Here is a 288358-nt window from a genome sequence, read left to right on the forward strand (position 1 = left end):
CATTACAGTATTTTTCTTTTTTAATTACATACTCGTAACTATAGCAACTATAAACATAATCATTTTCAGTTCTTATGCTTCAACATGGTGATTTCCTTTCAGCAGAGAGCCGAAGAAATCATCCTTCTTTAGAACTCTGGACATTTTGGTTTCTGAATATCCCTTAATTAGTATGCCATAAGATTAAATCCAGTTGCGCATTTTTTGAAACCAACAAGCTAAATAACTGATGTTGAGCAGATATGGGGAGACAAGAAGCGATGGGAGCATCTATATCTGTTGGCAGGAATTTGCTGCCATCTTCAGGCATCAGTATTACACTATCCCCTGCATTAGAACTACTTGTCAGAAGCAGAGTTTAGTAGACCAAGCTTCTGAATACACTGGAGCTACCTGTAAAAGGAAGTTTTTTAAAATATAAACAAAATACCCTTTGTTTATTTTGTAGTGGGGATAAAAATCAAGCATGTAGCAGCTAAGTATTTAGTATCACTCCTCTTTCTTTTCATATTAGCTTTTAGCATCATTTTACGTTGCTATCAACATTTCTTTTTTAGCTCATGCAACAGAAAGCCTCAAATCCTAAGCCATTCCGAATTGTATTGGTGCCAGGACAAATGGCACTCTTTGAACACTGCAGGATTTTTTAAAATACATTTTATTTTTATACATCTCCAGTCCCCTTTAGCAAGGCAACTGGATATTCTGACAACTTTCCTTTGACATTTGAAATGTGTTGGCAAGAACGGCCCGTAAGCATCAATTTTTCAACATGAATTCCCAGTTCCCTGCAGCCAGATGGTTCATAAGAAGTGGCAATGTCAGAGGGAGGCAACAATATCGTATGTGCCCTCTTCTACTTGAATTTCTAATTCGCCCTGTTTATTCCCCATACTCTGTGCATTGATGTATAGACATTTGAGATCTCAGAACCACTGAACTATATCCTTTAGAGATCCTGGAGCAACGGGGAACTACCAGAGGACTGGAAAAGAGCTGATGTGGTTCCCATCTTCAAAAAAAGGAAAAAAATAGATCCAGGAAATTACAGACCTATCAGTCTGATCTCAAAACCAGGAAAGATTCTGGAAAAGATAATCAAGCAACGAATTAGCGAACACCTAGAAGCAAACAAAGTAATAGCCAAAAGCCAACATGGATTTGTCAAAAACAGATCATGCCAGACTAATCTTATTGCATTCTTTGATAATGTGACAAAATTAGTGGACCAGAGGAATGCCGTCGATATAGTTTACTTGGACTTCAGTAAGGCATTTGATAAGTTAGACCATAACCTACTACTAGATAAAGTAGAAGGATGTGGGTTAGACAGCATCACCACCAGATGGATTCGTAACTGACTGACCAACTGCACTCAACGTGTAGTCCTCAATGGAACTGCATCTTCATGAAGGGAAGTATGCAGTGGAGTACCCCAAGGTTCTGTTTTAGGCCCAGTACTCTTCAACATCTTCATCAATGATTTGGATGAGGGAATAAATGGGGAACTCATCAAATTTGCAGATGACACCAAGCTGGCAGGAACAGCCAACACCCCAGAAGAAAGGCTTAAGGTACAGAAGGATCTTGACAAACTTGAACATTGGGCACTATCTAACAAAATGAAATTCAACGGTGAAAAGAGTAAGGTTCTACATTTAGGCAACAAAAACGAAATGCACAGGTACAGTATAGGTGGTACCTTGCTCAACAGTAGTAACTGTGAAAGGGATTTTGGAGTTCTAGTGGACAACCACTTAAATATGAGCCAGCAATGTGCAGCAGCTGCCAAAAAAGCCAACACAGTTCTAGGCTGCATAAACAGAGGGATATGCAGATCATGTGAAGTGTTAATACCACTTTATAATGCCTTGGTAAGGCCACACTTGGAAGAGGGAGTCAAACTATTCTCCAAGCATCTGAAGGTAGAACAAGAAGCAATGGGTGGAAACTCATCAAGGAGAGAAGCAACTTAGAACTGAGGATAAATTTCCTGACAGAACAATTAATCAGTGGAACAGCTGGCCTCCAGAATTTGTGAAAATCTTTAAGATGATGTTGGATAGCCATTTGTCTGAAACGGTCTAGGGTTTCCTGCTTAGACAGGAGGTTGGACTAGAAGACCTCCAAGATCCTTTCCAACTCTGCTATTGTATTGTATTGTATTGTATATGTGTTGGTTTGATGAGAAGAAAACAATAAAGGATCTTTTGTTAACCAATATTAATGATAACAACTAATGATGGAATGATAATGATAAGGGATACAGTTAATGATATATATATGTACTACCATAACAAAAGGAACTTGGACACAAATTGTAAACAGTGACTTGGAAAAAAAGGGTTTAGAAACTTTGTCAACTTATCTTTATTTAAAATATGTTATAAAGGCTTAAGGTTATTGGATTATTTTTGTAATAATTAATGAAATGCCATCAGATGGTTGTTTTTGTAATGATGGATTATTTTAGGCAAAAGGACACTAAAATAACTTCAAATGAGAGCTATGTTATGTTGATAGTAAGACTCATTAAGAATATTTGATATTTGATATGAATATAAGTAATGACTGTGGAAGAGATGCATGAAAGCTAATTGTAACCAACTGACACACTTTCTACAAGATATAATGTAAGATGATGATTTTTTTGTGTTGTTTGTTTAATAAAAATAAAATTTCTTGCAAAAAAAAAGAAGAAGTGGCAATGTCCTAGCTTTGAATGATCAACTGGGAAAGCAGGGCAGCAGCTCAACATGGAACACGTCATCTGTTGCACTAAATACAAAGTGCACAAACCACTAAGGAAGAGTCTAAAAGGTGATACCTTATGTTATTTTTGTTGTAAATCTCCTGTTCCAGCAGGAGGGAGATAATCCAGAAGGATTTGCAGAAGCAGAGGGTAGGCTGCAAATCCCCCAATTTAACTGTAAAAAAGATAGTGTATCCATGGTGTATTTGATCCAATTATCCTTTTTCCCCAGTCTCAAATAATGTCATTACCCCCTGCCCCCCTCCCCAAGAAGATGCTGTAGCATCTTGGCATTTGGGCAGCAATAGTCCAAAGTAAGAACCTTGACGATGAACAAGCAATCATAAACTTCTCCATTACCCCCAAGATTTGCACAAAGTACCCCCTGAGATATATGAACACTATCTGTTCACAGCCCAGAGGGACAGCCATCTTAGATTGGCTTTTGATTTTGGATCACAAGCGGGATTCTTGAGGTAAAGTTGCATAACAACAATACAAAAGAATCAGTCTGCTCAGAAATGAATAGCAAACAGCTTTAAACAGCTGTAACTAAACAGTGCACAGTGCATTAAGCATGCTGGATTTTCAAACTCTTATCCTTTGCAATTACATTTCAACTAAAAATTCCTTGGTGGGACTCAGCAGGGTGTTCCATCTTAAGCAACTTTTCTTGCTAATACAAATGAACTTTACAAACAAAGTCAGTTGGTTAGACAAACACGGTATAATTAAGTCATTAAGCAGGGTCCTTCTGATTGCTCAGCTCAATCAATAGATTTAAAAATAGTTCAATGGTCTCCCAGCCTTTTTTTTTTCAGAAAAGAATTTGGCTGTCCTTTCCTAGCAGTTACTTAGGATGAGATGTTTCTTAAATAAAATATAAAATAGATTCAGTGAAAGTAAAAAAAAATTATAGAACTCTCCCTCAACTATTGTGGCTAAAAAGAGTTGGCAATGAGCTTAACAAACTAGCTTAAGCAGATAGTTATTAATTCTGAAGATAAACATAGTCAAGAGATAAATAGCACCAGCTTGGTATCTGAAGATTTACATAAATAGCCCCAACAGGAAAGGAGGGGGGAGACACAAAGAAAGTCATTTTAGAGAGAGTGGATGGAAGATATAGTGAGCAATCTGCCAGACTTAATGAGACTAATACTAAACCCGAGTTTTAACCAGAAAACTTATAAAACCATTAAGAGATTGTCCTACACCTTGTACTGTAAACAGTGGTGGGCTACTGTGTGGTCACCCTAGCTTTGATCACTGGCTGGGCCCACCCACCCACCTGTTGTGGCCCGCCAGCGGAGCTATCCGTTTATTACTAACTTTCTGGCTCGTTCCCTCCACCCTTACTGCCCAGCTGAGTTTTGCGCCACCCCTGCTTTTCTCACCGGAGCTGCCTGAGTGGATTACCTGCTTCTTTGAAGCTCCATTTCACTCCCAAAGGAGCATGTGTGAGCGAAGCTAGCATGCACATGCTCACAACCAGCGAACCGCTTGTGAATGTAAGTGCAGTCCACCTCTGACTAGAAAAGGGCCAAGCCCACAAAACCTCATTTCATGGATTACTCCCATGGCAGTAAAAATATAGAAGTATATAACTATGGAAGTGTATAACTTTTATAATTCCTTAGAAGTAATAACATCAAAAGTACGTGCGCTCAAGGAATCAGTGTTGATCTGAAAGGGGTTCCTACTGCATATATAGTTTTTTTCAAGTATTGATCAGCATGCTATTTATATTTTTAAGATACACACAGTAGGGTATTGTGTGTATCTTGACATACCAAACCTATTAGCTCCGCTACACAGTGTGGCATAAGTTTAAAATTCTGCTCTCATGAGATTCTTAAATTCAGTTCCATATTTACAGTATAGAAACCACAGAGACAGTAGGTTTAATTATCTGGATTTTCCATGATGAGTTATTTTATTTATACACTAGGTTAAAAAATACAAATATTTCATCATTACAAAAGAAGCTTTATCAAACTGTGTACATACAGAGGGGTTGTCAAAGCCAACCTGTCATTAATACTTTATATATGTTTGGCTAATATGAGATACGTAGAGTAAGATTACTCCTCTGGGTCAGTTTTCTGCAGACTTTTGGCAATTGTCAAACTGTCTTCCAACATCAGAAAATGCATTTTCATAAAAAGTTGAAAGCAGTTTTGTTGTTTTGAGGGTTAGTAACGGGAACAAAGTAAACTGACAAGCAGAAGAGGTGATAATTTGTTAACTGGCAACTGAGTCCTATTGCCAGTTACACAGAAGCAAGCAAACATGACATGAGCAGGTAACCAACAGTTTTAAGCAATGGGCTAGTCCTCCACAATTCCCTGCCACACTATGCTTGTGGCATACTTTGGGAGGCAAAGAGTTTGTAACACATTGCAGACAAAATGAGACAGATGTGTTTCCAACCTACGGATCTGTACAGAAACAGATGCTGCCGATCCTTCATGCCAGAAACAAAATAAATACATTCCAAGACACACAAAGCCATCTCTGAATAGTGACAGGCACTTTCTGATGAATGACGGTGATATTCTTCTGATTGCCAAAAGCTTGCGCGGTAAGGACTTGAAATGAGAGTTGTCAGAATCAAGACCACGGAATTGAGATTTGAGCAACATTCCCCACAAGACTTTTTAACACTTTAAAAAAAAACATTAAAATGCTTGCCTGCAGCTGATTGGCTGATTCATATATAGCCTTCTGGTATTTACATCTTCCAGGGATGACTGTGTTCACATTTCCATTGTAAAAGAAGTTTCCGTTTTCTTTACATAGCTCCCATTCTTGTCATTACAATGTTTGCTGAGACTATTATTAATTTATCCACGGAACTGCTAGTCAAGACTGTAAGAAAGACTGAGGCCGCCTATTAACAGTCAGATTTAGCACCAATCTAAGCCGAAGCTTCAAACACTTTTGGCAGTTATTTCCATCAGACAAAGTCCCTCTCCTGAAACTTCATCTTAATGGATTTAAAGTGCACAGAAACCACCAAATAATGTCTACTCCCCACACCCACACCACCTTCTTCTATTGCTTCAAACATGTAAAGCTAGAAGATCCTACCTCCATATTAAATTTTACAAATTCAAACCTTCCCAGAATTTTGAAGCAGCAAACATCACATATTTTTTGCCCAATATACAATTTTGAAAGGTTACACTGTGCTTAACTATAGATACATTTCATTATAGGACAATATGCAGTATATGCAGCAGTAAGTTTTGTTATTATTTCATCATTTATTGAATTGGCACTTTTAACTTGAAGAAAAAGACCATTTAATACTACAGGATACAGTGCCATTTGCCTTGAAGCAATGTATTTATGGCTACTTTTTATTTTTGTTATCACAAAGAAACTTGTAACACAAATATAGTAGCATAAATAGGCAAACCCTTCGAGACCTCAACGTTTTGTTGTTTTCAATTAATTTAAAAAATATTTCACTATCAGACTATATCCACGTAACTCCTGCAAAAGGTCATCTATATTTGCAAAATAAGCAAGACTGCTAAAAAGCAAGAGCAAATGCTAGGCAGCAATGGACTTCACAATTACATGATTTCAGATAACTCTACTACTGTCAATTTTATACAACTGTTTTTTAGAGTATAACTATAAAAAGAGAGGTGCCAGAGGTGGAGAAGCCCAGCAGCTCTAACTCACAGGAGCAATGGAAAAGGATGCTGGGAGTTGTAGTTCAGCAACATCTGGAAGCCACAGATCCACATGAAGATACAATATCCAGAAAGAATAGTCCCATGCATCCTTTTTCAATTCTACCACCTCTGCAATTAAGCAAGTTCAAAATTGCCTTGTTGACTGAGTCATACAAGCTGTTAAAAGGAAAAATATAAATAAAAGTGCCTTGTACCTGTATGCACAATTTTAGCTCATATGTGCACAAAGCTTTACAGGACTGCAGTCTTAACCATGAATTCCAGAAAATCCAAAGCTATTTTCTGTGTCACGCATTGAACCCAAATTAGAGGCAAAATGTCATGTTCAACATGATAATGTGTTACCTATTCTAAAACATCTGCATGGAGATTACTTGTACTACTAAAAATACACAGATACGGCCACAAAGATAGATGAGAGCATACAGTAAATACATTTTCCATCTTATGACACTTCAAGCAGGCTAACACTGTCTGGTTAGTTTAATAGTCAGTTGTGATTAGGTCTGATGGAATATTTTCCTTTTTGTAGCTGGGAAATATATAGTTTGGATTTGCTTCCATCAGACCTCTTAAACCACACTTCATCATGGTTAATTGTTGTAATTATAGCACTGAAAAGGAAGAAGGAAAAGAGAAATTAGTGTCCCTATACAACTGTAATTACCCCAACCTGCATGGCAATTGATAAACAGGACTATAATTACTGGTAATAAAACTTTAAAGTATAATAGCAAATGCCTGGAAACTGAAGGAAAATTAACAGATTATTACAATACTAAAAGAATATTCAATATTACTGCATTGGTTTGAAAATAATTCACTTTTTTAAACAGCTTTCCTCTGCCAAGAAAAAACATATATGGACTAGATACAATAAGAGACTAAATAAATAGGGAACACTAATATCCACAAAACTTTTATCTGTTTTGTTGCCTATTTATAGAAATTCTACAATAATCCAAGTATAATCATTAGGTTTGTTTTATTTACAAAACAGTGGCCCAATAAGGTAAAACAGAGCACAAGTGGGAATGCTTATTTCATTTCATCTGTATTTCTTTTTCCTTGGGGTATGCATAAAAAGAGACAGAGACGTGTATACTGGAGGAAGACGTATTTCATGCAGATCATGAAGTATATTGCATCCAGTTTCAACAACAATATGTAAGGCTTACAGCTATAGTTCTTGAAAAGCTAACACAAGGGCTGCAGCATACCACATGAAGAATATTCTTCCCATTATAAACAGATGAATTGGAAAATAAAACAATAAAAAAATTGCTTGAAGTGGAAATAAAAAAAGCATCGAGCTGCAAGTTTTCCATATTCTATATTCCACTAAGAGCCTTGGTGGCACAGAGGTTAAAATGCAGTATTGTAGGCTAACTCTACCCACAGCCTGGATTTCAATCCTGATGGGACTCAAGGTTGACACAGATTTGACAGGAAGTTCTCCAGCTGGACAGATGTGGGGAATGTGAGCTCTGAAGAGCCTCACGTGAACCCTGTATGACAAACCAACTCCGGGGATCCTTTTTTGGATCAAAACCCCCCATGGACGGGGGGGCGAAGGGGAAGTGTCTCATCAGACTTAGGGGGAGGCAACAGAGCCCTCGCAGGTCGGAGATTTGCCCTCTGGATCGGAGTGGGGGCGGCAGCATGGCTGATAAGAAGCTGACTTCCAGTCAAAGCTGATGAACAGGAGGGCGAGGAAGAGATGAAAGACAGGTAAGAAAAATAATCTAACCCACAGCTATAAATCGAACTTGAAAAAGGCAAATAATCTTGAGAGCATAAATAATGTTGATGGTCAGATCGGGATTTTTTTTTTCCAAAAGAAAGAAAGAAAGAAAGAAAAGGAAAATGGAGGTGTGAAACACTATAGCCCCTCCCCCCCAGAGCCATTTGTTTGAAACAATTCGGACAGAAAGGGAGAAAGCAGAGAAGTGACAAACCCACTCAAATACTAATTCTAAATTTGGCTTCTGGCTTGAAAAGATCGTGTTTTTAAGAGAGTCTAGGAGCGTGAAGATTTATTTAATCCGAGTGTTTTTTTTTAAACTAACATATTTTAAGTAATTCCAATTAATCAGAGATGGAATGCAGGAGAAAGATCAAGAAAAAGCAATATCTCCTCACTGACAACTGATAACCTAATCTTGACTGTGTGGGAAATTCTAATTAACCAACTGCCATAAATCAGAACTTGGAAAAGCAGGAGGCCCAAGCTTGTTCCAATTAATATATTTTGAGCAGCTATGACTAACAAGAGATGAGGAGTGGTAAGGAAAGGAAATAATAACAGAGCCAAGAACTGGGAAATACAATGGGTTTTTTTTTCTTCCTTTTTTTTTTCTACAAAAGATTAAAATGGATCCAGTTTCTCTTCCGGTTTCACAGTAGTTGAATTAACTAAATTTCAGGTGGACCAGAACCTCGAAATAAGACTTGTATAACTAACTGCAAGTTTGGAACTGGACATTAAGGAAGAACAAAAGACCAAGATGGCTCCAGTCTTCTCCATAGCAGCTGAAGTAGATAAATTTAAGGTGGATCAGAACTCCAAAATAAGAACTGTATAACTAACTGTAACTTTGGAACTGGACATCATGGAAAGCTGGGAATTTGAAGAACTACGTGAAATTATTAAAAAATATGCAAAAATCATTAAAATCAAGCCTAAATAGAATTCTGAACCCAGAGAAGCAGATATCTAAAGAAAAAAGCGAAGAAGGAGGGGGGCAAGATAATGAAGGGGTAGAAATGGAGGGAAATAAAAAGCAGACAAAAAACTCCATTGGTCTTGGCAGTTGTATAAGGAAAATTGGAAAAGGGGGAGGTGTCCCAACAAAAGGGAATAAAAAGCAGACAAAGATACAATACTGTAGCAGAGTTGGAAGGGATCTTGGAGGTCTTCTAGTCCAACTCCCTGCCTAGACAGGAAACTCTATACCGTTTCAGACAAATGGCTATCCATTTGCGGTTGGTCAGCCAGTTACGAATCTATCTGGTGGTGATGCTGTCTAACCCACATTCTTCTACTTTATCTAGTAGTAGGTTATGATCTACCTTATCAAATGCCTTACTGAAGTCTAAGTAAACTATATCAACGGCATTCCTCTGGCCCACTAATTTTGTCACATTATCAAAGAATGCAATAAGATTAGTCTGGCATGATCAACCACATGGCTGACCAACCACACTCAACGTGTAGTCCTGGCTGACCAACCACACTCAACGTGTAGTCCTCAATGGAACTGCATCTTCATGGAGGGAAGTATGCAGTGGAGTACCCCAAGGCTCTGTTTTGGGCCCAGTACTCTTCAACATCTTCATCAATGATTTGGATGAGGGAATAAATGGGGAACTCATCAAATTTGCAGATGACACCAAGCTGGCAGGAATAGCCAACACCCCAGAAGATAGGCTTAAGGTACACAAGGATCTTGACAAATTTGAACATTGGGCACTATCTAACAAAATGAAATTCAATGGTGAAAAGAGTAAGGTTCTACATTTAGGCAACAAAAACGAAATGCACAGGTACAGTATAGGTGGTACCTTGCTCAACAGTAGTAACTGTGAAAGGGATTTTGGAATCCTAGTGGACAACCACTTAAATATGAGCCAGCAATGTGCAGCAGCTGCCAAAAAAGCCAACACAGTTCTAGGCTGCATAAACAGAGGGATGGAATCAAGATCACCTGAAGTGTTAATACCACTTTATAATGCCTTGGTAAGGCCACACTTGGAATACTGCATTCAATTTTGGTCATCATGTTGTAGAAAAGATGTGGAGACTCTAGAAAGAGTGCAGAGAAGAGCAACAAAATGATTAGGGCACTGGAGACTAAAACATATGAAGAATGGTTGCAGGAACTGGGTATGTCTAGTTTAATAGAAAGGACTAGGGGAGACATGATAGCAGTGTTCCAATATCTCAGGGGTTGCCACAAAGAAGAGGGAGTCAAACTATTCTCCAAGGCACCTGAGGGTAGAACAAGAAGCAATGGGTGGAAACTAATCAAGGAGAGAAGCAACTTAGAACTGAGGAGAAATTTCCTGACAGTGAGAACAATTAATCAGTGGAACAGCTTGCCTCCAGAAGTTGTGAATGCCCCAACACTGGAAGTCTTTAAGAAGATGTTGGATAGCTATTTGTCTGAAACGGTATAGGGTTTCCTGCCTAGGCAGGGGGTTGGACTAGAAGACCTCCAAGGTCCCTTCCAACTCTACTATTGTATTGTATTGTATTGTATTATAAGATACAGAAGGATCTTGACAAACTTGAACATTGGGCACTATCTAATAAAATGAAATTCAATGGTGAAAAGAGTAAGGTTCTACATTTAGGCAACAAAAATGGAATGCACAGGTACAGTATAGGTGGTACCTTGCTCAGTAGTAGTAACTGTGAAAGGGATCTTGGAGTCCTAGTGGACAACCATTTAAATATGAACCAGCTGTGTGCAGCAGCTGCCAAAAAAGCCAACAGAGTCCTAGGCTGCATAAACAGACGGATGGAATCAAGATCACCTGAAGTGTTAATACCACTTTATAATGCCTTGGTAAGGCCACACTTGGAATACTGCATTCAATTTTGGTCATCATGTTGTAGAAAAGATGTGGAGACTCTAGAAAGAGTGCAGAGAAGAGCAACAAAATGATTAGGGCACTGGAGACTAAAACATATGAAGAATGGTTGCAGGAACTGGGTATGTCTAGTTTAATAGAAAGGACTAGGGGAGACATGATAGCAGTGTTCCAATATCTCAGGGGTTGCTACAAAGAAGAGGGAGTCAAACTATTCTCCAAGGCACCTTAGGGTAGAACAAGAAGCAATGGGTGGAAAGTAATCAAGGAGAGAAGCAACTTAGAACTGAGGAGAAATTTCCTGACAGTTAGAACAATTAATCAGTGGAACAGTTTGCCTCCAGAATTTGTGAACGCCCCATCACTGGAAATCTTTAAGTAAATGTTGGATAGCCATCTGTCTGAAACGGTACAGGGTTTCCTGACTAGCAGGGGGTTGGACTAGAAAACCTCGAAGGTCCCTTCCAACACTATTGTATTGTATATGTTAAAATTAAATATGTATATTGAAAAGGAATTATAAATACCATGAACATAAAATGGAGCTTGCGCAGAAGCTGAAATACACCAAGTAAATGAGATGAAGAATGTGAAGTAGAGGACAGAGGTAAGGGAAGAAGAGAGGGATAGGAGAGAGGGCAAGGGGGGGAAGCAGGAGAGAAAGGAGGAATGAAAAGGGGAGAGAGGAGAAGGGGAGAGGAAGGGGAAGTAGAGAAGAGAATGATAGAGGGAAGAAAGGAGGTAGTGGGAGAGAGGGAGAAGAAAGTGATGGATAAGTTACAAATATGGTGTATGGAGAGCAGAAGAGCAAATAATTGTTTTTGGGAGTTGATGGTAAGATGAATTGATGTAAGCATTTAATAATACAATATGATGTTGGCTATGTAATAGTATACATATATATGTTATGAAAATGAAAAATAAAAAGCTTTATTAAAAAAAAGGCTGACACAGCCTTTTATCCCTCCAAGGTCAGTAAAATGAGGATCCAGATTTGGGGGCAATATGCAAATAATGCTTCTACATTGTAGAGCACCCGATGAATTCTACAAAGTACTATGGGGCAGTATATAAGCCCAAATGCTATTGCTATTGTGGTGATACTATCCTGCTTTACTATCTGGCTGATGCATCCTAAGGATGCTTTACTATGAACTCTCACCCTCCCCAGCTACACAACTGTTATGCCCAAATTAGCTACATATGCCTAAACCACTTAATACAGTAGGGGGGAAAATCTTTGAAGTGTATTAAATTTATTTTTAAAAAATCATACCTTGTAGGGCATTCATCTTTTCGATCAATACATATTGTCTGTCCACGTCCATACCATTCCCCATTATAGTAGAGTTTTCCTTCCTCAGATCGTGTACTGTGTAGGTGTTTTTCCATCTTGACTGGTGCTGAAAAGAGGCAGTATAAACAATGCCAATGAAATGTAACAGTTGCTTTAAGAAGTTAACCAATTTCTTTCTACTTTACATCCTGTTAATACATGCATGAGTGATTTTACCTTCCGCTCTTAAGCAGAAAGAGATTGCAGATTCTTACTGAAAATGCATCCATAAGAATAAATTTTCTTGAGTCAGCTATGTAATAGTTAGCTTGGGATGCAAACTTTGTCTATTGCTGGATAAATGTTATTCATATTATAAGAATGTCCAAAGTTATTATTATTTTTAATAAACCCATTCATTGATTGATTTAGTTACCACCTGCCTCAGATCAACTCTTCTCAACTTTCCAAAATAAATTGCCCTCAAGTCATCAAGGCCACAAATCAGTTTCCCATTATTGTCTTTTTTGTATTTAAACCTTACATTCAGCTAATCGCCAGAAACTGCAGCCTAGCTTTTAGGGTGGAAAAGGAAATAGAAAGTGAGAAGGAAGCCATTGTAGATATTGGTACTCTGTAAAGGATTACAGCCAGTAAAAGGGGAACTGACTGCATCATCAGTGAATTCATGGTCACAGTGCCTCTGCTTTTTAGCCGCAGTGGAGTAGGGCATGATAGTCATAATTGGCTACTCTATGAATTAACTGTAAAAGAGTAAAGAAAGTTGCCTTACGTTCTGCTTTCACTCTATGTGGTCCCAATGTAGCCATTGCCTGAAATTTAAAAAAAAGTTTTCATTTTTTTAAAAAATCATTCTTTAGCAAGCTATCTTCTAAAGAAATTTTTATTTTAAAGAACAATTCCATGGCAACTCCTGTGAAACCAATATATGGACACATAGACAACTTATTCTGAAGAAGTGTGTATATTGCAATTGGATAGCATAGTGATTAGAGCACTGGCCTTTGATATGGGAGAAGCTCAGGGCTTGAATCTCAGTTGGTACTTATCTTACCAGTAGAGGTCCTTGGGGAAAGACTTCCCCAACCTTTCACTAGCCTACCTCAGGATATGGGTGATATGACCCAGGAAAGTCATGCCAGATCAGATATCCCCTAGATCAGTGATGGCGAACCTTTTTTGGCTCGTGTGCCACAAGTGGGGGGAGTGCAGGGGGGTCGAGTGCGGGCGTGCCGCACCCATAATGCAACATGCGACCCCCCCAGTGCGCATGCGCACACAACGTGGAACCCCCCCATTTTTACATGTTTTTGCCCTCCCCAGGTTCCAGGGGCTTTATAGGAGCCTGGGGAGGGCGAAAAGAGCCTCCCCTGATGCCCCGGAGGCCCTCCGGAGGCTTCAGGGACTGTCCGGAGGCTTCCCTGAAGCCTTCGGAGCGCTTAAAACCACCCTCCGAGCAAACCGGAAGTGACTTCCGGGTTGCTCGGAGGGTCATTTTAAGCGCTCCGAAGGCATCAGGGAAGCCTCAGACGGTCCCTGAAGCCTTCGGAGCGCTTAAAACCACCCTCTGAGCAAACCGGAAGTGACTTCCGGGTTGCTCGGAGGGTCGTTTTAAGCGCTCCGAAGGCATCAGGGAAGCCTCGGACGGTCCCTGAAGCCTTCGGAACACTTAAAACAACCCTCCGAGCAACCCGGAAGTCACTTCCGGTTTGCTCGGAGGGTGGTTTTAAGCGTTCCGAAGACTTCAGGGACGGTCCCTGAAGCCTCCGGGGGGGCGGGGGAGGCTCTTTTCGCCCTCCCCAGGCTCCTATAAAGCCTCTGGAGCCTGGGGAAGGCGAAAAATAGCTTTTAAAAAGGTGAACCTAGGTGGCCAGCGCGCGCAAGTGGCACGCGTGCCATAGGTTCGCCATCACGGCCCTAGATTAATGAGGTCTGAAACAGATGTTGCAGAACCAGGACAATCTGATGAAAAGTGGGCTACTGGAATAAACCATACACGGAAAAAATAAGAGAACCTGGAATGCTACTAAAACAGTAGACCGAATGAAAGCAGATGATTATGCTAGATGATTATTTTCTTTCTTGTTTCAAATGCAATGGTACTTTGGTACATAACTGCTTCAAAACCTATTGAAATTGGTACTTGAAGCATTTTGACATCAAAATGTTGTCCGGGTATTCATTATTTGTGTGGTACTCAATGCGCTGGAATAGGAAAAGTGGGATGGCTGCAGAGAGTGGACAGGAAATCAACCATGCCAGAAAAGTTGCTGAAAAAGGAAGAGGGGAACAACCGCAGAGGGCAGACAGGAAATTGGCTCTGCTGGGAAGGTCGCTGATATAGGAAAAGGACAGACCGGAAGTCCATTTCAGCCAAAACAAAAGATGATGTGGTTAAGTCATGTGGTTTGTTTTTAGTACTTGTTGTGCCTCGTGGAACCAATTAACAATTATTCGTGTAAACCACCTTGAATCGCCATGAGCGAGTAGGCAGCAATATACATTTTCTAAAATAAATAAACAAACAACTACTGAGGTACTACTGTAACTGAATATATACACACATTTTGTAGGAGCAACCTATGAATACACCATCAAACCAATCAATACGACACACCATCATATATCTCTCTTCCCACAAAATAGTTACAGGATCATCTTTTTCTTTATTTGCATAGTCTAAAAATGGGCATATGACGACTTGTAAATATTTTAAAACTAGTCACTTAAAAATGTACATACCTTCCTTATTGTTGTCCAATCTTCAAGTATATCAAGATCCTGTAGCATATACACAATATAGGGCCGTTAATATGTTAAGGACGTTGTACTTTTTCCAAAATGGATCACATTTTTTAAAAAATCTGTGTCATCCCTACCAACTGGATCAAACCAGAAATCAACTGCATAAGAAGGCTAAGATTACGTTGTATAAATTCATAAAATATTTCCCCACATTTATTTTCAAGCAGAGATTAAAATTAATAGGGAAGCTTTTCATTTTATAGCATATAGTATTATATCCTTTCAAGCTGGAAGGGAAAAAAATCTGGAAATCTTTTTCTGGAAAAAATCTGATCCACACATACACATAAAAGTCCTAAACCAGTGAAAAGAAATTTGGGATAGATGTGTTCATAACAAGATGTCAGCACCAATCTTTTTATTACTCTATAAATGACAATATTTAGAGGGGTTAATATTATGATACTATATTGTTCACACTAGACATATAGTAACTACAGTGGTCAAATTTATCCTAAGGCTCTATTAAAATATACCGCATTTTTCAGAGTATAAGACACACCTTTTTTCCCCAAAAAAGGTGAAAATCTGGATGCATCTTATACATTGAATACAGCCTGCAGAGTGCAAACTTTTTTTAAAAAAAAATTACCTCTTCAAAATCATGGTGCATCTTATACTCCAGTGTGTATTATACTCCGAAAAATATGGTAATGCTCATGATTTTGTCATAGTCTCAAACTACCGTCCTATGTTTCCCTACACTTTTTAGGAAAGGTGACGAATAAGCAACAATGTAACTGAACTGACTATACCCAGTAGTTAAGTTATAAAAAATGAGAGCTAATTTTGTGTGGTGGTTAAAGTAGCAGGCTAGAAACCAGGAGCCTGTGCGTTCTAGTCCCTTCTTAGGCACAAAAGTCAGATTGTAATCTTGTTACAATCACTTTCTCTCAGTCTAGAAATAACTGAATGGCAAAGCCCTCTGAAATCTTGCCAAAAGTCCTTGCAGGGTCTAGTCCAGGGAGGCATCAAAAGTCAACAATGATTCAAAGGCACCAAAAGGAAAAAAAAAGTTACGTTTATAAAAATTCTTGACTTGTAATTAGAAAGGCATGGAGAGATAGGTTGAACAGCGTTGATGCAAACTAAAATTAATTTGATTTTCTTTTTCTTTAGTCTTATCTCCTGAGTTTCATTAATTTTGCTTACTGCTTCTTGCTGTTTTTCAATGCTTTGCACAATGTTTCTTATTCCAAAATAGAATAGCATGATGAATGTATGTTTATGGAAGCTGCTAAAGGATATCTGAAACAACAACAGGTTTCTTCTTCTCTGGACTAAATAGATCCTTTCTTTTTTTCCTAGATTGAAGTTCATCATTCCATAACTCTAAGAAAGACGGAAAAAATGTTGCAATTACACCTTTTTAATCCCACAATTCATAGGTTAAGCCCTTCAAAAAAGACAAACTTCTACATTTGGGGAAAAATCAGATTCATATCTTAAATCGTATTTAAGAAATTATGAGGACTATTTTAAAACAGGAAGAAACGAAGTTTCCCAAACCACCACAAGTGTGTTTATTTTCCCTTATTCCACCACACTTTCTTCCTCTCTTTCAAAAACTACCCACCTTCAAATAGGTCAGGGGTTTGGAGAATGGTGAATCATTTTTATTCATGCATCCTTTAAGTCAGGGTTCCCCAAAGCGATCAATATCAATCCCGAAGGATCAATGAGATTATCCAGGGGTCTGTCATTATTGTTATTGATACTATCATTAGTGAAAGTAGTACTTATTAAGTTATTTTCATATAATAAATATTTGAGGATCAATGAAAAATCTGAAATTTCATGAAAGGGTCAATCAAAGTGATTGGGGACCCCTGTTTTAGGTTAATTTTAAGTATAGAAAGCAACAGAGAACAAACTTGAGGTCTCACTAAGAGGCATGAGCTAACTCAATCTTTCTTAACCTCAGCAAGTTTAAGATGGGTAAACTTCAATATTCATCATGCTAGCTCCGGAATTCTGGGAGTTGAAGTCCACCCATCTTAAAGTTGCTTTGGTGGAAAAACAATGAGCTAGCTGATCAAATTTTTGAGGTAGAATGCAGAAGTAAATCTAAAAACATAACTTAAGACCCTTAATTCTTCTCAATTTGCTTTGTAGACAAAATAGCAGTTCCAAAGATAAACCAAGTAAGTGCTATAATTCACTGCAATCTTTATTACATAGATTCTAATTAATTTGGGTAGTGACTCATTCATTCAAACATTATCTGTTGAATAGTAATTTACCTGAGGTAATGTCAATACTATGTCGGTCTTCTTCAAGTCGTCTGATTTTCTCTTCTAGTTCACTCTGAACAGTATCATATAACAAGAGCTTTTCACTCTGAAAGGAAAAATTAATAGGGTATTCCCATTGAAAGTTCATGAACACTTACATGAAGCAGATAACATCCTCCAAATATGGTAGAGATGTTCTCGTTCCACAGAAATTCCAAGTGGGTATATGTCATTTTAAGCATTAAAAGGGATTTTCTTGTCCCAAGTACTATTTAAACTCCATAAAATAAAATAAAATCTAATTTCATAAGTATGGAAAATGAAAACCCACTAAACACAACAATAAGAACAGAAAAAGAGAAGTGTATGCGTTTTCAGTAAAACAGATTCCCTAAACAGGGAATTGCAGGCTTCTGTTAATGTAACCTTATAATAAAGTAAAATTAGTTAACCTAGGTGTACTTCCTTGAAAGGCTCACATGGTTTATCAAATTGGCAATAAATTGTGTCCCAATGCCTTCTGCCTTATTAGCATCAGATTCTGATTTGGAGAGAGGCTTTAAGCAGTTTCTTGGTTCACTGAAAACAAAAGGCTATGTTATCAGATATTTCATCAAAAGTAGATGGGGATACAAGATTACGGGAAATAAGTGAAATAAATTGTTACAATTTGTCCCCGCTCATTTATCCATCAAATGTGCATTCTGCTGTAATTGATTAAAGACTATATATAGTCCAAGATTATTACAATATAATTGGGCTTTACCATCATAAATAGAAATCTTATAACTGCTCTTGGTGCTTTTAAGAATTATTTTAATACTACAAAAATCATATATGCTACATAAACAACTTTGGGAGGGTGTGTGTAGAATTTACTGTTAGGCTTCATGAAAGCTCTATCATCTTGTAAAACAATGTTTTGTTTCATTCTTTCATATAATTTCTATCTTGGCAAATGACACTGAGCAGCTCACAATTCAGAAACATATGTTACAACTAAATTCTTAAAAACATTTAAAAAACAATAAAAACAGTAAAACCATTATTACACTAAAATATTAGTGTATTATAGCTGTGTGCCTAATTTTTTGTTAGAAAAAAACAAATTCCATTCATTACTCTGATATCATTTAATAATACTAAATAGCTTATAAACAAATTGAAATAAATAGTATTTGAATGGGTTTTTTTTCCCCTTCCTGAGTATGCAATTTATATGCCAGATCACAGAAGTGTTTCTTGAAACTAAAACTGCACCCAAAATATGCAAAATGTGGTTTAGGTGATGTTATAAAGCTGATACATATCTTAAAATAGCCTGGTTATAATTTATTCAGGATGTATATTATTTCTTAAGTATACAAAAGCTGGATCCAACTGATTCATTATAGGCTTTCAACATAACCGCAAAAACAACAACAACAACAACAACAATAATAATAATAAAATAAACTTGAAGCAAGAATTTCACAAAAAGAGTTAGTATGACTGACAAAGCTGTCAAGATATTTTAAAGCAACCTGACTTTTTTGTAGATAAAGTATATAATAAAATTTGTAAGTGTATAATATTTTCAAATTGTTCTTCAACTATATAGCTTAGTGTAGTGAGTTTATTACCTCAGCACTAACTACAATCAATTATAGACAGATTAAAACATTTCCAGCTCAAAACAGTACCTCACAATGCTGTCGGGAAGCCTGAATTTCACATTCATACTTGTTTTTCACAGATTCCAAGCAGAGTTCTCTGTAGATACCTACAAATAAACATTCATTTAATATTAATAGGAGAAGGGCATCATGGAATGTATTTCTAAGTCAGTCTAAAAATTCCCTACAGGCAACAGTGGGATTTATAAACAAGATTTGCTTTACATCTCCATTTGTGCAAAACCTAAATTAGTTTTAATCCCAATCCAATGAGATATCTGCACTGGCTTTTACAAAGCTCAAGTGCTGCTTTGAAAGTTATAAATCTTAACATTATCTGTAAGAATCTTTGCTATTTTACTGAAAACTTATAGGATTTGAGCACTGGTTGAATTAATATTAACCTATTGTTAGACTTGCCCAGTGAACATTAATTCAGACCAGCAACATGGGCAGCCATTATTTTATTTATTCTTTTATTTATTTATTTAAACTTATTAGTCGCCCCCTCTCCCCACAGGGACTCGGGGCGACGTACACAAGCAACAGTCAGCACAGTGTCATACAGAGGAGGTAAAAAATAAATAAATAATTACAATACTGAAAAAGGTTAAAACCCCAATAACATTAATAGTTTAAAAACTAAAATTGACAATTAAAAATGACCTAGGGGTGGAAAAGTTGTCGAATTATGCCAGGCCGGCTAGCCGAAACAGGTGGGTCTTCAGTTTACTGCGGAAGGAGCGGAGATCGGTTGTTGTTCTAATGTCTGGGGGGAGGTCGTTCCAAAGGGTAGGGCCCGCCACAGAGAAGGACCTACTCCTGGGCACCGCCCTCTGACAATCTCTAGAGGACGGCACCCGGAGGAGACCCTCTCTGTGTGAGCGAATGGGTCGCAGGGATGTATGGGGCAGGACACGATCCCGCAGGTAACTAGGCCCTATGCCATGGAGCACTTTGAAGATGGTAACTAACACCTTAAAGCGCACCCGGTAGGCCACAGGAAGCCAGTGCAGCTCGCGCAGGAGCGGTGTTATATGGGAGAACCTCGATCTCCCCATAATTACCCGCGCGCCTGCATTCTGGACCAACTGCAGTCTCCGGGTGCACCTCAAGGGGAGCCCCATGTAGAGAGCATTACAGTAGTCCAGGCGAGACGTCACCAGCGCGTGAGTGACTGTGTGCAGGGCCTCCCGGTCCAAAAGGGGTCGCAATTGGCGCACCAGGCGAACCTGGTGGAACGTCCCCCTCGCCACGGCTGCCACATGATCTTCCATAGCCAGCCGGGCATCAAGGAGGACGCCCAAATTGCATGCCCGTTCCACCGGGGCTAATTGTTCATCCCCGATGGCCAGCGATGGAATGTGCTGGTTGTACGGGGGTGCCGGAAGCCACAGCCACTCTGTCTTGGAGGGGTTGAGCTTGAGCCTGTTGTCACCCATCCATTAAAGTTTATAGTCCATTTACTAATTGAACAACCCTTCTTCCCCCATGTTTTTGAAATTCTACATCATTTGTTGCATGGCCTGAAAAAATCAAAATCAAAAGGAAAGCACTGATGGTAAACAGTTTGGAGAGTGAGAACAAGTGGCATATAATGCAATCTTAATTCCAAAAACCAAGATTCAGAAAACTTTCTTCCCTCCCTCTCCTCCGTCCTTCCTTGAGATAATGATGATCACAATGACACCAATACAGATAGGTTTCTGACAACTCTGAAAAGCACCACTGAATTTCTCCAACAACCCTGAAATGTTTGTCTTTCTGTCTTCCTTGTTTGCTACTTGCTCTATACAACTAAGAGTGGCGGCGGCGCAGTGGTTAGAATGCAGTAAAGATAAAGGTTCCCCTCACACATATGTGCTAGTCGTTCCGGACTCTAGGGAGCGATGCTCATCTCCGTTTCAAAGCCAAAGAGCCAGCGCTGTCTGAAGAAATCTCTGTGGTCATGACTAAATGCCGAAGGCCCATGGAACGCTGTTACCTTGCCACCAAAGTGGTCCCTATTTTTCTACTTGCATTTTTACAATCTTTCGAACTGCTAGGTTGGCAGAAGCTGGGACAAGTAACGGGAGCTCACTCTATTACACAGTGCTAGGGATTCGAACCGCCGAACTATCAACCTTTCTTATCAACAAGTTCAGCAACTTAGCCACTGAGCTACTGCGTCCTGTTTTAGAATGCAATATTGCAGGCTAATTCTGCCTACTGCCAAGAATTTGATCCTGACGGTCTTGAGGTTGATTCAGCCTTCCACCCTTCCAAAATCAATAAAATGAGAACCCAGATTGTTGTTGGGGGCAATAGGCTGACTCTGTAAAGCACTTAGAAGGGCTGGAAAGCACTATGAAGTGGTATATAAGTCTAAGTGCTCCTGCTATGCTATTGAATGGAGGAACCACTTCCTTGTAGAAAGCAAATAAGAAATCAGCCCTTGACCCTTGCCTGCTATACACCTGATAGGCAGTAAAAACAAAACAAAACCAATCCACTTGGGTTTTTTTCTTTCTGAGTGAAGAAACAGACTGTATAGAAGGGAGAATGGGTGTTGGTTCTTACCTGATATGCTCATTTTCTGGTCGAGTAGAGGCAGCAGCCAAACTGGGTATGCTCCGTCCATTAACCAATCGGACTGAGTCTACACTTATGATGTGTATACACTTATGATGAGCGTATCAAGTAAGAACCAACGTCCATTTTCCTATTATCGTAGAGACAGCAGCCAGACTGGGACGTACCAAAGACTGGGCTGCCCACTAGGGTGGGAAATTGTAAACAAGGTCCGTTAGGGCGCAAGCACTTGTTGTAGCACCCTGTGCCCAAAAGTCGTATCAGCCAACTGGTACTTTTCCAACTTGTAATGATGTATGAAGACTGTGGGAGACGCCCAGGGGGCCGCACAGCAGGCTTCTTCCAAGGTGGCTTGAGAGGACCAAGCCACAGATGTTGCAGTGCTGCACGTAGAGTGACCTGTAATGTTTGCAGGGAACTGTATGGATTGAAGTTCATAATACAGCTTAATACAGGCTCTTATCCAGCGCCCCAGACTAGACGATGAAGCCTTGATACCTAAGGAGGCCTGGCGAAAGGAGATGAAGAGAGCTTCCGAGTGGCAGAATGAGGCGGTGCAGTCGATGTGGATCTTGACGGCATGACGTACGTCAAGAGTGTGCCACTTGCACTCCCTCTCGTGACGGGGAGATGGACAGAAATCAGGCAAGGTCAACTCCTGACCTCGGTGGAAACAGCTATTGACCTTCGGTATAAATGTCGGGTCCAGTCTTAAGACAACTTGGTCTGGATGCAACATGCACAAGTCATGCCTGACTGAAAGAGCAGCCAAATCAGAAATATGTCTGGCTGAGGTTACAGCCACCAAAAGCAGCGTTTTAAAGGACAACAGTTTCAACGAAGTGGATCTCATAGGTTCAAAGGGCGCGGCAGTCAAAGCCTCTAGGACACGAGGCAAGTCCCAAGTCAGATATCTATGTATGGCAGGGGGCCGCAGGTTGGACGCTCCATAGAGAAATCTCCGGATCAAGGGGTGAGAAGGTAGATGTTCGGATGCCAGGCCATCCAGAACAGAGGCCAGAGCGGCCACCTGTCAGCATAGCATGTTAGGGGTAAGTCCCTGATCAACCCCCCTCTGCAGGAAGTCCAGTATCTGAGGAATGGATGCCCTAAGTGGGTCAACAGTCTGGTTGGAACACCACAGAGCAAAAGTATGCCACATGGTGTCATCAATGCGGTTAGTAGAGCTTCTGCGTGACGCCTGAATGGTAGCAATGACGTTGAGGGAGATGTTATCTGCTGTTAAAGTTTACCGCTCAATTGCCATGCGGTTAACTGCAGCCACTGGGGGTCAGGATGATGAACTGACTCTTGGTGTAGAGACAGGAGACCGTGGAATGTGCCATGGGGTGGAGATTGACAAAGTCACTAGGTCGGCATACCAAGGCCAGCGTGGCCTATTCGGCGCTAGCAACAACAGTTCTGCCTCCTGCTCCAGCATTTTTTGAATTACCCTCTAAATGAGGGGAAGGGGAGGAAATGCATACAGGAGACCCCTGAGCCACTGGCATCTGAGAGTGTCTACTCCTGTCAGGGGGTTCATGAACCTCGAGTAATACCGGGGTACCTGGTTGTTGTCTGCCGTTGCGAACAGGTCTAGGACTGGGAGCCGAACCATAGTGTCAGTCGATGGAAGAGGCTGGGATGACTGGTCCACTCCGCCTGATCTATCATTGTCTGGCTCAGCCAATCTGCTTAGATGTTGGAGACCTCTGCTATATGTTCTGCCCTGAGAGATGACAGGTGAGATTCTGTCCACTGGCACAATAGGTTGGATTCCTGCATCAGGGACCAGGAACGAGTCCCCCCCTGTCTGTTTATGTGTGCCTTGGTCGTGGTATTGTCCATGAGGACTAATATGTGATGGGCCTGAACTCTGTGGTGGAAGTGTCTGAGGGCGAGGCGAACCGCCCACAATTCTAGCCAATTTATACTGTTTTGGCTCTCTTCGAGGGACCACTGACCCTGAGCCACTAGGTCCTGCATGTGTGCCCCCCATCCTGTCAGACTTGCATCCGTCGTAAGTGTGAGACGGCATGGCTCTCTGAACAAAGTCCCTTGCAAAATCGCCAGGGACTGCCACCATTTGAGAGAGTGTAATACCTGTCTGGGAAGGTGGACCCTGAGAGGAGAGCTGCTCCTGTCAGCCTTTTGATGTGGAAGCATGAACCATTGAAGGCTCCTGCTGTGAAACCTGGCCCATGGGACTTGCCCAAGACTTGGGAGATAAGAAGAAGGGATGCCTTGTATAGACGTATAGATGCCTTGTATAGACTTCCTGACAAGTTCCCTCAGACTGAGAATGCGGTCATTGGATAGGAACACCCTCTCCGCCATGGGGTCTATCAAGACCCCGAGGTGGAGAAGGCGAGTGCTGGGAATGAGGTGACTCTTTTTGAGATTCACCCCGAACCCGTGATTCCGCAAGGTGTGAATGGTGAGGGCGAGCTCTCTTTCTGCCTGAACCGGAGACCTAGACAACAAGAGGATGTTGTCCAGGTAACATAGAATCTAAACTAGAAATGACCTGATGTGGGTGGCTAGTGCTGCCAGTACCTTTGTGAATAACCTGGAGGCACAGGATAGACCGAACGGAAGAGCTCAGTTCTGGAAGTGCCTCCTCCCATATGAGAAGCGGAGATATTTTTAGTGGGGAGGTGAAGGTAAGCTTTGGTCAAGTCTACTGACGTGAGGAAGTAGTCTTTCCTGACCGCCTGGAGGATGGTGTGCAGAGAATGCATTTTGAACCGCCGATAGACAAAGTGGCAGTTCAATGTTTTTAGATCTAAAATTGCTCTCCATCCCACGGAATTCTTCGGTACCACAAACAGGCGGGAATAAAAACCCTGCCCTTCCTGATGGAGAGGAACTGGTGGGATGGCCTGGATCTCCAACAGGTGCTGAATGGCCTGTTACATCAGTGCCCTCTTGTGAGGACACCGAGAGACCGGGCATGGCACGAAGTGTTCCTGGGGGATGGAGAGGAATTCCAGCATGAAACCAAATTTGATAGTTTTGAGTACCCAATTGTCTGTTGTGGTCTCCTTCCAGCGGTGGGCAAAGAACGCCAGGCGGCCTCCGATTGGAAGAGAGTCCAGATAGTCATTTCCTACGTGAAAAATGGTGGTTGCCTCCTCCATGGTAAGATTTATTGGAGGGGAAACACTGTGTGTTTCTACTGGACCTGTAGTGGTGAGATCCCTGTCTGGGAGTGTAGGATTGGCGTTGTGGACGGGGGAAGGAAAGTCCCCCGTCTGCCAGTCGAAAGGGCGACCTCCTATACAAGGGAGCAGGCCGACTGTCCTGTTTCTTGTAGATGGATGAAAGGACCTTGCGCTTGTCTTTAGATTCTGTGAGGTATGGGTCTAAGGGATTACCAAATAATTGGGTGCCATTGAATGGGGAGGCTGCTAGGCGCCACTTGGTACGGACATCTGCCTGCCATGGCTTGAGCCAAAGCAGGTGCCTGGCCGTGACTGAAGAGGCCCTGGCTTTAGAAGCAAATCTAGCAGCATTAAGGGAAGAATCAGCCGCAAATTCAACTGCTGCCCTGATCTTGTTGAGATCCCTATGTGATCTAGTGTCAGCAGGAGTGATGCGCTCCTGAAGCTGTTCAATCCAAACCAAGGCTGGCCTGGAGAAAAAGGAAGTGGCCATAGAGGCCCTAACAGCCCAGGCCCCAGCCTGATAGTTTTTGACTAAGGTTTGATCTGATCTTTTCTCCTCAGGCTTGACAATCTCCTCAGGGGCTCCAGAGACCACAGTAGGTGAAGACAGGGCTGCAACCGGTGCGTCCACTGGGGGGAGTCTCGAAGAACTTGGTGAGGTCTGGTGCAATGTTGTACAGACGTTTGTCAAGGTTGGTCGGCTGTGGGCCCATGCCTGGAGACTCCCACTGCTTCTGGATGACGTTCAGGAATATCTTGGGAACAGGGATCACCTCTTTTCCACCGTGGGTTCGGTGAATGGGGTACTGGGACCCTCAGTTGAAGCCGGTTCTGCCAGTTTATCCTGTGAAGTAGAAGCTGAAGCAGAAGATGGTAAGTTAGCAGCTTTAATGGCCTTAAGAAGGGACTTGAAATGATCAGTTTTGAATAATCCGGTAAAGGCAGGGGTATCTGGGGTGACCACCTTGTCATCAGACAGGTCTGAGTCCCGCAGGTTATCTTGCTCCCTGCCAATTGAGGCCTGAGAAGTAGAGGCAAAGGGATCAGGTTGCTGAGCCGCAGCAGAAGATTTATGCTTATGGCCATGTGATGGAGCAGGTTGGGGTTGCTGTTATAGGCCAGCAGCTATGACCTGTTTAATGGTTTCAGCAATGATGGCTGCCATATCAGCAGGAGAGGTGTACATGGTGTGGGGGGGGGGGGCCCAGAGCCATGTGTAACCGGGACGGAAGCCTGTTCAAAGGTGCGCTCCCTATTGAAAGGGACATCAAAGAAATTGCCTCTGTTGTCAGGTTCCATCGAAGACGAGGACTCCGAAGAAGACAATTCCCCTTCTGAATAGGCCATGGGGGAGTCAGGGCCCATGGGAGGCAAGACAGGTGGAACTGGGGACGCCACTTGGTGATCCTCGGAGGGAGGGAGGGAGGGCTGGGCAGTTCGAATATGTTGCTGTTTTGAGGCCCTCTGAAGTTCTTTCTCAAGGGCCTTCTGCCTGCACTCTTCTGCCCTGGTAGTCGCTTTAGAGACCTTGGGGTTTACTCCTGAGGAAGGGGCCTCTTTGGCTTGCCTCTTCCTGCTGCTCTTTGCCCCTGATGGCCCTGCCTCTTCTAATCCTGCATTCGTATCCATAGCTGGATCAGCCATTTCCCCAAACATAAATCAACACCCCAATAAGATAGGCAACGGTCTCACCCATTTGCTGGCCAGGCGCTCCTGATCTGGTCCACCTGCGGTGATCCCGCATTGCTGGGCACTCCAAATGGCTGCTGTTTTTTAAAGCATCCAAAATGGTTGACTTTTTTTCTCTGAGGCTTTTCCGAGCCTCAAAATAGCCGCCACTATCTTCACGGTCTTTTCCAACCTGCAAAATGGCCGCCGATACTAAGTATGGCCAGGGATCTGCAGAATGGCCACCAAACTCGGTTGGAACCGCTGCATGTGAAACGGCCAGTCGCGCATCCCTCCGAGTGCCCATAATCAAGGAGTGCCGCGGAAAAACAGCCGTGGAGCGTTAGCTCGTGAGCTGGCCGATCTGATTGCAAGGCAGGGTTCCTGAGCGAACTCGTGGCCGCAGGCAATCAGACAGCTGAGGAGAGGCAGCCAGAAATCAGTTTCAAATGTCCCTCCAATTTGTAGAATAAAGGATTATTTAAGAAACTAATTTAAAGGAACAACAAAAATTTTTGGGAAAATTCACCAATTAAAGATAGAATTAAATAATTTGGAGGAGAGATCAATTCTCACAGCCAGTCCAGATTGGACTGAGTCTGAAACTGGGGAGGAGCCACAAGGGCCCGATGACATCATAAGTGTAGACTCAGTCCGATTGGTTAATGGACGGAGCATACCCAGTCTGGCTGCTGTCTCTACGATAACAGGAAAAATGGCATTTTCTGTTTGCAGAAAAACAAAATGGACAACAAGAAACATATTCTTAGAGAGTGGGGGTACAGTTTGATGAGAAAAACCTTGGGTGTTTCTAGAGCCAACACAAAGCCCTGCCTCTAAGCTGTGATTCAAGAATATATTTTCTTCTTGCATCAACTGTAACAAAATAGTATGCAAAAAGTAATACTTTGTATAAGGTATAAAAAAAACTTATTTCAATTCAGCAACAATGTGTAAGCAGATACGTGACAACCAGCAAGATATAAAAAATTCCTGCTCAATTTACAGGTAGTCCTCGACTTACAATCATTCATTTAGTGATCGTTTGAAGTTAAAACAGCACTGAAAAAAGTGACATGACCGTTTCTCACATTTATGACTGTTGCAGCATTCCCGTGGTCACATGATCAAAATTTGGGTGCTTGGCAACTGGAATGTATTTATGATGGTTACAATGCCACAGGGTCATCTGAACACTTTTTGAGACCTTCTGACAAGCAAAGACAATGGGGAAGCCAGATTCACTTAACAACTGCTAATAATTAATTAACAGTGATTCACTTAACAACTGTGGCAAGAAAGGTCATAAAATGGGCCAAGCTCACCTACCAATTGTCTTGCTTAGCAACAGAAATTTTGGGCTCAATTGTGATCATAAGTCAAGGATTATCTGTAATGGATTGCAAAAAGTTTTTTGCAAATGTATGATCATTAAGATGGGTTCCATCTCGCCTTTCAACAGCATCTCAGTTACTAAGTTTCCAAATTCTTGTTTTCCATTCTGGTTTGCAAATAATTCATTGTGCAAGAAAGAGGATGCCTCTTTGCTCAAGATGTATACAGGAAAACTTAATTGAAAATATCCAAAATACTGGGAAGGAAACAAAATAAATATGTTCAATCCACATTGAATTAAAATTATGTCAAAAATATTATGACACTATATTCATTATTCTACTTGGTCCAGCCTTTTTTGTATAGTACCCCAGTATATTTCTTACATGCAAATATATTGTATAGACTTGTCTTAATATTATATATATTGTACATGCTCCGTGTGTTAACAAATCAGTTTTCTAAAATAGAGATAAACACATAGTACAGTGATGGCAAACCTTTCAGTGGTTCAGTAGAGACGCCCGTGGCGAGTCTTGAGGGACCGCTTTGGGAGGAGTTTGACTCGGTTGCCATCGAGGATTTGGACAGGTTGCGTGGACGTCTGCGACCCACCACATGTTTATTGGACCCGTGTCCCTCCTGGCTTGTACTGGCATCCTGGGAGGTTACGCGCGACTGGCTCCTTGGCCTGGTGAACGCCTCGCTGGGTGAGGGGTCTCTACCGGCCGCCTTGAAAGAGGCGGTGGTGAGGCCCCTGCTCAAGAAGCCTTCCCTGGACCCAACGGACCTAGTCAATTATCGTCCAGTCTCCAACCTTCCTTTTTTAGCGAAGGTTGTAGAGAGTGTGGTGGTACAGCAGTTCCCACGTCACCTGGAGGAAAATGATTATCTAGACCCGCGCCAGTCCGGCTTCCGACCCGGGCACAGCACGGAGACGGCCTTGGTCGCATTGGTTGATGATCTCTGGAGGGCCAGAGATAGGGGTTGTTCCTCTATCCTGGTCCTATTAGATCTCTCGGCGGCGTTCGATACCATCGACCATGGTATCCTGTTGCACCGGCTAGAGGGGCTAGGAGTCAGGGGCACCGTTTTACGGTGGTTTGGCTCCTACCTCTCTGATCGGACGCAACGTGTGTTGGCAGGGGAGCAGAGTTCGACCCGGAGGCTACTCACATGTGGAGTGCCACAGGGATCGGTGCTCTCGCCTCTCCTGTTCAACACATATATGAAACCGTTGGGCAAGATCATCCGTGGTTTTGGAGTGGGATATCATCTGTATGCTGATGATACTCAGCTATACATTTCCACCCCGAACCACCCCAATGAGGCCGTCGAAATGATGTCCCGGTGTCTGGAGGCCGTACGGGTCTGGATGGATGGCAACCGACTAAAACTCAACCCTTCCAAGACGGAGTGGCTGTGGCTTCCGGCCTCCCGGTTCAACCAGGTGCTTCCATCTCTGGCCATCGGGGGCGTCCAACTAGCCCCCATGGAACAGGTGCGCAATTTGGGCGTCCTCCTGGATGCCCGGCTGTCCATGGATGATCATGTAACAGCCGTGGCAAGGGGGGCGTTCCATCAGGTTCGCCTGATGCGCCAATTGCGCCCCTTATTGGACCGGGATGCCCTACGCACAGTCACCCATGCGCTAGTGACGTCTCGCCTGGATTACTGCAATGCTCTCTACATGGGGCTTCCCTTGAGATGCACTCGGAGACTACAGTTGGTCCAGAATGCGGCCGCGCGGGTGATTATGGGGAGGACTAGATACTCCCCTGTAACACCTCTCCTGCGCGAGCTGCACTGGCTTCCTGTGGTCTACCGAGTGCGTTTCAAGGTTTTGATTATGATCTTTAAAGCGCTTCATGGCACAGGGCCTAGTTATATGCAGGATCGCATCCTGCCCCACACATCCCTACGACCAATTCGCTCACACAGAGAGGGACTTCTCCGGGTGCCGTCCGCCAAACAGTGCCGGGGGGCGACACCCAGGAGCAGAGCCTTCTCTGTGATGGGCCCAGCCCTGTGGAATGACCTCCCCCGTGACATCAGGATTACTTCCGATCTCCGCTCCTTCCGTGTACAGCTGAAGACCCACCTCTTTCAATTATCTGGCCTGGCTCAATCGTAATTTCTCTTATTCCTCCTAACTGTTTTTTAAATTGTCTTTAAATATTAATTCTTAATTGCATATTGGGTTTTTACAATTGGGGTATTTTAATGCTGATTTTTAACTGTCTAAATGATGAAATTGTTACCTCCTCCGTGTATGTGTGTTTTGTATTTATGTACGTTTATGTGCTGTTATATATCTTCTATGTTTTATGCTCCATTGTACGCCGCCCCGAGTCCTACTTGGAAAGGGAGCGGCTAATAAATCCAAATTATTATTATTATTATTATTATTTTTCTTATGGCGTGCCAAAATTGTGTGTGCGCACACTCACGCGTGCCCACACCAATTCAATCTTCCCCGCCCACCTGCGCATGACCCCTTGCGCATACACACACAACCACACCCCAGGCTCCGGGGGCTTTCCTGAAACCTGGGGAGGGCAAAAATGGCCTCCCCCAGCACCCCCGAAGGCCCTCCAGAAGCCGGAAACAGATTGTTTCCTAACTTCCAGTTGGCCCGTTGGGCCTGTTTTTCGCCTCCTCAGCCATCGGAGGATTTCCTGAAGCCTGGGGAGGGGGAAAATGGCCTCTCCCGGCTTTCCGAAAGGCCAAAAAATCAGGTGGCCGGTGCGTGTATGCGCGCCATAGCTGACAGCTTGTGTGCCAGCAAATATGGCTCCGCGTGCCACCTGTGCCACGCGTGCCATATGTTTGCCATCATGGACATCGTATGTTTCTTCCTTCGATACATTGATTCCAAGTATCCTAAACCACAATCTACCCTAAAGAACTCTGTTTACCAGCCAGTCTTAAATCATTTAATTATTCTTTGATGAGCCAAGATAAACCAAGTTTAAACCAAACTTCATTGTTTTGTACAGAGCAAGAAACTAGTATATTTTCAAAGTAGTTTTTAGATACAAAACACTAAAGATGATTTATAAAATAGTTTTTAACAGCACAGTCTTAGAGCATCAGATATATTACATCTGAACCAGCCCTTGGAAGACAACAGCACCTATGGAAGCAACTGAAATGGAGGGCAAACATAGATTAGAGATTAATTGCTTTGTATTTTCACAATTAGGGAAATAATCATTTTCCTTTTTTCCTAAAAAATCAATTTAACCTGTAATCAACACCCAATTCTGACTGAGACATAGCTGCCATTTTGGGACTAATTTGCAGTAACAAGTTCTCATATCTTAAATATCTGATTAGTATTTTAAAAATACTGGTTAGCTTCTTCCTCTTCCCCTGCTTTCTGCAACATATTTATTGAGGAAGAGGTCTGAGGAATTTGTACACCACTTGAAATGTTTATATATATGTGTGTGTGTGTGTGTGTGTGTGTGTGTGTGTATATGTATGTATGTATATGTATATACGTATGTATGTATTTGTGTTACAACCCCTGGTATGTCCAAATATCCCAGTAAGGGTATGGCTAGCTGATGAGAGCTAAATAGCTTGAAATGGATCCATACTAGTCTCCCTTTACTTATTTATCAGCACAAATACATACATACATACATACATACATACATACATACATACATACATATATATATAAACTATTTATCAGTACAATTACAACATATACATAACACAATGTAGGAAAAACACAATGTAGGAAAAATGAAATAATCCCACCCCTCCTCAGCAATAACACACACTCAAATCAACCATTTAATGGGCTCCACTCTGGGTTCCCCAGGCCCACGGGCAAAACCATGTCTTCAGGGCCTTATGAAAGAATGTCAAAGAGGAGGCCAGTCTAATTGCTGGAAAAATGTTCCAGACGGATGAAGCCATTACAGAGAATTGCTAGTTCATGATATGCCATACACCAAATACATACCTACATACATACATAGATAAAATACACCACTTTGGTTGATTTTAATACATCATTATAAAATACATCATTTTGGTTGATTTTAATAAATATATCACCTAGCTCTGCATTTTCAAGCTTCTTCACCTAAGGAACAACACAGCTATGATTGTTTTTGGTGAAAGATTATACACATGCATTTATTTGGGAAACAGAATGCTGTCATGGATGACCTTGCATGCTACTGCTATTAAAATATGAGTATACAGTATATAAAAAATACACAGTAACAAAAAATCCAACCCCAATTGTTTTCACTTCAAAGGCTTCAGAAGCCCTGAAACTTTTATTAGGATTTTACTCCTACTATTGCCATGCAGTGATATAGTATATCTAACTGAGTCAACAACATCTACTTTATGGACTCACCCGCCACTTTTGTTCGGATTTGCATGTTTTCTTGCAGAGCTGCCAGTGGTTCCAAGTACTCTGGTGCCTTTCCCGCAATGACTTCCTGTAGCTTTGCATCCACTTGGCTTAATCTCTCTTTGTAAAGTCTGAATATAACGAACATAGAGTACATTATATTAAAGCCAGGCACATATATTAATATTTCTGAGATTTTCTCAACAGGCAATGGGCATTCTATAAAGCCCATCAGCCCAGAAGAAATTAGTAAGATTCAAAAACAGACTGAGATATACATTAAATTACAGTCAACTTTTTATTTAGACATTGTTTGGACTGCATCTGAAATTGTTGGTCCTTTTCATGAATGAACCTTCTGGCAGGAAAGGGAAGCATTAATTGTTTTGATTCACTGTCTTTAAGAAGGGACTAAAATTAAAATAAAATTAGTTACAAGGAGAAAAAAATTAAAAGACATCATCACCACCACCACCACCCTTCTTCAGGAAGGTTTTGAGAAGGTTTTGAGAAGGAATGAGACAAATTCCACCTTGGGGGATGTCCCATTTGAGGAAGCAATATCTATATTTAAATCAGTGTCTTCTGCATTCTTCGAATAAATCTTTTATAAAAAATTCTTGCTGCTTTCAGGAAAACTAATAAAAATAAATATTCAGCAAATAATACACAACTGCAAATAAAATACAATAAAGTAGTCTGATGAGAAAGTTAAGAATTTAAAGTATTTAAATGGGTCTAAAATAGTTAGAACCATCATTGCCATTATGTTCACATTGCTAACATAAAAATATCAAACAACTTCAGTCTCTTTAACAAAACATTTTTCAAAGGCAGGCTATGATCACTGAAGCCAGTTCTATTTACACACACAATAAGAATGGACAGCTCTTTATGTGAAGAATGTGAAAATCTTACTTTGCCCAACCCTTTGGACAACTTCAATTTTCTCGTTGCCCAGTCCCAGTTCCAGTTCAAAAGGAAGCCCAGTCCCAGTTCAAAAGGAGAACAAGCAATTGTAAGAAGCAGGAGACAATTGATAAGGTAAAAAGAGGCTAACTTCTCTTCCTGCTCTCCTAAACTTTCCATGTCAAACAAGAACAAACATGCATGAACTAAATCCACCCATATACAATATGATTGTTTTATCAAACTGCCATTCTTTAGAAATCCCTGTGATTGTCCAAACAAATGCCACCTGAATGTCTCTGGTATGCTTCAGAAGACAGAGTTAAATTACAGAGTTAACAAATTACAGTTTCTGAAGTTTGCATAGAATATTATTCTATTAGCTACCATCTCTACTAGCAAGATCCAGGAGAAGCTTGCAATCTCCTAACTGCCAGCTGATTACAGCAGAAAGTTCCAAAAGCAGCCACCATTTCTATAAAGAATTGCGGGTGTGCTGAAAAAAAGTGGTCACTTCCAGGAGGCAGTCACACTGCGCAGGGATGAATGGCTTTGCCCAACATGAGGTCTGGAGATCTTCAAAAAGTAACTGTACGTTGGGTAAGGAGCAGGTGTGAAGCAGACCCAAGCATTGTGGGGGTCTGATGGTGTGGAATGGGGGAAGAGAGAGGGGCACAGCAACATTTATGTGGTAAGTTATAAGGGCAAATGTGGGGTTGCTGCAGCAGCCATAACTTCAAAGCAAGAGGGGGGAAATTTTGAATGGTTATTAAGTGACTGGTCATATCTAGTGGATTACTGCATATCAGGCAATATAGTTCTTAATTTCAGCAGCAATTTTTAGAATGGAGAAGGAACAATAACATGCAATGAGCATTAATGAACAAGTTTTTTTTTACCAGAAGTCATTTCAGTGTGTGTGTGTGTGTGTGTGTGTGTGTGTGTGTGTGAGAGAGAGAGAGAGAGAGAGAGAGAGAGAGAGAGAGAGAGAGAGGGAGGGAGTTTTATCTAACATTTTCTTTGCTTCAGAATCCTAAGAAAGGAATTCATTTTTCATTGTAGTAATTCATAAATAACTGACAGTTTAAAAACTCTTGTTCTGTTGTAAGTTGCTCAGAGATTCACCAAAAGCTAATGAGCAGTCTGATTTAGATAGATAAGATAAAGCTGAATTAGCATTTAAGAGGAGTTCTAGATCATTGGTTTACTTACTGATCTTTCAGATCTGTAAACTGTTTTTCAAGATCAGACATCTCATCTAAACACTCCATTCTTCTTCTTTCACAATCTTCATCATCCATTTCTGCAATGAAAATTATACACTTTTACAAATATAACTAGTTTGTCTCTTCCAATGTACTTTACTAATAAATTAATGGAATAATTATTAAATCTGCTGGAAAATAGATATAATATATATAATTATTTCAATATATCTCTGTTCTTTGATTATGTTTGTTTTGTTTTGTTTTATTGGATTTATATGCCGCCCTTCTCCTAAAGGACTCAGGACGGCGTACAGCATTAAAAAACACATATTACAAAAGTTAAAAGGAAATTAGAAACAATCCAAAAAACAAACCCAATTAATATAACACTAACATTTTAAAAATTAGATAAAATTAACAGGCCAGGCCGGCTTGCTGGAAAATCCAACTTTTTAGGGCACGTCGGAAGGACCGGAGGTCAGGGATTATATCTCCGGGGGTAGCTCATTCCAGAGAGAAGGCTCTCCCACTGGGGGTTGCTAGCCGACACTGTCTGGCCGACGGCACCCTGAGGAAGCCAACTCTGTGAGATCGCACTGGACGGTGGGAGGCTACTGGTGGCAGTAGGTGGTCTCGCAGGCTCCCCTGGGCCTAAGCCATGGAGCGCTTTAAAGGTCATAATTAGTACCTTGAATCGCATCCGGAAAACAACCAGCAACCAGTGCAGGCCCCCTAAAAGGGGTGTAACATGGGAGCACATAGGTACTCCCATGATAACCCGCGCAGCCGCATTCTGGACCAGCTGAAGCCTCCGGGTGCTCTTCAAGGGCAGCCCCATGTAGAGAGCGTTGCAGTAGTCCAGGCGCGCAAGGACGAGGGCATGAGTGACTGTGCATAGAGCATCCCGATCCAGGAAGGGGCGCAACTGACGTACCAGGTGAACCTGATAAAAGGCCCCCCTGGTCACGGCCGTCTGTTCTTCTAAACTAAACCGCGTGTCCAGGAGGACTCCCAGATTGCAGGCCCTCTCTGAGGGGGCTAAAATTTCTCCCCCTATCATCAAAGATGGAACAAGATGCACAAATCGGGATGACTGAAACCACAGCCACTCAGTCTTGGAGGGATTGAGTTTGAGCCTGTTCCTCCCAATCCAGATCCGCACAGCCTCCAGGAATCGGGACATCACGTCGAGGGCATTGTTTGGGTGGTTTGGGGTAGAGATGAAAAGTTGGGTATCATCAGCATATTGATACCGTACCCCAAAACCACGGATGATCTTGCTCAGCGGTTTCATATATATGTTGAAAAGGAGGGGTGAGAGAATCGACCCCTGGGGCACCCCACAAGTGACACGCCTCGGGGTCGATCCCTGCCCTCCAGTCAACACGAACTGCGACCGATCCGACAGGTAGGAGAACCACCATAAAACGGTGCCCCCCACTCCCAACCCCCCGAGTCGTCGCAGTAGGATACCATGGTCAATGGTATCGAAAGCCGCCAAGAGGTCTAATAGGATCAGGACAGAGGAGCAGCCCCTGTCCCGGGCCCACCAGAGATCATCGACCAATGCGACCAATGCCGTCTCCATGCTGTACCCGGGCTTGAAACCTGACTGAAACGGATCCAGGTAGACAGCTTCATCCAGGTACTGGGGAAGCTGACGTGCTACCACACTCTTGACAACCTTTGCTACAAAGCGAAGGTTGGAGACCGGACGATAGTTAGCTAAAGAAGCTGGGTCCAGGGAAGGCTTCTTAAGGAGGGGCCTCACCACCGCCTCCTTCAAGGCGGTGGGAAAGAACCCCTCTCTCAATGAAGCATTGGTAATTGCCTGGAGCCAGCCTGGTGTCACCTCCCGGGAAGCCGAAACTAACCAAGAGGGACACGGGTCCAGCACACAAGTGGCAGCACTGAGTCTCCCCATAATCCTGTCCATGCCCTCGGAGGTCACAGGGTCAAACTCATCCCAAATTGTCTTCACAAGATTCATCCCCGTCGACTCGCCCGAACCTACCCACTCATCTGAGCGATTTTATTTGGCAGATACTGAACAAATTCTTCAGCCCTACCCTGCAAGGGGTCTTTCCCAGTTCCTTGGTTAAGTAAGGAACGGGTCACCCTAAACAGGGCGGCTGGGCAGTTATCTGCAGACGCAATAAGAGCGGGAAAATGTTGCCGTTTTGCCGCTTTTATCGCCACTAAGTAGGATTTAATATGAATTCTTACTAGTTTTCGATCAGGTTCGGACCGGCTGGCCCTCCAATTAATCTTATGAAAGAACTAAATTGATAAGCATTTGTTTCATCTTACAGCCAGCTATGTTATACAGGTAGCCTTTGACTCAGCTACCATACTTACCACCCTGTTCTGAGTTTATCACACCCACACATGCACCCAGGGTCACATATCCACATTTTGGACACTTGGCAACCAGCTCACCTTTTTGCCATTAAACAATGGTAACTTCTTATGTTTCCATAATTTCATAATAATATGGGTAGTTCTACAAAACAGACTCTATACACCTACAGCAACATTTCAATTTGCTCTCTAGATTGCATGAATAACCTTATGCCATTGCATTAACTGATAAAGCAACTTTAAACTTTTAAGGCCTATTAGATATTATGTGTCATCCCTTGTGGAAGAGCAGAGCCAACAGTTACGAGAATATTTCTTTCTTTCATTGTTGCATTCTTCCCTTCTCCTCAACACTTCATTATTTCACCCAAGCAAAAACATCCATGGATAAACATTTTCTATATATCACTTCTTAATTCAGACAGCAAGGACCTAAACATGCACATGGCTCCAGCTTCTAACAGTATGGTAATGCACACTCAATTCAATATATACTATACCAAGTTTGCATATTAGAAAATCAAGTTCATAATCTAAGCAGCACCTTTTAGCCACTCAAAGATGTTTAGCATACATTTTCCAATTCCATATTTGTAACCTATATTCGTAGCTTATAGTGGACTAAAGAAGGAATAGATCAGACATCCAGTCCTTGCTTATCAATGGAGACCAAGTAGAGCAAGTGGCCAGTTTTAAGTTTCTGGGTGTTATCTTAAAAGAGGACCTGACCTGGGGCGCTCACATTGCAACACTGGTCAAAAGGGCCCAGCAGAGAATATACTACCTGAGACTTCTCAGGAAACAACAACTGAATGAAAAACTACCCCTGCACCATAGAGAGTATTCTAACTTACTGCACCTGTGTATGGTTTGCCAATTGCACAGTGGCAGATAGGACAGCGCTCCAGAGAGTCAACACCATTGCCCAGAGGGTCATTGGTTGCCCTCTCCCCTCTTTGGAAGAGCTTTATAGCTCCTGCTGCCTTAAGAAAGTTCAAAACATTCTCAAAGATCCATCTCATCCTGGGCACTTTTTTTTTTTAACTATTACCATCTGGCAGACCTAAAGGATAATAAAAACAAGGACAAACAGGCTGAAAAACAGCTTCTATTCCGGGGCAATAACCATATTGAATTTTATGGTATAGTGCAATATCGGGTTTTCAATTTCAATTATATAGAATGTAAAGGATGTATGTTAGTGTGTTTATTTTTATAATTGTAATGTACATGGAAGGTGGCATTTAATTTTATTGTACCATGTGCAATGACAATAAAGTAAACTAAACTAAACTAATGTTATTTTTCCCATACTACAAATGGTAGACTGACTACAATAAATGATGCCTTTGGGCAACTCACTTAAACTGTTTGTTGTTTAGCCACAATTTGAAATAGAAACCACCTCCTGATGATTTATATATCACTTAAAAGCAGTATCTCAAAGCATTTTTTCAATGTTGTTTACACCATCAATTGCAAAGATCTGTCCCCCTACTAATTTACATTCCTCCTTTCCTTTCTCTAGTTGTAAAAAAGCAATCAGAAGTTCATCTGAATCCTACACTTCAATTTATACTGAAACAAGTCACAAACACTGAAATGTGTTTCATACGTACAACTGTATATTTATTTTGTTAAACTAGTACTGTACTATTTTCTCAAGAGTTCAAGGTGGCCCACACAATGCTGCCTGTTCAATCAGCATCAGTCTCAGATGGGTTAAGATAAGAAACAATGATTGGCCTAAAGAAACTCAAATGACCTTTCGGACACAAAGATGGATTTCAACATTCTTGTCTGCACTGAATCAAAGATAGAACATAAAGCACGTAGAGAGAAGAAGCAGTTCTCATTCTTGACACTTTAAAATATAATTTTTCAAGTTACTCAATGGCAGCCACCTTCACCCATCCAGACTAAGTTAATGAAGTCAAAATAATATTTGGGAGGAAATAAGAATTTATTTGAAACCAAGACACTTCAGCTAATTTACATTACTCATAAGACATTAGTACGTCATTATCTGGATGGCTTATCTGTGTCCGCTGCTTATTTGAAGAAGTGCTCTTGACATGATGCCTAAAAGGCTTAGAGCCAATAATTTGTTGAACAGCCTTCCCTGGTCTACATCAGCCCAGACTTTATGATCTTGAGGAAGCGGGCTGGATGGGTAGAAGAGCTTGCACCTAGGCAAGCTACCCTGTTTCTGGGAAGTAGAGCAATTGATACATCAAGAGCAACCCAACTTGTCTATATAATCTTGTCAGATACAAGAGATAAGGGAACTCACCCTCCTGCCATTGTCTTTCATCTCAAAGTCTCTTCTGAAGTCCCTATAATTACTTTGTTAAATTTATATCCCTTCTTTTGCCTAAGAGTTCATCCATATTCCTTCTTCCAATCAATCAAATGTGTAAGGTAGCTGACAGAAAATCAGACCCAAAATTATAGTAGTTTTTTTTTTAAATCTTCCATATTTATTCTATAGGTTTTATGTAATTTTAAGTGTTTTATTTAATGTCTATGTCTTTAATAGTACTTGTGCTTCTTATATAGCTTTTAATATATAGTTTTCAGCAATGGGTAGAAACTAATCAAGGAGAGAAGCAACCTAGAACTAAGGCAGTGATGGCGAACCTTTTTTAGCTCGCGTGCCACAAGTGGGGGGAGCGCAGGGGGGTCGAGTGCGGGCGTGCCGCACCCATAATGCAATGTGCGACCCCCCCCAGTGCGCATGCGCGCAAAACGCGCGACTCCTCCATTTTTACATGGTTTTTTTTGCCCTCCCCATGCTCTAGGGGCTTTATAGGAGCCTGGGGAGGGCGAAAAGAGCCTCCCTCGACCCCCCGGAGGCCCTCCAGAGGCTTCAGGGACTGTCCAGAGGCTTCCCTGAAGCCTTCAGAGTGCTTAAAAACACCCTCCGAGCAAACCGGAAGTGACTTCCGGGTTGCTCGGAGGGTCGTTTTAAGCGCTCCGAAGGCTTCAGGGACGGTCCCTGAAGCCTCCGGGGGGGGCGGGGGAGGCTCTTTTCACTCTCTCCAGGCTCCTATAAAGCCTCTGGAGCCTGGGGAAAGTGAAAAATAGCTTTTAAAAAGGTGAACTCAGCTGGCCAGCGCGCATTGGCCAGCTGACAGGGCAACGCCTTGCGTGCCCTGACAAATGGCTCCGGGTGCCACTTGTGGCACGTGTGCCATAGGTTCGCCATCACGGAACTAAGGAGACATTTCCTGACAGTTAGAACAATTAATCAGTGGAACAGCTTGCCTCCAGAAGTTGTGATTGCCCCAACACTGGAAGTCTTTAAGATGATGTTGGATAGCCATTTGTCTGAAGTGGTGTACGGTTTCCTGTCTAAGCAGGGGGTTGGACTAGAAGACCTCCAAGGTCCCTTCCAACTCTGTTATTCTGTTTTCTGTTCACTGTTTAAGAGCTTATGTCAATTAAATGGATATTTTCCTTTGACCCGTGGACATTTTTTTAATTTGAAAATTTCATTTTTGTCATCTCTATCGAATTTGTGGAGTACTGTGTTAACAGGTTATACAGTATGTCCCTCTAAGAGAAGCAATTTAATATACTCACAAATTTGGGCAGTAAACATTCCAATTTGTTTTTCTAAAAGTAATTCATTTTCTTCCACAATTAAAAATTGAGTTTATCAAGTACACATTAGATAAAATTCAGAACCTCCTGCGTTCGTTGATTAACAAGTCTTTAAAATATATCCTGGGGAAAAATGATGCGGAAGGGTACTAATGTTAACAATTAGACATTCTAATAATTTTATTGCATTTATTAATTGTTCTTGGTTTATTAAAAACCATCCCAGAGTTTTTCAAAAGTGTTTTAGACATCATTTTTTAAGCTGTGTATAAGACAGCTCTGTATAAGACATGGCTGGCTGGGGAATTCTGGGAGTTGAAGTCCACAAGTCTTAAAGTTCCCAAGTTTGGACACCCCTGGTATAAGATAATTATACCTACTGAGGAAACCTACTTTAATCAGTTGTTTAACTTAAGGCATCAATGAAAGTCTTTAGAACCCTGGGATTCTGTTTTGCGCGCATGCAACCTCCAATTCCAAGGGATCTATAACTGGCTTGTGGATGACATAATTAAGGGGGTCTTTCCAGAAGTATAAAGGAAACTAAGGGGTGAATCATTCTATTTATTATATATTCCTCCATTCCTCCCTGAAAAATGCTGTTCTGAAGTCTCCCAAGAATATATGAGATTCTGTATTTAGATGCATCTTCTGTGGTGTAAGTGCTGCTCCACTGTAATGACTTCTTTTCAGCAGTGGAATTAGTTCAAGGTTTCTCAACCTTGACAACCTCTGTTGACTTAAACTCTCAGAATTTCTTACCCATCATTATCTTAAAATTGCCAAGGTTGAGAAATATTAAGTAGACACAGACCTACTAAAGCTAAAAGAATTTCCTCCAACTGCTAAGATGAGATGCCACAAAATATTACTTTAGATCCGTTTTGTAAACTAATAGAGATGACCTTTTGACCCAAAGATTAAAAAATATTTCCCATTCCAATAAATTGTAATAGATTTTATTCCTATCTGTCTTGATTGACACCAAAATAAAGAGCAGTTACGAAAAAGAGGAATGTTGGTGCCTCCTCACTATTGAAACTGAAGCAGAAGAAACTTGAGAGCATACTATTATACTTTAATAACTCTTAGGAATGCTGGAGATACATACAGAAACTGTTTTTCCTCATACAGAGAGCATAAACATTAAGTGTAACTAAAGACACAATGATTAAGCAAGAAACAAAAACCCTAACCTTCCCAAAATAAGACATGAAAAGCAAGTAAGGAGCCTGTCAATGTCTTTAACTAGCAGAAGCATCTCCATCTGTACTTTTTAATACGCTGCCGTTTTATGTTGTCCTATTGTTAGCAGCATATAGTGAAATAAAAATTTATTCCTACATTAGTGGAAAAGGATGCATGTCAACATGTAACAGCACTAGTTGGCCTGGTCTAAATTCATAGGGTGATGCCTGGTTAGGCCTTGAATGGGAGAATTCCAGGGCTGTAGAGTAGACTGAGAAATAGGGGGGGGGGGGGATCACCTTCCAAAGACCATTCATTATAAACCTTTTCCATAGTCTTACTAAGAAAACTGCAGGGGTCTATGAAGTCATAAGGAATCAAACCCAACTTGATTTTAAAGAAGGATGTAATGGACAGAAAAATATCTCTGCAATAGCATCTATGATGTGAATACATTGTGGATGGAAGATATCCTCAGAATCCTTCCCACAGAATATATTTGCTCATACTGTATTTTAGCTTAATAAAAATAAGCAACACTAATTACAGTAACTAAGTTGTTGCATTTATTCCCGCAATATCTAAATATATGATATGCACTGAATATAATTTATTGATTAAATTTACATTCTCTCATTCCTCCAGGATTGGTAGACCCATATTCTACACTCAGTCATGGAAGCTCACTGGTCCCAGTCCAATATCCTAATACCTTAGGATGCCATAGGCATAATGTCTAAGATGCTAAAATGAACCAACCATATTCTGAGGTGGATCATCATTAAGCTCAGTGTGCTTTACTTCTAAGTGTCCAAGATATACTTAGTAGAAAAACATTAAATATAAGAATTCCATATTAGGCATACTAACTCGTGGTTTTTTAAAATACTTTTGACAAACAAATATACCTAATACTTCTCTTATTTTCCCAATCCTATGAGGTGAGGTGAGCTTTAGAGCCAGTGACCGAAGGTATTGAATAAAAAGACAAATAACATTTTAAGTTACTGTTTTGCAGTTTGCTTTATGTTTAATTTATTTATTTGTGCACTGAAACCATTATCATTTAACTTTAACCCTAAAAAGGTAGGGTAGAAAAATGCCTTGTGAACATTTCTCAGACAAACAAATATGGAACATGCCAAAGATTTTGGTACACAGAGAAAAAAATAATAGAGGCTTCAACAAACTAAGTTATATTGGCATATCCCGTGTTTGTAGAAGGCAACGGCAATACACAAAGCACTTGTTCTTTAAAGGGAAGGAAAAAACAGTAAGACAACAAAACCGCAGCCTTCTTACTAGTAGTTCCATCTTGCAATTTAGTCCATGAAGCCACTTGTCCAAGAATTGCCTATCTGCCTGAATGCATTTGTGTTTCTTTCTTTCTTCTCTTTCCTTCCTTCCTTCCTTCCTTCCTTCCTTTTTTGGGTGCCACAACAAATCAATTCTTTTACAGCTTATAGAAATTCCTCTGCCACCTCCCAACCTCTCTCCCGGGGCTGGCTGCAGACAATACATCACACCGTAGGTTTATATTAACCACCGAATGAGGGAGGGGGAATTCGAGGCAAAGGAGAGCATAGCTCCCTCCAATGAGCCCGGGAGGAAACTTATTAGGAGAGTGAGGCCATTGGCTTGCCCGCCCAGGTGAGGGGGCATAGAAGCCCAGGGGGGCGGGGGGGGGCTTTCCTAACAAGTCGCCCGGGGCGAAGGAGTGGGAGGAAATACCGAAAGGGGCCATAAGGGTTGCAGAAACCGCGGAAACGCCCCCACCCCGGCACACCAACAAAGCCGGACGGGGCGGGGCTGAGCCCTCCTCCCTTCTGCCCCCATCTAACCCCAGGCGAGGCAGATCCGCTCTAGCATGTGCCGCCCAGGAGGAGCCCTTTTCCCCGCTTCACCTGAGCTGTCGCCCTCCTCGGAGACGGACGAGCTCTCCGACTCCTCTTCCTCGGAGCTGCTGCCCTCGTTCTCCCCGTAGTCCACCTCCATGTCATCGTGGTTGTTTTCTTTTTTCTCCCTCGAATGGACCGGCATCGTGCCCGCTCTCGGCAGACACCCGGCGTCACCCGCTTGGAGACCCAGGACGGCAGCTTCGCCAGCCCGGCCCTCTAACGCGCCGAAGCTCCGCCCCATCGAAACCCCGCCATCCACCTTAGGGCCGCGCCGCTCGACCCGCCTCTCGGTCGCTGATTGGTGGGGACGCCTTGCCGGCGGAGCGGAGTTTCGTAGTCGGGCGTGGTTGGGGAGGGGGGGGGAGTTCTGTGTTGCTGAGGATTTCGGGAGATGTAGTCTTTCGTGGGAAGCCTTGTAGATCCCAGTAGTAGTAGGTAGTAGAAGTAGTAGGGCAAGGAGAGGGTGGAAGAGAGGCTACTGAAGGGTCTACGTCAGAGGTCCCCAAACTTGGCAACTTTAAGACTTGTGGACTTCAACTCCCAGAATTCTCCAGCCAGCTATGCTGGGAGGTGAAGTCCACAAGTCTTAAAAGTTGCCAAGTTTGCTCTACGTGTTTTAAACACAGATTTGGAGCAGGGAGATTAACGCTGTTTTCATCTTGTTTGAAATTAAGAACAAAATTGGTGAGAGGAACAATAGCCACCGATTGATTTCTTTTCCCGGCGGGAAGCTTTCGTGTACATTCCCCTTCAAGGATTACTGCATTTAGGTAGCGGGGGGGGGGGGAGTACAAATTGAGGGACGCGTGAGTGAAGACGGCGTCTACTCCTCCTGCCTCTGAGACGCTCACTTTCCCTGGATTCTGTGTAGGTGAGAGGATTGAGCCCAATAGCGCCCCCGGAGGCCGAGGGAGTTGCTGCAGCGTCGCTTTTCCGTCGTCACCCCGTTAACATCCAGAGCGAAGGTTTTTAAAATCACGATTTATCACTTGCAATTGGCTGGTTCGTGCCACACATTAAGGCATAAAACTATCTCTCCCTCAGAGATGTGAGGCCCGATCTTAGATGCAGAAAATGTGGGGAGTGACTGGAAGATTGTTTTTCGAGGACTCGTTAACACCTTTCCCCCCCCCAGCAAATTGGAAAAGAATGCTCGAAATAATTATTTTGAAACATTGTCACTTTTAGACCGAGTAAGTTGATTTTAAAGATGGACTTCACTTGTCAAAATGGCAAAAGATGGTCATATAAAACAAATATCAGCCGCATTGGTTAGAATGCAGTAGTACAACCTACTTCTGCTGACTGCCTGCAATTTGGCAGTTGGAATCTCACCAGGCTCAAGTTGCTCAGCCTTCCATCCTTCCAAGGTGAGTAAAATGAGGATCCAGATTGTTGGGGGCAATATCCTGACTCTGTAAACTACTTAGAGAGGGCTGTAAAGCACCGTGAAGCGGTATATAAGTCTAATAAAAATACATATTGCAGAATTCCATGTTTTCAATAATCATTAGTTTTAATTTGATAATCCAGGTATAGATAGATCTTACTTAACTGCCCTGTTTAGCAACCATTCAATTGTACAGTAGTGCTGAAATGACTTGTGACCAGTCCCCACATTTACAATTGTCAGAGTGTCCCACATTCGTGATTACCATATTCTTGAGCTACAATTCAGAGCACCCTTCGCGGCAAGAAAGCCCATGGAAAAGAATAAATCAACAGCAATTGGAAACAAACATCATTTAAAAAAAATATCTTCTATGCCCCCCTAAAGTTGGCCTTATAACTCTTTTTATTGTTACAAATAACTCAGAGTAGCAGGCATATCCAATATATGCTGTCCAATTTCCAACTACTCTGGGTAGATGACAACGATCAAATCAATTAAAAGCAACAAAACAAAAAAGTATAAAAGATGGCAACTTAATGCTAGTACACCATATGAATCAACTCATTTAGAATTGTACTAATATATCTTACAACTTGAAATGCATTAACAGAAATAAAATTTAGTAGTTTTGTAGGTTTTTTCCAATTAATAATTAAGCTAAGCCAATTTTGAAGGAAAAAGGCTAACACTCATTTTTTGTTGATTTCAGAAGGATTAAAGCTTAAAAGGAGTACATATTGTACAGCCACTTGGCTGGCCACGTTTTTTACTGTGATGTGTGTGCTTAGGCTTTAAAAGGGAAGGAATTAGTAGAATAGGCAATTTAGAAGCAAAAGGAAGCAAAGGGACAGACATAGTAAAGGTATAAGATCATAGATAAAAATGAATAGAACCACAAGCATTTTCGAGAAAGCTGTATCCTGTATGAATGAGAAGTATAATATAGATATTTATATTCAAACCCATACATCTTAGTCTGAAACCACAGCACTATAATTCATTTCTCCAAAAAATATTTATATAAAGAATTCTGGTATTTTGAAGGATGTGCTAAGTTCCCACACCTGTATTACTAGAGCCGGGATGGCGAACCTATGGCACACTTGTCAGGGCACACGAGGCGTTGCCCTATCAGCTGGCCAGCGCACATGTGCGCGCTGGCCAGCTGACTAGCCTTTTTTTTTTGGAGGCCATTTTTCATCCTCCCCAGGCTCCAGAGGTTTTATAGGAGTCTGGGGAGGGCAAAAACAGCCTCCCTGCCCCCGGAAGCCCTCTGGAGGCTTCAGGAGCTTCCCTGAGAGCTCAAAAAAACGGCCCTAGGGGCAAACTGGAAATTTGGGAACGGACTTCCGGTTTGCTCGTATGGTCGTTTTTCGTCCTCCAGAGCCTTCAGGAGGGCATCCGGAAGGCCCCTGGAGGCTCCGGAGGGCTTAAACAGGCCTTACGAGCAAACCATAAGTCCATTCCCAAACTTCCAGTTTGCCTGTAGGGCTTCCAGGGGGAGCAGGGGAGGCTGTTTTCACCCTCCCCAGGCTCCTATAAAGCCTCTGGAGGGTGAAAAAAGTATGCAAAAAATGGGGGGGGGGGTGCCTGTCATGCGCGCATGCATGCTGCGGGTCATGCATTGCATTATGGGTATGGCATACCCACGGATGACCCCCCTGCGCTCCCCTCGCTTTGGGCACGCGAGCCAAATTCGCAATCGCTGTACTAGAGCATTATATGCAAACTTATGAACCAGTGTATGTTGTTAGTTATTAAAATAAAATAGGAATATTTTAATAAATTACCATTAACTATCTTTGTAACATAAGTCTATTCTTTTCCTTCTCTTTTACCTGAAAACACAAATGATGGTATTTAGCAATTGTTACCAACAAAAGAGCAGGGCAAGTTCTTTTTAACCAGATGCACGTGGAATTCACTGTCAGTCAATAGGTAGAGAATAGACTACGTAGTAAAGTTTAATCACTCCATACACACGTACACACACACACTTGTATTTCATTACTGTATAATACATGTCATGTCACTTGCCTATCTCCAGTAGATGCCAAACTGGATTGATAAGTGGTACAGCCAAGTATATGAGAGAAGTAGCATATCAAACAGTGATAGCAAGAATGGTGGGCAACAGGGTGTGCCTAAATTGGGCAGAGTGGCAGATAAAAAGAAAAGAAAAAAGTTATTGCATACAAGTCCCAAGGGGTGGAAAATCCAAATGATATTTGTTTTGCATTCAGATGACATGATGAGCTGCAAAGCTTGGTCAAATAGTAGAATGTCATGCAAATATAGATGAAAACTTGAAAACGAGTTCCTTTAGTCCTTTTGAGTTTTGTGGCTAGGACAAAACTAGAATCTGTTGATTGGGGTCAACAGGACAAATGCTATAGACAAAACTTCCTCAACTAAAAAAAGCTTAGTTATGACAGGAAGACATATAATAGCTAGTCAAATGCTAGATTCTAAACTGAATTAATCTTGGCCAGTATGAGACATAGGAAAACATAGGAAAATAGTGATTAAGGCACCAGGCTAGAAATTTGGGAAACTTTGACAGCTGGGTGACTTTGGCCCAGTCATTTTCTCTCAGCCCAGCCCATTTCAAAGGGTGGTTGTTGGAAAATAGGAGGAAGGTGTGTTGGATATATTCACCGCCTTGAGTTATTCATAAAAACAATAAAGGCGGGTCACAAATAAATAAATAAGCATTTATTCTTCCCAGAAAAGGAAATTCAAATCTTGACCAAGCAAGATTTGTACATGTCACTATTTGCCATGTGTAATGGCAAATTGTCAGGAACCACATTTAAACTTTCAAAGAGTTTAATGAAGCCTGAAAATTGCTCACCCAATTTCTGTCCACATTGAAGGAAGATAGAAGACTGAATATAGCAGTGCAACCACATAACTATATTACCTATATTATCTGCTGCACATTATTATGTCATTTGCTGTGTAGCAGAGAGGATATATAGTGTGAATTATCTCAAGTGATTTTTACATTTGGATTTTTTAGTATCTGATAGGCATTTCTCAAAACAAAGGACCTGTCATATGATTGCAGCTCCATCGACTTGACTTGAACAAGATAAATTAAGTCTGAATATATAATCTGGACCATAAGATGGCAGCAAAGCACTTTTCTGGCCATTTGTTGCCATCCAGTGGTGTTCAGATTTTTTGCAAATCCTATATGGTACTTTGATCATTGACACATAATTCTAATAATAAAAATAATCCGTACTTCAATTTTTTACTTTTTCTGCCAATTTTTATATATTGAATTCCGGAGTCATCTATCATTACACTTTCGTTTGGCTGTTGTCTAAACTTTTGCACATCTAAAATAGGCAAAATTTAGCATAGAATCATTAGTGGAAGGGACTTTCTAGGACCAAAACAGAATTGCAGACTACGCACACCACTGCTGTGTAATAACTTAGTAACCCAGCTACGACATCGGTCTTCGAAGAATTCCAAAAGACATCCCTGTTCTCTAAATCGGTTCCCTTCCCCCGCCCTCAAAAAGAATCCATAAAGAGAAGTTATCCCATGACCTAAAAGGCAAGCGACGATTGAGGAGAGGCGAATAAACAAGTCTCCCAGTGATGACCTCAAAGGAGAGGAGTTGTCATGGGGACCTTCGCATTCGCGCCCGACGGCTGTCGTGAAATGAGATGAATACGGAGGGCGTAGGGAAGGAGGAGGAGTAACGCGATGTTGAGCGGGGGGGAAGCCTAAAGCCACCCCCCCCCGGTCTCCCAGTCCTGCTCTTCGCTGGGATTGCGCCGGCCGCACCCCCTTTGCTTCGAAGCCTCGAGGCGGCGCCTCGGCTATGTAGGGAAAGCCGAATTGGGGTGGGAGGGAGGGGGGCGGATTTCAAGGCCGCGGCTCTCTCCTCCCGAGCTTTCGGGGAGGAGAGGGGGCGGGGGGGTCCCCGGCGGCGATTGGTGCACCAACAGCCCGAGAATCGGGAACCGCGACGACCCGTCCCCGAGCGCTCGGCAGTCGGGATGTTCTCCAAGAAGCCGCACGGCGATGTGCGGAAATCCACCCAGAAGGTGCTGGATACCCGCAAGGACCCACTGACCCGGCTGAAGCACCTGCGCGTGGTTATCGGTGAGGAGGGGGGGTTAAGGGCTGAGGTGCGGGACCCTGGCAGCAGGGGCTGCTCCCTCTCGCTCTCTTTGTCCCTCTGGACCAGGTTGTGTAGCCCGAGGGAAGGATCGGATCCTCTTTTGCGCAGGGAGCACTTTCCTCTCCATACAGCATTTTACTTCTCTTTGAGGAGAATTATTTCACCCGAGGAGGTCTCAACAGCGCATTGGGATGTGGAAAAACAGGTGCTTTCTCTCCCCCCCCCCAGATGAGCCCCAAGAAGCTCCAAGGCTTTGTTGGCATGACAACTGAGGGCAATATGGGGAGGCCAAAGGCAAGGAAGAGATACCTGAAATGAGCTGAAATCATTGGGGGGGGGGGTTGTTTGTTTTGTCTTTTTATATACATTGAGAGTATATGCACCAAAGACAAATTCCTTATGTGTCCAATCACACTTGGCCAATAAATAATTCAATTCTGTTCTGTTCTATTTTGCAAGCCTAGGTTTACTCCCTGTTTATAGGCATGTCTAGATGAGGTAGATTCCCTGCTGTGTCTGGCACCACAATATTTAAATTGGACTTTCCAACAGGGTATAGGATGTGTTTTCCTCAACTGGATTTAGGAGCTTTCATTGCTGTGGTTAATGTAGGAGGTCCTGTGCAGAAGATCCTGGTTTGGGAAACTAGTGTACTGCCCTGTAACTTCGAGCACCTGTTGTCTAGATTGCAGAAAAAATACTTTGTGATGCTTCAGACATCTAAAAGAGAAAGGGATACTGTTCGATCTGAATTGTTTGGCTTTTGTGTAATTGCATGAAGTGACCACCTGGATAGTCCCTTATACTGAAATTTGTGTGTCTTTGTTTCTCTTTGCTGTTCCATTTAATGAACAGTTTACAGTTTTTCTGGTCTCTGTTTTTGACAATTTCCAGAGAGGCTGCTGTGTTATGCTGTTGGGTCAGACAAGAATATTTTGACATCTTAGAGACAAATACATTTACTAAGACTTTGCCTCCGGTGGCATGGAATCTACTTAATCTTGATTCTTCTATTTACAGAATCATAGAATTCTGGGGGGACACGTCTTGTGACTTTGCCTTATGATAAGGATTTATACACTATAATTATATTTAATAAATAAGGAATAGGAGAAAGTTGCCTCATAAAGTATCTGACTGTTGGTACAGCAAGTAATTAATGCTTCAGATAACTTTTCAGATAAAATGTTTGCCAATGTTATCTAGAGATTCCAGTAGCTGGTGTTAGAATTTTTGGAATACAAAGCATATGATCTGCTATTGAATTATAACATTTCCTGATGTATATGTTACATGAATGTCACTGCCAGGAAAATTAATACATTTTGTTGACTTTCCTTAAAGTATCAGTAGTTTCTTCAGTCTCTCATGACAATTGTTTCAAGCAATAAAACAGTCAGATAAAGAATAGGCCTGTCTAAATGTAGTTTTGTCAGTCCAATTAAACACATATCATAAAAACTCTGAAATGGTTTGGCTTTTAGATTTGATGATAAAATAACCTTTATTTGCAATAGCATTGCATTCTATGACTTGATAGGCATTAGTATTTGAATGAAATAAAATTGTTTACTGAATTTCCTGTTAACTTTAACATGTATTCCACTTTTAAGAAGAATGCTCTATAAAATGAATATAATTAAAACAATACATATAGAAATATGTATGTTTTTGAGGTCAATAACTAATTCAATTTTCTCCCTTGTTAGGACCTTTATTATGTGGATAAATTAGCACCAAAGTTGAGGGAAATATGGCTCTTACTACTAAAGTTAAAGAATGGATATATGCCATACTTATTTCTCATGACTTTTAGTACCATTATTTATATTTTGCATTATATATCTATTATTAGTTATACATATCTTTGTATAAATATTAGTGATGCTTTTGTTGTACATTGTAAACAGCTAAGGCCATTCAGAGTATGTGTGGGGGGTTACATTTTATAAATAATTAAATAAGAGGCAATCTATTTAACAGAGGCATTCCCTAGGGCAAATTTTATTTATAAAGTATACCATTCACATAAGCCAAATTGATATTAATTTTAATATGCAGTCTTATTTATTCTGTTCGTCATTTAATAATATGTATTATTTATAAAAATAAACACAAAAAGACTATAGCAATTAGCAATATAAGATCCTTATAACATGAACATTAGGAAAGTGATCACAAAGGAGAGCCACTAATGGAAAAGCTTTCCTTTCCATACCAGTTCTTCAGATTACCATTTGAGGTGCCTCTGTACATAGTCTTAAGGAACAGACATATGGAATAAGGTATTTCTCTAAATCTTGAAATTTTAAACCAAGTAGACTTCATGTAGACACTTCTCCTGTTTCTTATTTTTAACAAAATCTTCAATACTCTGGCCATCAAGTTTCAATCTATAGTCCTCATTCAGTATCTGGCTGGCTTAGAAACCATTCTTAGTTGCTGATGAGAATATAACTTTATTACCAATCCTTGCATTTATTACCTTCACAGATCTGTAAAGCAAAAGATAGCTGAAATAAGATCAAAAGTTAGTTACGTTTTCACTTAGTGACTACTTTGCTTACTAGTAAAGTTGCCAATACTAATTGTGGTCACTAAATGAGGACTACCTGTATGTGTGTGTGTGCACGCGCGCATACACACACACATCAATAAATGCAAATGTTTAAGAACCTCTGTTGAAATTTTATTTTCAATTTTGGAAAGCTCTCAAAACTTGGTTTTGCCATTGAGCCTGGGGATCCCACAGAAGCATGGAGTTTATTAAATGGCTGGTATAAATTTAGACTGGACTCTTCCCTGTCATTTTGTTATTCTATTATTAATTGTTTTTAATAGGTTTATTGGTTGAATTGTAATGAGAGCCGGTTTATGTAATAGTTAAAGCATCAGATTAGAGACCGAAGGGCTGTGAGTTCTAAGTCCGCCTTGGGCACAAAACCAGCTGCGTGAATTTGGGCCACTCACTTTTTCTTAGACCTAGGAAGAAGGCAATGGCAAACAATTTCTTTAAAAACTTGTCAACAAAACTGTAGCGATTTGTCCAGGCAATCTCCAAGAATCTGACCCAACTGAAAAAAAGAAAAAGGTTTTATGTTGATTGTTTAGTTCCACTTTAAATTGTATACACTGCCTAGACCAGAGTCATATGTAATTGAGATGGGCAGCTATACAAATGCAATAAATGTATAATTAAGAAACAATAGAAGCTGGCATAACCTCTACATGGTACAGAGTAAAACATGACAGCTCAAAATTTGAATACATTGTTATTTATATTTAGTTTAAAGATTCAAAGTAAGAAAAAGTAAGAAAAAGGTACATATGCCAGGTATATTCTGAATGAATTTTAGCTCATGAGCTTGTTTAAAATAATTATTTGATGGAATTTAAAAATATCCCTGTAGAAAAGATTTTGATAGGGGTATTGTTCTGCAGATTTTTGAAAAAAAAATAATGGAAAACATTTTACAATATGGATTAGTATTTGCATTAACATGTATCTTGAGACATTTGCGCTAATATGTATTTTGGCTTACTCTTTCAGAGACTACATAAGGCCTTGAGCTACTAGGAGCATACATTTTTAATCTTCATACAAGGATTTGCATGATTTGCAAATGTGCAAGTTTTTTTTAAAATTGTCCTGCACTTATAATAAAGCCTGTCAGAGTCACTGATATAATAACTGTGCATTCTATTTTATGAGCTACTTTTAAAACAAAACTTAACTTTTTTTGGTGAAAAAGAGAAACACATGTTCAAAGGCATTTAATTATAAACATTCACACTGTCTAAATCATATTTACTTTTTAAGGGTAGATTTAATCTGATAGACAGTATATTTGAAATATTTATTAATTTGATATTTAGGTGAGTCACTTCAAGGTTCAAAAGTTTATAATGTTAAAAATACAAATTAACATGTTGGATAACACAGTCAAGATAAATGAAACATGCCCTCAATTTTTTTCCCCATTTAGATAATTACCAAAAAATAATTTTAAAAAGTCTAAAAGAGGCAGATGATATAAAAACCCTGTACTGCAAAAAGAATAGTTCTGAATATGGAAATTCCATAAGACGTTTACAGGAGAAATATCTATTCTGATTTTATAAATTGTGATGTTCCTTTTGATGAGGAATTATGTGCTCATGGGTACCACTTTAAAAACAATCAGGATAATACAGCAAACATATGTTTTAAAGCATGTAGAGAATGAAATAAAACTATTTAAGACAGTCCTGCCAAACAATATTGTCACCTTTTTTGATATTATTAAAGGTGGAATTAATATAAGCTTCCTACAGTGAGCCAAAATTTAGCCAAATTTTTGTCCCAGAAAATGTTCTGTCTCCATCAACAAATTATCTTGATGTTAGGGCATAATGTTATCTTGCATCATAAGAAAATAATTTTAGCAATAGGAAACTCCAATTACATTGAATCTGGGTTCAGTTACATCTAATGCTAACAGTGAAGGTGAAGGTTTTCAGAAACCTTTATGTCTACACAAGCCTCCTTACAAAGGCTTTTTATAAGTACAGTAAGAGATCTTGTTATCCTCTCCATAGTCTTTTAATGTAAGTCTCAATCTATTATTTTGTAGTCATGTTGCTCCATCTCTTTCTTATCTCTCCTTACAGATTCTATTTTCTCAATTAAATCTACTTTTATCTTTGCTTTTAACATAAACTGCCATAATTAATGATAGTATATAGACCATAGCTTTTGGATGCCTTTTTCAATCAAGCTCTGTTCTTGATAATATCACCAGGTAAAAGGCGGCAGGAGAGTTTAGAATTGAGGAAATAGCAAATTTTGAGCTGCTACCCAAGTGCCTTTTCTATAGGGATATATAGGAATTTTAAACTTTCTTCTTCCTATCCAGCCCTGGCCAGATCTTGCCCATTTTCAAACACAATAAAAGTAGACCAGATTTGGTCCAGAAGAATAATCCAGTTGACCAACAAACAAATAAGAGTCCTAAAGTCCCTTTAAATATTTTTGCCAATAGATAAAATTCAACTTCATGTGCCATGCCAGGAATTCACTAGGTTTCAAAAGGATAATAAATATTATAAAATAAATAAATAGTCCTGATTTACCTTAGTGGCAGGACACTTTTGAGCTCCTTGGTATTGATCCTAAGGCTCAAGTTAGTTCATATAACTGTGATTGAGTCTTCAAACTTTAAGAAATTTCAATGACTGTATTTTAGGCCAAAGAAGTTGATGGTATCTCAATACCAAACATCAAATCATAGGAAAAAATGTATCACAATTATATTATAAAATAATCTCCTCTGTAGCTATATTTGTTATTTATATGGTAGGAAATTAGTTTAATTTATTAATCATATTTTCAGTCAGAAGTACATAATTCAGATACCTAAAACTTTGCTCCCATAACATGACAGAAAGGGAAATTAAAGTAAAACAAATGTAGTTTGTCTTAGCCATGCTTGTTTTAACAAGAACACTCTCCTGTATGTAATCAAAGGGCAAATGAAATATTCAGCCAGTCAAAACATGCACCTCAATTATATTGCAGGTTTGGCCAAACAAATGAACTTGATATTTAAAGTTGTTTTGCCTAGTGCCTCTTAAATTAATAGGACTGTGGTGTTTTGCTGTTTTATCTACGAAATAATTAATGGCATATACACAATAACATATTAGAGTGTGAGAACATGTGTGATAGCCTAGCAGCACTGGGCTTATGGTTGCTAATATCTGAAATGTGATACAGTATATATTAGCTTATATGTAGAAGATAAAAGTATTTTTGCATATTTTCCCTACTAAATTACAGGATTAATTTAAATTAATTAAATTAAATCAGGACAAATTTCCTGTTGTCCCATGAAAGCCTTGTTTTATATACTGGTAAAATACACCATATCACTTTTATAGATTTGATTATTTCTATTTGTAAAACGTTTATGCTTTCAACATTGATTAGCTTGCTTTAAAAGATTATATACATTAACATTATGTCCTACTTATTTTGCAGAGAATTCAGAATCTATTGACCTTAAGCAGTTTTTTGAATTACATTTTTCACATATATATTACGTGTTTTTTGAAAATTTTGTGACTATTGAAATAAGTCTGAAACAGAAAGGTAAGAACAAAAATTAAATATATAACTTCCATTTGTAGTCCTGGACATTTTGAAATGTATAATTTTTGTATAAGCATAATTTATTGAAAGGATTTACCAAAATGTTTCAGTTTAAACTATTTACTGCTATGATTAATCCTATTGATACACATTAATAAGGCACTATTTTGTGGCTGTATTAATACATTTTAGTAAAACATTATTTATGATATAAATCAATACAATATAAGTGTTAGATTGCTATCATGGTGGCCAGGTTCATGTTTGTGCTTGCCATGAAAACTTAATGGATGATTATTAACTATTAACATACTATTAGCTCAGCCTGCCTCATGTTGATATTGTTGATATAAAGAAAAACAGGAGTGCTGTGTTCTGATTAGTTTATTATTCCCTACCTTTATATTGTACATCTCACGGTAGTATACATAATGCTTTATCCTTTTAACCTTGAACTTCTGATAAGAAAGCAGCATGTAAATCTAACAAATACCATGCCAATATACATTCAGTAATTAAAACCTGATAATTTGATTTTTTAAAAAACTCTTCACTGATTTGTGAATATCAGTATGACTTCAATGTACTTGTTTACAGTTCCAATTGTTCAGACAAACAAAATTTTATTTTTAAACTGGCTTCACACTTTCATGCCAATTTTATTTCAGTACAGGTAGTCCTCAACTTATGACCACAATTGAGTTGCGCCCTATTTTATGACTTTTTTGCTTTGTTGTTAAGCAAATCACTGCAGTTCCTAAGTGACTCATGCAGTCACTAAGCAAATCTGACTTCCTTCATTGACTTTGTTTGTTAAAAGCAGGTTGGGAAGGTCATAAATGTCAATTGTATGACCCTGGGATGCTGTAATCATTATAAATACATGCTGAATTTTTGATTACATGACCCTGGGCAATGCTGAGACTGTTGTAAATGTGAGCACTGGTCGTAAGTCACTTTTTTCAGTGCCATTGTAACTTTGAATGGTCGCTGAATGAATGGTTATAAGTTGAACACTCTCTGTATGAGCTTGTTGATCCATCACTAAAAATTCTTATATCAACAACATTGGGAGAAAAAAGAATATTAAAGCAGATGGGTGGCAATCAAGAAGTTTGCACCTAGTCAAAGCCTAGTCAAAGTTTGTCAATGGGTATGGAATTATATAAATTGAAACTTGATTATAAATGGCAAAATGGCAGATATTGTTAATCCATTTGTAGAGATTCTTGCTTTCTCATTTTACCTATCAGGTAGTGGACAGAACAGCAAACACCAGAACCTATTTTTGTAGGAGAGGATCAAATGGTTGATATGGAACAGGTCTTGCTGTTCCACCTTTGCCTCTAGATAGCTGACATAAATCTTACACAGTATATTGTAGGAAAAAATATTTTTTCTGAATGGAATTCATTGTGTCATAGTATTATGCTTATTTTCATCATTTAATACTCAGTTGCTGTAACCTACCCTTTTCTCTTCTGTTTAGGTCACAAATCTCAAAGGGAAGAACTAGATGCTATACTTTTTATTTTTGAGGTATGGATATAGACTTACTTCCACTGTACCATGAACATACAGTAATTTATTTTGATGAACTTGTGATATATTTTCTTAACTTGTAAAAACCCAGAATTTACTCTAATAATTCCATGCTTTTTACACTTTTGGTTTTAACTAGCTTCTCTTTCTTTCTCTTCAACATTGGCAGAACTCAAATGGCAAAAAAGAGAGGGCTGTAGAGAGTGTTATCTTGGGACATAGTCTAGATAGTTCTTTTAGGTGAAACAGAAATCCGTGCATTCAAAAATACTTCTGATTCAGTGCTAATGGCATTATCTTCAAATTTGAACACAAGTGAAATTAAATCTTAAGTACTTTATTAAAAATGTAGATATTTGCAAACAAACCCTATCTCTTCTATTCATAGGTTTCTTTGTATTATAATAATTGTGTATCATGCATAGAATTCCATATTCTCATAGCTGTAGATAGCATATACACAATTTCTTTCCTTGCTTGCAGCTTGTTTGAAAAAGTAGAATTTTCACATAATTTGAGTTAAACAATAAATATTGAGTAATAATTTTTGCTTTCAATATATGAAACTATTCAGACTTTCACAAAAGAAAATTTAACTCATACTAGTCTGGATTGTCAGCTTGCTTTATCTCCATGGCCGTCATAAATACTTGTTGTAGATTGTCAGAATTTGAGGCCTAAAAGTAGGCAGCTACAATAGATGTATTTGCACAACATGTTATATCATTTGTATGCTAATATCGATATTGCCTTCATAGGCCTATATCATAAAGTTAATTAGCTATGTCATGGCTAATTTAAAAAACTGAAAAGAATTAATACATCATGACTAAGCATAGGACAAGAACAAACTGTAATGTGTACATTCACAATAACAAGGGCAATTGAATGTTTCCTGTGAATTAACCTATAAATCTGATCATTCACAAGAGTAATGTTTTTGTTACTTCAAAATATGTATTTTTAGTTTATGAAACGGCATTATAGTTTTTGCAGTTTTCAAGGTATTCTGATGTTGAATACTGGAATGCAAAAAAAAATATTCAAGTAAAAAAACTTAATAGAATCTAGAAATAGAGCTCTACAATGAAAAGCAGGACATACAGTAAATGTCTTAACTGAAATAATAAACATTATTAATGTTATAAATGCAGTTTATGTACCATATTTTTCGGAGCATAAGACGCACCAGAGTATAAGATGCACCCAGATTTTGAAGAGGCATTTTTTTTAAAAAGTAGGTAATAGATAGAGGGATAGAGAGAGAGAGAAAGAGAGAGAAATACAGTAGTAGGTAGGGAGAGAGAGAGAGTAGTTAGGTAGGTAGGTAGATAAAGGGGGAGAGAGAGAGAGAAATACAGTAGGGAGGGAGGGAGGGAGAGAGTGTAGATAGGTAGGTAGGTAGGTAGGTAGGTAGGTAGGTAGGTAGGTAGGTAGAGGATAGAGGGAGAAATAGAGAGAGAGAGAAATACAGTAGATAGGGAGAGAAAGAGAGAGTAGATAGGTTGGTAGGTAGAGAAAGGGATAGAGAGAGAGAACTAGAGAGAGAGAGAGAGAAATACAGGAGGGAGGGAGAGAGAGAGTAGATAGGTAGGTAGGTAGAGAGAGAGAGAGAGAGAGAGAAATACAGTAGATAGGTAGGGAGAGAGAGAGTAGATAGGTTGGTAGGTAGATAAAGGGATAGAGAGAGAACTAGAGAGAGAGAGAGAAATACGGGAGGGAGGGAGGGAGAGAGAGAGTAGGTAGGTAGGTAGAGGGATAGAGAGAGAAAAATAGAGAGAGATAGAGAGAAATACAGTAGATAGGGAGAGAGAGAGTAGGTAGGTTGGTAGGTAGAGGGATATAGAGAGAAAAATAGAGAGAAATACAGTAGATGGGAGATAAGTAGATAAAGAGAGAGAGAGAGAAATACAGTAGGGAGGGAGAGAGAGAGAGTAGGTAGGTAGATAAAGTGAGCGAGCGAGCGAGAAATAGAGAGAGAGAGAGAGAAATACAGTAGGTAGGTAGGGAGAGAGAGAGTAGGTAGGTAGGTAGATGTTTCCAGGTGTATTTATCCATGTGCTGGAGAAGGAAATCGCTGACAACCTGTAGCACCTAAAATTCATCAACCACTCTATCTAAACAGCTTTCCGAAAGGGGAAAAAAAAGGTTTTGCACTCTGCAAACCTCCCCAAAACGGCCTGTTTTTCGCAAACATGGGCCCGTTTTTTTTCAAATAAAAGGCATGAATAGCCTTTGGGGGGCTTGCAGAGTGCTCTTGGTGGGTGGGGGGCCAAAAAAGAGCAAAAAATGGCCCTCTTTTCGCAAAAATGGCCCGTTTTTTCTCAAAAAAATGCATGCATAGCCTTACAGAGGCTTATAGAGTGCTGCTGGGGGCTGGGGAAAAAGGAACTGCCCATTTTTTGCTCATTTCTGCCCTCCCCAGCCCCCAGGAGCTGTCTGAAAGCCTCCATAAGCCTATGCATTTTGATGAAGGGGACGGGGCTTCAGGAGGCAAAAAATGATGTATTCGGTGTATAAGACACACCCAGATTTTCAGACTCTCTTTAGAGGAAAAAAGGTGCATTTTATACTCTGAAAAATATGGTATTACTTTATTTTATTGATTTTACTTAATTTTATTACATCAGCTATTTGTTTCCATTCCTAGTGATTGTGTCATGATTTGTTTTCATTCTGCTTTTTAGAAAATTTTACAACTTCTTCCAGAAAGAATTCACCAGAGATGGCAATTTCACAGTATTGGTATGTATTTACCTTTGAGTAAGGACTTGCCTAGTAATAATTTTTCTATCCTTGGTTCCTATTCTGAATTTAATGTCAGTGTGGTTTTAAAACTTGACTACACTATCGTCTTGGCAGGAAAAAGGTTGGCAGTTCTAAGAACTAGAGAGATTACAGAACCAAATGTTCTGAATAATAAATCTAATGTGATTTATTGAAATGATTGTATTCATTAATGTGATTGAAATGCTAGACATATATTAATCAATAGTGGGTCCAATATGCATGAGGAAAATAATAGGAATTATGTAAAGATAGAAGACATTGCCTTAGAGCAGTGATGGCTAACCTTTTTATCGTCGCATGATGAAAGCACATGTGCGTGACAGCACCCATGATGCAATGCATGCGTGACACTCCCCCCATGTGCATGCGCACATCACCCCTATGCTCCCTGCACATTCGCACGTGACCCCCCATACCCTATTTTGAGCCTAGTAGACCTCCGTGCAGCCTCCTGGGACCAAAAACGGGCTGGGTGGACGTGTTGCGCCCCCCTGTGCATGTGTGCATGTCTCCCACATGTGCCCCGTGCATGCACGGCAGAGACCTGAAAAATCAGCTGGCCGGCGGGTGGTGCTCTATGTGTCACAGGTTCGCCTTAGAGCAAATAATAGTAGCCTGTGGCCCTTTAGCTATTAAGAACTGCAAGCCTAGATTAGGGAAGCTACATGCCGCAAAAGCTAGAAGGCCAAAGTTAGATACCTCTTCTTGATAAGAGTTCATAGGAATATCTTTTGTAACTAGTGGGGTCCTTCCTTGGTGTTCTCTGAGGTTGGCTTTTTTCTTATTTATTTATTTATTTTACCGTGCTTCTAGACCGCCCCCTCTCCCGAAAGGGACTCGGGGCGGTGTACAGTCCATGTAAAGAATATATCAAAATACAATAAATAGAAGAATTAAATATGTACAGTTAAATATGGAGGAGGTTAAAACTTGCAGTTGGTTCATTACCAGTGCACTGATAATGTTAGCAATAACAATTTCACTTAGACTTATATACCACTTTACAGCCCTAAGTGGTTTACAGAGTCAGTATTTTGACCCAAACAATTTGGATCCTCATTTACCCACCTCAGAAGGATGGAAGGCTGAATCAACCCTGAGCCTGGTGAGATTTGAACTGCCAAATTGCAGCCAGCAGAAGTAGCCTGCAGTACTGCATTCTAACCACTGCACCACCCTGGCTTATGTTACCTAATTTGATAATGAAACATCTGCAAGAAAAGAACCAAGCTCAGATAGCACCAAGGACACTGGCATTCAACCCTGAGCTGCAAATATTCTCTTCTGTAAGAAAGATTCTGTATGAATGGTTATTTACATATGGTTTTTATATGAATGTTTATGAATTTAATTCAAATTGCAATCTGATGAATGTTTTATAAGGAATGAATATCTTGTTGTTATAGTCCTGTAATGCTATTTGTAATGACCGTACAAAGTTCATCAATGCTGCATCTTTTCATTCACAGAAGATGCCCTTTAAACTGTCAAGAATATATTGTTGTGTATATTGTATTTGTTTGGAAAATAGAGTCATACAATGATTCAAAGGTGATCTTTTGACACTTCTGGCATATAGCCTATTGCCAGTTGGAATTAAGATCACCAAAAGTAATCTAGAGATTGCCAAGGACTTGTTAAAAAGACTTTATCAAGTCTGACCGAGAACTCTCACAGTTTATCTTACCTGTAAAGGGATGAATATTAACTGTATTGTTTCCTATTTTTCAGGCTTAATTTTAAAGAAATTACTTCACACGGGGAATTCTTTAAAGGTATGCTTAAAACGTTTTAGGTATAAAATATAAGAACTAGAGATGACATGTGGATATTTTTGTAATACAGCTAATCTGTGATTTACAATTATTCATTTAGCAACCATTCCAAGTTACAGCAGCACTGAAAAAAAGTGACTTATTGCCATTCGTCATGCTTACGACTATCATAACATTTCCATAGTCACATGAACAGAATTCAGGTGCTTGGCAACCGGCATGTATTTATTGCTGTAGGGTCTTAGGTCATGTGACTGCCATTATCAGCCAACCTCTGTCAAGCAAACTCAATGGGGGAAGTCAGAGTCACTAAATGATTGTACGATTCACTTAACAACTGCAGTGATTCTCTAATCAATCGTGGCAAAAGAGATTGTAAAATTGTGTGTGACTCACTTAAAAAAACTGCCTTTCTTAGCAATGGAAATTCTGGTCCCAATTCTGGTAGTAAATTGATTACTACTTGTATTGGGTCAGAACTTTAAAAATCTTATTCAAGGCGTCTTATTTAATATATTGGGAGTATCTCTAATTGTTATTTTAGCACTGGACTAATACAACTGAAGTATTCAAAGTTATCATTAAATAAATGTGAAATTTAAACTTTTTTTATTTCATTATTTAAGATTCGTCGTGAAGGTGTCCGTCTATTCCTCTTATGGTTGCAAGCACTTCAAAATAATTGTAGTAAAGAACAGTTGTGTATGTTTTCTTGTTTAATCCCTGGATTTCCGCCACCACAGTCTGAACATGGTCCTCAGACACTAGATAATCTCATAAACCCTGTGCTAAATGTACAAGAAAGTAAGTATGAAATGTGCATTTTCAAAAAAAAATTGTGATGGTTAGTATAATCCCAAACATATTAACTCAGATGTAATTCCTAGTTTTTATGATGTTGTTGCATCCTCATAATTAGTGCTCTGTTTGAGTATGTAGAAAGTAAGGAGTGTATTCCTATCCCTTGTGAGGGCTGAAACCTCCTCAATATTCTTTTAAGAAAAAATAAGAACCTCTGTGTGTTTTATGTGAACTTTAATTAGTGCAAAATATCAACTACCCAACAGTGCCAGGATCATTTTATACAGAATACCAGACAAAATCATTACATTTATCTGAGACTTAAAAGGGGTGTGTGTCTGTGTGTGTGTGTTTTTTCAATATGTACCTCCATCCTTCAGATGAAACTGTGTGTGTATTGTTGTTGTTGACTATTTTGATTGATTCCTGGAATGGAGGGATAAAAGTACATATTTAAATAAAAAAAAACCAAGCATGAGTAGACAATGCTGAATTATGGCAAAGACCTTTCTAGTCCAATCCCACAGTTACCCATCAAATCTCTGTGTGTCGTGTATTTTAATTACTCTTAGCTACATTAAATGCTTATTTGAACAGAAAGACAGAACATTAAATTAAATAAATAAAACAAATTAGCCTAGCAAGCAGGACGGCATTCTCTTTAACTTCCTCAATAAGTGTTATGAAGCATACTATTTCTGATGTTTGTAATCTGCATACTTGAGAGAAAGTAGGATGGACTTGATTTAAATGTTACAGGTTTATAATATACTGAAAATTACAATTCGTAGTTGAAAAAATTGTACAACTGAATATTCTTCTAATGCTGTATCTAAATAAATGTTATTGTGTGATTATATATATAAGCTGATAGAAATCCATTTTAGATTTTTGCCAACAATGATCTTAATATTTATTATTGAACAGCACAAGTGACTGTGGAAGAAATTACTCCACTTGTCCCACCACAGTCAGGAGATAAAGGACAGGATGATCTGACAAGCTATTTTTTAGAAGCACTTTTAAAATACTTAGTAATTCAGGTAAGTTGGTTGTATTTTGGAGGGGGGGAGGAGAGATTGGTTTTCTAATATAAACCAAATTAATAACTGGGTAAGATTCAGTTTAATGCAGATATCTTTGTTCTCTAATAAAATGAGCATATGTTTAGAAGCATTTTTAAGAATTAGGAATTGGAATGTTTGTTTAAAATTAATACATTTAATGTAAATTATGCACATTACAATATAAATTTTACAATAACATTTTATATTTAGTTATTACTTACATAAACATAGTTTCTTAAAAGAGCGATTCTATAAATGAGGGAGTATATCTTTATTTATTACAATAATTGTATTAATATTTCAGGGTAATAGTATCCCCCAAAACAGTTTGCAAGTTGTATAAGCAACTGTAAACAAAAACAATATATATTACAAAAATAAAAATAAACGTCCACAATCCTTCTGATGGGGAAATTGATGGTGGTAATCTTCTTTTCTGCCCCTGAAGTTATTCTTATGTTTTCTAATTCCTGGAAAAAAATGAAATAAGGTCAGAGTTTCAACCCATCACATTGAAAATTCAGTCAAGATGCATCACGCTGAAGAGCAAAGAGCTACTTCTATATCTTGCTCAAGACCCAGAGATTAAGTAGAAATAAAATCACAATCTACTCAATTTAAAATAGGAACATACTAAAATGCAGAATGAAACAGATGGAAATGAGTGAAAATAACTACTAATAGCATATAGTTGATACATTTAAAATATATAATTGCATTATATCTGTCTCTGAAATAGATATAAATAATCCAACATTCATATTGTAGGTCAAAAGTCTGGAATGGAAGAACAGAGAAAATCAAGAAAAGGGATTTTCATTCTTATTTTCACATTTTAAGAAATATTACTTGCCTTATATTTTCCCAAATATGTGTAAAGAAAACAGCTTGTATAACCCAGTTCTCGGTAAGCATTATTTCAGTATTTTTAGAAGCATTTTCCATGAGTCATTGAATTTAATTCTGAGGAAATATAAATCAGAAACCTGAAACATTTACTTGGAAATTTGTCCTATTGACTTTATCTAAACCCAGTCCTAAATGCCTGTATACAATTGCAGTTTTTAGCCTTTTATATTATATTTTTATCATAGTATTCAAACTTGACCATATAGTTAACATATTTATATGCTTTGAAGAAACCAATTAGAGTCACTTTGAGATGGGCGGCTATACAAATTGAACAAATAAATAAAATCATTTGTTTGTGCTTCATAAAATAGAAGTATTGGAAGGATTTTTGGAGATCACCTAGCTCAGTCCGTTATCTGCTGCGGGATTATGTCATGTTTGCATTGAAACCTTTAAATTTTAGTCATTATCCATATTTGATTATATTTAAGTAACTAGTAATCCAAAATTAACTTTGGCTTGAAATCCTTTTCATCTTATCATTGTTTCTCCTGCAGATATGCCTCAGATGAGACCAAAGCCACATTATGTAATCATGAAGAAAGATGCTGAAACAAACGAAACAGTATATTGCACAAAGGAACCTTTCCTTAAAGCTCGCGTTATTGTCATCAGATGGTTGGTGTCTTTCTGGCTTGAGCCAAAACCTCCTGCAGGACCTCAGATTCCTGGAATGGAAGGGGAAATTGTGCCAAAGAATATTCAGGTAGAATCAAGAAGGTGATGTGATCAACTGAATAGGAAAAAAGCTGATCCTATTTATTTAATTTTCATTCTCACTTTTTTTCCCAAATAATTCTAGTTCACAAATATGGTTCCTTCTCTTTTCACAGCCGTCTATAATGTAGAGTAAGCTGGATGACTAGTTCAAAGCTTTGCTACTGGTAATAAATGGCTAAAATATCCTCCTTTCTCTCTACCAGACTTCTCCAAAAAGAGAGGGGAGGGGGCTTATCTTTGTATTTGTCATTTCATTTTTTATTTCAGAGAGCAGCTGCTACCTTGGCATCCAGAGAAGACAGCAAAAGTGATGCCACTGATAGATCTGATAGAAATCCAGAAACTGAACAATCTCATTCTAACACAAGCACACTGACTGAAAGAGAACCAAGTTCCTCCAGCCTTTGTAGTATTGATGAGGAGCATCTTACAGACATTGAAATAGTCCGAAAAGTTTTTTCTTCTAAAAGGAGTAATGTTAACTTTCTCACAGAAATATTTCATCAGGTAAAAAAAAAATCCTTTTGTTTCTGAAAAGTATTTATGTTTGGATCAATGTTTATCATAGAATCTGTTCTGTGTTTCATATAATGTTCACAAATGTAGATTTTCATTATACTCCTAATTAATAGATGGTCAGAGGCAAAATCTCAACTTACAATAATTTGCAACAGTCTTAACATCACAAAATTTTGAAGCTGTAGATATACCGTGTTTCCCCAAAAATACAACCTGTCCTGAAACTAAAGCCTTGCCACATTTTTCGCGTGGGCAAAAATATAAACCCACCTCCCAAAATAAGCCCCCTGGACAATCCCCCCCCCCCCCGACCAGGTAGAGCACCGCTCGCCGACCTAGCGGTATCCTGAAGGCACCAAGCCGCAGGAACAAGGTGGGGGCAAAGGCGCTCGCGTTGCTTGGTGCTTTCGGGGTACTGCTAGGTCGGTCAGCAGTGCTGTGACCAGCTGAAGGGGGGTGGGTTGCTGGGCAGCTGCTCTCTTGCAAGCGGTCTCCTGAAGAGCCGGGCACAGCCTCAGGGTCGAATGGCTGTGTTGCGCTGTCGCAGCAGCAACACAGCGGCCATGAGGTTACCAAGCTTGCGAGCAGCTGCCCGGCAACCCCCCTTTCCATCCGGGTACAGTGCTGCTGACCAACCAAGCAACGCGAGCACCTGTTCGCCGCCCTCCGCATCCCACGGCTCGGCGCCTTTGGAATGCGCCTAGGTGAGTGAATGGGGCTCTACATGGCTGGAGAGGGGTGTTGCGCAGCAGCTTTTCCACTCTGCACTCGCGTGAAGGGCATCTCCACTGTTGGCGCCGCCCGCCGCTTGGTTTTTTTTTTTCAAAGCACGGAGGACGGATGCCGCTCTGGAAGTACTCTCTATGGTAGCGTACAACCATAGAGTGTACTCCCAGAACAGTATCCTACCTCCGTGCTTTGGAAGCCGCAATGGAGGACAGGTGCCGCTCTGGGAGTATGCTCTATGGTTGTACGATCTGCAGCCCACAACTATAGACCATACTTCCAGAGCAGCATCCATCCTCCGTGCTTTGAAAAAAAAAAACCAAGCGGCGGGCGGCGCCAGCAGCAGAGATGCCCTGGCTTTGCAGGTACTGTACAGTTAGCCAAGGGCATCGTGAGCATGAGAGTCACGTCAGGAAGCGGAAAAGCCACTGCTCAACACACCTCTCCAGCCATGCAGAGCCCCATTCACTCACCTAGGGGCATTCCGAAGGCACCGAGCCACGGGAGGCGGAGGGCAGCGAACAGGCGCTCGCATTGCTTGGTGCCTTCTGGGTACTGCTAGGTCGGTCAGCGGCACTGTACCCGGTGGAAAGGGGGGTTGCCGGGCGGCTGCTCGCTTTGCTTGGTCATCTCATGGCTGCTGTGTTGCTGCTGTGACAGCGCAACACAGCCATTCGACCCTGAGGCTGTTCCCGGCTCTTTGGGAACCTAGTCGCAAGGGAGCAGCCACCCGGCAACCCAAAAATAATAAGCCCTCCCCTTTAATAAGCCCAAGGCCATATTTCTTGGGTCAAAAAAATATAAGACCCTGTTGTATTTTCGGGGAAACAAGGTACCAGATCATTGGATAGGGATGACAGCTCTATGCACTCAAAGTCATTCAATCTTGCCAGGGTTAAGCCAAAGGCTATTGTCCCCCATCCAGCCCACACACACCCCGCGATAGGGCAGCAGCAACATTACTTGGGCCATTGGGTGGAGATAATAGAGTTTAATATCATTAGTATACTGATACTTTAGGCCCTGTAATGCTCACACTTCCCATTGAATTAGTAGTGTATTTATGTTGGTTAAAATTGTTCTTCGTTTTAAATATTGTATTATTTCATGTTTTTTTGCACTTCAAATAAAGAGATGTGCAGTGTTCATAGAAATTTGTTCATGTTTTTTTCAAACTCTAGTCCGACCACCAACAGTTTTAGAGACCATTATTCCTCCTTAATTCACTATTGGAGACTGTGTGGGTGTTGATTCTCTCCTGCTTCCAATGTCTCTCAATGCTCATCTTGAGGTTTTTAGTTGCAGTCTTAATTGGTGCAGTTCTCAGTCTGGTTTATTGTGCGGTCATCCGAAATATATGATCAGGAGTTATTTTGAAGGAAATCCTGTTTGTTTTATTCTTTTTTTAATGGCCTATTTTAGGGAGCCTGAAGCTGCTGTTTTAATGAAGTTAGGCAAGTGGCAATAAAGTTTGTGCTCTTTTTCCCGGTAGCGGGGGGGGGGGGGGGCTCTTAAGTAAATAGATTCCTTAGGTTGAGCAAGGTACAGCAAGGACAAAGGCAAAATGGACTGCTAAATTAGCCATGCCCACCCAGTCACATGATCACCTAGCCATGCCCACCTAGACGGTCCAGCCCCCTAACAGTGTGAGGGACCCCTGATATAATTGTTTCATCCAGGATCCTAAAAAGGGGAGATGGGAAACTGGTGGGGCTTGTCCAGACAGGTGGGATCTAGCAATGGTGTTTTCCCCAGCATTATGATGCTGCTTTCATTATTCCCCCTTCAGATGCCTCTGAGTTCTGCTTTTCAAAAGACCTATGAAGGTCTTTATAAATGTAGACAAATAATAAATTGCTAAACTGGGTGGCGGTTTCTGATTTTTGTGCTGCTTTGCTCTTCTGTTTCCTTTCAAAAACAAATTGAGTGATTTTGAATTTCTAATGAAAACGACATTTTCAGTATGCTACTGTCACTGAAAGAATTCATTGGCTTTTAAACAGAATACCTTAAATTTAAACCAAAGAATCTTTTTAACTGTAATAGAAAGCTTGTTCCATAATCTACCTTATGACTCCTTTTCTCCTTAATTAGGCATTTCTATTGCCAATATGTGAAGCAGCAGCGATGAGGAAAGTGGTTAAAGTATATCAAGAATGGATCCAACAAGAAGAAAAGCCATTATTTATGAAAGAACCAGAAGAAATTGTTATATCGTTGAACATAGACAGTGATGAAAACATTGCAGAACATAATTCATCAGAGAAAGGAAAAGAAAAAGAGGAGGTAAAAACATCTGAAATCATTCTTTGATTTCTCTTTTTCCATGTTTATGTAACAGCATCTTCATTCATTGTACATCTGAGTAAATACATAAAAGAAGATTGTGAGAACCAAGTGTAAAATTGCCTAGTATAACTTGATCCTGGAAAGAAAGAAAAAGGAAAGATAAGATTATATGTATAATACAGTTTTTACACTTAACAAACTCATTTGAAGATTAAGTGAGAGGGAACTATTCTTTATTAGGACACTTGGAAATTTTGGGCCATTCTTAGACTAAAATATTATGTTCATGGATTATCTTTCCTCCATATTTTGTAGGTCCCAGAATTAATAATACCTGTTTTTAAATAAAATCTAGTTTTATCTCCAGGGATGTTTAATTCTGCTTACATATGATTGGCCATGAGATTTTCATGATTCTCTGTGTGATCAGATATATATCTTTTTTTTAAAAAAAATCTTAATATGGTTGAAGAATGTGAGTGTGAATATAATCATAGTTTATAATAGCAGTACATTATTGAAGTTTGATGATGGTAGTAGCAATGGAAGAATTTTCTCCTAGAAGGAACAACAGTTTATTGTGATAAATTAAAATTGAAAATTGCAGTTCATTTCATTAATAGTATGAGATCCTGCTCTTAATTACAAATATATTTGCACAGTCTATATGGGATAGAGTATAAACAGTGAAGTCCAAGAGAAATGTAATACAAAAAGTACAATGATCATTAGATTATAATTATTGTTCTTTAACAAAAGTATTGTTAGTTGAAACAGATGTAACCCAGCTATTCATTATAGGAAGCTGGGAGTTGTTATGTTGGTACTTTTACTGAACACTGATAATTTTAAGAGAGTAGAAATAATTCCCTAATATTTTTGGTCACTGCTGATCAGAGAATTCAGAACAGCAAGAAATTTTAAACTGTATATGTATGTCTGTGTATCTCTCTGGATATTTGGAAATAAATAATTACCTCTGTTTTAGGAAAGTACAGGTAGTTCCTGTCCTATCCGAAATTCAAACTGGACAAGAAATGGTTGTTATCAGGAAGTTCCCTATAAAACATCTGAGTTGGACAATCTGGAACAAGGTATACGAGCTGGAATACAAGCAGTATTACAAGTAAGCATCTATTTCTTTTTTATTTCCTACATAACATTTTCCAGTGTTCTTTGGTTGTGCCTTTTCCAAAAATCTTTCCTGAAGTGAAATGGATGCAATTTACACTAGAACTAAAATGTTTATGTATTTTGTTTTGTTGTTCTTGCATGTTCTGATGAAATGAGATTATAATGAACACCTAAACTACAGTACAAAGTTTTAAGAAGGGGACACATACAGACTGTTACTTCAATATGGCATCAGATCACTAAAAATATCATATGAGATCACTAATAAATAATGCTGATAAGAGTTTGCAAACCAAAATATTTAACACTTGTATAATGCCTTTAATAGAAAAAAATGAAGCAAAAAAATATCAGAACAACCAAAAGAAGGATTATGAATAGCATAAAGATACTCCTTATATATGAAGTGTAATTGGAAGGATGACAAAAGTATCGGAACCCCCCAAAGATTTGGAACAATGAATACGATAAAAATGTCAGTCGTCTTCATCAATTAATAATAGAAATTATCCATCTAAAGCAAGGTGTCAAACTCACGTCATCACAGCGGTGTCACGTAACGTATTGGGACTTTTTCCCCCTTCAAAAAAAACAGGCATGGGCGTGGCCAGCATGTGACACATTCAGCCCATGGGCCAGGAGTTTGACAGCTCTGATCTAAGGAATTTGTCTCTCTAAGACCAATATTTATTAAGAAATATCATGACAGCACAAGAATTCCAGTTGTACTTTTACTTTTAAATGAGAAATATCTACCTAAGAAATTGTGTTCTTCCTGGCACTTTTTAAATGCAAGGATAACCTTTTCAAGCAGGAGCAGCCTATACTTTCAAACTGCTTTAAAAACAGCTGTTAGCCTTCTTATTACTATGAATAGGCTCACACTAAGACAGCCACTGTAATAAAAATAAAAATAAATTCCCAAAACAGAGAACCAAGGGAGTATATAAATAAATTTCCAGCATTAGGACTGTTACATTGGATAACTCAGTTTAGCATGGAATGCAGAATTTAAAAACAAGGGGCAAATCATAAAATAGACATGGAGAGGGTCAGCAACCTGATACAGTTTAACAATTGTTTCCCCATACTTATAAGGAGACCGTACAAATAAACATCAAAGTAATTTAAATAGGGAGAAAAGTTACCAACTGTTATCTACATAGTGGCTAGTAATTAGTCATGAACATTCCATATGATTGAACCCTGGTGACTTATGAGAATGTGATATCTCTTAACATACTGAGTTTGAGATTAGCAATATGTCTACCAAAATATCAGCACATATTTACTCTGTGTTTCAGGCAACCGTTCTGAATTTGAAAAATTCTGTTTGATATTTGTTTTGGCAGTGTCTTTTTTCACTCCTTAAAAACGCTCAATTAGATTTTATTCAGTTAATTCAGATGGATTTGTTTCCTCATTATAAGCAATGTGGTAATACTTAGCTGATTTCTTAAGTATAATCGTTTTTATTTCTTTTAATTACAGGTGTTTATAACAAATTCCTCAAATATATTTCTTCTTGAGCCAGCAAATGAGATTAAAAGTTTGTTAGATGAGCATACAGATATGTGTAAACGCATTCTTAATATCTACCGCTACATGGTGGTACAAGTGACAATGGACAAGAAAACTTGGTAAAGTATTTCTGTTTTGATAATATGGCACATACCTATCTCCCACTTAATGTAATATTTCCCCAGTCTAAAAATACTGTTAATAAATGATCATTGGAAGTTTTAAAATTGCAGATAATTTACTTCATAGCCTGTATATATTTGTTTTTATTTGTTTTTATTTTCTGGAGAGGGCCCATAATCAGTAATAAAGTTAATTATTTGACTTTAAATAATGCTAATTATTCTTGTTTTGCAGGGAACAGATGCTGCTTGTGCTGCTCCGAGTAACAGAATCAGTATTGAAAATACCATCTCAATTTTTTCTACAGTATCAAGGAAGAAAGAATTTAACTTTAGCAGGAAGACTTGCTGGTCCTCTTTTTCAGGCAAATTAATACATTTTAATATTTTACTTATTTCAAATATTATAAATGAAGTCTTTCATTCCTTTGTCTTCTGTAGGAAATCATTAGTTATTTACATTCTTATGTTTTCATAGCAGTTTATCTTATTGTCTGAATGCTCAGTGATAAATATTTTTATTTATAAATAACAGAAACACCAGATGAAATCTATTCATCTTTAAATATTTCTCCTGATTCCTTTATATAAAAATAGTTAATTATCTGTAATGGAGCTAAAAATAAGCCACATGGACAGCAACATCAAATAAAACAATTGCTGGTAGCATGTGTCATTCAGATGAGGGGCTATGTGTTTTGTCATTAATGCATATTTAAAACAAATAGAATTCCTTAGACATTGTGTGTGGAGGCTGATTCAACTCCTCCAAAAAGCTATATGCAAGGATAGCTTATTTTCCTCTACCATACAGGAAAGGTGAATGTTGAAAGACTGGGAAAATGAACTTAGGTGAGACAGAGATTCATAGCAACATTTTATGATGTAGGATGAAGAAAAAGATATGCAAAGAGATAAAAGGTTAAACACAGTGAAGCTATATTATCAACTCGCATCAAAACATTTTTCACAGCTAATTAATTATGCAGCTTTTATAATTTTAATAAAAATTTCTGAGATTTCAGTTGTTCTGCTAAAAATATGTATTTTCCTCCCTTTATATTTCTTTTTGTAGACTCTTATTGTAGCTTGGATCAAAGCAAATTTAAATGTGTACATTTCCCGAGAACTTTGGGATGACCTTTTAGCAGTATTGTCATCACTGACATATTGGGAAGAGTTGGCCACAGAGTGGTCATTAACTATGGAAACTCTGACAAAAGTATTGGCTAGAAACCTCTACAGCTTGGATCTCAGTGATCTACCACTCGACAAATTAAGTGAGCAGAAACAAAAAAAGCATAAGGGCAAAGGTAAGTAACATAATTTAGGTGTGATTTAATTAAAGTTGAAAAATTGCTCCCAAAACAAATGAGTCCAGAGCTACAGAATATGGTTCTCCTTTAAAGAACCACCTCTTGTTATGTAAACCATTAACAATATAAAATAAATATAATAATACATACCGTATTATACATTCATTTATTTATTTATGTAATTTGACTTCTGCTTTGCCCTACTCCAAACCATCTCTAGGCAGTTCACAATATAAAAATAAATACAATAAGATCAATAAAAAAAAATACCATAAGGGAAGTGAACAAAATGGTAAATCTAGACCACTAACTTTAAAACATATGACCAACACATCTAATAATCCACCCTACCCTAAGATCTGGGATCGCAGCCATGTCTTCTGGAATGCCATCAGGGTGGGAGCTGTCTAGATAAAATATACTCAGTTTCATCATTCTGTAATCTTTAAAAAAATAAAATAAGTCAGGGCATGTTCCTATTCTTCTGGAAGGTTTAATCAAGAGATCGGCATGCAGAGTTCAAACAGCAAGAGGAAGTAGTATTTCAGGTTCTAGTCTTGCTTTAAAAACGTGAAATCCTCATTAAAATCAAAGCCATAATTTTTACACAATGTACAGTTTTATGAAGAAATTGAATCTGCTCATGTATAAGCACTCTTAGTTGCTATGTAAAGTAATCACAACATGAGAAAGAGGATTACACTTCGCCGTGGAATGTTTTTTTAAGCAGGAAATACACTTTTAAGAGCTCTTAAGTTCTCTATCAATTGTCAGTATGAACCTTTACCACTTGTATAGCCATATAAACAAGTATCTCACTGCTCCACAGGCCATACTGAGATGCTTGGGTTGTGGGGTTTTTTCCCCTCTGTTCTTTGCTATTGCATACTACAACCAGGAATGAACAGAATCTTCAATTAAGTTTGGATTATGCAAACGTACACTGTGGGGAAGTACAGTTAGTACTTGACTAACTGTATTTTTTGGTCATTTAGTGACCGAAAAGTGACTGATGACCATTTTTCATACTTACAACTGTTGCAGCATCCCCAGGGTCATGTGACCAAAATTTAGACACTTGGCAACTGACTATGAGGGCTGCAGTGTCCTAGGGCCATGTGATCCCTTTTTGTTAACTTCTGACAAGCAAAGTCAATGGGGAATCCAAATTCACGTAACAAGTTATTAACAACTACAGTGGTTCATTTAACAACTGTGGCAAAAAAGGTCATAAAATTGGGCAAAACTCACTTAACAAATGTTTCACTTGATAACATAAATTTTGGACTTATAATTCCCAGGACTAAGTCGAGGATGATATGTATATGCAGTAAGTGTTCAGCTAGGTCAGAGTTTTAACACTAGCAGATTATCTGGATATTAAAGTTTTTATAAATTTTAAAAACTTTAAAAACTTTTGCTCCTGCCTTGTTTCCCTACTTAGCAGTTCCCCAAAATTAAACTTGGCTCAAGAGACTCTGTACAAAGAGGGGGGGGAATCATTCCTTACAGGATTGTTGTAAGAATACATTCAAATTTGAACTGATAGACAGGCATGGCAGATTTATATATAGGGGGAGGAGGTTTGCTTATATGTCTGAAATTATGCATATTAATTGTGAGGATCTTCTTTTTCTTATTGAGATAAGTCTTGGCTATAGTTTAGTAATGTGTTATTGAGTCAAAATCATCAATTAAACTTTTACTATAATAGCATTTCATTTCTTATAATGTCATTCTAAATTATTATGCATACATAATTCTCAGTGGATTTGTGAATGCTCCCATATCAGGTATTGGACATGAGTTTCAAAAAGCATCTGTGGACAAGTCATTTTCGAAAGGCTGGAGCCGTGATCAACCTGGGCAGGCCCCAATGAGACAGCGCAGTGCAACAACTACAGGATCTCCAGGAACAGAAAAGGCCAGAAGCATAGTACGACAGAAAACAGTTGGTATGTTACAGAAAATATAGATATTGGGGGGTACAAAATTAAAAGAAAAAATAATGGTTAAATACTTCTAACCATACATAAATGATTCCCTGCATATGTTTTATCTGTATTACATTTACATTGTGTGTGCATGTTTTAGGCAATTTTATTCTCTGTATTGGATGTTTTCCCTGCAAAATACAGATTGTTTAACAGATGTATCTAAATATATAGTTGTTATATTTGTAATCAAATTTATCTTATGCTAAGCATTTCACCTGTATTGTACTAAGATGAACAAGGCTAATGCCAAAACACTTAGAGATTTAAATATTAAATTTCCATTTGTCTTTTTTCTCCCTAGAGTTTAAGAGCTATAAGCCATAAAAACTTTGAGGGAATAGTGGAAATAGCAAAGATTCTCTGTCTTTTTAGTCATAAAAGTCTAATGAATGACCGTTGTCTTACCTGAACGGTCGTTCTCATGGCGCTGCGGAGAGTCCAAGGAAGGGTTAACACAGCCTGTTTGCCCATGGACTGAGTAGATTTTTCCCCTCTGGCCACGCCTCCTTTGCCTCTTCTGGCTCAGTTTTAAAAACGAGGTCTTGTCCGACGAAGACGTCCTCAGCTCACACCTGTGTAAAGATACAATCTCGGAGCTAAACAATTACCCTGGGTGGGTCTTGGACTCTCCGCAGCGCCATGAGAACGACCGTTCAGGTAAGACAACGGTCATTCTCCATAGCGCTGCTTGGAGAGTCCAAGGAAGGGATATGCCCAAGCTATGGTGTCCCAGGGCGGGAAGAAGAGACATTGTCCGGAGCCTCAATAACTTTCTGTAATACTCTACGTCCAAACGAGGCTTCGGCAGAGGCAAAGGAATCGATCTTGTAGTTTCTAATGAAAGCCGTGGGAGACGCCCACGTGGCCGCTCTGCAAATGTCCAGAATAGATGCTTGAGTTGCCCAGGCCGCGGTTGTGGCCGCACTTCTGGTGGAGTGTGCCGTTACACGAGGTGGAACCAGCTTGCCCTGAAGGTCATATGTCATCTTAATGCAAGCCCGCAGCCACCGACCTATGGTTGAGGATGACACCTTGCGACCCAGCGAGCCTGGCTGAAAAGACACAAAGAAGGCCTCGGAGTGCCTGATGTCCTTAGTTCGTTTCAGGTAAATGCGGACTGCCCTTCGCACGTCCAATTTGTGCCACCTGCGCTCCTTGGAGTGTTGAGGGCTGGGACAGAAATTCGGGAGGATAACCTCCTGAGACCTGTGAAAATGAGAATTCACCTTCGGCATGAAGGCGGGGTCTAACCGTAGGATGACCCTGTCTGGGTGAATGATGCACAGTTCTTCCTTGGCCGAGAAGGTCGCAATCTCAGATACCCTTCTGGCTGAAGTAATGGCTATGAGGAAGGCAGTCTTAAGAGTCAGATGTCGAAGAGAGACCTTCCTCAAGGGTTCGAAGGGAGCCGCTGTCAATGCCTGCAGGACAAAGGGTAGGTTCCAGGTCGGGTACCTGTGCACCACCTGGGGTCGAATGTTGTAGGCCCCCTTCAAAAAACTCTTGACCTGAGGATGGTGACTCAGGGATTGAAGTTGGTGTCTGGCTAAGATGGTGGATAATGCAGCAACCTGGCGCCTGAGAGTGGCTGGCGCCAGTCCTTTGTCCAAGCCCTCTTGTAGGAAGTCCAACAACTGAGGGATGGACGCTTCCACACTGTCAATGTCCCGTTGGTTGCACCAGGAAGAAAAGGCAGCCCAAGTCGCGTCGTAAATGCGAGTAGTGGCCGGACGTCTGGAAGCTTGGATAGTTTTAATGACGTTGTCTGAGAGGCTCTGGTCTTTCAGAAGCTGCCCCTCAAGTGCCAGACGGCTAACTGCAACCATTGGGGCTCTGGATGGTTGATGGCCCCCTGACGCAAGGATACCTGGTCTGGAGGAATTTTCCACGGTTGTTCCACAGACAGATCGATCAGGTCCGCGAACCAGGATCTCCTGGGCCAATGTGGAGCCACCAGAATGAGCTCCGCCCCCTCCTTCAGCAGCTTGTAGATCACCTGCGGGATCAGAGGGAGGGGCGGAAACGCGTAAAGAAGACCTGGAGGCCATTTGGACCTCAGGGCATCCGTCCCCTCCGCTTGTGCTGACTTGTAGCGGGAGAAGAACCGCTGGAGCTGTGTGTTTGCCGCCGTGGCAAACAGGTCGACCTGTGGGAGACCGAACCTCCTTACCACCTGTGCGAACAGGTCCGGATGAAGTTGCCACTCCGAGTTGTCGATGGTCTGACGGCTCAACCAATCCGCACTCACGTTGCTGGTTCCGGAGATGTGATCCGCCCTCAGCGACGCTAAGTGGATCTTTGCCCATCGTCCTATGGCCTCCGCCTCTGACATGAGTCTTTTGGAGTGGGTCCCTCCTTGCCGGTTCACGTGAGCCTTTGTGGCCACATTGTCGGTCAGTAGCAGAACGTGGTGCCCCTTCAGCTGTTCTGCAAATCTCCTCAGCGCAAGCCGGGCCGCCCTGAGTTCTAGCCAATTGATGCTCCGGGCTGCCTCCGCGCTGGACCACCTGCCTTGCGCCAACTGACCTTGGCAATGTGCCCCCCAACCGTAGAGACTGGCGTCGGTCGTTACCACGATCCTGTCGGGTTCTCTGAATAGGCAACCCTTCTCCACTGCTCGAGACTGCACCAACTCAGAGACCGAGTCACTCTTGGTGGGATGCGAACTTTCCTGGTGGAGTTGCTGATCTTTGCTCTTTGCATTGGAAGCAAGAACCATTGCAGTTCCCTTGCATGAAGCCGTGCCCAGGGAACTATGTTGAGGCAAGAAACCATGATCCCTAAAAGTTGGGATAGCTGCACTACCTGCCAGGACCTGTTCCTGCAACACAACCGGATTCTGCTCCTGAGGTTGCGGATTCTTTCCGGAGACAGGGACACCTGGCAAGATACTGAGTCTATTATGGCGCCCAGGTGTTGTATGCGTGTGGCAGGAGTCAAGTTGCTTTTTTCCATGTTTACGGAAAAAACCGTGGTCCTGTAAGGTGTGTACTGTGATGTTTACATCTCTCACCGCTTGCTGATGAGTCCTTGAGTGGATGATGATGTCGTCCAGATAGCACTCCAGGCGGACTGGAAGCTTGCGCAGGTGGGCCGCCACAGCTGCAAGAAGCTTCGTGAACGTTCTGGGTGCAGAAGAAAGTCCGAACGGAAGCACCCTGTATTGGAAGTGCTTTCCGTTGTAACACAAGCGCAGGAACTTCCTGTGTGCGGGATGGATGGGCACATGCAGATACGCCTCCTTGAGATCGATGGAGGTGAGCAGATCCCCTTGTCGCATGCAGCTTAGGATCGACTGAAGAGACTGCATTTTGAAGCGCTTGTAGGCCAGATGTCTGTTTAGGCGCTTCAGATCTAAAATGGCCCTCCACCCCCCTGAACTCTTGGGGACCAGGAAGAGAATGGAGTAGAATCCCCTCCCTTCCTGTTCTGGAGGAACTGACTCTATTGCGTTGATCTGCAGAAGATGATCTATTTCTGCCTGCATGAGAGCCCTCTTTACAGGGTTCTTGGATAGTGGGCAGCGAACAAAGGTTCGCGGAGGGAAGGATAGAAACTCCAAGGTTAGACCCCTCCTGATGGTGTTTAAGACCCACTTGTCCGAGGTTGTTTCCTCCCAACGGTCTGCATAGAATTGCAGGCGGCCCCCGATGGGAGGAGACCCCAGACGGTCACTTCCCACGTCTAAACTGACGGTTGTGGGAGCCCCCACGAAAGGGCTTCCGAAAGGACCCTTGATTGGATTGTCTGCCCCTGGAAGAAAAGTTGTTTCGTTCCTGGGACCTGTCAGAGGACTGGTTAAACTGTCTCTGGGAGGAATAGGAAGAGGTGGAGGCCTGGGCACCTTCCTGTGCCCGAAAGGCCTGTTTCCTGAACGAGCCCTGACCTTTCCTGTCATGCTTCCTGAAGGTGGAAGGGAGAATCTTCCTCTTATCCTTAGTCTCAATTAGGAATTTCTCTAGGGAATCCCCAAAGAGGTTGACCCCTTTGAATGGAGCTGCAGCCAGCTTCCACTTCGCCTTCATGTCCGCCTGCCAGTGCCGGAGCCAAAGCAGGCGGCGAGAAGTGATGTTAGACGCTAGTGCCCTGGAGGCGAATTTCGCTGCATGCAGGGATGCATCAGAGGCATATTCCACAGCCGTAATGATCTTGTTAAGATCATGTCGCCAACGAGATGCTTCAGATGGGGGCTGAGATCTGAGTTGGCGCAGCCATAATAGGGATGCCCTCGTAAAGAACGAGGCAGAAGTGGAGGTTTTGATCGCCCAGGCAGCCGCCTGGTGCATTTTAAGACAAGCCTTTTCTGCCCTCTTATCCTCTGCCTTTAACCCTTCTAATAACTCGGCCGGGAGATTAGAATTAGAGGTCAGAGAGACCACAGGGGCATCCACTTCTGGAGGTTTCAATACATCCTCCAGCCTAGGTTCTAAGGGGTACAGTGATTTGTCTGTGCCACTGGGGTTGGCCAGGGTACCTGGCTGCGCCCATTGGCGTTGGATAACTTCCATGAACATGTCAGGGACTGGTATCAGTTCTGGGTCAGGGGTTGTTTCGCTGAACAGCCCTGCCATGAGGTCTTGGGAAGTAGAGGGGACTTCCTTGTCCTTAGGTTTGGCACCAAGCTCAGTAGAGGCTCTGGCCTTGTGTAAAATGGCCTTGAATAAGGATGGTTTAAAGAGACCAGTGAAGGAGGGCTTGTCTGGAGGCATATCCTCATCCTCCGAGAGAGCAAATTCCTCAGCAGTCTCCTCCTCCCACATAGACACCTCTGTGGTGATAGAAGTGCCCGGGGAATCGAGGACTCTGGCCCTCTTTTCCCCCAGGGGGCGAACAGGCCTAGAGGCCTTGCCACCCCTGCCTTCCTGTAGCCTCATGGCCTCTACCACACCCTGGGAAATAGCCTGCATAATGAGATCCCTCATTTCTGCTGACATAGCTGGGCCCTTGTCCTCTACAGGCCTGGATTGGTCATAGGCCTGTCCCCTGGCACCCCTAGGAGGATCTCTCTGATCCTCTGCATGAAAACAACATTGAAAGGAGGGGATATCCTCCCTGACTGAAGAGCTAGGAGAACCTGGGTAACCCAGAGAGGCTGCAGGGTATCCTGACATGGAATCCCTATCACAGAAGGATGGAGATCTATCCCCCATTTCCTCCCCCTGCTCTATCTCCCTCTGAATGGGTGGGGAAGGAACTGGCCCAGCCTCACTTGGTAAGGGTGCAGAGGGAACCTGGGGCCTAGCAGACTTGTCCTTTAGGGAGTCCTGCCCCTTGTCCCCTTGAATTTTGGGGGCCTTGCTCCCAGCTGAAGAGTGGGAAGCTTTCCCCCCAGCGCCCTTGTTTCCCTTTCTCCCTTGGCCTGAGGGATCTGGCCTACTGCGCTTTGCAGATGGCCCTGCCAGCTCCTCCCTTCGCTCCAAACCTTCATCAGCCATCCTTGGTTGATCTTGAGTCGAAGAGGTCGCTGCTGAGGGAAGGGCAGTGGACGCTGGCCCGACGGCTCCAGAAGCGTCTGCAGACTCAGATGGGAGGCTGGATCAGGCACCAGGACACTCCTTGCCGCTTCCCCTTAGGTGGCTGGGGAACTTCAGGCTTGCTGGAGACCCAGGCAAGCCCTCGCAATCCTCCGCGGCTGTCTGATTGAGGCGGAGAGGCTCTGCTGCTTGCTGCTGCTTTCCGGTGGGTAAAATGCTCCAAAAAAATGGCCGCCGGCTCTTCTGCGCGCCAAAAGCCTCACTTAAGGTCCAGGCGCTTCCTATTGGCTGCAGCCGAAAAGCGCGCCAAAGCAGCGCTTTTCAAAATGGCTGCCGCTCTCCCGATCGGCAAAAGACACCGTTTGGAGAAGCAAGGGCTTTTTTAAAAGCCTCCTCTCCAAGGCGACCAGGGAAACACGGGGATTGCCGTCCTTCCCTGCGCTCGCCAGCAGACGCCGGACAAGCGGCCTCGCTTGTTCCCCCAGCTGCGACTAAGCAGCTGTGGAACCGATCGCTGCCTCAGCCTTACTTTTGGAAATCTTCTTCTTGGTAAAAAATAGAAAAAAGGAAAATAAAATGTCAAAATAATAAAATCTGGGGAAAAATCCTAATAACAATTTAATATTAACACATAAAATACTCTAAAAATACTATTGGAGAACCCAGTCTGTTTGCTCAAAGCTGAGAGTTCCCCAAAACTATCGGGCGGACTGAGTTTTTAAAACTGAGCCAGAAGAGGCAAAGGAGGCGTGGCCAGAGGGGAAAAATCTACTCAGTCCATGGGCAAACAGGCTGTGTTAACCCTTCCTTGGACTCTCCAAGCAGCGCTATGGAGAATACACCAAACTATAGTGTATTTAGAAAGCTAAGGAAGAATTGAAAGAAATTACCATTATAACTTGCAAGATTATCATAGTATTGTCTTCAAGCCTCAGTCTAAAATTAAAGTATTTGAAATGCACAGCAGACAGCAGTTTGTCAACTAGGCAATTATGATATCCATGTGAGTAAAGACGAGAGAGAAACTCTAAGCTTTAATGAAAGGGATTATATAATAGGGTAGACCAGTAACCTGAGCCACCTGCTTGATAAATCTTACATATATCTTGTACAGCCCATCTTTAAGGTCTGTCCAGCTCCTGCCTTGATGCAGTCTCCCTACCAAATCTAAATAGAAACAGCACTTAGACTTATATACCTTTACAGCCCTCTCTAAGCGGTTTACAGAGTCAGTATATTGCCCCCAACAATGTGAGTCTTCATATGCTTTGCATATGGGTAGTCTTAAATTCAACATCTGGCATCTCAGCATAAGCTTGAAAATGCTTCAGAGCTGCAGTCAGTCACTGCAAACTTAGCCTTTCTTATTGCTTGTAAAAATGGCAAGTAGAAAAATAGGAACCACCTTTGGTGGGAAGAGAATAGCATTCCATGTGCCTTTGGCATTTAGTCATGCCGGCCACATGACCATGGAGATGTCTTCGGACAGCGCTGGCTCTTTGGCTTTGAAACGGAGATGAGCACCACCCCCTAGAGTCGGGAACAACTAGCACATATATGCGAGGGGAACCTTTACCTTTTAAAACTTCCATCATTCCAAGGCATGAAGTGAATTCTAATCCAAAACATCCAGAAGGCACCCATTCAGAACAGTTAAATGAACAGAACTAGTTTCCTGGGTTTCTCTTATCAATCACCTTCCATTTTTACCAAACAAAATTAGTTTCAAATCCCAAATAGATATCATTTTATTTGTTTTAATAGCTTATTTTAATTTCAGAAATGACCCCATAATCACTTTTTATACAGGGTAGTGTACTTGTATATTTTATGCAATTTATAAATAGGAAATGAATCTTATAAATTATAAATCCAAATGTTCCTTTGCATAAAGAAGAAAGATATTCTGAGATTATTTCCTTAATTTTATATACCTAAATTTAAATTTTTAAATATTTGAGCAGCACTTCTATGTATAGAAATATATGCCATCTACATATAATTCTACATCAACAGGTGATATTATTGCATTTAATCTTCAAATTATTTATTAATATCACTGTGGAAACATTTCTAGGACTCTGAAAATAATTCAAAAGAGGTGACTCATGCTACATAGATGAGAGAAGATTTTTTTTTCCATATCATTAAAGCATCTGAATCTCTCACAGTATTCATGTGCATTGAACACTGTTAGAAATTTATTCTGGGACCACTTAAAATGAAGGGCATATGCAAACACACACCTGCAGAAACATCTGGGAATAGCTTGTCTGCTTTAACAGTTCAGAGAATTGCTTTCTTTGTGTTCCTACATGTTACAAAGTGCCTTGTTTACATGCTTTGCATATCCCCATTTAGTCATTCCAACTATAATCTATTTTTCTACAGACCCAAAGCCAAGTTGCAAAGTAGTTTGTGTCTGTTCTCTAAATATATTGCAGTTACTTGATATTATATATCAGAAATTCTGATTCTGATGCAAACTAATATTGTGTGATTTTCATTCTTTGAGGATTAAAAGAACATTTTGGTATTTTGATACCTTGGTACCCTCATCAGGCAGTGTTCTGTCTTACTTATAATACATAATGGTCAGGTCTTCTTCATTTGCAACATCAGTTGTTAGGCTATAATGAGATGGCATAGGAGAAATACTTGACAGAGGTCATAAAAGAGTCAAGTTTGATATAAAATCAGATACAATAATATGCAGATTTTGTGAGGTGAACATATGAGTGAAATAGCTGGAAACAATGGATACGTGGATCAAATATGCCTGTTGTGGAGGTTCAGGTCCTTTAGCTTGCAAAGTACAGTGCATTACAGTCCTCAAAATGTTTTAAACTTTTGCTTTTATCTGCATGCTCTAATGAAACATATTTTTTCAGAGATAATTTTTCAAGAAGATTCAAAATCAATCTGAGAAAAGTCCCAATATAGAAACTTGCTTGTATTTATCTGGAAGTCAACCATAGTGTAGAAGGCAAATGTGTTCATTTTTTTACAATTTCTAAACTAGCTTTGAGTCAGCAGGACTCCTGTTGCTTACACTCATCAGTTTGTACACCACTTTCGGACTTTTGACTGAATGAGCAAGCATAGTTGAATATTGAGGAGAAAAAAAGTATCCTTGTATCTCTTATTTACATATGAAACTGGAATAATGGTTGTTTCATGTCATGTGCCACAAGCTAGGTCTTTCAGTGTGGGTATAATTTTTTTTTTTTAATCTTGATTATTTTCCCACAAAATCAGTTCTGTGGAGTGCTCATTTTAGAATGCTTTGCAATCATTAATAAGATAATACCTTATATATTGATACCCTATATTAATAAGATAATAAAAGTAAGCTGTTGTCAATGTTTATCCCACTTGCGTTACTTTGAAATCCAGTGGAAGGGAGTTTATCAACATCAAGTCAATAAGAGGAAGCAAGCCAGTGAACAAAGGACTGAGTCTTTTCTTTTGTGAAAATATCAATGTAACCAAAGGGGGGGAAATCCATTATGTTCCTTGCATTTTCTTGTACTGTGTAATTTGTTTCTATGTACAAGAAAGATAGTGATTTGATATGGAACTACATTTTCCTAAAAGTCTTCCTGTTACATAGGTCTGAGGAATTCCTTCAGAAAATAAAAGCCAATATGAATATTTCTTACTATGTTATTTATAATTTGAAAAATAATATATGTCATAACCCCATTTCCGGTTTTCTCCCATTTATTCTCAATGTATGATTCAGAATTGGGCAGTTTGGTTTTTTCCTGATGTTCAGCTTGAACAATTAATAAAAAACTGGAAATATTTTAAAATGCTTGATATCCTACTATCTTAAAATACTCCCTTATCAGAAAAAAATAAAAACAAAGCATGCCATTTGCATTTTCTACCAGACAAGATAAACAAACAAATGAAGACTTGTTCCAAGTTTATAATTTTAATGTGCTTTGGGGAAGTATTTTTGCAATTCATTTCTTTAAAAGTTCTGGTCAGCCCAAGAGCAAAATATTTCAGTGGTATAAAATAATCCAATTCCGTTTAATTCTTATGTATCCCACTGTTCAATTTGCCAGTTATTCCTAAATCAAGTGGCATTTTAAAGATTTCAAGACAGTATTATTTAAAACTTACTAGACAGCATCTTCATTATAAGTTTAGATCCTAGTAGGTTATTCAAAGAGAGCTTCTCATTTAAAAATGTATTTATATACAGGTAAAAATATTTATTGCTTTATGACAGGTAGCAATTCAGTTACTCTTTAAGTAATAGCTGATCTGTGAATTGTTCCCCATATACTCCTATTTGTATCTCTTCAGCCTGGGAGCAGATATAAGATATTTATAGTGACTTGTGCTGTTAGCAAAATTGATTTTTGTTACTTTGCTTACTTGGGTCCACTGAACATATGGATGGAATTTCTAGAACTATAAGAAAATGAAAACAATTAGCAGACAAATTATGGCAAGACACAGAATCACAAGGAAAATATGATATGAAATAAAATAGATAAAGAACAATCACAATTAGAATTCACTCTACAAATGTGTACTTGTACCCAAACTTAATAAGTAATATCTCCTCCTTAATTGCCTCCAGTAATCAGAGAAATAAGTTTAGTCAGTTCAACTTTTTTCCTTCTGTTAGGGAAGGGACTAGAATTATAAATTATAAATCTGATTATCAGCTCCAGTTGGAACATGGGAAGTGTTAGCTTTAAGAATGATCGAAACTGAAAATGAGAATGTATTACATGATAAATAAATATAATGCTAGTTCATGGGAAACTTATATTAGTGTTAGTCAGAAAAGATACTTAATCAGGCCCATTCTATTTTTTTGCTTTAGATTTCTATTCAAAAATAGAATGGTAATAGTTTTGTTTTCATCTTGCAGAATTTTAGTATCTGGAGTATTTGTCAAAATTCAGTTTGTCAAGAAAAATGTATCAAATATTACAAATTTAATCTTGAGTCATATAAGGAACCAGAATTTCATTTTTTTTCTTTCCTATGAAGTGTCATTCTTTTAAGTATTTGCCTAGATATGCTATTAACAATGAACATGAATTTGGGCAAACTCCAGGAGACAATGAAGGACAGGAAGGCCTGGCATGCTATGGTCCATGGAGTTGAGAAGAGTCGGACATGACTTAATGACTGAACAACAAAGCTGCTAAAAGTTGAATCTTATGCACAGTGACAGATGAACCTGGACAGTTATCAATAGCATATAAGATATGTCTATGGATTTTTAAGTAGTATTTTATAAGTTGTTGAGGATTCGGTGAACAGAGTTCCAAACGGCTCTACTATAGCTTAAAAAAAGTAAATCTTGCTATAAAATGGAACAGATCAAACCTTTCAAGTATAAGACTTTTGTCATTTTATTTCATACATCTTAATTTGTTGAGGAATCTTATCTTGTGAAACATACGGTACTTTAATGTATAGTTTTATTTTTGCAATCCTTTGGTTTTTTCTCTATTTTAAAAATTAGACATTTATCGTTAGAGGCAGCTTTTACTGTTTATTTTAATCAAATAGTCTATTTACACACAACACTTTAGATGAAGTATAAACCTCCTTCAAATGACTGACATTTTTATGAAATGGAGTGTCCCATTTCAACAGAGTTGCTTATTGACTAGTCTGACACTGGAACCTGCCTTGAAGTGCATTAGGTATTGCTAGAACACTCATATTGTCCTTTTCACTTACTCAGGTCATTTTTCATTTATTCATTTTCTGAATTTCTGACACTGCATTATCTGTCCTTGAAAATAAAATTTGTTACCATTTGAAAGGAATCCTTTAACAAAACTAAATAAAATTGACGAGTTTTCTGTTACAAACCCATTAGTATTTTTGCAGATCAGGAGCAACCTAAATAAAACCAACTACCCTTAAATCTCAATTTCTTTATCCATTTGAGTTTTTTTTAATGAAGCAAACATTCAAGTTGATACCTATTTTTCTTTAGATGCTCATTGAATTAATTTTGCAGTTTTGAAAAGTAATAGGAAATGAGGAAATTAAGCTGAGTTAGGAAGAGTATGTAATTAGCATTTAAAATACCATAATTAATAATGCAATATTTTCCAATATACTCTTTTAAACATCCAAAGCTAAATTAGATTTAGCTTAAATAACATTCATTTCTTATGTATTTAATATATTTACTTTCCATTTCATTTAAAAAAGAACTTTAAAAACAATATTTAATTTGCTATGTTAAGGGGCGGGGCGGGAGGAATATGGTAATTTAGATCCAAAAAATTAAGCAGAAAGTTAGTTGAGCTTTCATTTTGTGTTTAAGTGCACTTTTTGTGTTTTGTTTTCTTTTTGTCTTACGTTTCCATTTACAAGACACATCTTGTAATTTGTTATTGTGGCTTGCTTTAAATTGTAGTGCTTCAACAGAATTTTAGTCTTTGATTTGATATTAATATCAAATGTCTGTAAATATTTCACTGAAGATTAATAGCATTCATTCTATGAATCAATGAAGTGATTCAGAGAATTATTTTTACTGCCAAAGAAAATAATGTTAGGTATAGTCGCAGGTATTTTTGTATTGCTCAGACTGTCAGAATCATTACCCACAAACTTCTGACATTAAGTGAAAGCATCTTAGATATACTATGAGAAATAGTTGTTTAAAAAAAATAATCAAAACGGAAAATAAGGGTAGGTATAGGACAATGCTTTCTTCTATTTCATGATGTTTATGACAATATTTTCCAAACCCTGATGGAATGAAAAATAAATCATTTTAAGCTTCAATCGTACATAAATTTTCTGGGAGTAAATTTGATTCAATTTGGGGATTTAATTCTAAATACATGTATATAACATTGGTTTGTCAGTGTTTTACTTTGAATACTGAGGGTTTTTGTACTTATGAAAATATAAGTGTTACTGTTTGTCTTGCATTGAAAGAAATGAATACAAAACTGTTTTATGTGCCCACTGATTATTTTTTCCTTACAGCTCTGCCAATATCTGCCGTGCTGAAATGTTTTAATTTAATTTTTCTTCCTTTTATCTTTATTTTCTCTGTTGCTGCTTTTTCTGTGACACAATCTTTCATTATAGTCACTCTTCTTTTTTTCCTTCCCTACTTCTTTCTTTTCCTTTTTTAAAGCCATGAGAAGCCGATCCATTGGTGAATGTGCTCTGCCATCGGCCTATATACGCAGTGCTAAAAGTGCTCCTGTCCTGATCCATACTTCCAAACCCTTCTTGCCTGATATTGTTCTCACTCCCCTTTCTGATGAGCTTTCAGGTAGTGCCACCTCTGCTAATTTCTGCACTCCCTTTCCACTTTTTTAATCCTTCTGCTTTCAAAAATCTGCAAAATCAGTACTTTTTCAAAGTAAAACATTCAGGGGTGGGGAGAAAATAACGGAGATGCAGCTATTTGACTTTTGTGACTTGCTATATTTTCGGCTCATTTTGGTACTGTGAGAAGCTAGCGCTGTGCCAATTGCTATTCAAAATGCAAATTTTCTGCCTCTGCACCTACATTTAAAAAAATTGATTCAAGGATCTGAAATATTTTTGAAGTAAGTTTTCTTTTTGAACAAAGAAATGTTGAGGAATTTTCAACATACTGTTTGGTAAACTGTAATTGCTGTTTATTATTTTCATTTATTTTCTGACATGGCTTTTGCTTATTATAATTAGGGAAATATGGCAGGAGATGCACAATTATTATTAAATGAGTATGAGAGTTGTTTTACTAAATATTGTACAAATAACTTTAAGGAAAATAACTAATTATTTATAACTTGATTTTAAAGGAGGGCTTTAAACTTATATTATTACTGTGGCAATGAAATCAATTACCATCTGATGAAATTTTTCATGCCCCCAGTAAGCTACTAATTTTTAATCTACATCCCTGAGTTCTATGTTAAGTGCTAAATAGTTTGACATGTTTTACACTGATGGTAATTTCTGAAGCAACTCAGATTTATTTCTTAATGCCTCTGAATTGTGAATTATATATTTCTTACTATAGAAAAAGGCAATTTAAATTCTATTTTGACATTACCAAAGTCCCTCCCTTGCCTGATTTTAAATTCTTTAAAATTCATAGACAGACAAGAAATTGGTAGGCTGTGAAGCAGCTTCCAGAATAAATATTTTAAGGTGGCCACTTTAAACCTTCAAGGAATGGATCCGGAGGAGCAGTTTGCTCAAATATAAAACCAGGAAGTCAGATTGTTTTATATTGATCTATTGTATTTCTGGATTAACATATTGCCGTGTTCAGCTTCTTCTATAATCCCATATTTTAAGAATGACATTTCATTCCATAAATGTTTATTGGCTGCAATACAGCACAGAGATATTTATATTTTATTTTAGAATATGCAGTGTATGATAATATTATTATTCATTATTTGAAAATCCCTTTTTCTTGAAACATTCATCAGACCAGCAAATATATTTAGCCACTTAGCTGTTGTGTTTAGTGTTTCAACTTGAAATGTTAGTTTAGGAGCAAATTATTGTGTTAAATTTCTATAGCGGAAAGCAAAGAATATATTTTGACAGACTAAAAAAGAGTATCTCAAATCCAAAAGGTTTTGCATATTATCAGTGATAAGTTTCTAACACCATAGTACCTTATACAAAGAAGTGGAGATGTTGTACATTAAAAAAGCCTATCTCCTTTTAAAGACTGCTTCAGATAAGTAGGGAAATTTTTGACAGACTTTAATTGATCCCATTGGGTAGATTGTTCATTTTCTGAAATTCCTGTGCCTCCCAAAATTTTATCTGAAGTATTGGAAGATGTGAATGGAAAAATAATTCAGTAGTAGTCGATTCAAGTAGAATGGCATATGTCCAAAGAGAATTTCCAGGTTAGGTATTACAATCCTATTTAATCAGTACAATGCTGTCCACCATTTTTAGTAATAGACAAGTACAAGTTCTAACTTATACATAAATTCAAGTTAAAGACAATTAGAAACAAAACTTATTCTTAACTAAGTGATTGCTTGTATAAAACTCTTTTTGAATGGCTAAATGTGTTGTGTAATTTGTATAACCAGTACATCTGCTTTTGCTTGTGTTATTACTTTATTGCTTCTGAATTGTGCTGTCTCAGTAATTGATGTTTTGTAGTAGCACTGACTGTATCTTTTCTACTTGTCTCAAGAAAGATTTTCTATGTAAATAACAGAGTAGTGCAATAGCTTAGATTCAATTCCAAACAGATGTTTCAGTGAATGCTGTGGCACAACCCTAGACCCTGCTTTAAAGTAACCATATCTTTCCTGAGGACACGTAGCTGCCCTACATATCTGCCATATGTTCCTAGGAAATAATGCAATTACTACTAGTATATACTACTTATTTACTATTACAATATACTACTAGTATATTGTAAGGAATAGTAAATGTATTTGTCTGCTCCAGAGAATGTTTTTGAGATGACTCTAAAGCATTTGCCAACTTTAATAGAGTGGAAGATAGTATGGAAGTAAACACTGCTGGAAAAATATTATTGGACTAATAGGTATTGGTAATTAGATGTTGGGTCACAAAGATCCTTATTGTTCTAGGTCTGCTTTCTCTTCTTTTGAAACTTTTGGTTAAATTTATTTGCTCTAATCTTCAAGAATCAACGTTTGAAATAACTATTTAATAAAGTATTGAAGATTTTTATCAAATACAGAAATCTTGATAAAAAAATCTTATAGACACTTGTGTATGGAAGAATTGGGAAACTAATATCTTGACCTAGGTAATATAGCAAACAGTGTTCAAATACCAAGGAAAGATCTGGAACGTTATGTGTACGAGACACCTATGCTGATCCCTTTGGGTGAATGCAATTCCAGAGCTGTTCAAGATGATCTTATTCCATGTATAAGAATGAAGCAGACTATTTTATAATGAAACCATTCCAGTGATGGGTTTCCAATTCTTTTATTACCAGTTCGCTCGTGCGCATGTGATGCTTCTGCGCATGCACAGAAGTGTCTGCACATGCACAGAAGCGTCCGCGCATGCACAGAAGTGTCCACACATGTACAGGAGCATCCAGGTGGGTGAGCGGAGCCTCCTGCCAATGCTACTACCGGTTTGCCCAATCCGTGCCAAACCGGGGACAACCTACCTCTGAACCATTCTATTAACAATAGTTTTTCCATACAAAGAAATATTTTAGAGCAGTATTGAGAAGAATCATGAAGGTTTAGTCCAAAATCTCATTGCATAAAAGAATTTACCCTGAATATTAACATACTAGTATATACGGGAAACTCATAAAAATGATCAGGAGGGTATTCATCATTATTCACTGCTGTTCCCTAACACTTGTTATCTATACTATATGATACTATATTGCTGGTTTCAGAGGTAATACAAACTATCAGGAGTAGTCACCTTTGGTAAACTGATCTGTCATGAATGTATTTAATTCCCTTTCTAAATTGTATTACATAAAGAAGTACTTCTTGTTATGAGTCTTGAATTAATTTTTCTAAGTCTAAATGCTCATATAATGGAAATTTACTGTGTATTTTTCATACTATGCCAAATCTTATACATATACCTATCATGCCACCTCCTATTTGCTCCAAGCTAAAACCCCTGCCTCATAAGCCAATTGCTCCAATCTCCTCATCATTTATGGTGGCTTTTTTGCAGGCACTATAATACTATAGTCTTTAAGTATGTTGATGCTAATTGTACACAGAACTGCCAAGTGCAGTCTTATAATAATTATATAAAGGTATTAGCCTCTTGAAGTGTTATATGTTCAGTTCCTCTTCTAATAATTGTCAGGCCACATACCCAAAGTTAGTAGGAAATCATAATTCTTAAAAGAGCTTGACCTTTTAGAAAAGCAATTAGAAACTGATAAATATATTCTGAAGATTTAACTTGTATGCTTCTTGTTCTCACCTTCCTGAGTTATTACAAGTTGTCCTCAATTTACAACCATACTTGAGCTAAAAATTTCCATTGCTAAGTAAGATAGTTGTTAATTGTCTTTTCCCCCCTTTTATTACCATTCTTACCAGATTTCTTAAGGAAATCACAGCAGTTGTTAAATGAATCATTCAGTCATAAGCTAATCTGGCTTCCCCCAATGACTGTCATAAATACGTGCCAGGTGCCAAGTGTCTGGATTTTGATCACATGACCATGGGGATGGTGCAACAGTTATAAGTGTGAGAACAGGTTAAAGTCACTTTTTTCAGTGCCGTGGTAACTTTGAATGGTTGTATGTCAAGGACTGCCTGTAAAAAACTGCCTGTTGACCTTAAGCAATTCAAATACAATGGCCCATTTTAACCTGGCAATCACTAGTTCCTATCCGCCCACCACTTATCCCCAGTCTCAGTCCTTACAGTAATTCTAAACAGGAGACATTTTTAAGTTGCCTCATATCTATTTATTAATCACTAATTGCCAGTTTAAATCTCGCTAGTAGTATATATGAATGAGATTTTGTGCAAGTATGCATTCATTTGCACTTACATTTGTCATTTTAAGCCTGTTCACTAATTGGGAGATATCTTTTAAAAGCTTATTGTAATGTACAAGTCCAGATGATTTATAAATAAATTAAAAATTATTGGTCTCAACAATGATTCCTGGAAGCCCTCCTTAAGCATCTCTGCATTTGAATACTGTCCACTATTTCCTATTGGTTTCTGTTCTTTGGTTAGTTTTAAGTCTTATCAGATCCTCTGTCCCATAGCTGCTAGATTTGTTCAGGAGCATTTGGTGAGGTATTTTATCAGATTTTTTTTAATCTACTAAAGATTAAGCAAAGAAAAGATTAATGAGACAAGAATTATGCTTGCAGAAATCACTCTGACTCCTTTTCAACAAGAACTAATATATGTTATATCTGATTTTTTTTTCTTTTTTAAAAAAGTCTGCTTTTTACCAAGCAAAGAAGTCTATAATTATCTATATCTCCCTTTCATTAATTATCTTTTTTTTTTAAATAAAATAAATGGAGTCATGGTGTCTGTCTTGAGAACAAATGCCAACTTTTATTGGTATTTGTTCCCAAAACACTGAACCCTAGTGGCATAATAGTTAGAATGCAATACTGCAGGCAAATGGTCTCACAGCCAGGAGTTCAATCCTGGCGGGGCTCAGGGTTAACTCAGCCTTCCATCTTTCCGAGGTCAGTAAAATGACCCAAATTGTTGTGTTTGATATACTGACGTTGTAAACCATTCAGAGGGGGCTATAAAGCACTATGTGGCAATATATAAATTTAAGTACTATTGCTTTGTTATTTTATGTTATTTTACGGTTAGTATTACTATAGTATTAGAACCTTTTGTCTAATCTCCAACATCCTACGTTGTTTATCTTTTGAATCTCTATGTGCTTCTCAGTATTTTTTTCAACTGTTTATATTTCTTTTGAAAAGTTTTAAGTTATTTTCATTTTTTTGGCAAGACTTCTGTTTTATAAAGGATTCTTTCTTGCCTCTGTATTACACTGATCCTCAATCAATTGTAAGTTGTTGGACTGGCATGAGGAACACTAATTTTCAAGTCTACGCTTAGCAACAGAAGCTCCCTGAGTAACTCTGGGCCACTCAGTTTCTTTTATCCTAATCTATGTCACATGAAATGTATGTGTAGTTGGCATATTTATGCAACACATGAATAAGTAGCTTTGGATTATTTCCTCAATAAATAAATGAACAAGTATAATGTTTTGGACTCATTTGTTTAATTGAGTTCTCTTTATCTAGTTTTAGGACTTGTGTAGAGAATAAACCATATTTTATGTTATTTTTATGCAAAAATACGATTCAAAAGGAGTCACAAACTTAGCACCTTTGTAAACGTAGCAAGTAGTTTTTCTGGTTTTGCTTATTAGCCTCTCTTATTCCGTACCTCATGGCATCTCTCATGGTTTAAGCCAGGGGTGTCCAAACTTGGGAACTTTAAGACTTGTGGACTTCAACTCCCAGAATTCCTCAGCCAGCCATGTAAGTGCAAATGCTAGCTGGGGAATTCTGGGAGTTGAAGTCCACAAGTCTTAAAGTTCCCAAGTTTGGACACCTCTGGTTTAAGCTATAGAGTGAGCATCTCTACCACTGTAATGTTGAATAATCTCCATGCTTTCTAGAGTCTTGACCGTCTTGTCTCCTATTTTCTGGCACTTTACTCTTTTCAACTCAAATTTGACCATGTTGCCTTTTTCAAAAATGCCTTTACTTCGTTGAATATAATAGTATTAGCATCACTGTTTCTAATTAGTTTCATAACCATGTCCCAAGCCAGGTTCTAGGCACCACTGAAAATTTATTTGAAAATAATATACTTTCTAAAATGGTTTCTTGCTATAACCACAATGATTCTGTGGAAGAGATTGTTCCATTTATGAGTTCCTTTTGTAGAACTCTATTCTTTCTTTGACTTACAGAGAAAAAACTGGCCCTAAGATGTTGTTCCTTGTACTTCTATACAGCTTATGCCCTAAGATCTTGTGTTGTAGATACTCCTATCTGCACTCCTATTAATTAAATCAGGAGTCTCCTCCCTCCTAGAGGCATATCCTTAATCCAAAATTATATGTCTTTAACCTTCAAGGAATGACTCCCTTTTCTTTCTTGCAGTGATAACCTCTTTCCCTTAGAACTTCATTCTAAGAAGCAGTCACACCTGGAATAGCATGCCACTCTGTCCCTTGTGAATCCCTCTTTTCTCAGGTTTTCTATCTCTCCCAGGGCAGCGATCTTCCCCTTGGAAAAAATAAAGTTGCTCCTTCTGTCTTTAGAGACAGAAGCTTTTTGCAGTGATTGCATACTCAGGACTTCTCCCTGCCTACAGGGAGATATTTTTACACAATACAATATATTATGTTTGGATGAGATGTATATGGTTAATTTTAGTAAGTTGCTTTTTATAATAGGAAAGAAGGACTTGGCTGTCCTAGCATATTCTCATATTCACTTGGGTGGATCTGCTTAACTTGTATTTATTCTCCTTTATTGTATTTATCTGGCTAGTTTTGAACTGCAGTATGCTTTTTTTTTTTTTGCTGGGAGTCCTTTGGATTTGGGGACTTGAACTTCCTTTTCTGTTCTGTCCCATATTTATATCTGTGGCTAATTCCCCACAATTTCTAGCTGCAGTTTAGAAGTAAAGGTGTTTGAAGTTTAAAAGAAAATGTATAGGTTATAAACTTACTGAGTATCAGAATTCTTATTAATCAGTGACAATTAAAAGAAACTTGACTTGGCATAATTTGGGGGGTGGGGAATCTATATTCTTCTTTCATTAAGAAAGCTAAAAACTCCGTATTGAGCTTTGTTCCTCCTGTCACTGTATAGTTTTCCTAGCAACAGTGCAGAACTGATTTGTTGTTGCTTTTCTTCCAGGAAGGTTTTTTCTTCCTTCTTAGTCTAACCTGCATCTTTGGAATTCCCCGAGATTCACCCATGCAGGTATTAACCAGGTCTAAACTTGCTTAATTTTTGAGCTCAGAGGAGATAACACTACCATTTGCTGAAAAATTCTTATCATAGTTGTTTTTTTAATCCTCTTTTTTGTTCTATTATAGATATAAGAGGCAATAGTTTTTGAAGGGCTTGTGTTTGGAATGAACTTATTTCTCATTATTGAATTTATTTTCTACGTATTATAAAATGTGACCTGGACTGTATAATTCTTACCTGCTTCATTTGCTTGATTGCACAACATACAGTTTAGGATATTCCACTAGAGTTGTTTCCACAATATTAAAAAAATTACAAATATATCAAACCACTTAGAACACCTTATGACTTGCATTCTCAGCAGTCACATACTGTATACTGAAGTGTTTTAAAGCTAAATAGAATTCCTAGTAACTATCAGAACCAAGTTTCCATATTTATACAGTGCTGTCTGCTGCTGCATGAAGAGGAACATTAATCTATTCTATGATTAGACTAGATTATTATGGGGCCATTATTTTGCCATTTATGATCTGCATATTCCTTATATAGACTTAGAACGTCTTCCTAGAAAAACTAATCTAATCAAAATCATTGCTACAGTCCACATCTATCAATTATATTGTTGCTTAAGTCCGCTGGGAGGACATTAGAGGTGTGAGACACTAAACATAAATTTTATATTACATAATAAAACAGCCTTGTTCTTGATGAATACCATATTTTTCGGAATATAAAACACACCTTTTTCCCTCAAAAAAGAGGGTGAAAATCTGGGTGCATCTTATACACTGAATACAGCATTTTTGGCTTACCGAAACCCTGTTCCCTTTGCAAAAATGGACTTGTAGAGGGTTTGGGAGGTTTCCAAACTGCTCCTGAGGGCTGGGGAGGGCAAAAACAAACAAAAAAATGGGGTGTTTTTGCTCATTGTTGTCCCCTCCAGCCCCAAGGAGAATTCTACAAGCCTCCAAAAGCCTCTGTATGTCCCCCCTTTTTTGCAAAAAAAAATGGGCCATTTTTTGCTCATTTCTGCCTCCCTCCAACCCCCAGGAGCACTCTAAGAGCCTCCCAAAGCTCTGCATCCCCCCCCCCCCTTTTTTAAAAAAAAAAACAAGGCATGCAGAGGGTTTGGGAGGCCTGCAGAGTGCAAAGACTTTTCTTTTTAAATTTACTTCTTCAAAATCATGGTGCGTCTTATAGTCTGAAAAATATGGTGTTTGTCTATAAATTGATTAAAACACTGATTTGAATATTTATTTAATTGTTTTTTAAAAAATGCATATCCCATTTTTGGTGAAATATTTAAGATGTCCCACAACCAGGTAATAGTATTAAAGCTAAATATTTGTAAAACTGTCAGCACCAAACTAACCAAAAAGAAGAAGTTTAAAAGGGAATAATAATAAAATGTAGAATTTGAAAACATTGTTGAAATAAAATAACTAAATGATTATCAGAACACTTTATAATATATCTCAACTTACCTTATTGGCCCTTAAAAATTGCAGACATACTTCTATGGCCAGATATAATACTTTAAAATATCTCTTCTTTGTGTTAGGTCACCTTGGAAAAAGTTGCAATAGGCAGTTATAATTGTTTTCATGAACCTTTGAGCTGGCCATAAGAGTTAAGCTCCTAAGCAGTAAATATTGGCACAGAAAAGTATGAACAACTTTGCTTTTGCTGTTCAGTGCTTACTGATTTTCTGTTCGTCTTCATGTATTTGGACTGATCTAAAACAGCAAAGACTAATTCTGTATTACAAGTGCTGATCCCATTTACTGTAGGGAACAACAAACTGTCTTGTTAGGATCAAGATACAATTTTGCATATTGAGAAAGATATAAAGTAAATTTATGAAATTAACATAGAGTATAGGTTCAATTTGTTAGACTTCTGAAGTAATACTATGTTGTGTTTATTTACTAGTTTTATTTAAAAACTAGTTTTTGTATTTTAGGGGAATATCGGCTGTTTTTGAAGGATCCAATTACAGGCTGAAAAGTATTTTGTATGTGCATATTTTTAAGCAAATCTGAGAAGTGGGAGAAAAGATAGTGTTCTGTTATGCATGATTATAATAATTTAAAGCAATATTTAAAAACAGCATAACCCTTTCATTTTTATGTTTTTGCTTTGTATTTCTGTTGGTATAGATTTGCACATTAGGACTTTTTATTATTTATCTTACCCTATATGTAGAGCCATCTAAATTATGACAGACTGTCAATTTTTGCATTGCATTTCCTCTAAATAGGCAATACAATTAGATATTTGTTTTGAGTCCCTGAATTAAATTAGTATTTAATAATTCATTGGCACAGCCCTAGTTTTAACAGTGTCTCCAAATCTCTAATTATTTTGTTGTTTATTTCTATGAACATTAACATTTTAAAAGTGTCCTGATGATTCACATTGTATACATTTTATATATGAATGCAAATGTTTAATAAAACTTAAAAAAAACAGTATTTCATTTTACTTAACAAAGCATTTTGGGAACCTTTTTAAAATTGTATATTGTTGTACTGAACAATTAAATATTAGGAAAATAAAAAATATGGATATAATATGTTCTAAATGCATACTTTTTCTGCAGACATTGATGATGCTCAAATCCTCCCACGTCCACCTCGCATCAGACATTTTTCACAGAGCGAAGAAACTCCTAGTGAAGTTTTTGATGCACTGAATGAGGAGCAGCCACTTCCAAGAAGTAGCAGCACATCTGATATACTGGAACCATTCACTGTTGAGCGAGTCAAAGGTGCAGTTCCTGTCATTGACGGTTCATCCCATCATGCGCCAAGCTTACAGAGTTCCACAGAGGCCTCTTCAATATGTAGATCCACTGAAAGTCACATTACCGATACAAATAGCAGAGAGTCATCTCTGGAAGTTGGGGATAGTATTTATGATCATCTTTGTCAGTTGGTAGGCCCTGTAGAACTTGCAGATGCAGCCTTTGAACAAAACGAGTATGTTGACCTTGAAGGTGAAGATGATCTTCTTTCATCTCTGAGAGAATATCTTAAAGAAAAAGAAGAATTTTTCAGTAGCATTGAGATAGATAAGCGTGGGTCTTCTCCTCATGAATTTGTTGCAGGAATAAGTAGGAGTGATAACTTGCCATTGGATGAAGTAGAGTGTACAGACCAGACTGTTGCAAGTAGTACTATTGTTGCAGAAAATACCAATAATACAGAACTACAATTGGAACAAAATCAAACTGGCTTTATAAGTAATATTGCACCTACACAAGTAGATACTTCTACAAGAAACCAAGCTGATAATGCTAAACAATTAAATATTGATAATCACACCCAAAATCTGCTTGATCCCAGGTCAAGTATCCCTATTGACAGGGAAAGGAAGAGATATTTATACAGACAAATTGCCACTGATGTAGATGTATCTGTGGAAACAGTGTTAGCTGAAAAACATAAGAGTGCCCTCTTTAATGAAAAAATAACCAACACAAGTGTTATGCATGCAAAGAAAATGCCACATAAAGCCTTAGTTAACCCTGAAATGCTTCAACTTACAGGCATGAGCAAAGTGACACCAACTAAGAGAAGTATATCTGAAACAGTAACTCATAAGGCTAAAATCATGAAAATAGCAACTAAAAAGCGAAACAGTGTCCACGTTACTTTTAGGCCATCTACTGAATGTGTTCAGTTTTATAATCCTCTAGAAAACAAAGAGGCCCCATGGAAAGCAAGACTGCGTAAACTCAGTGGTTTCAGTAGTGGGATCAATAGCAGCAGCAGCAGCAATACAAGCACAAACACAAGTACCAGCTCATCCTCTGGAGCTGTGCTGGTCAGACCTGGAATCTATAGGCATCTAGATGCAGTCAGTGCAACGTCTGCTAATAGTAAGCAGAATAAAGAATCAGGAGATGTTCCAGCATTCCCGCTGCAGAAGGAAAGTGTTGGAATAAATCAAATGTCTAATCGTAGCCCACCTAAACCATCAAGTCAGGAGTCGGGACAACAGCAGGGCTCCCTGGGTGGTGTGTATAAATCTGTTGTACATGCTCTTTCGAAGCCGAAGGCAAATGTTTCCCCACAGAGGCAGAGCAGAGTGCCAGCAGAGGCTCCACTGAGGGATCTGTACAGTCATGTAATGGGCTATTTTGGAAAGAAAGCTGCAGGTGAGCACTAATACTGTGCAGCGCACAAAAGGAGAAAAGGCAACATCAGTTTGGCTTTATGCACCTAAAGCAAGCTGTTACAAAGCAATCAAAAGGCTTTGGGGTGATCAGTGCTTTTTCTTGTTTGGTTTTGCATGCGCAATGGCCAGCTGAATTTTTTCCCCCAAGTGTAAATTAAATGTGCCAACTATAAATTACTAATTATCTTTTTAAAAAAAACATTTAATGAATCACTTTGCTGCTGAACACTTAAGGTAGGGAAGAGGAAGAGACAGTAAATCTACAAATAGATTGTATCTTTGCCATGCTTCTCCGGGCATACCCTGGAATCCAACCATTTAGATACAATTGGCATATATTTAGTTTCTAATGGAAACTGTAGGTGTGATATCTCTAGTACTTCTCCTTAGTTATCACTTACTCCTTAGTTATCACTTGTATTTGAACTAATTGCAGATGCAATTAGGTTCCTCCTCCTTCTCCTCCTCCTCCTGAAAACAAAAATTTAAAGCAGATGTCAACATTTCATGTTTGGATTACTTCATCATAACAGTCGAGTGTGGATTTTGACATTTTATCTGAGCAGTTTCAAAATATGCTTTAGCGCTTGGTGCATTCACTGAAATGGATGCCTCATTTTCATGGCAACATCTATCACTGCTTTTGTTATCTGGAATCACAGAAGTGCATAAAGGAACCATGATAGTTCTTCTGGAGCTAACTGTGAGGCCTCTATGTACTAATAAAAATGGACAAGGCTGGCTGTCATTCTAATATCACCATCTTAGTTGACATGCTAAGTAACTTTTAAAAAATAATCAGAATCCAATTCATTTTCAGCAGTGAGGTAGGATTTTGGTGTTTTTTCGTTTTGGTTTTTTTTCATACACTGTATGCTGGCATGATTAACAGAATGTTCTATAATGCATCCTGCATTGAGATGTTAATGCCATCTGAGGGCAGTCTTTGTTAGCATATCATAACAAATTAGTCAATGCAACAAATTATTTCAGATTGATTTATTTTATTTAATGCATCTCCTTGTTGAAGATGTTTAGCTTGAATACTAGGAATATTTAGAGAGGGTTTTAAAACTTTATTTAATACCTTAAAAGTGTAATATCAAAATCAAATTTGTATCTCAGAGTAGCAATACATTTATTCTTTTTTGGGAGAGACAACATTTAATTAATAAAAATAAACCAGAACATTTGGGACCTTCAAGGTTAAAATAACAAAATGCAATAGGATGAGTAACAGTGTAATGCTTTGCAATATTGATCAGCAACTATATTCCATTTTGTAACTATACATTTTTTTCATTCTCAATGCTGTATTTTGAATATGCAGTGAAACATACAATTCAATGTACTCTAAATAATGCATATAATGTCAACCTACCTGTTTTCATTAGCACACATTCGCAAAACTCTAGAGCATTAAACATTCAGTGGTATGAAGGAGTGAAGCAAGCATTAACAACTTTAATAGTGCTTATCTGTAAGCTTTCTTGCTTTTTTCAAGGTCACACTGGAGATTGACTAACACTTGCTCAGTGGTGATGGGATGGGATGGTTTAATAGATGGAACAGCTGTACTAATTCTTATAACTAAATCTGTTTTTAAAGAACATATTTTAACTGCATGTTCAGGAAATAATTATTTGTATTGTCTAACTTATTTTATCATCTTTTAAAAGTATTTCTTGTTGAAATTGTTTTTTTTACTACATACATTCATTCATTTGCTTTTAGCCAATAGGGAGGATATGAGCCAAAAGCAGATCTCTCTTGGTAATGATAATGGCAGTAGTAATGCAAATATTCCTGACCTCATGGATGAGTTTATAGCTGAAAGACTACGCAGTGGTAGCTCTTTGGTAAGCTTTTAGCTTTTTCTTTTATCTTAAAGTATCAGATACAATTATGATTATGATTGAGTTGCATAATTAATTTTAACTGCAAATGCTAATGGGCTGGGAAATAAATAGGGAGAACTAGAGATCCTCATTCAGGAAGACAAATGTGATGTGATAGATATAATGGAATCTTGGTGATTCATGATTGACACATAACAATAAAAGCTGCAACATATTCAACAGGAACATCTCCCACAAAGAAGGGTGATGTTGCACTGTTATGCAAAGAAAAACATGCTTGCGCAGAAATTCAAGTATCATCAAATGCTATTGAAAGTGTTTGGATTGGAAAAAAGAGGGAAACGAAAGTGGTACTATCATAAGCAACCTAGCAGTCAGAAGATGTGGATGAAGATTTTTGCCATCAGATGACCAATCTTTCAAAGAGTATGATAGTCTGGTAGTAATGGTAGTACTAGTACAATGTAGTACAAATGGTAGTAATAATAGAGAATTTTGATTATCCTTACTAACGTAGGAATCTTCTCTCACGGAGATCTTTATTTATCAGAAGGTAGAACAAAAAATAAGAGTGTCAGCTATCCCAAACCTACTCCACGTGAACAGAGAGAAATTGATTGCAAAAGTAGCACTTTAAAGATGCTTTAGGAAAAGAAAATAATTGTGTTAATCTATGGCACCAAAGATGGAAAAATAGGAACAATATAAAGAGATCAGAATGATTTATGCAGAACTCTTTAAAATGCTGAAGAGAAAGAGGAGTATGAAAGGAGGAACATGACTAATGATGAATTCAAGGTATTCAAAATTGTAGTAACTGTGGGTTAAGTTTTAAATGAGCAGGGATTTGTGAGAGATACCACAAGCAAACAAAACTAACTGTGGATTCTATCATAACTAGAAAGAAAACCAAAGATCCTATAGATAAGTTGTGAGCAGAAAATGGTAACTTGATCAGAGTTGATTGTGTGATGAGAAGGTAGAATCTCTTATCTCCTATTTAGCATCTCTCAGAAGAGAATGGAACTCTCACTGATCATTTTCCTACCCACTGGAGAAAGGAGGAAATTTAGGCATAGATACATTGGCATTCATTTAAATGAATTCAGACCAGCAATGGATTACATCCTATAATACTGAAAAGGGCCAGCTGGACTTCCTTTGTTTTTGCTGGAAGATGTTTCATGTCTCATCCAAGAAGCTTCTTCAGATGATAACTGGAGAAGCTTCTTGGGCAAGAAGTAAATGTCTTCAAGCAAAAGCAAAGTCCAGTTGCCTTTTGAAAAAGCACCTTTGGGACAAAAGATTGGAAGAAAACAAAAGTTCCTGTCTTCAAAAAATGAAAGAAGGAGCATCCAGAATGCTTCAGACCTATGTGCATCTATGCCAGGCAATATTACTGTGATTATTAAACAGCATGTATGTGAGCATTTGAATAGGTATGATACAATTAATAGTCAGCATGGGTTTATTGAAAATAAAATAATGCCAAACTAACTTTTGTTTGATAGAGTTACTAGTTAGGATACTGTAAAAATGCCATATGCATTATGTATCTGGACCTCAGCAAAACTTTCAACTAAATACCTCATAATATTTTCCTTAGTAAAATGGTAAAATATGGGCTACATGGACTCCTAATTGTTTGAATGAATACTCCCAAGGAGTACTTATTAATCAGTTCCAGGAAAGTGTTGAGTATCACACAGTTCTCTTCTGGGCCCTGTATCATTCATGATTTTATTAATGACTTTGATGAGGAATTTGAAAGTCCCTTGTCAAGTTTGTAGGTGACAGAAAAGGGCAGAGATGGTTCATATCTTAAAAGCTCTGATCAGGTTTGAATGGTGGACTAAAATGATCAGGATGAAATTTTATAGGCAAAAATGTAAATTTCTGCATCTGGTTAGGAAAAATGAAAGACACAAATATAGGATGGCAAAGACCCGGCTTAGCTGAACTACATTTGAAAAGATCTGGTTGTTCTTATCAACCACAGTTGAAACAGCAAAGAGATGCAGCCTCTAGAAAAGGGAAATGCTTCCATGAAGTGCATTAATAGCTTAGAATACCTCATGGAATTATAAAGGGTCCATTTAGAGTATTGTGTCCACTTTTGGACTCCATAGTTCAAAAAGGATAGTGATAAATTCAAGAAAATGGCAAGGGACGTGGAAACCATTTTATTGTCATGTGCCACCCAGAGTATCCTTTGGGGGGAGATAGGAAGCTATATAAATCTCAATTAACTAATAAATTAATTAATTAACCATTCAGAAGTATCTTGATTGTGTTTAGCCCATAGAAAAGTTGATTGGGGAAAATATGATAGTCTTTTAACTATTTGAAAGGCTGTTACGTAGACCAGGGAATAGCCTTAGATTCCATTGCCTCAGACCAGAGTAAGAACCAGTGGATTACAGGTACAATTAATTGTAAGATTCTTGTCATTTCTGACTATATATTTTTTTCTTAAATTACATGAAATATTATTTCAATTAGAATGTGGCAAGAAGAGGAAGCAGTCCAGGAAGCTTAGAAGTACCAAAAGATCTTCCTGATATACTGAACAAGCAGAATCAAATGCGTCCTATTGATGATCCCGGTGTACCTTCTGAATGGACATCTCCTGCCAGTGCAGGCAGCAGCGACCTTGTCAGTTCTGACAGCCATTCTGATTCCTTCAGTGCATTCCAATATGATGGCCATAAATTTGAAAGCAAGTATATCCTCATTGAATCTTATATACAATTATATAATAAAGAGTTTTAAGGAGAAAATTCAACTGCTGTTTGATTGGTATCGCTTCATGGACAGGACATTTTTCAATCGAGAGGAAGCATGTAACTGAAATGTGTGGAAGGGAGGCAGAATTCTTTTATTTTCTCTGCAGACAATCGCCTACCTATCTATATTCCTATCTCCCATGTTTTCGAAGAATGGCCTCAATCATTCAGAGCAGATGGGTAAGGTGTAGGTTGCTGCAGAAAGGGTAAATTGCTGATAACCATCTTCTTCCCCTGTTCAGTTCATGTCAGCTTCTGCTGTATGAAAATATTTTCCATCAATGTAGCAATAGATTTTGGTGTAAATCTAAATTTGAATGGGTTAACATTAGTAAATTAATTTTAAAAATCTGGAGTAAAATCCACAAGGAAGAGCCTTTTATCAAAATGTATTGTTTCAGAGCAGGAATTTCTGTCTTAATAGGTTTATCTTGCCTATGGGTAATACATATTTAAACAGATATTTTAAATAGTGTTTTTTGTACTACATTAGTTTTTTTTTTCAATAACATTATTATTAATGTTTCAATCTACAGGGTACATATGGCATCCAATAAGACTTAGTGAATATTCCGCCAATAGAGAAAATGATGTCAGCGTGTCCTATACCTGTCTGAACAACACACATTCTCTCCTGTTTACAACAGCATGAATTCATGATAATGAGTTCCTTGGCCTTATTTCATCAGAACCAATCCTCAAGAATTATCTTAGTTGGGGAAGGTCCTTATTTTTAGATGTACACATGTTAAATACATTCAGCATTTTGTAGTTGACATGAAGTTCTTGGGCCTTCTTTTTGGTACTTCTCTCAACAGATCTATCTCCAGTGGCTAAACTTTTGCAATCTTGCTTTTACACATAGATAAGCCAACTGCAAGGGAGCCAGTCTGATGTAGTAGTTAAGGCACTATGCTAGGAACCAGGAGACTAGGAATTCTAGTCCCCTTTTAGGCACGAAGCCAGCTGAGTGACATTGGGCCTGTTGCTTTTTCACAATCCTCAGAAGGAGGCAATGATAAAACACTTCAGAAATAAAAACTGCAAGTAAGAGCACATTGCCAAAAAAGTTAGTCCCGGTTTATTGTTTTCCAGGAAAAATAAATGTTATTTCTAGAACGCCAATGCAACGTTTTTTGTTCCTTTATCTACTCTAATACACAACATATCTCCAAATATAGATAACAGTTCTTTGGCAGTTCCCTTGACTGTACATCTTAATAACATTACCGCAAGCATAAAACAAAAAGTAGCAATAGACTGTTTCTGCAAAAGCTTCAGTGTTGGCTGTTTCTATAATGGTAATGGCTGTGTTTTTAACTTAGATCTGAACAATGGCCTTTTTTTTTAGATTTCAGTGTATGCCCTGAAGGTGGCACAACAACCTCTGCTGAATCCGATGCAGGTTCCGGCCCTCAGCAGAGCGCTGAAGAACAAGAAGTGGCTAGTTTGACTACCCTCCACATTGACTCTGAGACCAGCAGTCTCAATCAACAAGCACTGTCTGCTGAAGCAGCTACAATTACAGGTGAAATAAAGGGGTTGGGAGAAAAAAATCTAATTGTAGATGCTTATATCACCTTCCCATCCTATAGCTGTCTCTTATTAGGTTTTAAGATATTTTGTTTAACCATTTTCTAGATAGTCATTTTATTACAGCAAAATCAAAACAAATTCAAGAACTCTTAAAGGCAGCATATATATTACTGTATGAGTTTTTGTGGAATAAAATCCACTTACCATATGTTTAATTCTACTCCATGGCAAATTAAGCGTGCCTAAACAGAACGATAACAGGTTTCTAATCTTGCATATTATTACTTTGATTAAGAATTGCTTGGACAATGGAGGATACCATTCCAAATGAAACAAGCTTTTCAGCATCTTGAGAAGCTGTAGTTCAGTCTTCCTCTAGCCACTTACTCATTTTCTAGGACTATTTTGGCTCACAATTTTTTAATAAAGTTACATTTGCAGCTCCCACACTTAGAAAAATAGCCAGATCTTCAAGGCTTTCTGAAAAGTGAGCAGAGCTGGGGCCAAATTCATCTCAGGCAGCATGTGTGCAGGCACCAGTATGGAAAAGACACTCCTGTGAAACTGCTAGATGACAATCCCTGATTGGTGTGACCAACAATATTTCCATCCTACCTAATATCATGGAATGAGTAGAATACTATGGGATTAAGGCAGTCCCTCAAATACTCCGACCTCATGCCATGTAGGACTTTATATGTAGTAATAAGCACTTTCAGTTGCTCTCAGAAGCAAATTAGTATGTAGTGTAGATCTTAAAACAAAGGTGCAATATGGGGATAATGAGGTATATCTATATTTGCTGCATTCTAAATTAACTGAAGTGTCCAGATATTTTTCAAGGGAAGATCAATATAGAGTGCAATAATCTATTGGAGGTGGCCAAATCATGAATGATCACATATGACGCCTCCTGATCAAGGAAAGGGTTCAATGAAGGAATAGCATAAAGCAAAGCATCCTGTGGCCACAAGTGCTCTTTAAACCAGAGCCCCAAGTGCAAAAGGACCACCAAATTGCACAGCCATTCTGCCCGTGGTAGTATAACCCCATCTAGAATTAAGGACCCAGATTCCTAAAAATCCAAAGCCACTCCATACTGCTAGGCTTGAGTTGAAATCTGTTTTCCACATCCAGAACGCCCCCATTCCATTCCATAACCTCCGGGCACTGACAGAAGCATCAGTTGGTTGGCCTGGAGCAGAGAGTTACTGTCAGATTATTAATGACAGCTCACTCTGTGCCATCGAATGACCTCACTCAAACGCTTTATATAGATATTGAATAGACATAGCAAGAGTATTGAGCCCTGAGGCACTCCAGTCAAGAGGATCTCTAAAGCAGAAACCTTCCCTTTCCCTCTCCCCCCATCAACAGTAACTGGAACTGATCTCAGTGGAAAGAGGAGAATTAGCATAATACTATATTCCAGCATCTAACTGTTAGAGACAATACAGAAGAAAACAGAAGGCTTCTGAGAAGATAGAGAGAACAAGAATTGATGCAATTCCCCATCCCATTCCCCCTTAAAGCAAGGAACAGCTCTAGAACACTCTATAAGGCTGTGATGGCAAACCTATGTCACACAGGCGGCACGCAGAGTCCTCTGTGGGCATGCCAGCCGTTGTCCCAGTTCAATTCTGCCATGCATGTGCATGCACCTCCCGCTAGCCAGCTGGTCGATGGGTCTTTGTGGCGCATGCAGGGCTATTCATTTTATTCTGATACTAAAAATTCTTTTACAGGTTCCGAAAGTGCTTCACCAGTTCAGTCTGCTCTTGGATCACGCTCCCAGACTCCATCACCTGCTACTTTGAGTGCAGATCACAATGAACAAAAGGACCTGCAATTGGATGAGAAACTCCACCACTCTGTTTTACAGACACCGGATGATCTAGGCAATGCCTTCAATAGCAAACTTAAGACTACCTTTTCTTAAGTTTCATTCCCTATTTAGTACAGACTATTTTTAAAAAAGCTTGTATTTGGGGCCATTTTTTGAAGTTGTAAATAATAAAGAGGCCTTCATTCTCTTAAATAAAGCAGATTTTTATTTTTAAGTTAATGATTGACTGAAGCTACATAGCCTGTTCATATATCTAAGTGTGTAAACTCAAGGTAGTTTAAAACAGTAGAATTATCTTTCCTATCATGGACTAACTGCCACGTGAAAATGTACTTTACTTTCATTGACTGTCCCACTTCTCCAGCTTTCCTCCAGATTAGTGGGGCTAATAAATTACCTATCCCATCTATGCTAATTTTAGCTGGAATAAACAGGAGTATGTGGTCCTAAGGAAGCCTAAAATAAGAAGTTACTATGATCTCTAGGTAGTTCTTAGTGGATATAGCCTATAACATTACATTTGGACATTTTCCAGTTATGCTGCAGCAAAATGTAGAAAGCAGTAGTTGCAGGGGCATTAATGTAACATTATACCGTGGTCAGGATATAATGCATACGGTATGATTTTTGCACCAGATGCATGCCATCATACACAAAACAGGTTTATATAATAGTATGACCATTGAGAATGAAACAGTTAAGGAGGAAGCATGATCCAATGCATATGCCTTGGCTTCAACCTTGCTTTCTAGATAAATGCAACACATTTATTGTAAAAAGATGGACTACACTTCAGGTGTGCACATAAATACAGTGCCTTAATTTTTCTGAATTTGTTCTAAGGCTAGTGTTTCACTGAATTCTCAATTTTCTTTTTAAACTCCCTCTACTTCAAAACACTTTTTGGAGGTAAGAAGAGAGGTTACACTGTGAGAATATTTGGGAAGAGGATGCAAAGGAAAAAAAATGGGTTCCTTTGTCTTTTTGTATTAGATTAAGCATTGTTTTAGTCTAATCGAACAAATACTAGTACAAATTAAGTTTCGTAGTATATTTCTTTGCTTTGAATCTCTTCACAACAAAGAACAGCTGCCTGATAATATGTGTTTTTCTCTTCCTATAGAAACCAGTGATTTTCCATCTGAATGTTGCAGTGTGATGGCAGGAGGAACCCTGACTGGCTGGCATGCAGATGTAGCAACTGTAATGTGGAGACGGATGCTAGGAATTTTAGGAGATGTCAATTGCATTATGGACCCTGAAATACATGCTCAGGTTTTTGATTACCTTTGTGAACTCTGGCAAAATCTTGCTAAGGTACGGAGAGAATCTCAACTTGAAGAATAATTCTTTAGAAGAATTATTTTGACAATATCTTACTCATATAAATGTTTGTTACACTCTGTAATATTTTCAGATTAGAGATAATCTTGGAATTTCAATTGATAATGTGATATCACCATCTCCACCAGTCTTAATTCCTCCATTGAGAATTCTTACTCCATGGCTTTTTAAGGTATAATTTTAATTTGATGATGATGATTATTATTATTTTAAATGATGTGATAGAACTTTGTTAATATTTTGAGTTTCCTTTTTAATATTAGGCAACTATGTTGAGTGACAAGTACAAACAAGGCAAATTGCATGCTTATAAGCTCATTTGTAATACAATGAAGCGAAGACAAGATGTTTCTCCAAACAAGGACTTTTTAACTCATTTTTACAATATAATGCATTGTGGACTGCTTCACGTTGATCAGGTAAGGGTTTCTACCTCACCTTACCTTCCTAACAAAAAATCTAATTTCCTTTTTTATGTGGTTTACAGGCAGTCATCCCTGTCATTAAAGCATCCATAAAAAGTATTTCTGTTGGTTACATAATGTTCAAATATTACTCAGCTCCTGCTGCTGAAAATATACATTCTACTTCTCTTCCAACTTATTTTTTGCAGGTTTATGTTTCAGGGGAAGCTCAGAAAAAATGGACAACTTTTTTTGTCATTTTCCTTGTCATTTTCTAAATTATTTAGGAATCACCAAAAAAAGTTTTTTAAAATCCTAGATTTGTTTGAGAACACAGTTTGGGGGAAAAAATGGTTTAGATTAGTTTTCTTGACAATGGACAAGCTGAGGACATTGTCTACTACTACACAGACTTTTTTAATAATTATTTTTTTATTTTGAATACAAATAATACAAATATGCAACGCGGTGGCTCAGTGGATAAGACGCTGAGCTTATCGATCAGAAGCAGGGGTGAAATTCAGCAGGTTCTGGAGAACCAATAGCAGAAATTTTGAGTAGTTCAGAGAATTGGCAAATGCCACCTCTGGCTGGCCCCAGAGTGGGGTGGGAATGGAGATTTTGCAATATCCTTCCCTGGGGTGGGATGGGAATGGAGATTTTGCAGTATCCTTCCCTGGGGTGGGAATGGAGATTTTGCAGTATCCTTCCCCTGCCACGCTCACCAAGCCACACCCACAGAACCGGTAGTAAAAAAAATGAATTTTACCACTGATCAGAAGATTGGCAGTTCAGCGATTCAAATCCCCAGCACCGCCTAACGGGGTGAGATCCCATTACTTGTCCCAGCTTCTGGCAACCTAGTGTTCGAAAGCATGTAAAAATGCAAGTAGAAAAATAGGGACCACTTTGGTGGGAAGATACAGCGCTCCATGCACGTTCAGCATTTAGTCATGCCGGCCACATGACCACGGAGATGACTTCGGACAACACTGGCTCTTTGGTTTAGAAACTGAGATGAGCACCGCACCTAGAGTCAGGAATAACTAGCACACAAATTCCAGGGAACCTTTACCTTAATACAAACAATACATATAACTCTAAATACAAAAAAGGAAAAAATACGAATACTACAGTGCACACACACCCCAGAGACCAGTTTTTTCCTTATATTTCTTTTTCTATAACAACTAAAAGATATACAATATATTCCAATTGTTCCCTTATCCCCTCCAAAACAAAATATATTCTTGAGCAGATTTATTCACTTTGTCTTCCACCAACACTGTTTTTATAAAATCCCCCCCCCCATAGTTCATTATAACTGTTTACTTTAATCATCCCTTTTTTAAATTTAATTTCTGTTGTTAATTTATCATTTGTTGCCATACTCCAAATTTCATTATACCACTTATTTCTTTGAATATCCCACTATTACACGGACTTAAACTTGAACAGTAGGGCTTTCCCTTGTTCTTCCTGCTCAATACATCTGTTTGCATGCTCCAAATCTACTCCACAGTGCTCTCCCAATTTTCAGAAAAGGTCTTCAGAAAAATGGAAATGAGAAGAGGAATCTATTATACTGGTACATGCCATCCAATTACAGACAAAAAAGTTGAAGTTATTTTAGGTGTGCTATTTTGAATTGTGTATGTGATTTCTATATTAGAAAAAGAAGTTTATGTATAAATGAAGTAGATGACAGAGAGAAATATTCTAGACAAATATTCTTATTGATATTTCATTGTCTATATTAAAGAGTTTTTTAAAACCCAAAATAATATTTAATTGTTTGAGTTGCAACTACAATGTAAAACAGTAAGGCTATAAACAACTTTTTTCTAAAAGAACTGCTTTATAGTTGTACAAGTGTTCTAGGCAATCTACTCAGAATTTGACTGACAAATAATTTAGTTACAAGATTTTTACCTTGTACATACTCTTTCTATTTCTTGCTAAACAATCTAATTACCATTTTATAACAGTTCTGGTAAAGCAGTATTTTCAACATAATTGCCAGAATTTATCATACTGCTCAATAAGATGTGTTCCCAGAAATCTACGTGTCATTAGCAAAAATGAAACACTGATTCCTGTAATATTATTCAGACTTCATCTTGTTTTACAGAGTTATTAGAGACTTTATATTTTGAAAATAAAGTGTGCTTTTATATAATATGATATTACATCCCTATTACTAAGTAAACATCATTTGTAGGTAAAGGTCTTAATTTATGTTTGCTGTACGTGGTTGGAAAAATGTTGCCTTATTCTTAAAATATATTCAGATTCATTAAAATGATTTCATGAACAAAAATTTTAAATTCCAATTTGAACCTCCTATTTTTTTCTTATTTAGTGAATTATATATTTTGAAAGAATATTTTAGTGGGACATCATAATTCTATCTAGGATAAGATGTTTGTATAGAACACAGTTTTGTCTATATTTTAACTGGCAGTTTATCTATTAAAGAGATGGAAAAGTAAACAAATTCTTAGTGATTAAAATCAACGCAGAGCAAGTTTTTGGTATTCTAAACCATTTACAGCAGAATAGGTTGGAAAGTGTGAGCAAAGGAGATATTAGTTAAGGCTGTAAAATTGTACCACTCAGTGCCAACTATACTTTTAAGGTATTTTTTTCTGTTTTCCAGCATTTTTAGTTTGTATTGAAGAATGATTTTACACTTAGGACTGTGCTTTTGCTTAATGATTGTAGATTCTTTTAACAAACCCCACAAAAAATGTTATAAAATCAGGTCTGGCCACAATGTCTCTACTTATGACTATAATAACTTACAACCAGAAATCCAGTCCCAATTGTGGTTGCAAGCCAAGAATAACCATTATGTTATCAGACCAGCAGCACTTGGATTTGTGAGTGTACTTAAGTTGTCCTATGCTTAAAAACCCAAGTTACCAGTCCCAATTATGGTCACTAAATGAGGACTATTTATATTAAACTATGATTAATGTGAAACATTTTAAAAAAATAGATTCACATTCCATTCTGATACTTTCCTGTATTTTATGTTTAACACATTATCTACAGTTTCCTTGATAGACAATCAGAATCTTGTGTTTCTTTTCCTCCAAGGACATTGTCAATACAATCATAAAGCACTGTTCTCCACAATTTTTTTCCCTTGGTTTACCTGGTGCTACCATGCTGATAATGGATTTCATTGTAGCTGCTGGCAGAGTAGCAGCATCATCTTTTCTCAATGTAAGTTTATTCCTTTTCAAGTGTTGCTATTTAATATTAATGTTTCTATAACAATAAAAGTTCTGACGCTCCGTCCGTCAGAAACTTAAAACCCACCTATTCCAGCTAGCCGGCTTGGCCTAATTCCATCTTTCCCACCTCAGTTTTATTTCTAAATTTTTAGGATTGGTTTTAGGGTCTGTTTTTAATGTTTTTAATTTTTATAAATTCGTACAGGGGTTGTTTAATTTGATTTTTAGCTATGTATATGATTGTTTGTATGTTTTTAAATTATTCCTGTACACCGCCCCGAGTCCCTCCGGGGAGAAGGGGCGGTCTAGAAATTTAATAAATTATTATTATTATTATTATTATTATTATTATTATTATTATTATTATTATTATTATTATTATTATTATTATTATTATTATTGTAAGTTGCAATGTTTGTTAGTTAAAATTCTTCATAGCAGGAAGATTGCAGCAGTATATTACAGTGATGGCGAACCTATGGCACGTGTGCCACAGGTGGCATGTGAAGCCATTTGTCAGGGCACGTGAGGCGTTGCCCTGTCAGCTGGCCAGCTGAGTTCACCATTTTTAAAAGCCATTTTTCCCCCTCCCCATGCTCAAGAGGCTTTATAGGAGCCTGGAGAGGGCGAAAAGAGCCCCCCCCCCCCCCGGAGGCCCTCCAGAGGCTTCAGAGACCATCCGGAGGCTTCCCTGAAAGTCACTTCCTGTTTGCTTGGAGGGTCGTTTTAAGCGCTCCGAAGGCGTCAGGGAAGCCTCTGGACGGCCGCTGAAGCCTTCGGAACACTTAAGACGACCCTCTGAGCAAACCGGAAGTCACTTCCGGTTTGCTCGGAGGGTCGTTTTAAGCGTTCCGAAGGCTTCAGGGAAGCCTCCGGATGGTCCCTGAAGCCTCTGGAGGGCCTCTGGGGGGGGCGGGGAGGCTCTTTTCACCCTCCCCAGGTTCCTATAAAGCTTCTGGAGCCTGGGGTGGGCGAAAAAAGCATGTAAAAATAGGGGTGTCTCGCCTGTTGAGTGCGCATGCGCACTGGGGGGGTCGTGCATTGCATTATGGGTGCGGCACGCCTGCATACGACCCCCGGAGCTCCCCCCACTTGTGGCACGTGAGCCAAAAAAGGTTCGCCATCGCTGGTATATTATGTACAAAGTAATTACAAAATCCTTTTATTATAATATCAAATATTCTGTATGTAAAGCTGATTATGCCTTCCACAATAAAGTTGCTGAAGTTAGGCTGCCTTTTAATTTAAACTGGCAAACAATTTTTTTACAAAACAATGTTTGCTAAAATGATAGCAGGGAGCATTTAGTATAAGGTATCCAATGCAAGAGATGGTAAATGGAGAGCTACGAACATTAAACAACAAAGCAGAAGGGGAGGGAATATAATGAAATGTATATAAATAGTAAATTCTCTTATTCAATTTTGTTCGTGATTAAATACTAACTCCCACATACATCCCTGCGGCCAATTCGCTCACACAGAGAGGGGCTTCTCCTGGTGCCGTCCACTAGGCAATGCCAACGGGCGACACCAAGGAGTAGGGCCTTCTCTGTGATGGGCCCAACCCTCTGGAATGACCTCCCCCCCGACATTAGAACCACTACTGACCTCCGCTCCTTCCGGCAAAAATTGAAGACTCACCTGTTCCGATTAGCAGGCCTGGCATAATTACAACTGTCCCTCCTGGCAAATGTACTATTAACTGGTTATTTTAGGGGTATTGTTTTTAATTTATTGTGTGTGTTTTAGGGGTTTAAAAACTTATATTTATATATACTGGCTTTGTACAGTTCTTTTAATTCCATTTTTAACCTCCTCCATTCCAACTGTACATATTCAACTTTTTATTGTATTTTGATGTATTTTGCATGGACTGTACACCGCCCCGAGTCCCTTTCGGGAGAGGGGGCGGTCTAGAAGCACGGTAAAATAAATAAATAAATAATAAATAAATACTAACATATCATATTGTTATTTATTATTCAGGCACCAAGACTAGAAGCACAAGTTCTCTTAGGTTCTCTGGTGTGTTTACCCAATTTATATTGTGAATTACCAGCATTGCACCCAAACACTCCTGATATTGTTGTGTCTCAGTTTACAGAAGTAAAGGTAGGTTTTGAAATCTATGTGTTTGTCAGGATTTTAAGTAACAGACCCAATGCAATCAAAACTCCAGGGCCAAGGTATTCCTCAAAGTCCAAATTTATCAGGCATGACATATTGGCACATCTGGTGAAAACCTGACTCTGAAGGTCCCAAATTAAGGTCCCAAATTAAAATCAAAATTCTTTCCCCCAGTCCACATGACCATCAAATGGTCCAACCAGGTCACAGTTCAATTCACGCCTCCTAGCACCTGGTGAGAACGTCCTTGGTTCCAGGAAGAAAGAAATTTTTTTTGGCTACAAGTCCCCAGCTGCCTCTACTCCCTCCCACCCCCACCCCATTTCCACAGCTTCAACCAGCCTTGCTATGGCAGCCCAAAATGGCTTCAGGGTTAGCAGTATTATTTTTATATCTTCTGCAGTATAAATTAATTTTTGTGGCCATGTAGCTACTTAAACATGACACAACAGCATATGAAGAATGCTGCTGGGATACCAGCTGTTTGTGTAACATTTTATGATATATGGTGCCAGTTGTTAAAGCAGAATAGGGAAGTCCCTTTCCATTGTCACTTCTCAGTGACCAGTATTTAAAGCACATTCTTTTGATTCAAAGAATTAGCATGTGATAGCCTAATTCTCTGTAAACCTATCCAGCCCCTTCAAAAAAACATCCATATTATTTGTCATTACCAATTTAGCAGACAGAACCTCTGGCAGCAAAATTCACAGTTTAAAATATCCATTGAGAGAAAAAGTACTTCCTTCTACCCATCCTCCCTGCACATAGTTTCAGTAGATGATCTTAAGTTCTAATATTGTATAGGAGAAAAATAAATTCCTCTATGGTTAATGTATACATACATTGGAAATATCTATCCAAAACTATCTTTGTTTCAAGCTTAAAAAAAACAATTTCAGTGATCTCTCCACATAGCAGGGTAAGTCGAAATCTGTTTTATTACACTGAATCAACTTATTTTGTTCCTTGCTATGTCACCTATATACCATATTTTTCAGACTATAAGACGCACTTTTTCCCCCCTAAAAGAGGGAAAACTTGGGTATGTTTTGTACTCCAAATATAACTTTTTCGAAGCTTTTTTTCAGCCCTAATGAGACACTAACAAGTGAAATGATCTTAGCACCTCATTAGGGCTGAAAAAAAGCTTCAAATATTTTTACTGCGGCATACTTACCGGTACATCTAAGGGAGGCTTGGAAGAGTAGAGACAAAACAAAATGGAGTCTGCTTCAAAAACAATTTCTCAAGGAATGGAAAATCTACTTTTGTCCAATGCAACACATTCTTTTGCAAGTTGTGGCTATCTTCTTTGAATTTTCTCATTTAAGAATGCCCTTCAACTTTTCTGTAGAGCAGATAATTTGCTTGTATTACTGCTCCAAGTTTCCAGAATAGAAATAGCATCGATCATGCTGGTTGATGATCTCAATTAGAGTTTAGATAGAAAAGTGTACTCCTTTTTGGTTCAAATAGACTTCTCTCTTTCCCTCAATAATGATTGTAAGTGATTGTTAATCAGTGTGGCCTCACTTGGAATACATAGTCCAGGCGACAAAAAGTGTGCACGCTCAAAACCAGCAAACTTATGTGCTGAAGCTGACCAGACTAAGGATGCTAGCCAGATAAATACCTGGTAGGCAGAATTTTTTTTTCTGTTTTCCTCCTCAAAAACTAAGGTGCGTCTTATACTCCGAAAAATACGGTATATACACATGACCGCCCATGTACCCAATGTGTTTCAGGACAGGAACAGAATTTTAATATCCTTTAATTCTGGGTCTTAGGTGGGCAGAGCCAAACATCCTGCTTTCTAATTTTCCTAGAACTGGAATAAAGAAAGGAGCCATGGGCAGAAAATCTGTGACTTTCTCTCCTGGAAATATAGCTTTTTCAAGTTCATCTTCATTGATAGCAGCCTACCATAATTTTATTTTTATTGATCTATCACAGATTTTGCAGATTTCTGCCATTTGGGGAATGTTTATTTAATGTTAATGTCCTGTAGTTCTGTGCAACTAAATAAAAAGATAATTATGCAGAAGCAGTTTGTCAGAATTAGCTAAGACCATGGGCTAAGCAATTTCCAGGAATAAAATTGTTAAATGTAAAGCGGAAAATAGAAAGAATAGGCATCTTTTCTTAATTGTGCTGTTCATTGAAGTTCCCAAACAATGCAGTTGAATCACTCATCTTTCTTTCAGCATCTAATCAAGGTCACTTCTCCAGAATAAAAGGAAGCTCTAGGATAGGGATTCCCAAACTTTTTGGCCCATGTGCACATTTTGAATTTGTGTGGATGTGGATACTCTTTTAAAATGAATGCCATGAGGAGAATGGTCAGTCATAACACATTCATATATCAGAAAGTATCATTCAGATTGTTTCTTAGCATTTCTAGTTTCTTAACTTGCCATCCACCACTTTAATGTGCCTTTTTGCTTTTTTTAAACATATACTTTGGAGTATATTGTATACTTCCATTATAGCCACTATGGGATCTTAATATGACCAAGAGGCATTTTTGGATATTATAATGACTGAGGTGGACTTTTTCTTTCCATCATACCTGCTTTCCATTTTCTTAATTTGTGTGTGTGTGTGTGTGTGTGTGTGTGTAATATGTATGTATGTATGTATGTATGTATGTGTGTTACAACCCCTGGTATGCCCTAAATAGCTTGAAATAGATCTATACTAGTCTCCCTTTATTTATTTATCAGCACAAATACAACACACACACACACACACACATATATATACACATATACACACACATACCCACACGTATGTATATATATATATATATATACATATATATATACATACACATACATACTACATACATGCATGCATACATACATACACGTACATAAATACATACATAGTACAGATAGACACAGAGACAGTCAAACAACTTAGATTCTGGTAGGCACCAAGGAAGAAGTTCTAAGAAATATCATGCAAATTATTAGCTGCCAAAATATACATGTACACAGTCTTCCCTCCCCCTTCCCTCCCCCTTCCCTCTATTAGTTTGGCATAGTTGTGAAAAATGCATCTGAATGTTAAGCTGTGGTTAGCAATGGTTTATTAAAAGAAACCAGTTATATATATCATATTTGTGGATCAGGTTTCTGCTGTCAGTAAACCAAAATTAAGATTAATCATTAAAAATGTTAACATTTCTGATCTTATGTTATTTATATGACAATATTGAGTAGCTTATTATGTTAAAATTATATAAATAAAATTAAAATAAAATTATTGTGGTAATTTTCCCATGCAAGCAGGAATTTGAAGACTTTACTCTCTTCCTCTTTCTCACTACTAGAGAATGTTAAGCTTAACTCATTCCAGAACACTTTAAAAGAAAATATTTTAAAATTAGTTTTAAAGAAGAAAGGTATTAGTGTGTGTGTGTGTGTGTGTGTGTGTGTGTGTTATTATGAAGAAACAAGTAGACAGTGAAGGTGTGTGTGGAGATTCTCAATCATCCAAATAATGGTTGTTGTCCCAATGCTACTTTTCAAAAATCAACTGGACTTTGCAGGAACAAAACAACCACTTCACAAACGTATAGCACAGCGTAGGAGAACAAACCCATCAGGACAACATTTAGCAGTCCATTTGGATTTGGAAGACAAAGGTCACTCTTTTAAAGGCAGCAAAGTCCACATTCTGGACAGAGAGGACCATTGATTTGAAAGGGGTCAAAGAAGCCATCTATGTTAAAATTGAACAGCCCTCTCTCAACTGAGGGGGAGGGATAGAATACCTCCTGTCTTCAACACAGTTCTTTCAGCAATCACAAGAAGATCCCACACCCATTTGCACTCTGATTCAGGTGATTCTGAGGATACAGATAAACCCCCAAAGTAGCCTCAATGATCCTCAGAGAGCTAATGACTTTCAGACTGCTAATGACCAGATGATTGCAAGGAATATAAATCCTTCCCTTCACCATTCAGTCAGAACTGAAAAAGCTTCTTGGATGAGAAGTGAAACCTTTTCAAGGGAAAAAGATAAGAAGGTCTAGTTGCCTTTTGAAAAGCACCCTTGGGATAGAGAGTGGAAGGTGTATCTGACTGCATGACCCAAATTGTCTGCATACATCAGTGGTGGGTTCCAGATTCTGTTCCAACCATACAGTTGGAACGGGCCTGGCGGCGTCCACATGGATGCGTGCAGCACGCATGCACACACATGCAGTGTGTGCATGCGTTTTAGTGCCTCCGTGACCTCCAGCTACTCAGTGGAGCATCGCGCAAGCACTGTACGCGCCATGCAGAAGCACCAAAGACTAAAAAGACTGGTAAGGAGCTCGGGCTCCGGAGCACCGTACTGGAACAGTATCTGGTGCTCCGGGCAGGCTCCGGTACACCCACCACTGGCATACATGTACAGCTGAAAGACTTAAAATATACATCAATTTTCCATTTTTGAGATTTGTAAATTACTGATTTTTTTAATATTACATTAAGCTGTTTAGAGAGAACTTATCTTCAATGTTCTTACTTTAGGAACTGGTTATCAAAACAATATTAAGCTCTGCAAAAGAGGAGCCATCGGGACCTGCAAGGTATGGATAAACAAGGAATGTTCCAATGCATTTTGTAAATTGGTTAATTCAGGTACTTGGTTAAATTTTTAAATAATATATTATGAAATATGTTTTTAACATTCCTTAACATTTTAATAGCAATAATACATACTTTTAAAAGTTGTAGCAGAATATTTAGTAAGGAAAATAACCAATATACAGTATAGTGAATATATGTTGGCATTTGCTTCACTAAATATTCTGCCACAATATTTTAATTTTTTTTAAATGTAGCCAAAACTAGCCTTTTACAAATAGTAAACGCAATCCATTGAAGATTTCCATAATCAGAACAAGTAGTTTCTCCTCCTCAATTTTAAAGGATGTGTGTAACCATAGGAACAGAACAAATGCTAGTTTGGAGTGTTAATGAGAGAACTTACGACATTAGTTTCCTTCACCCGACATATTGATAGAAACTTTTCTTGATCAAAAAATCTTTACCTTGATTAGAAGACATACCACGGCATAAGATCTGTCTAAGAAAACATAATATATCACCATTTTTCACTCCTTGATATTATCAGATACAGTTAGTTTAATATAAGTCTGTAACTTGTTTTGTAGATGTGTTGCTATTTGTAGCCTTGGCATTTGGATCTGTGAAGAACTAGTACATGAAACCCATCATCCTCAGATCAAGGAAGCTCTGAATGTAATCTGTGCTTCGTTGAAAGTAAGTATGTAATCATTAGAACATGACAAACTGCTTTATGTAATTATTTTTACTAATTTTATTCTTGTGTGGGCAGTTTTTAATCTATGTTAGGCATGTATTTCAAATGTGTAGCCTATTAAAGCTTTTTCATACAGCTTACAACTTCTCACAAACTTAATACTTTGCTGCCAGAGCCTGTCTATTCTGTTGCCTTCTCCTATGCATGGATGGTATGCTACAATGTGTGCCCATAACAGCTCAAAAAATGTAAGGTTCTGCCAGAACCCAAATCCTACCAGAGTAGCTCTGCTCTCTGCTGCTACCATTCTGCCTTGGTGCTTTGTGTCATACATAGACACTGCACCTGATAGCTGTGCAAGTAGATAGAGGGAACATTGCTGGTGGGATAGTTATTTGTCTCTGCTCGTTAGCACTAATGCAGACATTGGTGAGAATTGCAAAAACAGCCCCTCAGAGATTGCATTCACAGAAGTAGAATATTTTACTGTTTTATAGCAGGCAAACTGTTTTTACTAGCCATCCATAATGCTATTTTAATTTAAATTTTAGTTAGACATAAATAATAATGTGTTGATTTAATTGTCTATGGAGATTCTCAGTCATTCAGGTCATGGTTGTCCTAAAGGTGCTTTTTCAAAAGATGACTGGACTTTCTTTGTTTTTCTTTGAAGACATTTTGCTTCTCATCCAAGAAGCTTCTTCACTTCTGAAGAGAACTTTTGAAAGAGCACCTTTCGGGTGTTAATTTAATTATTTCATTTATTTTATTAATTAAAAACTAACAAGTGTTACTTGCATCTTTGCATATGGATCAATGCAGCCCATTGATCAGTGTGTTTTATGTTATGTGACTCTGTATTTATTTGAGTTTGAAATCCCCAATTTAGTCTAAACAATGCCTAGCTTTACATACATTGTTGTGCTTTGATAGTTTCAAAAAGTTGGATTTTAAATTAAATATATATAATTTTAAAACAGTATATACAGTGAGAGGAAATAATTGCGATATATCCTCTCTGTATAGTTTAGAAACCAAATGTAAAGCTCAACAATAGTTTGTGATAAACAATTCTTGGGCATTTATTTGGAACATATATTATTAAAAGAACGTTGGCTCATTTTCTAGTGAAGAAATATGAATAAGTATAGATACCAAATGCTTTATAACTTGTCAGTTTTATTTACAGACAGTATGTACACTATTAGAATGAAATGGCAGTTGACAAAAGCAAATTGCAGGCTTATAACAGGTGAACAACACTTTCTGAACTCCAACCAAGCTGTTGTGTCGAAATACAGGGAGCATTTATTTCTTCTAGACAGCGTGAAGTCACAACTTTTCTGATTCAACCATATTGAAAGCCTAGAATCCTAGCCACTCCTATCAACTGCTGCAGTTAGCAGCTGTGTTGCACACTGCTCCAAAATAACATGTCTTTTAAGTGGGTAGAAAGCCTTACTATGCTGCAGAAAGTATCATTCAAACAATTCTTTAAAAATAGGTGCACTCTGCTGAAATTTGATACTTGAGAAAACATACAGGCCACATGATCACTCCAGACTCTTAACTGCAATTTAACCCAAATGTGCTTCTTTTCAAAAGGCAAATTGACTTCCTTGTGTTTTTTTTCGTTTGAAAATATTTCGTTTCTCATCCATGAAGTTTCTTCAGTTCTAAAGGTCTGATGGGGAATGGAAGGATTTAAATAAATCCTTAAATAAATCCTTCCATTCCTCACCAGTTTGAAAAAAGCACCTTTGAAACAACCATGATCTGGATGATTGAGAATCTCCATAGACAACTGCAATTTGAGTTACTGTATATAAAATAGTAATAGAAAAGTATATGAGAGCCAGTTTGTTATAGTGGTTAAGGCATCAGGCTAGAAACCAGGTGACTGCGAGTTCTAATGCCACCTTGGGCACAAAGCCATATGGATGACTTTGGACCAGATATTCTCTCTCAGTCCTAGGAAGGAGGCAATGGCAAACCACTTCTGAAAACTCTTGCAAAGAAAACTCCTGGCAATTGCCATGAGCCAAAAACTCAAACCACCAAAGAAAAGTATGTTGTTGTTGTTTTAAATGTACAATTGACTCAGTCCAAAATTAAAGCCAAGATATGCAAAACCAAAAAGGCAAATTCTTAAATTTATGTCTGGATTTTCAAAACAGGTTCCAGGAAAAATAAGGGTCTTTTTATGATTGAATTACATATACACATTTTATAAATAATTGCTGCTAAGCCTCCGTGTTTCCCCGAAAATACGACAGGGTCTTGTTTTCTTTTTACCTAGAAAATATGGCTTGGGCTTTATTATGGGGGGAGGGTTTATTCTTTTGGGGTTGCCCGGCGGCTGCTCTCTTACAAGCGGGCTCCCAAAGAGCCGGGCACAGCCTCATGGGCGAATGGCTGTGTTGTGCTGTCGCAGCAGTGCAACATAACAGCCATGAAGCGACCACACTCACAAACAGCCACCCGGCAAACCCCCTTTGCAGCCGGGCAGAGCGTCACTCACCGACCCAATAATATCCCAAAGGCGCTAAGCCGCATGGCGGCATAGTGAGGCAGGGAGGCACGCGAGCTGGAGGTAGAACAAGTGCTTGCGCAACCTCTCTTTCCAGCCGGGCAGAGCACCACGTGGCTTAGCCCCTTTGGGATATTACTGGGTCGGTGAGTGGTGCTCTGCCCAGCTGGAAAGGGGCGTTGACAGGCGGCTGCTCGTACCAAGTAACAGCTGGATTTAGAAAGCCCCAAATTCTTCCATATTATGAATCAGAAGTTCAATTTAGAATATCCAGTTACTCTCAGAACACAGAATGAGCCTTCTTGGGTCCAACCTTAGATATTGTATGTGAAAAACATTGAACTAGTTGCATTTGAGAAGCTCCAGCCTGAACTGGAGGTAGTTCCCAGCAACCAACACTTAAGGTATGTTATCAGTGGTTTAGAAGATTCTAAGTAATAAGAATTGATTGCTGTTACCTTAATTAAATTTCACAGTTTAGCTGTATGCCTTGTAAAAAAAAACTATTTCTGTCCATTGGGCCTAAATCTTCCTGTGTTTAATTTCAGTGGATGACCTCAGGTTTTAGTATTATGGACAAAAAAAAAGAAAGTGTATTCTCTCTTCGCTTTATTCTAGGCATGATTTTATATCGCTTTACACCTTCACTTGCTTTTATTCCAAGCTGAATTAACCTTTTTATAGCAGCTGCAAAATGAGTTGACATTTCTGTTGAGATATCCACTATGACTTCTAGATCCCTTCCCAGGTCTATCACTGCCAGCTTAAATTTATTAATGTAAAGGCAAAATTTAGGGTTTTGCTTGTTTTGTCAAATTCCATATTTTTCATTTATTTACATTTAAATACATTTGCCATTTTTTATTCCCTTAATTTGCAGACATCCTTGTGGAGTTTTTTTCATCCCTTATTGATTTTACTATCCTGAACAGTTTGATGAACAATCAGATCATTTATGTACAAATCACTGATTCCAAAATGGATCCCCGAAGGGCTCAATTTTGCATGTCTCCCCAATGTAACAATTGTTCATCTAGGTTTATATTTTACTTCTTGTTTTTTAATCAGTTTCAATATCCTCTTAACTAATTCTTGAATCAAAGCATTGGTGTTATAATATTGTAGTAAGTGTCACCAACAGCTGAATGGACCATTGCATTTTGCTCCAGTTGGAGTTTACAAAGAGTCTTAAAGGAAAACCATCAATAGAATGATTATAGTAATCCAAATTAATGTATTCCCATTGTAATTATTGTAATGTAAAAACCACTGTGATCTTTTATATATATTTACATTTATTACGCATTATAGTAACATTTATTTTAGATATTTTGTCATTTATTATTTATTTACATTTGTATGTGCGCTGAGAACTTATGCACCAGAGACAAATTCCTTGTGTAGCCAATCACACTTGGTCAATAAAGAATTCCTAATATGTTCTATTCTGTTCTATTCTATTCCAATAGCACTTAGACTTATATACCACTTTACAGTGCTGTACATCCCTCTATAAGCGGTTTACAGAGTCAGAATATTACCCCAAACAATCTGTGTCCTCATTTTACTGACCTCAGAAGGATGGAAGGCTGTGTCAACCTTGAGCCAGTGAGAATCTAACTGCCAGCAGTCAGCAGAATTAGCATGCAATACTGCATTCTAATACTGTGCCACCACAGCTCATTCTACTTAGTTCTGTTCTGTTCTGTTTGATTTAAATGTTTTCATTAGTTGAATTTTTTTCTTCTATATGTCGGGTATGGAACTTTTCTTTTAAGTACCCTTATTAACAGAAATAAACCTTTTCTCAATCTGCATAAATCTCAGGTGTTTTAGAGTTTGTTTACAGTGTATTATTTGTATTCTTTGGATTTGTGTACCTATCTTAGATTCATAGACATAATTAATTTCTGGTTTAAAGCTATTCAAGAATTGGAGAATAAGTTTGATTCTTATGTGAGCACTTTTTTTTTACTTTGAATGTATATTTTCCTCTCAACATAAAATAGTAATGAAATGAACTATTTTTGTCCAATGATTAAAGTGCTAGGCTAGAAACTAGAAGACCATGAAAGCTGCCTTAAGCATGAAAGCTGTCTGGCTGATTTTAGGCCAGTCATTCCCTGTCAACCCCTCGCACCTCACAGAATTATTGTTATAGTGGGAAAAGGAGGAAGGATGAGTATTAGGTATGTTCACTACCTTGAATTATTTATAAAATTAATGAAGGTGGGGTAAAAATAAATAAAAATGTTACTCTATTACAATTATATTGCATTCAGTAATGTTCTTTTTGTGTTTTTTTATAGTTTCCAAATAAAACAGTTGCACATGTGGCTTGCAATATGCTTAATATGCTGGTTCATTATGTACACAGGCTACAATTGTACCAGTCTGATTCACCATTAAAAATAATTCAAGTAAGTAAAAGCAAAAGATATATTTGAAGATGGATTTTCATATAATAATATTTAGTAAAATATTTTCAGAGTGCCGCATGGTACATGCCATGCAAATTTCACAGTGTAATATTGAAATTTACAGCTTATAGAATATTGTATATTTTCATCAGAATTGTTCATTACCAAAGCACATATTGGCCAAGAAGGCTAGTTCAGATATAGATACTATGAGGAAGAATGAAAACAGGGACTAAAAATATTTTTCATGTATATAGTGTTCTGCATGCATTTATTTTCCGGTTCGTTTGTCCTATGTATGTTGCAGGGCAGATTTTGCATGCTATTTCATAGACTCCTTGGTTTTCTAGCTGGATCTTGTCTTTGGGGTTTCTTAAGATGTTGGCTATTTTTTGGTCAGTGTTGAAGACTGTCTTGATATTGCGTTTGTGGAGAATTTTGCTGATTTTATCTGTGGTGCCTTTGATGTAAGGGAGGAGGGCGATGCCATTGTCCTGTTCTGTGTCTCGGTTTTGGGAGGGAGTCTCCCTAAAGACAAGATCCAGCTAGATAACCCCCAAACCCCAAAGACAAGATCCAGCTAGAAAACCAAGGAGCCTATGAAATACCATGCAAATCTGCCCTGCAACATACATAGGACAAACAAACAGAAGAATAAATGTACACATCGCAGAACACAACGCAGTAAGAAAAAAAAGAAAAACTTCCTCCCTTTTCCAGCACCTTAAAGCTACAGGACATGAAATTAATTTTGAAGGAACCAAATTAGTCTCCAAAACTGAACATGTCAACAAGAGAATAATTATGGAAGCTATCAAAATAGAGAAACACCCCCACAACATGAATAAACATGATGATACTTCCCGCCTACCAGACATCTGGAAACCAGCCCTAGTCAACAAAGAAGCCCCATCCACCACCCAGGCCGTTACAACACAAAACAACAACAGACACACAGGCAGCACCAATCTACCAATCATGATACAGCCACACGGCCAATCAATCCACTTACTGAAACAACGCCAGCACTCCACCCACCTCCACCAAGATTTATAGAAAGACGGCAATTATGTTTTAAGCCAAAATCTCCAGCCTGAAGATGGCGAGTGAGACCTCACTGAAACGTTGCCAAGACAAGATACCTCAGATGTTCAATCTCTTCCATTAGAGAAGCAAAAGCAGTGTCACAATTGTAAATAAAACCAAAAAAATTGATCTGAAGTAATGAAAAATAGGAATAACATTTTAATGTTTAATATGAAGTATATGAAGAATATTTTAATATCTTTCAATGTCATCTCAATGTTTTGCCATAACAGTAAAAGCTTTTTACGCACCAGTATATAGCACACATTTTAAAATACATTACACTGACTCACACTGAATCAAGGTAACTGACTTCTAAGTAAATGTGATTAATATCAATTTTTACAGAACTGATAGCAGTAATTCTTGAATACCGATATTTTGACATTATTCAGTTTCATAAGCAGCTTCCAAACAATAACCTAAGACTTTGAAGAGGTTAATCATTTTAAATAGTTGCTAAGTAAGATCATAGTGATTATATAGAACAGAATGAAATAGCTATTTTGTATTAACAATGCTAAATTAGAACCACATAGAAAAATTAAATATACAAGAATTAATTTACAAACAAGAATCTATGTGTCTTAAACACTACAAACGCTATCTCCATACAACACAAATTTTATTCACCGGATAAAGGCAATTGCACATACAATATGCATACAATATGCAAAAATAAAAACAAGATCATTTTTCTTGTTCAAAAAAATGTTAAAACTTTCCTTTAAGCAAAATGGTGCATCATAGGCAACAATTTTTGAACCAAGGTACAGTCTTCAACTTTTAACAATTCATTTAGTGACTGTTTGAAGTTACAACTATACTGAAAAAAGTGACTTGTGACCATTTTTCACACTTATGACCATTGCAGCACCCATGGTCAGATGATCAAAATGCAGCTGTTTGGAAGCTGACTCATATTTATGATGGTTGCAGTCTCCTAGGGTGATGCGATCTCCTTTTGCGACCTTCTGACAAGCAAAATCAATGGGGAAGCTAGATTCACTTAACAACTGTATTGGTAACTTAACAAGTACAGTGATTCATTTAACAACTGTGGCAAGAAAGACTGTAAAATGTGGCAAAACTCACTTAACCAATTTGTCAGCAACAAAAATCCTGGGCTCAATTTTGGTCATAAGTCGAGGATTATCTATACCTTAACCAGGCTAAGTTACAGAATGTGTCCAAAATCTGGGATCCATGATTCCAATGGAAATGAAATTTGGCAAATGTTATAAAACACTGCATGACATAAACATTATCATAAAATAGTTAAGACAATATGTCATGAAATGTCATGAAATATTTCCTCTGCTGGTGTTTGACTGCTATACAGTTCAACATTTGCTATTTTCAAAACATCCCTAAATGTATCTCAGCTGTTCTACTGAAGATAGTACACTAGAGGTTTGTCATTGTTGAAGGCATTGAGGAATCTGGTAAAGAAATATTTCTGAAAGGATAATCCAACAGGTCATTGGTAGTCTAATTTCTTTTTTAAAATATGTCTTATTATCCATAGATATTGATAGCTACTATCACTCATCTCTTGCCGAGTACAGAAGCTTCTTCTTATGAGCAAGATAAAAGGGTAAGCAGATTTATTTTATGTTACTGTATTGCAATGTATGTTTATGATAATGCAGAATTGAAGGGGTACAGATAGTTCGGGTTATAAATGAAAGCATGAAGCGTATGTGCAAATTGCATATGTAGGTTTCGGCTCCATTGTTCCTGGATGGACAAGGAGCTTAGGTCCCCCCTCATTTGTGTTGCTTCCTCATTGACACATTCCTGCTCTCACCACCATCAATTCCATTTCACTTGCTTACTTATTTACAGATTTTTATCCTGCCATTATTAGCTCAAGGCAGTATACCTCAATAATGCTCCTGCATGCTATTCTTTTTGAAACTAGAACCTTGTGAGGTAGGTTGGGCTAAAAGACAAGGACTGGCCCAAAGTCACCCAAGCTCAAATGTACATCAGAAGAGCAAAATATCAATTATTTATTTATTTTTTACTAAAAAAGAAATCAGCAGAGTAGAGTTTCATCATCTACAATCAGCAGATGATTACGAAATATAGTAATACACAGCCTCCTTCTGACTTCAGAACACACACTGTAAATTCGGAATGGCCATGTGAACAGCATTATTAACTGGAATACTGTTAATAGAAGTGTATAAGGGTGCAGAGTCATTGACCTTTGTGAAATATTATAAAATAGATATGTGCGACATAGACACAGCCTTTGATCATGCTGTGTAACAAAAAGTGCTGTAAATTGTTACACCAGTTTACCCTGAGAACACTGCTATTCTGTAGCCCTTTCCTTTCAGCTCACAGTAGTTGAGCTTCCCTTTCTCATCCCTGTAAGACCCAACATTCTCCTGTGCGCTGCTTGGAGAGTCCAAGCATGGGTTAACACAGCCTAACTGCCCTAGGACTGACTGAGTTTTTTCCTTGACCACGCCCCCTTTGCCTCTGGCAGGTCAGTTTTAAAAACTCAGTCCGCCCGATAGGACTGTTGCAGGGGAGTTCCCCAGTTTAGGCTTTTTGCTTGGACTCCCCACATCAGCATTTAAAGAAATTCCTGACCATTTATTTTGACAATCAGCTAAGGCTTTTCTTGACAGCTCAGGAGGTCTGATATTCATTGCTGCTTGTAGGCTGAGCGAGGTAGGATTGAGGCTTGTCCGGCTCCAGCTGGCGAGCGGAATCGCTACAAGGGACTACCAGCTGTTTGGCGCTGCGGATCTCTTCCTTAAAGCCGCGGAAGCCTTTTCGGAACCTTAAGTGTCCTAACGGCTTCTAAATTCTGCCTGGCAACAGCGGCGGCCATTTTAAACCTTTCGCGCCCTTTTCTCCACTTCGGAGAGGGTTGCCTTGGTTACTGAGGCTGCGCGCGCAGCGGCGGCCATTTTACAGCACCAAATTGCCTCAGGATTCAAACGGCAGAGTTTGCAGATCTCGCAGTCGGACCTCGCCAGTAGCAGCAGCAGCAGCGACGCTTAGTGACTGAGGGCCTTGTCCGGGGCTCCGGCAAGGCCGAACATCTCGAATACAGCCGCTTTCGCACTCTAAGGCAGGGATTTCGCCGGCTGGCTTCCCTTGCCTATTACAGCAACCGCGGACGTTTCGTGGCCGTCTGGCTCGTCCCAGCGGTGCCCTCCAGACCCATCCAGCCTTCCTGTGACTCCAGATCAACAATGGCAGACGAAGGTTTGGAGGTGCAGGCTGGGCCTTCTTCCAAGAGGCCCAGAGTGGAGCCCCCCCCAAAGGAAACAAGGGAGGGAGAGGCAATCCCAATAGATCCCCTTCCCGAGCCTCAGGGGACTTACCCACCAGTAAGGAGGGAACCCGTAGAGGCCATACCTCACAGGCCCAGAAAGCCAGCAGGTCCCCAGATCAAGAGGAGGCATGAGCAAGGCCTCATTCTCCCCAAGGGAAGGTTCAGGATCAGGATTCTCCCCACCAGGATGGCTCACCTCCATCAACTGGGGGGATTTCAAGGGACTCCTCCCCAGATGCCTCCTGGGGCTACCCAGACTCTCCCAGTTCTTCTGTTAGGGAGGAATTGGAACCATATCAGGATATATTTCAGAGGGAGGAAAGGAGAACCTCCAAGGGCTCCAAGGGACGCCCAAAAGAGGACAAGGGTCCCGCATTATCAGCTGAAATGAAGGAGATCATAGCTAAGGCCATCTCCCAAGGAATAGCTGATGGTCTCAAACAGAAAGAGACTGGTTCTGCTAGCACTCCTAAAGCCAGGGCAACCCCTGCCCCTGTAGGAGACCAAGCCCCTGCTTCGCCTGGCACTTCTATTGCCACGGAGGACACAGGATTGGAGGAGGGGGAAATAGAGGATTTTGAATTATCGGAGGATGAGGACCTTCCTCCTGATAAACCGGCCTTTACAGGGTTATTTAAACCATCCCTGTTTAAATCCATCCTTCACAAGGCCATAGCAGCCACTGAACTTGGGCCCACTCCCAAGAGTGCCTCAGCCACCCCCCCTCCCACTAAGGACCACAAGGAAGGTTTATTCCAGGAACCTTCACCTACCCAGGAAATGATTCCCGTTCCGGACTTATTCCTGGACGTAGTCCAAAGGCAGTGGGTCCAACCTGGTACCCTGACCAATCCCAGCGGGGGGGACAAATCCCTTTACGCTGTAGAGGACAAAATGGATGAGGTGCTGAAGTTGCCTGAGGTGGATGCCCCGGTGGTCTCTCTAACTTCTACTTCTAATCTTCCAGCAGATTTACTCGAGGGACTCAAGGCCGAGGACAAACGCTCAGAAAAGGCGTGCCACAAGACGCACCAGGCGGCTGCCTGGGCCATTAGAGCATCCACCTCGGCATCATTCTTCACCAGGGCTTCTCTCCTCTGGCTAAGACAACTCAGGTCCAAACCTCCCTCAGCAGGTTCTAGATGGCGGCATGATATCAATAAAATAATAACCGCCATAGAGTATTCAGCAGATGCCTCCCTTAATGCGGCCAAATTCGCATCTAGGGCCTTGGCGTCCAATGTGACATCACGTCGCCTGCTGTGGCTCCGCCACTGGCAGGCTGATATGAAGGCCAAATGGAAGCTTGCTTCCGCCCCATTTAAAGGAGGGCAGCTCTTCGGAGAGGCCTTGGAGAAGTTTGTCATAGAAACAAAGGACAAACGCAAAATTCTCCCGGCCACCCTGAAGAAAGCCGAACGTAAGGGTTCAGGTTCATTCAGGAGACAGCCCTTTAGAGCGCAGGATAACTCTCAAGCTTCCGGCTCTAATTCTTCTTATCAGAGGCCATTTCCCCAGACAGGTGACAGGGGACAGGACAGGACAAATTTCGGGTCCAGGGGAAGGCAGCAACAACAGCATTCCTTTCGGAAGCCATTTCGTGGGGGATCCAATTCCCGACAGTTTCGTAGGGGGAAGTGACCATCACAGGAATCCTCCCATAGGGGGTCGGCTCCAAATATATGCCGACAGGTGGGAGGAGATAACTTCGGACACTTGGGTCCTCAACACGATCAGGAGGGGCCTAGTGCTGGAATTCTTATCCTTCCCTCAACAAAAATTTATTCGCTGCCCCATCCCCAAGAATCCCCAAAAGAAAGATCTCATGCAGAAGGAGATCCTCCATCTGCTCGAAATCAGGGCCATAGAACCGGTTCCCAAAGAGCAGGAGAAACGAGGATATTATTCCATCCTCTTTCTAGTCCCAAAGAACTCAGGGGGGTGGAGGGCCATCTTGGATCTAAAGTGCCTAAATCAGCATCTGGCATACAAAAGGTTCAAGATGCAGTCCCTCCACTCCATCCTGGCTTGCACTCGACAGGGGGATCTCCTCACATCGATAGATTTGAAGGAAGCTTACCTCCATGTCCCCATTCACCCTGCCCACAGAAGGTTCCTGAGGTTCCACTACGACGGGAGGCATTATCAATACAGGGCCCTCCCATTTGGCCTCTCGTCTGCCCCCAGGACCTTCACCAAAATCTTGGCAGTGGTGGCGGCCCACCTCCGGAATCGACCAATTCGGCTAGAGTGTTATCTAGACGACATAATAATTCATTCTTCCAATCAGAAACAGGCCCGAAGGGACGTTCAGGTGACCATACGGACTCTACAACACCACGGGTTTTCAGTGAACCTGCAGAAGAGTCACCTAGAACCGACCACCCGAATCCAACATCTTGGCGCCATAATCGACTCCGTCTCCTGCCAGGTATTTCTGTCTCCAGACAGGATGGCGAATCTTCAGAACAAACTTCGTCTATGCAAAGCTCCCAGGTCAGTGCCGATTTTACAACTATCCCAGCTCCTGGGCATCATGATCTCCTGCCTAAAGGTGGTTCCCTGGGCACGGCTTCACGCAAGGGAGCTGCAATGGTTCCTTCTGCCAATGCAGAGATCAAGGGACAGCAACTCGTTAAGACGCGTGAAACTACCGCCAAAAGTACTTCGCTCCCTGCATTGGTGGAGCACAGCGGCGGTCAGGAAGGGGTGCCTCTTCAAGGAGCCCGAAAGGCTGGTTGTAACAACAGATGCCAGCCTACAGGGATGGGGAGCGCACTGCCAGGGACATCTTGCGCAAGGAAAATGGACACAGAGGGAGGCGGCCCACAGCATAAACTGGCTAGAACTGAGGGCCGCTCGCCTCGCTCTACGTCACTTTGCTTCTCAGATTGTGGGTCATCATGTACTGTTGTTAACAGACAATGTTGCCACAAAGGCCCACATCAACAGGCAGGGAGGCACGCACTCCAAAAATCTCATGCAGGAGGCGGAACTATTGTGCAGATGGGCGGAGCGACATCTGGCGTCCATAACAGCGGACCACATATCGGGGACGAGCAACCAAGAAGCGGATTGGCTGAGTCGGCAGACGATAGACCACTCAGAATGGCGGCTGCATCCAGACATCTTCTCTCAAATCGTGGAGAAGTTCGGCAAACCGCAAGTAGACCTGTTTGCAACAAGCACCAGCACACATCTGCCCCGCTTCTTCACTCGATACCACTCGCCCTTAGCGGAAGGGACGGATGCGCTGAGGAGCACTTGGCCCTCAGGACTCCTGTACGCGTTCCCACCGCTCCCTCTCATACCCCAAGTAGTGACCAAATTACTGTCAGAAAAGGCCGATCTAATCCTAGTGGCCCCTCACTGGCCCAGGAGGTCCTGGTACGCGGACCTTGTCAGCCTCTCCATCCAAAGTCCGTGGAGGATTCCTCAGGAGCAGATCTCCCTCAGCCAAGGTCACATCAAGCATCCAGATCCCCAGTGGCTGCAACTAGCCGTTTGGCGCTTGAGGGGGACCTCCTGAGGAAGCAGAGATTTTCAGACAAGGTCATCAGAACTATTCAAGCGTCCAGGAGACCTTCCACTACTAGGATATACGAATATACGTGGAACGCTTTTTCATCTTGGTGTCAGGGCAAGGGTGTGCAAGACATTTCGGCTTCAGTGCCAAATTTGCTAGAATTTCTCCAAGAGGGTCTGGACAAAGGTCTCGCGCCCAATACGCTCAAGAGACAGGTGGCGGCACTATCCACCATTCTTACCTGTAAATCGGCTAGATCACTTAGTCAGCACCCACAAGTAAAGAGCTTCCTCAAGGGGGCGATGAACATCTCTCCTCAGGTGGTTCATCGATATCCCTCCTGGGATTTGCCATATGTCCTGAAGGCCTTAACAGGGGCTCCCTTCGAACCTCTCAGGAAGGCAAGCCTCCATCATCTGACTATTAAGACGGCCTTCCTCATAGCTATAACATCGGCTCGCAGAATTTCTGAATTGGCTGCGCTGTCTGTGAGGGAGGACCTTTGCATTATTCATACTGACAGAATCATTCTGAGACTTGATCCATCTTTCATCCCAAAGATGAATACTCAGTTTCATAGAGCCCAGGAAGTGATCCTTCCTAATTTTTGTCCAAATCCAGTACATCAGAAGGAAAAAATCTGGCATAAATTAGATGTAAGAAGGGCAGTCAAAATTTACATAAAACGATCAAAGGATTTTCGGCGATCCGAATCCCTATTGGTCTCCTTCCACCCTGGGTCCCTTGGTCGCAAAGTTTCATCCCACACAATTGGGCGTTGGCTGAGGGCTTGCATCAAGCTAGCCTATGAGACACAAGGCAAGACTGCACCACGAAGAGTAACCGCGCACTCAACGAGGAGCGCTGCAACTTCAGCTGCTTGGGCGACCCAGGCGTCCATCATAGACATTTGCAGAGCGGCCACGTGGGCCTCGCCTACGGCGTTCATCAAGAACTATAAGATCGATATCTTTGCCTCGGCAGAAGCCTCCTTTGGAAGACGTATACTACAAAGGGTTGTGGAGGCTACAAAGGTCAATGACTCTGCCCGCCCTGGGACACGATAGCTTGGGTATGTCCCATGCTTGGACTCTCCAAGCAGCGCACAGGAGAAAGACCGTTGGCTTACCTGAACGGTCGTTCTCTGGGCACTGCGGGAGAGTCCAAACCCACCCAGGGTTCGAGGATCCAGATCCAAAACTCTGCAGAGACTGGTTGAAGGCGTCCTATTGCACATTTCGTTTTTAAAACTGACCTGCCAGAGGCAAAGGGGGCGTGGTCAAGGAAAAAACTCAGTCAGTCCTAGGGCAGTTAGGCTGTGTTAACCCATGCTTGGACTCTCCCGCAGCGCCCAGAGAACGACCGTTCAGGTAAGCCAACGGTCTATTCACCCTATTTGGAAAGAAGAGAAAAATATATCTAAGAAACCAAGTGACCCAAGATTCAGGATGCAAGTTACATCACTGCATTAAATGTTATTCTTCCATTTCTATGCATTTTAGCAGTTACAAATTTGTTATGAACGCACACAGTAAAAGAAGAGATAAAACAACTGAACTAAAATCAGTACAAATGAATGAATGGAAAGGGTTTCCTTAAAAGGAAGAAATTGTAACCTTTTTCTTCTAGCTAGACGTACAAAATTGTATTTCCCAATGTCTGTCCAACACATTCTAGAAAAAAGAAATCCTTTATTTTACTGTATTTTCCTGCTAGGTTTATCTTCCACTGACTACAAAGTTATTTCACAACAGTTTCGATTGTCAATGGGTAACTGATCCAGCAAGGGTCTTTAATGTGAAACAAATTATGTTTTAGTTTCATACAAAAGTAGCACAGTTATCTGGATCCAAAGCTTGCAGTCTTCAAAAGAAAGTCTGTTTCTATCCATGGAATAGGTTTGATCTGCTAGTTTGTGGGAATGTAGAAAGAGTCTCCTTTGGCAAGTGATCTTTCCCCTTATAGACTCTTACATAGCCAGAATATCATCTTCTATAAGTTGGGGTGATTTCCCAAATATTTATTATTTATATGTTAGATTTATACTCTACTTTACCTCAAGGAGCTTAAGGCAGTGAGAAAGAAAAATTTTGTATAAGGCACTGCTATTACTGTTTGAACATGACTCCAGGAATCCAGCTCAATATGAATTCAAGTGCAGCATATTGGACGAAATAGCATATCAGACAATTCCCTCAATGAACCACGGAAAATTGTGAAATGGTCAGAAATGGCTCATAGTTTTAGGGTTTCCCATGTTTGCTTTCTTAGAATGCTAAAGTTCTTTAATGTTTTTTATTCATAATAGTAAAAAATTTTAAAGTTGACATTAGAATTTCAGTGATTGCTGAGAACGTGAACCATAAGTGATTACATGTCTACTTTGCTTTTTTATATGTTTATGTACAAAAATAAGAACACTTTGCTTAATCATTCTGCTATACATTGGTTACAAATATAATCTAAAATTATGTTTCTTTGAAGTTCTGTTGGGTTCAACTCTCCTACTGAAACTAAAAAGACGTTCTCTTTTAGTAGGATCAAGATTTACTTATTCGTTTCTGTATTTCTATTCTCAAACGGCATAACGCATACTTAGATATATGGATTCCTGCTGAAGCTACAGTTAAAAGGGAAGCATGGAAAAGCAAAGCAAATACATTATACTTCATGGTTATCTATAATTTAGAAATATTTCTATTACAGCTGGTGGTATCTCTACTTCTTTGTTTGTTGGACTGGACAATGGCATTGCCACTACGGACATTATTACAGCCTATTAATCCTGCAGCATTTGAAAATGATAAAACTGAAAAATCTGTTCTTAATTACATATATAAGGTATTTGCTACTTCTTTTACTTTTAGTTTGGTCTTATAAGAATTTTGTCTTTGAATTTTTTTAACTTTTTCTTTTTGCGAATAAAAAAAGAAGTAAAACTTAACAAAAATAGAAGTTATTTTCATGTGTATTTTTTTCAGAATTGTAAGAACCCTGAACATGTTTGAGAACTGTAACATACACTACTTCTCAGTGAATGAGAAGTATGTTGCACCCTGTTTCATTCACTTCCACTGATGGCTCTACTAGCAGATACAGCTAACAAATCCAAATGAAGCTTGTTTATTGGTGTATAAGTCAGAGAATATGTCATATGAAAGAAAAAAGGCAAAATACCTAATTCGTACAAAACGTATAATGAGCAGAACCATCCGGATTTCACAGCTATGCCTTTAGGGGAAGAGTAACCAGCAGAAATAATTGGAGAACCTTCTCTATTCCCTGACAAGACAAAATCTGAGCATAGATGGACATTCCTAATCACAGTATACTTTGGACTATTCACTGAATAGAAATAATATATTAAAAGTTCAAAAATAGTGAAAATAGAATAAAATAAATGATTTTGAAACCTTACAGATGTTATAAATAAAAACAAAGAACTAATGCTAACAGAATAAAACAATATTAAATATTAGGACAGATTGAAAACATTTTAGAAACCAGAAAGGCCTTTGCATGGACCCAAGCAGAATATGGCCATTTATAAACCTTTTTATTCATTTAAAACATTTATATAGCCGCCCATCCTCTAACCAACTCTGGGCGGCTCCCAATCGAAAGTTAAAACAGCATATAAAGCCATATTAAAACTATAAAACTAAACACAGTAAAAAAAAATACAAACAACAAAAACCTGGTGCCAAGCCAGACTTCTAATCTGCAGTTATCGAATCTTATCTTAATGCTTCATGGAAAAGCAGTACGTCAGTACCCTATAAAAGGCTCGGATGGTAGAGACCTAATGAACTTCAGGTGTATTTGTGTGTGGAGTGTTCCATACCGCAGGATATGTAATAATAAAGGTGTGCTCCCATCAGAGGGCATTATTTGGGGGAAGGCATTAGGAACATGCCCATCCCATCTGGTTAATGTACCACAGTTAAAGGGGTGTTTTCATTTATACCTCTGTGGGGAGGCAGACTCAAACATCAGTCTCAGATAAAATCTCAATCTAGATAAAAGCATTGGGGATTTATTTTTTTAATAGCGATTTTCCAAAACCTAAAAAATCCTTCAAAAATCAAAACGGTATTCTAAATTACCAGTAACGAGGTTCTTCAGTACCCAGCCATATTCAGTAGCAGTTTATTTTAGAAGGCTACTCTTGGATAGGAGTGTGACAGTCAGTTTGGACTGAAAAAAGGGATCCAGTTGAAGCCACTCATTGACATTCTAACTTTACTTGATTAACTCAGAATATCTTTCCCTTTCTCTCTTAGACCAATGTAGCTCAATTACAGGAACAAATGTACTGCATGAAAGGAAAAGCAGGATATGAATACAATAAAGGATACTACCTTAAATAATAATCACATATCATGAGAACAGTTACAAATCAGAATAGTATGAAATGATTTTCATCATCTTTTCCTTTGACAAATAAAATTATGTACTCTTTTGTATAAATGTAGTTATATCACATATTTAAGAAATCTGTGTATCCTGGGTGGATTTTATGTCAATCTTCTGAGAAGCAATCCTGGTTTCACTTTAGTCTTTCATACTTATATAGATAGATTTTAGTATATTTTGTTTTCTTTAAGGTTCTTCATGGATGTGTCTATGGATCTCAGTGCTTTAGTAACGTGAAGTATTTTCCAATGAGCCTGTCTGATTTAGCATCTTTGGATTATGATCCTTTTATGCATTTGGAAAATTTAAAAGAACCAGAACCACTCCATTCACCTGATTCAGAACGGTCTTCCAAACTCCAGCCAGTCACAGAAGGTTTGTTTGCTTTAATTAACTTCCTTTTCTGATCACGTATCATAAATTTTCTCATATTGAAGTATCAGTCTCAAGTATTAATTCTCAAATTACACTGTAATAGTTCAGTTATAGATTATAGGTAGTGTCAGTAAGCATTGAATAGATTAATATAATTTTGAGTAATTACAACTCCTTTTGGTATAATAAGTATGTCTTTACAACACACATCAACTTCATAACAGATTTTTCCCTACCCCAGTAAACAAAACATTTTTTAAATTTTTATTGATAAATATTTACATATGTTATTTAGCAAGCAAGCAATTACAAAATGTTTAACTTAGTATGCACTATTTTGTAATTCTTAAAATTTGATTCATTCTTATAAACTTATTTTTTTCAAATTTTATTTTTTTGTCTAAAAATTAAATACCTTGAATTAATAATTCAGATAATTTTAATTTAGATTTTTTTTTCTTGTATGAAATATTAAATGGCACTAGTGAAAAGAAATTTGGGAGACATAGGCTTTCATACTGCGGCTAAATATTCTGTGTAGGATCATTCTCCTCCAATATTAAGCTGTTCCCTTTAGGCTTCCTTAAAGGTATTAAGGACTAGATAAATACAGAACCTTTTTGTAGCAGCTGTGTGCTAACAGCAGGTGATTTTGTGGTCTGTAGTGACTCCGTGCTGTTTTTTTTTATGTGGAGAAAATGGCTAATCATTGTACCCTTGTCTAAGGCATGCTTCATCATTTTCAAGTACTTTTTTGGCCAAAGAATTCTGAACACAGAGCTGTCCTCTAATAAGCTCAGTATTGGATTGAACAAATCTGATTTGAGAACTATTGGCAGGAGGAACGGTAATTATTAAATTTACTGAGCAGTGAAGCAAGCTACTGTAGTTGGCTTTTTGTCAAATGGCTGTGGTCTTATTAGTGAAGAGTAATCATCTGCAGGGTCAGAATGAAAGCAGCACCGAAGGATTCATTCCCTCCTAATTACAGTTTCACCTATACATATTATGCAAAGCTAATATTTAAACTAGTTGCCAAGATTAATTTCCTCTACATGTTACATTGCAAGGGTAAAGAATTGCAGCCGGTTTTTGTGCCTTACTGCTTTTGTATGCTGTAATAATGTGTAATTATGGGTTCACAGCAAATACTCTGTGATTTGTTTAATCTGCCTATTTGAAAAGACAACCTTGAATAGTTCCCTCCGCCTCTTCTTAAATTAGTATCTATTGGAGAAAACACCAGCATTGCTGTCCTTTATTTGTGCATTTCCACACAGGAGTAAGTCCTGGGTATTTTTTAAAATCCTAAATGAGATTTTTCCCCCCCTCTATTATATTGTCTTAGGTAAATTAATAACCTATTTTTAAAAATCCCTGACAATCCTGGTTGGGTGACCAGTATATATTTTGTCAATTTTGGTACTCCTAATAATATTAAAATTTCAGTAATTTTCATTTTCTACAGCAGCCTAGAATTCTAAAAGATATAAAGCTGATTGTTGTGAATGAGCTCATATCAAAAAGCATAATCTAAATTATATTTGGTGCGCAACAGTGTTAGTATAATTCTTTGATTGTCTTTCTTCTCACTTCCTAAGATTCTCCTTTTATTTTAAGGCTTTGTCTAATTTGTTTATGTCAGAAAGAAATGTTGCTATTTTGACCTACAAAAATAAGTTATCTTAAATATATCACAATATTATTATTCTTCAAAAAAGATACATTACTTTCAGATTTAAGTCATTATTCCGGCAAAACTGGGAAGTATATTAAATAAAGCTTGTTTGAAGCTCGTGTTGCTTCAGAATGTTTACACTCTATAACAGGGCTATCAATCTCCCACCCCAGGGGCCAGATGTGTCACGCACTGGCCATGCCCACACATGGTTAATAAAGGGGGGAAAGTCACGATATGTCACGTGACGCCAATGTAACGATGTGAGTTTAATACCCCTGCTTTATAAGGAAATATTAAGAACTCTATAAAGCCATTTGGTACAATGTTGAAATCCATAGCTTCATAAATATGTCAAGCCCTCAGAATTAATATTAATGAAAAAGAGGGAATTACAGGTCAAGAGCTGATTCCACTATGAGGCAACTGCCGTTAAAGGTCAGCAGATAATGAATTAGTTACAACACAAAATATGCTATATAAACTGTACTAAAAGAAAAAGGCACTATGAGGATTAGAAGAACCAAGTTTGGACACACATTATGGTACTACAGTCATCTTTTACAATAACTCTGTACACAGATGTCAACCATTCTTCCCACTAAGAATCTCATAGTCAAGAAAAAGAACATAAAATCTAAACCTGAGGGTATCTGCATATCTCTTTCTGTCTGTGTATCTATATTTATATAATGGCTTGAGGCCTATAGTTGCCAGGTGCTAGTTTTCTGCCTTGAAAACAGCTTTTCTAAAGTCTGTAATAAAATTAAAGAGTCGTGTTTTTTAATATCTGCCTGTTCGTTTTCAAATCTAAATGAAGACACCATTTGGATTGTTCTATAGCTTCAGGCTTTGGGAATATGCAAGCCTTCTTTATCATAAAGATTTGTGCTTATTAGAAAATAGGATTAGAAGAATTATTGTTTTTAATATATTAATAATATTGTAATTAATTCACAACTGGCTATCATTCCAATCAACTTTTTGAATATTAATTCAAAGTGTTATAATTAGTTTCAGTAGAAAAATTATTAAACTCTTCTAATGAATAACAGAATAAAACTAAACATATTTATTTAGTGTCTTTGGTAAATTCAGTAAAAATTACTCCCAGCAAAACATATTCAGGATTTCAACCTAACCTCAGAATTGTAATTATTTCTTTTCTGTTTTCTTTTCTTAAAAACAAGCACTTTTCTTACAAATAAGAAAGGGGGAGTAGTGAGCTCCCTCCCATATTTGGGCATACCAGGGCTTGTAACACACATACATACATACATACATACATACATACATACATACATACATACATAATATATAATGATAGATGATAGAGATAGATATACATAGATACGTACATACACACACACACACACATATCATAAAATGAAATTAATTTCTTAGAACTGTTACCAGTCATAATTTTCCTTAAACAGTGTTGTCTATGAGAAAATATCTCTCAGTATCATTTCAGCTGTAAAATATCAGTTTCCTTCGTAATGTGCTGACAGTGTTTGCTTCTTCTGTCTTCGTTCTGTATTTGCCATAATCGCCACAGTGGCCTTCTCTTTTTCAAGAATGAAAGCTAATAGCTTCTGTTCATATTTTTCATTTCTCTATGCTGTTGAAGTGTTAAAATATTTTACAGTTATTTGTATTTTTAAAGCTGTATTCTCTGTAAAATTACTTTTTTATGTTATCATTTAATAATTGTTTTTATTTTAATTAAAATGCATATTATCCACAGTTAACAGTATTTTTCTTACAGCACTTTATGAATACAGTGCCATGCAAGTCATACTGCATCTCTTCAGAGATTAACATTTAAACAGATAGAAATTACATTTTTAATGCTAGGAGTTAAACCTAAAGTATTGAATTTTGTTTTTGTCTTTTTCAGTAAAATCTCATATGCAACAAGGACTGATCTCTGTGGCGGCTCGTACAGTGATAGCTCATCTGGTAAACCACTTAGGCCATTATCCAATGAGTGGGGGGCCTGCTATGCTAACAAGTCAAGTATGTGAAAATAATGACAATCCTTTCTGCGAGAACCTTGAACTTTCTCCTGAGCTTTTTGAGAACCCCAATCTCCAGTTCTTTGTATTAAATAATACCACATTAGTTTCATGTATACAGATAAGAGCCGAAGAGAACATGCCTGGAGGAGGTTTGTCTGCTGGACTTGTCTCAGCCAATTCAAACGTCCGAATTATAGTGCGGGATCTGTCTGGGAAATATTCTTGGGATTCTGCCATCATGTATGGGCCTCCCCCTCTATGTGGCCTAAGTGAACCAACCACTTTTATGCTTGCACTGCCCCATCAAGAGAAATCAGAAAATGCCTCAGAACCTCCTGCATATATAGAAGAAATGTATGTAAAGGATGGAATTACTCTTCCACTAAAAAGAAGACTTAGAGACACTGTGCCAACATGGGATACTATAAAGGATGAACAAGATGCTCTTGATGAGCTTTTGCAATATGTGGGAATCACTAGTCCTGAGTGTTTACAGAGGACAGGTGTGTCTCTCAATATACCTGCTCCTCAGCCTATCTGTGTGTCAGAGAAGCAGGAAAATGATGTAATCAATGCAATCCTTAAACAGGACACTGAAGAGAGAGATTTTATTGAAAAGCACTTCAGTGACTTAAATATGAAGGCTATGGAGCAGGATGAACCAATTCCACAAAAGCCCTATTCATCATTTTACTATTGCAGGTTACTCCTTAGTATTCTTGGGATGAATTCTTGGGATAAAAGGTAAAATTATAATATTATTTGCTCTTAAAATCAACATAATTTGGTCTTTTTCAGAACAGAGAGAGATTTTAAGTGACATACATGCTGCTACTAAAAACAATAGCAGAATATATCTTCTCCTTCCAGGACAGCCACTCCTCGTTTAGCAACTATCTCAGTTAGCAACCATTTGCAAATACAATATTAATAAACCGTAATAAAAATCAATGTGTACATTTCCAACCAAAATTCTTGGGTCAAAAAACATTTTTTTTCAATGTTAAACTGATTAAGGTTTGGTCAATTTCAGGCAGAAGGCAAGCTGGACAGAAGGTTTAATGAACTAATTAAGGTTACAGAGGTTAACCTATCACTAGCACTTTTTAGGGAAGTGTAATGCTATCAAGAAAGGTAGGTCAGGAAGAGAAAACTTGTTTAAGCAGTCTCTTCACCTTGAGAGGAGGTAAAAAAGGAAAACAATCTCATCAGGCATAGGGCGCTGTGTGAATGAGACAGCAGCAACTAGTGATCTTCAGAGCATCTCTCGCTCCCTCCTCCCCTCTCTGTGTCACATGTTCACGTAGCAACCTTTTTGTTTAACGACAAAGTCACAGAACAAATTGTAGTCGCTAAACAAGAAAAGGATGTAATGAAATTAAATCCAAATGTTCTTTCACTTCTGTATTAAGATTTTCTTAGCCATGAGTGCACATAATGTAAATTACTACACAACTGTAGGAGGATAGTGGTGGTGTTTTGTTTGTATTATGATACATTATCGAAGAGGAAGAGCTATATGCCACAATGTATTAATGTATTATCAAAGTCCTATCTACTTCTCAAAAATGTCTTCCTAGATGCCTCCTAATATTCCCAAATCACTAGTCCTAATTTGAGAGCCAGTTTGGTTTAGTGGTTTATATGTTCCGAGGGAAATGTTGTTCAAGTCACCAGGTTAAAGAAGTGGAATGGAGTAAGAATTACAGTAAAGGCCCTAATAAGGATTCAGAAAATTACCGGGGATAAAAAAAAAAAGTCTGTGTGTGTTTTTTGTAAATAAAGATCTTTTCATTTTTTATGTGAAAAGATTTTTCAAAAGGCAAGAAAACTGTAGGAGATATTAATAAATCGAAATGAAAAGGTGTTATTGTTTGCTATATCTGTCATTCTACACAGATAATGAAAACATTTTTATTAAATTTCCTTACGTAGGAGAAGCTTTCATCTTCTGAAAAAAAATGAAAAACTACTTAGAGAACTTCGAAATTTGGATTCAAGACAATGGCAAGTTATCTGCTATAAGCAATTTTTAAGTGTGGTAATTTCCTTTTTTAAATTGCACTTCAATGTCATTACTTTTTAAAATAATGTAGAATTCAAATTGTTATAAGATATTCCAATTTCTGTGATAATAGACATTTTTATTTAAAAAATGAATTAAAAGATTTGCCTCTTAGTAATTATTTTAGCACTAATCTGCCAGTGCCTATAGTTCTGAGTTAATACAATCTTATTTAATTTATTAGAACTCTTACATTCTAAAAACATAAAACAGCTAATGTTAATTCTTAACATTTGAACTGAATCATTCTTTAATGATTCTTTAGTGCTTTAACAGAAATGCAAGTGACTAGATATGAAGCACGTACAGAGTATTTCTGTCAGCTTACAGTTAGTCCTTGATTTACAATCCGTCATTTAGTAGACATTCATAGTTAAAATGGTTTTAACATTTCAACATAATCCCACACCCATCATATAACTGCATGTTGGGCACTCAGCAACTGGCCTAATTTACAGCCATTTGCAGTGTTTCGCAGTCACGTGACTGTAATTTACAATATTTTTGACAGAAACTAGCATTCACTTGCAGTTACCAGCAAAAACTGGCCCATAACAAACAGTGGGTTTCCTTAACGACCATTGCATAACAGATAATAAAATCAGGTCAGTCACATGATGACCGCTTTATAACCATCATGTCTTACAACCTTAATTGCGAGGGTCAATTACAGTCATTAATCAAGGGCTACATGTATAGTAAAAAAAAAAAAGTCATATTTCAGAAGAGCTTTATTTCAACCAGAGAACTGTATTTCTTTATTGGCCACAAGGTCAGTTTTTATGAAGTGTATAGGGCAGTGATGGCGAACCTTTTTTGGCTCGCGTGCCACAAGTGGGGGGAGCGCAGGGGGTCGAGTGCGGGCGTGCTGCACCCATAATGCAATGCGCGACCCCCCCCAGTGCGCATGTGCGCACAATGCGTGACACCCCCCCCCATTTTTACATTTGTTTTTGCCCTCCCCAGGCTCCAGGGGCTTCATGGGAGCCTGGGGAGGGCAAAAAGAGCCTCCCCCAACCCCCCTTCCCTGAGGCCCTCCGGAGGCTTCAGGGAAATTTCTGAGTTACAGTCTTCTGTGCATATGAATTTTAGCATTGACCTATTTTAAGATATAATAGTGAAAATGTCTGATTTGAAACACCAGCTAAGATATGGCTTCTCACGTTATTCCCCCCCCCCCCAAAAAAAATTGAGAAACTGTGAAACTTATTTTTGCAATGTTAGAAATGTTATATAATCAAAAGTAGTATTTCTATAATATAATAAAGTACATAATTTTGATTATATATTATGAAGAGAGTTTTTTAAAATGACCCTTGCTTTAGGAGTATAAATAAATAAGCAAAGACACGTATAAATAAAAGCTGAAATCTCCTTCAATCCCCTTCAGAACGAAGGAAATTATATTAGCCTTTCTATATGTCTACTATGAGTGATGTCAGAGAATATTCTTATATAATTGCAATCATATGTCTTACAGCCGAGAGACACACAAAATTGCAGTATTTTATGTTGCTGAGGGACAAGAAGATAAACACTCCATCCTGACTAACACTGGAGGAAGCCAAGCATATGAGGATTTTGTAGCAGGTCTTGGTTGGGAGGTACACTTCTATCTCATCCCAATCTAATCAACTCATTATTTTTTTTCAAATGTTGTGATGTATTAAATAACAGCATTTATTTAAGAATTAGAAACATTAGGAACAATTTGAGATTTCTTTGTAAGGTACAGTATATGTGGTATCTCGCTCAATAGTGGTCTGTGAGAGGGATCTTGGAGTCCTAGTGGACAACCACTTAAATATGAGCCAGCAGTGTGCAGCAGCTGCCAAAAAGCCAACTCAGTTTTATGCTGCATAAACAGAAGGATAGAATCAAGATCACGTGAAGTGTTAATACCACTTTATAATGCCTTGGTAAGGCCACACTTGGAATACCGCATTCAGTTTTGGTCGCCACAATGTAAAAAAGATATGAAGACTCTACAAAGAGTGCAGAGAAGAGCAATGAAGATGATTAGGGGACTGGAGGCTAAAACATATGAAGAACGGTTGCAGGAACTGAATATGTCTAGTTTAATGAAAAGAAGGATTAGGGTTGACATCATAGAAGTGTTCCAATATCTCAGGGGCTGCTACAAAGAAGAGGGAGTCAAGCTATTCTCCAAAGCACCTGAGGATAGAACAAGAAGTAATGGGTAGAACTAATCAATGAGAGAAGCAACTTAGAACTAAGGAGAAATTTCCTGACAGAACAATTAATCAGTGGAACAGCTTGCCTCCAGAAATTGTGAATGCCCCAACACTGGAAGTCTTTAAGAAGATGTTGGATAGTCATTTGTCTGAAATGGTACAAGGTTTCCTGCCTAGGCAGGGGATTGGACTAGAAGACCTCCAAGGTCCCTTCCAACTCTGTTACTCTGTTATTCTTTCAGTCTGATAACTATCATCCTATTTCACAAGCTGCTTATAGGACTTAAAAGAGGGTGCCTAACATTCCTATCATGTATCTGAAGCAGATTTTTTTGTCATAACAGACTTTTATCAGCAGGAAAAATAGACATCACTGGGGTTTGTGGTGCATGTTATTTTCTTAAAAGCCAAGTACTCTTTGGATGGTGGGAAGAACAGGGACATGTGTTAGTTATTATTCTTACAATACCTGGAGATTATGTTGTAAATTTTCATAAACATTTCAATATTTGTGTAATTTGCCAGTTCTATAGTTGGTGATAGGAAGACTAGCTCTGCTTCTTTTGCATCTAGGAACAACATCAAATCCTAGCTAGCACCTGTTTAAAATTGCTCTCTTTAGAAGAGCTCCATTTATTAAGAGGAAATGTTATTTCTGAAAGACAGATCTTTTCCACTCACAATTCCAGTGTCCACTGCATTGAGCTTAATGTTGGTTCCTAAAATGTCATTGTTAAACCACCAGTATGAGAGTACAGGTAGTCCTCAACTTAAGACCATAATTAGGCCAAAAATTTCTGTTGCTAAGTGAAACATTTGTTAAGTGAGTTTTGCCTCATTTTACAACCTTTCTTGTCATAAATGGATCACTGCTGTTTTTAAATTAATAACATGGTTGTTAAGTGAGTCTGGTTTCCCCATTAACACTGCTTGTCAGAAAGTAAAAAGGTGCTCACTTGACTCTGGGACATGCAACCATCATAAATATGAGCCAATTGCTATGTGTCTGAATTTTGATCACATGACCATGGGGAGGCTGCAATGATCATAAGTGTGAAAAACGGTCATAAGTCACTTTTTTCAGTGACATAACTTTGAACGGTCAGTAAATGAAGTGTTGTAAGTCGAGGACTACCTGTAGTATGCTTGAAAATTACCATTCCAATTGCTACTGGAAATAACAGTAGATAGGATTAATGTAGATCAGCTCACTTTTGGGAGTCCATGTGCTAGGTGTGCCATCTAACCACCACTAAGCATGTGCCTAAGAATAATTATGTGGCAGAGTGAAATTATTTATATAGATTTAACTAGGTTGGACTAATTTTTTTTAGCTTTGTGACCTGAAATATTTGTTGTTAAAAAATCAATAGTCTTGATTTTGAATGGAGTCAGTAAATATTAATGGCAATGAACAAATGTACATCTCTCCCCCTTCATTTTGTATCTTGTAGACCTAGTCCAAAAAAATCTCTACTTTATATTATACAGATACTTTATATTGCAATACCTTTTTATTTTAGGTGAACCTAACAAATCATTGTGGTTTTATGGGAGGACTACAGAAAAACAAAAGCACTGGATTGACCACTCCATATTTTGCTACCTCTATGGTTGAAGTAATGTTTCATGTATCAACCAGAATGCCTTCTGATTCAGATGACTCTCTAACAAAAAAGGTAGGTATTCCAAAGTAACCTTTCACACTCTAATTAGTTATTGGGGTGTGGTGATTAAGTTGAGATTCTCTGCCATAAAAGTCACTGATTAAACTTGGGCCACTGACTGCCTCTCCATCAAATCCACCTCACTGAGTTATTCTGGCAAAACTTGGGAAAGGATGCATGCTAATAGAGGAAAAACAGGATATTCAGTAAATCTAACAATTATAAAGTCTGATTCATTACATGATTGGGAGGCCAGTTCAAAGTTCTGTCATTCCAGCATACACAGCTACCTGGGAAGAGTCACATTAGCAGGAAAGCAGGAAAGACTATTTCCTTTCAGGTATTTTTCACTCTTCTCATGTGATGATTGGGCCAGATAGTGACCCACTTTAAAGTAACTGGTTCAGTGTGACTCTCAGTATCTATAGAGCATTATGAAAAATATTCTATGTATCTGACAAATAAACTCACTTGGTTACACTATTAAGTTGAACTCTTCTAGCCAGATCCTGTTGAGTTGGTCAAGCCATCGTCTGGTCTTGTTAGATGTGAAGTGTTTCAGTTTGGGAAATCTGAAGAAGTGGGTTTTACATCCTCTCAATTATAGTCTGTCATAGTAAAAGACAACATGAATAATGGGAGGAATCTTAAAGAATAAGCTTGTAAAATTGTTCTGTATTTTGTATACAAGCAGTACATGTAGTCTCAAAGTGAACTGTAGGAAAAATGACACGTCTCTGATAGTCTATGCTTTAGGTATATCCAAGAAATAACCCAAATGTATTAATAGTTGAAAAACAATTTAAAGCAGCTCTTTTCCAAACATTTTGGCCCCAATTGAATGGCACTATGTGGCTATCATTATGTTTTTTTTATTCTGATATGGGGTTTTTTTGCTTGCATTTATTGTAAACTGCCCAGTTCTTCAGATCTGGAATGGGTTATAAAAAGAGTTTCATTTTGAGTTAAATTCATTAACATGCATGTTAGCATAGGAGAGTTTTTCAAAATAATATAAATCCAGTATCTAAAGGTATTGGGGCAGTTTCAATTCTTTTTTTTTTCCTGATCCACTTCCAGCTTGGTTATTTAGACATTGACTTCTGACCAAATAGATAAGGGATGCACACGTTACCATGAACAACCATATTGAAAATACATTATCATCTAACAATTACATGTATTTGTAGCCAGTATATGTAATCAGCAACTCCAGACCTTTTATAACAATCTTAAAAATAAATTGTTTTGCACTATTGGTATTTCTTTTTTCATTTAAAATCCAATAAATTCCACATTACTGACATAAATTGAGAGAGGGAATATTTGTCTTATTACAATGAATGGTTAGCTATCATTAGATTTTAAAACCTTCTATTCTGTACATATATCTTCAGATGTTCTAATCCATTCCGCAGACACATTAATGAGCACTCGTAGAAGTGCAATATTGGAAGAAGTGAGGCAGGTTGACCTCAGCATGGAGTTTAATACCTGTAACTGAATTATATCATCAACAGTTAGTACAGAGAAATAGCTATGCCTCTGGCAATTTTCAGATTTGTTCTATGTTCAGTCTTTAATAATTTCCTGTGTTATTATTTAACAGACTTTGTGCTCTAAAAATTTCCACTGATACCTTAAAAACTCCCATCAAACAGCCATTTTTCTCCTACAATTCAAGATGCCTATTGATTTAGATGTATAGACTGACAAACCCAGAGACTCTAAGCAGTATTTCATAACATGAACTCAGCAATTCTGATTGGGAGATTACGGATGTAGCTCTGGCTGAATTAGACGTGTTTCATCTATAGTATCTAAAGATGCCCAGATTCAGGCATCATAGCAAACTGCAGTTAAAATAGAATAAGCAAATACATTGGGGATTTTCATTGTTGTAGGCGTGAAACATCATCAAACCTTGCAGAATTGAAACTCAGAATCACTCATTCCCATGACAGCTGCTTATAGCAACAGCACTTAGACTTATATACTGCTTCACAGTGCTTTACAGCCCTCTCTAAGCGTTTACAGTCAGCATATTGCCCCCAACAATTGGGTCCTCGCTGGGAAAAGCTTCTCAAGTGATTACAAATATCTTATTAAAGGGACATCATAGCAGCATCTAGTTTCTAGATTTGTGAAATTGTTAGGCTGTTGGTTTGAGCTCCGAGCTTGGCAATTTGGTTACAGATATTTCATTACCATTCGAGAAGACATCGTCAGTGCATTTTGAATTGTGAAATTGTCTCCTCTATTAGATATTTATATAGTTTATTTTGTTCCTGTCTTCAGATAATTTATATACATTATGTTTATCTTTATGTGCATGATAATTTCTGCTAATAATTGCCAAATCTGAACACAGAACAAAAAAAACTAAGAGATTATTAAGAGCTACCTGAGACAATGAAGACTGCTATCCTGTTCAGTCTTTGTGCATTCCATCTGAATTTTGATCAGATTTCTCTCAATTCTCCATCTGTCTCTAACTGTTACAGAAACATTCCTCTTCCTTTAAGGAGTTAGCATTTCTGTTGTTGAAATACTAATTCAATATATAGAGAAAATACTATGTATGCTCAGAGCAAAAGTGGTACTTCATTGGATTGAAGTGATCCCAAATCATAATTCCACCCTGCAGCAAAACATGATCTTTCCTTGAGGTAGTCTAAAGTATTTCCCCAATAGGAAGCATATTTTTGAGCCAGCTAAGGAAAAGAAAGATTCAAATGTGGCTCGTCTCATTTCTTTCAGCAAGATCTTAGAAATATTGGAGGCTTTAACATAGAAGTACATCAACTAAAGGAGTATGATTGTCCTGTATGGCATTTAAGTGAAACATTGGTTTTTCTGTATTCCACATTGTGTTCTTTAGTCCAGCATATTTTTAAAATGAAAGCAATACCTCTGCTTCCAATTTGATTTTTTTTAAATGGAATCCAATTATTTTTAAAGTTAAAAATTAAATCATAAAATTTGTACATTTTACTGAGTGAACAAAGATAATTTTGCCATGAAATTCAGTAACGAAAAGAAGGAAGAATGTCACAGAAACTGTTCTAAGGAGTTTAGCTGAGAGGGGTAAAAAAAGTAATCTCTCGAATAGCTGCTGATTTCAAGGGGTATATCCTGATTGCTGATTGCTGAGAGTAGCTGATGGAGTGACTGCTTCCTGCTCAAGAAGCAGAGAGTGTAAGAGGAATACAAGGCAGCCATGTTCCAGGAAGAGCTCACTGGACAAGCACATGTGGAGATATAATGGGAGTTTGACCCAGAACTTTAAGGAGCATATCCTTAATTATTTTTTCTTTTAAGTCAGCAGTGTGCTAACCTCAGAGACAGAGAAAAAAGAAATGAAGCCTTTATTGGTAGTTCCTTCACTAACAACTGTGAAAGTTAAAAGAAAGAAGTCGGGTTGGGATGCACTGCTGGTGACATGTTTGTGTTTCTGCCTGAGAACAGCCTGGTACATATTTGCAACAAATTCAGCCTAGTAACCTTATAGCAGTGCAATACAATACAATACAATACAATACAATACAATACAATACAATACAATACAATACAATACAATACAATACAATAGAAGACTTGGAAGGGACCTTGGAAGTCTTCTAGTCCAACTCCCTGCCTAGGCAGGAAACCCTATACCGTTTCAGACAAATGGCTATCCAACATCTTCTTAAAGACTTCCAGTGTTGGGGCATTCACAACTTCTGGAGGCAAGCTGTTCCACTGATTAATTGTTCTAACTGTCAGGAAATTTCTCCTCAGTTCTAAGTTGCTTCTCTTCTTAATTAGTTTCCACCCATTGCTTCTTGTTCTACCCTCAGGTGCCTTGGAGGATAGTTTGACTTCCTCTTCTTTGTGGCAACCCCCGAGATATTGGAACACTGCTATCATGTCTCCTAGTCCTTCTTTCTATTAAACTAGACATACCCAGTTCCTGCAACTGTTCTTCATATGTTTTAGTCTCCAGTCCCCTAATCATCTTTGTTGCTCTTCTCTGCACTCTTTCTAGAGTCTCCACATCTTTTCTACATCGTGGTGACCAAAACTGAATGCAGTATTCCAATTGTGGCCTTACCGAGGCATTATAAAGTGGCATTAACACTTCACGAGATCTTGATTCTATCCCTCTGTTGATGCAGCCTAGAACTGGGTTGGTTTTTTTGGCAGCTGCTGCACACTGCTGGCTCATATTTAAATGGTTGTCCACTAGGACTCCAAGATCCCTTTCACAGTTACTACTGTTGAGCAAGGTACCACCTATACTGTACCTGTGCATTCTGTTTTTGTTGTTTAAATGTAGAACCTTACTCTTTTCACCATTGAATTTCATTTTATTAGATAGTGCCCAATGTTCAAGTTTGTCAAAATCCTTCAGTATCTTTAGCCTATCTTCTGGAGTGTTGTCTATTCCTGCCAGCTTGGTGCCATCTGCAAATTTGATGAGTTCCCCATTTATTCCCACATCCAAATAATTGATGAAGATGATGAAGAGTACTGGGCCCAAAACAGAGCCTTGTGGTACTCCACTGCATACTTCCTTCCATGTAGATGCAGTTCCATTGAGGACTACATGTTGAGTGGGGTTGGTTAGCCAATTACGAATCCATCTGGTGGTGATGCTGTCTAACCCACATTCTTCTACTTTATCTAGTAGTAGGTTATGGTCTACCTTATCAAATGCCTTACTGAAGTCCAAGTAAACTATATCGACGGCATTCCTCTGGTCCACTAATTTTGTCACATTATCAAAAAATGCAATAAGATTAGTCTGGCATGATCTGTTTTTGACAAACCCATGTTGGCTTTTGGCTATTACTTTGTTTACTTCTAGGTGTTTGCTCATTCATTGCTTGATTATCTTTTCCAGAATCTTTCCTGGTATTGAGGTCAGGCTGATAGGTCTGTAGCTTCCTGGATCTGGTTTTTTCCCCCTTTTTTGAAGATGGGAACCACATCAGCTCTTTTCCAGTCCTCTGGTAGTTCCCCTATGCCCCAGGATCTCTGAAAGATATAGTTCAGTGGTTCTGAGATCTCATCTGCCAGTTCCTTCAGAACCCTGGGGTATAATCCATCCGGTCCTGGTGATTTGAACTTGTCTAGGGTAGACAGGTGCTCACTTACCATTTTCTTCCCTATTTCAACTTGTGTACCTAATCTGATTTTTGTGGTGCTGTTTTTGATAGGTTGGACTGTTTTATCCCTTTGTGTAAAGACAGATGCAAAACATGAATTAAATAGTTCTGCTTTCTCCCTGTTGCTTATCACCTTCTTGCCACTTTCTCCCAGCAATGGACCAATTATTTCCTTAACTTTTTTCTTGTTCTTAACATGTTGGAAGAAGCTTTTTTTGTTATTTTTTACTTTTGTGGCAAGCCTTTCTTCATTGTGAGCCTTAGCTTTCCTCACTTCATCTTAACATGCTCGGGCTATTTGCTGATATTCTGCCTTAGTTATGTCCCCCCCTTTCCACTTTTTATACTTATCTTTTTTGTCTTTCAATTTGTCAGAGAGTTCTTTGTGCAGCCATGCTGGTTTCTTTTGGGAACTGTTATTTTTCTTCTTCGTTGGTATTGTGCTAGACTGGGCTTTTGTAATCTCATTTTTCAAAATTTCCCAAGCTTCTTGAGTTGTTTTCCCCTTGAGGATTCTCATCCATGGAATTTTTCCCAAGCTCTCTTTAAGTTTATTGAAATTAGTTCTCTTAAAATCCAAGACCCTAGTTTCACTTTGTTCTACTACTTGTGTTTGCATAATGTTGAATTCCAATATTGCATGGTCACTTGCCCCCAGGGCTCCTGTGGCTTCAACACCACCTATCATTTCCTCTCTGTTAGTGAGAATTAAGTCCAATATGGCTGATCCCCTTGTTCCCTTCTCTACTTTTTGGGAAACAAAGTTGTCTGCTAGGTTTGTTAGGAACCTGATAGTGGCTCTTAAGTAATTGTATTTTATCAGATTGAACAAAGGAAGCACTATGAGAAGACCTGACGGAGAATGCAGTTCTGCATGGTAAAGACAATTAAACAAACTTCATTTGCAAAAAGACACGGTATATATTCTGCACAATTGGGAACTGAAATTTATTTCTTCAGGCCCTAATTTAAAAAAAACAGGTTTTGAAATTAAGGGGGCAGGGAGAGTAGGGATTGGTTCCCAGATAGATTAGCATTCAAATTACTATTGTTGAACTAAGCAACTATTACAAAGCCCCAGTATCAGAAAAAAAGACTGGTGTCCTTACCACCACACTACAAGTCAGTGAGAAAAAGAAATCAGAAAGTCCTAAAAAATGCAAATTGATATATTTCAGTTCTAAATAAAAAATGGTTCCTTTGCTGAAATATCTCAAAAGTGCTTTTTTCTTCAAAAGGCAATTAGGCTGGGTTTTTTTCCTTTGAGGAGGAAGAAGAAAATGTTTCATTTCACATCCAAGAAGCTTCATCAGTTCTGATGGAGTGGGGGGTGGGGTGGAAGGATAGATATTGACAGTTGAGACTGGATGGTGGAGGGATGGAAGGATAAGGTGGTGTGAGGGGGAATGGAAGAATTGAATTTCTTTGCAGTCATCTAATCATTAGCACTCTCTAAGAGCTGTTGAGGCTACTTGAGGGTTTATCTATGTCCTCAGAGCCACTTGAATCAGGGTGTAATTGGTTGTGTAATCCTCTTGGAACTGCTGCAAAGGTTGCAATGTAGACTGGAGATAGGTAGTGTCTTATTCCTCCCCCTCTATGTTCCATTCTAACATAGATGGATTATTTTACCCTTCTTTCAAACCAATGGTTCTCCCGATCCAAAATGTGAACTTTGCCATCTTCAAAAGAGTGGCTTTTGCCTTTCAAATGCAAATGGACTAATTGCACTTTGATTGAGGTGACCCAGAGAGCACAGATAAAACCCCAGAAAACACCGCAGAGATAATCTGCATGATCATGATATTTATTTATTTATTTATTTAATTCAGTTTAGGCACCACCCAATTCCAACTGACTCTGGGCAGCACACGATACAGTACAAAAAAGCCCAACACAAATCAAAACGAGATGTTATATAAACCGACCAAAACAAAAATCAAAAAGATGCCCCCAACAAGGGGCTCTACCCACCTCAAGACTTGGAAAAAATCCAGGACTTCAGTTTCCTGGAATGCCAACTGGGTGAGGTTGTTGTGGATTTCAGGGGGGTATCTCTACCAAGTAGCATGCACCATTTACATGTTGTAGTCCATTGTGTAATTTAAATAAAAATAAATGCAAATTTTACATGCAGAAAAAATAAGTGCATCCTATATTTATCACTTTGTCAAATACCTAAAATCAGAATCAGGTATAGATGATTATAACATTTTAGAGAAATCTGGGAGAACCTATCTTATTTAACCCTGAGACATTTCATTTGCTCTTTGAAGTTTGTAGTGTCACCATGGTTAGGTCAAAAGAATTCTCTGAAGCTTTCATTTAAAAAAGTATAAATTCCTGTAAGTCTGGGAAGGGATTTAAAAAAAATAACCAAGCAATTTGACATCAATCATTCCACTGTCCACAACATCATCTGCAAATGGAGATTTCAGACAACTGCCAGCTTGCCTGTGGCAGGCCATCCCAGCAGGTTCAGTCAGAGAACAGAACACACAATGCAAGAAGAATCCCCCGATGTCATAAAGTGACCTACAGAGAGTTCTCATCACTATTGATATTAAAGCTGTATGAATTTATCAAAAGAAAGAAACTCTGCATGGGAGATGTCCCAGAAGTAAACCTTAACTGTCCTGAAGGAACATTAGGGGAAGACTAAAATTTGCTCATAAATACCCAGAACTTCTGGAAAATTTGTTCTGGACCAAAAGACAACTACAGAGTTATTTAGTTGCAGGGTTAGAAAACATGTTTGGCCAAAAAAAAAAGCATTTCACCAGAAGAATCTGATACCAACTGCAAAGCATGGTAGTAGAAATGTTATGGTTTACTTTGCTGCAATAGGGCCTGGGCATTTCACCATCATAAAATCCATTATGAATTCTTCATTGAATAAGTGTGTGCCTGAGGATAATTTGTGATCGTCTATCAGAAGATCAAAGTTCAATTGAAAATCTGGCAACATGGCAGTGATCCTCAGCATTCCAGTAAATCCACCAAGGAATGGCTAAAAGGAAACTAAGGGTTCGGGAGTGGCCAGGTCAGATCTAAATCCCATCATGCAGATGTAAAGTGATTTGAAACCATTTAAATCATCACACAGCTGAAAATAACCTGGATGGAGGAGTAAGAAAAAAATTCTTCCCAGCCAATATCTGAGACTGGTACACAGTTATACGGAACACTTACTTGTGGTTAGCAATACCAAAGGTGCATTTATTTTTTTGCACAGAAGGAAATACGTAATCTATTTGCTAATTTTTTGTTAAATAAATGATTACAAAGTCCATTTTTCATGGTTTTTTTCCCAATTGCTTTATATACTGTTAGAACGAAGAGAAAGATATTTATATCAGATATCTTATATGTTCACATATGTTTTAAAAAAATATGGAGTGTATTTACTTTCTCGTTTAGTTTTTTTTTCCTCGCCTTTTTTGATCCTATGCTATACTCTGCATATCTTTATTTATGCTAAAAGAGAATTGCATTATGGGTACTTTGAATATATCCATTTTGAGAGTACATTTTCCTCTTCCCCTTTTTTTAAAGAAAAAAGGTTAACAATTGAACTAGGATTGGTAAAAAGTGAAGTGGGTAACAAAAGCACCCTAAACAAAAGCAACTAGCCATCAAAAAATTGTAATGTCCTCATCTCTTCTTTAGATCAGTGGGTTCTACACATTAGTGATAATTTTGGCAAGAGTTCAAGGGTTAATGTAATAGATAAATAAAAGGAAATTGAGCCTGCATTATTTCACTTGTCTTCTCTTTCCAAAACTAACTTACTTAATTTTTTTTAAAGTAAATACTTGAATTCTTCTTGCCAGTGTTCTTTGCTTTTACTATTGTTTATTACTTCAATTATACCTGGTATCACTTAGAATGATCTGCCATTTGGAAATCACAGTGTAGCCTGCAGCTTAGTATTAACTCTGGCTGGTATTGTAACATATACAGCATATGACATTAATGTATCAAAATTAAATTTGATCGTCCCTTCTGGTTATATTTATTTCACATTTCTTTTGTATTCAGTTAACGTAAACTTATTATGAAAGCTGACACATGATGAGGCTATAAAGGAAGAATGTTTTCAACTATTTCGATTTTTTTTAATGAAATTTCAGATATCTCTGCTTTTCCAGTGCTTGATTTCTTTTCAGTGCTTTAGTAGAAATTGTAACCTGGTGCTGTAACTATAGAAATACTTTTAACCGATCATATTGGTTTATGACAATTCTGTCTACCAATAATTGCAAAACAGAAACCTTATGTTAAAAAGTTGTTCATTTAAACATAATTATAAACTATAAAAAGAAAAGTAATAAAAATAGTTGTTAATAGTAACTGTTGTAGTAGCATCATTATATTCTAGGGATACAGTCTGGTGGTTTACTAAGATCATTTCCTATATTTATTTATTTATTCATCAAGTTTATATAGCCACCCATCTCACACATGTTGCTGTGGGCAGTATACAATAAAATAAACCATAAAGCAAATATTAAAACTTATAAATAAAATGAATAAAATTTATGTTTCTTAAAAAGACTGAGAGAAAGCATTTTGATATTATATGCAATGTAGCCATCTTGAATGTTTCTTTCATTTCTGGGAATTTCTTGATTAATGTATTATATAGGAACTATTATCCTAAAGGTGCTTTCTTTCAAAAGGCAGCTGAACTTTCTTGTTTTGCTAGAAGATGTTTTGCTTTCTCATCCAAGAAGCTTCTTCAGTTCTCTCTGAATGGTGGAAAACGGGAGGATTTATATTCCTTGCAGTCATGAAGAAGCTTCTTGGATGAGAAAGCGAAATGTCTTCTAGCAAAACAAGAAAGTCCAGTTGCCTTTTGAAAGTAAGCACCTTTGGGACAACTATGACCTGGACAACTGAGAATCTCCATAGACATTTGGGAACTACTATGTTATTTCTCTTGTTTCAGCTTAGGCATTTAGGAAATGATGAAGTTCACATTGTCTGGTCAGAGCATACTCGAGACTATCGAAGAGGAATCATTCCTACAGAATTTGGAGATGTACTTATTGTTATATATCCAATGAAAAATTACATGTTCAGTATTCAGATTATGAAAAAACCTGAGGTATGTTCCAACTATTCCTATTAACCTAAGACGTTTAGAAAATGATGTTCACAATGTCTAGTCAAAGGATATTATGGATTTCAGAAGAAAACATCATTTTTATAGAATTTGAAAATATATATTCAGTGAAAAATTAATATGCTCAGTATTCAGAGTATGAAAAAATAAGGCATCCTCTAATGATTTATGCTATGTCCATTAATAGGGGATGAGGTGCTGTGCTGGTTCCCGAGCTGAACATCTTGAATAGTTCATCTTCAGCACAGATTTCAACAGATTGATTGGGCTACAGAACAATAGCATTAGTATTGTTTTTGTAATTAAATAGCTGCAGTTCAACAATAGCTATGGATAACCATGGATCAGAGCATATATTAGTGAGCTTTCTCTGTTGTAGTATCTGGAACCTTCCCATCTGAGAGTTGTAGCCCTCCCCCGCACTTTTTAAGGAACTTTTAAAACTTGGGTCTGTTTCCAGATCTGAGTCAGAATGGTTTGTAGATCCTTTGTGGGATGTTTCAATTTTTTATTTCATTGTTGTTGTTTTTCCAAAGCTTCCTTTGGATTATACCGTGTTTCCCCAAAAATAAGACAGGGTCTTATTTCTTTCGATCCCTGAAATAAGCGCTTGGCTTTATTTTCGGAGAGGTCTTAATATTTGTGAGGTGCAGGAGGCCGCAAGCAGTCACCTCATGGCTGCTGCTGTGTTTCAATATTTTCGGTGAGAGCTTATTTTCATGGGAGGGCTTATTTTAGCGCATGCACTCAAAAGCCCGATTGGGCTTATTATCTAGGAAGGTCTTTTATATAAAAAGTTTTTTATTTTTGAACAAAGATAGACAGACAAAAACATATAACATAAAAACATCTTCCATTACATACAGTGTGTCGGTTGGTTACAAGGTTTTTGTGCATCCTTTCCATAGCCATCACTTAAACTTTATATAAAGTCACATATTGTCAATCAAATATGTTTATATACATTGTTGTTATAGTACTTCATTTATTTGACTTTCACTATTATTTCCTCATTTTAAACAAAATATTCTAAATATGGGTTCATTTATATTGTCGTAGTTCATTACATCATCTTCAATATATCCAATAATAAAATATTTTTATACCCTATTCTGATTCATTTTTGATAACATTCTCTAATAATTTTCAATTCCATGTGTATTTATTTATTTTTTTAATTAACCACAGATAAGATAAATCCCATATCCTATAAAATTATTTATCTTCTTGTTCTCTAATTTCATACTCATTTCAGCACATTCTATTGTTCATATCATCAATCAAATATATAGATATACAATTATTATGATTATAAAACATTGAGTATAACTATTATTACCTCCTTTTTATGTGAAGCATGCTAAATTTAAAGTAAATTATATATTATGGCATTTCATTACATCATCCTGGAATCATCCAATGGTATTACAGCTTTATATTCTCACTTACAGTTTATATAAAATTCCATATTATCCCTCTAGTATAGATACATTATTATCATTGTTAATCATTTATTCAACTATAACTATTATTACTTTGTCTTATACATAATACTCAAAATTAAGTTTAAATTAAATTAAGTTTAACTTAATTTTCGTTGTAACATTTCATTTTGTCATCCTGTATCCTTCCAGAAATAGTGCCATCCAATATCTCTTGCCATTTGTAAAATCTGTATTCTAGTTGTTTTCTTAGTAAATCTTATGTGGACTTTTCTTAGCAACTTGTTGTTCATTGCATATCTTTTAAAGACTCGGAACCCTTCATCTGTTCTTTCCATCAGCTTGTCTTTGGTTATCACTGGTGCTTCTGCCAAAGGTATTCTCCTTATCTCTGCCAAATTTTCTCCCCTTTCTTCTTCCATGTTTAAGGTCTAAGATAGAGTTCCAGCTCATCAACATCTCCAATGTCAACAGTTTTCTTATCACTTTGTTCATGTTTTTCTGCAATTTTTTGAATTCTATCTTCATCGTTTTATGGATATTATCGGTTCTTCCTCCCATTTTTTCTACTCTTTGCTCTATAATCCCAAGATTCTTTTCAATGTTCTCTGTACTTATTAGCATTTTTGGGATTCCTAGCATAATTTTTTGCAAAATTAATACTTTTTCTTCTTCCTGTTGCACCATTTTTCCAAATTGTAAACACTGCCACTAAAACATCCAAGGCTTGTTGCTAAATGTCAAACGAATTCACTATAGTCTTTCAAGTCCAAGCTTTCTCTTTACTCCAGTCCAGCTACTGATAATACTCCAAAAGAACACCTGTATAAACAACTCGTGCTGTTCCCATTGTTCCTTTCAATAAACAAAATCAAGGACTTTAGCATATAAGTCAAATGATCAAAGCCTCCAGCCTCTAGATGGCAGTGTTACTTCATTTTCTTCTGCTTTTACCCTTCTCTTTGTTATGAGGTTTAAGAAAAAAAATGCTTAAAAGGTTAAATCCACCCAAACGTTACAAAAAGGAAGAGATTCTTGCTCCACAGATACAAAAAGTGAGGAAAAATAGAGGAAGAAGAAAAAAAGAAACCAATCCAATTTAAAAAGTAAGAGGCATTTGTAAGAATTCCATCCCCCCCCAAAAAAGTTTTTAAAAGAAAGATAACACTCTAATTTTAATACAGGCTTAATCCGCTGCTTGCTCTCTTCTATCTTCAATTTTAATTTACTTGAAGTCTTTTGGGTATTCTCTTCTCTCATAGTAAATAGTAAAGTTTATCTCACATTTCCACCCCGAACCACCCCAATGAGGCTGTCGAAATGATGTCCCGGTGTCTGGAGGCCGTACGGGTCTGGATGGATGGCAACCGACTAAAACTCAACCCTTCCAAGACGGAGTGGCTGTGGCTTCCGGCCTCCCGGTTCAACCAGGTGCTTCCATCTCTGGCCATTGGGGGCATCCAACTAGCCCCCATGGAACAGGTGCGCAATTTGGGCGTCCTCCTAGATGCCCGGCTGTCCATGGATGACCATGTAACAGCCGTGGCAAGGGGGGCGTTCCATCAGGTCCGCCTGATGCGCCAATTGCGCCCCTTATTGGACCGGGATGCCCTACGCACAGTCACCCATGCGCTAGTGACGTCTCGCCTGGATTACTGCAATGCTCTCTACATGGGGCTTCCCTTGAGATGCACTCGGAGACTACAGTTGGTCCAGAACGCGGCCGCGCGGGTGATTATGGGGAGGACTAGATACTCCCCTGTAACACCTCTCCTGCGCGAGCTGCACTGGCTTCCTGTGGTCTTCCGAGTGCGTTTCAAGGTTTTGATTATGATCTTTAAAGCGCTTCATGGCATAGGGCCTAGTTACATGCAGGATCGCATCCTGCCCCACACATCCCTACGACCGATTCGCTCACACAGAGAGGGACTTCTCCGGGTGCCGTCCGCCAAACAGTGTCGGGGGGCGACACCCAGGAGCAGAGCCTTCTCTGTGATGGGCCCAGCCCTGTGGAATGACCTCCCCCGTGACATCAGGATTACGTCCGATCTCCGCTCCTTCCGTGTACAGCTGAAGACCCACCTCTTTCAATTATCTGGCCTGGCTCAATCGTAATTTTTCTCTTATTCCTCCTAACTGTTTTTTAAATTGTTTTTAAACGTTAAATTTTTAATTACATATTGAGTTCTTACAATTGGGGTATTTTAATGCTAATTTTAACTGTCTATATGATGTAATCTGTTACCTCCTCCGTGTCCGTGTCCGTGTCCATGTATGTGTATATGTGTTTGGTATGTATGTATGTCTATTTGTTTTTTATACATTTTCTATGTTTTATATGCTCCATTGTACGCCGCCCGGAGTCCTACTTGGAAAGGGAGCGGCTAATAAATTCAATTTATTTATTTATTTATTTATAATTCCGACACACTCCCCTGCACAGCTTCCGTTCAGGAGTCTGTCCCAACCTTATGCAGCTTAAAATGGCTCCTTCTCTTGTAGTTGGCAAAAAGAGCTTTCTCCTGGATCAATCAGGGACTTTGCAATGTCCCTGAGATCAGCAGGACATGCCGTTCTCTATCACTGTCTCTTCGGACGGTTTTGGTCCAAAAAGAACCGTCCAGCAACAGAGATTCGACAGCAATCCTGGAGCCGCAAGATTGCATGTCGTGTTGTAGCGATGTCAGGCCCCACCTTCCTGTTATCTAGGAAGGTCTTATTTTCAGGGAAACGGTATATTCTATGTTTTAATTGTTTTTATTATTGTAAGTTATAGTAAGATATGGATGGCCTTTTATACATGCTTAAATTACCATTATCTCTTTTAAACATATACTTATATTTTGATATTAATTGCATTCATCAATTGTATGTTAAGGTGTCCACAATCTATTTATATTTTTTCATAAACAAACATACCCCACAGTAAATTTGCAACCTCTACAGGCTTTCTTATATTTTAGCCTTTAAGAGAAATTTTTCGTGATATTATTGGGTATATCAGATTAAGCTTAAAATAAATTTGAATATAAGTAATTATTGAAGCAGGCATTAATATAGTAAGAGAATTCTCTCTGTTTGAAAATGTTCAGATGATCATATTGCCATCAAGAAGCAGTATTTTAAATAATTTATGATTAATAAGAGGTTAAAGCTGATTGCTAATTGTTGTAGAAATTACTAATTTAATGGTTGTATTTCTCAACTTTTTGAATTCAGGTCCCATTCTTTGGTCCATTATTTGATGGTGCTATTGTGAATGGAAAAATTCTTCCTATTATGGTTCGAGCAACAGCTATAAATGCTAGCAGAGCTCTGAAATCGCTCATTCCATTATACCAAAATTTGTATCCTTTAACAAAAAGAAAACACTCAAAAACAAGTTCAGCTGAGCATAAACTAATTTACTTTCAAATAATCATGCCTAGGACTGTATCATATGTTTGATTTATATCCGGGGTTTCCATACATTCAGTTTTGATCAATCTTAAGATAATATTGATAAAAATAAATTGCAAGAATAAAATGAAATGATAGAAATGCTTGGCTCCAACTTGATTATTTTATTTTATTTATCCAATTTTTTTATTAGTTTATCAAAATATAAAATACAAAGAAAAAATGAAAATAGTGGGAAAGTAAGGGACGAAAAAGGGAAGAAGAAAAAGTGTAAGGAAAAGCAAAAAAGAAAGAAAAGTATTGATTTACTATAGCACAATAGAATAAAATAATAAATACAGTCTCAAATTTTCAGTATATACTAGCCATTTCTATTACTACAAAACCCATCTAATTAGAAAAATCCAAACTCAGAGTTTCATATATTTTTTTCAGCCTTACACTCAAGATCCAGAAGTGGTCTCCAAGTGAAAACAAAGTTAACTTGATTTAAAATACTTTATTTTGAATGACTTCTAAACATTTAAAATTATTTGTAAAAATATATTGTTCTAAACTTATTCATCTTTAATTTACCTGAAGAAACATTTTTTGATTACAAACCAATCCATAAATAATTTTCAAAATCAATAGCAAAGGACACTCATTTCACATATGTTATATAAATGCTGTTGTCATATATTTCTGTTAAATTTCATTAATTGTAGTAGTGAGCTGCTTCTTTTGAGCTAGTCTTTGCATCTCTTGTCAATGATATTCATTTCTTTATTAGACATAATTATTTGTAGTGAACAGGTTTGTGCTATTTTATTGTTTGGTTAGTATTTTAGTTATTTTTTAATAGAGGACACTTGGTTGGACATAGTGTAATGTGTTAAGGTAAGTCAGGCTCTTTTGGACATTTCCCATGGAGTTGAAACTGGTATTTGATTTGATGAAGTTAGATTTAAATATATGTACCTAGTTTAAAATCTATACTTGATTATGGTAATTAAATACAATTTTAATTTTAAGGTTTTATAAGAAGTCAAAAATACGCATTTTAAATTAACAGTTATCTAAAAGATCCTTTTAGCAAATATCTGGAAGATTGTAATACATATTATAGGCGACAACAATGAGCCTTTAAATATCAAAATTCTAACAATGTTACTTAATTATATGATAATAATTATATAGCATTGTCAGCTAAATTCCACTCACTAAATAGTGCTGAGATTCCAAAGCACATATTGTGAAATTTGTGTCCATTAAAAATAGTCTGGGACTGCAACATGTCTTGGTTAACTGTATATCAAATGTTGTTCAGTAAATTACAAGTGTATTGATTGGCATATGCTGCCTAAATCAATTGTTCTGACAGCCAAAATTACAGTAATCTGTCAGTATTGATGACTGTCTTTCAGACGTTGGTACCTTTCCTTCATTTGTCTTCTTTTCTTACTTGTTTCTAAAGTGCGTTTTCTTGTAAGCATCTTGTATTGTCATGGTAGATGCTTGATGGTCCTTTTTTGTCGATTGAAACCAATTTATAGGCTTGATCATGAAATTAGAGATAAAATACAGCACCAGGGAGCATGGGTAGGCAATATTTTGCCTAATAATTGGGTTGTAAATGCAGTTTAAGCTTGTTATCAATCATTTATTAATTAGACGTTGAAAGTGTATGCTTTGGTTGTATATTTATGGTGAGGGAAGTAATGAGTGATTCCAAAGCTTTACATCACTTTAAATATCTTTGATTTTAAATTCAATAGAAAACTGTGATTAATTTTAAACTTTTCTCTTAAAATTTGTAATATACCGGTAGGTTGTTTACAGATCTTCATTTCATAGCTTTAAAAGGGTTTTTTTTTTACATTATGTATCTGTATGTGTGGGCTTACCTAAGGATCATACTGAAAATATGTCATATCACTTTTTCTGCTAACTCTTCTAATCTGTGATTATTTGCACTAAACATAGAGATCTAGTTAGGGATAATTTAACAGGTAAACTGAATGAATTCCTCTAAACAAACAAAATTCTGCTCTTTCTGTCTGAAAAAGGGATTGACAAATTTGTGAAGGAATAAAACATAAATGAAATTAATATGATGGAGTATACTTATCTATTTTTTCCATTAATTCTTTTATTTTAAAATTTTAATGATTTAAATACACAAGATGTGACTTTTGTGAGATCAATTTTGTTTTTACTTTGGAGAAAATGTACTTATTTTATGAAAAATTGCTAAAATCAATGTACTATTGTGCTCCTTTAAGAAAAAAATGTATATTTTACATATGGTAACTGCACCATTCTTTGGTATAATTTTAATAATCCAGAGTGTGTGTGTGTGTGTGTGTGTGTATACATACATACATACATACATATAATGTTTAGTTAAAACTAATTTTTATGTTTAGTTAAAACATAAGCGAAGTAAAGAAGGATTTATACAGAATCTTCTCTTAATACTACCTCTCGTAGAATGAAATCTTGAAGAAGAAAAAATTAAGCTGACATTATGACAATGTGAATGTGTTCATTTTTTTAAAGAAATGGGGTAGAGGTCATACATTATCCATTTCATTTAGAGTACGTCTCCTTATTACTAGTATGGATTTTTTAAAAAAAAAACACGGTTGCCAAGCCACAGTTCCTATCCATCTGTTCTTGCTGTTGTGAAAAGGTTCAATTTTCAGCAAAACCATGCATTTCACAGAAGGTATGTGAGGTGAAATTTCACAGAAGACATGATGGATCTTGATTCTTAGTGATAAACCAGCAGGGTTGGCATATGGTTCTGCATGATATGGAGGCTTGGGTTCCTTCGCTTTACATTTGTAGTGAGGAGCTGATAAAAACTGGCTCTGTATTGTTTCACTGGACACCAATCATAGGCAACAGGAACTGCCCATTTTAACTCGCGGTGGGAAGGAAACCCAGGCACAGTTCACAATAGTACTATTGTCATATTGCAAACTACTCTGAACAGCTTGACAGCTTTTAAAGGAGGGGGAGAGAAGTGTTGCTTTTCAAATTGGTGCTCAAAAGAGTGATGGGAAAAACACAGTGCTGATTTATTAAGATTCTTTCTCTATAATATTATCAGCTTGTAATAATAAACAGTTGCCTGTTGTTGTTGTTTTAAACTATAGTAATCATCATATATAGGAATGGCAATATAAAAGGTCAGGAGTTATCAAGTCTCTGAATTGAACAAATTTTAGTGTAAGAATTTCTAATTAAATCTGTGAAGATATACAATCTGCTATAGTCTATACAGATCCATGAATAAAAATATAATTTTGAACACTTGGATATCAGTAAATCAGTCATCCACATCCTTTTCTTCACTTTAGTTTCCTTGGTGGTAATTGTAGTCTTATACAGCTTGGGGGAGGCTGACCTAAGTAACTAAAACATTTATTTTAATCCTATGAATCAGGTTGCATATTCCTATTTTTCAAAATTCAGAAAAGAAATCCCATTAGTCTTCAAAGAAATATATAGGAAGGCATATTTTAATGTACTAGAAAGGGAAAGGGAAAGAGATTGGTAAGTATTCTTAATGTTTCTAGCCTTTAGTATCTATACTGCTTTTGGTGAAACAATAGAAATCCAGATTGATAAAATATATAAAAATGAGAGTTGCAGGTTGTTGGTTTTTTTTTAGTATTTACCATTTATTGGACAAACACTACGTTTTACTTACATTCCATGGGGAGAAAAAATTCCAGGGTAAACAATGAACTGAAGCAGTACTTAACTTGCAATGCTATCGTGCTTTACCTGGACCATATGCAAAAACTTTATTGCCCACATTGCTTTGGGCAATAAACACAACATCAAAAGCAACACAGTTTATATATAAACATGGGTAATTTTTTTCAGCCCTACATGGAGATGTAATTAAACAGTATAAAGCACTCAGGAAAATCAATCTGCAGCTTTATATGCATTACATTGAGATCATATCCTGTACTGTACTGAGTTGGTGTGCCTTTATATACAAAAAGTAGATATTTTGGCAGCAGAAGCCCCAAAGTCCTATTTACAGTGACTTCCTTGAATATGAATGAATGATGAATAATCTTCTTTTCTTTGATGATTTAGAATATTTTATTTTTAAGCTACATGATTGGATGATTGTCGGAATGGTTCTCTGGCATTCAGAATCATTCAGTTGTCTGCCTTTAGCAACATACATTTCCCCAAATATTGTCTACTGACAGAAATGTGTCAGTTTCTAGAACCTTAGTTAGGTGGTGGCTAGTTACCATTTGCCATTGATATTTACCAATGTTATAGCATCATTCTGATGAAAAGGATCCACATCTGTTTGGGATAATTTGTCTACCAGAATTCTGCAACATGGTTGCTTGAACATTATTGATATCAACCCAGTGCCCCATCAGATGCTCCTTTATGATACCATGCATAAACGATCATTTCAGTAACCACTCTCTTCCTGTTACTCTTTTCTATTTATATATACCAGTAGTGTCAAACTGGTGGCCCATGGGCCACGCTCAACCCAGTTCCGCCCAGGGAAAATCATCACAATTTGTCACACGACAGCAACATAATGCTGCGAGTTTGACACCCGTGATATACACTGTGCCTGTTCAGATAAAAATATTAATATCCTGGCCAGGTCTTAATTTTATGATTTTTCTAAGCCTTCTTTGTTGTCATTCTCTCTAAGCCAGATATTCAGTGATCAGGATTGTCTCCTAAGCTCCTAAGTAGATACCCCTCTGAGTCAACAGACAGAGCTTTTAATAGTAAAGTTAGTTTGTTATGGCTCTTAAGCAGTCTTTGAATTTGAGAGCCATAACATTTTGAAAATATCTTATCCCAGTACCTGGGGTGTATCTGGATGGGGAACAACAGGCTTCAGCCAAATCCTGGCAAGACTGAGTGGTGTTGAATTTTGGTGCTTTCCTATTCTCGGGCTATGCCATTTTTGGTGCCAAGTGGAGTGGCACTGCCTCAGACAGATCCGATGGGCAAACTGAAGATCCTCCCATACTCACAACTCCTGCTTTGAAGAGCAGATGAGTATCATGTCTAGGAGGATCTTTGCACAGATTCATGTAGTGCACAATTGCACCTATTCCTGGATTGGGGAGATCTGCTCACTGTCACTCATATCCTAATCATCTCCCATTTGGATTTCTGCAATATGCTATACATGGGCTGCCCTTGAAGACTATGTGGAAGCTTCAGCTGCTGCAAAATGCAACAACATGGACAATTGCCTGCCCCTGGAACAGTACTTGTTACATCTGTGCTCCATGGGCTCCACTGGTTATCAGTTCGCTTCCGGGGCCAATTCAAGGTGCTTTTTTGCCTTTTAAAACATGGCATGGGGTTGGGTTATCTGAGGGACCACTTCTCCCTGGTTATATCTGCTCATCAGTGTAGATATAGACATTTTGTGGATTGAGCATTCTGGTACATATTTTACCCTAGAAGCTGTCTGACCTTTCTGATCCTGGAGTCAAATTATTTGTTCAAAGATGCATCACTATTGCTACCCAAATAAAATCTGTTAACTTCTGATTTTCAGAGGACCTGCTGCATCAAGGCAAGATGTTTTTAAGGGAATGTTTTTTTTTTTAAGGGAATGTATTTGAGCATGAGAATAATTGATCATGAAAAGCAGGATTTTTTTCTAGAAGTCTGCTGACACAAGGTTGTAGGGTCAGCTTCATTTTTTACCAGAACTACATTATTCACCAATTAATATATCATATTTACTCTAATAATTTTTTTAGGCAATCAGAACTGAAAATGGTCTGCACAAAATTCTACATCCAGTGCAGCCTTTTTGGGTTGGTCAATATAATTTACAATGTGTAGGAAATTTCAATTTGTTGTTATTATACTTGAGTCAGATTGCAGCTGCCTGGCAAATTATAAAACAATTTCAGAGAATCTTTTTTCTGAGAAAACCGGTACGCTGTCAACAAATATAAAGAGCTTCTTGGAATTTCATGGACTTAGTTTGCTTTTAAACAATATCCATTCAGTATGCTGCATATATTTCACAGTTTGTGGCATACGGGTAACTGTATCCTGAATTGCCAGGTGCTCTTTAGTTGGACTAAGGATACTAGCAGGAGCATGCTTAGAATAAAATAAGGGTGCAGTTGTTGTAAAATGTGCCAGAAGTGACAAGTATTGTGTCTTAGTGGTAAAATGTGACAGGACTGACAAGTATTGTATTTTTAATATTAACAGAGAAAGCATGTTACTATGTTGGGTGATCTTGTCTCTATCTTATTAAAAATCATTACACAAAAGCAGTGCTTCTCAAACCTGGATAAATTACCCAAAATTGGATAAATGTGTTTTTTCTTTGGGTGATGACACACAAAACCATTATCTAGTCACAATAGGAACATATGGATTGTCTTAAAGTATTTTACCTACATTGAGTAAAAAGGATTTTCTGATAAGTGTTTTTAAGTAATGAAGGAAAATAAATTGCATAAAAACTGGTTGATTGAAGGTAGGAAGTGGAGATCAATATTTATGGGTCCATCTGTTGCCAATCATAGCATATGGAAGATAACCATATAATAGTAAAGGAACATGATAAATTGAATGAAAACAATATTGTTTATGAAATCAAAAGGTCTCTGATCTTATGGAATAGAATTGATGAACACATACATAGAATAAGAGTCAATATTTAATTATGAATGGAAGAGCTAAAATTTATGCCAGAAAGTATGTATTGTATGTTTTGACAAATTATTGCAGATTTCATCAAGTGGGAACATAAAAGCTCGTAGTTGTCACATATTATGCTCCAGTGAATGTGATAAGAGATTTCTATAAAATGAGTATAAGAAGTTATAAACATTATGAGAATGTAAAAAGAGAAAAAAGATTGCTTATGACTGATGAAATGGTAGAGTATGAATCTCAACTGCTTACAGAGTTCTTGTTCAATATTGGCAAAGATTTCTGAGCTTGACAATTAAAATAATTGTTATTTTACCCAAAGAGAACTGTGACAAAAGTGAATGAAGAAATTGCAGGAGAATTAGTTTGCTAAATCTGCCTGAGAAGATGTTTGGCAGACCTCTTATTGAAGTGGTTCAAGAGCTGATAATGAGTAAAATTTGGGAAATGCAGGGCAGCTTTATGCTTGACCCAGGGTAAATCAGTGTTTTCTTCCTGAGCAGGTCATGCCATCTACACATACATGAATGTGTATGCAATTATAGTATGATTGTAGATTTAGAGCAAGTGAATATGGGAGTGTTTTGCATAAATCATGGAGTTGGAAATGGAATAAGATGTATGATGTATGTATGATGGAAATAAAGCATGTAGTGCAGGCATGAAATCCTCTTACCTTCACTATCGGTTCGGAACCGGGAGCGTGTACACGTGAGCAGAGCGTCCGTGATGACATGCGAGCGGAGCGAACCAGCAGGATACCACCTCTGATGTAGTGAATAAATGGGATGCTGAGCAATTCATTTAACATTGAGTAAGAAGTAAGAGAAGGACGTGCAATGTCTATTTGTTTAATGCATTTTTCAATTAATATGTAAGAAATGCTTGTAATGATATTAGTGGTGCATTGTTTGAGAATACCATGGATGTGAGTGCAGCCATGTTGTTGGCTGACAATCTGTGTGGTTTGCAGCAAATGTTAGTCAGATTGTCCAGTGCAGTGAAGAGTATGAATTTAATGTTAACAGAGTTAAGACAAAGGTAGTTGTTTGGCAGGAAAATAAAGCATCTATTTCAAAATGGCAAAAAAAGAGCCAATAGTTAATTTTGTGGTTAATATCTGGTCAGTTGCAACAAACGAATGTTTGCTTAAGAATCATACTTCTGCCCTCATTTGAGAGTTGCGTGTGCCAGGGGAAACAGTAAAGTATATATAATGGAAATTGGTTGTTTAAGAAGGTGGGTAAAAGCAGGGAAGGGAATGAGTGGAGAAAGAGATTGAGTCAAGAACGAAAGGGTGTTGTGACTAGTACATTGACATGGATGATTTGGTCATATAGAGATAATGAATGAGCATTGAATTGCAAAGCAGCTGCATGAAGCAAGAGTGAATGAATCAAAAGGATTTGTAAGACCAAAAAAAGTGGTATTCTTTGAATGGAGCTGGTGAAATCCTCAGAGAGATGTGAATTTAAAAAACAGCATATGAAGGAAAACAATGTAATTGGTATATATTCATGTGCACAAATCTTTAGATAATAATGCAAGGGTCATATGGTAATCATATGACTTCCTTAATAATTTACTCTTATTAGTTGTTTATTTTAAATTTGTATTGGCAGTGTGATTTAACATGTTTGTTTGTTTGTTTAATTAATTTAATTAATTATTTTTTATAACCACCCAGCGTAACCAAGTGTTTCTGGGCAGTTAACCATTCTAACAGTAAAACAAAACAAATTTACCCCATTAAAATAATAAAAAGATCCCCAAAATAAATAAGCAGTAGCCATGATGATTAATCAACTAATACTAAAGCCTTGTAAGGGAACCCTTAACAGATTCCAAGCTCCCTAGACAAAATATTGTGTTTGTTTTAAAATTAAACTAGCACAAAACATTTGTCAATTTGTGCGCGTGCATTTGCTTTTGATTTACCATAATTTAGGTAACATTATGACAAGTTGATCTTAAATATAGTATTCCACAAAGTTTCTCACTTCTTTGTCATTCACATTAAAGTAGATAAGCATAGGATGGCATAATACTTTAAAAAGTATGTTGGATTTAATGGGATAGAGTTGCATGGGCACAGTTCTGTGATTCTTTTCTGTTTTTTTTCAGTTAACATAAAAACAAAGTAAAACCAAGCCACTCATGCACTTGATTGATTAGAATGTATAAGAGATCAAACTAAAATTTCTGCTTATATTACTGGGAAAATATATTACTGCTATATTTCATAATAGTAATTCATTGAATACCCATTCTTCCGCTTACCACGGGGGTAAATTATATTTAAGTCAAGATTAATGGATGGATTTTGATGTTAAAATCCAGTCTCTTGACCTGCCATTCCCTAAAGGCATATAATGCATTAGCTTAAACCAATATGCAGCTTATCAAAGATACTGTGACACAGTCTTAAATGATGGTTTGCTGTGCAAAATTACTGCTTTCTCTGATAATAAAATCACTATTTTGTATTCTTGATCATTGCAATATTAAATAGAAATGTAATCAAATTACTGCACATTTAGATACAGATAGCCCTTAAGTAATTGTGCACTGTAAAATTTCTATATTTATTTTTCTTCATGAAGTCTGTCAGTGTGCATGTTCAGTAAAGTAGGATACTTGGATTTATTTAGCTGAAGTAAAAACTCCTAGCATCATAGAATCACAGGGCTGGAAGGCACTTTGGAGATCTTCTAATTCAAATCCCTGCCTATGGCAGGACACTTTATATTAAACCGGGCAAATGGTTGTTCAATTTTTACTTGAAAACATCTAGCGATGGTACACCAATACTCCAGGAGACCAGCTATTCCATTCGTTAATTCTCACTGTCAGGAAGTTTCACCTTTGTTCCAGATTGGCTCTCTCTTTAATCAACCTCCACCCATTACTTTTTGTCCTGCCCACAGGAGCTTTGGAGACTAAATCAACCCCACACCTCTGTCACAGTGCCTTATGTACTGAAAGACAGCAATCATGTCATCCCTAATTCTTCTCTCCATTAGAATAGACATACCTAGTTCCCTTAACTGTTCCTCATATAGTTTCTTTTTCTAATTTCAGTTTTTACTTCTAAAACTTATAACTCACCTAGATTTTTTCATTTTATGTTGTTTGTTCCATCTATTATAGATGATAGTGTCTCCTCTCTCTTTCCTAGGCCAAGCACAGAGAATAGAAAGGAATTAATTCCCCATGGGCTTTAATGGGGCTTTGCTGGACCATCTAGGTGAAGAAGGAAAATATTTTCCGTGCTAATGAAAAGACAGATAGCCTCTAGTACTTACATTCTGTTGCCAGCATTTTAGGTATGGCCAAGTATTATATAGGCAGCATTTAGAAGTTGTTTAGCTGATCTCTTCCTGAAAGCTTTCATGCTTATTTTATCTTTTTTGAACCTATGACTATGACTATGGCTATTACTACTGACAATCTCTTATTAAAACAGGATTTAACATCTGTAGCTATTTTCTAACTATTCCATCTATATCAGTATATAAAGAGGCTTTTGTAAAGTAGATATAGCCTGCAAATATATTTCCAAAAGCATATCTTTAGTCAAGAAGACTTCATAACATTGTTTTGTAGTTAATAGGTATATATTCTAATAATAGTATGAAATGAGAAGAGTATGGAATACAGTTACATCGACTTTGGCTACCATAATATGGTTTAAAGAAAGTGCTATTTGATCTGTCAATTGAGCTTTTCTCAAATGATTAAAGACAAGCCGTACAAAATGATCAGGACTCATAGATTTTCCCCCATTTCTTCTGGAATTGGAAGGAGAATTTCTATTTTGTTATTTTCTGTGCCTTCGCCTTTGTAAGAAAAGATAATGCTGTCCTTCAATAGTAGCAGTTCTCATGATGATTTATCTTTGCAACCTCTTTACTCAAACTGCAAGCATTGAAAACAAACTTTGCTTCACTTTTGTCCTCTCTGGATCTATGCACCCTATATATAATAAAATAAACCTTAAAAAGGTTTCATTTAGAGACCTCTGAAACAGGAACATTTTGAAAGCAGGTAGGTGTCTCCACCCTGCTTTTCATAAAGCATTGTACCCATTCAAACAGACTTTTAAAAACAGCTTGTTTTGATAGCAGGCTGTTCTCCTGTGGGCCTTCAGCCTTTGCTTCCTGGCAGCACCTTTGGTGCGAAAAGAGAGTGCTCAATTGGGAGACTATCAGTGCCAGCATGCATAGAGTGATAAGTTAACACACCACTGGGAATTTCTGGGGCCCACCAAGATACTTCACTTCTAATGTGCTAACAAGCTCATTTTTCTACCTCTTGCCTCTTCAGTTATTTTTTTTCTCAGAAGAGCTTAGAAGTTGAGTGCATCAGGCATAATGAAAAGCTCCGTAGGAGGGAGAAGCAATAACCCAATTTTTCCCTTTTCAGCCAAATAGAAAATTAGTTTCTGGTAATACACAAAGGCCAGTATTTTTTGTGCAAGGGGCACTGCTGTGAATCAAAGGACTCTATTAACTGCAGAAAATTCAGCAGCTGTGAATCTCCCCCAATGGAAAAAGTGCTTTTCAACAAGTTGTGAGATATGTAGTATTATTTAGACTTCAACCATCAGTTTCATCCTCTACCACTTATATACTGCCTCTTAAAAACAGTACTATATTACTCTTCTGTGTTAAGGCTTAATCTTGTGTATGTCCCACAACCTAAGAAGCTCCACAACAAGGAGGAGTTCTATTTCTCCTTGTTCTACTACTTATGCTATTAGTTGTGATTATTTCAAGAAAAAAATGCTTTGCAGTCTAATTTTATAGAGACAGTTGAGCCAAAGCAACATATAAATATAGTAATCAGGTTTATTATTGCCTTTTCTGATTCAAAGCACTTTTCTCTATGCACATGTTCTATATATAATTAAAGTAACAATCACTGCAGAATCCAGCTAATTATTTAAATATAAAGGTTAAGGTGGAGGGTTCAGTATTTGTTGTTCTTTAAATTTCCATTTGCAATCATGAGAGAAATCTTTGCTAGTCTAAATTATTAGTGATGGATAAAACAGTAATACCTCAAAAGGAAAAGGAAAGTAAATTATTATTTCCCCATTTCTAATAAATTATTTGAAGAAATAATGTTTTGCAACTGAGGTAATAAAAGCAAAAATAAAAAGGAAATATATCAAAAATAAAGACTATTTTACAGGTAAGAGACTTGGAATTATTCGTTTCATGCAGGAGAGAGGATAATGAAGAGATTTGGCTGTTTTTCTGTAGTCAATGATATAAGGATATTTTTTAAAAAGTATTTTACAGGATTGAAGATACATTGATGCACATCAGTTGGTTGACTGTAACTGTAAAATGAATGCAGCCCTGAGGTTGTGGTTTAGGAATGTGTACGTTTCGTTTTTGAAAGTCCCAAAAACAAGGAATGAGTTTTGTATTTTGAGATGAAAATTTTAAGAAAAGGCAAGGAAAAATGAAATGACAATCCATAGCAGACATCCTTTGGTTTGCAAAAGAATAAGCAATTAAAATACTTCTGTGTCATATTCCAGATACAAAGTATGACAATTTCTCATGCATATTTACTTTATGTCACCAAGAAAAAGAGAAATGGATGGATGGGTGGATGGATGGATGGATGGATGGATAGGTCTATTGAAGTTTGATTGTAGAAGGTACTTTGAATGTGAGTCTTTGCAACACTGTTTCTTTTCTTGCCATAGGTAGATTTAAGAAAAGTGGTTCTGTATTCTAGCAAAAGATCTCAAAATCAACAGGAATGGGATTCTAATATCCTTCAGTGGAATACATTAGCATCTAATCATTTAGAGCAAGTAGAGCTTATTTTCCAATGAAAATTCCACTGTTTACTTTTCATTTGTCTCACTTGCACATTTTAAAACAGGGCTACAAATAATTTTGTTTTATTAGAAAAATAAATTTGAGTGATGTTAAGCATCACTTTGCATACAAAATAAAATACAGACTGGCAAAGATTTCCTGATCCAATGAATATAGCAAGACAACTTTTGCAAGTTGCATGAGAACTGATTCTAAGCTCAATAAAGCAGCCTATAACACCAAAGCAGCATGATATTTTTTTTCTTGATAATTGTATGTTGCTGCCTGCTGTTTTACATTTTGACAGCCATTTCCATAGCTGCTTTCATGAACACTAGAAATATTCTCTCTTTTTCTCGCTTTCTCTCTGCTAACAATAAAATCAGGGCCTCTGGAACAAGCAGCCTGGAGAGGGTTCTTCAAAAGCAGCACTTCAAGGTACCAGCCTCTTGTCAATAATTTCAGAAAAAGGAGGATGTAGGACAAAGGCAAAGAACGACGGTGCTTTTCTTCTGACATGCTTGGGATGCTTACTTTCTTAATCAGTGCTCAGGGATACTATCGGATGTTTTTTTTCCCTTATGCAAAATATTTTAATTTGCATTTACAAATGAAATTCATTACATGCTTTCATTCTGGATTAGGGTTTTGAAAGTTGTTTTGTTACTTATATTTAAACTGAAGTCTTGCACTCATCTGCTACTAACGTATGAGGAAATATGTACAGGATTTCAATGTCAAATTCTATTTTGAGAGCATGGTGACTTTAAAATAAAACTTTTTTGTAAGCTAAAATGCAGGCACCCAAGGTAGTTTGAAAGAGGTTTGGTTATACTTTTATATGCTATATTTTATCTGAAAACTGCTGTGTAATGCAGAAATACATATGTAGCTTGTCAGAATTTGGACAAATTGGATTTGGTCACCGCAACTGATTGTAGGATGCCTCCGGTCATCAGTGTGTGGGATCACTTACCAGAACATTTGTCTGAAAGTTATAGAGTTGCATAAAATCAAATATGGTATTTTCAAAATTGGTGGCTTTTGACTTGGATTACTGAATGTGAAATATATAACCCATCTTTCTGAATCATTTGTTTTATGTAGATGAAAGAAATTATGAGTCATATTGGTACAGTAGTTAAGGTGCTAGCTTCGAAACCAGGAGACTGTGAGTTCTAATTCCACCTAAGGCGTGAAAGCCAGCTGAATGGTTTTGAGCCAAATTTTAGTTGTTGTGTGGAAAATAGGAGGAAATAGTGTTATGTATTTTCTCTGCCTTGAGTTACTTACAAAGTAATAAAGCTGGGATTAGAAATCTAATAAATAAACCCCACATCCTACCAAAGCCATTGGTTTTTCGTTGTTATCACTTTTATTATCACATTCTATGACTGTGATCACACAAAGATACGGCTTTGCTCTTCCAAAAACTTTGGAGTAGCATCAAGAGAGTGGTTATAAAACTGTGTGATCATTTTAAAAGAATTCAAGAGAAACTCAGACCTAATTTGAAAATAAAATGCTTATTCAAAAATAGAGCTTGAACTAACACATTCAGGATTTGTGAACGGAATGATCAGTAGATGTTGAGAGACTCTTATCAATTTTAGTTGGAAAGCTATAACATAAGCATAGTGTGTCAGTGGAGTACTATGTATACAAATCTTAAAACATAATGTTTCTTTTATTTGATCCTTTAGCTTCTGGAGATTGAGAAATAAGGATTTACAATTCAATTGTAAAATACTTTGTACATAAATCCATTTTTAAAAATCAACAATATCACTGATTAAGGCTGTATTTTCTTTGCTTTAAAATGTAAATTCTCCTTAACATTTGAATTCAACAAGCTATGAGGAAAGGGCTCGGTATCTCCAAACAATTATTCAACACCACCTAGATCCTTCAACATTTGAGGATTATGCATCTCAGGTCTTCTGCCCAGCATCCTGCCACCATTTGCCCCCTGAAACTGGTAAGAATATAATAAAAATAAAGGTTTTGTTGGTTAAATGATACTTAAAATGCAGTATTTACAGGTAACCATGTATGTATATGTGTGTATGAGTGTATGTATGTGTGTGTATGTATAGCATCTCAAACAATGAAATTTTATTCTTTCTCTAAAAATCAAAGCCGTTTAAATTTTTCACTTTATAATATAACTTTTCATGTTTATATTATTTGTGAAATTTTCTGAATACTTAAGATTTCTAAATATAGGGACTGATCCATAAGCCTAATTGATCTACATTGTTTTTAAGAAAAAAAACATTTCTAGTCTTGGTCGGTACACCAGAAACAATATCACCACTGTTATCCTGTTAAAATATGTTGCTACATTGTCATTTTCACCAATAAATTACATTTTTTGAAATCTTCTATAAAGATACTGCATTTTTCAGTTACTAATAAAACAGTAATCACTTAAGAATGAGTGGCTCTCAAGGCCTATCTGTACAAATAATTTGAATTCCTGATGATTATTTCATTTATTTCCCCTCTTTAGATCATTAAATGTCAGTTCTGTTTATCAGAAGGTAAGACAAAGTGTCTAAAAAAAACCCCTCTGTTTTATTAATCTGTTACTAAAGCACTAAGCTTGTAACCTTGTTGTATGCAAACTTTCCTGACTGCCCTTATTTTTACTATTAAACAAGAGAGAAATTCACACTGACAAATTACTACTACATTTTATTCAAGTGTAGTATTTTACTAACTCCAGGTCTGCATGAAACACTAACACTGTGGTTCTGGGATTAAGGTAACTAATGGAGAGACATCTGTTGAGCAAGTCATTCTTGATTGTGTCTGACCTTTTGTTTCCCAGCATGAACAAATAGTACTGGATGGCAGTGGTGTGATCTGTCCCTTGTCCTGTCTTTCTTTAATGTCAGCAGATAGATTATGAATTCAGTGTAACAAGGAATGATAAGAGAAAAGTCATTTGGTTTTGGTGCTAAAGTTTTATACTGTAATGACATGAAAGAAATTGAAAACATTACTAGTGTTATTATCATCACCTACTTGCAATAGAGAAAAATCTCAGCAGGTTTTTTTTCCCTGAATACGATAGATGGAAATTTGGTCATCAGTGAAACAGAAGCTTTGAAAATCGTATTTGGATTTTTATATAAAATTTAAAGATAATGCAAAATATATGGAATATGAGTATCACCACTCAAAGCAATACTTTATTTATTCTGGTACTGACAGGTTTTAAATGAATAGCGAACAATAAATATTGAACAATAAAGTGAAAACTGAACAATAAATGAAAATGTCTGAGTGTAATAAACATCTGAATGAAAAATAAGAGTTTTGTAAATAAATATACATTAAAAAAAGTAAAGAAATGTTTTTTTTAACATTGGGAAATAACTTCTTAAAATAAACACGTTGTTTATGGTCTGGTCAGTAATTATGATACCTCATGTTAAATTTTATCATATAAAATATCTCACTATGCAAGAATAGTGATTGCAGGAATTGACTACTGTACTTTTTGGAAATAATTTGTGAGCCTAGATTTATTTTTCTGCCCTAACATGTCTAAAGCACAAAGCAAGCATTCCTCTTGCAGTAAAACATTTTATATACAAATAAAACATCTGTGATGCTCCAATTCAGTCTGAACCCAAAGAAGATCAGGGTTCTGATTAATTCAAACAAAATGGGCATGCAGTTCTAAATTTTCCCCATCCCCAATTCAGAATCCAGCATGGAACTCCACCTTCAATATGTAGTTCTAATGCTCAACAGTTGACCATAAATAAATTTTAAAACTATTTTGGTACCTTATCCCATGATCATTATATTTTGTGAAGGCTCATTTATTTATATTGAATGTGAAAAAGTTTTCCCTATCATTCAATAAAAATGTATGTTACAGAGCAACAAGTAAATGTTTGGAATGACTAATGAATGCCCCATTGATTTTGGTGGGAGCACTTTAAGCATGTCTAAATTCGTATCTGGTAGAGTAAATTCATGGCTTAATTTATTTATTTGAGAAATTAATTCCCAAGAAGCTGAAAGAGTGATGTGTTCTAAAAGCATCAGAATTCTGGGAAAAATAGTAACGGTAAAACACAATTAATTAAAGCAGGAATTTTAAATGAATCAGAAAAGTTTCTAAAAGATAAAAGTTCATTAATACATCATATACAGACATAATGAATGAATAAATGCCCTGACAGAGTACACAACTATTGCCAGGCAGAAAAAGCAATGGAGTAGATTCCAAGCAGACATTTTAGAAAAAGCTGTTTCCCAGAGAGTTCCAGGGCTAGACTGTCTTCATTAAAAAGACCTACTCTTGAGTACTTAATTAATTTATCATCTGAAGGAATTTTGTTCAAGTCCTTTGATTATGTCAGAGCTTAGGATAGCCATGCATGGGAAGAAGCACTCTTTCGGATATTGTGAAAGATTTTGTGGGTTAACACTAACAGACTAAATTGGAATGAAAAACATGCTGAAAGCCAGAACATTAACTGTACCATGCTGGATCAGGCCCCAGGCCCATCTTCTGGTCCAGAAATCTGTTTTCACAACCAACTACATGCACACTAATCTCAGTGAGGACAGGAACAATTCCTCATTAAATTAATAATGTGTGCATGTTTGTGACTATAGTGATAGATAAACTTTTCAGCCTCAGAGTATCAGGTCAGGCTTTCAGCCATATCTGAGACCTTGTAGTAGACTGAAAAAAAGTACTAATTTATGGAAGATTTCTTCTCAAGTATCTTCTCCAGGTGGATCTTCTCCGGTGTCTTGCAGTATCAGTAAAAGATTCATTTGCTCAATTTCAGGAGATTTTCCATAGTGGTACTTTTTAAAATCCTCTCTAGAAAGGCTTCTTGTGCGATGGGAATGAAAGTTAGGGGAAAAGAAAGGTTGTTGGGTGCCTGATCTTCCACTTGGCTTTCTAAAGATGAAACTATGAAAATAAGACAGCAATGATAAATGAATCTTGTTTACCAAGGATATTACATGTACCTGTCCATGTAGCCCACCAGGAATCCACCTCAATTTGAAGGAGAACTTTTACCTCTTTCCTGATTCAATATTCAGACAGTCGCAACAGAATTCTTGTAACTCAAATATTAAACTGATTTAAAATTGATTCAGAAATTCAAGTAATAGCAGATTTTATGACCGTTTGAAGCAGGTTTAATCAACTAGTTGTTTATCATAAACATTCCCCATATTACAGAAGAGAGGTTAGTGGTTTATAGTATCCACCTCAAACGTTAAGATAAACAATGTCCCCCTTAGCACATCTACCAGAACTAATCTCTATATTTAACACAACTTATTCTTAGGCCAGTGTGCAGAGCTTTGCAGCTTATCTATCTCTTAAAATAAATCTATCTCTGGTAATGAAACTTCCAGATAAAACATAATGCCTCCTGAATTATTTCTACATTGCTATCAGTGCTAACTTTCCATTTTGATGAAATTGTTTGCATGCATAAATAATGTTAGTAAGAGTCCCCAGAGAATTTGAAACGATTCTAATGGTATATTTAGAAAGAAACACAAAAACAGCCTTGGGTCTTTTCAGCCCATAATATGTTTAGATGTATCTTCTGTATCATTTGCCAGTTACCTGTTGAATAAATTAAACTACCAAACCAAAAGTAATTTGATTAGAGGAAGAGAACCTTTTAGCAAAGCTTTATTTTTATGTGTGCAAAATCCCCCCCAAACCTCCCAAAATAAAATGCAATGCTAACCTAGTCAATCCAAAAGGTTTTGTATCTTTTCAGTGTAAAATTTATACCAGCCTTCCCCAAGCAAGTCCCACAAGATGTGATGGCCTTAAGATTTGTTGACAGAAAATTCTGGGTTTTGTTTTTTGCGAGATTGTGAAGGCTGGTTCATTTATGAAGGGTTACTGCAGTAAGACATGGATATTAACCTTTATGTTAATTGCAGATATTTTAGAAAAAAATGTTAGGTATTTTTCTAAATATCTAATTTAGGCCTAAAAATTAGATATTTCATCTATCAGCAAGACTCCATATTTCAAGGCAGTTATATAATTTGTCGACGAATCCTCTTATTACCATTAATCAAGAAACATAGGACGGTCAAAGAGAGTATTTAAATTTAAAGGTCTGCATACAGTAAAAGTGATCTAGAAAAGGTGCTTCAAACCCCATCTGCTAGTCATTAAAGCAGTCTGACTTTTGTCACACTTTTACATGAGCCTGGAAAAAAAGTCAGAGTTCTTTGACAAATATGAACTTCAATGAGTGAAATCCTTAAAACACGCATACCCTTTGTAAATGAAAAAGAGCAAGCTGCTGAGCTGCTACAGTGTATTATTGTACAATGTATAATTGAAGCACTTCTTCAATGTAACTTATAATGAGTCTCCAAAATGCAGTATTCCAAGTCTGTCATGCTCACCACAAAAAGTTTATTAGAGGAAATAGAATTTTTTTAAGTATTAATATTTTACAAGTTGGCATTTATCATTCGAAAATGTTACCCAGTCAAAATAATATCCAGTGTATATATATTGATGGAAACAGAATATTGCTGGCTTAAGGTAGGCCCTAGACCACATATAATGTTTAGTCTTTCAGAAGTCCTTTACATTCAATTAATTCTGACTAATTAACTCTTGTCGAGAACAATCTATCCTAGCTGCTAAATGAGATACAGAAAAGTTAGTATGGAAAAAAGGGGGGAGGGGAAGTAAGTTTAAATCAAACGTTTTTTTAAAAAAAGACTTTCCCCTTTGTTCCCAAAGTGACTTTTACATTGAGTTCCAATATATTCTTACAGTAAATGGTTTACATCTAGCTTTGCTGATCATTGACCTGAAGGGTTTTTTTATTATTTATTTATTTTGGAAGTGAGCTAGGATCAGATGGAATTCACTGGTTCTGGAGAAAAAAGGATAAAATATTTCATTCCCTCTTCTCCAGTTCCTAGTATTACTTTTCATGATGCTTTGGACAGAAGATCCAAATGAAGAAACAGGTCTTGCCCCTTTCCCTCCTTTGGCAATGGAATTCAGCTAAGCTTATGCCTGAATCTAGTGAAATTTATTTCTGAGGTTTTTTATTTACACTTATCGAGAATTTTACATAAAACAGAAAAATCCAAAGAAAAAGATAGGAAAGGAAGAAGAAAGAAAAGAATGCAAGAAAAAAAAAAGAAAACTAAAGTTATGAAAAATTATGACTTCCAACTTTAAAAAGAGGCTTGTTTTGAAGAAATTCAAGTCAAGGAATAATGATTATTTGAATGGATTAAAGAGCAAGATTGTTTTATGTAAAAAGAAGGAACATAAAGTTGGCTTATTTGAGCATTGTTAAAATCAGATACGTTATGGGGGGGGGTCTTTTTGAACTTTTTGGCACGTGGACTAGAAAAGACGTGTATTGGATTTCCTTATAGTTAAGAGTTGAGATGTGGAATGATGAGATTTATATTTGTTAAATGTGATTATTTTACAGCTCTATTTGGACATTTTGCCTATACTTGGAGTGGAAAAGATGTTGTTTATTGGAGTTGCCTATAGATAAGAGTTGAGCTATCAGATGAAGAATTTTATATTTGTTAACTAAGAGGGACAGGAGGTTTGCTTTCTCAGTAGCAGTATTGCACTTTAATTTTTCTTTTTAGTTTGTATTATTTTTCATTGCTGCATTTAAAACTTTTGATAAAAATACTTTTTTAAAAAAAAGAAAACTAATGGTTTCCAACTTTCTCTTCAACAGATATTAACAACTCCATCATTTCTCCTCCCTCTTACCTCTTTCAGAAATTCCTTCAACCCTATATTAAATTCTCATCCTTTTCTGTCTTTAAATCTGTAAATCTTCATTTCACTTTTCTTTTAGCAAAAAAATCCATAAAAGCTTTCCAGTCTTTAACAAAAAACCCGACTTCTTTTTCTCCCTGACAAAACAGGTTAGTTTCTCTTAATTCTGACCCTCCATTGTGGGAATTTCAGTATCCTTCCATCTTTATGCATACAATAATCTTGCTGCTGTTACCATATACAAAATTAGTCTTCCCTGAGTCTAAATTTTTTTCTGAATTGACAATATTGGGTAAAACACAACAGATGGCATCTGGGACCAAAGCTCCTTATTAATTCACTGTATGTTGCTGTTTGAATTCTCTACATTATTTCAGATCTTAGCTTATAGCTCACCTCAAAGGAAATAATGAAAACAGTTTATGACATAAAAATATTTATTTGAACTGGTTGGAACATATCAACATAAATCGCTGCATTTTTATTTCTTTTTCAACTACCTTCAAGTTAAACAAATACGAAGAATGATAAAAAGGGGAAATCTTATAGAAAAAATGGATTGTACTCCATGTATATTATAGGTTTATCTGGCTTCTATTTTCATAAAAGCTAAAAAGTATTACCAGTTTTGAATTCTTTAGACATGTAAAATGTATTATAACCATATATACTTCCTTTTGCAAGTTGGTGATTTTTAATATCGAATGTTTTTCAGTAAATATACGTATGTTAAAACTACACAGCAGAATTTTAGAAAGAATTTTATTTTTCATGTGAGCTGAAAAAATTGCTTTCAGGGAGGGGTGTTAACATTTTGTTGTTTTATCGATTGCAGAGTGTTTTTTTACAGTATTTATAAGCAGTTTCTAAAACACTATAACATATTTATGTCGTAATGGTTGTATCAATGAGGCTGTTGGATCAGAATTATTTTTATAGAATTCTTTTTCTTTTTTCTGTTCTTTTTTTCTTGTTCTTTTTTTGTAACCTGTAGTTGGTGAGTATTCTTCCTGATTGTTAAGCTGTTGATTCATTTTTACACATTAATGCATCCCTCTTTAACCTTAGCTTGCATGTTAGCAACATAACAGATTCTAACTTTCTCCTTTCTGTCATCATCTGTAAATGCCCTCCAACCTCTACTGTTCATGTCTCATGTCTCACGCCTGTTATCTTTTTTATCTTTCTTCCTTTTTCCTTACTTCTGTCCACCTCTCCATCACTTCTTCATTCTCAACAAAGAAAGAAATGGTGTGATATTTCTTCTCCTTCCCAAGCCACCTCTAGAAAGAATTGGCCACTTCAAGGTAAAGGGCACAAAGGCTTGAATTGGAAGGCCTTTCACACTAGCTGGGAATGGTAGGCCGTGCAGGGCTTCAGCCTTGACTTTTTATGCATTACCCTACCATTTGGAGTGCTATGATTCCTTGTAAAACGTGAACAAGATAGAACGTCTGAATATTGATGTGTGCTGGGCAGGTGGGAATGAATTTAAATAAACAAGCCAAAAAAATTATTCTCCCGTGTGGAGGAGGCTTTTTAAGGCAGAATAAATTTTATTTTACTGCGGCTTTATATACTCCATTACCAAATCAGTTGAAAATCACGAACTGTGTTTCTTATGGATGCCTTTAAAAGGTATTTGGCAACTGCAGCAATTAACTTGCTTTTTGACACGTCCCTTGTTTATTGTGTTATCAGTTTCCTATAGATTGTATTGGCTACCAGCTTGTTTCCAAACACAGTTCAACATCGCAGTCTTTACAGTAAAGATACTAGTCGTCTTCCTAAGGAGAGGAGGTTGAGAGATTAAAATATTTGCAAGAACAATCCTCCCATTATAAATGTCCCATATCAAATGGCTTAGGAGATAGCGTTCTAACCATCAAACCGAGCAATATTGGTAGGAACACAAGAGAATAAACTGTTTTGGAATATAAAAGTTTGTTACATGTGGGATCATTTCTAGTCCAAAAGAGCTTATGAAACTGGAAGCCAGTTTCACTTAACAACTGGGTTACTAACTTAACCACTGCAGTGATTCACTTAACATCTGTGACACGAAATGTTCGTAAAATGGGGGGAAACAAATGTCTCACTTAACAACAGACATTTTGGGCTCAATTGTGGTCATAAGTCTGGATTACCTGTATAGCATTTTAATTATTAGGTTAGATTTATGGCATTCTGGTTTTAAAAGCAGTTACTTTCGTGACTTAGTCAACATGTCTTGCAGAGATCACTTTGCAGCATGTTTCAAAATGAAAGCAAAAAATGTGCATTCAGATTTGAAATGGAGGAAATACACTTAAGATTCTCAAAAATATTTTGAGTCATAAACATGTATTTTGTAAACTGGAAACACTAAAAACATCGTTTTAAGGGTGTTCGTGTTTTTCAGAAGAATCTGTTCATTAAATTATAATGTAATTTTGAGATTTACTATAATTGTAAAATGCCATCCATAGAAATACAGTTGAGTATGTTTACAGAGTGATCTTGTCATAGCATCTACTCATCCTCTGAAAATATAATGCCTAAATATTAGAAAACTCTTTGCAGTGTAAAGCAGCACCAGACTCCCTCAATTCTGATACTTTTCATAATAATGAAAGTTTTTTCCACTTGCAAATGGATTCCTTTTATTTTGTGTTATTTAGAATTTGGTTCAAACCAAATTTTGCCATGTGACTTTAATTCTTGGAGAAAAATACTTTTATTTTAAGATGAATACAATATAAATATACAAACATAAATCTGAACACTTTATGATGGAGGACCATTAAAATAACTATAGGATTTTGGTTCCATCTTTGACTACACTTTATGTGTAGCTCATGTGTGAGATAGATGACTTAAAAAACTGGCTTTATGGCCACGTTCTGTTGTGTAATAAGAATTTTGTTTATGATCATTTACTAAGTGCAACATAACCTAGTATTCTATGAATGAAAACAAGTAATCCAAAAATATTATGAATAAGTTGGATTAGTTGAAGAAAGCCATATTTTATCATCTTTCAAAAACAATGTTTTTCACATTTTCACTGGGAAAATGTAGAATTATTACTGAATTATAATTACAGAGTTAAATTATAAATAGCAGGATCCAGATATAGGGCAGCGTGCATGTAGTAGCCAACTGATACCTTGAGCATTGATCTCTGCTAATATCAGCCATGTCATCTCATTCCTTAAAAAATCAATATCTTTGCAGGTGAATGCAGACATGATCTGTTTTGATCTACAGTTGATTTTAAAAGGCGAAATGAAGAAAGAAATATCTTTCTTTTTTTGGCAAACGGAACTTTACCTGAAACTTGTAGGAATGATCATATATTGTACATACAATCTGGCCTGTTTTGCATGCCTCCGAATTTTGGGTTTTGCAATAACCGTATTAACCTAACCTATTGCTTCTGCTATTTGCCTTGGGGCCAGTCCAAGGAAAATTACTTTGCTTTGGGTCAACAGTACTACCAAGTCCTGTCAAAATTATCTTGTTCCTTTTACAAAGATAAGGAGCCACGTAGTATATTCAGCTAGCATGATTTATTCATACTTCTTTCCCACCCATATATACTGTATGTATAACATTGATTAGATACCACCCTAGCTTTTTAATAACTTCCCAGTCCTTTCTTATTAGTTAGTTTGTTTGAAACTGTCCCCCAGCCACTCATAATCTAATCTAGATGGGTTTGTTAATGATTCTGGCAGATGAGTTGCTGTTGATGGGACAGATCAAGAGAAAGGATACTGTTTTAGGTCTTGCACTCTACAAATCATCTTCGGTAATCAGATTGTTTTAATACGTGAGGTCCTTCTGTTTTCTATAGGGCCCTACCCAGAGACTCAGGCGTCCGAAGTTCCAGCAGCAGCGCAGATGGACAGGTCCGATCTAGGTTTCTCCATCTCTCCACGGACTAGCAAGAGTCGTATGTCCATGAAACTGCGGCGATCCTCCGGCTCAGCCTACAAGACTTAGCGAGGGGTAAAGGCTCCAGCCTCTTTTTATCAAGGCATAAATTTCTCCTCTATGCTGAATATTGTTCCTTCATTCCTCTGCTCTTATTTTTATTTTAAAGAAACATGGAATTTTATTTCAAAATGAAACCATTTTAGCTTTTGTGTTAGGATATTCAGCTTCCCGCTAATCATAGTTTATCAAGGCAGAGTATTTCCTGTTCCACTGTGTTTCTTTTTTTATACTTTTCCTTGTAAGAGGAAAGCAAGACTCTTTTAACATCTGTGATTAATTACTAGCCACCCCTGAAGCTGGAAACTGCAGGCATGTTCCACTCTTATTTATTGTATAACCCTTTCAAAATAATAAAGATGTCATCTTCAAAGGGATGCATGTATACTTTTCAACTAAAATGTATTTCCAGAGTTCTCTGCAAATATTACTAGAATTCACAGAATTATGTACAGAGTTATTATATTATAAGAATAAACCAAGTTAACAGAGACTCTTCCTCAGCTCCATTATTCTCATTCACTGTTGGACAGACTTAACAGCAAGTATTTACTGTTAAGTATCAACAGCTTCCAACTTCCTTGTTAAACATTTGCTTTTCCTTTGGCCCTATTGGCACAATCTTTCTCTTCCAAAAGTTGAGATCATCCCTTGGTATACCTATATAAGTATACATATGTACAATCACCTATTTTCAAGCACTTTGCCACTTCAGTCATTTGCTTTCAATCAAGTAATGTCAGGGGGGTGGGGTGGGGGGTGGCTGTGCCCTCATAGTAGCAAATATATACACAAATACATTCCACTCCAATTTGTCACTACTAAGAAATATTTTCATAATGAAGAAATTCAACTGTGTTGTTTGCCATATTCTGCTTTAACAAAACGTAGCATGCCACTGGTACTAACTGCATGTGTAAATATATGTTCCTCACATGGGCAACTATAGAACTATATATTGATGTATTTGTTCGCCATGTAGTATATACAAATTTGTAATGGTTGAAGAAAAGACATGCTATTTAATAATACAATAAAATTATTCTTACCACTTTGGGTGTTTTGTATTTCATTACAAAAACTGATTTATGCAAACCTTTTTGGTGCACAAATATCATTAAAAGAGTGGCATGGAATGATGATTTAGTTGTTCAAATGCAAAATCTTTTTGATCATTTTTTTTCTTCCATTCTCTTGTTCCAAACGTAATTTTCTCATGATTTTGTGTCATGTAACACATATTCTGTTTAAAACAGTATTCATAAAGTCACAAACTGCAGCATATAATGCTAGAAATAATTAATGTTTCCTAATTTTCCCCTGCTTAAAAGAGATTTTTAGTATTTTAAGCTAAAGTCATTTAGCTTAAAATACTAAATCATTGCTGTTTTAAGCAAATTGTATATTGAAATTATTGTGTATGAAATATGTTGCATTTTTAAAGTTTTCATAGCATTTGAGAAATCTCAGTAAATGAGCTAGAGTGAAAAAGAAGTATTTTGCCAGATGTAACATTTCACTAAACCATACCTGTTGACTAGGATAGCTAAAATATTAATAAATTATTGTATAAAAGCTAAAACCCAAATTAGAAAAAAATAGATCTTTAGAAAACTATATTGAAATTGGACAACATCCTGCTAGCTTAGTTTCCAAATATTTTGTCAAACAAACTGAAAACCGGAAGCAAAGGAGGAGTTTTAGCTAGAGGTCCAGTTCAAAGTTACTTTCTATTTGGAAAGGCTGACCCCCCTAAATGATATTCTAAATCTAAATGGTTTTCATTCGTATATATTATTCTTTCAATCCAATTGTGCATTTTCCTGTGATTTAGTTTCTAATTAAGAGCCCTGGAGAAAGAGCTAGAGGTTATAATTTTGCGAAAGCACTTTCCATGGGAGCCCTGAAGTTTAAAAAGCTAATAACCTCTTGGGCTTATTATAGTTATTGCCCAAGAATCTCTACCTATCAGTCAAAAACTTAAAGAAGCCATCCCATCCCGTCCATCCGTCCGTGTGTATGTTTCCTTTTATCATCTGTATTTTAGTGAGCTTGAAAACTTTCACAATATACTCAGGAAGCAAACAAAAATTAATGCTGATTTTAATAACCAGTAATGAGCAACAGCAGACAGAAGGAGCATTTTGTAACAAGACATTGACCTATGAATAACTGACTATATATTGTTATATTACAGAACACATTGAACAAAACAGTTACAAAAACTACTTTTTTAAGCTTGAAAACTGGAGAGACAACTTCCCCTAATTGAATATATAAATCTGACTTATTCCTTCCCAATTAAGCTTTAATTAAACAGTGTTGGAATGTACTTAAGGTCCTAGGGACAAGAGTAACCAGAATTAAATATTCACAGTCCCATTTTCCCCAGATGACTTACTCACAAGTAGGCACACAGTTGGTTCTAGGTTTAGCTACAGTATTAAGCACAGCCAGAAAAGTATGTTTCCTCTTTCAATGTAATGCCATGTTTTTAGTCCTAAAGCAGAAGATAGGCATCTAAATGGTAAACAGTTCAGTATGAAAACAGTTAAGAGTTCGATATTTCACAAAATGTACAGTGCACTCATCCCACTATAAGGCAGCAAGGAAAAATTGTCAAGAATAATTGGCTTTTCTGGACTAAAAATATTTGACACAAAATATGGTGATACCTTTTGGTTATGATTTCCCATTGGAATTATACTTTGGAGAGGATTTTTTTTTCGATCACCAAAGAAAAAGGTACAAAGCTTAGGGACAAAGGAAATATCATGTAATGCAGTTTCAGATAATGGGAAAACAGTCCGAGCACCTGCTCTGTACAGTCAGGCAAATGTTTAGCCTTAACGTGTTTCACAGTTCTGTCTGGAGAGAAGAATCAACTCGTTGCCGGACGAGTCTAGCAGCCCGGCCTGACGGACATCTGCAATAGAAGAACCTGCCTGTTCTCCGAAGGGTGGCACTTGTTGATATGTCGGGTAAGGCCGGGCGAGCTGAAGAAAGTCGAGGGACAGTGTTTGCAGGAAAAGATCTGCTGCTCACCGTGGTTAAGGCTGCCCTCAGGCTGCCCCAGTGGCAGAAGCAATTCCTCACGCACCGTGTGCCATACCCGGTGCTTATCTCGGATGTCCGCCGACGGGAAATGCGCGCCGCACAAATGACAGGAAAAGGCGATCTGTTGCGGGGGTGGGTGAGATGGTGAGTTGCTGGTGAAGCTGGCGATGCCAGCCTGGTGGGTGCCCAGGTGTTTGCGCAGGTACGCCTGGCGCCGGAAAGACTTGTGGCAATAAGGGCAAAAGTAGAGCTCGCCAGGAGGAGCTACCAAACCGGAGCCAGGAGTGGAAATGGAGACGGCGGCCGCGGCGGCAGCTTCGCTGGCCGGCAAGAGCTGAGCGGCACGAGGAGCCGGCTGATCCCGGCAACAGGAGCTGTCCGCAGCGCCGTGGTGCTGATCTCGGCCGGGCTCCCCGCGGCTGTTTTCTTTGTCCTGGGTGGGACCGGCAGAGGTGGTCGGGCGCGGCTTGTGCCACCGGCGGTGAGAAGCCAGGTTGGCCGGGCAGCTGAAGATTTTGTGACATTCCGGGCAGCGGTATTCGACGCGCACAATTCGGGAGCAACGGTGCTGAGCCAGAGCCAAGGGATCGGCATAGGGTTCCTTGCACAGCTGGCAGACAAATTCACCCAGCAGCGTCGGACGAGCCACGCGGATCCCTTCGCTGCCCGCCTCGGAAGCAGCTTTGATCCGCAACCCCAACACGGGCGATGTGGTCACCTCGTCAGCAAAGCTCAGCTTGCGCACGGCCTTGGGCTTCTTGGCGGGCGGCGCCTTCGATCGGGAGGGGCGCTTGAGCGGGATAGCCGGGCAAAGCGGGGCAGCCGGCAAGGAGAGCGGCACCGGCAAAGGCACCGGAGTGCGCGGAATCAGGGGCAGCTTTTCTGCCAGGGCCAAGGCGGGGCCCAGAGGAGAGGATTCGGCAGGCACGGAAGAAGGAGCGCAGCGCCTGGGCTCCTCCGCGGCGGGGGCTACGGAGTCCGAGCCGCCCGCGTCCCAGATCGCCATCACTGGGGAGTTGGGCTGAGGCAGCTGCTGGGGCTGTTGCGGCGCCTCTGGCAAAGGCGTTGCGAGGCGGGGCGCTTCCTCCAGGCGGAGCGCCGAGAGTCCGCCTGCGGGGCGCATCCTATAGGAGCCCCCCGGCCTCCTGCTCCGTTTCACCAGGAACCCTCGCGGCATCTTCCGGGTACACCGGATGGCAGCGCTCCACTTGCACCGGCGCTGCGTGCCCGTCGGGCGTTTATAGCCCACGTCCCTCGGGGAGCGAGTGCGTCATCCTTCCCTCGGCCCAAGGCTGCCAATGAGGAAGTTGAGAGGACAAATGTGGAGGGAGGGGAGAGGCGAGTTGGAAAAGGCGGGAGAATCTGAGCTTGGGAGAGCGCCTGGGCACTTTCCCAATCGGCGCTGGCGAGGGGCGGGGCCGGGCAAGGCGAACTGCTTACCTCCGGGGAAAGCAACTGTCTCGCCGCCCAGCCATCCCTTACCTGCTCGCTTGTGCTAACACATTGCACCCTCCCTTCTTCTGGCCCGATCTTCCCAGACAGGCAAGTCTCTTTCCAAGCATCCTTGGAATAATTATTTTAGGCTTGCCCTTCGGTTTCTTTCTTCAAAAGCCAAGGCGAAATTGAGGGAGTAAGCGCTGGCCAGGAAGTTCCAGATGCTTTGGACAGAGAATTCTCACCCATGAGAATTCAATGCGCTTTACCTGCAATGGATGGGGTGTCAGATAAAGTTTGACCCATTCAATAAATAAGTTCCTTTGGGTGCTAAAATGATCGCCAAAGGAATGTCCTCTGCTAAAATGCAAATAATCCGAAATAAATTAAGCTTCTGAAAGTATCTGGTCCTCCCCCCCCCCAAAAAAAAAATCCTATCTTTTGGGGGGGCAGTTATTGAAGTAGGAAAATTCCTACTTCAATAGCTCCCCCCCAAAAAAATATGATGGAGCTCATCCATGACACAATATAACCTCTTCCCATTATCAACCAGACATGCAGCATGGAAAGCTGAAGATTAATGGCCACCTCACCACTGGACTGCAGCAGACTGGGGTGCTCCTTAGTACTAATAATCCAGAACTGGCTTGGTAGCTACACTATTTTTCAGTAAGGGTAATAATGCATTGTATTTGCATAATGCTATCAACTTTGCCAGAAACATCAGTATTGTTGTCTCCATTCATACTGGTTGAGAGAGAAGGATAAGGATAGTTTTACACAATAGCTTTAAACTGCTTTGCTCCTGTGCTAATTCCACCTAGAAATGAAGCTGATTTAAGAAATCACTGTCCAAATTTCAAGCTTTGGGAACAATGCTGGCCACAAAAGTTGGGGAATCCATTAATTCAGTATGCCATGTAAAAAGATGTTGCGACTCTAGAAAGAGTGCAGAGAAGAGCAACAAAGATGATTAGGAGACTGGAGGCTAACACATACAAAGAATGATTGCTAGATATGTCTAGTCTGATGAAAAGAAGGACTAGTGATGACATGGTCACAGTGTTCCAATAGCTAAGGGGTTGCCACAAAGAAGAGGGAATCAAGCTATTCTCCAAAGCACCTGAAGGCAGGACAAAAAACAATGGATGGAAACTAATCTAAGAGAGAAGCAACCTAGAACTAAGGAGAAATTTCCTGACAGCTAGAACAATTAATCAGTGGAACAGCTTGCCTCCAGAAGTTGCAAATGTTCCAACACTACAAGATTTTAAGAAGAGTTTGGACAACCATTTGTCTGAAAAGGTATAGGGTTTCCTGTCTGAGCAGGAGGTTGAAGACCTCCAAAGTCCCTTCCAACTCTGTTATTCTGTTATATTAGCCCACATCAGGAAGAACACATAGTCAGCATTGTTACCAAAGCCTGGTTCCCCCTCTCGTGCCAGAGAAAAAAGCAAGCAATCACTTTTCTTATCTGGGTGTATCTTTGAAGACACGTAGTTTCCCTTTGCAGGAGCAAACAATATCTACCCATCATAGAATTGTACTGTTGGGAATTTAGAAGTCGTACAGTCCAATGCTCAGTGCAGAACCTGCTTGCTTATGGCAAACATGTCATCAGTCCACCTCTGAATGAGGGGAGTACACTTCATTGTTATACGATTTCACTATTCCTGATAGCATTTGAGCTAGGAGGGAAAACCAATTCTTGTCAATTTCACAGTAGTTCTTGTGTCCAGTCTGAACATGGCTTTACAAGAGCCATTAGAAGAATTCCAACATTATAAAAACGTTATTAGATTCTAGTCCAAGAGAACTGGGAGATTTGTCTGCACTGAGATAAGAGAAAACCTTTGTTGTTGCTGTTGTTGTTATTGCCACTTTTTCATTAAGAGTGCCAGAAAGCGGTTTGGGACTTGCACACTTCTTGTTGTGCTGATATATATACGTACATCCAAATACAAGATTGTTCTCCACCTCTTCTCTTTCTTGCAATCTTTTCACCATTACCCCAAATAGTCACCCTGCGATCTTCTATCCATCCACCATTTCACTGCTTTTAAGCAATTTCTATAGCACTGATTTAAGACAACAAAAAAATTAAACTTTTAGCTACACAAGGAAAAGCTTCACTGTTTCACTAGTTCCATTAGCCTAGGATAAAATGATTGTGGAAGATTTAAACATGGAACTGCAACACAAACCAGCAATGGTAACAGAGATACCACCTACAATGAATTGAATGAGACAGACCTTCCAAGACTATTTGTGCCATTAGAGGTTGGATAATAGAACTTTCGTTGTGAAAGAAGAAAAGGCAGAGAAAGGTTGTTTTTACAATTGGCTAAGGACAGATTGAGCATGATGTTATATATTCATGTCCTCAAGAATTGGTAAGTGGGTTGTCCTAACTAAAGTTTTGAATATGTAATCAGCCATTGTCTGACATAAATCCTCTATGTCCACAAGATTGGAGAAGTTACATGGCTAATGGAAGAAGACTATCTTGCTCTGGCACTCCTAATGGCATGCCATTATTACCATGTACAAAACAACACCAAAAAACTATCATGTACCTTTGATAAAGCAGGTTTTCTTCGTAGAAAAATTTAGCTGTGTGATGAAATATATGTCCCTCCATCTTCCCTGAGTCTTTATGCTGCCCAGGCTCAGGTCAGTGCTGGGACTCAGGACCCTGGACAGCACCCCAAAATTTGGGGTAGCTGGTGAAGTATTTTAAGGGACATTTAGGTTAATGTCAAGGTTCCAAATAGCATCCAAAAGTAAATCAGAGTCCAAGGCAAAGTATTGCTCAAAGTTCCAATTTATTAAGAGACCCATGTTAGCACATCTGGAAAAACCTGAATCTGAAAGCTTCCAGGTTTTCCCCAACTAGTTGAAAGTTCAAGATCTTGCCCACCACCCACAATTCCATCACCTGGTCCAAACTCCCACTGCCATGCTGGCAGTTCCACCCATCCAGTTCCGGTCAGATGCAGAGGTGCAGAGACAAAGGATGACCTTGGCTTTCTAGAAAGAATTTTGTTTTGGGTACACAGTAGGTAACTCCGTACAACCCCCCCCCCCCCCATTTTCCCACAATAGAAAAAGGCATAGTAGAATAATAGAAAGTGTGGCAGGCCTGAGATCCACAAGAAAGCTGCAGGGCTGACAATGTAATTGATTCCAAAAATATTTTGAGAACAGTTAAGTAGCCGGGATGACGATTTTGTGACTAACCCCAAAATAGTTACCTGCTGATGATTCAGCATCTTCTAACTAGAAATGAGCCACTAGTCACAAGCTTACCACGAGGACTGTCATCTGAAGGAAAAGTATAAAAGTCAGTGGTGTGATTCAAATTTTTTTACTACTAGTTCTGTAACTGTGGCTTGGTGGGTGTGGCATGGCATGGTGGGTGTGGCAGGGGAAGGATACTGTAAAATCTCCGTTCCTCCCTACTCCAGGGGAAGGTTACTGCAAAATCTCCATTTCCTCCCAATCAGCTGGGACTTGGGAGGCAGAGAATAGATGGGGGCGGGGCCAGTCAGAGGTGGTATTTACCAGTTCTCTGAACTACTCAAAATTTCCACTACCGGCTCTCCAGAAGTCGTCAGAACCTGCTGAATACCATCTCTGATCAAAGTTGCTACCGTTCCTTGAAAAAGCAGACTGCTAGAGTTCAGCATCTGATAGCAATAGTTAGCTACAAACAGCTCTAGCTCAAAAAGCTGAAACAAGAGATTTGTGGATGAGTAGCTCTATTACAGTGATGGCAAACCTATGGCACCCGTGCCACAGGTGGCACGCGGAGCCATTTGTCAGCTGAGTTCACCTTTTTAAAAGCCATTTTTCACCCTCCCCAGGCTCCAGAGGCTTTATAGGAGCCTGGGGAGGGCGAAAAGAGCCTCCCCTGCCCTCCCAGAGGGCCTCCGGGGGCTTCAGGGACCGTCCGGAGGTTTCCCTGAAGCCTTCGGAACGCTTAAAACAACCCTCCGAGCAAACTGGAAGTGACTTCCAGTTTGCTCAGAGGGTCGTTTTAAGCGTTCCGAAGGCTTCGGGGACCGTCCGGAGGCTTCCCTGACATCTTCGGAGCGCTTAAAACGACCCTCCGAACAACCCGGAAATCACTTCCGGTTTGCTCGGAGGATCCTTTTGAGCACTCCGAAGGCTTCAGGGAAGCCTCCGAACAGTCCCTGAAGCCTCCGGAGGGCCTCCGGGGTGGCGGGGGAGGCTCTTTTCGCCCTCCCCAGGCTACTATAAAGCCTCTGGAGCCTGGGGAGTGCAAAAAAAGCATGTAAAATGGGGGTGCGTGTTGTGCGCGCATGCGCACTGGGAGGTCGTGCATTGCATTATGGGTGTGGCACACCCGCACACGACCCCCCTGCGCTCCCCCCACTTATGGCAATCGAGCCAAAAAAGGTTCGCCATTGCTGCTCTATTACTTTCAAATGAACATCTTGAGGACAAGAAAGGAGGAAGATCTGTCTGTTTGTCTGTCTGTCTGTCTCTCTCTCTTTCCCTCTCTCTCCCTCTCTCTCCCTCTCTCGCTATTCATTCATTCGTTATGGAACAGAATAACAAGAGGATTGCAGATGGGTATAAAGAGTTAAAGCCATATGACATACATTATATTGCCAAAAGTATTCGCTCACCTGCCTTTACTCGCATATGAACTTACACAACTTACAGTATTTAACCTGTGATTATGTCTTCCCGACTGAATTGCTGCTAGTATTTTTTTTCCCCCTTTGGATCCATTGTTGAGTCACTGACACTGCATTAGTGCCCATAATGTGGCTAGATATTTCCTTAGTCTACTCCATGCTTCATTCATTTGTATTATTCTACAGATGTGTATCAGTTATAACGTGACTTCTCCAAATTAATGACTTTTTTCATTATTCTTTGTGCTAACTTTAGTTAGTCTGGATTTTATCAGACCGATTTTCATTTCTCTGTTCTGTATTAATATGAGTATTGGGTAGAGAATTTGTAACAACTTCCATTAGACATCAGTTAGCAGAGATCTGGAGCATGCGGCGTGTCCATATGGGAATGCATGGGGCAGGCAGAGGTCGAGGGGAGCAGATAATCCTGCAAGTAGCTCGGTTCTATGATATCTAAAGCTTTAAAGGAAATAACCAGGAAACCTGAATTGCACCTGAACATCTATTGGGAGCCAATATAAGTTCATATGCGAGTAAAGGCAGGTGAGCGAATACTTTTGGCAATATAGTGTATGAATTGAATGTTAGACATTAATACTTTAATAACATACTAAGCTATCAATTCTATGATTTATAAGACATTATTAGAACTCCTGCACAAATATCTTTAAGTTGGCTTGCAAACTGTATTGCAGGCATTTTATGTTATGTCTGTCTATTAATGTGTTTGGAAACAAACCCCAATTTTCACTTGTTGCAGCAAACTTTTCTGGCCTTGCAAATTATATTTTGCTGTAAATTACTGGCACTGTTTCTGTTGATAGTCTTCATAATCAAACATTTGTAAGCAGACTGTCTCTTCAATCTGTTCAGTTGATGCACTTTACCTGATCTTTCATTAAAGTAATCAAAACACTTGCTGTGCTGCATCTAATGAATGTTGCATGTATGATTAAGTACTTTCATTCATATTGCAAGTTTGATTTAATGTAAACTGCCTTTCAGCCAGCCATTAGCTTAGCTCCTGTGTGAATTCGATTAATTGGCTGAATTCTTCCAGATGTCCATTAAGTATTACAGGAATTTCTATGTGAAAACAGCAGGGACTGTCTAGCAAAAAACTAAACAATCATAGCTTATATTACTGCCATGACTTACAAAAAGCTGGATTCATTTTCATTAATAAAACATCTGTACTCCTGCACAGTTATGCATCAAGATTCATTTATTTTATGTGTATGCCTCTTATGATGACCATAAATGATTTGTTAAACAGGAACCCAGTAGCTCTACAATACAGCACACCGACCAAAAAGCATTTAAAATAAAATCAGGGTAAATAGATAGGTTTGTACATAAGAATACTATCAGAAAAAAATATTTGCACAAGGCTAATGCAGCTTAAACATGCTTCTCCTATTGCTTAGGCCTCCATCACTCATCTTTTTATTTGAACTTTAAGTAGGCCATTCTCAGTCTTTCCATCCATCAACAAGACCTAGGGAGGTTGCAATGGCACCTTTAGAAAATATCATTTCATATAATTACATTGGACTTACACATACACAAACACACTTATTTACCAAATTTATATAGCTTCTCCGTCTCGCATAAGGTTGACTCTGGAAGGTGTACAATAAAGCCAACTACTAAAACAGAATATAAAAACTAGTTCACACAATTATATAATTAACACGAGTAAAAAGCAAGGTTGCAAGAGGATTAATGAAGATGTTATACGGTGGGTGTGCAACTAGTGTGCAGGCTTTCTGCTGCCAGGGGATCCACAACGTGTGTGTGTGTCTGTCTGTCTGTCTGTCTGTCTGTCTATCTGTCTGTAATTGGCTAGACCTCATATTTTAATGTGCACCAACATTTAACTTATTGGTTTCAATTATCCCTAACAAAAAACATTTGAGTCTTATTTCTCACCATTGGTTCTGTGCTCTTAAATGGGATCTTTTTTTTTGTACTTCTGAAACAAGAAAGTGCCTCAGTATAGTTAAATTGAAACACCACAGAGGTGTTTTTCTCTTGTAGATATCAAGAGGAATCATGTTCCCATAGCTACCTGAGTTATCAGGTAGACACGGCATTTAACTAATTACTTTTCAGATGTTTTTGTCCACGTTTATCTTTAGCTAATTCCATTCTGTAATTTTAACTTTTTAGAAAAGAAGTAAAATTCATTAAAGCCTAAACAACCATTCTAGAATTAAAGAAGACAGATTTTATCACTTCAGTTGTTTCCTAGTATCTTAGCACTTTTGCAATTATTTATTTGAAAAAAACAGCAGGAAAGAGAAGCTTCGGGAAGGATAGAACTGCAGGTTTTAGTCTGATTTCCCATAATTTTTCTTGGCTGTTGCACTTCAGATGGAAAAGTCAGAGAGTAGTGCATCTTCCTAAATCTATTGACTTGAGAACTTCAAGGCCCAGAATCCCTTAGTTCATCATTCAAATTCTTTGAAGAAGTCAACAAGATAGCTGTCTGGTTGTAGGAAAGGAACAAATTCAGATAAGAAAATAACTCTGTTCAGAGTAGGAGCCACTGCTGCTGCTGCTGCAAATAGACTTTCTATCTTGCAAATGAAGACTTTAAGAAATGTAGAGCCAGTAAGATTTTGTAACTAAAACAGTTGAAGAATAATAAACAGCTCTGGGTTATTACCAAGGTTCTTAGGAAGAACACAAGAACAGACCTCAGACCTATCTAGAATAGCCCCTTATAATGTCTCTCATTGGGATGTGGTGATGGTCATCAACTTGGACAGCTTTGGATTCATGGTCAATCATGGCTCTGAGTCTGAAGGGCATTATGAGATGGGAGTCTGGCTCTGGGTATGCAAGAAAGGTCATCTGCTTCATTTGTGGGCTTCTCACAAAAGTATCTTGAGGGCTGTCGTGTGAAACAGGAAGCTAGATTAGATGAGCCTTGGACCTGGTCCAGCAGGGCTACTGTTATGTTCTTAAATCCCCATAAGAAAGCATAGTTTTTGGATCAGTTAAGGGTTTGGTCACAGGAACAAAGAACATGCCTTGCTCGATCTTTGCTCTGATATATTCTTGTGTCCTTATTTGTCCTAAAGAGACAATAGACCAGTGGTGGGTTTCAAATTTTTTTGGAACCTACTCTGTGGGTGTGGCCTCCTTTGTGGGAGTGGCTTGCCGGCCATGTGACCTGGTGGGAGTGGCTTGGCAGTCATGTGACCAGGTGGGCATGGCTAACTTGGAAAATGTGGTGAAACTCACTTAACGATGCTCTTGCTTAGCAACCAAAATTTTGGGCTCAATTGTGGTCATAAGTTCTTTTTCTTTCTTTCTTTCATCTCTCTCTCCCACTTTCTTTTTTTCTTTTTCTTTTTCTCTCTCTCTCTGGCTCTTTCTCTCTCTCTCCCTCTCTGTCTCCCTCTGTCATTTTCTCTGGGTGTCTATCTGTCTGTCTCTCTCTCTGTATCTCTGTCTCTCTCTCCTCCTTCCCCCATCTCTGTCACTCTGTGTGTGTGTGTCTGTCTGTCTCTCACTCACTCTGTGTGTGTGTGTGTGTCTGTCTCTGTCTCTCCCTCTGTCTCTCTCCCCTCCCTTCCTCTCTCTCTGTCACTCTGTGTATGTGGGTGTGTCTGTCTCTCACTCATTCACTTAATCACTCACTCTGTGTGTGTCTTTCTATCTTTCTCTCCCTCCCTCCCCCTCTCTGTCTCTCTGTGTGTGTGTGTGTGTGTGTCTGTCAGTCTCTCTGATTCCCTCCCTCACTCCCTCTCTCTGTCTGTCTGTCTGTCTCACTCACACACACACACTGTGGTCACCTTGTTGAGTGTTCCAATCACATTTGAAACACTCAACAACTGGCTTGCATTTATGGTATTTTGCAGCATTCTGCAGTCATAGGACCAAAATATATGCTTTTAACCATATATTTTGGTCCTATGACTGCAGAATGCTGCAAAATACCATAAATGCAGGCCAGTTGTTGAGTGTTTCAAATGTGATTGGAACACTCAACAAGGTGACCACAGTGTGTGTGTGTGTGTGAGTGAGACAGACAGACAGAGAGAGAGAGGAACAGAGAGGGAGTGAGAGAGGGAATCAGAGAGAGACTGACAGAGTCTGACAGAATCAGAGAGGTACTTTTAACTACCTGGCAGCGGTGTTTTTCCTTGGGGGGCTCCTCAGAACATCCTAAGACTTCGGAGGGAAGCCTCCAGCCCGGAGCAGGAGCAAAGCCCCTTTTCCAACTGGCCTTTCCTCGCTTGGAGGGCTTTGGAGGGAAGCTTCTGCATAAGCCCGGCCGAGTGACAACAAGTTCCCACCGTTACGAAGCCTCGGAGGCTGTAATTTTCTGAGCTGTGCGCGCCCGCCTGTTTTCCACGGCGTGGAGCAGCAGCGAGGTTTGTGTGGCCGGCAATCACTCCAAATGCCATCCGGGAAGACGAGGAACGTGAGGGGGGACCGTTGACGGCCTCCGCAATCATCGCTCGCCTCGCAGAGCCTCGCTGCTGCTCCACGCCGTGGAAAACAGGCACGCGCGCACAGCTCAGAAAATTACAGCCTCCGAGACTTCGTAATGGCGGGAACTTGTTGTCACTCGGCCGGGCTTATGCAGAAGCTTCCCTGCGAAGCGTTCTGAGCCTCGGAGGCTGTAATTTTCTGAGCTGTGCGCGCGCGCCTGTTTTCCACGGCGTGGAGCAGCAGCGAGGCTCTGCGAGGCGAGCGATGATTGCGGAGGCCGTCAACGGTCCCCCCTCGCGTTCCTCGTCTTCCCGGATGGCATCCTGAGTCATTGCCGGCCTCGCAGAGCCTCGCTGCTGCTCCACGCCATGGAAAACAGGCGCGCGCGCACAGCTCAGAAAATTACAGCCTCCGAGACTTCGTAACGGCGGGAACTTGTTGTCACTCGGCCGGGCTTATGCAGAAGCTTCCCTCCAAAGCGTTCTGAGCCTCGGAGGCTGTAATTTTCTGAGCTGTGCGCGCGCGCCTGTTTTCCACGGCGTGGAGCAGCAGCGAGGCTCTGCGAGGCGAGCGATGATTGCGGAGGCCGTCAACAGTCCCCCCTCGCGTTCCTCGTCTTCCCGGATGGCATCCTGAGTCATTGCCGGCCTCGCAGAGCCTCGCTGCTGCTCCACGCCATGGAAAACAGGCGCGCGCGCACAGCTCAGAAAATTACAGCCTCCGAGACTTCGTAACGGCGGGCACTTGTTGTCACTCGGCCGGGCTTATGCAGAAGCTTCCCTCCAAAGCGTTCTGAGCCTCGGAGGCTGTAATTTTCTGAGCTGTGCGCGCGCGCCTGTTTTCCACGGCGTGGAGCAGCAGCGAGGCTCTGCGAGGCGAGCGATGATTGCGGAGGCCGTCAACGGTCCCCCCTCGCGTTCCTCGTCTTCCCGGATGGCATCCTGAGTCATTGCCGGCCTCGCAGAGCCTCGCTGCTGCTCCACGCCATGGAAAACAGGCGCGCGCGCACAGCTCAGAAAATTACAGCCTCCGAGACTTCGTAACGGCGGGAACTTGTTGTCACTCGGCCGGGCTTATGCAGAAGCTTCCCTCCAAAGCGTTCTGAGCCTCGGAGGCTGTAATTTTCTGAGCTGTGCGCGCGCGCCTGTTTTCCACGGCGTGGAGCAGCAGCGAGGCTCTGCGAGGCGAGCGATGATTGCGGAGGCCGTCAACGGTCCCCCCTCGCGTTCCTCGTCTTCCCGGATGGCATCCTGAGTCATTGCCGGCCTCGCAGAGCCTCGCTGCTGCTCCACGCCGTGGAAAACAGGCGCGCGCGCACAGCTCAGAAAATTACAGCCTCCGAGACTTCGTAATGGCGGGAACTTGTTGTCACTCACCCGGGCTTCTGCAGAAGCTTCCCTCCGAAGCCCTCCAAGCGAGGAAAGGCCAGTTGGGAAACGGGCCAGAAGACAAGGAACAGCAGTGGCGGCGGGGAGTCAGCCCCGATGCAAAAAAAACGCCAAGGGGGCGGGGCCGGAAATTACTTCCGGGTTCATTCTTCAACCGGTTCGCACGATCCGGTGCGATCCGGTAGAAACCCACCACTGCAATAGACCCTATTCTTATATATGTTGTTGCTATAAATATATTCCCACTTGCAATGTGTGGCTGTGAAAGTTGGACCATAAGAAAGGCTGAGTGCCAAAGAATTGAGGCCTTTGAACTATGATGCTGGAGAAGACCCCTGTGAGTCCCTTGGACTGCAAGGCAATCAAACTAGTCAGTCCTAGGGGAGATCAACCCTGACTGCTCTTTAGAAGGCCAGATCCTCAAAATGAAACTCAAAATACTTTGGCCACCTAATGAGAAGGAAGGACTCACTGGAGAAGAGCCTAATGCTGGGAATGATTGAGGGCAAAAGAAGAACGGGACGACAGAGAATGAGGTGGCTGGATGGAGTCACCGAATCAGCTGGGGTGAGCTTAAATGGACTCCAGAGGATGGTAGGAGACAGGAAGACCTACAGTAACATGACACTATTGAGACAGGAAGGAAAAAAGAGATTTCTTCCTCTTTAGAACATATGAGCATGAATTTCTCCTGGGACAGTAAAAATGTTTGAAATGTTGCAATTTTACCATTCTGTGTCTCGTACCCTGACCTGTATACTAACAAAGGAACCTGTTGAGGCAGGTCATGCTCTACAACAGTGTTTCTTAAAATGTAGACGTACAAATAGACACCCAACACTCTCTCAGGAGTTGCAAAATCAAAATTATTTAGCAGCCTATGTTGAAAAATAATGCAACATTTAAATCCCATTAAACAATTTGAGAAATTATAGCAGCAGCAAATGCATCAATGTTACGTTTTAATCCAGTAAATAGTGATTAAATATTACCCATACAAACATGACCTTGTTTGAGATCCTCCATGATTTTTAAAAAGTGGGAAGGGGTGTTGAGAGAGGAAAAACCTGAAGAAATACTTGCTCTAGAAAAACACCTTCTGCTGAGACAGAGTTTTGCTACTCAGCCATATGAGGGATAAGCTTAAAAGATCTGACATGCCATTTTTTTAAAACCACAGATGCCAAACCATTTATGCTCTTGACCTGTAGTTTAAGGTTTTGCTAAGTGTGGTCTCATTGACAATATCCTAAATGGATATTTTAGTATTGAGAGGCAACAATTAATGTGTTTTTTGAGTCTCCTGATGTTCAAAAAATTGCCCCCAAGTGCCAGTAAACATACAAATTACTTCACACAAGAGAAAAATTACCCTACTTAATGTTGAACTGCTTTAATGTACTAATACTTCTGAAAATCCCTATTGATTCCTATGGGATGAATCAATATTTATTGGTTAAGCAGCTATCTCCAATTCACCATATGGCCTAGCACAGTGGTCGGCAAGCCGTGGCTCGCGAGCCACATGCGGCTCTTTACACACTTTAATGTGGCTCTTCTGTGTGCCAGGCGCCCGCTCCCCTCCCTCCTCTCGGGCACTTCAAAACAAGCGCCTCTTTCCCTTTTTTCTTTTCGACCCACAATGATTAGGGAGGATCCTGAAGTCGGGCAGGGACGAGAAGCAAGGAGGCAGAAAAAGAAACGGAGACTAAGGAGCTTCCCCCCCCCCCCCGCCTCCTCTCAGCAAAAATCTAACCGGGGAGCCGGGCGGGCAGTAGCAAATTAGCCGATCACTCCAGCTCCCTGATAAGATTTTTGCGGGGGGGGGGGAGAAGCTCCTTGGCCTCCATCTCTTTTTCTCCCTCCTCGCTTCCTGGGGCTCCACCAATGGGGGAGCAAGGCCCGCCCAGCGCCAGACTTTGGGCTAACACAGAGGTCTGCAAAGTTGGCTGTTTTAAGACTGGTGGACTTCAATTCTCAGAATTCTGGGAGTTGAAGTCCACCAGTCTTAAGAGCCAATTTTGCAGATCCCTGCCTGGGCTAATATGATTGATGCCCTTGGTGGACTTCAACTCTCAGAATTCTGGGAGTTGAAGTCCACCAGTCTTCAAGCTGTCAGGTTTGAAGACCCTGGGGTTTTTTTTCTAAAGGGTTAGGGGTGCAAGGGTCTTGCAACTTGACAGCTTTAAGACTTGCATGCTTCAATGCCAGAGTTCCTGAGCCAACATGACTGGAGGAGGAATTCTGGGAGTTGAAGTCCACAAGTCTTAAAGCTGTCAGGTTTGAAGACCCCTGGGGTTTTTTTTCTAAAGGGTTAGGGGTGCAAGGGTCTTGTAACTTGACAGCTTTAAGACTTGCGTGCTTCAAATGCCAGAGTTTATTGAAACTAAAAACAGTGTACCATCCTATGTATTTTCGGTTTTAAAAATGTGGCTCTCAAAATAAATTTCAATCGTGGTTTTGGCAAGATTTGGCTCAGTTGAAAAAAAAGGTTGCCCACCACTGGCCTAGCATGATATTGTGCAAAACATTTTAAAAATATTTTCGTCAGTTCCCATTAAGAACATATCACAGGGAGATAAGTGCCTGTTGTTTTTGTTCAAGATTTATATTCAAGGCTTCCCAGTATAACTTTCAGTTGCTTTAGACATTAACTAAAATGAGTATTATGATATATTTTTCCAGATACTGTCAGCAGTGAGCCTTGAAACTCTAAGTCTTCAGTCAAGGCAGAATAAAATGAGCCAAATAAAGAGCACATTGAAAAGTTGGGGTGTGTGTATGTGAGAGGGAAGGAAACAGTATAATAAGGAATCAAAAAGCATCAAGTGGCAAGATTAATGATAAGAAAGATAAGATGTAACAAATCTGTCTTCCCGGTAATCTGTAAATTGATGTCTAGGGTGGCCATATCTGGGCTGCAGAACTCTAGATGACCAGAAAGTGTCAGCAGAGAGTAACAGAAAGCTCTTTATATAATATCTATAGCTCAGAATTGATAACTTTAAATGTAATAGTAAACCAGGATTCGTATCAATGGTTTAATAAACAAGCAAAGTTAACACGGTTTGTTTGACCAATTGATGGCTAATGTCCCCAATATCGGTGGAAATCAAGTCCCACCTTAGCCGTAAAAAGCTAACTGGGTGACCTTGGGCCAGTTATTCTCTCTCAGCTCAGCTCACCTCACAGGGTGGTTGTGTTGGGGAGAATAAGGGGAGGGAGATAGGTGGATATCTTCACTGCCTTGAATTATTTGTAAACATAATAAAGGTGGAGTACAAATAAACAATAAATAGAATGGGAATTACAATACCTGATAGAACATCTCTGCTTATGTACTGTATTTCTAGGTGTTCATAATATAATGTGGGTGTTGTCTGTGTAGGTGAGAGAGAATCTGTTTTGTTGGCTTCACTGTGGGCATTTGCGACTGTGCTTGTGTTATCCTTTTTAATGGCTTTTGATGTCTGTATTTTGCCTCTTTTTGTGGGAGACAGTTAAAGGGCATTTCCCCTGTGAGAGGAAAGTTCACTTCCCCAGTGGGTTTATGGGAAGATTTGTTTGGGGAGTTCTATGGGTTTTTCTGAAGGGAAGGCAAGCCTTTCCTGAGCTAAACTATTTTGCCTTTTGTGAAATGGGAAATTGCTTGTGTTTTTCTGGAAACAAACCTGTGATTTGGCATTTAGAGGTCAGATCTCTATCGCTTTCCGTCCAGGGAGGGTTTACATGTGAACAGAAGAGTGTTGCCATGGTGATTAAAGAATGAGCAGAGCCTGAAGAAGGAGCCTTTTTCAGCAGCCCTTGCCTTCTTCTGTGGACTGGCAAGAAGTTTGGGATGACATTAGGAATAAGCCAATATGCCAGCCAAATATATATATATATATATGTTATTTAAACCAAGCAGAATTTTAAAATCCATTCTGAGCTGTGGTTTCATAACATAGTTTTAACAAAACAAAAGAAAGCATGATTTGCTTCCTGAGATATAGCCAAACATTCAATCGAATTACAATTAGGCAAAACAAGTTCCAATTTAGCATTATCTACAAACAAGGCAAGACAGTAGAAACGTACGTGGAAACGTAGGAGTAGTCAAAGTAGTTAAATTTTCCCTACCTAGATATCATAAAATCATATTCTCTTCTATTAAAACACTGAAATATCCCACTGCCTAATCCCTTCCATGTGGACATTGATCAATTGAGGACCATACTTTTGCTACAATTGTTTGCCAACTATTAATCCATCTGATAGTGGAATCATCCCTCCTACATTGTTCAAAAACCTTCCAAGAAGAAGGTTATGGTCTGCTTTATCAAATGCTTTGCTGAAGTCTAAGTTCAGTACATCTATACAGAAGTGGGTTCCTACTGGTTCGGACCAGTACAGCCAAGTATGTAGTAACTTGGCCAGGCATGTGCCCGAACCGGTTTTGGGCAGTGCCATAGGCACCACCATCTTGTTTTTTTTTGCTTCTGCACATGTGCAGAAGCAATTTTTTTACTTCTGTGCATGTGCGCATGCACTCGAAGTGCATCCCTGAGCGAACCGGCAGTAAAAAAAAAAAGCTGGAACCCACCGCTGCCTCTATAGCATTCCTTTGGTCTACCAATTTAGTCATATTGTTACAGAAAGCAATAGGATGTCTCTAGAGTGATCCCTTTTTAAGAAATCCATGTTGGCTTTTGTTGGTCACCCTGTTCATTTCTAAGTATTTGAAAGCCCACTGCTTAATTCCCTTTTCTAGGATTTTCTGAAGTTTTGATGTCACGTTGATTGTTTCCTGGATCTCCTTTGCCTCCCCCTTTCAAATATTGGATCAATCTTGGTTTTTCTGCAGTCTTCTGGGAACTTCTCCTGGGCTTCATGAGTTCTCTAAAACTTTAGTCACTAGTTTTGAAATGGCATCGACCAGTTCCTTTAATTCCTGAAATGTTATCCATCTGGTCCAATACACTTGAATTCATTAAGAGCAAATAGGTAACCCCTCACCAATTCTTTATCTATTTTGATCTATATTTCACAAGGCAGACTGCTATTCCTTTTCTGAAATGGCGGGGTATAATATAGGGATTAAGCAGGGGTGGGATTGAAAATTTTTAGCAACCAGTTCTCTGCCCGGTTGCTGGGTGGCCATGGGCGTGGCCTACTTGGCCTCCTGCACCACAGCAGGGGGGGGGACTTTGCACCCTCCCCAGGCTCCGGAGGCTTTCCTCAAGCCTCCAGGAGGGTGAAAATGGCTTCCTATAGGCTCCAGAGGCCCTCCAGAGGCCAAAAACAGGCCCATTTCTGGACTTCTGAAACTTCCGGGAGGTCCGTTTTTCACCCTCCTTATGCTCCGGAGGCTTTTCTCGAGCCTCAGGGAGGGCAAAAACAGCCTCCCCCAGGCTTTGGAGGGCCTCTGGAGACTGGAAACGGGCCGTTTCTGGACTTCTGGGAGGCCCATTTTTTGCCCTCCCAGAGCCTCCGCGCGGACTCTGCACTTACCTGGCATGATGAATGGGCCGCATGTTGACACCTGGAAGGGGAGGGGCATGGTGGGCAGGGCCAACTAGTCCTTCCAATTACCAGTTTGGTGAACCAGATGTAAAATTAGTATCCAGTTTGCCCAAACTGGTCCGAAACGGCTGAATTAGCTTCATATTCTTGGTCTGGTCACATTGGTAATTACCATGATATTCCAATAATATGAGACATGCTGATTAGCAAAGTTCCATGTTATTTCCATTGAACTATAAAAATCTTTCTTTAAAAATTGAAAAAAAAAACTATAAACAAAGAAGCAAATATTAATTGAAAAAACAAATGACATGTTTATCCTAAAATACCATTCCATTTGAAATTAGGTATTTTAGTGACTACCATCAGCTTTTAAAATAGTAGGCTTTTTAAAATATGTTTTGAAACACAGATGTTGGTACTGAAAATGTATTTCTATATGAAAAGAAAAAAGTAAATCAAAAATATATAATATAGTATTGTATACCGTATCAAACTATCATGAGCCATTGTATTCACTTAAATGAAAAGTATTTTTTTTCAGAATTCTTTGTTTTGTTTTTTAACATAAAAATGCCCACAATGAATGTTTAAAAATATGTCAAACCAGGCAAGGTAAGCCACAGGTAATTTGAAATTTATAACAGTTTTCTGTTTTACTGAAAGCAAAGGTACATAAATCACAACTTCTTTTGAAGCCTGAGGTACTGAAAAATTAAATCACAGGCCTTGTTATTGATGTTTTTTCTAGCACAAATGTTTTGAAATCCCTGCCTTTCATATGTCCCTGAGAAATAAAAAGAATTGTGTGATGAATCATTTGAACTATTAATTCCTTTAACAGATTCATATCCAACACTTTCTTTCGTTATTATATTGGTCGCTATTTGTCCTCTAAACAACCTTTCCTAGACGCTGATTTTTGGTCCCATCTCACAGCCTCAGCAGTGATCCTTTTTCATACAGAATTGTAATGTGGAGGAAGGAGGGGTGTCACAAAGTGTGTAAATTAATTCCAGCAAGGCCTATGCCATGATTTCTTTAGAGTTTAAGCAACTTCAGACTTCTTACCTCTATTGTTTAGAAGACTGACAGAAAGGAAAGATTCATTCACCGATCCACTATAAAGGAGCCCATTCTCTCATTTATACTAATTCCAGAGGTGGTATTCAGCAGGTTCTGACCAGTTCTGGAGAACCGGTAGCAGAAATTTTGAGTAGTTCAGCGAATCAGTAAATACACCCATGACTGCCCCTATCTATTCTCTGCCTCCCAAGTCCCAGCTGTTCGGGAGGAAATGGGGATTTTGCAGTAACCTTCCTCTGGAGTGGGGAGGAACGGAGATTTTACAGTATCCTTCCCCTGCCATACCCACTAAGCCACACCATGCCCACCAAGCCACGCCCACAGAACCGGTAGTAAATTCTTTTGAATCCCACCACTAATTCCCTTCTCCTGCTCATGCCATATGAGCTATCCCAGGAGTTTTGAGTTAAGTGAACATGTTTCTTTTCTTCACATCCTGGGCAATACGAGGAAAGCTTGGGCAAGGACCGTGTTTACTTATTATTTGTTAATTTTTGTAGACCCATCTTAACTCACAAGGGCTCAAAGCAACAACAAAATTAAGCAATCCAAATAAATTAAAACAATAATTAAAACATCCACAATTAAATCATATTTTAAGTATGACAATAAATGCAGGAGCAAAACACAGTATATCCTAAATTATTCCCCCAACACTCTTCAAAACAGTTGTTTTGATGATTTCTAGAAAGCTAAATAGAAGGGACTAGTCTCACTTCTGGAAAAAAATTGTTGCACAAAATTTGATCCATCATCGACAACAACAAAATGTTCCCAGACCTCAAACCACTTCATTCCTCAAAAGCAGGAAACCACACAAATTCTTCCAGAAATCATTTATCAGGCAGGCTGATTTCAGTAGGAAAAGATGGTCCTTGAAGATACTAGGTAACAATCCTAATTAGGGATATATAGATTATAGGTTATAACCAGTGGTGAAATTCAATTTTTTTTACTACCGGTTCTGTGGGCATGGCTTGGTGGGTGTTGCAGGGGAAGGATGCTGCAAAATCTCCATTCCCACTCCACTCTGGGGCCAGCCAGAGGTGGCATTTGCCAGTTCTCTGGACTACTCAAAATTTCTGGTACCAGTTCTCCAGAACCTGCTGAATTTCACCCTTGGTGAAATCTTTTGATGGTCAATGAAGGACCTGTAATAGTGATTTGTCATTGTGGGTCATACCTGCCCACAAATGAACCTACATGTTCTGCACCAACTGCTGTTTCCAAATGGTCCATGTAAAATACATTAAAGCAATCCAGCATATTGTGATAAGGCATTGACTATCACTATAAGGCCATTCTATTTCCAATTAGGGCTACAACAGTGACATCCATCAAAATAAGGCAAATGACCTCTGAGCATAGTTTCTACTTGCCCACCAAGCAATAACCATGAGCCCAGAATAGCCCTCTATTCCTTGCACTTTAGTCCAGAGTCAATGCTGGGGCTAGGAAAAAACTTCTATGTAGAAGCAATATCACCAGCAGAATGACTGCACCCTGTTTCATCATTCCAGACTTCAACAGCCACACCAAACTGGTCAGAAACATTCACAACAATATTAGATCAGCCTGGGATCAACTAGAGAGACATAGCTGAGTAGAATCAGCATACTGGTGATACCTTAACTGAACTACGTCTCTCAGGTACTTCATAAGCACATTAAAGAGAAGTATAGAAAGGACAAAACCCTGAAATCGCACATGTGGTAATTGTGCTCAGGTTGACCACTCATCTGCCACAACACGATCTGCAACCATTTCCTCAGAAAGGTTCAGAACTACTGTAAAATAGTGCTTCCAACGCTCAATCTCCACGAGTAGTTCAGAAGACCATCATGATACTAAATACACCAAGAAATCTACTAGGATCAGGAGAAACGCATCATCCTTGGTTCTGACACAGAATATTTGACCAGAGTGACAAATGCTATTTTCATTTAACACCTAGGACTGAACTGTAACTGAAAAGGATTTGCATATTTTCTTCTAGATAGCTCAAAAAAGTCATATGGGAAACTTTAAAAAACTACCTTTATTATAATTTTCCCGCAGCATAAAAAAGGATAGCAATGAGGTCAGTTGAACTGAATCTTGGAGATTTCTGTGCCTTTGCATTTATCCAGAAACTTATGCCATCTGCTGTGGGGGAGGGAAAACTAGGTTGAATGATGTAGGGAATGTTGAATTAATCTGTGCATTAATTTCTGACAAGCTACTGGAATTTATTCTTGCTTCACAATCCCAGATTACCTTAGATGAAGTTGATTATATTCAGACATTTCAGGTGGCCTTGGAAGTCAGCTAGGGTTAGGAACAGTAGATCCCTCACTAACCCAATGCTCATGGAGAACAATGGAGATATAAAGCTGCAGGTGTTGTAGGCTAGGTATAATTCCCCAAATGAACTGAAAGTTTGTGGTGGCCATTGTCAGCATAGATGAAAATTCAGCTGGCTGCTTGCTTAGTTTACATGTGCATATAATGGAAGGGCCACAACCTTGTATTTCATCTTAGATAGCACATCAACTTCAGCCAATATGGGCCTTTTCTCAACTGCAAAGTACTAATGTTGGAGAGGAGTTGATAACCAGTGAATACATAATTATTGAATTGATCCAAAAGTGCAATCAGCTATCCCACCAAAAACATTATGGTTATCATAAAATTATTCTTAACTAGGAAAAAAATAACTTTACTTCAAAAACCATCAATTCATTTAAACTCATTTCTTCAGAAAGACGAGAGCTTATTAAATTGTAAATCCACTTCTTATAAAGCAGCATGCTAGCTGGGGAATTCTGGAAGTTGAAGTCAATACATCTTACAATTGCCAAGTTTGAAAAACACTAAGGGTTTGTGAAAAATACAGTATGCTTGGAATATCTAATATATAATTTAAGAAATTAATAAATTCTCAATTCTTTTCATGGTTCTTAACTAGGACATACATAAAGGTCTTACAATGTGGCCAAAAGAGATTTCAAAACAATCTTGATGCAATCTTTTTGACAGATCTTGGCCAATGCCTCTTGGTAATAAGACTTGTGCTTTATGTACGTAATAAATAGATGAAAATGATGCCTGCATTAAAAAAAGATCTTGTAACAGAACAGAAAAGAATAACAGAATTGTAAGGGGCTTTGTAGGTCAGGAGTGTCAAATTCGCATTGTCATGGCGTCATCACATGTTGTATCAGGACTTTCCCCTTTGCTAAACAGGGTATGGGCATGGCCAGTGCATGACTCATCCAGCCCACAGGCCGTGAGTTTGACAGCCCTGTTGTAGGTCATCTACTCCAACTCCTCACTCAAGCAGGATACCCTACACCATTTCTGACATATGGCAGTTCAGTCTCTTCTTGAAAACTTTCAGTGATGAAGCTCTCACAACTTCTGTATGCAAGTTGCTCCATTGGTTGATTGTTCTCACTGGAACAGCTTGCCTTCAGAAGTTGTGAGAGCCTTAATTCTCCTATGTAATCATATCTTAATTGATAATGCTATAGGTCAGTAATGGTGAACCTTTTAGGCACTGAGTGCTCAAACTGGAAGGCGCGCATGCACGCGCACACACATGTGCTGGAAACCAGAACACCAGCTGGCCGGCGGGAGGTAGGGCATCTCAACACTGACAGCTCTGCAAGAGGCACAATCTTTTTCTTCCAGGAGTTTCTCTTTCATCGTTTGTGGGGAACCTTCTGATTCCCATCAAATGATGGTGAGAAACACCGCAGAGAAACATGGTGAAGCTGATCTGGGGTGACAGCGCACTTGCCCACAGAGAGGGCTCTGCGTGCCACCTCTGGCATGCATGCCATAGGTTTTCCATCATAGCTATAGGTCAAATAAGTAATACACTTAATTACATAATTGTTTTTGACTATTCATTGAATTATTCATTATACAACTTGTGTGCCCATCAATGTTTCCTCTAAGGTTTTCAACTGCCGCGCGAATTATTTCTATTGCCACAGGCTCCGGAAGCTGGGGAGGTCCTTTGCAGGCGGCTAGAACTGGCCGCCCGCAAAGGACCTCCCCGGACTTGTTTTGATGAGCACGGGGTGACTGACGGTAGTTGTGAAGCACCAAAGCCCCCGCCGCCACCAGAATAACTGCTGCCACCACCTCCTCCTCTAACAGCACTGCCCGATTTGCCACCTGGTGCTGCGGCTGAGGTGAAGCCGCCAAAGCTCCAGCCGGCATCCCCGCGCGTGGCAGTGGTGCCTCCCCCTCTGCTCGGAGCACCTGAGCTGAGCCCCACATCACTCCTGCCCCCTCCTCCTCCACTGTGCTTTTGAGGAGCCATGAGGTTGCAGGAGCCAGTAGGAAGGCGACAGACGGCATGGGAGCTGGGAAAAAAAGGCCTCATGGCTTCTCAAAAGCACGGCAGAGGAGGAGGGGTCAGAGGTAACATGGGGCCCAGCTCAGGTGCTCCGAGCGGCCACAGGCGGAGGCGCCAGCGGGAGCTTTGCTGGCTTCACCTCAGCCGCAGCGCCGGGCAGCAAATGTGGTGGTGCTGTTGGAGGAGGAGGCGGAGGAGGTGGCAGCAATTATTCTGGTGGCGGCAGGGGCTCGTCGGCATCTTCAGCGGCAGCCCTGCCCATGATGAAGAAACCAAAGATGGAGCAGATCCATGCAGATGACGTCACTGCAACATGACCAGAGGAGGAATTTTGGGAGTTGAAGTCCACAAGTCTTAAAGCTGTCAGGTTTGAAGACCCCTGTGTTTTTTTTCCTAAAGGATTAGGGGTGCAAGGATCTTGTAACTTGACAGCTTTAAGACTTGCACACTTCACAAAAAAATTTTTTTAATAATATAAATATAAATGATTCTAGACAAAAGCACGTTTAAACAAATATAGTTAAATGAGAATGATGGTATATTGGTGGTATAAATATTTTTGATTTAAAATGTACAATTCAATATGAATGAAATATAAAGAATGATTGTAGTAACGCACGAAATTTAATTGCAACCAATCGACATGCTTTCTGGAAGATGTAATGAAGAATGTTTTTGTGTGTGTTTTTTTTTGTTTAATTAAAACAATAAAAAAAGACTTGCACACTTCAATGCCAGAGTTCCTGAGCCAACATGACTGGAGGAGGAATTCTGGGAGTTGAAGTCCACAAGTCTTAAAGCTGTCAAGTTTGAAGACTCCTGGGTTTTTTTTCTAAAGGGTTAGGGGTGCAAGGGTCTTGTAACTTGACAGCTTTAAGACTTGCATACTTCAATGCCAGAGTTCCTGAGCCAACATTTTGGTTGCTAAGCAGGAGCGTTGTTAAGTGATACTGATATTATATAACACTTTGAATTAAGCGGGTACCTTGAAGAAACATAACTTTGAGTTTCAAATAATACTGATTTCGTTGTTGTCTTAGGTGACATCTGTGAAAAAATTTCAGGTGCTCAGGCATGAAAACGTGCCGCTCAAACACTATACTTTTCTGCTCACATTGAAAAAAAATTAGAGGGAACATTGGTGCCCATCCCATTTCATATGTGGGGAAATCTCATTGTACAGGAGCCAGGCAGAGTTGAAGAACCTTCTTGGATGAGAAGTGAAATATCTTCAAAGAAAAGAAAAAAGAAAAACCAGAAAGTCCAGTTGCCTCTTTAAAAATCACCTTTGGGTCAGCCATGACCTGGATGGCTGAGAATCTCCATAGACATTTGTCGAGTACAGTATCTTTTGAGGTACGATAGCAAATTGGAAAGGGTTTTTCAATCGAGAATGGCAGTTTTCTAAAAACAGGTTGAAAGACAGCTATAATTAATGATTCAAAGATAGTAAAGCACTTAAGGAAAGAGAAACAGGAGTGCTTTTTACCATTGTTAAAAGGAAAAAGGATTTTACAATAGCAAATTGAAATGAATGGTGACAGTAAAGCAAATAGAAAAGCTAAAAATTATTCTAATAACATTTTTTAAAAAAAAAAATCTGGGGCAGACATTTTAGTAAAATACTCTTAATTGACATCCTAACTATTGGGAGGTTTCTAAATGTGCTTGGCTAGTGTGGTATATTTTATTTAGCCAAAGAACATGATTAAAAGCACGTTGTCCTGTAAGCACTGAAATGTGACTTTTGAAAATGTAGCCCATTATCCTTTTCCACTGTTTCTCAAAGAATCAGGCAGGAAGCAAGATGTGAACTGTTTTGGGCCTCAAATGTCTTCTTATGTAGCAATTCCAAGGCAATTATGTCAATTTCTCTTAGCTACAAATCTATTGATTGCAATTTTATGTGGAGTTCATGTTAGTGTTGGGGTGGGGTGGTGGTTTTTTTTTTGTTGTTGTTGTTGTTGTTGTTGGGGTTGGTTGTTTTTTTTTTTTTTTTTTGAGCCATAACTTCAATCCCATCTGCACTACAGGAAAACTTTTGAACTAGAATCTTTAGGCTCAATATATTTGATTATACAGCTCAGATAATAGCATATATTGCATTGACAGCAATGGGAAGATTCTGGCTCAAACGCTATGGTGTTTATCATACACTTTTTATTATGCTGATCCCAGGGAATATGAAATCTATAATAGGCAGAGTGATCTTTTTAACACATTTTATTTTGCAAATAAACTCTGAGGTTGCATTGTCAAGTATTAGAGATATACCGATCAAGAGGTAATTTGAGACTCCAAACGTTCACTCAAAAAGACTGGTTAACTAATAGCCTTTTAAAATATGTGTATAGCTCGGCTTATACAAACTGGGGTTTGGGCGGTTTGATTTAATATATTGTATAAATCCATGAAATTTTGGTTTATTATTCTCTGATTAAACAAATCATGGCTTTGTACAGTGTGATATTCAGATTTCATTTAAACTATCTATATCTGTACCACAGAGATGAAAGAAAGAAAAAACATGTAAAGTATTACTATTATTTAAATTTATTATAATTACACACTCAAAAAAGTTATTTCCAGCAGTCTTTCTCTAGTCAGAAATTGTCAAATCTATAATAAAGGAAATAAAATCAAGAGCTTCAGAGATATTAGTTAAGACATTTGCCTTTATATTAAAATATGAACAAAGTAGTATATTGAAATATTTCATAATAGGTTCCTGGACCAATCCCATTTCTATGGTTTTTCATTATTTGACTGTTATATTTTAGAGAGAGAGAAAAAAGGTGTAGTCCTTGACTTACAACCAGAATTGAGTCCAAAATTTTTGCTGTTAAGTGAGACATTTGTTAAGTGAGTTTTGCTCCATTTTACAACCTTTCTTGCTCCCATTTGTTAAGTGAATCACTGCAGTTGATAAATTAGTAACATGGTTGTTAAATTAATCTGGCTTCCCCATTGACTTTGCTTATGAGAAGGTTGCAGAAGGGGATCACATGACCTTGGGACACAACAACGGTCATAAATATGAACCAGTTGTCAAGCATTTGAATCCCGTGATCATGGGGATGCTGCAAAGGTCGTAACTGTGAAAAACAGTCATAAGTCACTTTTTTCAATGCCGTTGTAACTTTGAACGGTCACTAAGTGAACTGTTGTAAGTTGAGGACTACCTGTACAGGAATATTTCTGTCAAAAAGAAATATACACAAACCTCTCAGATTAGTTTACAGCTATTTAGAGCAATAAAAGCATATAGTGAAAAAAATAAACAATTCCACTGTCAAGAAATAGAAAGGCTACAGCAGAATAGAAAATAAGAATTTACATTATCATTCCTCTGGGCGTTGCATTGCAACATCATACAAAAATTATATATTGCACAATTATGGATGGTGATGAATTAAGACAGAGTAACCCAGAGGTAATTGATTATTGACTGATTGATTGATTGATCTATGTAAATGTATTTATTTATGAGATTTGTATCTCATCTTCATTGTCTTCAATAGTCAAAATGGAGACATACATTTTCTAATTAAATAAAATATTCCACTTTAATTTGCCAACTACACAGTGATTTTCTTCATTTGCATTGAGTTAATGTCAAGCCCGGTGAAGTTGGAAAGCTCAGGAAACAAGAATCATTTAGATTTCTGGAAATATCTTTATTGCTGGAAGATGTAATATAGGAAAATCTTGAAAGCCAATGAAAGTAATTCTTCCATACAATATATACTTAGTGTTATTAAGGTGGGGTTATTCTGAGTTTCTTTCTAATGCTTCTCCCCTCCCTCCTCTGGACTCAAGGATCTCATTTGCAGTGGCCCTGCTTCCTCCCTTATCCCTCTTGCAAGCTCCTCTGTGTTCCCAGCTTCTGTGAGGCAATCTGGCACTGGCAAATATTCATTTTAACAGGTAATTCCAATGAAATTTCACGGAAACCCTGAAATAATAAAGTGATATCATTTGTTTTAAACAGGATCTCATGGTAGCTGCTTTAGTAACTGGGATGCTGTGTTCACGCTTCACATTAAGTCATAGTTTATTTATTTATTATTTATTTATTAATTTCAGAGCCTGGGCCTTAGGCCAAAGGCACACAGAATGCTGTTACCTTCCCACCAAAGGTGCTTTCTATTTTTCTACTTGCATTTTTACATGTTTTCAAACTGGCAGACGCTGGGACAAGTAACGGGAGCTCACTCGGTTATGCGGTGCTAGGGATTACGCGCTGCCGATCTGTTGTGGCCCAGCAGGATCCGTTGGAGCTGCTGAGGGACTCAGATAGCGACGAACCCTATGAGTCGGCTATGGAAGAGAAGGAGGACCCTGGGCAGGGTTCAGACTCAGGGACCAGAGAGGGTGGTTGGTCACCAGGAGGCACCTGAGGCATGGAGCAATGGGGAAGATCAAAGGGAGTTTGTTCCTGACGCCCGGCAGAGAAGGGCAGAGAAACAAAGGCAACAGCTGCTCCGGAGACAAGCTCCTAAGAGATAATCAAGCCCAGGTGGTTGTGGCTTGGCCCCTCCCAAGAGAGTATATAAGAAGAGACTTTGGGAGGAGTCTGTTTGCAGGACACAACCGTTCGTGACAATCTGGAGAAGCTCTTGTCTGTATCTGTTGGAGTCTGGATTGCTGCCAACGTCTTGCCTGTGAGTCGTGTTTGGGCTTTCAGCCAACAGGATTATAATTACTGTAAATAAAGAGTGGCAAACAGCTAAGCCTGTGTCGGCGTTCATTACTGGATAGAGGGGGACCAGAACACGACCATTCTGATTGACAAGCTCAGTGTCTTAGCCACTGAGCCACCTCATCCCTACATTACATTACACTATTATTGGTTTGTTAAACATATTATTATTACTATGAACCTTCTAGACCACTCCCATAGCGAGATAGGTATCAAATACATTTAACAAATAAATAAATAAGCTTTTCAGCCACTAATACAGACTTTTTCTTTTCTCTTATGGTAATAGCAGAGCTCTGATGCTAGAATCATCAAAAACATACAATTGTTTCTACTATTCTATATGTCTATATAGATACATTGCAGCATAAGGAAATAACTGATAGCTCAATGTTGTAGCAACATTCTTAAATTGCAACCTCAAGAGGTTTATAAACAAAAGGAAAGGTAAGGAAAACTTACTGAGGGCAGGGAATGAGAAAGCAAGAGAAAGCCTAGGCAGAAATGGAAAATGTAAAGGATTGAAAGGCACATAATCTTTTAGGGTTCAGGGTAGTTCATTGACTTAATGGATCATCATTAGATTAATTGCAAGATCCTGTTAAAAAAACATCACCTCTCATTTACAGAGGCTATAATAACCAGGCACCCCGGGACAAAATGGTTATACAGGAAAGTATCAGGAGTGCCTTACACTGCAACCAATAGAGGCTGGAGCTGCTACTAGAAAGGGCAACTCAAGCTAGAAAATAGCCATTTTAAATTGAAGCTGGAAAATGCAGGTCAAGGTGCAATGGTCTAGGAATAAGAGGAAGATTACATCAACTGTATTTGTACCCAGAAAGTGTTGAACAGCCTCTGTTGGTGATGAGCCAAATAGAAAGTCCAGGTCTGCCCTTAATATGATGTGTGAACTCAACTATACCTGCTCCTATCGATACAAAATATTAAACCTCTTACTTCTTCACCCCTAATATGTTCAAGTAATATTGTCATTATCGTCATTACCACCAACATCGTTGTTATTCAAATGTTATAAGTGAAAATCTTAGGGAGGATATAGTAACTTGCCTCAGCAAAAAGATTGTATCGAGATCTCCAACTTTTATTGTGTGCCACACACAAGAGTTTGCTTTCTTAAGTTTGGCTTTTGTTTTTCAATGTTCAAAGCACCCACTTTATCCCATACAATTCCCCAAACTCTCTCCCCAATGGGTGTTGGGCCTGCTCAGTTTTGCAGCCTGCAAAGGCTGGTGCCCACTTTAAATGAATAGAACTTTGGCATCCTGAGTGACCTACATGGAGCTCTTATATTTCTTCAAATATCTCCTCTCCAGAAGGAGAGTAAAAATGTACTTCCACCTTTGAAGAGTTAAACGGAGGAGTTAAAGACTCATACATTATCTATGATCTCCCAAGCCAATGTATAGGAAGTCTTGCTAGCTCTAAGTGCTGTATGAGTTGCACTATTATCTGGCATAAAGACCTTAAACACTATAAATCACAACAGGGTGCCTGTCCTTCTGGTTGCTGATCCATAATCCCTCAATGTCCAGAGCTTTCAGAAGGTAATCTTTCAACAATGGGATGAGCTGAGAATTTTGTTCTCCAAGGATTTATGTCAAAATTTGATGTGAGTGGTTTTAGGCACAGCAAGACGCACTTGCATCTAGTTCATAATTTGCAAGGATTCTTAAATTCCAATTTTGCATTGAAGAAAGCAGTTTTTTCTCTAAAAACATACATTCTATCCATCATTACAAATGGTTTCAGAAATATAAAATGAGCATCTTCGCTCTTCTCCATGTAACTAATGGGCTTCCAGAAAAGAAATCAGCTTTTGAGAAAAGAGATTTTAGAGAACTTCAACTTGAAATATTTCAAAGAATGGCTATTTGGTAAATCATGTCCCAACATCATGTCTTCTCGTTGTGCCAACATGGTTTAGCAACCACACTATAAAATTCTCAATATAAACATTCCAAGATCATGTGTGTGATGCACATAAAAAAGGCTGTAGTTTCAATTGCACCAATGTGGCTGTCATCTTAACTTCTTAATCATATCTTGCAGACACCCCTGTTGTCTGCACAGTTGTGTACGACAGCACATCACATTACAATATTGCCATGATGCTGATTTATTAAGATTATATTTTGACTGAGATTACAGGCCCTCAATGACTGCTAATATCAATTATCTACGTGGGAAAAATATCGGTAAAGCTTAGTATTATTAGTGTACTGATGATCCTGAAATGCTAAATCAATTATTTGACTCAGCAGTTTCATGTAGATATTAAACAGAAGGGGGGAAACATCAAACCCTGAGATACCCCACAAGTGAGGGGTGCTATAATCTTTACTCTCCCATCAATACTACTGAGACCAATGATTGAGAAAGGAAATGAGACACTATATCGGTGCCTCCCACTCTGAAGCCTCAGAGTCAGTCCAAGAAACTGTGGTCATTGGTATTGAAAGCCACTGAGAAATCAATAATTTCTCAGGGATGGGCACCATGCCCATCCTTGTTCCCCCGGAGATCGCTGCTGAGTGATCAACTAGCACTGTCTCCATACTATACCTTGGTCTGAAACCCAACAGAAATAAGTCTAGATAATCCATTTCCTCCAAGACTGTCTGCAATGGGTGTCCCACCACCTTCTCTATAACCTTCCCCAAAAAGAGAAAATTGAAAACTAAACAATGGCTGTTCAGAGTGGAAGGTCCAGAAATGTATTCTTGGCCCACCCAATGTGGGGAAGAAAGAGTTAAAGGAAAGACTCCCTTGAATAAAGTTGACTCTTAGTTTTCTTGGCAGAAGTAGGGAATCACCACACTGCATTCTATTAGGATTTGTTTTTTGTTTGTTTGTTGTTTGTTTCTTTCCTAGACAAACATTCAGCCTGTCACTTCTGGTTAGTTTCCTGTCTAAGTAATAACCAGATCCAATGCAACCGAGATTCTCCAAAATCAGCCTAAATTGGCTAGGTGCTCCTGCAGCTGCTATAAAGCAGCAGTTTTTAAAGTTAACATTTGACATAATGTGGTCATCATGGTATTATTCCGCTAGAAGTAATGAACAGCTGTACAAAAGTAAACAGCTTTGAAAAATTGTAAAGGTAAGCCCCTACAGACTTTTGGCTCCTTGCCACTCAGTTTTCAGGAGCCAAACATGCAACAGAAAGCCAGAAAACTTTACAAAGTTACTCATAGAAGACCCAGCATTCCTGTTAATCCCACTCAAGATACAATTGATGGGTCTTTCCACATAATGCAGAATTGCATCATCAGTTATTCAAAATTATTTATTAAAGTTTACCTAAGTTCATCATCTATATAAATAAAAATGTAATGTTTGTTTGTTCAAAATCTCAAATCTCCAAAAGGTCTTCACCGATTGCTTTGAAATTTTGACACAACGTTGCACTCGAATAGGCGCATGTTTTTATATATGTATATTATATAGATGTCATACCTGTGACAGGTAAAAACATGCTTTTCTCCCCTCTCCTCCTGCCGGGCCTTTGCTATCTGAGGCGGAGTGGCGCCTGCGCCATCCCTCGGCCACCTCCCCCCACCCTTAAGCCAGCCCCCCCACACCCAGCCCAGTGGAGCTCCAGAGGAGATGGAGGTGGAACATCTCCTAAGCCCGGCTGGCCATGCGCGCTCTCCAACCCCCCCCCTCACAGTGAGCCAGCTACGGCCTCGCCAAGGCGGCTCTGACAGGGGACGGCAGTGGCAGTGGCAGCCTGAGGTGCAGTGGGGCTGGGGCGCCCACTGGGTGCCCCGTGAGATGGCGGCTGCAGCGGCGGCGGCATCTCTGGATGGGGCCGCAGCTGGTGGGGGCTGCCTCGCGTCCTTCCTCCTCCTCCTCCTCCTGCTCCTCAGGGGACACGGCCGCCTCCTCTCGCCGCCATCACTGAGGGAAGCTGGGTTGGGGGCGGCGGCCACCTTCTCCTCCTCTCCTCCTCAGCCCGGCTGGGTCGGCGCCTGAGGGAGGTGGTGTCATCATCGGTGGTGGCGTTGGGCCTTCCGCCGGCCCCAATGCAGCAGCAGCCACAGCAGCCTGACTCAGCAGCAGAGGCACGAGAGAGGAAGAAGATGGCGCAACCCGCGATGCTGCCTTGGTGGCCCAGCAGCAGCAGCACCATCTTGGAGGACTTCCCGCCCAACCTGCTGGCATAGCCAACGCTGCCGCCGCCATCTCAGTCTCCTCCTGCCCTCCTGGGGCATCTTTGCCCCAGAGCCTGGCGCTGCTCTCACAGGTAGGAGGAGGCATCAGGGGTCCGGCAGGCACCCAGTTGAAGAAGAAGAGCGGCTTCCAGATCACCAGCATGACCCCAGCGCAGATCTCGGCCAGCCTCAGCTCCAATAACAACATTGCCGAAGACACGGAGAGCTACGATGACCTGGACAAGTCGCACACTGAGGACTTCTCCTCCTCCAAGATCCTGGATGTCTTGCTCTCCCGGGCCACCGACTTGGGGGAGCCTGAGCGCAGCTCCTCCGAGGAGACACTCAACAACTTCCACAAGGCTGACAGCCCTGACACCGTCTCCCCCAACCAGCCTCGCTCGGCGTAGCAGCCCCAAGGCCTGACCAACAGCAGCACCCACCCGCTGCCCCACTATGCCCACGGGAGACACCCCCAGCCTCCCTCCCATGCTGGGGTCCGGAAGGGCCCCATTCAGCCCATTGTTCCGGAGGCTGCCCATCGTGGGGAGCTTGGAGGGCACCAGGCAGGGGCCTGCGGGAGCATCCCCCGTGGCAGCTCTTGCAGGGGCCACTGTGGCTCACTTCCATGCTTCTGCCCGTGGAGCCGTGGCTGGTACAGCAAGTGGCAGGGTCCGCCAGGTGGGCAAGACCCTCATGAACCTTGCCGCTGCTGGTAACGGCATGGCTCTGCCCGGAGGGAACCATCCTAGTTACCTGCGGGATCGTATTCTGCCCCATACATCCCTACGACCCATCCGCTCGCACAGAGAGGGACTTCTCCAGGTGCCGTCCACCAGACAGTGCCATGGGGCGGCGCCTAGGAGCAGAGCCTTCTCTGTGGTGGGCCCAGCCCTGTGGAATGACCTCCCCCCGGATATTAGGACCACTACTGACCTCCGCTCCTTCCGTGTCAAGCTCAAGACCCACCTTTTCCAAATAGCTGGCCTGGCTCAACCATAACTTCGTATCGCTCCTGATGGGTTTTTTAATTTAGTAATTTTATTCAAGGGGATTTTAAATTGTGTTTTTAATTGTCTTTCACTTATAAGTCAACTCTCCTCCATGCACATATGTATATGTCTCTGTTCTTTTTGTATATATGTTTGTCTTATGTGTATTTTTATTTGTTTTGATTGTACGCCGCCCCGAGTCCTTCGGGAGAGGGTTGCGGCTAATCAAATAAAAAATATTATTACTATTATTATTATTATTATTATTATTATTATTATTATTATTATTATCCTGGGAATGTTTCTTTCTTCACATGCTTTTGGTAAATGTGCCTGGTCAAACGTGTTTCCAGCAATTGAAAATTGTTTCTCACATGGACGATTATATGTTGCATGTTCTACAGTCGGCAAACCAGACAATCTCTATATCTGCACAGACAATGGAACAACAAAAAGTATTGTATACCTACAAGAATTGTGAAATTAAACATATTAGAAAATTGCGCTTTCTCTTTTCTTTCTTTTCCATTTAACCAGACTTGGTCACAGCAATGTCTGGCCGGGTACAGCTAGTTAAGAATAAAAACAAAACAAGGATGCCTCTGAAAGTTGGATTATTTACTGCTCACAAGCAGTTTTCAAAGAAGTCCGTTATTTAACAAATTATACCTGTCCATTAGAGCTGCATAGAAATGAGATGCAGGAATTGAATTTTAAAAAAGAATTTCTCAGTACCATCAGAAGTTCTTATAGGCAATTAAGAAAGAAAGTCCTACAAACCTACTCTCAAGATGTTCCATACATCTTCAAAAATTATGAATATCTTCAATTTAAAACATAACATTATATAGAGTGGCAGTGGACATCAGACTTTTTCTTTTCTTTTCTTTTTTTCTCCTTGCTTTTTCCTCTTTTGGAAACATGTATCAATTTCCAGATGAGGGAACCCTAAGTCTTCAAGATTTGTTGGCTGGATTTCAAAAGTTATTGGAAGGATCTGAGAGATTTGATAAGAAGTTGGATAGACTACTGTCTCCTACAGCAAAAGATGATGGGGTTGGAGTCCCAAAAAATAAAGAAATGAATGAAGATGAAGAAGATAAAGATAAGATAACAGATGAACTTACTGATGGAGCAAACATGGGTGAAAGTGGAAAGAAGGGAATATGGAAAAGTGAATTTGATATGCAGGAGCTCTATCCCTTTCTTCAAGATATAGAGGGGGGGGGAAGTGATGATGATGGAACTAAGAAGAGAAACCATTTCAGAAATACGTTTAACCGAGATCACTTCCGGCTCCTGCTGGCGACGGACGTGCTGTCCGCCGCTCATCTCCTCGGTTGGCTCCGTAAGGAGCACAGGGGGCTTGGAGGGGTCTCCTGCCGAAGGGCGGCTCACTGAAACCCCCTGGAAGCGGCAGCAGCCGGCGGGGGTGTTTTTAGCCTCGCCTAGGAGCCTGGGAGTGGAGGGGGGTTTGGGACAGCTTTGGGCTGTCCGCCCTTTCACCGAATGGGCTCCGGGAGGAAGGAGTTTATCCAAGCAATATCGAAAAGGCTCAGGTCACAAAAATAAAAGTATTTGAAATATTTGTAATTGTTGATGTACTAGAAAGTGACAAAGAAAAAATGATTGAACACATGGTTGATACAATGTAGAATAAGATTCTGGTTTTTGCTTATCTTTTATATGTTGTTTTTAATATTGTAAAAATTGTGAGATCTGGAGGGATTTCTACCACTAGCGTGGGAGCTGCCAAAATTTTCTAAGTACCCCTTTACCTTTCCCCATAAATGTTTAAAAACCAATAAAATTCTTTTTTAAAAAATGAAATACGTTTAACCAAAGACATGCTAATTTTAATACCAGTTCAAGGGCAACGAGGCTTTTTGAGAGAGCTTTGAAGCAACAAAATGCGAAGAAAAGTCCATAAAAACCTAATAAAGGAACTAATAAGAGGATTGACACAACAACTGGCAAAAGAGATATGACTGTTTTCTTACTGGAAAGATACAGGTTGATAAGTAATGTTGATGATAAAAAATTTAATTAATTTTTGGTGACTAGTAGGTAGGAATTTTAGCACTTTGTAGATTCTTTTAGATTATTTTCAAATGTTTATTTGTTAACAAGTAATACATTATGATAATAACAATGAAATAATAATTCTAACTAGTAAAAGCAACTTGGATATAAATAACAAATTGGGACCTGGGGGAAAAATTTTTATGAATGTCATTAACAAAATTTTGCTTAGATTTTGTTATAAAGAGGTAAATTTTTCTTGGGTCTGATGAGAGGAAAGGTGACATAAACAGTAAATAATTCTTAGTTACCTATAATAATAATGATAATAGTAATGCAATAATGATCTTGACTACTAAAAGCTATCTGGATATACATTGCAAATTGGGACCTGGGAAAAAGACTTACAATACAATACAATACAATACAATACAATACAATACAATACAATACAATACAATACAATACAATACAATAGTAGAGTTGGAAGGGACCTTGGAGGCCTTCTAGTCCAACCCCCTGCTTAGGCAGGAAACCCTATACCATTTCAGACAGATGGCTATCCAACATCTTCTTAAAGACTTCCAGTGTTGGGGCATTCACAACTTCTGGAGGCAAGCTGTTCCACTGATTAATTGTTCTAACTGTCTAACTTATAAATCTTATTAACAAATCTTTGTTTAGATTATGTATAAAAATGTAATTCTTCTTGGGTCTGATGAGAGGAGATGTGATATATATAATAAATGATTTTAAATTAGCGACAATAATAACCAAAGAAATGTTAACGGATAATGTTTAATGATATCTACATGTGTTGGCATTGGTAAAAGCAATTATATAAAAGCTTTAAATAGTGAATTGGGAGGGGAAAAAAGGGGGGAAATGCTTAGATATTTTATTAATTGATTTCTTTTCTAGAATATGTTACAAGATGTAATGTTACAGGAGGTTTGTTGAGATTGCCAATGAATGCCAGTGGGTGGTTGTGTTTTTGAATGGAAATGGTTTCAGATAAAAGCACGTTTAAATAATGTTAGCTAAATGAGAATGGTGGTGTATTGATAGTAAAATACATGAAGATTTTAGATGTAAAATGTACTATTCAATGGGAAGGAAACATATGTAATAACTATGGTAGAAACGCACAAAAACTGTTTGTAACCAATCGACACACTTTCGACAGGATGTAATGAAGGATGATTCTTTTTTGTGTTTTTATTCAATTAAAACGATAAAAAACTTTTCCAAAAAAAAGTTATGAATATCAAAGATCTGGGTTGTTAAACTCAGGAGGTCCCCTAGATGGTAGCAGAGTGATGCAGAACATGCTAATGCCTTGCTGCCCTCTAATGAGCCATGGTGGCACAGTGGTTAAAATGCAGTATTGCAGGCTAATTCTGTGCGCAGCCTGGAGTTCAATCCTGATGGAGGTCAAGGTTGGCTCGGCCTTCCATCCTTCTGAGGTTGGTAAAATGAGGAGCCAGATTGTTGGGGGGAATATGCAAATGATGCTTATGTTGTAAATTGCCCAGAGAGTGCTGTAAAGCACTATGAGATGGTATTTAAGTCCAAATACTATTGTTCTGCTATTGCTAAATGCTATTAGTTGTCTGGGTCCAGGGATGGGATTCTACCAGTTCGGACCGGTAGTAGAAGGTAAGTGTTTCAGCTTTGTTTAAACCCATTGTGCACACATGAAGTGAAGCAGTTGTTAGACCATTGAATCACACCGCTGTCTGGGTTTTTCCTAGACTAAGATCTCATCTAACAGCTCTAAGCTATGCATTTTTTTTCAATTGATGCTTGTATGTCAATGTCATTAATCATATAATAGTAATCATTCATTCCTATTCATATTATGAAATGCTTATATAATTGGTACTAGTTAAGCATTTTTCTTGATATCCCATTAATAGCTCATTCTTATGAACAGTTGAAATCACAAAAGATTGATCTGCATAGCTTTGGTCTAATGGCCATTAATTTGGAAGTCCAGTTGAATGCCGTGAGGATTTTATATTTTGCATGCATTTCTATCTAAGCAAAGTGCAAGACTTATTTTCACCCTTCAACCATCTCACAGGGTAGGTTCTGAATAGATACATTTGGGATCTTGCTGCTCAATGGTGCTTTTGGAAAATATTCTAATAAATCAACATAATTCTAAGCCATAGCCAGATCCCATTGTTTGGGGAATAAATGCCATAGTAATGAAGGCTTAGGGCATTTCTATTATTTTAAGAATACAGTGAGTCACCAGCATCCTGCTAAATGTGTCTCTTGGCAACCCAAGATAGAAAGACTGAGAAATAAAAGCCACAAACCCTGGAGATGGCCCTTTTGATCCATAACGCGGGAATGTAGTTCAGCTTCTTGCTGCTTCCTCTTCACTCCCCACCTGCCCAAATTCATTTTATGTTCCCAATCCCATCAGAAGGTTAATTGTGTTAACAGGAGTTACTGCCACAGGGGAAGCTGTGTCTGAATGCTGAGCACAGTTTTAGTTGATAACCTGCAAGTGACTGAAAGGGCACAAAAAGGGACTGATCTGTTCTGAAGAGGCTGTCAGTCATACAGGGAGGGGGGGGCATGGTGTGGGATAAACAGCCTTATCTCCCAGGACGCAAGAAGGAAGATAATCTCCAGGGTGCACTTGTTTTAGCTCCCATGTCTCAGTCTGCAGGCCTGGCATCTGAGCAAGAGATATGACCCACCGGGCCTTTCATTGGGTGGGACTCATAGGCAAACAACTACAGGGCTTGGTATGTTTTTGTGTCCTATGCATTATTCATCATTGGCAAATAGGAATTTAATTTAAACAACAGCTACAAGAAAATAAACCTCCAATAATAGCTTGACATTTCAGTCCAATGAGGGCAAATCTGTGCATATAGCTTATATATATGCTAAAGGGAAAAAAATGCAATGATTCGTTTTAGATTTTCTTTCCGTATCAGTGGCTCTAGGTCTTCTGTTTGAAGGCATATGCAGACAAATCTTGTTTAAAGATATTTTTTTAAAAAAGCTTACCCACATGGTTCAGGAACTGCAAAGCTGCTTTTTAAGTTATATTCAAAATATATCCGTACTGTGATGAAAATATTGTTATCTTGGTTGGTTTACATAATACTTGTTTCTAAAGGTTTATCAATGGATTTAGGTTTGTGAAATATCTTCAACATCTTGCAAGATCAATGCCATCTGGAGTGTTTGGGGTAGTCCTGTGTGAGATAATTCAATCCTTTAATAATCTCACCTGAGAATTAGCATCTGGGAGAGCGCCTGGGCCTTGGCATGAGATCACCAAATATCCAAAAGGAAGAATATCAATGGAAGAAAGGGTCTGTTTGCTTTAGCCCTGCCTGCCCTGTAGCCTGAAACAGATAAATATCTTCTTTGGCAGAGAGTTATTCACTGCTGCCCTAAACCAAAATGTGACTATGATAATAGGCTGTTTCTCAGGGTAAAGTCTTTGTTGCAGTAAAGATTTGCTACCCATAGATTTTAATTCACACAAACAATAGACAAGATAGTAAAATTGCATCCTGCTCCTCTATATAGTATGGTTGAATACAGGAAGGATGAAGCATTCAGAAAGCTTTTTCAAGATATGTAGGTACTGTGGACGTGTGGTTCATTAACTAACCAGATTATACAATTGAATCTTGACTGTTCATAGGGTCTTTCCCCACTGCAGGTTATATGCGCTTTGTGTCAGCAATAATAAAGGTGCCAGCATGACTTTTCCTATCCCATTGCTAATTCTGTTGTTTGTTCTGATTCACCACTGAAAGGTGCTGTCTGAGGTGCTTGTGCTAAACTATATGACTGGTTGACTTTTTCAGTCATTCGCTGCATTACTCTCATCCCTTTTCTCTATATCACCAGTGGCACATGGGCTCTTCCCTGTGTCCCTTTGCGTATATTCCATTCTGTTATCAACTGAATAAAGTCACAAAGACAGCCGAGCTACAAGGAAATCTACTGAGAATTCCTTGCTCCCTCCTCCCTTTCTTTCCTACAGGAAACAAACGCTCACTTCCAAATTCCTCTGTGCTCTTTTGAGGAGGAAATGGTCCATCACCTCAGTGGTTCTTGATTTCAGAAGGAGCACAGAATCAAAGCATCCACAGTACTCCCAGCAGAGAAACTGAACTCTAACAACAGTTCTGATAGACCACTGGCGCAGCATGATTGACTGATTGGGTTTTGTAGACACAGCAGGAGAACAGAGCAGGCAAGACTGGCTGGGGACTGGAGGGGGAAAGAATACCTGAAATGGGCCATAAGTGCCACTCTGATTCCACTTTCTTTTGGATAGCTGACTTCACCTCTAACATAACAGGAGGCAAACCTAACAGGTTTTACTTATCTTTCACATGCTGTTATGAGCTATCACCTTATGGGGGTGGGGGAACACTAACATCGGCTTTAAGTAATGTTAACCTAACCATTCAAGGAAATAGCATTAAGATGAGCTGGAAGAAAAAAGATGCTATGTTTGATTTAAATGAGGAATTGTTACTGCCAATAAGTAAGAATTCCCTAAACATGACTACTCAAAGTAGGCATGGACTTTCAGCACCCCTGAATAAATCTAGAATACCACAAACTGTTCATCTCCAGGTCCAAACCAAACAAGATTTTGCAAGAATAACTACAACTCTGAACAAAATAAGGTACAACTCTGAACAAAATAAACAAAAATGCTTATTGACTTGGTAGCAGGATAGGTCAATTCGAACTATTTGATTCCTGACAGCAGTTAAACAAGAGCTGTATGTGCAAAGTGTAAATCCTGCACTTGTTGATTTGTGACATAAAAATCAATGGAACTGTCTGTATCCTCATCTCTTTGGTTTAACTCTCCTGGGTAGATCAGAAGACAGTAATTATATTTCTGCCTGACTAGCAGGGATAGAAAGCTGTTCCATTTTGGATCAAAAACCCTCCCAGTAGATTACCGCTCTTAACTGCTGCTTATCAACACTTAACAATTGCTTCTGCATTTACCTTTGATAGACTGACAGAATGTTGTGCTCTAATTTCAAAGGAATATCATGAAAGGTTTTGAAGTTTAGTTTCTTCCAGGTTTCAGTATGAATTTTCTTTTTGCTCTAAATTTTGTACTGGGAGTTATTTAGAGATATAGTGTATAATATCCACTCACAACTAAAATAAAGCAGATTAAAACAATGGTGTTTTTTTTTAAATAGCTCTTTAGATTTAGAGCTAAAGGTTATATTTAACCCTCTTACAGCATTGATTTTTATTTCAGTTATGACCAATGATGTTCCATTTGATTTCTTCTGATGGCATTTATATCAATAGAACGTTATTGCCTATCTTTGTAAGTAACAACTTTAGACAGAGTCTGTTAATGAAGGTAGATCAAGTTATTTAAAGGAGATGATAAGCTGCCATTCTAAATTTTCATTTTTGACCCTGAAGCTATCGATCGTTGAATTTTGATTGAGCATTTTTAGCACATCTAAATAAATCTAGAATACAAAAAACTGTTCACCCCCAGTTCCAAACCAAACCAGATTTTGTGAGAATGACTACAACAACTCTGAACAAAATAAACAAAAATGCTTATTGACTTGGTAGCAGAATAGATCGATTTGAGCTTATTTGATTCCTGACAGATATCAAGGGGGCTGGGAATCACACAAGAATGGATTGCTTTTAAAATATTGTGAGAACAGGAGCAAAGCAACAGGCAGCACCAGCTATGTTCTCAATGGAAAGTACTCAACTGGAAAAGATGTGATAACTTAACATCAGTGAGGGCCAGATGCAGTGCATTCATACGTAGAGGCCCAGGAGAGCCGCCCGCTGAATTCCAGGCCACAAAAGGAAGCTTTAGAAGCAGATTCCCATCATGGACACCATCTGCCAATTCCCATCCTAGCCTGTGGGAATGCCATGTATTATTCTGTGGATGAATTTTGTTTTAATCCATTTACAATCACACAGCTTACATTTCCTTTAAATGTTCTGATAAAGCTGAATAATAATAATAATACTGTTTTTAATTACATCTTAAGTATTGGCATAGTCATCATAAAAGAATCAAAACGGCAACAATACAAAGGGTTGTGAAGTTAATATGTTTCTGATGTCACTGAAATGTGTATATCTTTAGGTTGTTTACAAATTCTTTACAGAGTTAAGCCAAAGTTAAGAATGTTAATAGAGGTTTTTAGCTATGATCTGAATGTACCCTAAAACAGGGAGTCCTTGAAAACCATCTGAAAACAAAACTGGTCCAGAATGCAATGGCCTATATCCATTATGACGAACCTATGGCACGCATGCCACAGGTGGCGAGTAGAGCCATATCGGTGGGCACATGAGCTCAGCTCCAGCATGCATGCGCATGCCAGCAAGCTGATTTTTGGGCCTTTTGGGTCCACCAGAGGTCTGGAAACAGCCTCCGGTGAGCCTCCGGGAGGATGGAGAAGGCCATTTTTGCCCTCCCCAGGCTCCTAGAAAGGCTTTGGCGCCTGGGGAGAGCGAAAAGCGGGCCTTATGGTCTGATTGGAAGTCGGCAAATGGGCCATTTTCAGCCTCCAGAGGGCCTCAGGGGGGGAGGGCAAAAAAGCCCTCCCCCCCAGGGGACCCTTTAGGCTCCTAGAAAGGGTCTGGTGAAAAATAGGTCCACCGTGCCATCGCGTTTCAAAAGCGATGGAAGCACGGGGGGGTCACGCAGGCATGTCTGGGGGGAGGGCACATTGAATTATGGGTGTGGGCATGCATGCACACGTCGTCCCCCCTTTTTGGGATGCAATGGCAAAAAAGTTAGCTATCACTGGCCTACATGCTTACTGGCCTCTCTTGATACTGATACATCACAACACTGTTTCATGTCTTGTGGTTTCCATTGTATTTACTGTTTCAGCTGCATCTAAAATGCGGCATCTTCAAGAATGATTGATTCATAATAACTAATTAAGTTTACTGATGAGCAGAAATTTGAACTCAGATTTCTAAAGTCAAAAATTTTCTTACAACTTCCTATCAAATTAACCATATCAGACAATTTTTCTCACTATTATTTTTTCGTTGTGCAATACCTACGAAAGGGTTTATTTGTTTTATTATTGGAGGGCTACACAAAATAAAGTTCTTATAAATATATAATGCTAAATTAGAAAGATGGATCAAATTAAGGGCGGCCCTCTTCTATGTATTTCTTATTTTGCATAATTGAATGTTGCTTTGTTTTTAACACAAAATTTTTTCCACCTGCCATATTTTATTAGAGCTACATCCAAGCCTCATGTATTCATGAGAAAACTGAAATATAGTTTCTAGCACATTAGTGCATGGATTTATACAGCTATACAGCATTAACAAGCATGGTTATTTATTTAAAACGTTCCCACATAAATGAAAATGATTTTCTTTAAGATCCATTTTTATACCTTTAGTGCTATATAACTAATGTTCCTTTTTTTTCTGGAAATGCATGTTTATGTTGGTCAAGTGTATTTCAAACAGCACATCAACTGAGAGGATTAAATTGTAGCTTCACACTGTTGATTTGCCACACATTTGGATTTACTGCATATTCGATCGTTCACCCTTTTTCTAGTCTAGTTTTACACTAGACTCCACAGTGTGTTTAATCTGTTTGTCCATAGTATTGCTTTTCCCAAATCAATATAGCAAATCTAATATGGTGTATTCACCAGATCCTCTCCAAGCAGCACAAAAACCATCCAGCTTTTTCAGTCGTGATGTGAGACATTTTTCTTACAGAGACTTTTGAAGGGAAGAGAAAAAAGAACCTAACAATCTTCCCAGCACACACACACATACCCTACCTCAGTTGCAAATTGCTTGATTATATGAGAGGTCTATTTCTAGACAACCCCCATGGTGGAGAAATGTTGAGTGCTCTTTAGAGCAGGCTTCACAGTAGCAAAACATACCAAAATAATGTTCATTGTGGACAATACACTACCTTAGAATTATAAATGCTGTCTTTAGACCATGACTGAACATTAATCCTCTTTAAGTCCCACTGGTTTCGCTGAAAGTACTAAGTGAATGCTTAAGCATTTTACATGCTGTTTTATATGCACATATCTGGAAGTAAGTCATCATCAAACATAATTAAGCAAACCTCTAAGTATATATGCACTGCACAGAGTCAGTGAAGTCAATGGGATTTCAAATTCCTGTTTTGGCTTGTCCCTGCACTTCTTGTCTGAATGATTGTGGTTACATGAGAAGTGAAGCTCTCTTCTAAGCTTTCTTTTTTCCAGTGCAGTGACTGTATGTAGACATCGTTGAAAGAATTGTCCCGTTTTTCCTTTGCTTTGCTTTTGTGAGAGACTCTGTTCTACGTTTTTGTTCATTTCTGTGTGAGAAGCCATGCTTTGTTCTGAAACTTACCTTCTTTAATTTCTGTTCTGATGCCTTTTTCCTTAAATAATGATTATAAAAAAGATGCACTGAGTTTTGTGTATTGTATGTCTGCCCAGTCACAGAGGCATAGGAATTGCACACAAGCTATTTCCAGGCAGAAAATGTTCTTGGACCTTTCTCTATAGATGCCAATTAGAAGATTAACGTCTTTTTCCTCCCCCCGCCGCCTTTTCCATTAAATAGTCACACAAAAGCCGAGCTGACAAATTGCTCTCTCCATGGCGTTACACAAAGACAGACAATAGATGATCATCATTTGCTATACTCAAATTCTATTAATCAGAGATTAATGAGAACATGTCTACTAGGGGAAAAATTACCAGAATGTGGGCATATACTCATGTAACATCTGCTCTAGCTTTACCTTTAATGTCATGTTATCTTTTATCATCCTGGAATAATGTTTGCTCCAGAAACATAATTAAGATAATGGGAACCTGCCTTTGACAATAATCTCTAGTTGGGGAAATTAATATTTCTTGGACAGTTAAGTTTTTTCCATAATTAATTATTAGTGAAGTTAATATGAGAATTGTAGTTATTATTTTGTGCAGGAAAAAAGACCACAAAATATGACAATTATCCTTATTATAAATAAGGGTCAGTATTGCTGCAACTTGAAGATATTGATGTAAGAATGAACAGCACATTTTGGAAGTTTTGTTTCAGATTCGTAAAATGATGATGAATTGTAAGCCTTAACAAAAAAATGAGAATGTTTTCTGTTAGATCGGGTAATGGAAAGGCACACTCAGGATAAAGGCAACCACAGCTCTTTATTGTAACAGAACAAGTATGAACAATCCAGCGAAGGTTGAGTCTGACAGCAGCCCTTTTATAGGGAGCTGTCAGACCCTTTGACCAATGAGATTAAAGGTTCTGATTACGATCTTTAAAGCGCTCCATGGCACAGGACCTAGTTACCTGCGGGATCGCATCCTGCCCCATACATCCCTGCGACCAATCCGCTCGCACAGAGAGGGACTTCTCCAAGTGCCGTCCACTAAACAGTGTCGGGGGCGACGCCTAGGAGCAGAGCCTTCTCTGTGATGGGCCCAGCCCTGTGGAATGACCTCCCCCTTGACATCAGGATTACCTCCGATCTCCGCTCCTTCCGTGTAAAGCTCAAGACCCACCTTTTCCAATTAGCTGGCCTGGCTCAACCATAGTTTCATCACATTGCTCCTGACAGTCTTTTTTAAATTTGTAATTTTAACTGAGGGTATTTTAATTGTTAATTTTAATTCTATTATTACTATTGTATGCATTTAATGATTGTTACCTCCTCCGTGTACATGTACGTGTATGTGTTTATATGTATGTGTATATGTATTGTATGTATATGTATATTTGTATGGGTTTTTTATTGTACGCCGCCCCGAGTCCTTTTGGAGAGGGAGCGGCTAACAAATTAAATTTATTCTTTTTATTTTATTATTCTAAACCTCTGTTCCCGCCGAAACAGAGGACCTTGGTGGAAACCATTATAGCAGAAGCTAGTATCTAACACCCCTTCCCTCTTAGATGGAGTAATCCTACTTGTTACATAGTCACGCAGATAGGCGGGCTTTTTGGTAGCTTTGCCTGACCTGCGCAGTTCAGTCGGAGGGTGTTCTTTGGATGGACCTGTTTGCTCCACAGCTCCGCTTGGTGGAAGCTCCTGGAACCTTTCACAGGCTGCAGCTGGAGCTTCTAGAGCCGGTTTGCTCGGAGCTCTCTGCAGGCCTGCAACACAACCAGATAAGTTCCCCGGTACCCTTGGGCTTGAGCTGCCTGTGGATGGAGTGAGTTCTTGCTCCGTTTGGGTAGGGCTTTGGCTAACTCGTGCAGGAGTTACCTCTGGTTGTCTAAGAGTGGAGTTGGAGAGGCGGCCACGGAGTTAGTCAATGTACCTTCTCCAATTCCGGCTGTCCTCGAACTCTACAAGATGAGAGCGAGGCCCGGTGATGCCTATCACTGTGGCAGGAATCCACAGAGCTCCCCCAGCATAGTTGTGGGTGTAAACTGAATCCCCTATGCTAAAGTTCCGAATTTTGCTGTGGAGTCAGGGGACGATGCGGCAAAATAGTGTGGGTATAGCCGGTCTAAGTGGGACCTTAGTCGGCGACCCATGGGAAGCTTCTCTCTGTAGTGGCACTGGGTGTGATGTGCTGAATTAGCAAATAGTGGTCAACCCATGTTTGCCAATCTCCCGGGCCCATCCTAGATAGGGCCTCTTTTGCAGATCTAATCATTCTCTCCGCCTGACCATTGGTGGCCGGATGGAATGGCGCGACCAGGGCATGTCTGATTCCCTGTGCTGCTAAGAAGGTCTCGAATTACATGACTGTGAATTGGGGCCCGTTGTCAGAGACCAGGACGTCGGGCAGGCTGTGTGTGGAGAAAAGTCTCCGTAGTACCTTGATGCTTCTGTCGTAATGGAGGTCATCAGGACTACCGTATTTTTCACCCTATAAGACGCACTTTTTACCTCCAAAAAAGAGGGTAAAAATCTGAGTGCATCTTATTAGCCGAATGTAGCCACCTGGGTCCACTGTTCCCTCTAAGGCCGTGATGGCGAACAAGCAGCACGCGGAGCCATTTCTGAGGGCACGCGAGGCATTGCCCTGTCAGCTCCAGTGCGCATGCACCTGCTGGCCAGCTGATTTTGGATAGTTTTTTAAAAATCTCCGGATGATTCCCTGAAGCCTCCAAAGGGCGAAAAACAGCCCAATGCAAAGAGAGCTGCCGGAACGGGGAAAGACAAGCGGCAAGGAAAGAGGCTTCTTTCACTCGTGCTGGCTGCTCTGTTCCCCCCTCCCCCCTGCTACTAAAAAGGATCCTGCCCGATCGTAGAATCCACAGGGAAATGAGAGAGCTGCCAGCAGGGGGGGGGGAAGACAAGCGGCAAGGAAAGAGGCTTCTTTCACTCGTGCTGGCTGCTCTGTTCCCCCCTCCCCCCTGCTACTAAAAAGGATCCTGCCCGATCGTAGAATCCACAGGGAAATGAGAGAGCTGCCAGCAAAGGGGGGGGGGGAGACAAGCGGCAAGGAAAGAAGAAAAGAGGCTTCTTTCACTCAACTTGGCTGCTGTTGCCCTTTTCTCCATTTCAGTGCTAGGGCATCGAGGTTGCCCCACCCACCATCGCCCAGGTCCTCGCTTCTCCCAAACATTTCTTTGCCTACCTGATTTCCAGCTCCATCGCGTTTCTTGCCATCGTGTGCAGAGAAACAAAGTTTGTGGGACTAAAAAAAAACTTCAATCAATTACAACTTGGGGAGGGGGAAGAGATCTCGCAAAGTTGGAATTGATTGATTGAAAGGAGGTTTTTTTAGTCCCACAAACTTTGTTTTCCTGCATGCTTCAATGCCAGAGTTCCTGACCCAACATTTTGGTTACTAAGCAGGAGCATTGTTAAGTGATACTATATAACACTTTTAATTAAGCGGGTACCTTGAATAAACATAACTTTGAGTTTCAAATAATACTGATTTTGTTGTTGTCTTAGGTGACATCTGTGAAAAAAATTCAGGTGCTGCTCAGGCATAAAAATGTGACGCTCAAATAATATACTTTTCTGCTCACACTGAAAAAAGTTAGAGGGAACATTGCTTGGATCATCTAAAAATGGGGGACATAAAATTGTTCTTAAACTGCTGTTAACTTTATACAGTTGATATAAAATATTTTACTACAGTATTTGGTTCAGAATCTTTTTTTTCTAGATTTTCCTCCTTTAAAATTGGGTGCGTCTTATATTCCGGAGCGTCTTATAGGGCGAAAAATACGGTACCTCTAGCCATTTGAATTAGGCATCCACAACTATGAGGAATGTCTGGCCATGAACTGGGCCAGCAAAATCAATGTGCACCCTAGACCATGGTGCTTGAGGTCGTTCTCACTCCTTAGCAGGTGCCTCTGGGGGAACTGGTCTGGACTCCTTGCACGGTGTGCAGGTAGCCACCCATTCTTCGATCTTCCTGTCCATGTTAGGCCACCACGCGTAACTCCTGGCCAATTCCAGGATGCCCTACGTGTAAAGCCTCTAATACTGCAATGCGCAGTTTGGATAGAACAACTACCTGGTTCCCCCCACAGCAAACAGCCATTACAATTTGTCATGCTTACAATGGTACATTTTGAATTCAAACCCAACAGGCCCCTTGGGCCACCCCCTCCACACCCAGTTCAAAATTTGTTTGATGGTGGAGTCTTTTGCAGAGTGGTGGGCAACGTCACTAGATGAGACAGGACCAGTCTCCAAGCAGTCAATGAGAAGGACTGGCATCTTGGTGGTAGGGTCTGCAAGAAGTTCTGGCAGCAGACAATGGCTCAAAGCATTAGCGTGCCCCAAAGTGGAGCCTGGTCAGTGGATGATCTGGTAGGAGTAGGCAGCTAAGAAAATGGTCCATCTGGTCGTCCGCAGTCCATCTGGTCCATCCGTAGTGATAATGACACAGGAGTAGGTCGGTCCCCAGCCAGCAAGCCTAGTAGCAGTTTGTGGTCCATAATTAGTTTGAAATCACGGCCGTATAGGTACACATGGAACCTTTTTACCCTGGCCACTGCAGCCAAAGCCTCACGGTCCAGCTGGCTGTAGTTCCGCTCAGCAGTGGTAAAGGTCCTAGAGTAAAAGGCTATGGGAGCCTCAGTTCCGTTGGGCATGTGGTGTCTGAGGATGGCTCTGATGCCAAATCAGCAGGTCAGCAGCAGTAACAGCGTCTGGCTGTACTGCACCAGGAACGTGTCCGCTGACAGAAGTCTTTTTACCGCGGCAAATGCGGCAGCCTCGGCTCTGCCCTAGGACGCAGGCACACAAGGATAAAGGCAGCAACAGCTCTTTATTGTAACAGAAAAAGTATGTACAATCCTGCGAAGGTTGAGTCTGAGAGCAGCCCTTTTATAGGGAGCTGTCAGACCCTTCGACCAATGAGATTAAACCTCTGTTCCAGCCGAAACAGAGGACCTCAGTGGAAGCCATTATAGCTAAAGCTACTATCTAAAATTTTCCATCCCCATGGAACTTGCTATGTACTATGGAATATTTTTGTTATATCTGATGCATACAATATAGTGATTCTAAGAAATAATATTTGTCTATTAGTGATCACCTTTCTACTATTCACATGTCATTGGTTATAATACATTTATTAATAATAGTACTAGTTATAGCATTACCAATGAAACTATTTACTTCTACAATACTCATTTTAAATGTTATCATTGCATAGCTCAGACCTTATTTCACTCCCCTTTTTAAAAAAAATAGTGTTCTGAGCAAAAATACACATTTTCCAAGCAATGGGGCTGGAGAGGAAATGTAAAAGGAATATACAAAGTGTCCATAAATCACCTCTTTGCCTTTAATAACTGAAATTAACATTTTAAATTGAAGTAATTAAGGATTTGGGGGGGGGGATTTCCTAATGCTCTCTTGTTAGAATAAACAATAAAACAATTACCTCTGTAGTCAGCCAATATCTATCTATACATTTTATGTGATTTAAATTGGCCTCGCTTCCTAATGGCCAAAATAGATTTTTGCTGTTGGCGAGTTGTTGTGATTAGTGCACATAAGGCTAGCTTCCAAGATTAGCCGTGATCTAAATTTGTGATTAAGCCACGATTCAGCACCACACAGATCAGAACAGCTCCCGCAATCCAGCGCAGCCAAGGAGAGGATGGGAAAAAAGAGATTGCAAAAAGCTTCTTAATTAATTTTTAATTATTGCTAATTAGAAGTGCTCTGCTTTTTTAACATCCTAATGGAGAAAAGCAAGAGTGGTTCCTGTCCTTTTTTTTTTTTTTTTTGGTTGTTGTTAAAAAAAATGATTCCGTTAATTAGTTTCTCAACGAGAGATTCACAAGAGGGAGGTCGGGCTTTGGGATGTTTCAAGAATCACAGTCAAATGAATTGAACAGCTCCAGTACATATATCACTAAATTAGAGGTTAATTATACTCAGCCACCCAAGAGATCCCCCAACACATATAGGACAATGGCTTTTGGCTGAGAAGTATCTAAAAGTAGAGCTTTGGGCATTATGCAAAGCATGCACTGTACTAATGAGCTATAGATACTTCATAAGCTAGAGAAAAGAAGAGTTGCACAAAGGGATCCAGCCCTCTCCCACCGTTTATTCACTCCTACCATTTATTTGGAGCAGCAATGCTTGATGCCACAGACCTCTTGCCATTATTTCTGGCGATCCTTTCAGCAACACCACCAGAACCGGACAAGTGCCTAGGAACAGGCATAGACACTTCACATGCAGTATCTCATATCCTCATCCCCTTTTAGATTTCACCTGAGGATGGAGAAATGAATTGGGTACAAGTTTACACAGATGCATACAGTACATGCACACAGAGACTGGCCACAGATAGCGCGCTAAGACAAATGTTTTCCATGTTCAGGCCCACTTCTTCCAAATTATCATTCCTGTCTGTTTGTCCCAACCTCTCTTTGATTATGGAACCCGGACAAATGTGCATATGATTCCCAGGCCTATTTATTATTCGGTGATGCTTTCTTTATTTGACTTTGTTTCTATATAGGACCACGTGTGAACAAATACAGCCCTTTAGAACAACATACTCAGTCTGGTTTCACAAAATGTAATTCCCCAGGTTCTTGGTTTGTGTAATATGCTTAACCATAGGCTGCAATGTGAATTGTTCGCACAAGAGGCTGGGTTAAAATGTAGTTAGTTTGTGATGCGTGTGTTGTAAAAAACATCGCTAGAGAGGGATTAGGCAGAGATTTAGAGCAAGAACAAACAATTAAAACGGTATACCAGTGAAAGTAAAAAAATGATCAAATTTTCAGTGGAATGATTAGATACCACATCTTTTTTTTCCTGATAAAATTTGTGGTCTGGCTGCCTGACAGATTATAACTGTGATGTTGAATCTATGGCAGAGCCCTATCTGAGCCCCCTCTGCAGGCACACCAGCCCTCACCCCAGCCTACTTCTACCACGCATGTGTGTGCGCCTTCCGCTGGCTAGCTGGTCTTCAGGTATCTGCTGCAGGGGGTGGGATGCATGTGGGGGACACATGCGCACATGCATGGGGGGCAGGGAGCATGCATGGGGGGCGCTCACATTGCATTTTGGGACCTCACGCACACCCTCTTGCCCTGTTTTGCCTTCTAGGTTGGTGCAGGAGGTTTTCCAGGCCCAAAATGGGGTGTGGGGGATTTCACGGGAGCATTGCATTAAGGGTGCAGGTCGGAGGTGGCTTCCTGCCAGTTCCAACCTCTTCTATAGAAGAGGTTCCACAAATCTACAGTGCCGTTTAGAACCAGTTCCAGCTTCCTCCCCCTGCCCGTCCGCACATTATCAAGATGAAGAGCGAGAGGAGGAATTCTGGGAGTTAAAGTCCACAAGTCTTAAAGCTGTCAAGTTTGAACACCCTAGGGTTCTTTTCTAAAGGATTAGGGGTGCAAGGGTCTTGTAACATGACAGCTTTAAGACTTGCGTGCTTCAATGCCAGAGTTCCTGAGCCAACATTTTGGTTGCTAAACAAGAGCGTTGTTAAGTGAGTTTCACTACATTTTACAAGTTGGCCACTCCCACCTGGTCACATGGCCAGCAAGCCACTCTCACCTGGTCACATGGCCAGCAAGCCACTCCCACAAAGCAGGCTACACCTACAGAAGAGGTTCTAAAAAATTGTGAAACCCACCATTGGTACAGGTGCGCATGGGCCTGCTTTCAGCATGTGATGACGAAAAGGTTAGCCATCACTATTGTGATGGCAAACCTGTAGCACATGTGCTACAGGTGGCACGAAGAGACCTCTCTGCAGGCACACCAGCCATCGCTCTAGCCCAGCTCTATCATGCATGCGCATGCACCTCCCACTGGCCAGCTGGTATTCGGGTCCTTGCCATGGGAGGCGGGCACATGCAGGGGACATATGTGCGATGTATGAGGGCAGAGGGCATGCAGGCGGGCACTTGCGTTGCATTTTGGGGCCTCGCGCAATTTCCCCAATGCCCTGTTTTGCCTTTCAGGTTGGTGCAGCAGGTTTTCCAGGACCAAAATGGTGTGTGTGTGTCATGCACACATTACATTATGGGTGCGGGCACACACAGGCGCGCTTTCAGTATGTGATGACAAAAAGATTAGCTATCACTGGATTATAACATTCATTACATTAACATTCATTTCATAGTATTCCCTTTTCATTTATATTTCCATCTTTTCACAGATAGGGCATAAAACAAGATCCACCTAAACGTCTCTGTCTTGGTGCAGAAAGAAAGAAAAATCACTTGAGTAGAAACAAGAGGAGATACAAAGCAAGTACCTTCGGCATTGAGAATATTAACAAAATCTGTTTAACAATTGAAAACATTTACAACTTTTAAATGACATTTGAAACGTCAATTTAATTTCATAATTTGTTTCCTAGTTAATGTTAAAAGCAACGCTGTTACAAATCTCTGAGTTAATTACAGTAAAATCCACCAAATCAAATTAAATGGCTGGAATCAATAGTGGTTATCCACCAGCCGTCCTTTATGACCATCATGCAATTCTTTTGACATGCATTTCCAACATGTCTTACTTTTATCACCTTCCCCAACTTCAAGTGAGATCAATGTATGTTAATTCACACCTGTTAACTGTAGCATTTTCCCCCTTCACTAACCTTTTAAATTTGACGGTAACATGTGTCAGCAACTGTTTCATCTAATTTGGGGGGAAAGGTAACAAGCTATTTCTCACACATCACTTTTGAGGCTAAAACTTGACAGCAAAAAACAGTGCGTAAAATGTCTTTTTCAAACGCCCTTCCACCATATTTTAACTGGAATTAATGTCAAAATGTGTGATATGTAAAAATATTTACATTAGAATTTGAAGTGGAAGAGTTGAATGGAGAGATTTGGGTGGACTCCACTTTGCTGTTGTTTACAAGAACTATGATGATGCAGGAAGAAGAAGGAAACCCTTTTCTTCATTCCACTTGGCCTTTATCCTTTTATTTGTTTTACTGTAACTTCTTTATTTTATCTCAATACAATACAATAGCAGAGTTGGAAGGGTTCTTGGAGGTCTTCTAGTCCAACCCCCTGCCTAGGCAGGAAACCCTATACCGTTTCAGACAGATGGCTATCCAACATCTTCTTAAAGCCTTCCAGTGTTGGGGCATTCACAACTTCTGGAGGCAAGCTGTTCCACTGATTAATTGTTCTCACTGTCAGGAAATTTCTCCTCAGTTTTAAGTTGCTTCTCTCCTTGATTAGTTTCCACCCATTGCTTCTTGTTCTACCCTCAGGTGCCTTGGAAAATAGTTCGACTCCCTCTTCTTTGTGGCAACCCCTGAGATATTGGAACACTGCTATCACGTCTCCCCTAGTCCTTCTTTTCATTAAACTAGACATACCCAGTTCCTGCAACCATTCTTCATATGTTTTAGCCTCCAGTCCCCTAATTTTGATTGTTGTGAACCACTCAGACTTGTTGGGAGTTGGGTGACATATAAATTTAATAAATTATTGTTATTATTTATTTGTTTCATATATTTTCAGAAAATAAAAATAAAGGAGGGAAGTCATATTATTTGTCCACCCAAGGCAAAATTGTTTAACTCCAATTCCCGCCTGTTTGCCAAAGTTACAGAAAGCTGATTGTTTGCTAATGGAGGTTTTTTATTGCAGAAAATAAGTTGGAACTTTTCTGTTCTAGTTGCCAGTAGCTCTTAGTAAGTTATACAATTGAACCCTAGAGCAAGAACTATCAGAAAGTGATGTCCTGGTGATGAAAAAGCAACAAGTTCAAAGATGTGCACATCTGATTCATGTATGATTAGCTATAGGCTAAAATTGCAAAGCACACTAAATTAAGACGGCATAACTTTCAACAATTCGTGGGTCAGAACCTTTTGTCTCTATGCCAAGAACTACATTTCAAAAGTCAGCAGATCTGTGGATTATATTTGCAGGACACTTGAAGTGTTTTTAAATGGTTAAATGGATGCCTGAAGAACATGCAAGCCTTAGGAAACCCATTTTCCTCCTTAATTCTCCCCCTCCCCTCCCCCCCCCCAAAGCTCCAGAAATGATCAAAGAATGGTGCAGTTAGTCAAGCCCATAGAAATATTTGGGACTGAAGGATAAAAAAGGACCGGCAGAAGCAATTCTCCTTTAGGAACTCCTGAACCTTGTGATTATGTGGTTTTCCAAGGGGACTAATGCTAATTGCCTAATTATAAATTGGCATTAAATCCCTTTCAAACCCTGGGCTGTGAATAAAATAAAATTTATCTACAGTAATCCACGATATCAAATGGAGTTAAGGCAGTCCTCTCTAACCACAGTCTTATTTGTGGTCTGGATTTGCACATTATTATTCATCAAGTGGACCAGACATAAAACTCCACAAGCATACTTCTTTTCAGCCAAGCCTATCCTGAAACTAGCCCTAGCAGCAGCACGGTTCCATTGGTCTGCTGAGAAACTTTACGCTTGTTTCTTCCACAAGTTTGCATTAAGCCTGAGTTTGCTAGTGTTGGAAGAAATGTCCTTCTGGGTTCGGCTCCAAGTGGGGAAAAAGACACTGGAGACATGGAGGCTGCTTGGAAAGATGGTTTTAATGGTGGACAGGACCACATGGCTTGAGTCCTGAACGGAAAAGGTGATCACATACTTCAGTGTTGGTGGAGAAGAAGAGAAGGGAAGAGAAGAGGGGGAAGGGCTTTTTATAATCTGTTCTGCCCCACCTATCTGTTTCCTGTTCCTGTGTAAGAAATGTATTCTGATTGGTTGCCAGACTCCCATGGGCCCGTGCAAGGGCAACCCTCTAGGCTGAGTTTTGAATCCAGGTTTGATTGAGTTCAGATGCCATGTAGTCAGTTGAATAAAGGCTTATATTATCCTGCCTTAATCCCATCCCCCTGGAGCTGATGGGGAGAACTCTTTATTATGTAAAGTGGACTAGCTTGGCCTTCTTAATGGCCCATTGACAAAGTGGGGATGGGCCGGAAGCTGCAGGAATTTGTGTTTAAAATGTGTTTCTCCCTTTTTTCACATCCAGGAAAATATAATATTCTGCCTTTTCAATATTTTCTAGGATATATCATTTTTCTGGGAGAGGGCTGGGTGATAACTTCCTACACTAGATTGTTGTTGTATCTTGTAGATTTGAAGCCCGAGAGGAGGTCCCACTTGAAGACATTTACTGCTGACAAAACAAAGATAAAAAGTGGGTGTGGCTGTTATCTTGATTCCCCCCCCCCCCAAATGCTCCTGTAAATACTGCTCTCCAGAAAATCTTTCAGTTGGCAGCATCAAAACAGGCTTTTAATGAGTAATAAATCATCAAGCAAATAATTTAGCTAATTACAAGCAAAATAAAATTTCCAAATTTAGTCGTCTTTTTAATCAATAGATGCGGGTTTTGTTCCTTTTATCCTTGATCCTTTTATCATACCTTTAAAACACTAAGCTTATTGACAGAAAACTCTGAAAAATAATTGACCCCCTCAATAGGACAGGACAGGACTAGTAACAAACTATTAATATAATGTTCTTGTCATAATACCTAATTTTTTTTAAAAAAAAGAATTGTGCCACAGCAAGGAGGGAAGTTCACTTTTGTAACAACAGAGGCAATTGATTCTTCAAAAAACAAAGGTCTCGTTGCATATTTGCCCTGTAAGATTTTTCTTTAGAAAAATGTTCTCTAAACATATGCAGAGATGTTTTTCCTGTTGAGCAATTACAAAGAGATCTCAAGGTAAAAGGAAGATTGTAGGGTTACAATTTTGGAGCTTGATTATGCAGTCAAAGAAAACCAGCTGGCTATCGGATAAATTCCGTCTCCCCAGAGCAGATGGGCTAGTAGAGTTGTTTGGGTTGGGCTTTTAGTTTTTGTTCTTTTGGGAGGTTTAGAATATGGAGAGATTTTAAAGAAATATGTGACAGCTAAATCCTGGCCTCATTTGTTTTCCTTACGTTTGAATCTATGCCAACACTTCACCAATACTGTAATTTCATTTAATGTATTGAATTTAATGTACTTAATTATTTAAATCAAAGACATAAATGTATTTGATTGAAGTACAGTATTGTGAGAAAATACTTTAAATGTGAGGGCTATGATTTTGTATTTAGACTGAAGAATACAACTGAACGCCTTTCCTGTACAACAGGAAAAACATCATTGCATATCGAGTGCATTAAAAAAAATCTTACAGGGCATGTATGCAATGAGATCTTTGTTGTTGAAGAATCAATTCCACATATGCTGAGGATTGCACTGTATCTTGTCTCACCAAGAAATATAATGGGTCCTTCTATTTTTGTCAGTGTTACCAACTCCCTAATATCACACCTTCCGGATTTCTGCTATTTGTACTTCAATCATCTCTAGCCTATATAATCTAGCACACATGGAAGACGGTAGGCTTAGTGAAATAGAGAAAAACGCTATTCTTAGACCAGTGCTCTTCAGAGGTCCTGGATTTTTATTCCAATAATGCTGAGCCAACAGTCTTTGGCTATGAGGGTTCAGAATTATGAGAATTGAATATCAGTTGGGCACCAGATTAGAGGAACTGAACCCAGGAAGGTGGGTTGTCACAATACATAAGAGGAATCATTGAGGCTTGTTCTTGTTCACTATTGGTTCAGTCATTGCTGAGCCTTGGTTGATGTTCCAGAATTGCTGGTAGTTTGGCTAACTGCCCCAAATCTCCCATTGATTAATTTGCAAATAGATCCATCTTGCATGCCAATTGTGCCCTTTCTCAGAACAATAGGCCCTTCTCATAGGATATCCATGCCTTGGCCACCTCTTGTTTAGATTTCTGTATTATATTGTAATGGGACTATGCTTGAATACCACTGAAAAGCCTACAGCTGGTTTAAAATGAATGCACTCCTCTATCATGCCTATGTAATCCTTCTATTTAATGAACTGCCATGGTTGCCAGTTGGCTTACTGATACAGTTGGTCTTCTCTAAAGCCTTTCCTGCCATCCCTGCCCTCTGCAACAGTATTTCCCCTCAAATCCTCATAGCTCTTGCTGTCCTTCAGGAAGATCTTGCTCTTCTAGCATGCCATGGCCTGAGAGATTTGTGAACTCACTAGAACAGCTGGGGTTTTGTTTTTGTTTTTTAATTATATTCTCTGGCTGGTTGTATGCTATCCCAGTTCTTCTTTTATTGTTATATTGTGCTTTGAACCTTTTTTTCCCCTCAAAGCACATGTCAATTAGACAGCCTCACAGATCAAATCAATAAATAAAGCCTACAATCCAACTTTCTGGGAAATGTGCACGTCTTTCTTTGGTATAAAACTTCTGCAACTTATAGTTTAACTTGGTAAAAGTTCTAGGAGCCATAAAAAAAAAACCAGCAGAGCAGATTAAATAGGTAAAAATTAGCTTATTCTGTCTGGTGAAATGCCTAGATAAAGCATATTCAACCATGCCTAAGTAACATCAAAATGAGTGCAACCAAATTCTCTGTGAAAGGACTTTCCATAGACAATTTGATGCAAGCAAGAATATCTTCTCCATGGAGCCAGAAATAATGAGCGATCTCAAAAAAAAAAAAAACTTGGTCATGTTTTAACTTGTTTCCCAAGTTTTAGATGACCACCAGTCTTTTGAATTGTAACAGAAAGTCCTGTAACCTTTTTTTCTACTTCACATTCTAACCTAAGTTCAAGAAAGCCAAGACTTAAAAAAATTGCTTCTCCAGTGAGGCACAGTTTAAGAACCTCTTAGCCACTGTGCACCTTAGCTAAGTGAATATTGGTTCCGCCATCTCTGAGGTGTAACATTATATTAAAAGGAAAGCATGTGAATTTCATCTTTCCCAACATGTCTTACTCACTAGAAATCCTGAGATTTGCAGTCTTTTCATTCTATGGACAACAAGTTTGGGAAAGTCCTACTAAAGTAGAATAAAATATGGATTAAAATATAAGAATGAAGATGTGGCATAAAAGGGACAGTTAGAAGCTTGCTTAAAGGGACAGGGAAATGTCATCAGCCTTCAACCACAACATGTTCCAGGAAACGTCCTTATGTCAAAAGTCCAAAACAACAAGGTTCAATTAAAGTTCGCATAAAGACACATAGTCAGTACCTATGGCCCAAGACAAAAGGAGAAGACCCCATCTCCTTATAAGGCTTTTTCCTCAAGGTAACCAATAAGAAATGAGTTAAGTGTTTCTGTGTTACACTGCCTTTGAGAATGTATAAGAATGCGCGCTTCGATAATGAAGGTTGTTCAGAACTTGGAATGCTAGCCACGGGCTAGCTTTCTGAACCTGGCTGCCAATTAAACTCTTCCTGTATCCTGAGAAGTCTAAGTCTGTCATTTTCTGCAACACTACAACCTAGCATGGAAATGATTTTATGCAAGGGAAATAGTAGTAAATGAAGCCACAAGATAAGCAGCAAGTTACAGATTCAGAGCTAATTGAGATGCCTTTTTACTGATTATATTAATGTCATGCATGCTCCTAAGATTTCCAAGAATAGAAAGTGGTCTCTATGATGAATGGCAGAGGTTAAAAGGAATTCATTCTTCTGAAGAGTATATATTGTGCAGCAACAGCAGGAAGACAGAGCTGGTGACATCATAGCCTAATGCCACATGATTTCACTACTTAATTTCCCCCATCCATCCCCTCCTTCCACTCTTTGCTTGGAAATAAGTGTCCAAGTTAAGTTGAGAATCACACATTTGCACCTTTGAACTAAAATTGCTCAGAAGCTGACTCAGTTACTGATCAGAAGTCTAATTGCCGGAAAACACCAAAAGATCTCCTCACATAATAATGACTATGCAAAGGCAATGCTGTATAGAAGAAAAATCCAACACTCATGTGAAGTCTATATGGATAGTAAGAAGGCAGGCAACTCTTGCAGGGACCGTCTCATCAGGGGAGGAGGCAGAAATTCCTGCAGCAAGCTGCAAAGTTCGGCAAGTCAAAAGTTGGGGCCCTGGGAGCAGCTGATGCTATATCCATTGATAAATGAATCTACAGGTGCTGCCTTCTAAAATCTGGTTGATTGCTAGAGAGGAGCATCTGCTGAGGAGCTATGGTCAGGTGAGAAAGGAGTAGGAAAAAAAAACAGGAAAGGAAAAAGGCAGAAGAAAATGATTGCAATGGGCCATGAGAATAATTTTGAACGATAGGAGGACGAGTCATCACCGAGGCTAGTGGTGTCAAACTCATGGCCTGCAGGCCAGATGCATCACATGCTGACCATGGCCACCACCACCCCGGTTTAGTGAAGGGGGGAAAGTCACAATATGTCACGTGGTGATAAAGTGACACCCTGACCTAAACAATGTCTGATAAGAGTCCAAAGAAGGAATGGGGATGGAGAAAGTAGAATGACAGATTGCCCTTTGACCATTTAAATTAGATTTTTTTTGTTAGAATTCTGGAACACATGAACCTTGGAGATCATTTTATTAAATGGGTAAAAGTCTATTTATAACTCTCAGAAAACACAAATTGTTAATGGAGAGAAGAACTAACAAAATCTTCTTGGATTAAAAAGGGACTACACAAGAATGCCCATTGCCTCCACTGTTCTTGAATTATTGAATAGAGATATAAGAGAAGATCAGAAAATTATGGGGGTTTAGAATTTTATAAAGAAGTGTATAGGTTAAGGTCATTTGTAGGTAACTTGGTGTTAATTTTAGAAGATCCATTGGAGGGAGTAGAAACATTAATGGGAAAATTAAATTGGTATATTAAATTTCTATATTAGCAGGTTTCAAGATTAATAATCAGAAAACCAAAACCAAAAACTATGAAATAAGAAGATTGATGGAAAAAACTGGACTTACAATTGAGAAAAAAAAATATTTGAGTATTACTGCGACAAATATGAATTGTATGTTATTTCAAAATAATTATGTTAATGCATAGACTGAAATTAAGAAAGACATGATAAAAAGGAGAAATTAAAATTCTCATTGTTAAGGAGAATTTTTGTGATACCAATGAGTATTCTGCTAACAATAATGTTTGTATTTGGTGTCACCATAGAGAGCCAGTTTGGGGGCGTGGCAGGCCAAGTTACCTATTCAGCCAAACCGGTCCAAACAGGTATCATCTCACCTCTGCCCCAGGGGCCAGATCTAAATACCCCATGGGTCAGATCTGGACCCCGGGGCTTGAGTTTGACACCCCTGCTCTAAGGTCACCACGTTAGCTTTAAGCTTATGGCAGAACTAGAGCTCCCAATCTTCCAGCTAGGTGCCTCCAGACCTGGATAATATATGAGACTGTTTATTCCAGATAGATTCTTCCTGTTCAATCTGAATACCTACCAAAGATTCCCTCCTACTGAAAGATGTAAGGGGAGGTGAGCACAGGGGCAGAGGTTCCTGATGAGGTCTCCTATATTTCTAATTGAAAGTCAAAGATTTGTTAGTCAAGTGCCAAGTGTTTGTCCTGTATTTAGAAAATTTCAGATTTAACCCCTGCCATCTCTAGATAGAGATGGAAAAACAGAACCATGATCTAACACAATATAAGGATATTTCCGTTGATCTTAACAGTCGCACACATTGCTTTTGTCATAGCACCTTAGAGAGGATTTTTAAGAGCTTTTTAGCTTCCAAAAAGGTGGCTAGAGTGTAGCTCATAGACATACAAGAATACACACTCCACTACAATAGCAAGAAAACTAATTAGCAGATGACACAGAAAAACAAAAGGAAATATTTCATAAAATGCAGAATACATTAACTGAAGCTTTTGCCATATAATACTGAGAGAGCAATTTGCACGGGAAAAGATAATTAGGGAAATGAATGAAGGGCACGAGTATTGAAAATAGGACATTCTGTCTGCAAGGTATGTCCCAGTCATCACAAGCACATCAGAAGCACATTGCTGGAGCAGACTACACCCTGTGAAAGCTACGTTCTCGCTTCTGACACTGATCAGCCAAATAATCTGTACAGGCATCAGTCCTGCTCTTTACTTCTGAACTTGGAGATTACAATGAAATATCACCCCCAAATTATTTTTCTTTTTCACATTCTATATTAAAGCCATTGTGTAATTTGTTTGGTTTGGTGTACTAGGTGTCAGCCCTATTTTAAAATAAACTCCACAGAAGACTAAAGACTACTTTTATTGAGGTGGTCTGATTGTGCTCCCCCTGTTCTCTCTTACGTAGCTGCCCAAATTAGAATAGTAGAATCATGGAGCAGGAAGGGACTTTGCAGGTCTTCTAGTCCAGGAGTCCCCAACTCCAACCTGTGGCCCACTACCAGGCTTGAGTCTTTCAGAACTGGGCTGCAGAAGTGGTGGGCCTCGCATGCATGCACACATTCCCACTCGCATAAGCAGTGGGCACACATGCTCCAGTTGCGCAAATGTCAGGTGCACAAGCCCACCACCTGCACAAATTGAGCTATGTGCCTGCCACACACTCAGAACTATCTCCTCCCCCCCGCCATCTGTAAAGCCATAAAATGTTGGGGAGCTCTCTTCTAATCCAACCCCATGTCCAAGGCAGAAATCCTCATACTATCCCGAACAAACAATTGCCCAATCTTTTCTCGAAAACCTCTAGCAATGGAGCACCATCCCACTGTCAGGAAATTCCTCCTTATTTCCACATTGGATTCCTCCTCTGACGAGCTTCCAGCCATTACTTGTCCTGTTCTCAGCTGCTATGGGGGACAAATTGACACTCTCTTCCCTATGACAGCCTTTCAAATATTAGAAGACAGTGATCATGTCGCCCCTGAGTCTTCTTTCCACTAGCCTAACATGCCTAGTTCCCTTAGCCATGCATCCTACAGTTTAGCCTCCAGGCCCCTATCATCTTTGTTGCTCTTTTTTTGCACTCTTTCTAGGACTCAGCATCTTTTTTGTATCATGGTCATAAGAACCAGGCACAATATACCAAATATGGGCTCATTAGTTCACTATAGAGCAGTACTATCACTTCCCATGATCTTGATACTATCCCTCTATTGATGGCTTCCGGTTCCGGCAGCTGACGGCGACGGGCAAGTCCTTTGCCCGCTCCGGCTCCCCGGTGGGCTTCCCCACTTCTTGGGGGGCACAGGACGCCCCGGAGAGGCGTCCTGCCGAAGGAGCGGCTTGGCGGGGGATCCTGGCATCGGCGGCGGTTGGTGGGGGGCCCCCGCTTCGCTCTAGGCATCGGGGAGCAGTCTCGGAGGGCGCCTTCGCGTCTTCGCAACAGGCTGATCGGACGATGAAAAAGTAGAAGGAAGCAGCGGCGGCGTGGTGAGGCGCTTCCCCCCTCCATTCCCTTTCTTGATTTAAAAGACTTTTCAGCGTTTTAAAACTTTAACTTTCGGATTTCCTTGGAGGCGCGGCTGGAGGGAGGGGGATTTCCCCTCCCCCCTTGGACAAGCGGCTTGGAAAAATTCTGCTCTCAGCCCCAGGGGAAGGAGGAGGGGGGAGAGCCAACCAATGATGCCTCACCCCTGCAAAAATGACTTTTCATTGATCTAGCTCCATAACTTATTGCTGATCTGAGGACTTTTGGGGACTTTTAAAACTTTCTTATGCCTCTGAGCCCAAAGCTGGCAGGGCAAGATGGCACACTTCCGTTGTCTTCATGAACTGTGAAACCTGACTCCACCTTTAAAATTCAGGCTTCCGGTCTTTGTCTCCGTGTCACTTCCCATGATCTTGATACTATCCCTCTATTGATGCCACCTAGAACTGCATTAGCTTTTTTTGGCAGCTACAGCTCACTGCTGACCCATATTTAAGTGGTGGTCCACCAGGATGCCTAGATCCCTCTCACAGGCACTATTGTTGAGCCAGGTACTACCTGTCTTGTACCTGTGCATCTCTTTTTTTCCTAAGTGCAGGACCTTACTTTTCTCACCACTGAACTGCATCTTGTTGAATATAGCACAATGCTCAAGTCTGTCAAGATCCTTCTGAATCCTGAGTTTGTCTTACAGAGTGTTAACAATTGCATTGTTTGGTGACAGAAATTCCAGTCCCAATTACCACTAATATGAGGAGGACCTACAGCTTGATAAAGTCATCAACAGTACCGTAACAAGCTGTCACTCTAACTTCATGTGGGGTAAAGAATTCTACAGATTAGGTAGTGTGGGCATCAAAGTTTAGTGACCATGATCTCTAGGCAACAGTTTTCCTGATGTTTCACCAGAACTGTGGCTGGCATCAAAGACAAGATGGTCTGCAGAATTCTAGGAGTTGAGATCCACACTACTGCTGCTGCTGCTGCTGCTGCTGCTGCTGCTGCTTCTTCTGCTTCTGCTTCGGGTGTGGAAGGAAATACAAAGTTCTGGTCGTTAATTGATGTTGTTGTAGAATGTCTTTGATGTTGTCTCTCCATCTTATTCTGGGTCTGCCTTGTGTACTATGATCTTCTCCTCTTTTTGTATATGCCTTGTATGGTATGGGAGCCCAAAACAGCCTCTCCATACCATACAAGGCAAACCATTTCATTTGCTGTTATTGTGTGTAGTTTAGGATTGGTCCTGTGCCAATTCTTTCTCTTATGGTTACTCCAGCAGCTCTTCTCAAACATCTCTTTTCCACACATCTTAAAACTTGCCAACTTTGAAAAACACTACTGTCAGGAATCAGTCCTTTCCTGCTGCAATACCCACATTGGTGGAGTGTTTGTCTTGCAGGCTGGCAACCTGGTGAAGGCAGAGGGCAGCAAAACAGGGAAGACTGTTGATTTACATAAATAATTACAATAACAACACTTGGCAAGGACTCAAGACAGACACAGGAGAGACAGGACGGGGACTGCCAATGAGTGAAAATGATTTTATGGTAGTTTAATTTTATGCCAATGGAAGGTTGGGAAGATAGTACTAACTTAGCAATGGGGAAAAGCTCAGTAGATGAGATAGGATCTCATGGAATGCATATGGCACCTATTCTGCATGTCAAGTATGTATTTGTAAGGAGTTGCCCTGTACGGGAAAGACTCTGAGATAAGCTGAGCTTTAGAGAGGCTAGGAAATAAATGCACATCTTTCAAGTGTTCACCACAAGACCATCACATCCTTAATAAAAATTTCACTTGCAGTCCTTGAAATGAATCATTCAGTAAAAGCAATTAGCAGTGGAAGGGCACTAGACACTTGTAATTATCTAAATGCTTTCCCATTATCCAAGTGTGGGGATAAATCTCCACAATTAAATTTGTTGGTGAATGCTAATTGCAATCTAGCGAATAACATGTAGTTTCATTTGATTAGGTAAGAGAATTCGACTGGGTCACAATTAGATTGTGGAAAACAGCTTACATTTATTATTTTATTTTTATTTTTTTGAAAAAAAAAGATTTTGATCGCAGGGAAAATTAATTGTGACATGGAGACACCTGAAAAATAGACCTATTTCAACGGCACGAGGTATGGATGTTCCAGGATGAGCATATGTATTAGTGACATCTGCTGTGTTTTGAGGGAATTACAACAACAACATTTGTCACTGGGTTTTTTTTTCCACATATAAATGTCTAACAGGAAAGCAACTCAGATGCCTACAAAATTATGGCCCATAAAATAATTCTAATGCAAAGGGTAAGTCGGTGACTATTAGAACTGGTCTTTAGATGTTAGACGCTAAAATGCCCTATAATATCTCTGTTTTTCAGGCTTGTCAACTTTAAGGTGTGTGGATTTCAATTCCACAGCCAGCATACAAAGTTTGAAAACACTGTTCTAAATTATTATTACTATCAGTATCACTTTCATCATCTTCAAAACATTTTTGAGGCTTCAATATCTATGGAGAATATTCCAAAATTACCATGTATAATTATAGATTATCTGTAATTATCTTTATAGCTAATTATAGATTTATAATTATAGATTTAGTCATATAAATAAAATTGATTGCAAGATCCTGACCTCCATCGTAGGGAGTCCAGGTTTCAACTGCATACTTCATTGGGTGCACATCTGGGTGTCATAAACAAAGATCTCCAAACATCAGATGATACTTTTCCGTAGGCTGTGGACCAGTGGTGGGATTCACTTTCCTTTGCTACTGGTTAGCAAATGTGAGCACGCTCAGTTCACATGTGCAGAAGGTCACGCATTATGTCGGGGTCGGTGGGCAGAGCCTCCAGCAGCTTCATCCAAACTGATAAGAACTGGCCGAATAGCATCTCTGCTATGGACTGGAGTCAAGTCCATGTTGAGACCCATATAATAGTTGGGCACCATATTTTGCATTACATAAATTAATAGCAATGGAGATCAGCAAAACAGTTTAATGGGCTGGACAGTATGACAAATAAAATGGATATACAGCTGCCTCAAAAATCATACTCAAAGAGTGTTTATTAGTGATTCCCTTTCAAAATGGACAGAGATATCAAATTGGTTGCCACAGGATTAGTTCTCCTAGGTCTTCTGTCCTTCAAAATATTCATTAATTATTGAGATGAAGAAGGAATTTTTATCAGATCTGTAGATCATACAAAATTGGGTGGGATACTTAATATCCTTAAAATGACATTCAAAAATATCTTGGGAATGGACTAAAAGTAATGGAACAAAACTGAACAGAGAAGAGTGCAAATGTACTTAGGAGAAAAATCAAATGCACAAGTATAGAATAGCAAATACCTGGTTTGATAACAGTATTTCAAAATGTTTTTGCAATGCAATTATCGTTAATTGCAAACTGAATATGAGTCAGTAGTTGCAAAGAAGACAAAATGCAAATGATTCGGATACTTTGATCTGAAGTCTCTCACTGGGCAGGGGATGGGACTCAGCAAGGTGACCCCTTCCAATTCTATGATGTTTACTTTTATATTATTAAGCAGCCAGTACTTATTGCAATGTGAGACACTGGTTTTGTATGCAAATAATCACAATGGTTATGATGGTTTAATGATTATGCACGCCGCTAGTAATGTGTAAGTAGCAATGTAAAACATTTAATGAACCTTTGAATGATGGCGGTTTTCTAATGATAGCCCTTGCTTATCAGTTCCTCTCTGAGGGAGTAATTTGCAGAATGCGAAAAGAAACACTTGCTGTCACTCTGATCCTGCCAGCTTTAGATATAATTGGCCTTGCTCACACCCATAGAAAGGATTCAGTCAATGACCAGACCGTGAAAGGAGCATAATAATGTAAGTTTGGGAAATCAGTGGTTCAAAATTTATTTTGACCTGATCAGATCTTGATCAGTGCTCCTAAATGTGGTTTTGGTTTTATGAAAACATCTACTGATGCCCTTGGCATGTTTCAAGTTAGCGGTTGGCTGGAGACTAGTATTTAAATCTAGAACCTCACCCCCATCACCTGATTTAAAAAAAAAAAAAAGATTGCATGCATTCTAAAACAAAATACCAAGTACTGGCAAATTTCCACATATTTTTTTTTTGTATCCTACAAAATGTTATGTACAGTCTTCTATGAAGTGAACTTAGGAGCGTGATTTAAAAGTTAAAAAAAAAAAATGGATGACTGATAGTGAGAATTTTAAACTTTTATTTATTAAAGAGTGGGAGACCTAAAGGATCCCCAAATGGTACTTTTATTACAGCATAAATGGAGGTCTTGATGAAAAGGTTCGAATGTACATATTTTTATTTCATTATATTAAATATACTTATTTGGCACCCAGTTGAAGTTACTTCGGCAGTAACATTAAAATAAAAAGTCCAAATGACACACACAGTATCACAATAATCTTATGTAGCCCAAGGGTGCTTTTTCAGAGGCAACTGGACTTTTTTGTTTTTCTTTGAAGACGTTTCACTTCTCAGCCAAGAAGCTTCTTCAGCTCTGACTGGATAGTGGGGAATCGAAATATTATCTTTGGTATAATAAAAAAAACAAGGCTGCAGTTACTAAATATGAAAGATCAGAAATTGATTTCCAAACATTCAGTGTAATAAAACTGACTTATCTTATTTTGTGAAATACCACTCAGGAGAATGTTTGGTGCACCTCTGAGCTGGGATCCCATCGGAGAAAAGACATTACAGAAAATAACTGCCCTCAAATCCATATTGCCTTGATATTACTGTAAACTCCCTGCCTGCATATCGGCTGGCCGTAACCCCATGGAGTAGACTCTCCTTAAAGTACGTGCAACTAAATCATGTACACCTGTATAGCCCTGTGTGATTCTCTGAATAAGACCATAACCTGGTGATGCAATAGTTAGAATGCAGTACTGCAGGCTAACTCCACCCACAGTTTGGAGGTCAATTTGACGGGGCTCAAGGCTGACTCAGCCTTCCATCTTTCCAAGGTCAGTATAATGAAGACCCAATATGCTGACTCTGTAAACCACTGAGAGAACTGTAAAGCAATGTGAAGCAGTATATAAGTCTAAGTACTATTGCTATAACCTATCAGTAAGGAAAGTAATGACCAGAGAAAAGGTGTTACACTATAATAGTGGTAGTTGTTTTCTCTAGCTAACATACCTAATTTTGACAGCTACAGTATAACTTCTGAATTGCTTTCAGAGGCAGCCCTGTGTAAAGGGTGTTCTAGATGTAAATAGGGAGTTAGGGTTAGGTCAGCAGTCCCCTTCCCCCCGCAACAGGTGGGTTGCTGCCGGTTCAGCCCGGATCAGGCAAACCGGTAGTAGCGGTGGTGGGAGGCTCCGCCCACCCACCTGGACACTTCTGCACATGCGCAGAAGCATCGCACACACTTGAACTGGTAGTAAAAATAATAGAAATCCACTACTGAGTCCCCCCAACCTTTCTGGCTTGGCGGCCCAGCATCGGCGGGTGGGAAAAGGGGATAGATAGTTCCTTGCGAGTGGAAGGCAGGTGCCTGCAGGCATGTGCAGTTCCATTTACAATTGAAAAAGCAAGCAGCTGCTGCTCGTGTGAAAGGAGCCTCACATTTGAATGCGAAACAGGTACCAGACAATGCGAGGGCAGCTTTGTGTGCAGGAGGAAGATGGCCACCACTTGCGCGAGAGCTTTGCACCTGCATGTACGCTTGCCCGCCACCTACACGGCCCAGTTCTGAACAGGCTGCATCCTGATAGTGGGCTGTGGCCCAGGGGCTGGGACCCTGGCTCAAATATACAATCTGAATGCATTCTTTTTCTGGGAAATATACAGGAAGATGGGGGAGGGGTGTTGAAAAAATCAAGATGGAAATCAGACTTATCTCAATATTTCACATATTTGTGTTAATTCTCCTTCTTTCTTAGATGGGCTTCTGTATGTGTCCTCCTGCTTCTTCTCTAGGAATAGAATACATCTAGCAAGAAATGCAGGTAGTCCTAGACTTATGACCAGTTGTGCCCAAAATTTGTTGTTAAGTGAGACATAAGTGAGTTTTGCCCCATTTTATGATCTTTCTTGCCTCAGTTGTTAAGTGAATCATTGCAGTTGATAAACTAGTAACCTGGCTATTAAATGAATCTGACCTCATTGCTTGTCAGAAGCTGCAAAAGATGATCACATGACCTTGGAACACAGCAACGGTCATAATATGAATCGTTGCCGAGTATTTGAATTTTGACCACATGAACATGAGGATGCTGCAAGGGTCATAACTGTGAAAAATGGTCGTAAGCAGTGGTGGGTTCCGGATCCCGTTGTAACCGGTACGGTGCAACAGGGCCGGGCATCCACCACATGCACACATGCAACACGCACACAGCGCGCACATGTGTATTTACCACCCGTGACACTCCGCGATGCTCTAGCTGCTTGGCGGAGTGTCACACAGGCACCATACGCTCTGTGTGCAGGCGCATAAGCCCCGATCAAATACAGGTAAGGAAGGCGGGTGGGTGGGCCCTCCGGAGCACCATACCGGAACAGTACCTGGTGCTCCCAGCAGACACCAGTACACCCATATTGGGGCGTACCAGTCGTATCCCACCACTGGTCGTAAGTGCCTTTTTTCAGTGCCGTTCGGGGTGGCTTCCTGCCAGTTGTAACCTCTTCTATAGAAGAGGTTCCACAAATCTACAGTGCCGTTTAGAACCGGTTCCAGCTCCCCCCCCCACCCGTCTGCACATCATCAAGATGAAGAGTGAGAGGAAGAATTCTGGGAGTTGAAGTCCACAAGTCTTAGCGCTGTCAAGTTTGAACACCCCTGGGGAGTTTTTTCTAAAGGGTTAGGGGTGCAAGGGTCTTGTAACTTGACAGCTTTAAGACTTGCACACTTCAATGCCAGAGTTCCTGAGCCAACATGACTAGAGGAGGAATTCTGGGAGTTGAAGTCCACAAGTCTTAAAGCTGTCAAGTTTGAACACCTCGGGGGGGGGGGGTTCTAAAGGGTTAGGGGTGCAAGGGTCTTGTAACTTGACAGCTTTAAGACTTGCATGCTTCAAATGCCACAGTTTCTGAGCCAACATTTTGGTGGCTAAGCAAGAGAGTTGTTAAGTGAGTTTCACCACATTTTACAAGTTGGCCACTCCCACTCGGTCACATGGCTGGCAAGCCACTCCCATCTGGTCACATGGCCAGCAAGCCACTCCCACAAAGCAGGCCACACCTACAGAAGAGGTTCTAAAAAATTTTGAAACCCACCACTGGTGTCGTTGTAACTTAAGTGCCAGTCACTAAATTAACTGTTGTAAGTTGAGAACTACCTGTATGCTTGAAAAAACAATTGAAAGAATTCCTATTGATTATAGGGAGCCTTCGCTTAACAATCACAACTGGAATTGGCAATTCCATCACTAAGAAACATGATTGTTAAGTGGGGGTATGTCATGCGACGGCAACTTGTGGTTTCATTACCCGCTTCTCCATTGAGACTTCCAGCTTTTCTACTGTGAAGCATGCAAGGGGTGGTCACATTACTGTGAATGTTGCAACAGTCATAAATGCGCGTCAGTTGCAAAGCACCTGGATTTCCATTATGTGACCACAGGGACCCTACCACTGCCATTGGTAGCGCAAAGACAGGTCGCAAAGGTACTTTTTCAGCATTGTTGTCATTTTGAACAAACGCTAAATAGGGCAGTTGTTAATGGAAGTCTGCCTACATTGACTTTAAAATGCAAATTGCTGACGTTCTTTATGACACGGGTGTCAAACTCGTGGCGTCACGTTGCCATCATGTGACATTTTGCAACTTTTTTCCCTTCGCGGAGCGGGGGTGGGTGTGGCCTGCGTGTGATGCCTCCAGCCCACGAGCCCCCAGTTGGACACCCCTGCTTTATGAGATGAAATTTTAAATTATCGCACCAAGATTCCCCAACGTAGTGTCCTTCATCATCCCTACGCTCCTCCATCATGATCCCTTGGGATGTTAGCTAGGGCAGTAGTGGAAGTTAAGAGTCCAACGGTCCTGGAAAGATTGAGTTACACTATGTCTGTCTGTCTATAGCTGCATTGTTTTGCCCTCTGCCACCCCATAATATATTATGGGGACATGAAAAAGGCTGGTAAAGTTGCACCTTCCTTTTTCTGTCTTTCATGACCTGCTCAGCCCTGAAGATTAAAGGGAAGGCAGAGTTAATAGACCTCCATAGGGACAATTAGGTGAATCTCCGGCAGGAACAGCTGAGGTAAATTAGAAGAAAGCTCTTATCACTCTTGGGTAGCTCCTTCTGTTAAGAGTGGAAAATCAAGAAATCTGTCCTCTAATTCTTTTGTTCATAGAAGTGGCACGAGAACATTTCTTCTTCCCATGCAGCCTCTTTTCGGTGTTCCAGGATCCAGACTGCTTTTAAATTCTCTTTCAGCTGCAATTAAGTAGTCTGAGTCAATATAGAGATAGGCTTTCTCTGAAGCGTCGGTATTAAAAGCTGAGGGGAATTTTTTTTTTTAGGGGCAGATATAGCGGTTTATTTGATTTTTGTTGTTGTTCTGAAGCTATGGCCTGAAGCACAAATCCTAATTTCTACTTTAAATTAAGAATGTTCAAAGTGAAACCCTAGTTGTCATTAGAGGTACCTGTGGTGAAATGAGAATGGAAAGTCCAGTGGCTGCACCACCCTAGATTGTAAATATCTGCAGAAAAATTAACATGATGAATTACTAATAGTATTACTGAAGCTGCAAATGGCTGGCTTAGCACAATGACTAAGCAATAAATCAAGGGTTAAAAACCAAAACAAACCACGTTGTGATTTAAAATAGAGCAATATACATTATTTTATATTTTATTCAGGGATGGGCTGCTGGGGGTTCACAGGGGGTTAGGAGAATCTCTAGCTAAGATTCTGTGCAGTTTGGAGAACCCCCAAATCCTACTCCTGGCTGGCCCCGCCCACCCCTCCCCTCCCAGGAGTCCCCACACCGCCCATTTTGGATGCTCAGGGAGGGCAAAAACGGGCCTATCAGAAGTTCAGGAAGGCCTGTAATGAGCCTGTTTCTGGCCTCCAGAGGGCCTCCGGAGCCTGGGGAGGCTGTTTTCACCCTCCCGGAGGCTCCAAGAAAGCCTCTGGAGCCCAGGGAGGGGAAACCCACCCACCCCGCCATGGTGCAGGAGGCTGACTAGGCTACAGCCACCATGGCCATGCCCAGCCAGCAATCAGGCAGAGAACCCCTTGCTAAAATTTTCAAAGCCCACCCCTGATTTTATTACATCTGAAGTACCTTTTATTTACTTCTATTTATTTTATTTTTTCATTTCTTTATTGCCTTTATAAGGTCTGTGTTACAAAAAACTGAGCATTCACTACATGGCAGCGAGAAATAAAGAAATAAAGGAACACTCAAAGTCAACACTGCCATGTAGTGAACAAAATATTTTTTGCAGTCCAAATGCAATAACCCTTTTAAAATTTACACATGCATTTGCACACAAATAAAGCATCAACACAATACTTCTGTCAAGTTACAATCCTACTTGCAGGTAGGGAAGAGATGGGAGATTAGTAACATTACTGTTGTACAAATTATGCTGACGTCATATCAGAGAGACCTCTCTTAGTAGAGGAAAAATGGAATGAAATAAGACTAGACTCTCGACAGGAGAAAGAGACTACAGTAGAGAGTGGGAGGAAGAGTGCCTTGTAGCTAGAACCTTGGAGAGAAAGGGATTTGGTTGGTTGATACAAAACCTGCAATCATTTAAATAAATGCTGTATAGATAGATGGCAGAACCTATTGGAACTGCTGATCAAACTGTATTCCACAGAACCCAAAGGCACCACGAGAACTTGAACGGGTTGTGTGAGAGACTAAGAGCAAAGCAAAAAAAAAAGGACACTTGAACACGACCAAATTTTAACCTCTAGAACTTTGCCTCTTGATCAGGACTTCCAGGAATTAAATTTTTTTAATTTATTATTATTTTGCTTTTACTAATAAGTTTGAAAACTCTTGTTCTGAATCTAACATACTGTGTTTCCCTGAACATACCGTTGACCCCTGAAATAAGCACTTGGTCTTATTTTCGGGAAGATCTTATTATTTTTGAGGTGCAGGAGGCGGTGAGCGTGGTCACCTCATGATAGTGCAGTGTTCCAATATTTTAGGGGAAGGCTTATTTTGGGGGGGCTGGCTTATTTTAGCGCATGTGCTCAAAAGCCCGATTGGTTTACTATCCGGGGAGGTCTTATTTTGGGGAAAACAGGGTAGAACTTTAAGACATGTGAATTTCAAATTCCAGAATTCCCAGATGGATGAGAAATTCTGGGAAGTCCACGTCTTACAAGTTGCCAAGTTTGAGAAACACTGTTGTAGATAATCCATTTCCTCTAGGATCATCTGTAGCTGACCTCCATCTAATTTTTCAAGAAAGGAAAGTCAAGTAGTCAAATCAAGGGATGATTTCTTCAGAATGGGTGCCCACCATTGTCTTTTTCAGATATGGAAACCAAAAAACCTCTGCCAAACTAATGTTAACATTAATTAACTTAATTCCTAAAACCAGGTGCACAAACCCTGCCTGGAAATGCAGGATTTGGATCTAGCCTGCAGGTGGCAGAGTTATGTTACATAGCAGGAGTTTCCAACCTTGGCAACTTTAAGACCAATTGGCTGAGGAATTCTGGGAGTTGAAGTCCACAAGTTTTAAAGTTGCCAACGTTGGAGATTCCTGTTACAGAGAACACAAGCTTCCACCTTGCTCACCTCACTAGGTCTTTCTAGAAAATGCCCAGAATCATCCAATCATGCACCTAAAGGTTCCTTCTTATGCCCACCCACCCTTTCTAAAAGAGTCCAGGTTATCATGACCATGCAGGACTCTGCAGATCCAGTGAACCTGAAGTACACTTTCCCTATCTTATCACTGGTCAATAAGACTCCTTTCTAGTGAAAAATCATGTTCTGTTGAGGGGCAGTTTAAGGAAGGAGCAAATAAAGTTGCATTATCAGCAAAACATGTCCATGAGGCCACTAAGTTGACTTCAAGCTGAAGGAGACCGTTTTCGTGTTTCATTTCCTCTCTTTTGATCTTCCGTTTTTAAATGTGCAGAATGAAAATACAGGCTGGAAAATATCACAGTAATTATTTGCCTTTCAAAATTATTACATTTAGTGTTAATCAACACACAACAGTTACATAAAGCCAATAACTTCATATTTCTGAATGATATAGCCCAGATCGGTATATTTACAGGCACAGCTCTCACATATCAAGCATGTTAAGTCTCATCAAGCATGACATTTTGCCATTCAGCAGCATTCTTTCTACTTTATTTCCAGCCAAAATTATTGGTTTCCTTTAAGGCTTTGAAGTTATTCAGTGGTACATTACCTATCAAATAAAGAATGCAATAAAAGAAGCCTCTAGCAAAGATGTTACTACAGCTTAAAATGTTTGCCTGGTAGTGTAGCTCAGCTGGGAACAGTCAATTAGCTGCACAGCAATAGCACTTAGACTTATATAGTGCTTTACAACCCTCTCTAAGCGGTTTACAGTCAGCATATTGCCCCCAACAATCTGGGTCCCCATTTTACTCATCTTGGAATGCTGAGTCAACATTGACTTGCTCAGAACTGAACTCCTGGCAGTGGGCAGTTAACCTACAATACTGCATTCTAACCACTGCGCCCACCATGGCTCCTTCTCCATAAGAGAAAATGAGTGGCTTATTTCTTATCATAAACAGCTAAAAAGCCAGCTGACCACAAGAGAAAGTTCTTACAATGGGAAGAGCTGTGGATAAGGGGATTTTCAGCAAACCGAACTTGCCCACTGCTTTTGACATGAGCCTTTTTAATAAGTGCACAATTCCCACTTTCATGGAACTCTGGAGGTTACATAGGTGATTTGGACAATATTTCTGCAAGGCTCAATGAAGACGGTATACAAGCTTTTATCTTGACAACTGGCTGGAGCACAAAGAAAAAGCAGGGAAAGAAGAGAAATATTCCTATCCAGACTTTTTGATCTAGAGCAGGGGTGTCAAACTAAAGGCCGGGGGGGAATCTGGCCCACGGGGTGCTTAGATCTGGTCCACGGGGCCGCCCTGAAAACAGTGAAGGACTGGCCAATGGTGCCTCTGCTAGGCAAAATGCGAGCTCGGGAAAGCCGCACACCGCTCTCTTGAGCTCCATTTTTGCTGGCAGAAGATTGCAGGAGGCCCGTCGCAACCGAAAACGGAGTTGGGGAGCCCATTTTCTCTGGCAGAGTGCTTGGGCCATCACAGGTGCCCCCGACATGAGTGACGTTGAGCTGGCCACACCTACCCTAGCCATGCCCGCTTGTCCCCTCCCCCAGGTCACCCCTGATTTAGAGTGTATTGAAAAGGTCTGCATTGAAGTGTGGTTTTTTATGCACTTCTAACCTTTTAGGGTGGGGGGTGTAGTTAAGAAGGACGATTTACGTTCCCAAATGCATGCAATCCAACAAAACATTGGAAAGAAATTATGTAAAGAAGGGTTGGGAGAAAAACATTCCCTTCCAAAAAGAATTTCTCTGAATCCCTGTGGGCAGGGCTGGAACACTGCTGATTGCTTCATTTTAAGGCCAGTGACCTCCTTTGACCCAGGGCACAGCTTGTGCAGCCTGGCTTGTTCCTTTCCGTGCACACAAGCACGCATCTATTAGGTGGAACCCAAGAGGAAAGCAGAAAACTCACACGCAGACACATGGCTTCCTAACACATTAGAAATTCCTGATGCCTCCTTTAGCTACCGCTAGTAAACAGACTGGAAAGAATTTAGGAACACGGGCTTTGGGGCTTTCCCTGGGCTTTGAACTCCACATATCTTAAGCTTGAGAAACAGTTTTAATCAACTCCACTAGGTGGCAGTGCAGACATTTTAAATTGAGACCAGCTGTCTTCATTCAGGCAGGAAAAAAGAGGGGGGAGGGCTTTTAAAAAATCGTCCACTAATTACATTGAAACTGGGCATTTCACAGTGCAAAGATTACAAAAGGCAAGTCAGCACCTGCCTGCCTCCAAATGCACTTCTAACCTTTTAGGGTGGGGGGTGTAGTTAAGAAGGACGATTTACGTTCCCAAATGCATGTCAATTTTTTCCACACCCATGGTCGTTGTCCCCCCCCCCCAAAAAAAAACCACAATCCACGTTCTTCCCGTTGCAATTTATAGGGCAAAACAATACGAAGTTTGGGGCAAAGTTCTGGAAACAACTGCAGGAAATTAGCCTCTCACGAATGCACTTCTGCCTGCCTTGCAGCAGCTGTTAAAAGACGAAGGAAGCCGCGAAAATTGGGCAACTTTCAAACGTGAGCAAAAAATCGCTATGCACCAAACTAAGAAAACCTGGGGCCGTGAACAGGGATTTCCGTTACCGAGGAAAAATGGAGGTGCTGCCCCAAATTCACAGCTTTTAAGATTCCCCTTCAAGAACGGCTTTGCAGTGCGAAAGGAAATTCCCCACTCTCCGCCCTGCGAGAAAGACCCAGCATCTTTTCCCAACCGAAAAGAAATTACAACCCAATGAGGGGATTCCCAAAGAGGGTCCTTTTGAGGGATTGCAAGCTTTTGTCTACCCCTCACCTCGATCCGTGCAAATCCGCAAGGAATCGCACCGAGGGAAGGCAAGAAGCGCAAAAAGGCTCCAGGGAGGAACAGAACGGCCTTAATCACGGCGAGTTGTACAGTCAAAAGAACTTTCCCTTCTGGGGGGGAGGGAGGGAGGGGGGAGGAAAAAAAATTCCAGAGAATGACTGAGGGAGGGAATTCCTCAACCAGGGCACCCTTTTCTCCGCCACAGCAGCCTTTTTCAAGCAGGACCAGACTAGTTTGAAAGCCTCGCCTTCCACTTCGGCTGGGAAATTCCCAGCCGCGCAGGCTCCGCCCCGCAGAAAAAATCCCCTTCGCCGAAGCTCTATAGGCGAGCGCTGCCTCCGCCCGCCAGAATCTCCGGAGAGAACTTTGCAACTAGTTGAGGAGCGGCGAGCGGCGGAACTTGAGCGTTTGCGCGCACTCGGCCAAGGTCATGCTGAGCCCCGCTACTTTGGACGACCCGATGGATTTTACGATGGACGGGCATCCCCGGGAGGCGTTGAAAAAGGACAGGCAGCTCAGCCTGATCCAGGACGACAGGCACGACAGCGGCTTAGGCTCCATGAAAGACGACGAGTTCGAAAATCTCGTCCGGGAATTGGAGGATATCCGAATCCAGCCTGTGGAAGCAGACTCGGGGAATTTAGCCCAGCCTTGGAAGCAGTTGGTGACTGAAGATGGAGACACGTAAGTCTTGGGGTTTGCAAATGGGGGGTGGGGGTGGAAAGCGAGAGCCCTCTTCCCTCGGTTCACGTTGTTGGATTCCGCGCATAGTGCAAAAAAGTGCATCCCGTGGATGTCGCACTTGACGTTCGCAAACCTAAACCTGCCGGGAGGGGAAGGGAGAAAGTGAAGTGGAAAGCGAAGTAAAGTTGTGCGCTTCTGCGTGGCCGTACGTTAAAAGTATTTCCACGTTGCCTTTCGGTATTGCTTTGATCTTCCACGCCGTCGCCGCCACCCCCACTTCAGCATTCAAAGTCTATTTTAGAAATATAGCAAGAGGGGGGGAAGGGGATTACCAAGGAAAGGCTGGGCGAGGAGGAGATTGAGTGGGATTTGCAAACCAGGGACATCAGATAGGCAATCGTAGATGAAATGTATGTATTTATTTTCATGGGTTGAAGTTAATTTAATTTATTAAATGGGCTTGAGTGCTTCGATCCCTTGAGAATATGCATACATCGTAGTGCAGAGGTGTCCAAACTTGGGGACTTTTAAGACTTGTGGACTTCAACTCCCAGAATTCCCCAGCCAGCAAATGCTGGCTGGGGAATTCTGGGAGTTGAAGTCCACAAGTCTTAAAAGTTCCCAAGCTTGGACACCCTTGCCATAGTGAGAAACGGACGTTGGGCGTAATTGGTTCAAAATTACGCCCGATGGTTTCGGAAGACGTGTATCCGAGTATCTGGCGCCTTTAAACTTAAAGAAAAAGAAAAAGAAAAAATTCCAAACCTAGGTTGACACCCGAGCCCGTGTACTCTGAATCACCTTTGGGGTTTCCTGCCATTGCGTCGGGATTGGGGAAAAAGGAGTGGGAATTTCCGCGTCGATCCTTAGGAACGAAGGAGGAAGCGGAGAGGCCTTGGGAAGAACGATCCCTTGGATGCCCCCTCCTTTTTCTCTCTCTCTTTTTTTGTTTGTTTGTTACCTTTAAAAAAAAATCCCGGGGTTTTTTGCAAAACTGGGTTTTCCCCTCCCACGTCGCTTTCTTGTACTCGGCCGGTGGCCAAGTTGTGGAACTTGGTGTACTGGCGGAGAGAGGGAGGAGCCTTCACTAGAGGCGCCGGGCGGGGTGCTGGGTGAAGTGCGCTGGAAAGTCCCTGGCTCTTTGCCCGGAAACACTCAGCTTCTCCACGGAAAATACCAGGCTGCAGCAATGCGCGGCCCTGAAAACCCCAGGCTTTCGAAATCGCCTTCTTTCCCCTATGACTCCAGTAGGCACGTTGCCCACGTGATGAAGAGAACAAACTTATCCTGGAATTTTTTTATTCTTTTTTTTTGGCTCATCGGGTTTTTCCCACTGTTTTCCTATTGCAGGATTCTCCATCTGGCTATTATTCACGAAAAAAAATCCTTAAGTTTGGAAATCGTTCACCAAGCAGGACGGGATGCTTCTTTCTTGAATTTCCAGAACAATCTCAACCAGGTACCTTATTTGCATTTGCATTTTCGCTTGACCTGCAAAAGGGTCAGACGGGCTATATAGGCAGCATGGGGACAGTTTCAAATAAACTTGTAAAACAATAGATGAACGAAAGGGTACAGTAAGAGAAAATCACAAAGCAATATAAATGCCAAGTATCAAGTCTCATAAGAGCAAATATTTTTTCTTAAACTTGTTTGCCCATTGCCGGCAATAATTTATGTTAAGAATATTTAAGGATCCTTGGATTTCACTAGCCTGACTTACAATACAATACAATAGTAGAGTTGGAAGGGACCTTGGAGGTCTTCTAGTCCAACCCCCTGCCTAGGCAGGAAACCCTAGGAAACTTAGAAGTGGCTTTCCATGGTTGGTGGCAGAAATGGTTATTGGCCTGAGGGCTCCAGCTGTGCTTGCACACTCGTGTCATATTTTCACAAACATTTGGAAAGAAAGGCTTTCAAAAGTAAGGAAGTAGAACACCAGTGGAGTTCATACATCTGATGCGGCTTAGCATGTTGAGTGATCCCAGCCAATACTCAAAATACTGGAGAATGCATTCCATGAAAGAAAAAAAAGAAGCATTGATAAATATTTTAGATTCCTTTTCTCAGCCATGCAAGCTCACTGGAAGACTTTAGCCAATCACTGCTTCCTAACTTATTTTACAAAGTTTTCTGACAAAAAGTGCAGGAGTAATATGCACACTACCTTCACTTCTTGGAGAAAAGGCAGCCTGTAAATCTGATGAATAAAATAAAGTTGCAATTTTTTAAAAGACTGCTGATCCTGAACATGCATAATACAATACATACAAAACAGAGAGTCAGAGTAGGATTCATTAACTGAAATACATGAAGGATTGTATGGCAATATGTATAGCAAAGAGATTGTGTTGTTTTTCTAGCAGATTGCCTTATCTTGTCACTTATCCTTTTGTAGACTCCACTTCATTTGGCAGCAATCACAGATCAGCCTGAAATTGCTGAGTCTCTTCTGAAAGCAGGCTGTGATGCAGAAATCAGAGATTTCCGAGGAAACACACCGCTGCACATTGCTTGTAAACAAGGATCCCTCAGAGGAGTTAATGTTCTTATACAGTATTGCCAGAAGCCCCAGCTCCATTCTCTCCTACAAGCAGCAAACTACAACGGTAAGTGCAAACATTGGCTGAATGGCTCACTTCGACATTGCTGACCTTGGCATCATACTGCTGCCTTTTGATTTGCAGTATTGACCTGCATTCTCTTTGAAAGTTATTGTAACAAGTATCTGTAAAGTAAGAAATTCATCGTTTCCCTTAGCTCTGTACAGTGGCATTCCCCAAAATGAGTTCCCCTTTGGATTGTTGAGATCACAGTCTGCTAGTTGAAAATTCTGAGAATTCCCCTTTGGGATAGGTTTATGTAAAGCAGGGGTGTCCAAACTTGGCAACTTTAAGACTTGTGGACTTCAATTCCCAGAATTCCCCAGCCAGCAGAGCTGGCTGGGGAATTCTGGGAGTTGAAGTCCACAAGTCTTAAAGTTGCCAAGTTTGGACACCCCTGATGTAAAGCATTAGATGCACAAATGAAGTTTTCTTTTTTGGAATAATAGTATTCAACATATCAAACGACTTCATTTAGACAACCTGTGCTAAATAATGAATAGATTATAATATGTATGACTTACAAAATTATAGCTAACACCTTGGAGCAATTCCTTATGACAGGAAATAATGTTTTTCTCTCTCCTGTGCTTATTTAACAGGCCACACGTGTCTCCACCTGGCTTCTATTCAAGGATACTTGGCCATTGTAGAACGTCTTCTGTCCTTGGGAGCAGATGTTAATGCTCAGGTAGGTTTCTGTCTGGGGGAGAAAAAACAACAGACCATCTCATTATTTTGAAAGTAACTCTGATGCCTTTTCCATTGCTAACTAAATGTTCCCTTTTGTTTTTCACTAAACAGGAGCCATGCAGTGGTAGGACTGCCTTGCATTTGGCTGTAGATTTGCAGAATGAAGGACTGGTTTCTCTTTTGTTGAAGCATGGAGCAGATGTGAACAAAGTAACCTACCAGGGCTATTCTCCATACCAGCTCACATGGGGAAGAAATAACTCCTTCATCCAGGAACAGTTGAGACAATTTACCACCCTGGATTTGCAGATGCTATCAGAGAGTGAAGATGAAGAAAGCTGTGAATCAGAATTGGAATATACGGAAGATGAAGTAAGTTGTTGTGTGCACTGTCCATTAATAGATTATACACTGTCCATTAATAGATTATAAGGGCCTTGGATTCCTTAAATCAATTTACTTACAATTTAATTAATTTCTTTACAATCATCTGTAAAGTAAACCTTTGGATACAGAAAGATGTAAAAAAATTTCTGATTCAGTGCACTTGCATCAAGTACATTGCTGTACTAAATTGCTTTTTTAAATGCACATAAATAAGATGTGGACAAAAATACTTTGCATATTATACTGTATGGCTAGTGACCCCACAAAAGTACTGATGACACAGATTATGATGCATGCACATACACAAACACACAAAGGGTCCTGTGATCACATTTTGGGCACTAGGCAACTGTCTGAATTTAAGGCCAGCAAAGTACCCATTGCAGACACATGATTGCTTGCTTCATAATCAACACAACTTAACAACTGTTAATTACAGGCTCAATTACTGTTGTAAGTTGAGGACCCCAAAAGCCGAGAGTAGAGCTGCTTAATCATTGTTACCCTTAGATTTTAGAAAATCACATTGATGCAAAATGTGATGCTAACTTTCTTGTGTGCATTCACTGAAAGTTATTGGTGCATTGGTTTGTACATTGCAGAAGAAAGCATTTACTAGAAATACAGACCCATCTTTAAAAGAATCCATAAACTGATTTTTTTTTAATTTCCCTTGTCTAGCTTCTCTATGACGACTGCATTATTGGTGGACGGCATGTGTCTTGTTAGAGGAGAATTGTTGAAAGACTACAACTACAACCGTGTGAACAGTTGCAGAACTGCAGCAGTCACCCTACAAAAATCAACATTGTGAAAACAGCAAGATGCCAAAAGTGATTGAGTTATTATCCGTGTATGACATTGGTGTAGTAGATATCAACATGGTCTCAGGAGAAGAATTGAGAACTGCAGAGTCTACCCGTGTGTTCACTCTACAACAGGACTGGCTAGATCTATCATCTCTTGTGTCTTTTTGGAAGACATTCCATATGTTTCTGCTTGACTGATAACCTGTTCCAAAGACTGAGAGTAGGAACTCTTTGTTATGTGTAGAAGAAGAATTGTGGCAATCCTCAGACTGATTGGTTGACCATTTATTAGAAGGATAGGAATGACATACAGCAAGGGTGTCAAACTCAAGACCCGTCGGCTGAATCCGATCTGGAAATAGCAGAGGACTGTCCCGCAGTGCCTCTGGCAGCCAAAATGAGGTGCGGAGGGGCCCACGCGTGACCCGTTTTTGGTTCTGGATGGCCTTCAACAGTTTGCGGGCCAAATTGCATCCCGTTTTGGCTGGCAAAGTGCTGCAGGAGGTGTCCATCCCGTCTTCCCCCCGAGCGGCCCGTGGAAGAGAACTACAATGCTGATCCGGCCCTCGGAAGAAATCCAGTGTGACACTCCTGACATACAGGCTGTCTATTGCAAGCCCTGTACTTTGTAATATGTATATCATGTATAGTTTGTAAATTTTGTGAATAGTTTTCTTACTTGTGAGGTGCGTATTTATTAAAAAAAATGAAAAATCACCTGGCTCTGGTAAAATGGTTCTTTTGCTGAAAACAACATTCGCTTCAAATGAAATCAAGCAGCTGAAACTCAATTCATTTCCGTATATATAGAAGGGTTTTTTAAAAGTAAAATAATTCCTGCAGATTTTACTGCATTGCAGGCTATTGGGGCACTGCTCATCTCCATTTCAAGACTATTGAAGCAGTGCTGTCTGAAAACATATCCTCACTCATGTGGCTAGCATGGCTGAATATAGTGTGTGAAGGAAATAATAATAGCTCTAGGCTAAGCAACCAAGTTGACTATGATACTTATATCCAATCATGATAACTGAAAATGCAAGTGATTTGCAAGATTCTCTAGCACTGAGAATCAAGAGATTGGGGAGGGGATTGGACTTCAATTAAATATAAAGGACCAAACTAATGACAAAGGTGGAACTAATGAAGGGGTGGGTAGCTTCTGCCTTTTAAGAGCAACTATTAATAGTAAAGAAACTAGCAGTCAAGAACTATACTGCAGATTGGCACGTAGTAGTTTAGCATTAAAGGCTTTGAAAAAGATAAGAGAAATTCCTACAAAGATCAGAATCATGCAGGGAAATTTTTTTCCTGTGACACTAAAGAAATGAAAGATAAATTTTGAAAAACCAAGTCAGAAAAACCATGGATATTTCCGAACTCTGGTGTGGAAAAAGACTCTTGAGATTACCATTGATAGTTGAGAAGACAAATAAATGGATCACAGAGCAAATCAATTTAGTTATCACTCAAAGCATAAATAATCAAGCTCACATTATCACATTTGGATACATTATGCAAAGATCTGGTTTCCTTGAGAAATCCATAATCCCTGGAAAGGTGGAAAGAAAGAGAGAAAAGAGGATGACCAGCAACAAGGTAGATGGACTTGATTACAGCAATAATGGGTGCACTGTTAGGAGACCTGAAGTCAGGGGTGGGCTGCAACTGGATTCAGGAGAACCCATAGCTAACGCTATGGCCAGTTCGGAAAACCTCCAAATCTCACCCCTGGCTGGCCCTGCCCACCCCACCCCTCCCAGGAGTCTCCACATGGCCCGTTTTGGATGCGAGGTAAGTGCAGGGCCCATGCGGAGACTTGGGGAGAGGGAAAAACGGGCCTGGAAGTTCTGGAAGGCTGGAAATGGACCGGCTTCCAACCTCAGGAGGGCCTCCGGAGCCCAGGGGAGGACGTTTTCACCCTCCCAGAGGCTCAAGGAAAACCTCCAGAGCCTGGGGAAGGTGAAAATGCCTCCCCACCACCATGGTGCAGGCCCACCCAGCAACCGGGCAGAGAACCTGTTGCTGAAACTTTTGAAGCCTACCCCCCACCTGAAGGGTCCGGGGTGGGGAGGTCATCCTGATGATGGTCTATATACATGATCATGAGAGTCTGCATCAACTTTATGGCATATTATCAATCAGCCTAATGATGAAATCTTAAAACCTTCCTGGGACTTTTGTCAACTTCATTCCAAAGCACAAGAAGAGACCATGCTTATACACCATGTACATATGGCACTTGGTCATGTCTGAAGTTTCAATGGGTTAATTACTCTGGTTTTCTGAGTAGAGAAAAAAGCTGTAAGCACTTACATTGAGTGATTGCTCATGCAGACATGCAGCAAATTAATACTGTCTTGAGTCACGCCATGTTATCAATATGCCTCTTTCTGTTAGTACTAATAACCAATTCCACAAGTTTATCTTTTATGCCACACATTTTGCTCAATATGTTTAACTTTCTTACAAATTACGGTATACTATATATGTACTCAACTTCCTTAAGTATGCTATAGAATTTCCCTGTTCAATATTGGATCCTTCTCTATGTAGGTAGGATAAACAGATGGAGCGTTTAGATCTTATTAAGTTAACCTCTTGGTTTCTTTCATTACACAGTGTCGTTGAAACTTTTATAAAATATATAATCAGAGTTTCTAGCTAGCTAGTACGGTTTTTCAAATGAATGCTTAATCCAAAACCATAATATACGCAAGGGATACATTTGCCCCGTATTGCCTTTTTATAGTTCTGAGTAAGGTCCTTGAACCTTAGCCATCATAGTTTGAAAGAAGGAAACTCAAATCAGGAGATGTAAGTCCTTGCTGCCTTGCATTCAAAGTTGCTTCTTTGGAAATTATTGTAGATGGTGTCATACTGAGTCAGGGTTATTCCCATTCCTTCCATGCATTTGTCAGCATGATCAAAGGTCATGCTTTAAAACTTCCTGGTAGTATGAAAAAAATGTGGTATTCATAATGTAGTCTGCAGTTTAAATTTGAATTTGGCCTTAGAAAATAAAAATCCTGCACTTTTATTTTATAAAGAGTTAATCATTTCACTACTGCATAAATGAGTTGATTTATGCTTATTGACTAGAAGAAATAATGCCATTGGATGAGCATATAAAGGAAAATTGATTATGCTAACAGTTCCAGAAAGAAGGGCAGAAAAAGTTACTTGGGTAATTTTCAAAAACTTGTAGCTGGTAGATTCTCATAAACTTGTAGCTTATATTAAAAAATGTTCCTTAAAAATAAAATAAGGGAACTTGTAATTAATCACATTCACCTATCAAACGCCCTGTTTATTTCACAGTAAAATCACGTCCTTTTCATACACAGTTTCTGCATAACTTAACATGCATATTCAAAGATGTAAGGAGTGTAAATTTGTTTTAAAAAACAATTTTTATATATTATCAAAAATTGAGATTCATCTGCAGACAGTATCACTTCTTTAATAATGAAATGAAAATGAGCTATTTTGAAAATTATCCAAACACCACAAAAGCAATTCAAGAAGTACCTGGAATTTTTTAATGATTTCATAAGCCCTGCATTAGCAATATTAAGAAAGAAGGCACTTAAAGATTTGGAATCTGGATTATTTCTTCATTCTACTTCTGAACAACCTTTTTCATATTCATTAATTATCTCAAAATAGCTTTCAACTATGATCAAGAACCTAATGAGCAAACACAGTTTATTTGTTCAGGGCACCTTTGCCTTATATGATTGTTTTGATTTGATAGGAAAGCTTTTAAAATCATTTGAAATAAGTTATCGCTATTCAAAGGAGAAAGAATACTAGTTTTGGTCTGGCTGCCCTCCTCTTAGAACAGGTATAAAGCCAACTACTTTATATTAAAATTCCTAGCATGGTCATCATTGACCATGCTGGCTCCGTTTCTGGAAACTTTAGTTCAGCATAGCCCCATAGGTTCTCCATATATAAATTGCTAAAGAAATAGATTCAGAGACACTCATTGCTGTTCTCACAACATTGTTCTCAGTGATAGTCCCACGTGGGGGATGATTGTGTGGTAACAAGCCTCTTCTGGTCTTGAGGGCTAGTGTGCAATTTCAAAGCTGGGTTGAAACAGTCATGCATTGTTTGGGGACTCATTATGGACAAGAGGAATGACCCTCTGAAAACAATTGCCTTTTATTTAGGGGGTGGTGGTTTGTGAATTAGTTGATGGCCTTAGCATGTCCCTGTTCTTTCTCCTCTCATACAGAGTTACATACTTTAAGAATATAAAAGTCTCATGTCCCCCCCCCCCCTTGAAAGTTAATATCCCACAGGGTTAATATGAATTCCACTTATTTTTTGTGTGTGTGCTTTCTGCCACTTATTTTATCTCCTGTGTCTGTGAGAATCACATAGCAACTGTACTGAATAAACTCCGACTTCAGAAGGCCATGCCTTCTCCAAGGTTATTGACTCAGTTCTTTATACTAGTAGTGCATGATCAAAGACAATGTAATACGTTGGAGAACAGCCATTTTCAACAGTGGTGGCAAAGGAAGCTGGATGGCTGGCAGTTATATTTTTTAACTAAAGCCAACAAAAAGAAAGGGAAAAATCCATAACGACCAAACAATAGCTTTTGCTACTAGAAATGCAAGAGGGATATTATCCCTCTTCCATTGAGTGAAAGCTAAGTGGGTATGTTAGAACTGTGTACAATGCAGAGAAACTAAGTGTTATTAGAAAATAATGTTCTTAGAAAAATCCCATTGTTCTAGAACTGTGATTCGGCAACAGTAAGGGAAGGATAATCTTCCAATCAACTTTTCTTACCTATTCATATAAACATGTTTGATTGGAGGGCTTATTAGAGCCCCATCTGAGTTGATTGCACAAGGTTTGTTTAGCTCCCAAAAGATGATTGATTAGAACATTCATATAATATGCTAATCTCCCTTTGGCCTGATTAAACACCAGGTCATAACCAAGTTCTTCTGTGCCTCTTCTTAGTGCAAATGTGGAGGAGAGAAAAGACTTCAGTACAAGTCTTTTCCAACCTAATGTCTTCCTAGTATATTGGTTTATATTTTGTATGATTCCACCCAGCATGACCATAATGATAGCAACTGGGAGTTATATTCAACCCATTTGAGTGGCAGGTTGGGAAGGCTATTTCATAAAAATTATTATTATTATTATTATTATTATTATTATTATTATTATTATTATTATTATTATTATAAAAAAGAAATTGTGACATTTTCCATTCCTACTAGAATCTGAAAATGCATGATTTATAATTGCCATGACTGAAGTGGGCCCAAAAGTCCCATCAATATGGAAAGTTGAACAGGAAGTAGGCAGATATAATCATCTGCTTAAAATATGGGGAAAACCCATTGGCCATCTGTTCAAGGTTCAGACTAATAAATGATCGTATCCAACTGCAGCCATGCTTGCTCTGAGGCAGGGCTGTGTGGCATCCCATTCAGACAACCCAGGCTCAACATTGCAGGCATAGGCAGCAGTGGTCATGAGTTTCCTGTTCCGATGGCAGCAGCATTTTGTCTTTGCATGGTTTCTCTCCATGATAAGAAAATTTTGTAGAATTATTCCCACAAACAAAGTGTGAAAGTATTGGAAAGGATGAGTTGGCTCTGTACCTGCATGGATACGGAGAATCTTATTTGGATCCTGACTTTCCAGTCTATGAAACTTAAGGCTCAACTAATGCCTTCCTGTCTCTCCATGGTCATTCAAAATCTTACTTCCATCTGTTATTACCAGAGAAACTTACAAAATACACTTGTTCATGCGCGCACACGCACACACACACCAATATATGTTCTAAACAAAATGGAAGTACTGTAGAAACTCTTTTTTTTAGATGTCAACATAGTGAATCTTCATTCATTCATTCATTTTATATAAATTCCATTTTTTTAACCATATTGTGTTTCTTTATTGTTTAACAGCCTGGTATTTAACTAATATACCTTAGAAAAATGTAGCCTCCTATGTTCAAGAACAATGAATAAAAATACCAAATGGAGCCTGGTGACAGTGGGGGAAACAAGTGAAGTATATAGCAAAATCATGGAGTGGCAGGACATTTTTTAAAAAAGAAATCCAAATTGGCAACGCTTTACCTGCTGTGCAATTTTGTTCAAAGCTGGGGGGAAAAAGGAATAATGCATAGTTGGCAGTGTGTATTGATTATAGTTGAGGAAAGTGGGAGTTGAACCCAATTACAAGGGAGCTGAAAGCTGTATAAGGCAAATTATGAGCTGAATACAAGTAATGTGGATATTTCCCTCAGCAAATCCCCCAAACTATTCTGCATGTGTTTCCAGATAATTTATAATTTTACCTAAATACTTTTCATTTTAAAATAAATAAAAATGAAGATAAAAACATTTAATCAACAGTCCATAATTTTCTTGTTTGTCTCATCCTCCATTGTTCTCAACAGGGTCTTTCCAACCTGGTCTCTTCTTTTTGTCCTCCTCTTTTGGTGTATCCACAACAGCGCCAACCAATCCATCACATCCTCTCTTTATTAGATTTACCCTCAACTGTTTTTTGATCCTCCTTCTTACTATTTGTTCCTCCCCTCTTTGCAGTTGCAAAGAAATTGTCCTTTCGTCTTCCATATTCCAGGCAAAATACTTCAAAGCAAAGTGTTACCTCCCAGTTGCTTCTTATTTTGATTCCCAAGAAGTCTTGGGATCAAAGAGAATAAAGCATCATTCAGAAGCAAAATATGTCAGGAATCCATGCATTTTGATTCTGTTTTCAAATGATCTTGATTAACATGGCTAGTCTAGTGAAGAGAAGGACCAGGAGAGACATGATAGCAGTGTTTGAGGGGCTGCCACAGAGAGGAGGGGTCAAGCTATTTTCCAAGGAGCTTCATCACTTGAGACTTTCAAGAAGAGATTGGGCTGCTATTTGTCAGAAATGGTGTAGGGTCTCCTGCTTGAGTGGGGATTGGATTAGATGACCTATAAGGTCCCTTCCAACTCTGTTAATCTGTTAGCTTTTAATATTTTAAGAATTAAAATATAGGGGACATCCTAGCACTTCACTGGCACAGAGGAAGATGCTTGGGTATGCAGATGTTTCAGGAGGTTTTTTAACACCAGTACATGCTTATCTACATTTTGCTGTTGGATAATTAACATTGGTTGTTTCAGACTCTTTTCCTTTTGAATCTATCATTTCTTTTCTAAAGGAATTGGACAAAATTGCTTATTACGAGATTAAACTCTGTAACTGATGCCCATTGATGGTGTATCAAACTGCATGTGATTTATTTTTAAGGACATCTGTATATCAATTTATAATTAGTATCATTAAGAAACAAGACAAAATTGCTTTAAAATGCATACCAAATTGTCAGTCTTAAATCAGGAGTAGGGAACTATGGGCCCTTTATGACTTGTGGACTTCAACTCCCAGAATTCCTGAGTCAGAATGGGTTGAAGCCAGCATGAGTTGAAGTCCACAAGTGATAAAAGGACCATTGTTCCCCACCTCTGTCTCAAATAAATCCAAAGTCAGCTTGTTGAAGCTCCTCCATTTGAAATAGTTTCTTTCTGCATTTATAACATATTCTACATTCAGAGCTTTATTCCGGAAATGTACCTACCTTGTGTTTCAGAAGCTATATGAGTGTACAAAAGCATCCATTCACTGAATTGTGCAATAGAAAAGCAAATCAGTAATATCAGGAAACTTCTAAGTGATCGTGGAGGAGATGGAAATATGCTGTTGTAATGTGATGGGATGTGGGTGGAATGAAGAAGCTGGTAAAACCTTGGTAAATCTAATTTGCTGATAAATCAGACTTTCAAATCTGTCACTGCCCCACTCCTGGCTACTTTTTTCCATGTGTATAAAAACATGATTTATATTCTTTAAAAAGAGATGATGAAGAAGAAGAGGAATGAATGTACAGTTAGCTGAATATACATGTAGATTAGAATAAAGGCAGAAATATAAAGAGAAGCAAACGAGATGATGCCCTCAGACTAGACTAGATGTGCAGAGACTATAAGTCAGGGGTGTCCAAACTTGAGAACTTTAAGACTTGTGGACTTCAACTCCTAGAATTCCCCAGCCAGCATAGCTGGCTGGGGAATTCTGGGAGTTGAAGTCCACAAGTCTTAAAGTTCCCAAGTTTGGACACCCCTGCTATAAGTCCTACAAATGCCTGCTACCATGCTGGTTGGAAATTTGAGAGGTGTGTTCCCAACTTCTCTGGAGAATACATAGTTTCTTTGTTTGTTCAGTTGGTAGCTACCCATCTCACACATGACATGGGTGACTCATTCAATTAAATAACATAAAACAACAAACAACTACAAATAAACATCTAGGAAAAAAAGACAGCTTGAAGCAATTAAAACCATAAAATATAATCCACAGGAGAGTACAATCCATCCATTACTAACAGTATAACCAGTGGTGGGTTCCAACCGGTTCAGCCTGGTTTGGCCGAAACAGTAGTGGCATGCTGGCCTGGGTCACAGAACCAGCAGTGACCCAGGCTAAACATGCCTCTGAACCGGTTCCCCGGTCGCCACAGTCCCCACTGCCATCTTATTTTTTAGTTCTGCGCATGCGCGGAAACATTTCCATTGAACTGTGCATGCGCGCAAAGCATGACCATGAGCAAACTGGCAGTAATGCTGGCTAGAACCCACCCAAATCTTGGGTATAACCAAATCTCATGCTTCATACCTCCCCTGGATCTCCAGGCACGCTGGCAAAGCCATGTCTTTTTTTTTTTTTAAGAATTTTATTGGTTTTTTTAACATTTATAAGGGAAAAGGTAAATGGAAAGGTATACAAATTTTGGCAGTTGCAAAGTGTGGCAGGCGCCCCCCCCTCCAAACTCATAGAGTACATCTGAGTATAAAACATTAATACATAATCATATATAATCAGCATATTAATTCTATTGATATTTTCAATCAGTTTATACATTGTAGTATATGATCCACATATAGTTCCATTACTACTTTTGGTTAGTTTATAACAATGAGATTTTCTTATTCATTTTTGTGATCTGAGCTTTCTTGGTATTGCCCCTTCTCCCCCCGCTGGCAGAGCTCTGGCCCCTCCCGTGTCCTGCATATCTGTTGTGGGATCTTCTGTTTTTTCTAGGTTTGTTTTATTTTTTTCCATAAAGGCCTGTGCCTCTATGGGTGTGTTAATTCTAATTCTTGTCTCCTCCCAGAATATCACCATACCTTCAGGCATCAACCATCTAAACCACACCCCCTTCTGGTATAATTTATTCGCCAATTGCGAATAATTTTTCCTTTTCTCCCTAATTTTCTTGGGGATCTGCTTCAAGATGGTTATTTCCCTGTCGTGGTATGTCAGTGCCTGCCCCCTTTGTACACCCAGAATTTCGTCTCTTGTGCTTTTTCTAAGAAATTTGATATGGACCTCCCTGGGTACATTGTGTGTTCTGGCATAAGCTGAATTCACTCTGTAAACCAGATCTATCTCCCATTCCATCTGTTGTTTTTCTTTGTGTATGTATTCAGCCAAAATGTTAGTCATAATGTCCCTTATATTTTCCCCATCTACTTCTATGACATTTTGAAATCTAAGATAAAAGGACATTCTCTCAAATTCTGTTTTCATTTGCTGGGTATCAAGTTCTTTGTTTCCCTTCTGCACTGCTTCTACCCCCCCCCCCATCACCTCCGCCACCCCACCCTCCACAAGGTCCAGTCTCTGTGAGTTCTTATAAATTTGAACTTGGTTCTCCTTAATTTCTTCCTTCATTTCCTTTAATTGTCTCTTAATTTCTTCCTGGCCCTGTATAAGTTGCTGAAGCATTTGTTGCAAATCCATCTCTGTACTCTTAGGTTGCATCAGGTCTGTGATCTTTGATTGTGAGGCAGGACTGGATGTTGCAGATGTCAGGGCAGAAGTAGCAAAGCCAGGTTTTCCAGGGGGTGGTCTTTTAGGAGACATAGTTTATAAATTGAAGAGATCAGTCAGTATGGAGAATGGACAGCTGGAGAAGCAGAGCAGCCAGATGAGACCAGGAGGCAGAAGATCCAAGCAGAAGAGAATTTCTCTAGTCAGTCTGGCAATAGAGAAAAAAATTTCCCCCAGAGAGTTCAAAGAATAACAATCCACAAGAGATTCTTCTGGGTGACACGGAGACAAAGACCGGAAGCCTGAATTTTAAAGGTGGAGTCAGGTTTCACAGTTCATGAAGACAACGGAAGTGTGCCATCTTGCCCTGCCAGCTTTGGGCTCAGAGGCATAATAAAGTTCCCAAAGTCCTCAGATCATCAATAAGTTATGGAGCTAGATTCAATGAAAAATCATTTTTGCAGGGGTGAGGCATCATTGGTTGGCTCTCCCCCCTCCTCCTTCCCCTGGGGCTGAGAGCAGAATTTTTCCAAGCCGCTTGTCCAAGGGGGGGGGAAATCCCCCTCCCTCCAGCCGCGCCTCCAAGGAAATCCGAAAGTTAAAGTTTTTTTTAAAATGCTGAAAAAGTCCTTTAAATCAAGAAAGGGAATGAAGGGGGGAAGCGCCTCACCACACCGCCGCTGCTTCCTTCTATTTTTCCATTGTCCGATCAGCCTGTTGCGAAGATGCGAAAGCGCCCTCCGAGACTGCTCCCCGATGCCTAGAGCGAAGCGGGGGGGCCCCCACCAGCCGCCGCCAATGCCAGGATCCCCCGCCAAGCCGCTCCTTCGGCAGGACGCCTCTCTGGGGCGTCCTGTGCCCCCCAAGAAGTGGGGAAGCCCACCGGGGAGCCGGAGCGGGCAAAGGACTTGCCCGTCGCCGTCAGCCGCCGGAACCGGAAGCAAAAGCCATGTCTTCAAAGCCTTCTGAAAGGTCAACCGGGCCAATGGCAAACTAACCATGGGACAGATTGAGCAAGATTAAATAGTGTAATCCATGTTCTGTGGTTAAGTCCACACTGTCTATCATTTGCATTCAGCCATAGAGCAAAAATATTCTGCAAGTCTTTTAATGATATATTTGTGTCTATTTACACCAGTAGCCTTATTGTAGGGACTATGTCCCTTTGGGCACAGATCCTGAAGACAAAATTTTGAAAGGAATTTCTCCATTCAGCCACTCAGCAACCTATCTGCCTCTTCAGTTCAATGAACTGTTAAATAGCAGGGACTATATTACATACTGTATACCAGAAGAAAAAAAACTATTGATAGAATTGTAGAGGAAAACAAATTTAGAAAAAAATAGTTACCCAATGCTACTCCTGAATCATTAATGCAATGTTATCCCACCTGAGAACAAATCTGGAATCTTTATTGGAACACAATAGAGCCTTTTGACTTTAGCACTTGGGCAGGACATTTGGCCGAGAAAAACAGGGGCCAAAACTATTAGCACATGACTCCCACTGCCATGCTTTTCAGTCTATCTACAGTCCAAGGGACAAGGGCAAGACAAGAGCAAGTATTTGTAGTCACAGTGCAAAGGAGCAGAGATGCACAAGCAAACACTGTCTTCTTAATGCAGAAGCACATGGGGGGAGAGGGGGAGGAGAATGAGCAGGGATTGCCAAACAACTAGAGTATTTGTCTTCGTGCAACAAGGCATCATCAGATTACAGCTGATTTTTAGAGAAACGGGGTATTTTCAAGGAGTAGCAGCAAGAACTTCATCAGGTTCACCAGCAATCTAAAATCAATACGGGTGTCGGTGTTTCTAACACAGAATATTAAGTTTGCTGTTTTTTTAAAAAAAAATCAAGCTTCTGATAGTGTGTACTATACCCTCTGCACTAATCAAACAGGTGCTAAGGATGAAGGGGAACTCAGACACAAAACAGGTTACATAGAAAACAAACACAGGGTCAGTCAAAAAGGACAAATGCATAAAGAATGAGGAATAAACAGGGTGAACTAGAAATCCAGGTACAAGAGGACAGATATGCTATTGTTGCCATTACAGAAACTTGGTGGGATGAAACCCATGGATGGAATATACAGCTAGAGGGATTTAAATTATTTGAAAGAAACGAGACCTAATAACAGAAGAGATGGAATTGTGCTATATCTCTACAGAAATACAGCAGAACAATGATGAAAATTATCTTGAATGCATTTGGGTCAATATAAAGGGGGGGGGAGTTGGAGGGAACCACACTTGTTGTTGTTAGTTGCGAAGTTGTTTCTGACCCATCGCGACCCCATGGATAACGCTCCTCCAGGCCTTCCTGTCCTCTACCATCCTCTAAAGTCCATTTAAGCTCACACCTACTGCTTCAGTGACTCCATCCAGCCACCTTATTCTCTGTCGTCCCCTTCTTCTTTTGCCCTCAATCTTTCCCAGCATGAGGCTCTTCTCCAGTGAGTCCTTCCTTCTCACTAGGTGGCCAAAGTATTTGAGCTTCATCTTCAGGATCTGGCCTTTTAAAGAGCAGTCAGGGTTGATCTCCTCTAGGACTGACCGGTTTGATCGTCTTGCAGTCCAAGGGACTCGCGGGAGCCTTCTCCAGCATCATAGTTCAAAGGCCTCAATTCTTTGGCGCTAAGCCTTTCTTTTGGTCCAATTTTCACAGCCATCCATTGCAACTGAGAACTCTTTCTCACGGTGCACCAGGGGTGGGTTCTGGCAGGTGCTACTGCTGGTTCGCTTATGTGTGCATCGTGTGCTTGATGTGTGCTGCATGCACATGTGCAGTCCAATTAAAATTGTTCTGCGCATGCACAGAAGCGAAAAACAAGATGGCAAAAACAAGAAAAACAAGAGAACTAGTTTGGGAGCGTGGCAGACCTGGGCCACTGCCGGTTCCAACAACCCAGGCTGCCAAACCACTACCAGTTCGGCCAAACTGGTCCGAATCAGTAGGAACCACCACTGCGGTGCACCATGAGGCTGATGGCTTCAACCTATGTTTATTTCTAAAAAGTAATTTATATTGTTGACATCATTATTGAGACAGAGCTCTCCCCATCAAACAAGAGTGTTTCTTGCTTCTGAGACATGATCATACTGGTTTTGTAACAGTGTTTGTAGAAACTGGTTATTTAGTTCATAGAAATAATCTGTGGCAGGATTGAGGTCAGATATTTTAAATCTTTGCTGTGATCTTAGATGCAATAGAAAGCTTCCCAATTCACTCTTGACATTTTCTGATAGTTCTAATGTAGGGAATTATATTTTATCATTTCTGGTTTTTCTTTTATTTCTGCAGAAGTACTTCATTCTGCAGTGATATCTTACAAGAGCACATGGACAAATTGAAGATCAGAATCAGATATGCCCATAATTTTCTGAAGAGGTTTTAGTACAGTGTCCTACAGCACTGGCATGTTTGCACTCAGATTATGTGATCTGACAGAAATACCAGTCAAAGACCATTTTCCTCTTCTAGCTTCTCTAAATAGCATAGACAGATAGATAAGCAAGCTTTGCTATTCCTTCCCCCCTCCTGTTTTTCAACACTGCTATTGGTTCTTCTAAATGTAAATTTCATTTGTCAAAGGCAAGCAAGGTTATGATAGGAAAATGACACGCCAATATTTAAATGGCTTTGCTATGCGAATAAACTAGTATCTACATTTTTCTTTGTCTTTGGATGGCCACTATAGGATTAAATCACAGTAAACAGAGCAATGCCCCAAGTCTTATTTAAACTAGAATAATTTATAAACTTTTTTATTTCTGGATCAGAGGTGGGTTCCTACCGGTTTGGACCAGTTCAGCCGAACCAGTAGTAACTTGGCAGCCTGGGTTGCTGGAACCGGCAGTGACCCAGGCCTGCCACCCCACACTCCCCTGAACTGGTTCTCTCAGCAGCGCCATAGGCCCCGCCATCTTCATTTTGCCTTCTGCACATGTGCAGAGCATTTTTTGTTGCACTGTGTATGCTCGTGCGTGAGAGGGGGGAAAAGCGTCCCTAAGTGAACCGGCAGTAACGGCAGCTGGAACCCACCCTTGTTCTGGATGTTACCCCACAGAAGTCTTCAAGTCTTTAACATTCCATGATTCTCTTGAGTTTTTTTGGAACAGCTTAACCTGCTGGTGGTAAGTTTATGAGCGCTTTTAAGTTATACAGTTTCATCAGGCAATTTGAACCCTGCATAATAAAGCCTTTTTAGTGGTGGGTTGCAGGCGGTACGCCCCAGTATGGGCGTACTGGAGCCTGCCCGGAGCACCGGATACTGTTCCGGTACGGTGCTCCGGAGGGCCCACACGTCGGCCCGAGCTCCTTACCGGTCTTTTAAGTCTTCGGCGCTTCCACGCATGGCATGTACAGCGCTGCACAATGCTCCACTGAGCAGCTGGAGCATCGCGGAGGCTCGCAGAGGCAGTGAGACACATGCGTGTGCTGCGTGCATCCATGTGGATGCTGCCGGGCCCGTTCCAACCATACCGGTTGGAACAGGATCTGGAACCCACCACTGAGCCTTTTGAATAGCTATTTAAACCAAAATCACTCAATGTTGTTTCTTAGCCATTTTCTTCTTCTTTTTTCTAACCTGTAGCACAGACATTTCTGCTAAAGGGTAAGTAATTAGGAAATGCCAGCTAAGTTTGTGGGCAAATGGCTCAGGGCAAAATGGTTTCTTTTTAAAGAAAAGCTTGACAGCAGGAAAAAGTGGCTTGGCTGCTTTACAAACAGCTGCACTGGTTGAAAAACCTTGGAAAGGGTTCTCTAGGAACCAGCCCATTTATTTAATCTTCTGAATATACAGTGGATTCTTCTGGAAAGGCCATGCCTGGGGTCACCAGCACAGACCTCTGGGAATATTCAATCTAACAAGTAGCAAGAAAAGAGTCTGCATATTGAAAAATTGGGGCCTTGCAACACAGTGTTAAATAGACAGCAGACCTTTTCAGGATTCTAGTCAGGCAGCCATGCTCTCACTCTCCATAATTTGAAGTAGCATTTTATATTCAGCACACATGCTCAATCCTCACTATGTTACGTTTGAATTTATTCTCTCTCCTACCCAGAGGTGGGTTCCTACCGGTTCTCACCGGTTCGGTAGAGCCGGTTCGTCAAATCTACCAAATGGTTAGAAGAGGTTCCACCGGTGGACCCGGAAGTAAGTCAGTCCCACCCGGTCACATGGCCGGCAAGCCACTCCCACCCAGTCACATGGCCAGCAAGCCACTCCCACCCAGTCACATGGCTGGCAAAGCCACTCCCACAAAGCAGGCCACACCTACGGAAGAGGTTCTAAAAAATTTTGAAACCCACCACTGCTCCTACCTCAGCTTGGATTTTTCCCACATTTTTTTTGCACTTCACCTTTATTAAACCTTGATTCCACTATTGCTAGAGTTAATCTAACAAGGCTCTTGTTAGACAAATTATTGTTTCCATCTTTGAAGGCTGAAAGGTAAATAAAAGTTGAGGGTAGTAATGTATCCAGACCTATCATTCTCCAAAATGCAATCTCTTATTTGTTCCTTGAAAATTAATTATTGAGTAATCTACCCCTCAACATTAACCTAGGAATTATCCATTCTACCTTTAATGAAGCTTTATTGCTTTCAGGGACCAGACTTGAGGCTTTGAACAAAGAAGGTCTATCTTTAAGAATCCCAGGAATTCTTACAGAATAAGGCCTTGGTTGTTAGGTCCTCACAACTGCATAGCCCCTGGATTTATGTGCCCATGTTTTAGGTCAGGATGTTTCTTGAAGTTTGATACAGAATGTCACAAAAGTCTTAGAGGAATTTTACAGCCCCAAAGATAAAAACCAATGCAAACTAAGAAAAATATAAAAAGGAAAAGTGCAGAGAGGAAAAAATGTTTTAATCATGTTCTAATTTTGCTGTTTATTCCAAAATAAGATTTTTATAAGAATTTAAATTTGCGTAAAACTTCTTCCACCAAAAATGAAGGAATCTTACCCTATGTAGTGAAACTTGCTATTCTGAAGGTTTTTAATATAAAAAAAAGCCATTAACAAGGAATTTCCATAAGTTACTAAAAAAGGAAGCATGTGAACCCAGTGTCCTTTTGAAGATGCTGAACAATGGCTTGAGCAAAGATGGCAATCTTTTGTTTACTAGAGCTCTAAAACTCACCAGAGACTGCTGTTGTATGGTCTCCTCATTGGGAATCCACTGTAGGGAGCACTTGAGACAATCCGTTTCATCCATCCTGTGGCTCCTCATTCTGTCCTGGTCATCAGGCATGCGCTAAGTGTGAGGTAAGGTAAATGTAAAGGTTCCCTTCACACATACGTGCTAGTTGTTCCTGACTCTAAGGGGCGGTACTCATCTCTGTTTCAAAGCGGAAGAGCCAGCGCTGTCCAAAGATGTCTCCGTGGTCATGTGGCTGGCATGACTAAATGCCAAATGCACACAGAATGCTGCTACCTTCCCACCAAAGGTGGTTCGTATTTTTCTACTTGCATTTTTTAAAACGTGCTTTCAAATTGTAGAAGCTGGGACAAGTAACAGGAGCTCACTCCATTACACGGCACTAGGGATTCAAACTGCTGAACTGCCAACTTTTCTGATTGACAAGCTCAGGATCTTAGCCACCGAGCCACTGCGTCCACTGAGCCACCGCGTCCACACTCTAAGTGTAGCCATCTTCAATTTGTCATTGTTTCCCTGGAAGTGCTTGTGCCACTGTTTTTATTTTTTTGAAGAATATTGGAACATTTTGGGAAAAAAGTCAACTGCATTACCTTGCATGATAATTTACTTCTTGTCGCATTTAAAAAGTTGTAACCTTGTACAGTAAGTATGTTTATGGGATTTTCTTGCTGATTTATGTGCACTGGTTTTATGTGCACATAGTGCACTGATTTGCGGGGACAGATATGTTCAAATGCCCTCTCAGTTTCAGCATCAGACTCTTTCCTTGTTCGGTGTCTTCCAGATCCAAGCTTATCCTGAACTGGGTCATTTTTCTTGATTCTTTTTCATCCAGTTGTTAATTAAATTTCTGTAGGCAGCCATCTTCTTATTAATGGGGAATCGATGTTCTTCTTAATGTTGTTGTGGTCTTTGAGTTCAGATAACCAAAGAATGTAGCTGACTTTTATGTCTGTGTTTGCCATCTTCAAGCAGAGGGGCTGAAGCAAACAAACAAACAAACTTAATATTAAGAGTTATTATTCCAAATTCACAAAATTTAAGACTGGCAACCAGTGCAGCTCATGAAGCAGAGGTGTGACATGGGCATACCGAAGCATGCCCATCACTGCTTGGGCCACTACATTCTGGAGCAGTTGAACTTCCAGGTGCACTTTGAAGGGCAGCCCAATGGAGAACATGCCACAGAAGTGAAGCTAAGAAGTAACCAGGGCCAATTCAATTTCAATTCAATTTATTAGATTTGTTAGCTGCTCCCTCTCCACGAAGGGACTCGGGGCGGCGTACAATAAATAAAAACACATATTATACAATTAAAACATTTCACGGAGGAGGTGTCAAAATCGCATAGTACAATACATAGGAATAGTCATAATAGAATTAAAAACTAAAATACCCCAATATAAAATTACAAATTTAAAAGATTGCCAGGAGGATAAAGATGGAACTATAATTGAGCCAGGCCGGCTAGTTGAAAAAGGTGGGTCTTGAGTTTTGAACGGAAGGAGCGGAGGTCGGTAGTAATCCTAATGTCGGGGGGGAGGTCATTCCAGAGGGCTGGGCCCATCACAGAGAAGGCCCTGCTCCTGGGCGCCGCCCTCTGGCACTGCTTAGTGGATGGCACCCGGAGAAGTCCCTCTCTGTGAGAGCGAATTGGTCGTAGGGATGTATGGGGCAGGATGCGATCCCGCAAGTAGCTAGGTCCTATGCCATGGAGCGCTTTGAAGATGGTAATCAACACCTTGAAATGCACCCGATAGACCACAGGGAGCCAGTGCAGCTCGCGCAGGAGAGGTGTTATATGGGAGTATCTAGTACTCCCCATAATCACCCGCTCGGCCGCATTCTGGACCAACTGTAGTCTTCGGGTGCATCTCAAGGGGAGCCCCATGTAGAGAGCATTGCAGTAGTCTAGGCGGGACGTCACCAGCGCATGAGTGACTGTGCGAAGGGCATCCTGGTCCAATAGGGGGCGCATTTGGCGCACCAGGCGAACCTGGTGGAACGCCCCCCTTGCCACGGCTGCCACATGGTCATCCATGGACAGCCGGGCATCCAGGAGGACGCCCAAATTGCACGCCCGCTCCATGGGGGCCAGTTGCTCACCCCCAATGGCCAGAGATGGGATCATCTGGTTGAACCGGGAGGCCGGAAGCCACAGCCATTCCGTCTTGGAGGGGTTGAGCTTGAGTCTGTTGTCACCCATCCAGACCCGTACGGCTTCCAAACACTGGGACATCATTTCGACGGCCTCGTTGGGGTGGTTCGGGGTGGAGATGTACAGCTGCGTATCATCAGCGTACAGATGATATCCCACCCCAAAACCACGAATGATCTCACCCAGCGGCTTCATATATGTGTTGAACAGGAGAGGCGAGAGGACCGACCCCTGCGGCACCCCACAAGTGAGAGGCCTCAGGGTCGACCTCTGCTCCCCTGCCAACACACGTTGCGTCCGGTCGGAGAGGTAGGAGCAGAACCACCGTAAAACGGTGCCCCTTACTCCCAGCCCCTCCAGCCGGTGCAGTAGGATACCATGGTCGATGGTATCAAAAGCCGCTGAGAGATCTAATAGGACCAGGATAGAGGAACAACCCCTATCCCTGGCCCTCCAGAGATCATCTACCAACGCGACCAAGGCCGTCTCTGTGCTGTGCCTGGGTCGGAAGCCAGACTGGCGCGGGTCTAGATAATCACGCGTGGGTTTCAAAAATTTCAGCAACAGGTTCTCTGTTTGGTTGCTGGGTGGGCGTGGCATGATGGGCGTGGCCATGTCGTCCTCCTGCACCATAGCAGGGGTGGGGTGTGGTTTCACCTTCCCCAGGCTCCAGAGGCTTTCCTTGAGCCTCTGGGAGGGTGAAAACTGCTTTCCCCAGGCTCCGGAGGCCCTCCAGAGGCTGGAAATGGACCTGTTTCTGGCCTTTCAGAACTTTCGGGAAGCCCATTTTCCCCCCTTCCCAAGCCTCCAGATGGGCCCTGCACTTACTTTGCATCCAAAATGGGCCATGTAGAGACTCCTGGGGTGGGTGGGGCCAGCCAGGAGTGGGATTTGGAGGTTTACCAAACTAGCCATAACTTTAGCTATAGGTTCTCCCGAACCTGGGCAAACCCGTATCAGCCCACTCTAGGGCATGAGTGATTGTCTGATCCTAAGGATTTTAAGATGATATTTCCGGCTGCATATTTAGCCCTCCCTTATTTATAAATGTTTTCATATTTACCCAAAAGGAAATATTTATATACACAAAGAAATGCCTTCCCTCCCTGAACAGGAATACAAGTGATTAGAGCATTATAACTCATTGAAGCTGACATCCTGATTCATAAAATATGGGTGAATTGTAGTTGCGCCTACTCTATTGTTGGCCAATAAGAACATAATTTAGCATGACTTGGAAGTAAAAACATGGGTTTTGCTCCATTTTAGAAGTTTAAAGCTGCAATTAAGGTAAAATATGGTTCTTGCCTTTGGCATAGGATGTTTGAATAGCACTCACAAAGAACCACTAATGAGAGGAAATGGAAGATGACACAAGGAACA

At 39.6% G+C, this 288358-nt stretch overlaps 4 protein-coding genes across 8 annotated transcripts; 2 read left to right on the top strand and 2 right to left on the bottom strand.

Annotated features, from left to right (window-relative positions):
• Positions 1-4669: 4669 nt before the first annotated feature.
• BRMS1L (BRMS1 like transcriptional repressor) lies at positions 4670-43672 on the bottom strand. The gene is made up of 10 exons (XM_081935306.1): positions 43348-43672; positions 34293-34383; positions 32175-32302; positions 19077-19156; positions 17404-17500; positions 16409-16492; positions 15098-15162; positions 13128-13167; positions 12335-12461; positions 4670-7076 (listed from the first exon to the last, which is right to left on the bottom strand). Exons 1-10 carry the CDS (start codon positions 43580-43582, stop codon positions 6953-6955), a joined length of 1071 nt encoding a protein of 356 aa, XP_081791432.1. The 5' UTR covers positions 43583-43672; the 3' UTR covers positions 4670-6952.
• Positions 43673-48637: 4965 nt separating this feature from the next.
• RALGAPA1 (Ral GTPase activating protein catalytic subunit alpha 1) lies at positions 48638-186514 on the top strand. Of its 5 annotated transcripts, XR_014176616.1 has the most exons (42): positions 48639-48859; positions 54898-55008; positions 56498-56547; positions 59238-59295; positions 61072-61115; positions 61742-61919; positions 62844-62959; positions 63752-63890; positions 64393-64601; positions 64883-65122; positions 67955-68146; positions 69138-69275; positions 70775-70923; positions 71162-71291; positions 72002-72239; positions 74036-74197; positions 96762-98321; positions 100076-100200; positions 102703-102919; positions 104338-104514; positions 106268-106420; positions 107492-107685; positions 107786-107884; positions 107976-108131; positions 111219-111347; positions 113347-113472; positions 118014-118072; positions 118661-118769; positions 123610-123720; positions 126335-126403; positions 134340-134474; positions 136241-136424; positions 140003-140867; positions 142059-142130; positions 143669-143792; positions 145907-146062; positions 156152-156310; positions 160990-161117; positions 175547-175671; positions 176206-176236; positions 182728-182792; positions 185324-185389. XR_014176616.1 is itself a non-coding variant. In XM_081968513.1 (41 exons), the coding sequence occupies exons 1-41, from the start codon at positions 48754-48756 to the stop codon at positions 185387-185389; spliced, it is 7623 nt and encodes a 2540-aa protein (XP_081824639.1). In that variant the 5' UTR covers positions 48638-48753; the 3' UTR covers positions 185390-186514. The 5 variants fall into 5 exon arrangements, 4 of the variants coding, with proteins under 4 accessions (XP_081824639.1, XP_081824640.1, XP_081824638.1 ...); XM_081968513.1 differs by lacking the exon at positions 176206-176236 and having other exon boundaries at positions 48638-48859; positions 185324-186514; XM_081968514.1 differs by lacking the exon at positions 182728-182792 and having other exon boundaries at positions 185324-185462.
• Positions 186515-187577: 1063 nt separating this feature from the next.
• On the bottom strand, positions 187578-189697 carry INSM2 (INSM transcriptional repressor 2; the record flags this gene model as incomplete). Its single annotated transcript, XM_081946702.1, has 1 exon — positions 187578-189697. One exon carries the CDS (start codon positions 189695-189697, stop codon positions 188366-188368), a length of 1332 nt encoding a protein of 443 aa, XP_081802828.1. The 3' UTR covers positions 187578-188365.
• A 74221-nt stretch (positions 189698-263918) lies between these two features.
• NFKBIA (NFKB inhibitor alpha) lies at positions 263919-269478 on the top strand. The gene is made up of 6 exons (XM_081934797.1): positions 263919-264269; positions 265620-265728; positions 266668-266878; positions 267475-267563; positions 267677-267937; positions 268634-269478. Exons 1-6 carry the CDS (start codon positions 264016-264018, stop codon positions 268679-268681), a joined length of 972 nt encoding a protein of 323 aa, XP_081790923.1. The 5' UTR covers positions 263919-264015; the 3' UTR covers positions 268682-269478.
• The last annotated feature ends 18880 nt before the right edge of the window (positions 269479-288358 follow it).

Source organism: Natrix helvetica (assembly GCF_964273705.1).
Source record: "Natrix helvetica genome assembly, chromosome: 1".
NCBI classification, from domain to species: Eukaryota; Metazoa; Chordata; class Lepidosauria; order Squamata; family Natricidae; genus Natrix; species Natrix helvetica.

Coding starts and splice junctions, on each gene's coding strand:
- NFKBIA (XM_081934797.1), top strand. CDS start 264,016: ATGCTGAGCCCCGCTACTTTGGACGACCCGATGGATTTTACGATGGAC. Junction 264,270..265,619: donor GTGACTGAAGATGGAGACAC/GTAAGTCTTGGG, acceptor TTCCTATTGCAG/GATTCTCCATCTGGCTATTA. Junction 266,879..267,474: donor ACAAGCAGCAAACTACAACG/GTAAGTGCAAAC, acceptor CTTATTTAACAG/GCCACACGTGTCTCCACCTG.
- BRMS1L (XM_081935306.1), bottom strand. CDS start 43,582: ATGGGGCGGAGCTTCGGCGCGTTAGAGGGCCGGGCTGGCGAAGCTGCC. Junction 32,303..34,292: donor TTTACAGATCTGAAAGATCA/GTAAGTAAACCA, acceptor CGTTATATTCAG/ACTTTACAAAGAGAGATTAA. Junction 15,163..16,408: donor GAAACCTGTTGTTGTTTCAG/ATATCCTTTAGC, acceptor TAACATATTAAC/GGCCCTATATTGTGTATATG.
- RALGAPA1 (XM_081968512.1), top strand. CDS start 48,754: ATGTTCTCCAAGAAGCCGCACGGCGATGTGCGGAAATCCACCCAGAAG. Junction 113,473..118,013: donor CTCAGTTTACAGAAGTAAAG/GTAGGTTTTGAA, acceptor TTCTTACTTTAG/GAACTGGTTATCAAAACAAT. Junction 134,475..136,240: donor TTCTTAATTACATATATAAG/GTATTTGCTACT, acceptor GTTTTCTTTAAG/GTTCTTCATGGATGTGTCTA.